This window comes from Oryctolagus cuniculus, chromosome 6 (genome assembly GCF_051225735.1).
Source record: "Oryctolagus cuniculus isolate XC-2025 breed Fujian yellow rabbit chromosome 6, ASM5122573v1, whole genome shotgun sequence".
Classification (NCBI taxonomy): Eukaryota; Metazoa; Chordata; class Mammalia; order Lagomorpha; family Leporidae; genus Oryctolagus; species Oryctolagus cuniculus.
Window position 1 is genome coordinate 122,026,376 of NC_142872.1, and position 285,015 is coordinate 122,311,390.

The 285,015-nt window shown below is 42.4% G+C and overlaps 1 protein-coding gene, 1 long non-coding RNA gene and 1 pseudogene across 4 annotated transcripts; all 3 read right to left on the reverse strand.

The window, feature by feature from the left end:
- Nucleotides 1-75,583: 75,583 nt before the first annotated feature.
- LOC149126280 (uncharacterized) lies at nt 75,584-212,536 on the reverse strand. Of its 3 annotated transcripts, XR_016234945.1 has the most exons (4): nt 212,040-212,536; nt 206,764-206,861; nt 172,998-173,113; nt 169,418-169,612 (listed from the first exon to the last, which is right to left on the reverse strand). It is a non-coding gene; the product is annotated as an uncharacterized LOC149126280 (long non-coding RNA). The 3 variants fall into 3 exon arrangements; XR_016234944.1 differs by lacking the exons at nt 169,418-169,612; nt 206,764-206,861 and adding an exon at nt 75,584-75,654 and having other exon boundaries at nt 212,040-212,517; XR_016234943.1 differs by lacking the exon at nt 206,764-206,861 and having other exon boundaries at nt 212,040-212,512.
- Nucleotides 212,537-244,560: 32,024 nt separating this feature from the next.
- LOC100354767 (zinc finger protein AEBP2 pseudogene) lies at nt 244,561-245,646 on the reverse strand (annotated as a pseudogene).
- A 7,721-nt stretch (nt 245,647-253,367) lies between these two features.
- On the reverse strand, nt 253,368-273,347 carry GDF6 (growth differentiation factor 6). Its single transcript, XM_008255769.5, has 2 exons — nt 272,002-273,347; nt 253,368-258,149 (listed from the first exon to the last, which is right to left on the reverse strand). Exons 1-2 carry the CDS (start codon nt 272,402-272,404, stop codon nt 257,182-257,184), a joined length of 1,371 nt encoding a protein of 456 aa, XP_008253991.4. The 5' UTR covers nt 272,405-273,347; the 3' UTR covers nt 253,368-257,181.
- Between the last annotated feature and the right edge of the window lie 11,668 nt (nt 273,348-285,015).

Here is a 285,015-nt window from a genome sequence, read left to right on the forward strand (position 1 = left end):
ATTGGGTCAGTGGGATACAAGCTGAAAGAAGGCGTGGGATTTTTAAAATTAATATTTAAGGTAAACAAATTACATGTATTTCATATACACATATAAGGAACATACTGATACTTCCTACCCTTCCCTTCCTCCTGTCCATACTCTCACCCTTCCTCCACCTTCCTCTCTTATTCCTTCTCTTAATTTTTATAATGATCTACTTTCAGTTTACTTTATACTTATAAGATTATTCATACACTAAATAAAGAGTTCAACAAATAGTAAGAAGAAACACTGTTCCCCAACAGAAGAGACCAGGGATGTAAACAATCACCAAATCTCAAAATGCCAATTTCACTTCTATACACTACATTTTTGGTACTATCTTAGTTACCACAGATCAGGAAAAACATGGTATTTGTCTTTTTGAGACTGGCTTATTTCACTAAGTATAAAGGTTTCCAGTTGCATCCATTTAATTGTAAAAGACAGGATTTCATTCTTTTTTATGGCTGAGTAATATTCCATAGTGTAAATGTACAATTTCTTTATCCAGTCATCAGGTGATGGACATCTGGGTTGATTCCACATCCTAGATATTGTGAATTGAGCTGCTGTAAACATGGGGTACAAATAACTCATTCATATGTTCATTTCATTTCCCTTGGGTAAATTTCCAACAGTGGGATTGCTGGATCATATGGTATATCTATTTTCAACTTTCTGAGGTATCTCCATACTCTTTTCCACAATGGCTGTAGTAGTTTACATTCCCACTAATAATGGATTAGGGTACCTATTTTCCATATCCTTGCCAGCATTTATAGTTGGTTGATTTCTGTATGACAGCCATTCTAACTGGGGTGAAGTGAAACCTTATTGTGGTTTTGATTTTCATTTCCCTGATGGCTAGTGATGCTAAGCATTTTTTCAAGTGTCTATTGACTATCTGAATTTCCTCTTTTTAAAAAATGCCAACAGGAAGACCTTTCTCTCTGTCTCTCTCTCTGTCCACTCTGCCTGTCAAAAAAAAAAAAATGCCTTTTTGTTTTCTTGGTGTTGAGTTTCTTGAGCTCTTTATAGATTCTGGATATCAATCTTTTATCAGTTTCATAGTTTACAAACATATTCTCCTATTCTGTCCATTGCCTATTGACTTTAGAAGCTTTCTATTTTGGCTTTGATTGCCGGTGCCTCTAGGGTCTTTCCCAAGAAACTTTGTCTATGCCAATGTCTTGTATAATTTCCCCCCAATGTTCTCCTCTAGTAATTTGATGATATCAAGTCATAGATTTAGATCCTTGATCCATTTTGAGTTGATTTTTGTATAAGGTGTTATGTAAGGGTCTTTTTTCACACTTCTGCATGGGGAGATCCAATTTTCCCAGCACCATTTGTTGAAGAGACTGTTCTTGCTCCAGATATTGAGTTTAGCTCCTTTGTCAAAGATTAGTTCATTGTAGATGCGTGGATCAATTTCTTAAGTTTCTATTCTATTTCATTGGTCTACATGTATACTTTTGTGCCAATACCAGACTGTTGTGATTATAACTGCCCTGTAGTATGTCTTGAAATCTGATATTTTGATGCCTCAGGCTTTATTTTTGTTCTTTAAGATTTCTTTAGCTATTTGAGGTCCCTTGTGTTTCCAGATGAATTTCAGCATTATTTGTTCTAGATCTGAGAAGAATGTCATTGGTGTATCGATTGGGATCTCACTGAATCTGTAAGTTGCTTTCCATAGTATGGACGTTGTGAGGATACTAATTCTTCCAATCCATGAACATGGAAGATTTTCCCTTTTTTGTGTCTTCTATTTCTTTCTTTAATGTTTTGTAATATTCATCATAGAGATCTTTCACCTCCTTGGTTAAATTTATTCCAAGGTATTTCATTTTTTTGTAGCTATTGTGAATGGTATTGATCTTAGAAGCTCTTTTGCAGCCATGACATTGTCTGTGTGTTCAAAGGCTATTGATATTTGTGTGTCAATTTTATATGCTGCAACTTTACCAAACTAAGAGTCCCAATGGACTTAGTGGAGTTTTTTGGTTCATTTCATCCCAATCTAGCCTCTGCCTCCACCAAGCCCCTGAGAAAGTTTTTGCCAAGGTCACAGTCAACTCTATATCATAAGATGCGGTATAAATATTTTAGAATCCCTTCTTGAAACACTAATTTCTTTGGCTTCCATGCCATTTTACTTTCCTGTTTTGCCACCTAATTTCCTAAGCATTTTTCAGTCTCCTTTGCTGGCTTAGTTTCTTCTTTACAACTTTCAAATGTATTCACCTTATTAGCTCATCCTAAATTATCTCCTCCATGATATATAGGATCTCATATAGGATGACATCATCTGCAAACAGGGTTAATTTGATTTTCTCCTTTCCAATTTGTATCCTTTGATTTCATTTTCTTGCCTAATGGCTCTGTCTAAAATTTCCATGACTATATTGAATAGAAGTGGTGAGAGTGGGCATCCTTCTTTGATTCCAGATCTTTGTGGGAAAGCTTCCAACTTTTCTCCATTCAATAAAATGCTGGTTTTGGTTTTGTCATAGATTTCCTTGATTGTATTGAGGAATGTTCCTTCTATACCCAATTTGCTTAAGATTTTCATCATGAAAGGATGTTGTATTTTATCAACTCCTTTCTTTGCAACTATTGAGATAATCATGTGGGTTTTTTTTTTTAAGATTTGTTTTACTTATTTGAAAGACAGGGTTACAGAGAGAGGAAGAAAGAGAGAACGAGAGAGAGAGGGAGAGAGAGAGGGAGAGAGAGAGAGAGGTCCTCCATCTGTTGGTTTACTACCCAAATGGCCACAACAGCTGGAGATGAGCCAATCCAAAGCCAGGAGCCAGAAGACTCTTCTGGATCCTCCACTTGGGCACAGAGGCCCAAGTACTTGAGCTATCTTACACTGCTTTCCCAGGCTCATTAGCAGGAAGCTGGATCAGAAGTGGAGCAGCCAGGGCCAGTGCCGCAGCTCACTAGGCTAATCCTCTGCCTGCGGCGCTGGCACACCAGGTTCTAGTCCCGGATGGGGCGCCGGATTCTATCCCAGTTGCTCCTCTTCAAGTCCAGCTCTCTGCTGTGGCCCGGGAGTGCAGTGGAGGATGGCCCAAGTGCTTGGGCCCTGCACCCCATGGGAGACCAGGAGAAGCACCTGGCTCCTGGCTTCAGATCAGCATGGTGCGCTGGCCGCAGCATACCGCTGGAGTGGCCATTGAGGGGTGAACCAACGGCAAAGGAAGACCTTTCTCTCTCTCTCTCTCTCTCTCTCTCTCTCACTGTCCACTCTGCCTGTCAAAAAATTAAAAAAAAAAAAAAAAGAAGAAGTGGAGTAGCCAGGATTCAAACTGGTGCCCATATGGGATGCCAGTACCACAGGCCAAGTTTTAACCCAATATACCACAGCATATATTGTTTTTATTCTTCAATTTGTGGGATTTCCAGAAAGATTTTTTCAAAGAAAAATGTCTCAACTCAAAACTACACATCTTTCTCTTTCTCCTCGTGACCATTCTTGGGGTACAGCAAATGCTCCCACAGCACTGTCAAGATGCTGTACAGAAGTAGGACTGAGCTGAGCATTTCCTGAATTACTGAGCACAGAAACCATGACTGATGATAAAATGAACAGACTTGTTCCGAACTACTGTGCTTTAAGGTGATTTTTACATAGCAAGAGATGTCTGCAACATCATCTGCTAATTAAGTAGAGAGCTTTCTGTATATGCTGTCCTGTGCTCTCCAAGACAAGACAAGTATCTGCTCTGGGATTCCCTAGAAAACTTATTCAAGGACACTCATGGCCTTTTATTTTCAGGAGTCCTCTATAAAGGAGGGGTCCAGGTGCTGAACACTTTCCAGAAACTCACTACTTTATTTTTTTTAAAAGTTAATCTTTTAATTTTTTTTCTTTTTTTAAACTTTTATTTAATAAATATAAATTTCAAAAGTACAACTTTTGGATTATAGTGGCTTTTCCCCCCATAATCTCCCTCAACCACAACCATCCACAACCATCCCATCTCCCACTCCTCTCCCATCCCATTCTTCATCAAAATTCATTTTCAATTATCTTTATATACATAAGATCAACTTGGTATATACTAAGTAAAGATTTCAACAGTTAGCACCCACACAGATACACATGAATATTTATTAATATTTAGTTATTATTATTTTATTTATTTATTTTATTTTTAAGGAATGCATTAATACATTTGATTCTTGGGGCTGGCGCTGTGGCATGGTGGGTAAAGCTACCACCTGCAGTGCCGGCATCCCATATGGGTGCCAGTTCAAGTTCCAGCTGCTCTACTTCTGATACAGCTCTCTGCTATGGTCTGGGAAAGCAGTAGAAAATGACCCAAGTCCTTAGGGCCCCATACCTCTGTGGGAGAATGAGGAAAAAGCTCCTGGCTTCTGGCTTTGGATCAGCCCAGCTCCAGCCATTGTGCCATCTGGGGAGTGAACCAGCAGATGGATGACTTTCTCTCTCTCTCTCTCTCTCTGCCTCTGTGTAACTCTGCCTTTCCAATAAAAAAATTAGATTCTTGGGGTCATAGCAAACATATAATTACTACAACACAATTCTCATCAATCCTTATGTTATTGTAGTATTAAAACAAAGACAGCAGATTCCATATAGTTTATAGATAAAATTCTAAGAGTGTAATGATATTTTCCTTCCTCTGTTCCTTTCTTCCTTCGGTCCTTCCTTCTTTCCTTGTTTCTCTCTCTCCTTCCTCTTTCTCTCTCTTTCCCACTGCTTTTAAACCTTACCTGCTTCCTTTCCTGATTTCCTCATTCTTGCTAATCAAAGATGTTGTTATTCCCTTTTGATTCGAACTCATTCTCACACATTGAGTAGATTCTTATCAATGGATGATTAATAGATACATTTTGTGCTTCCTTTTTTCAGATTTTCACTTTTTATTTCCAGTCAAAATCTTTTATTTCCTTAAGTTGCTGGCCTTGAGTTGAAAACCATGGCTTCCCTAACTACATTTACAAAAATTAATGTAGTTAACAGTGGTTTAAGATAAGGGAGAGAGTTTGACATAGCAATTAAGATGCCATTTGAAACACTTGAATTCTGTATTAGAGAGCCTGGGTATAAGTCCCAGTTCTACTTCCAACTCCAGCTTCCTGCTAAATATGCACATTGGAAGGCAGATAGATGATGTACTTGGGTTCCTACCACTCATGTGTGAGACCTGGATTTAGTTCCAGGGTTACAACCGTGACTGTTGCAGGCTTTTGGGGTGTGATCTAGCTGACAAAAGATCTGTGTGTGTGTGTGTGTGTGTGTGTGTGTGTTGTGTGTGTATGTAACTATCTGTCCCTCTCTTTGTCTTTCAACTAAAGAAATGGCTTAAATACTACATTTTATGTTATGCGTTTTAAGCCCAATAGTAATAACAATTAATAATAACGTAAAAGTCCACATAGGAGCTCAAAAGCCAGGGTCTGATGTCTTTGCTCTGTTCACCAAAGCTTTCCTGAGAACAGTGTACATAGAAAAAAGTATGTATAGAAGTAAAAGTAACTGAGAAAAGAAGCCATATCATTTACCTGTTACACTCCTTAAATAAGTTAACATCGCAATTAGAATGACAATCAATGTATTTAACCGGATGCAGAAAATCTTGCATAATGGGATTCTGACCTACTCCACTGACTTCATCCTGAGTCATTCTGTATATTGGGGACCCCTTGAATTCCTTTTTATCTGTTTATTTATTTATTTAAGAAATAGACAAAGGAAAGAGGTCCCATCTGCTCCCAAAATAGCCAGGACTGGGCCAGGCTGAAGCTCAGAACCAAGAATTCAATCCAGGTCTCCCACATGAGTGGCAGGAACCTTATTACTTGAATATTCAACTCTGCCTCCCAGAGTCTGCATTGGCAGGAACCTGGAGTCAGGAGCCAGAGCCAGGAGTAAAATCTAGGCACCTGGATGAGGGACACAGGCTTCTTAACCCCTAGACTAAAACAACAATCTGTACTTCAATGCAATTAAATGATACCATGTAACAAGCTGCCTAATGCTTACTCTTTAACATATGCCTTCAACGAGGCTAGCAGCTAACTCTATCCGTTTCATTGTTGTATCTTCAGTGGCTATCACATTTCTTTTTGTCCAGTAGTAAATTAACAGTTCGAGTAAATTATTACATTGTGAATGAATTAGTAGATCATTTTGTAGTTCTTGGATCACATCAGCGGTTGGGTTTTAGGATATCTAAAATCCATTCTAACTCCAAAAGGATGTGTTTTTGTGGTTCTATTCCCATTGCTGAAATGGCCATTTATCAAGAACCTCGCCCATATACATAATAGTTTGTATTGCATGGATGTTCTTACTAACACCTGTTTTTCCAGTTGCTTGGTTGATGCTATGACTACAAATATAATGGAAGATTAAGTGAAAGATTCAGATGTTCAGTTAGATCACCAGAGCCCACCCTAGGGCAATTAAATAACAGACATCCAAAGTGGGAAGTGACCCTAATCACTGGGGAGCATTGATTTGTTTGCCTGTCAAGAGTTGTGACATATTTTTAGGCTTTGGTTTATCACAGTAAACTGACTAAAATAGTTCCTGAAATAGAGTAGCTGTTCAGTAAACATTTTTGAATGAATATCCTGTTGTGAATGAGTTTGTGCATTCAGCCAATTCAAATATACTTTTAATCAATCAATCAATCTCACCCTACATATTGCTGATGATACATGATTCATGGTCCTCTGGGAACTAACTCTGGATGCTCTGCCCCAAGTGAAATTGAGGCAACTGAAAATTCTCTCCAGGTAAGAATATTGGCAGAATTGCCTGCTAACAAGCCAAAAGGAACCCAAGGTGTACCTATACACTTCAGAAATAGAGTCTAATGGTAGACTCTTCAAAGTAGGTTCATTTATTGCACAACAGAATCAAAGCAGAGTGGCAGGATAGGAAGAAAGCTTGAGGTTAAATAGCTTAGTATGTCCTCAAACTCTACCATTTAGGATGGCCATAACTGGAATCTCTTTTTAAAGTAGAGTAATAATACTTTTGAGTAGCCAAGGATAAATGGGCTGACAACGGGCTTTTTTAAAAATTTTTCACACAGCTCAGGTAACTAGAGGGACCAAGTGCAAATTCTAACACTCGCAAGATTACATGCACCATAGCCATTTCTTCATGGATTTGATTCTATAAAAATGAGTTTTGGCAGTTCAGGCCGGTAAAATATTGCTTCCTTGTTCTTAAAGGAGATTATTTCTAGGGAAACTTTATTTTTTCTCCAACCAGCCTTCAAAGATTTCACCCAATAAAGAAATGCCTACATAGGTTTGTGCTAAACCTGAATTCTGTTATTTTCATTGTTCTAATAGGGTGACAATGACCAATCTTGTTCTTGAGTAAAAGTTCAGATTTTATGAGATCAGCTATTCTTAATAATTACCTAACATCTTAGAGCTGGTGTCAGAAATCATATAAATTTCAGAAGGTGACTGAGAGACTCCATAATCCAGGTTGTAGTCTCAGTGGGCTCTGAGAAAGCAGCAAGGGAAGACAAACTGACTTGGCTGGAGAGAGATGTTTTCATAGGATATAGTTTAAGGTATTAGGACATAGATTAGATAGATGCAAAAAAAAAAAAAAATGAGATCCTGAAAACCAAAGGGAAAGTAATACTAAGCCAAACGTCTCTGAGATAGTGCCCTAGAAACAAAAAGAGATGACTTATAAGTTGGTGAAAAAAAGTTACCAGGACCCAGACAAATATTTTGGATGAAGAGATGCATTCTATCAGTCAGAATCTGCAATGATTCCTCAAGAAATGAACAGAACCCAGGAATCTATTTTAACTCCAAGTCACAGGTAATGAAGTCCATAGTAAAAGCAATTCAATAACTGCCCTATGAAGGACAGGAGAGCTTTATCTATTTTTACAGAAAATCTGGATAGATTTGAGTAGTGAAACTGCTCTATAAAGTCAGGGAATCAGGCACCTAGGAAAAACATATCAGAGATGAGCCATAGTAAAGGGGAACCAGACAGAATAATGTACAGGTTAAGACCAGGTCTGGGCTCAACCTTTGTCTCACATGAGAGATTCTCTAGTCACTGTTTTGCTCATAGCTTTCTTTTCACTTAGAATGAAACTCAAGTCCTCAGATCATCCTAAGTCTCTTCCTGCTTTTCCCCTCTCTTGCACACTACAGTCCTACTGCAGTCTCTGTGTTCTTACATACCCTTTTTTGCAGGGTTTTACTCTTGTTGTGCGCCTTACTGCATACACTCTTCCCCAGATATTTGCATCACTCTTCCTCTACCTCCTGAGGCCACTGCACAAATGTTTCCTTTTCAGCCAGGCCTTCCCAGACCATCTTATTTTATTTTCTTAAGATTCATTTATTTAAAAGTCAGAGTTAACAGAGAGAAGGAGAGGAAGAGAGAGGGGTAAGGGGAGAGAGGTGAGAGAGAGATAGAGATCAAGATATCTTCCATCTACTGGTTCACTCCCCAGGTGGCTGAATGGCTGGGGCTGGGCCAGGCTGAAGCCAGGGCCAAGAGCTTCATCCAGGTCTCTCACATGGGTGGCAGGGGCCCAAAAACTTGAGCTATCTTCCACTGCTTTTCCCAGGCCATTAGCAGGAAGATGGATTCATAGTGGAGCAGCTGGAACTGGAATGGCACCCAAATGGGATGTCAGGTTTGTGGGCGATGGTTAACCAGCTATGCCATGACAGCAGCCCATTTTAAAGTACAACAACCCACCCAACCTCCAGGCACAGTCATTTTAACTTTCTGCTTTTGCTTCACTTCATGGCTCTTTTCATGATCTGACAGATTTATGTTCACCAGTGTGTGCTGCCTATCCACCTCCCTCCAATGGCATATGTGCTTTTGAGCTTTTTTTTTTTTTTTTTTTTTTTTTTTTTGGTGAAGACAAAGGCACTTTTCCTTTGCTCCATTAATTACCCAGAGCAAACAAAATTGTCTGTACTTAGCAGAGATTTGAAAGATGCTTGTTGAAGCCATCAAGTGTTTAGTCTTCATGGCTGAGGTGCCCATGTCCCACATTATAGAGCCTGGGTTTGATTCTCAGCCATGGCTCCTGACTCCAACTTCTTGAATCAGGAGACCCTGCAAGGCATCAAGTGATGGCTCAAGCAGATGGGTCCCTGACATCATGTGCTAGAATTCCAGTTTATGTTCCCTGCTCCCAAATTTGGCAAAGGCCTAGCCCTGTCCATTGTAGGCATTTGGAAGTGAACCAGCAAATGGAATTTCTCTCTTTCTGTCTCAATTTCTCTCTCCCTTCAGATAAATAAATAAAATATTAAATATATATGTATACTTGTTGAATATATTGAATATTTATTTAAATGCTGGAAGCTTTTAGCATACTGGTATTTAACTCATTCAAGAGATTTTACTATGGAAGATCCATCTGTCAAATATAAAGGAATATATTAGAAAAGCAAAAGTTTAGAAATGAAATCAAATAAAAAGTAAAAGGAAGAAAGGGGTTCTCTCTCAGCCAACAGCTCTAGCCCTGTTTGTATTAGAGAAAGGTTCAACTGTCAGTATCTCAACTAAGCTTTTACTGAGGACTAGGGGAAGAGCAGGTGGGAAGGGCACGTTGTAGGCATATTCCACAGAGTAGCAGAGAAAGATGCAAAAGAAAGAGGGGTTTCCAAAGACCTGGAATATTCCAAAGTTGAGGAAAACAAGATCACATATGACTTGATATCCAATTAGGGCACCACCCCTTACACAGTGGAGGGCTCTACTAATTGTGGGGTCACTCTGTTCTTTCAGAGACAGAGTTTTCTCTCTCTCTCTCTCTCGCTCTCTCTCTCTCTCTCTCCCACTCCCTCTTCTCATAGGAAGAGTCTCCTGACTGCTTGCAGCTCTCCTCACGTGGTTGCCTGCACTCATTTCTGAATGTGTACTCTAAATAAATGAATAAATCATACTCCCATTCTTGCACTTGATTTATGTTTCTGCTTTGAATTTTTATCTCCCATGAGGGTAAGAACCTAGAATACAACATCTTCCCACAACAAATCCAGGATGCCAGAAACCAGGTCTCAAGGGCAGCTGAAAAACAAGACATGTGAAATGTTGGTTAAAACAAAATCAACACAGCACACCTCAAGGAACATATGATGAGTGTGGCATTTCAAGTGTCGCAGAGCTACTTATATCTCAAAGGGGACTTTCAAAGAGAAGAGACAGTTCCAACAGGAGAAAGACCCTTCACTCCATATACAATTATTAAACCAAAACTTCTTGACACCAAAGGATCTCTGATATTACAGTGACTATGGAGCCATAACAGATGCTAGTCACAAAGGGACTGGGTCGGGACAAGTTTCTCAGCTACTAGCAGGAAAGCTAGATAGTTGTTGGAAAATGCCCACTGGAGCTATCAGCCAAGAGCATTTTCATAATGAAAATCTGGGGAAGGGAAGTGTAAACTGATCGTGTTGAACTTACCCTGGGTAAAGATAAGAGGCTCAGGAAAATACCACGCAGGGATAGGAGAACTGTCAATAAGGAGAAACATTTGCTGCTTCTGGATTGGTTGGGGCTAATAGTCTGGAAAGCTTATGTGTGAGTAGGAGGCACCAGCACCTGGGAGATTCCCCCAGGGATTTTAAGTCAAAGCTTTAACATACATGCAGGAATGTACAACAGTCTGATGGTTTCAGCCAGTAGCTCTTAACCGATTAGCTTCCTTATCTCTTCTCCCCATCCCCCTCTGCCCTTTGTGAATAAATTTAACGCATGCCAAAATTTTTCTTTTATCACAGTCATTGCTCTCAAAGGAGAGATTTCCCCCACATGAGTTGACAGGTCATGGATTCTGAACGAAACCATGTTTTATTTTTCCCCAGTAACATTTCTTCCCCTCGGATTGCCATTAGTCCTTGGCTCTAGAAACATAATTCTGCCTGAAATAATGGCTACAAAAGCTGGGAATTATTTTGTTTCCTGAATATGGTGGGTATGAGACCCCTGCTGTGATAAACTTGTCTGTCCTTGAATTCTTTTCAAAGGAAGGCAATTTAGAGGCTTGGCATTGAACTAGCACAGCTTCAGAGATCCTGAAGGAACTCTGCTGGCTCAGGGAGAGGCAGCCCAGCCCAGGCATCATCTGCTGGAGGAATTCCAGCTGCCTGCCCTTGGAAGCAAGCAGCCCTCAGCGGAGAGCAGTGTAAGAAACCGGACAAGGGGGAAATTCTACACTTAAATTATGTTGAGCCTATCAGGGCAACGTAATTTGACTTTTTTGATAATTTGGTATTATTTTGGGCTTGAATGTTTCAGGTCTGCAACTAGCAAGATGACTTTATCTTGGGTACTTTAATTACTACTCCCAAGGAAAGCTTTTATATTCAAATTGGGGACTGATAAGCAGAAAGCTTTTATATTCAAATTGGGGATCCTTCTATTGTGTTGGCATTTTTATTATTAATGTATATTTACATATCATAGTATTGGAGCATCTTAATGTTCCAGGCTGATCCTGTGGTGGGATCTCCAGATGCCTCTACTTATACATGGCTGGAAATAATTTGCGATGGAAATAGAGCAGACATTGTTGGACAATATGGCATGAAAGTGCATTTAAGTAATTTCTGAGCTTTCTGAGATAAAAACCTACACTGCTCTCTAGAGGTCCCTCAGAAGAAAGGTGTGGCCAGGCTCCATAGGGAGGGATGCTGGGTTACTACTAGTCTTCCCACAGGGGAAAAGCCACAACGCAACCTTATCATGCACTCAATAGGCCAGTCCAATCAATAAAGAATTCAAGTCTATGAAACCATGGAGGGGAAAGCCCACACCCCAGCCCCCTGAAAAGGGGCTTCCCTAAGTGCACTGGCCTCTCTCCCTCTATTCCCCACAGAGCTGGAAGGAGGTGCGTGGTCAGTGAAGCTCACTCAGTAGCCATGGAAACTGTCCCGCAATTCTTGATCAGCAAAAGTAGCCTGTGAAAGATCCTGAACATAGGAAATTTGTTCTTTCTCCTTCAGTCTCCACTTGTTCAGTGGGAGGCAATGTTTAACCCGGTTAAGAATGTTTGCTGTGCAAGGACCAGTGTTGTTGTAGATGAAGCAACACCTGCACCCCACATTGGAGTGCTGCTTCCAATCCCAGCTGCTCTGCTTCCGATGCAATTTCCTTGTTAATACATCTGGGAAGGCAGAGGAGCATGGCCCAAGTACTTGGGTCCCTGACAATACCCATCTAGGAGAAAAGGTTGGAGTTCCTGACTCCTAGGTTTGGCCTGGCCCAGACCTGGCTGTCGTGTCCATTTGGGGAAACAACCAGAGGATAGAGGATAGAGGATCTCTCTCTCTCTCTCTCTCTCTCTCTCTCTCTCTGATTTTCAAATACATAAATATTTTTAAAAAGAATGTTTGCTCTGCAGATTAAACTTCCCTTTGGGTGCATTTTTCTAAGATCTAGATAGAAAATCAGAAAGACTATCCTAAGCTATTTCTACTAAAATAGACTTTCTCAGTTATAAAGATCATTGTTTGTTACTGCAGCTTTCTTTCTATTTTTCTACTGGTAAAATGTAAGGCAGAGAAAGGTGTGATACATTGGTCCCCAGGATCCATGGAGAGACACATGATGTAATTCACGTGAGGCTCTTGCCTCGGTGCCTGGGTACATTATAAGCGCTCAAGACCCTGACAACGTGGCAAATGAGCTGCTGTGCAGCAGTTGTGTGTTATGGTCTTTCCTTCCATGCTACTTACCACTCTGCTTCGTTTCCTCGTTAGCTTACTTGTGTCATCAGGGATTATAACTGCCTGGAGGTCAGAGGTCACATCTGAGTCATCTTTGTATTAGCTGAAGCACTCTACTGTCTTGCATGAAAAGGGCGTTCAAGGAAAAATTACTAGTGAACAAAGGGCAACCTAATGTTGCCTATTAAATATTAAATCTAGATTTTCATATTTAAATAACCGCATGAAGAGGGTCAGCATTTCTTTTGACTCTAAGTGGAATTTCTTCCTGGACAAAATTCTCAACAAGAGGGAAATGTGCAGTTTAACACCTGGGCTACCCAATCTCTGCAAATGAAATCAAATCTCAGTGGAACTGATGGGGTTGTTTCCTTCAGGGACGTTCAAAGCGCTTTATGGTCAGCACAACATCCAGTCTCATGGCAGCCCTGGGAGTCACTGTCTGGGCCTCCTCAGCTACCTAAACACTTTGCATGCAACACATTTCTCCCTTTGAGATCTTTCTTTCGGTGATGGAAACCATGTGGGTGCTTAATAAATATTATTATGAAAAACAATAATATTTATTTGAGGTCCCACAGAGAAGCTAGGAAAGTGAGTGACGCAAAGGGTCGGAATCTGCAGTCTCCTATAGCAAAGCAGGAGCCCTCTGCGACTGCACACTCGCCATGCCAGGCAGTCCTCGGGGCTTCCAAGTGGGAGGCAGGCAGGTGACCTCCACCTGGAACTGAAGAAGGAATACATAAAACGTCGAGACAGATATGGTTCTTGGTCTTGAACTGCTCTCTATCAAAAGAAAATAGGTACTTCTCCAAAAATAACACCATACACCATGAAATATGTACAGGTGCATGAAGCCACTTGTTTACATATAGCCACAAGATTCAACAGTGAAAGTGAGTTCTCAAGACCAGAAAATACATATTTAACCCTCACTTTGCTTTTGCTTATCTGATTAGTACAGTCCTGATGTTCCAATTAGGACTCCAGAGAATTTATAGCTGTGTAATCTGTGGTTCAGCCTCTTAGCCTCAGTATCACTCTCTGTAAAATGGGATAAAAAATAGTACTAATTTTCCTAACCCAGTCCTAGCCTCTCTCTCTCTTTCTCTCTCTCTCTCTCCCTTCTCTCTCCTTCTCCCCTCCCACTCCTCTCTCCCTCTCTCTTTCCCTTTCTCTCTCTCTCTCCCCCATCTCTCTTTCTCTCGGCTTCTCAAATACATAGACTTTTAAAAGTATTATTCCAATAAAACCATCGAAACCATCAGGAGTATTAAATATGTTTATATAAAATATTCATCATGGGGCCAGAATTGTGATGTATCAGGTAAAGTCACTCTGCATGCTATGTTGGCAGCATCCCATATGAGCACTGGTTGGAATCCGAGCTGTTCCACTTCCAATTCAGCTCCCTGCTAATGTACCTGGGAAAGCAGTGGAGATGGCCCAAGTCCTTGAGCCTCTGCACCCATGTGGGAGACCCAGAAGAAGCTCCTGGCTCCTGGCTTCAACCTGGCCCAGCCCTGGCTGTTGCTGCCATTTAGGGAGTGAACCGGTGGATGGAAGATCTCTCTTTATAACTCTGACTTTCAAATAAACAAAATAGATCTTTCAAAAAAATTCACCATACTGCCTGTTACATAGGACACTCTCAAAATTGCTATTACTGATTTTCTTTTTACATATTTCATATATCTGATTTTCATTTTTGAATTCTAATTATAAAATTATTAGATATTGTACAAATTTTAACAATTGTAGAAAAAAATAAATACAAAAAGTAATTGCAGAAAAAGAAGTTTCACCAATAATTCTGCCATCCTCTGATTTAAAAAAAAAATAGCAATTCAACGAATTTCCAACTTCTAATTTCTAAGGGTAGGGGCTATACTGTTAGATCTGTGCAAAGTACCTGCCATATAGCAGATGCTCACTGAGTGCATGGTGAAAGACCTCACGGTCAGGAATAATTGTACGACAGTTAAGCTGTTTCTATGCATAAGTAAAAGGGAAACCTTCTAACAGACGATCTCTGAGCTCTTTTCTCAGTAATTAATAGGATATATTCCTTAGGTCACCTCTGAAGCCTCACCACCAGAACGTTCATGAGTGTAATTCAATACTCAGTTGCTCTGTATAAACTATACTAATTTGCTCTCTGCTGGGTGGCGAGTTTTACATGTTCCTATTCTTTTCCTTTTGGTCTTAAGTTCTATTACACAAATAGATTGAAACCCAAGTTAACCGAGCACCAAAAAGGAAACCTATTGAAGTGAAATGGATACTATGAGAAACAGTGACTTGATCAGCCCTTGTCCTTACTGTTGATGAACAACTTAATACTTTATCACTTTTAGTAATTTTTTTGTCCTACTTAATACTATTGGTTGAACTCTGTAATAAACACACAATTATTCTTAGGTGTTGAAATTTAACTGAAAAGTGATCCTTGTTAAATATAAGAGTGGGAATAAGAGAGGGAGGAGAGGTACAATTTGGGACATGCTCAATCGGACTTGCCCCAAATAGTAGAGTTAGAAATGTGCCAGGGGATTCCAATTCAATCCCATCAAGGTGGCATGTACCAATGCCATCTCACTATCCAAGTGATCAATTTCAGTTCACAATTGATCATAATGATAGGATTAAGAGTCAAAGAGATCACATAAACAAGACTAGTGTCTGCTAATACTAACTGATAGAATTAAGAAGGAGAGAACGATCCAACATGGGAAGCAGGATACACAGCAGACTCATAGAATGGCAGATGCCCTAAACAGCACTCTGGCCTCAGAATCAGCCCTTAAGGCATGCGGACCCGGCTGAAATGCCCATGAGAGTATTTTAGACATGGAAAGCCAAGACACTCAGGCAAAAAAAAAAAAAAAAAAAAAAAAAAAAAAAAACCCTAAATGAAAGATCTCTGTGAGTGAGATCCCAGTGGAAAGAATGGGCCATCAAAGAAGGAGGTACCTTTCTTTGAAGGGAGGAGAGAACTTCCACTTTGACTATGACCTTGTCTAAATAAGATCAGAGTTGGTGAACTCAAAAGGCTTCCATAGCCTTGGCAACTCATGACAAGAGCCTAGGGTGATTACTGATGCCATAAACAAGAGTGTCAATTTGTTAAGTCAACAACAGGAGTCACTGTGCACTTACTCCTCATGTAGGATCTCTGTCCTTAATGTGTTGTACAATGTGAATTAATGCTATAACTAGTACTCAAACATTATTTTACACTTTGTGTTTCTGTGTGGGTGCAAACTGTTGAAATCTTTACTTAGTATATACCAAGTTGATCTTCTATATATAAAAGGAATTGAAAATGAATCTTAATGTGAATGGAATGGGAGAGGGAGCAGGAGATGGGAGGGTTGCAGTTGGGAGGGAAGTTATTGGGGGGAAAAGCCATTGTAATCCATAAACTGTACTTTGGAAATTTATATTTATTAAATAAAAGTTAAAAAAAAAGAAACCTAAGTAAGAGCAGGTATTTGTAGTATCTCTTTCTTTTAGATTCCCCACCATCTCCAAGTTCCAGACTTTGCAGTCAGTGGCCAGAACCTTGGTTTTAATGGACTGATAAACTGAGTCGGTATACATTATGCATCACTGACTTATCCCAGCCATGTGTGGGAAAGTATCTCAAAGAGTAGAGGACAGCCCAATTGGCCTTTAGTTGTTCTACTTACTTTCTTTTTTAAAAATTTATATGAAGGGAAGGAATTTAATGTATTTCATATATATAATTTTAAGAGCATAATAATACTTCCAATCCTACCCTCTCTCCCTTCCCCACTTTCCACCTCCTTCCTTCTTCATTTCTTATTTTCCTTTCAATTTTTAAAAAGACATACTTTCAATTTACTTTATAATCACAAGCTTAACACTCCACTAAATAAAGAATTTAACAGGTAGTAAATAGAAAAACCACTGTATAGACAAGTGTATAAAAATAATCAAATCTCAAAATATCAATTTCATTCATATACATTTTTTGTACTCCGCATGTTATATCTAGGTCTGTTGAGAAACTATAGCTAAGTACCCTAGATTGAGTCCTATTTTCTGATCTTAAGTGACTGCTTTATGGCCACTTCCTTCATGATCAACACAGCATTAAGAAAGGATGTGGCTTTTTGAGCCCCATTACCTGGGTTCAAATCCAGGACCTACTGCCTTCTACTATATGTTGAGCAAAATAATTGACTACTCTGAGCCAGTTTCCTCTGACATTGTCTGGCACATGGCAAGCATTAAATAAACATAAACTACTATTGTTATTAGTAGTAGAAGTATTAATAAAATGAACCCTAGTGATTGGTGACCTAGCAATGTCCCAGCCAATATCAGTACTGCCATGAATCAAAGGTTGCATGGGTATAATTAGAGCCTCCAAGTGTTACATGCCAATTATATTCAGATCACTGCATTCAGAGCTATAGTGAACTGGGATGAATAAAATACACATTTTGCTCTAATAGTTTCATAATGCAGAAACCAAAAGCTCAAAGTATTACAATCTCAGAATGCATTAGGAGAAGTCTTTTAGAAATGTGTAGTGCTATTAGTTCCATATGAAAAGATGTACAAAATACAATCTAAAGACTAAAGTAATCAGGAAAATGGGCTCCCTTCCATCTTCTATCCCTGCAGATAGTGGTCACTATCCAAATTATTTGTGTCATAAAGTTGTTTCCCACAAAACTGACTGTTTAAAGTGTTAAAAGCACACGTGTGCTATAAAAGAAGATATTATCAACATTGTTATTAGTGCATTAAGAACAGACAGAACTCAGCCCTGCCACATCAAAGGAGTGTTTTTCAGATTTTCCCCTAGTGGGTTGGGAAGAGAAACTAGAAACATATAACCTTGCAAAAATGGATATTTAAATAGGAAAGGCAGAAACATAGAGCCAAAGGTATACAAACACATGCGGAGGACCTTATAAAAGCATCAGACTCTGCTCTCTCAGAGTCTTGGGACTTGACTAGGGATATAAGAAGGGAATCTTAAGGTCATCCCAATGCATCTTAGAACAAGATGAACCATCACAATCAAGTTACACAGGGGATAATATACAGATAAAAGTAATTCATCTGAAAACCAAAGTCAGACAAGATTCCCACTGTGCTCACAGGCCCCTCCTGAGGACTATCTTTGCACATGTCACCACATACGAGTTCACGGCTGATTGCGCCAATGGCTACCTGAACCAAAGCCTGATGTACAGGTTGCCTGAAGTTTATGAAGTGGCATGACACTTTCTGTCCAAAGTGAGTATATTAGTCTCCCTTTCCCTTCTCTCCAGTTTTGCTTTGGATGGGTTCAGTTACTTATGATCAACCACAGTCTAAAGATACTAAATGGAAAATTCCAGAAATAAGCAACTCATAAGTTCTAAATTGCACACTATACTGAATAGTGTGATGAAAATCTCACACCACTCCACTGGATCCCACCTGGGATCCCACCATCCACTTTGTATATGCCACCCTCTCATTAGTCACTAAGTAGCTGTCTGTTAGATCAACTGTCAATATTGCTGTACTTTTTTTCATGTGCTTCTGTTCAGATCTTACTTTACTTTAACATCAGCACCAAAATACAAGGGTAGTGATGCTGGCAATTTGGATAAGCCAAAAACAAGCTGTAAAGTGCTTCCTCTGAGTGACAAAGTGAAAGTATAGTAAAATGCTTGGAGGAAGAAACCACATTCACATAACTGTTATTACAGTACATAATTATAATCGTCTATTTTATTATTATTGTTGTTATTAGTTTCTAACTCTGCTCGGCTTCCGAATTAAACTTTATTGTAAATATGTTACACAGGAAAAAGGTAGTGTATACAGGGATCACACTATTCACAATTTCAGGCACCCTCCAGAGATCTTGGAATGTGCCCCCTGTGGCTAAAAGAAGGACTACTGTATCCCCTATTGGATGGTGATGCATAGACCAAATTAGATTCCGTCTCTTAAGGAGTGTGATTGACACAGAGAGAAACACAGACATCAGGGAGTAAAAGACAACAGAGAGCAGTGAAGAAGCAAAATACATTACACAACGGTCATCACGAGGCGATAGAAGATAAGCATGAGCAGAAATCCTGAAGTACAAAAGAAAAAGGATAAAATGTACTCAGTAGGAATCAGGAAAGCCGAAGAGGTGATATTGAGTCACTGAGCATGGAATAGCAACCATTATCTTCTGAAGGACCACAGCTGAGGCTACAAGAGTTAGTGTTGCTTCCCATTGCTATCTGAGTTCTCTATAAGGCCTGGTTGTGGATCTCCTGAACAATTTTTCTTCCTGACCTGACCTCCTGATGTGTTCTCATTGCACTAACTCCCTGTGAACTAAGATAGCCTGGGAGTCTCTGTTCCTTGCAATATGAAAGGTTGGACCCAATTAGAACTGCAGGTGGTGATGCTGGTTATTTAAATTATATACCACATGATCTCAGAGATCCAGGGCAGTACATTGGGCCAGAATGTGGGCTTTGAAGTCAGATTGGCATGGTTTCAACTTGGAGTCCTGGCACTCCCAAGCTGCTTGAACAAGCAGCTAAATTCTTAAAGTTCTCTCATATTCAGTTTCTTGACCCATCAAAGAGAAAAAGCCTATTCTAAAGGGATGTTTTGAAAATTGCATCAGATCAGGTACATGTATGCAAATGCCCAAAGTAAATGCTTACTAAAAACTAGCTATTGTAATACGATCATTTTTAAGCAGTGGCTTCATAATTACTAAATGCTTTATTTATGGCACCCTGTGATCACATTGGACATGCTTAAGAGCTTCATCTTGAGCAAAAAGGCAAGAGTTTTGCTAAGGTGTCCTTGTTTTGGTCTGTATTGTTATCTTTAATGACTGCCTCATCTCTTTAGATTTTGATTTGATTTTGCTTCTGGACTTCAAGGGTCTCATTCTCCCTTTCTGTGAACATTCCTCCTCTACTCACTTGCAAATGAATGTCCCAGATTCCTAATAAGCCTGACATCTGACCCTGAAAGCCTGGTATGACTCAGTTCTGAGGTAGACTCGCTGTCCCACCCTCTCCGCCCTGTCTCAGGAGAAAGGGAAGGTTTTGGAGGATCAGTATTTATGTTAGGCTATGAATCCTGGTGGCTTGAGCATGAGGGTTTTCATGTCGCTAAACGTCTGTCTTGACCAAGAGTTTTGACTCACTAAAGCCCTTTAAAAAATCTTGCTCCATCTCTCTGCACTTTGGGCCCACAACACAAAGCGGAAGGAAGTGGTGAGGGGAGGAACAAGGCCTAATTGGCGATTCCTGCTTAGACCCATAGACTCACACTGTTTGCTTTGGAAGGGAAATGGCCTGAATGCTTTCCCCACTGTTTGCATGAACCTACAAAGCCTCTGATCCATCCAATTACATCTCATAGTAAGGGCTAATGGATATTAAAATTACATGGGTCAGGGCTCAAATACAAGTGCAGTTCTCTCGAATTGAGTTAAATCAAGTATTTACTCTGAGACCCAAAGTACAAATTGTGGGCTGTTGAATCAGCTGGAGTTCTCAAAATAGAATTTGACCTGAATAGAGATAATTCCATGAAAACACTACTGGAAACCAAAATACTTATCTAATCTGTAAGTCTGGCAACATGTACAGCATTACTGATCACTGGTACTGGTGAAAGAGTCTTAATTTTTATGTCTAGAGGAAATTAAGCCAAGAAAAAAGCAAATCATTTCGTTCAGAGGAAAGATGTTCATGCATTTTACATTTTAAATGATTCCATTTGAGCACTTGGAAAATTAAAGGGCTTTCAGCCAAAAACAGCTGCATGTCACTCGGCTATGTGAAGCTCAAGGAAAGCTTGGCCTTATCTAACTTCTCAGAAATACACTAACCAGAGACTCTATGAGTTCCAGAGCTAGCACATGCCTACAAGGGATTAGAGGGAAACCAAAGTGAAAAGCAATTCACTCATAATGGAGAGTATAATGGTTATAGATACCAAGTGTGAGAAGGGTCATTCCAAATTGTCAAAATGAGCTCCAGACTTACCAAAACTAGAAGACCATTCTCTGTGTGGGCAGCAATGAGCTCTGGGAATTCCCAAAAAGAACAAGAAGTGGGATTCATCTTGGGATATTTAAAAACCCATCTTTCCTAACAGCTAGAGGCCTACAGTTCCAATGACAAAGAGAACAGCTGTTACTTTTCACAAAACTCTGTGTATTCTTAGCTTTTATTAACAGACTGCTCAAATCCAATGTTATCAGGATGAGCTTTCTAAACAGCTAACTAGCTAAGAAGTGTGACTTCAAGAGTACCTAGAATGCCTTCCCATGACGTTCATCCTGTCTTAATCTTTGGGCTTCTTTAAAACCAAATACCATAAACTGGGTGGCTTATAAACAAGATAAATTTATTTCTCACAGTTCTAGAGACTGAAAATTCAATATCAAGGTGTCAGCAGATTCAGGGTCCAGTGCGGATCCACCTCTTGATTTATAGACAGCACCTTCTTGCTGTGTGCTTCTCTTGTTGTGTGTGGAAGTGACAAACAAGCTCCCTTGGGACAATTTTATAAGGGCACTAATTCCTTTCATGAGAGTTCTGCCCTCAGAACCTAGTCACTTTCTAAATGCCTCACCTTCTTGGGGTTAGGATTTCAGCATATATATTTGCGGGAGACACGAACATTTAGATCATAGCATTTAACTCAATTTACTATCCATTGGCTCAATGCTCAAAATCATGTCTAGTTGAGGTGTCTATGTCAAATAGGAGATAGGTCCCTAAAAGGACAACCTCATTAACGTTCATTAGTCATTTACACTTCAATGAAGAGGAATTTATTACTTACTTTCAAAAGGGAAGGTGATGTTTAGTGTCACTGGTCACCTAAACTTGGATGTTTGACTATCAATTAGAAAGAAGCCTAAAAATGGGAGACTGATAGGTGGAAAACTAATAAAACCTTCTGAATGATGCTGACCCCTAGGCAGAGGTTAAAATTAGATACCAAAAGATCTCCAATTTCAGAAGAAGCTGCAAATATCCAAACTACAAAGAAAATGCAAGCAATTCTCAACTCAGTTTGCCAACTTTTCTATTGCAATGACATTTACAATCTCATTACACAATGTACAATTACATTAATTAATTAATGAATTACATTAATTTGGGCTCTGGCCTCTTCTATAGTTACCGGATAAATACACACAGACACATGTATGTCTATATTTGTAGACATACACAATCATAATATAAAAAATCTGCATTTGAGAATTCACCTACTTAGTAAAATGTATTCGTAATCCCCATAAGAATGCCCATAGCTTTGTAAGTCATTTGTGGATATGCACAGAGCAGCAGAAAACTTGAGTCACACAATGCACACAGCCCTAACTGAAGTCAAATGAGACAACACTCTGCCTTCCTGTCTCAGCTCTCAAATTGTCATACTGTAAACAAGTATACTTTTGTGGTTTATTTGATGTCATTTTTGTGCTTCTTGTTTGTGAGTTCCTGTTTAAAATAGCTCCATATGTAGTGCTGGAGTGCTGTGTAGTGTGCCTAAATGCAAGAAGGCTGTAACATGCCTTACAGAGAAAATACATGTGTTAGGTAAGCTTTGACATGCATGAGTTACAGTGCTGCTGGCTGAGAACTCAGTGTTTAAAATCAATAATATGTATTAAATAAGATGTTTGCAAATAGACCCACATGAAAGCAAGGCTATATATCAGTTTATGAAAATATTGTGACCAAAGGCTTGCAGGAACCTAACCTTGTGTTTCCTCTGGATAAAATGGCTCAGAATTCATTAATTCAACATTCACAGAGCCTTTAGAGAATATAAATTGTGCAAAACTTGAGAATTTATGATATATGTCTTTTATTTGGAAGCAGTTTAAGACTCTCATAAAGTCACAAAAATAGTAGCTTTGTGTATAATTCCCTCAGCTATCTCCAATGATATTTTATGTTCAAAATCAGGACATTGACATTGATACAATACTATTAAAACTCAAGTACAGACCTTATTCTAAATTTCATCAATTTTTACTTATATGTATATTTCTGTGAATTTTATCACAGTACAAATTTATGTAACCATTATCACAGTTGGCACACAATTGTTCCATCACTCAAGGAAAATTCTTCATGTTACCATTAATAGCTCAGCTATAGGCCCCAACATGCTGGTAGTTATTAACCTATTTTCTATCACTAAAATTATTCCCCCCTTTGAAAGTTTATATAAATTGAATTTACAGTGAATAGCCCTTTGAGATAGTTTTTTTTTTCCACTTAACTAGTGACCTTGCTGTCCATCCAAGTTGTTGAGTATACCAATGGTTCATTTCTTCTTCATCACAGAATAGTATTCTGTTATACAGATGTACCACAGTTTGGTTTCCCATTCACCCACAGGTGAATCCATTTGAGTTGTTTACAGTTTGGAGATATTAGAATAAGGCTATTCAATATGCCCTTTAATATTTACCTTATGTTGCCTAAAAGACCAAATGCAGTGTGGGAGAACCTGTGTTTTATCACAGAGACAGTTGAGACATGAAATGTAACTGAGTACTTAATGTTTTCGTTAATTGCCTCTTGCCAAGATTCTATTTATTTGTTGAATTTTTAAAAACCATCTATTTTTTACCTTTCTTCTGTATTTGTTCTTTTCCATTTCATATTGTACTACTTAGCTCCATGATGGCCTTTTTATTCTTCAAAATACTGCTTTACCACTGCAAGCTATGTGTAAGGGTGCTTTCTTTATGGTTTCAGGTAATGGATGAGGATTACAAACCACAAAGTAGAGCAACACTGAATACCTTCCCAGTCCTTAAGTATCCTTGGATGCTTTCCGAATGGGAGATTTTAAGTGCTCACTCTATTAAGCAGGCTCTTCCTTCTCTGTCTCTAAATTTTATTAATTTATTTCTATTCATTTGAAAGGCAGAGACACAGACTCACTATCCAATGGTTCTCTCCCCCAAATCCACAACACTCAAGTCGGATCCAGGTCAAAGCCAAGAACCAAGAACTTGACCTATGCCTTTCACACGTGTGTCAGGGATCCAGCTACCTGATCAATCATCTGATGCCTCCAATGGTATGCATTAGCAGGAAGCTGGAATCAGGAACAATGCTAGGATTCAAACCCTGGCACTGTGATATGGGATGTGGACATCCCAAGCAGAGTCCTAACCACACCTGCTCTTCGCCTCTGTCTCTAGGAAGGTCTCTTGCTTCTTGACCTCTTTCGAGCCCAGTTCATTGACCCTTAAACTCTCTGACCTTTATTTACAGAGGCAGTTTAGCTGTCTCTGTCTCATTTTCATTTCATTCTGAACTAGTCCTATGGGTTATCTTTCCAGAACCAAAATTGTCCACCCATCAAGATGTTTTGCTGAACACCTTCCTTTCCAAGAGAGTTTGCCCCTCAGCTCCCAAACTGCCTTATTTTTCCTACCTTCCTTGTATTTAAAATGAAAGTCATCAGAAACATAAGATTTTTTCAGCATAAAACTGCTTAATAGTTAGTTTTACATTATTTGAATCCACGAAATAATATTTATGCATACTTCCAGATACTAGAGTTTAATAAAAGGGAGACAGAGTCTGACCCTAATAGAAATCTGTCATGTGCAGCCTTTATAGCTCCCACTAAGGGGTGCCCGTGAGTTCCCTGCTGGGCTCATACACAGCATGAATCCTGCTGTTTAGAGCTCATAGTCATTTGAACTGCCTGCTCTCCAATTTTTACAACTTCTGCCCATAGCTGTTAGCCAAAAGATAACAAATAGGATGAAGTCTCAACGTCATTTCTGACAGACTGAGAGCAGAGGTGGCATGACATAGGAAATGATCCCTTGCTAACTCCTGGGAAGCAAAAGGAGTTGCAATTCCCTCCTTTCTCCTCCTACCTCTGTCCTCTTTCCCATCCCAGTCCTATTCAAGAGTCCCTTAGAACCCAGTCCCTGTTGTGCTGGGTGCTGAGGAGACAAAAGTTGGAAGTACATGACCCTGAGCCAAAAATGCCCCAGTAGAAGTCAGAGGAAGTCAGGTGAAAGATGAAACATTTAAACAACAGTACTTTTCCAGAGGCAGAGCTTAACTGTAAGAGTTTGATTTCAGGGATTTAAGCCCATATGGTTTCTTAAAGACATTTTATGTATTTGAAAAGCAGAGTAACAGAGAAAGAAGGATAGACAGACAGACAGACACACACACACACATACTGGGAAAGAGGGAGGGAGGGAGGGAGGGAGGGATCTTTTATCCACTGGTTTACTCTCCCAACTGGCCACAATGGCTTGGGCTGGACCAGGCCAAAACTAAGAGCTGAGGGATTCTATCTGGGTGTCCCACATGGGTGGAACGGCCCATGTGGGATGCTGGAATCACAAGCAGGCATACGATGTTGCACCGTAAGGCCTAAGCCTACATGAATTTAAGGAGGAAAATAATGGACTTGGTTTTTTGGGAAGCAAACTATTTGCAATTTTGAAAAGGGTGCTCTTGGATGAGGAGGCACTGGAGGCATGGAGGCTGAAAAGCAAAGGCCATAATCCAGCTTAGAAATGATAAAGTTCTGTCCTAAAGCACAGTTCAAGGCAACCCTGAGAGGCAACAGGGTTTGGCAATTGACTATGATGTAAGAGGTAAGACAGGCCGGCGCCGCGGCTCACTAGGCTAATCCTCTGCCTGCGGCGCCAGCACACCGGGTTCTAGTCCCAGATGGGGCGCCGGATTCTGTCCCGGTTGCCCCTCTTCCAGGCCAGCTGTCTGCTATGGCCTGGGAGTGCAGTGGAGGATGGCCCAAGTGCTTGGGCCCTGCATCCCATGGGAGACCAGGATAAGCACCTGGCTCCTGCCATCGGATCAGCGCGGTGCGCCGGCTGCAGCACGCCGGCCGTGGTGGCCATTGGAGGGTGAACCAACGGCAAAGGAAGACCTTTTTCTCTGTCTCTCTCTCTCACTGTCCACTCTGCCTGCCAAAAAAAAAAAAAAAAAAAAGAGGTAAGACAATAGGAAAAAAGACAGTGCCAGTGGCCCAAAGCTTGAGAGGCAGGGAGAAAGTGTGTCCTGTTAGCTGGATCGCCAATACTGGAGGACCAAAGTGTGTGTAGGGTGTGTGTGGCTGGGTTGGGCACAGAAACAATACCTGCTTGTTTTTCCCATTCTCATGTGACAGACATCTTTGGACATACAGGCACAGGAGGCCAGAAAATAGCTTTAAATGTGATAGACACATATTATGTACCCAATAAATGTAAACAGAATGAAACACTACTACATTTTGGAATTCAAAAAAGATTAGAGATATAGTAGGATTTCAGAGCTGTAAAAGTATTTAGTTATCACCTAAGAGGCCTCCAATTCATAAATCGTATCCTATTTCTTCCCATCTCCCTGTCCTTTCCTCTACCACAAAATTGTTCTTCCCTTTGTGCTATGGATGCTACCAACACTGAGACATCACTCACACACCTGCAGTTTCATTATATTATTTTTCTATAACTGTGCATCTTTATTTTATTCTACCGCATTTTTTAAATATTATATCAAAAAGAAATCTATTTTTAATACTTCCATTTTAATCTTATCTTCTCTTGGTAAGTCATGTCTACGTATTAAAGTTCATCTAAAATTTTTAAAAGGCCCTGACACAGCCACACTGTGTTGGACAGGGAAGCTACAAGAGTTCTTTTTTTTAGAAAGCTTTTATTTAATAAATGTAAATTTCAAAGATACAGCTTTTGGAATATAGCAGTTCTTCCCCCCATAGCTCTCTTCCCACCTCCACTCCCATCCCTCCCTGCTACTCCCTTTCTCATCCCATTCTACATTAAGATTCATTTTTGACTTCAACGAGTTTCCCCTTTGGTGCTCAGTTAGTTGTCACCGATCAGGGAGAACATATGATATTTGTCCCTTTGGGCCTGGCTTAATTCACTCAGCATGATGTTTTTCAAATTCCTCCATCTTGTTGCAAATGACCGGGTTTTGTTGTTTTTGACTGCTGTATAGTATTCGATAGAGTACATGTCCCATAATTTCTTTATCCAGTCTACTGTTGATGGGCATTTGGGTTGGTTCCAGGTCTTAGCTATTGTGAATTGAGCTGCAATAAACATTAATGTGCAGACAGCTTGCTTGCCAATTTAATTTCCTTTGGGTAAATTCCAAGTAGTGGGATGGCTGGGTTGAATGGCAGGGTTATATTCAGGTTTCTGAGGAATCTCCAAACTGACTTTCAGCGACAACTAACTGAGCACCAAAGGGGAAACTTGTTGAAGTCAAATGGACACTATGAGAAACAGTGACTTGATCAGCTCTTGTCCTGACGGTTGATGTACAATGTAATACTTTATCCATTTTAGTATTTTTTTTTGTTCTAGTACCGTTGGTTGAACTCTGTAATTAACACACAATTATTCTTAGGTGTTTATATTTTAACTGAAAAGTGATCCCTGTTAGGAATTTGGAAAACATTATGCTGAGTGAAATAAGCCAGTCCCAAAGGGACAAATACCACTTGTTCTCCTTGATAGGTGACAACTAACTGAGCACCAAAAAGAAACCTGTTGAAGTGAAATGAACACTATGAAAAACGGTGACTTGATCAGCCCTCACCCTAACTGTTGATGAGCAACTTGATATGTTATCCCTCTTAGTATTTTTTTTGTTTGTTCTACTTAATACTTTTGGTGGAATACTGTAATCAATACACAATTCTTCTTAAGTGCTGAAACTTAACTGAAAAGTGATCACTGTTAAATATAAGAGTGGGAATAAAAGAGGGAAGAGATGTGCAATTTGGGACATGCTCAAGCTGACTTGCCTCAAACGGTAGAGTTAGAAACATACCAGGGGATTCCAATTCAATCCCATCAAGGTGGCATGTACCAACGCCATCTCACTAGTCCCAGTGATCAATTTCTGTTCACAATTGATCATAATGATAGGACTAAGAACCAAAGGGATCACATAAACAAGAATAGTGTCTGCAAATACTAGCTGATAGAATCAAAAAGGGAGAGAATGATCCAACATGGGAAGTGAGATACACAGCAGACCCATAGAATGGCAGATGTTCTGAACAGCACTCTGGCCTCAGAATCAGCCCTTAAGGCATGCGGATCCGGCTGAAGAGTCCATGAGAGTATTTCAGGCATGGAAAGCCAAGACACTCTGGAAAAAAAAAAAAAAAAAAAAAAAAAAAACTAAATGAAAGATCTCCACGAGTGAGATCCCAGTGGAAAGAATGGGTCATCAAAGAAGGAGGTACCTTTCTCTGAAGGGAGGAAGGAACTTCCACTTTGACCATGGCCTTGTCTAAAAATTATCAGAGTCAGTGAATTCGGGGGGCTTCCATAGCCTTGGCAGCTCATGACAAGAGCCTAGGGTGATTGCTGATGCCATGGACGGGAGTGTCAATTTGTTAAGTCAACAACAGGAGTCACTGTGCACTTACTCCTCATGTAGGATCTTTGTCCTTAGTGTGCTGTACATTGAGATTTAATGCTATAACTAGTACTCAAACAGTATTTTTCACTTTATGTTTCTGTATGGGAGCAAACTGTTGAAATCTTTACTTAATGTATGCTAAACTGATCTTCTGTATATAAAGAGAAATGAATATGGGTCTTGATGTGAATGGAAGGGGAGAGGGAGTGGGAAAGGGGAGGGTTGCGGGTGGGAGGGACATTATGGGTGGGAAGCCATTGTAATCCATAAGCTATACTTTGGAAATTTATATTCATTAAATAAAAGTTTAAAAAAAGATTCATTTTTAATTATTTTTATTTACAGACAACCAACTCTATACTAAGTAAAGATTTCAACAGTTTGCATCCACACAGAAACACAAAGTATAAAGTACTGTTTGAAGACAAGTTGTACCATTCGTCTCATAGTACAACTCATTAAGGACAGAGGTCCTACATGGGGAACAAGTGCAGTGACTCCTGTTGTTGATTTAACAATTGACACTCTTATTTATGATGTTAGTGATCACCTGAGGCTCTTGTCATGAGCTGCTAAGGCTACGGAATTCTTTTGAGTCCACCAACTCTGTCATTATCTAGACAGGGCCATAAGCAAAGTCAAAGTTCTCTCCTATCATCAGAGAAAGGTACCTCCTTCTTTAATGGCTCCTCCTTTCCACTGGGATCTCATTCACAGAGATCTTTCATGTAGGTGATTTTTTGCCACAGTGTCTTGGCTTTCCATGCCTGAAATGCTCTCATGGGCTTTTTAGCCAGATCTGAATGCCTCAAGGGCTGATTCTGAGGCCAGAGTGCTATTTAGGGCATTTGTTATTCTATGAGTCTGCTGTGTGGCCTGCTTCCCATGTTGGAGTTACAAAAGTTCTTCCAAAGTATTACGGAGCTTTTAACAGAAGCTCCAACATTGGGAATCCCTGATGACAGGATTTTATGGAATATGGATTCTAGGATTTGGATTCCAAGCCTTTATATGAAGCTATAGAAGGCCCCGACATAGACACACTATGCTGGACAGGGGAGCTACAAAAGGTATAAGGAATTGAAGAGGTTTTAACAGAAGCGCCAACATTGGGAATTCCTGAGCAAGCCTTTCACAGACCCTCTTCCAATCAATTGCAGCTTAAATGGAAAAGATCTTACCAGGTGCATTTGAGCACAACTACCTCAGTAAAATTACGGTTAAACTTCCAACTCTTAAGTCTCCACAGGTGAACTGAAAAGGCATGCCTGATTATTCCTGTAAGCCAATTAAAGATCATAGATACCTCTTCAGAAACTAAAGGATAAGTAAAGCTTTTGCTTTTGTCACATCAAAACTGCTGTACCTTAAGGCAGAAATGCTGTACCTGCCTCCTCTTTTGATTCTCTCTCGGAGCTGATATTGACAATAAAACTCCTTAACAGGTTCTTCTATTATAATTCTCTGTGCTCAAGCTAAATGGTTTTATAATCTTCATAAGGGTAGCCTATCACCATCCACTACCTGGGAGTCTGTAAGATATGTTCTTTCCAACTTAAGGGGAACACTTCTTGGAATTGGTTTTGTTCCAGTTTTGCTTATGTGAATTAACAAACTTATATGCTTCAGAGCTCAACAACTTCAAAGATTACTTACTCCTTATTTGGGATCTCTGTCCTTCATGTGTTGTCCAATGTGAATTAATGCTATAACTAGTACTCAAACAGTATTTTACACTTTCTGTTCTGTGTGGGTGCAAACTGATGAAATCTTTACTTAATATATACTAAATTGATCTTCTGTATATAAAGATAATTGAAAATGAATCTTGATGTGAATGGAATGGGAGAGGGAGCGGGAGATGGGAGGGGTGCGGGTGGGAGGGAAGTTATGAGGGGAAATGGCCATTGTAATCCATAAGCTGTACTTTGGAAATTTATATTCATTAAATAAAAGTTTAAAAAAAGAAGAATAACTGACCATGCAGGGGACCCAGCCATTGGTGGTGACTGAAAATTCTCCAGCTCATAAAACAAATTCTTCAGATGAGATACACAGAGACTTTTAGATCCAGGAGAGTCAGCGCCTGCACTACTCCCCTAATAAGCAGGAAGCAGTTATAGAAGATATGATGACTCTATGCCCTTCAGCATCCGTTGAGATTAAGGTCTGGCTTATTTCACTCAGCATGATGTTTTCCAGGTTCCTCCATTTTGTTGCAAATGACCAGATTTCATTTTTTTTACTGCTATATAGTATTCTATAGAGTACATATCCCATAATTTCTTTATCCAGTCTCTGTTGATGGGCATTTAGGTTGATTCCACTTTGCCTATGGCCTTGTCTAAATAAGATCGGAGTTGGTGAACTCAGGGGGCTTCCATGGCCTTGGCAACTCATGACAAGAGCCTCGGGTATTTACTGACGCCATTAATAAGAGTGTCAATTTTTAAATCAACAACAGGAGTCACTGTACACTTATTCCCCATGTAGGATCTCTGTCCTTCATGTGTTGTACTATGTGAATTAATGGTATAACTAGTACTCAAACCGTACTCTATACTTTGTGTGTCTCTGTGGGTGCAGTCCGTTGAAATCTTTACTTAGTATATACTAAGTTGATCTTCTGTATATAAAGATAATTGAAAACGAATCTTGATGAAGAATGGGATGGGAGAGAGAGTGGAAGATGGGATGGTTGCAGGTTGGGGGGAGGTGATGGGGGGAAAAGGCCACTATAATCCAAAAGTTGTACTTTGGAAATTTAGGCAGGCAGATAGGATAAAATTGATTAGATTTGTGAGCTGTAAGACCACGCCCCCTGTGTGACCTTATGTTCCTACCTGACCCCCACCTATATGCCCACCTGCCAATCAGACTACATAGCCACTCCCCCTCTGGGAGTAAATTAAAGGCCTGGAATATGGTGGGCCCCTCTCTTGTTGCCCCGTGCCTTTGGGGCACATGGCCCATTGGCCCCCGTCCTGCCTCTGTTTTCCTGCCTGCATGCTTGCTCCACGTGGCTCCTGGCCTGTTCTCTGCCTGGTATGAACTCAGCTTAGCTTCTAGACTTCTTTCTCCCCTAATTAAAGCCCTCACTTTCCTGTGCATTTCTCTCACTGAGTAAAATCCTTAAAAACTTTAAAAAAATAAAAAATAAAGTTCATCTAACAGGACACCAGAATGTTCTCCAGCTGTACAAGCGACCTAGTCACTTGTCACTTTTGTTTTAATGAGTCCTAAAATTAACTACTTATAATTACACTTTCTCCTTACTTTTTCTAGATAACTCAGATAACCCTAAATAGGAACATGAATAAAGTTTTCATTTTAAAGTAAAATTAAAAATGAAAACAAAACCAAACAAAACTATTCACAGTTCTGCTACTCAATAGCTGGAATCAATAATTAAGGGCATTTTCCATCAGCTGTAAGTTTCCAGTGTCTTTCAAACTGTACCTTAGAAGCCTGTTTTGATCAACATCTACCTCTATTATTAATATTCTTATATTTTCCATGCAAGTCTAGAATGGCTACTGTACTAGTGACTAATGGATATGCACCTGTTAATCCTTTTTCCAAAGTGTTTACCTGAATGAGGTAGACAGGCTGTGAGGGATATCACTTTGAGTTGGTAGAAGACCCTTTGCTTGTATGCCGCAGCCTCTTCAGTGGACAGATGTGCTGGTGAGCCCACCCCCGCCCAGCTGAAGAAGTAGAACAGCTCCTGGAAGAAGAGAAGAGAAAGTCTGGCCTCTGCTTTGCAAAGGCCTGAGATGACCCTCCCCAGTCATCCCCCTGTGCTGGCTCAGGGCCTCCTGACTGACCCTTGCCCTCAGGGGTTGGAAATGGACAATAATTTAGGGTCTTGGGGGCTACTTGGCTAGAATAGAGGGAAAGGGGAATTGGCCCATTCCTCCCTTCTTTGACGGAGAGACAAGCCAGGAACCACACATTTTTCTTCTTCCTCCTCCTTTATAAGCCAAGTTAACTTCAGGAATGCTTGGCTTGACTCAAGAAAAAGAGTTTCCTATTTCTCCACAAATCACTCATTGAGCTACTCACCTATGCTTCATTCTTACAAAAAACAATCTTCACACACTCCTTATTAAATGTATTATTTTATTTTATTACAACCTAAATTTTTCTCTTTTATTTGCTGTCTCCAGCTTGCTATTTATATAAGATACATGTATCTATTTATTACTATTAAAATATAAACAGTAAAATGAACCTCAAATGTTTAAAGTACATGTAAAATAAGAGGATTCTTCTATTGTAATTAGGTTAAAAGCTAAAATTAAACATGGCATTATGTTTTCTACCACATAATTTCTAAGGAAAAATAACTCCAAGGACATTGACAAAGGCTCTAAAGTCAAATTTCAACTTTCTTCAATTCATTCATTGTGTGTTAAGATACTGAAGTGGGCAAAAAAATCCCAGAGATGACTCATGCCTTCAGTAAGGTCAAGGTTTTACAAGGTGGGCAGATAGGGAGAGCAATTATAATATCCTCTGGAAAGTGATGGGAAGGTAAGCACAGAGCTTTTAAGAGCACAAGGCTGGTGGGGGGGGGCGGTGTTCAGCTGAGGTTGAAGGGATGACAAAAGAAGGCCTCCCAGAAGGGAAAGCGTTGTGATGGAAAAATGGGAGTTCTGGATGGGGAAGGGTGAGGAGGCACTGCAAGCAGAGGAAATGGCATGCACAAGGACCAGAATGGAGACAGCGAGTGGTTGTGATTATTTCATCATGGGTTGACCAACAATTATAAGGAAAGATCAAGGGGAAGACCAAACTGTAGTGGAAGATGGGGGCTTACGCTATACTAGGTTAGGGCAGTAGAAAAGCACCATATGGCCTTTAAGCAGATCAAAGACATAATCATATATTATGTAGTCCGAAGCTAGAAAGAATATTAGAAAAATTTTCGTGCATCACTTTGCAATTGAGTACGCAGACAGGATGAGTGACTTGCACAATGTCACACAGCTTTCTGAGGGTAGAGTGGAGTCTGGAAATATTTGGGACTCTCTGTTCTCAATTACACCTGTCCCAGCAGCACTGACCATGGTCTTATAGGTTGAGCTACATTCTCCAGAATTTTGCACAATACTTTTTAAGAATATTGGTTCACATGGTCATGAGACAGTTGCAAAGTTGGCCTCCCCAACTGTAAAAGCAGACTTCACTGCCAACAAGAATTTTCTATGCATTTCCAAAACTAAGCAATGCACAAGATGGAAATAAGTGAAATAGCTTGAGTAAAGGATGAATAAGTGGATTCAGTAGAGCAGAAACTGCTCTTGCGCATCTTTTTTTTTATGATCCATTTATTTATTTTAAAGGCAGAGTAACAGAGAAGCAGAAGCAGAGAGAGAGAGAGAGAGAGAGAGGTCATCCATCCACTGGTTCACTTCCAAAATGGCTGCAATGGCCAAAGCTAGGCCAATCCAAAGCCAAGAGCCAGGAGCTTCTTTTGGATCTCCCACATGGGTGCAGGGGCCCAAGGACTTGAGCCATCTTCTACTGCTTTCCCAGACCACAGCGGAGAGCTAGATTGGAAGTAGAGCAGCCAGGACTTGAACCGGCACCCACATGGGATGCCAGCCATGCCACAGAGCCAGCCCCTCACAACATCTTTTGCTCTCCTATTTTATGCTGTCCAGATGGCCTCACCTGTCTCTCTCTCTTCCTAGGTTTCTTTTTTTTTTTTTTTTTCTGGTCTCCATTTTTTCCTGCCCATTACTCTCACTTCCTATCCTATGACCTAAAGGGTACACAAACATAGTCAGAAATAAGAGCTGGTTAGGATCATGAAGAGGAAGCCCCAAATATCCTAAGTGCCTTATTTTCCCCCAATTCCACCTTGCAGTTCCATATTAAGCTTCTTCCTCTATCCTGCTGGCCAATTTGCTGTCACAAGGTGGGACCTCAACAACATCACGTAAAACTCATGATCAATGCTGCTGCATCCAAGGCAGAGCAGTTGACCCTTGACCCTCCCTCCAGAGAAGAAAGGCAACCCGAACACTCAGCAGACCTGAATTCCAGCCTCTTCTGCACCATTTCGGTGGAGTGAGTAGAGCAGTTCCCACCCACCAGGCTTGGCTGCTGGGCCTTGGCAAGCACACCAGAGAGCCTGGAGCTGCTGCCCCCACCTGGAGGCAGGCTAGGCTTCTGGGCCAAGCCCAGGCTGCACGGGTGGGAGAGGAGACATTGTTTTATCCCTGCACTCTTATGAACTTGTTTAGCTGCCAGCAGGGAGGCCTTGCCAGCAGGGAGGCCTCCAGAGGCCCTGGTCACAGTGGGAAGAGAAGATGGCGTTCCTCAGAGGGAGCAGCTCAGACTTAGTGTGATGTATCGGCCCCAGAAGACAATCTCACTTCCAGATAAAGTGCATTTGTTTTGTCCGGCTAGGAGCTGACAGGAGGAGGCTTGCTGGCGGGGTGGCTTCCGGCCTATTCATCCTTCTTCTGGGGAAACCACCTCACAGGGGAAATGCGTCTAGGTTGTTTCCTCTCCTCTGAGGCTACTAAGCACCTGCTGGGTACGGGATCTCCACCCCACAGGGACTTCTCCCAGAGGCCACCTGAGCCCCATGGGCTTCCAGCAGCTGGCCTGTCAACAGGGAACAAAAGACTGATGAGGCAAGAGGTATCCCTTCCCAGGAAGAAGCTGAGAGTGGGGGCGGGGCTCCACTCCAGCACTGGCAATTTCGGCTCTGGCTGGCGGCACCCAGCAGATCTAACAGAGGGTGGGAAAGGAATGTGCCCACAGGAGGGTGATGGGAGAAGGGCAGCTCCATGGGCAGGGGAGGCTTTGCTCTTGTCCTTGTCATTCTGGCAACTTAGAAAGTCACAGAACCTATGGGAAACTTGGCTCTAGCCTTGTATCTTCTAAGTTCAAAACATTACATATTAGATACTTCTTGTATTCGTATCTAAAACCTAAATACAAACACACAACTCTTTTCTATGCCACTTTTCTCCAGCTCCACTTTGCAGGTTCACATTTGATGACTGTTTTGTGGGTGACATAGTGATTCCATAAGTATTAGCGACTGTTCTCACTATCGCTTCTCAGCCTTTGGGCTTAGGTCAAGTGTAAGTATTAGTGAGTGTTCACTACTGAAAGCTCTGGGCCACAAAAGTGAGAGTGACCAGGTTGTGTCCTTCAAGGGCCCACCGTCGATAAGAACATGTACATGTATGCATTGTAACACAGCGGCATAGAAACGTGGGGCAGGTGTTTGCCCTGGGCAAACAGAGACTGTATCAAAGAAGATAACGTTGGACATGGGAAGGGAATGAAGGGTGGGCAGAGAGAACACTACAGCAAAGGTAGATGGGCTTCAGTGGTGAGCTGTGTTCAAGAACTGGGAAGAGTCCGTTTAGACCAGAGCAAAGGTTCTTTAGGGGAAATGCTGGGAGGTGACTCTGGAGAAGCTCAGGACTCCATTACTTAGGACTGTACAGAGTATTGTGTGCTCTGGCATTGGTATTTGTGTTGCATCTCATTGGCCAGGGGCTCCCAAAGGTTGTGAGCATGAGGATCCCTTTTGGTTATATCAAAACAAAATTGACACATTGGGAGAAAACTGAGATCCCAGGAAACTTAAAAAAAAAAAAAAAAAGGAAGAATCACTACTAGTTTCATTTCTGGGGAAAATGAGTTGGCAGCAGTGCCGAGGGAAGTACCTGAAAGTAAGGGACTGGTGGAACAGGAGTCAGGTGTTTGATATTCCAAAGTTCTGTAGTCAGTCCCTCAGTTCTGAATGCATCTGTGTAAATGTAGTGATTGAGACTGGAGTTGTGGCCTAGCAGATTAAGCCACTGCTTGCGATTCTGGCATCTGCATTAGAGCAAAGGTTAGAGTTGCAGCTGCTCTGCTTTGATCTAATGCCCTGCCAAAGCACCTGGGAATCAGTGGTAGATGGCCCAAGTACACGGGCCCCTGCTACCCATGTGGAAGACCCGGATGGAGTTCCTGGCTCTCAGCTTCAGCCTGGCTCAGCCTTGGCTGTTACGGTCATTTGGGAAGTGACCATGAGATAGAAAGTGCTCTCTCTTTTGCACACTCTCTCTCCGTTCCCCTGCCTTCTGCCTTTCAAATAAATAGAATACATCTAAAAATAAAATTAAAAATGGACAGCAACTTGGCCTCTCTTGTTTTCCCCTGCATTCTCAATACCTAGAAGAATCCTTGGCATATAGTAGGTCCTCAATAAATACTTGCTGATTGACTTCTATGTTGGAAACCTTAGATTTTTTTTTTTTTGGTCAATTTATCTAAGAACCCAGATTAGTACCAGGAAGCCAAGCAAAGCTTAATAAATATTTGACAGAGATGATGAAAGAAGTGTATCCTGACAGAGCAAAACTCTGAAAGAAGCAGGATGTATTCATGTCCACAGCTGCTGGAAAAAATCACCACAAACTGGGTGATTCACAACAGCAGAAAAGTTTTCTCTAGAATTCCCAGGGATCCAAAGTCTAAAATGAAGGTGCCAGCACAGGGTTGGCTCCTTGTGGAGGCTCTGAGAGAAAGATCCACTTCGAAACCATGCCTGTGTCCCGGCTGCCGGTGGGTGCTAGCCACCCTTGGTGCTCTTTGATGTGTAGACCCCTCCCCTAACCTCTGTGGGCGTCAGCCTGGCTTCTCTGTACCTGTGCCTCTGCTGCTCTAGATGACCCATCCAGATCATCTAGAATGCTCTTACCTTGAGATCATTTTTAAAAATCCTTTTTCCAAATAAGATCACATGGATGAGTTCTGGGGCGTGTGCAGAACATGGACATATCTTTTGGGAGACCCACCCTTCAGTCCTCTAGCAGGGATTTTCAGAAAGTGTGACTCACCTCAACTGGGCAGGGTACACGTTTGCCTCAACTCTGTGGTCTACAACGCAAAACAAGTCACCCAGGAAGAAAGAGAAACTTCCGGGGTTCCCTGAGCACAGATGAATCCAACTTCCCTGACTAGACAGAGTCTCCAGGAGAGTAAACCTGCCTCTCAGGGTAGCAGTACTCCCACATCTTATCACAGCCCAGTACTAGTAGGCGCTCAGTTACAATTGTGAGTAAATAAAAGATTCAATATAGGAAATCCCACCACTACCCTTGTTAGTCTAGACATTTCATGTAACGTTTTAGTACACATAGAAGCTAATTCTGTCTTTCTGAGGCAATCATGAGGCCTCTAAATGGCTATACAGTTAGGATACAATCCAGGACAGCTCTGAAACTACATGAAACAAGACAAATTCTCAAAAGTTCCAGCAACTGATGGCAGTCTTCAGAACATCAGACCACTTGGAAATAACAAAGGGTAAAAGAAACTCTGAACAGCTTTCAACACACTCACCACGGCCCTTTCAGTGAGCCAAATCTGTCCATCACCGTGGTGCCCATTGGAGGGATCCCATCAATGACAAAACATCTCGCCACACCTCAGGCCAGAACAAGCAGTTGACAGACCTTCTGGAGATTTTCCAACCTGAAAGAGAAAACAGAGGGTGGCAGGTAAAAAAAAAAATTGTCCTGTTTAGTTCAGTAATTGTTCACTAAATTGAGCACTTGAAATATGACCAGGAACACACACCGAATTTTAAAGACTTGAGTGTGAAAATTTTTATATTGATTACAGATTGCAGTGATAATATATTGGACATTTTGGATTATATGATATTTATTATTGAAAGTAGTTTCATGTAGTTCTTTCTACGTTTTTCATGCAGCTGCTTGGTAATTTTAAATTGCACATGTGGCCTGCACTTGTAGTTTGTGCTGTATTTCTGCTGGGGAGTTCTGGTCCAGAGCATTGTGGATTCTGACACTGGCACGAGGCTCTGTGGGAAAGGCCAACTCTGACGGAGGCAGTTCCCCTTCATTTCCTCTTGGTGAAGATCTCTGCTTCCTTGCAGTGATCACAGCAGCAGAGTGTGGAAGCCTCCAACCTACTCTCCTCAGCGTTACTCTTACGCATTTCTAATCCTTACTCCATGGCACTGCTACAAACACCTTTCTAAAGCACAGCTCTGGCCACACTAAAAACTACACAACAGAAGAAAGTCTCGGTGTAATCTGGAGAATGAGGCCTTCACAATCTGCCTTCAACATCTCATCTGTGGGCATACCCAGGCAGGTCATGCTGAGCTGCCTATATTTCCCTGAATGCGACAATAATGACAAACACAATGGGAGCCTCTCTGTGCTGGCAACTCAACTGGTCATCACGAGCAGTTCTTTGGAGGTAGGTAGACACTATTATTAGCTCCATTTGACAGGAAAAGCATTCGTGGTACTAAGAAGGTACTATAACTGGGAGGTGATAGAGTTCGAATTCAAACCAAACAAACTGTTCCAAGTCTGTGTCCTTAACAACCACACTATCCTGCTGGACTTGTCCATCCTGTTCCCTCCACTCTTCCTCACCTTGTCACTGCAGCACACAAATACACATACTGCGATATCCAGATCCAATGTCATCTTTGCTGGAGCTGCAGGATTCCTCCTCCCAGCAGCATGTGTCACGTACTCTATTATGCTAAGGTTGGAGGCTAAGGAATTCTTCAGACGTAGATTCAGATAACCTCAGTTTTCAGGCAATGGGAGCCCCAAACCCTCCTTCAATATTTCTGTGCCTTCCTGAGAAGACGTTCGCGCTCACAATGAATCCCGCTTCTGGGCTGTAGTCATTGTGGGTCCTGCCTTGTTCCTGAGCACTCTGGCCCAAACAGAAACCTAGGCTGTGTCTCCCATGTTGATAAAAATACCTTGCCCTTAAGACATTTGTCACTGTGGGGATTTACTAAAGATACAGTGATCATGGTGAGGGATTATGGTACATTATTCTGAAAAACAAAAGATTTTGTGAAATATATGCATGTTCTTAAAATTCATTTTTGAATACCAAGTGGTTGTTTATGAATCCTTCACTCTGTGCAGTGGCTAGCTGCCTTCTGCCTTTGCTGGTGTCTCTGACCTCTCCTACACTTGGCCCTCTATGCCCTCTCCTCTACCTCCTCTTCTCCTTCAAGGGGAATTTCACATGCAGAAGACCTTTTGTCTGTTTGTATTTCATTTAGGTCATCTCCCACTTAATAAAACTTAAAGTAACTTATCAAACAGTTCACTTCCTTGGAGAAATTTGGATAACATCTGTTAAAATAATAAAAATTTAATTGTACTATAGAATTATCTCCTTACAAATAAGCCTCATGTGCTCCAATGTACTGTCTATTTGCAGAACCAAAGTAGGGGTCCAGTAGTCATTTTTGGTTGAGTGAACTGATGATTCATCAGTTAGAGCTCTTGTTCTGGATAACCAAGTGCCCTCTTAAAAAATTCAGACCTACGTGTTTATGATGGTTCCACAGAGAGCATAATGCCCCCTCTCCAGAAAATCCTCCTCTGGGACCAAGAAGGGTGATTCCTCATCTTTTTAGCATTGCTCTTCCACAGGTAGGGGTCACCAGACATTGCTCAGGAAGTAAACTGCTGAAATTCTGCTCACCACTGCCTCACCTCAAAGTTCTTTTTTTTTTTTTTTATTTGACTAGTAGAGTTATAGACAGAGAGAAAGGTCTTCCTTCCGTTGGTTCACTTCCCAAATGACCACCATGGCATGCGCTGCACCGATCTGAAGCCAGGAGCCAGGTGCTTCTTCCTGGTCTCCCATGCGGGTGCAGGGCCCGAGCACTTGGGCCATCCTCCACTGCACTCCTGGGCTACAGCAGAGAGCTGGACTGGAAGAGGAGCTACCGGGACTAGAACTGGCACCCATATGGGATGCCAGCACTGCAGGCAGAGTGAGCCACGGTGCCAGCCATCAACTCAAAGTTCTAATATAATCCCTAAGGTCAGGAAAAATTTGTGAAAAGTATTTTCTGTGGATACATCTTAGCCAAAGCATTTATTTCTGTTAGGAATGTTTAAACAGATTTCAATCAAAATATTTTATTATGAGATGTTTGTAAATACAGAAAATTTTCAAAGAATTGCACGTAAAACATTCACTTAACTGACAACTAGATATTTGTTATTTTTTTTGCCATATTTTGTCCAGAACTTTTTTCAAAAGAGAGATAGCAAGCAGGTATAATTAACCTTTGTTATAGCTTGGCCTAATTATTACCACAATTATAAAAAGTACTTCTCCTTCTTGTCCATGTTTTCTAGTTTTGATGACAGCATCATTATGTGGGTGTTTTTGCATACATTTGGGGTATAATGTTCACTATGTTTTATTGTGACTTTTTCTCTAATGTCTATGCTTTCAAGCTCAATATATGTTATACATGTAGTCTTGGTTTATTCTTTTGAAATATTGTGTAACAAGCATTTAATTATATGAATATATTGTTTCACATTTCTAGTCTCCTAGTGTTTTACATTTAGATTGCTTATGTAAGTTATGTAAGTTATTACTACAAAAACATCGCATATATTTGTATATATCTCTGCACACAGAGGTTTTATCCAAGATGTGTACACAATTTTCTTTTTAAACTGCATTCAAATATCTCCTAATTTGTGACATCTGCTCTAATTTCATCAACTGTTTCATTTATTTTATAGATGTTTTTATTTTGATTTTTTGAAAATGTACTTCTAAGGTCAAGTTATGGGTTCCTCTATTTTCTCTTGCACAGGGGATGACATGCAATCTTTAGCTAAGGTGGTCTGTCACTGCTCAGTTTTATTGAGTTTATGGAGATTATTGTATACCTATGAGTTTGGAGTGGCTTCTTATACAGCAATGCAACCAAAGGAGGGACACTGGCCCCAAATTTGAAAAGCTCCAGGTGCCAAACAAAAACATAATTTAAAATGTTGATATAGATGCTGATAAAAAGGACTCAAGTGACTGCATTGTACATGTTGTTAAATAGTACATGGTTCCTTCCTTCCTTCCTTCCTTCTTTCCTTCCTTCCTTCCTTCATTTGAGAAGTAGAGTCACAGAGAGGGAGAAACAGATAGGAAGGCCTTCCATCTGCTGATGAGGCATGTGTTTTCTAATACCTTGCTCTCAACAAAAATTATAAGAAGACTTCATAGATTTATAAACTGTTGGATAATTCAAATAATTTTTGAGGTTTGGTAGGGGTAAGTGAATTTTGGTTTATAAATCGTAAGGAATTCAAATAATATAAGACATTGCCATGATAAAACTTCTATTTCCGGTTCTGTAAACAAAATTCCTCTGTATTTTATATGAATAAAATAAATGCAGGCCACATCTAATTTGAACAGTGATATTCATCCATGGTCATCTGAACTGACCTAACAAAAAATGCCCTAACCATTTCATTAAGAACTGCTCTGCCAATAAAATCTTACTTAATGTTCATTAGCATCTCTCAAAATATATAATAAATTCATATTTTAATCAGTTGGGTAGCAACAATTATAATTATACCTCAAACTAGACAAAATTCATGTAACAGTCACAGGAATATTTTATCTTTACTTGACAAAACTGTATGTATTTTTTTAAAGATTTATTTATTTTTTACTTGAAAGTCAGAGTTACACAGAGAGAAGGAGAGGCAGAGAGGTCTTCCATCCAATGGTTCACTCCCCAATTGGCTGCAACGGCTGGAACTGCACCAATCCGAAGCCAGGAGCCAGGAGCTTCTTCTGGGTCCCCCACGTGGATGCAGGGGCCCAAGGACTTGGGCCATCTCTACTGCTTTCCCAGGCCATAGCAGAGAGCTAGATGGGAAGTGGAGCAGCCAGGACTAGAACTGGTGCCCATATGGGATGCCAGCACTTTAGGCCAGGGCATTAACCTGCTGCGCCACAGCACCGGCCCCTAAACTGTATGTATTATGCAATTACATGAACATATAAAAATATGATTTTTAATATACATGTTTTCATTGTGAAATGATTGCCACAATTAAAATTATCGATTACTTCACACAGTTTTGGAAGTTGGGTTGGGGGAAAGAAGGGATATTGGTCAAGGGTATCGATTTTTTTTTAAAGATTTATTTTACTGTTTGAAAGACAGTTACAGAGAGAGGTAGAGACAGAGACAGAGAGTGAGAGAGAGAGAGAGAAAAAAAAGCCTTCGGCCAGCGCCGCGGCTCACTTGGCAATCCTCCGCCTGCGGTGCCGGCACCCCAGTTCTAGTCCTGGTTGGGGCGCCGGATTCTGTCCCTGTTGCTCCTCTTCCCGTCCAGCTCTCTGCTGTGATCCAGGAAGGCAGTGGAGGATGGCCCAAGTCCTTGGGCCCTGCACTCGCATGGGAGACCAGGAGGAAGCACCTGGCTCCTGGCTTCAGATCGACACAACACTCCGGCCGTAGCGGCCATTTGGGGGGTGAACCAATGGGAGGAAGACCTTTCTCTCTGTCTCTCTCACTGTCTAACTCTGCCTGTCAGAAAAAAAAAAAAGAAGAAGAAGAAGAAGTCTTCTACCTGCTGGTTCACTCCCTAAATGGCTGCAAGTCCAGAACTGAGCCAATCTGAAACCAGGAGTCAGGAGCTTCTCCGGGTCTCTTACGTGAGTGCAGAGCTCAAACACTTAGACCATCTTCCGCTGTTTTCCCAGGTGCATTAGCCAGGAGCTGGATCAGAAGTAAAGCAGCCAGGACTGGAACCAGTGCCCATATGGGATGCTGGTGCTCTCGGCTGGGGTTTAACCAGCTGCACCACCATGCAGGCCCCAAGAGTACCAATCTTTTGCTATGTGATAAATAAATACTGGGGAGTTAATGTATAGCATAGTGACTATGTTTAATAATAATATATTGCATACTTAAAATTTTCCAAGAGAGTAGATCTTAGGTGTTCTCACAGAGAATTTTTAGAAGTTAAAATTTAAATTTATATTCATATTTCTTCTATCAAAAATAGTATCAATTTTTAAATCTATTGTTTAAATACATTAACCCAAATCCTACAGACAAAGAAATAATGAACTGAAACTGAAGAAATTTTAAAATTCCCAGCTGTTAAAGGTGAGCTTGTTCATGTAATTTTAAAAGTAGATAATGGGGCCAGTGCTGTCACATAGCAGGTTAAGCCTCTGCCTGTGGCACCAGCATCCCATGCAGGTGCTGGTTTGAGTCCTGGATGTCCTACTTCTGATCCAGCTCCCTGATGATGCACCTGGGAAAGCAGTGGAAGATATTAGAAACATATAACAGATGTTTTCAGCAATTTGCTGTGAATTCCTTTTATTAGCTGTTTTTTTTCTAACATAAGTTTTGTTTTATATAATTAATGAACCATTTACCATTTCTTATAATACATATTGTTTTTACAAGCTGTTTGCTGATATGTTCCCATGTTGTTTCACGTGTCTCTGCATGTTTTCCTCAGATAAATGATTATATTACCTGTGTTTATAAGCTGTAGAAGTAGTTGAAAATCCTTAGCTGTATTTCTTCTTCATTGTCATATTTTTTTAAAGATTTATTTATTTATTTATTATTTGAAAGGCAGAGTTACAGAGAGGCAGAGACAGAGAGAAAGAGGGCTTCCATCTGATGGATCACTCTCCAAATGGCTGCAATGGCTGGAGCTGGGCTGATCTGAAGCCAGAAGCCAGAAGCCAGGAGCTTCTTCTGGGTCTCCCATGCGGGTGCAGGGGTAAAAGGACTTGGGCCATTTTCTATTAATTTCCCAGGCCATAGTAGAGAGCTGGATCAGAAGTAGAGCAGCTGGGACTCAAACTGGTGTCCATATGGGATGCTGGCACTGCAGGCAGCGGCTTTGCCCGGTAAGCCACAGTGTTGTCCTCTCTGTTATACCTTTAGGATTCTATATATGACTGAGTTAATGACAGATCTGCCTACAGAATAGAAAACCTTGAGCAGTATTCCCATCAGTGTTATTGGAATTTTGCACAGCTTTCAGTAATTTCCATGATAATAGAAGCAGTCAGGAATTATTAACCAGTCACCCTGGTTATCTCTAAGTTAGAGAAGCTTCCAAATGTTGATATCACTGTAGCAATCCACATTCTTAGAATCATAAGGAGAATGGAGTGAGTTGAGAATTCCATGTTGGCCACATTTTTCTCCAGATGGAAACAGCGGAGAGAATGAGTCTCCCAAGTGGCAGGAAGAGGTGTGTGGCAACAAATCCCCGTTCACAGTTCACTGCAAATCACCATGCTCTAAGATGCTGATCTTTGATTCAAGCATTTCCTCAGGCCAGCTGCTGCTTAAGAGCCTTTAATTAGAAGAAACACAATACTCTTCAAACCATAATGTTGGCTAACATCCATTTGTACTTGGTTCTTAGAAAGGCCAATGTTTAATGCCATCAGAGCTCACTCTGGGGAGAGTGTGAGCCTAACATCTTAGAGCCAAAAATATCCCCCAGGCACAAACGCAAACGTGGGTTCCATTCCACACTTAGTTGAAGAAACATATGATTTTCCTGTAATCAGCAAAGTTGCAAGAAAAACAAGCACACAAAGGGCATTTCTCTAAATAGTGCTGCACTGTGCACATGACACCTACGGTATTTTCTCCTCCCTCAGTCACTGCTTAACCCAGAGTTCACAAGTGAACTTCCATGTTCCCCTCTACCCACAGGTGACCGACTCAGAGGTGAGCCTTTGGGTCAAGCAGGACGAATCCAGTGTTCCATCTCTCCAGCTACAGAGGATTGTTCTAGGAGTGACTCCCCGTGCTAATGTGTGCCAGCAAACCTCACACGAAATACTTGAACTTGGAACTGAGAAAATTACATCTGTCTCTTCTCAGTGGTAAAGAGGAAAACTTCACATCATCTTTTCTGTCATGTGGAGAAAGCCAAAGAGATGGTCCCAGTTATAACAGGGGCCAGCCTGCAGCTCTACTTCTAGAGCAAGACTCCAAGATTCCTGGCAGAACCCAATTTTGGTTAAAGTGGTTTGAGTTTGGTATTTGGACTTGCAAACAATGGATTTTTGACTCATAACCTCAGGTTTATCAGGTCTGACTAAAAAGACTTTGTTTATTTTTATGAACCAAAAATGTATCATTCTTTTGGGCACTACATATTTCCTCCTATCCATTTCTTGTAGTTTTGCTTTTTACTCCACTTAGGCTTAGAAAATCCTTCCTACAAAATGGCATCTCGTGAACAGTGATTGCTCTGAGGGTTTATCTAGATAAGACTGTTTGCATACACACAGAGCTTGGTTGATAAATGTAGCAAAGTATCCAGCACTTGTAGCTTCCACAGCCAAAATTCTCTTAGAAATAGAAACCAGAACAGACTTTCTTTGGTTTAAGATAGGCCATATGCCAACATTTTGTCCATTTGAGAAAGAATATAGGAAGTGAAACAAATGAGAGAAAAACAAGAATTGTGCACATCATTCAGCATCTGCTACACAAAGAGAGAGCACATGGCTACCACACAGTCTGAGTAGGACTCTCCAGTAAGACTGGGGGAATCATCATCCCTGCCCAAAGGTGGAGGCCAAGAGAATGAGCATCCTTGTGCTGAAAGGAGATGGAGTGGGGTGGGATGGAATGTGTGTGTGTGTGTGTTTTCACTTTCTCAAGTAGCTGGAATTATGAATAAAAACAGAAATGTCCCCAGGAGGTGCACTGGATATTGGCAGAAGCTAAAGAAGCAGCAGAAAAGGGGAGTGGCTGCGTCATAATCATGCAGGATTAGCCACAGATCCATTTTGCCATAGCTCCCCTTCAGTGTCCTCGCCTTGCTTTTCATCATCCATTCTCAACTCTATTTCAGTATTACATCCATGCATTCAAGCTACAGGAAAGGAGTATTTTCCTGGAGATTCTTTGATGTTCAAAAGAATTCCTGAGGGAAATGTAGTCCTCTTGAAAGGCATGTATGTAGCTATCTATTCTGCTCCTGAAATACAGCAGCCGCTGAGATTTCCACTCCATGGCCCTTCTGAAGATAACTGTTGTTAACTGTTTCCTCCTACTCTTCTGTACTCAGGTACCAGGAGGTCTCTGAGAGTTGACTATGCACAAACTGAAAACAAACATCAGTCCCTGTGCCCATGGCAAAGAAGCCTGTGCACCAAGATCTCAGACCCTTTCCCATCCTTTCCTTTTCATTGCTTCCATCCATCCAGAAGATGCTGCTCTTGCACATCAAGTGTAACTTCTAGCACATGAAATTTATCCATTACCAGTCGGGTCAAAACAAGCAGTCTTGCTATAGAGATACTTCTCCTTCCCAGTTACTTTAGGAAAGGAAACAATGGAATTGGGTATTGAGGATCGGTTATTCCTCAAAAGTGGATGATCACAGCAACATGCAGAACATGAGAGGGAGTCTAGCATTGCCAGTTTACAGAACTCAGAAGCCAAGCCCTGATGCCCATTAAGTGTTTGGGGTAAGTTAGCAGAGCACATCTGGGAATAAAATTAGGAGGATACTTTTGAAATTTGTTAGTGGGAGGGACATTATGGGGGGGAAGCCATTGTAATCCATAAGCTGTACTTTGGAAATTTATACTCATTAAATAAAAGTTAAAAAAAAAAGAAAAAAAAAGAAATTTGTTGATTCATGCTTTCTCTATCGTAAAGGTTTCTGAGTATAAGACCCCAAACAAGAGGCCACAGATGACTGACAGGAAGAGGAACACTCCTTTTCCTAGACTCTTCAGCTTTGGCTGTTAAATGAAAGGTGAGTACAGCTACACAGTCTCCAGCAATGCTGCACGTGTGGTACATGCCCAGATATTAGCATTGCAGCATAATGTACACCTAAGACAGGCGTTAAGAAACAGCTCTGGTCTAGTAGAGGCTTCTCTCAGGAAAGATCTTGATCACCTATTATTTTAAAAATCACACAATTGTAAGGAACATATTGTACTGGACACAGATTTTTTTCAAGATTCATCTATTTAGTTGAGAGGGAGTTATAGACAGAGAGAAGGAGAGACAGAGAGAAATATCTTCCATCTGCTGCTTCACTCCACAACAGCCAGAACTGGGCCAATCTGAAGGCAAGAGCCAGGAGCCAAGAGCTTCTCCTGGTCTCCCACACAGGTGCGGGGGCCCAAGTACTTGGGCCATCTTCCACTGATTTACCAGGATATCAGTAGGGAGCTGGATCAGAAGTGGAGCAGCCAGGACTCGAACATACACCCACATGGGATGCTGGTGCCACAGGCAGAAGCTTAACCCAGTATGCCACAGCACCAGCCCCAACATAGCAGATTTTGAAGAGATGGAATCTACTGGAGTGAAGTCTGATAGCCCCATCAACCAGCACTGCAAACATATGGGGTCCAAGTTATCACACTGGAGTTCATTTCCAAGAACTTCTCTTATGAAGAAGGGGGACTGTCTACATGGGCTTCACATTCTTCTATAAGGACTTCCCACAGACCCTGACTACAGGTATACATAAAAGCAGCTAACCCTGGAAAACCCATACTGCCTTCAGGAATAGTCACATGCAAGGGGGTAGGGCTAGTCAGAGTCCATAGGAGTTATTCAAGACTCCTGTAGAAAACAGAAGTTGGAGGCCCTGTCTAGGCCCCAGGTATGCGGCTTGCAGCACATCATTGACTCCTTCTAGGCTGTCATCCCAAACAGAAAAGGAGGTGATTGAATTAAAAGACCTCTCAGGGTCCTTTCTTGGAGGGAAAAGCATGATTATTCTTTGACTATTTAGTAGAGTTCAGAGAATTCAGTGGCTTATTTGTTGCTAATTACTGCTGTGATAAATGACATTCTTGGAACATTATTAGTGCAATAATCAGGTGTTAGCACATAACATACTCCTAATATTTCCTCTTGGGTCTTACAAAGCACCATCTAACGTGGCAGAGATGATCAGTGTGTGAGGTAAGCTCCTTACTGGAAATACGACATGTGTGGTTCAGATACTCCTGTTTATGACAAGGTACATTTTGGTTACATCTCTTATATTGGCTCTCATCCAGAAAAAAAAAATGTGAACTCAAGATAGAGGATATTACAAAAACTAATAAAATATTATAGCAGTTTTAACTGATGTTAGTACCTTAGAGGGTGGGGATGGGTCATTAAATGCACAATGTGACCCCTGAATCCTTTGTGTGTAAGACAACTACATGAGTATATATTGCAAGCAGACTCCTGCATGTGTTTGCCAACAAAAATACTAAAGTTAAGTTCACACTAAGCTCTGACTGTTAAAAGAAATTCAAGACTGATTTAGAAAAAAGGAGTTACTACTTCTAATAATTATTTAAAGGTGGACAAAAATAAAGACAACTTATTTTTTAAAGATTTATTTTATTTTAATTTAAAAGGCAAAGTTACAGAGAGGCTCTTCCATCTGCTGGTTAACTTCACAAATTGCCACAATGGCCAGGACTGGGCCAGGCTGAAGCCAGGAGCTAGGAGCCAGGAGCATCATCCAGGTCTCCCACACGAGTGGCAGGAGCCCAAGGACTTGGGTCATCCTATGATGCTTTCCCAGGCACATCAGCAGAGAGCTGACTTAGAAGTGGTGCAGCCAGGACTAGACTAGGCGCCCATATGGGATGCCAGTGCTGCAGGCAGAAGCTTAGCCCACTACACCACAATGCTGGCTCCAACACATGTTTTTAAAATTAGAATGGTACACTAATTAGGTTAAACAGCTAATAGCAAATATGAGGAGACATTAAGCAGGAAAAGGAAACTTCCATAAAAAATAAAGACTCATGGATAAAAAAGACAAGACTACAAAATAAGAACAAAAAAACGATATGCTCTTGGAATTAAAAATATGAGTGCATAAATGATACACTTAGTAGAATGAAAAATGAAAGTTGGGGAAATGTACAGAAATTAGAGCAAAAAGAAAAGAAATATAAAACAAGAGTGAAAGATCAGAAAGTTACGTAACAATTCTAGGTGGCCCCACATCCATCTAAGAGAAGGGAAATGGGAAGAGAAAGAGAGTGAAAACAGAGGAATCAAATCATGGAAAAAGTAATGTAAGAAATTTCTCAGAACTGAAGAATGCAAGTACCTAGACCAAACAGGCTGACAACTCAGAACACTGAAACACTGAAACAGACTTACACCAAGGCATATCATCAGGACATTTCAGCAGATGACATAGAGTAGTTTATATAAGCTTGAGAGAGGAATAAATCAGTTTCAAACAAAGAGTCAAGAATAGAATGACATTATACTACTCAACATTATACTACTCAACAATTACAGTTGAAGCTAGAAGACAGATGAGGGAAACTTATATATGGTCTAGAATTCTATGCACAAGCCACACAAAAAGCAAAAAGGCAAAAATACCTTAGCAGTAGCTTCCTGAGGTTTACTAAGCCAAGGTTTTATTAACTACTGCCCATCCTGCCCTACTCCCACCCTACTGTTTTCAGTGTTGGTGATGCCAGGTCTGGCCTCTGCAGACCAGTTCTGCTTTCTCATTTGGCTGCATGTTCATTTCTGCCAACAAGGGGGCATGAGTGAGGGGTGGGGGTGACTGTGAGGCTGGAGGAGGCAGAGGGATGTTTCTTGTTGTTTGCTTCCTGTTACTTCCCTTCAATGATTTTTCACCCAAGAAACAGCAGTGGGCTCCAGTTGGCGGTTTTTGTACCCTATCCCCTCGATAACATCACTAGACACAAGTCTCAGCAGTATACTCTAAACTCTGGGGCCCCAACCCCAAATTAACAATACTCCTTTCCCATAGGTCTGAGTCCCAGCCCTACAGAGATCTACTTCCAAACCTTCTCAATGGTTCCTTTGTTCACCAGTTCTATTCTCAGTGTGGATTTCCTGTAGTTACCACCTTGTGGCACTTCAGTTCTTACCTTTTTCAACTCACTAGCAATCGCCTGTGATACCCTTTGTTAAAGTAATTGATGTGTTGTTCTGCCTCTTGACTGACCCCTGATGAACACAATGTTTCTATAGTATGTGGCAGTATACCAAGGAAGAGGAATAAGTGGGATCCAGGAATGAATATTCAATCAGTAAGGTAATTATAGACACCAAGAAAGCAAAATGCTAGGCAGCTAAGGATGAGTGTTCTTACTGTACAATACAAATCTGCTGTGAATAATTTTTACTTTTACTAAACTAACTCAAAGTCTAACATAAACATATTGGGAAATTTGGGGGATGTAAAGTGTATATTGTGTGTGTGTGTATGTGAAAAAATGCCCATACCTGTATGTGAAAGAAAGCTAAATCCTGCTTTTTCATAGTGGGAAATCAGCAATTAATGCATAAGCTGAAAAATGAGAGGCATATTGTATAATGACAGGAATCATCTTAATAGTCTGCTTCAAGAGTCATTATCAACATTGAATGAATTACAGCATTTACAACACTGCCTGCCCCATGGTAAGAGATACATAAGAATTTGTTGAATGAATTGGCCACAAGAATAATATGGGTAAACTTTTATGTATCCCTAAAGGCACTTAAACTTTACCACTCCAATATATTTCACCCACATCTCAAAACAAGTAAGTACCTGAAAATTGTTTCTTTTCAGTCTCCCATTCCAGAAATCATCAAAGATGACAAACATGATTCAGTGAATCAAGTTTTCAGATTTTGGAGGATGACATAAGAACCAGTGGAAGTGGTGCCTTCAGCTAACCAATCTGCAAGAGTAAGGGCACAGTCTTCCAAGCTGCCAGTGCCCCCTGAGACATCCGACCTCAGAGGCAAGGAGTTATGGTCCAATGACAAACTTAGAGGGAAGAGACAACCCAAGACCACCCTCACTTCTGATGCCAACTATATTCAAGAGTTTTTCCAAACCATCCCAAGTTTCAATAATTCGCTATAAGTTTCATAGTCTCAATGAAATCTATTGTACTTATATTTGCATTGACATTTATTATAGGGAATGGAAGGGGAGAGGGAGGGGGAAAGGGGAGGGTTGCAGGTGGGAGGGACGTTATTGGGGGGAAGCCATTGTAATCCATAAGCTGTACTTTGGAAATTTATATTCATTAAATAAAAGTTTAAAAAAAATAGGGACATGATTCATTGATGTCATCTAATGAAGAGACCTATAGGATGGAGTGCCAAACATGTCACTTCCTTTATCCTCAGGATGCATTACCTTGCTAGCATTAGCATGTGGCTGTATGCATGGAGCTTTCCCAACCCAGGAGGTTTACATGAGCTTCTGTGTCCATAATGTTATGGAAGCTTCATGACATAGGAATGATTGATTAACCAATCATGTGGATGAACTCAATCTCTAGCTCAAACAATAGCATGTGACCTGAAAATCCATTCTAAATCACAAAGCTGGCCATTCTTACCCTAAGATTATTGGGAGGTGGAGGGATGGCAGGTATAGGGAGGGAAAGAAGAAGGAGAAAAAAGACAGGACAGGATAAGAAGCTTTTTCTTGAAAAGTGATTGCTTTCTGAAGCTTTAGACCACTTCTCAGTAGTAACTGCAATTTGCATTGCCTTTCTCATTAGCTTCAGCATCCCTATGCTTCTTAACTTCACAACCACCTCAAGAGGTCTTTAGAGTTTAGTAGATGAGGGAACTGACATTCAAAGAGACCAAATAAATGGTCCTACATCCCCCAAACAAGAAAGAAGGTTCCTTGGAATACCCTGATAGTGGAGACCAGGATTCCTGGTCCCACATGCTTATTCCCTCCCATACAGTTCACAGCCTGTTCTGCATACTTGTGTCAGTCTTCCTCACTTCAACTCTGCAAATTTCAGACTCCTGAAGTGCTAACTACCATCTCTTTCCTTCTCTATATCTATGTTAACTTCTACACTTCACATAAAGTTTTGTGATGAATTAAAGAAATGCAAATCCAGAAACTTTGTAACCTGGGAAGAAAAATCTTGGGCCAAAATTTTTTGCTTTGTTCTGGAATTTTGTCATAATGAGGCAGCCATGTGTCTTTTGGACTTTTTCCAGCACAGCCTTCCCACCAGCACTCACCATTAGTGACAAGCACAAGTGTCACAAGCTGACCCAGGGATCTTCCCAACAGGTGCAACTGTTTGCAAACCCAGAGTCACTTGGTTTGGACATCATGGTGGGCTAGTGAGAACAGAGTGCTGGAGCAAGACATTTTACCACAGTGTTTAGACTCTGTCCTCCATCTAGTTCCTGTGAATGTGCTTTTTGACTGTTGTTCCACTGAAACCTTACCAATCAGCAGCCCTTTATCTAACTCTCAATGAAGGTTGCTGGAAGAAACAGCACAGAATAAAGCTAACATTGGCTAAGACTGTATCTGGTGAGGTTTATTACAGATGAAAACCTAAAGAATTAGAACTAGGAAGCAGACTTGGTAGAAATAAATTTTTAAACCAAAATTAACACTACCTAAATATGTACATTATTTTAAGCACTTTTAGCTGAAAGAGAATAGAGGAACCAAGGCTTTTAAAATTTTGAATTTATTCATTTCAATTTCAAAGGCAGACACAGAGCGATACAGAAAGAGATCTTCCATCTGCTAGTTTACTCTCCAAATGCTTTCAACAGCCAGGGCTGAGCCAGACAGTCAAGAGCCCAGAACTCAATCCAGATCACCCATAAAGGTGTCACAGCCATCACTTGCTGCCTCCCAGTGTGAACATTAACAGGAAGCTAGAATCAGAAGTGGAGCCAGGACTTGAACCCAGGCATTCTGATACGGGATACAGACATCCTAAGTGGTGTCTTAATTGCTATGCCAAAGCTCACTCCAGAATCAAGTCTATATATTCAGGTAATTTAACCCAAGAAATAAACTTGGTAGAAATAATTTCTGTGCAAAAGAAAATATAATCACAGACTATGCAATCAAGAAAAAGTTGAGTCAAATGAATCATACAAGAAAATAATGATCCTATTAATATGAATAATAATCATTTTATTGGAATAAAAATAAGAATGGTTTAACTGTTTTCTGAAAGCATTATGAAAGGACTGAATTAAAATTGATCCTAAAAAAGCTTTTTCAAGAAAAATTCAATTTTGGTGTAATTGTTATTATAATATTTACATTCATAAGCATAGGCAGTAAATATCTCTGAAAACAATATGAAAGTCCAAAACAGTGAAGTCTAAACATCAAGGCCAAAATTTTATTGATTCCTTTCTGTAGGACTCATGTAAAACTATATAACCAATAACAGTATCAAATTCAGGGAGTTGTTTTTCAAAAAGCATGCCAATGTAAATGATTTGGATTTGATTTACTTATCAGATGAAATATAGGAAAAGAGGTCAAATTTTATCCTGTGGTTCCTGGACTTGAAACATTGCACAGAAGAAAAAATGCTGCTGAGTTGGTGCATCCTTTTTTTTTTTTTTTTTTTTTTTTTTTTTTTTGACAGGCAGAGTTAGACAGTGAGAGAGAGAGAGAGACAGAAAGAAAGGTCTTCCTTTTCCGTTGGTTCACCCTCCAAATGGCTGCTACAGCCAGCGTGCTGCGCTGATCCGAAGCCAGGAGCCAGGTGCTTCCTCCTGGTCTCCCATGTGAGTGCAGGGCCCAAGGACTTGGGCCATCCTCCACTGCCTTCCCGGGCCACAGCAGAGAGCTGCACTGGAAGAGGAGCAACCGGGACAGAATCCGGCGCCCCAACCGGCACTAGAACCCGGGGTGCCGGCACCGCAAGCAGAGGATTAGCCAAGTGAGCCACAGTACCAGCCGGTGGATCCTTCTTTACCTAGCAAGTCCTCACAATGACCTGCAATGCCCCGCCTGATCTACAACTTCTCTTTCTATGACCTCATTGCCTTCCACAAATCCCCTCTCTGCCCACCTCAAGCTGTTTCCAGCCACATCAGTAGTAAAAGAGGGCAGGGATCGAAGTGCTGGGAGAAAAAAGAAGGTTTTTGATTCCAAGATGGTGGAATAGGGAGGGAGCATATTGCTCTAGTCTAGGGGAAGATAGTTTTTAAAAAGTGGAAAGAATGAAATCTCAGGGAAGAGTTAGGGATAAAAACTGCAGAGGAAACTCCATAGCAAATCAGAGGGACCCTCTGACTCTATGTGAAGGGTGTAGACACGCATAACTCAGGACCCCAGCAGCTGGGAGTCTTAGCACCAGCTTTGGAGAGTGAGATGACAACAGACTGCAGCAGCCCAAGCCACTAGCAGGAAAAGCCTGGAATGTCCATCTTGAAGCCCAATGGGGGACCAGTATACCTGCCAACCTAGAGGAAAAGGGGGGAGGGGCACATTTCTCTCTCTCAACCTCCTGCCACAGTCATCCAGTAACTAGTTGAGAAGAGAGGGTACCATTTTGGACATATGTAACAGCTGTACTAGCTTGTGTTCGTTTGCACAGCAATCAGCTGAGAGGAGACACCTGCGTCTGGCTGGGAGCACTGACTGCCTGGGCACTCATGACTGTGGGAGCCTTCTGTGCTGGGACTGTGAAAACAGTGTGGCTGGGTGGGAGGGTCCAGGGTATGGCTGGGTTCCTGGGCCATCATTGTGAGTGGCTCTACATACTCAGGGCTCCTGATTGACTGTTGAGGGTCATTGCTGTGGGATCTGTGCTCACACTGAAGACTGCACAGATCCATTGTGTGATGTTTATGGCAGCGTGGATGAATTTTGCACCCACTGGGGCTAGCGCCCAGGGAATTGGTTTCCTTGGAGGAGAGGAGGTAAACATGAGACTATGCCAACAGAGTTGATCAAACCCTCTGCTCTAATTAAAAAAAAATGAATCTTGATGTGAATGGAAGGGAGGAGGGAGAGGGAAAGGGGAGGGTTGCGGGTGGGAGGGAAGTTATGGGGAGGGGGGGAGCCATTGTAATCCATAAGCTGTACTTTGGAAATTTATATTCATTAAATAAAAGTTAAAAAAAAGATAAAAAAAAAAGAGGAGATTCGCCATGCCCAACTTCGGTGGCACCTTGGACTCGCCCCTCATCCTAGAGCAGTGAACAGAGCTCCCTGGCCACATCCAGCACATGCCTCTGAGTATTCACTGAGAGAGCAGACACTCCACTGAGCCACTGGAGGGGGAAAAAAAACAAGTAGCTCCACAAATGCCTAAAAATAAACTCAGAAATTCAAGAAACAGGAATAAGGAAAACAACATTATGCCCCCAAAGAAACACAACACTTCAATATGAGTATGTGAAGATGAAAAGATTGAAGAAATGCTGGAGACAGAACTCAAAAAGTTGATTGTAGGATTACTTAGAAGTAATCAGAAGCAGGGGCTGGCGCTGTGGCACAGCAGGTTAAAGACCTGGCCTGAAGCGCTGGCATCCCATATGGGTGCCAGTTCTAGTCCCAGCTGCTCCTCTTCTGATCCAGCTCTCTTCTATGGTCTGTGAAAGCAGTAGAAGATGGCCCAGGTCCTTGGGCCCCTACACCCGCATGGGAGACCTGGAAGAAGCTCTTGGTTTCAAATTGGCTCAGCTCCGGCCGTTGCGGCCATCTGGGGTCCAGCTGATGGAAGACCTTTCTCTCTGTTGCTACCTCTCTCTGTAATTCTGTCTTGCAAACAAATAAAAATAAATCTTTAAAAAAAATGAAAAAACATTGTTGGAGATTTATGGAATCCTATCAAACCACCCAACATATGGGTTTTAGAAGTTTGTGAAGGTGTGGAAAGAGAGGAAGGATTAAAATGCCTTTTAAATGAAATAATACAGAAAACTTCCCCAATTTGGAGAAAGAAAAGGACATCTAAGTACAAGAAGCACATAGAACTCCTAATAGACGTGACCAGAAAGGACCTTCATCATGACACATTGTAGTCAAACTCTCCACAGTTAAACACAAAGAAAAGATTATAAAATATGCACAAAAGAAATGCCAGATTACTTTCAGGAGTTCTCCAATTAGACTCACAGTGGAACTCTCATCAGAAACCCTAAAGGCTAGGTCAGAATGATGAAATACATTCTAAGTCTTAAGAGAAAAAAACAGTCAACCCAGAATACTGTACCCTGCAAATCTCTCATTTATGAATGAAGATGAAATAAAGACCTTCCATAAAAAACAGAAATTGGAAGAATTTGTAACTTGTCCAGTCTTACAAAAGATGCTTAAGTATATGCTACACACAGAAACACAGAAACATAGTCATCACTACAAAAGAAGGTGAAGACAGAAAGTCTCCCAGTAAAAGTACAAAGAAAATCCAAAATAAAAAAATAGAAATATTTATGGAAAAATGGCAGGGTCAAGTCGTTACTTATCAATAGTCACCTTGAATGTAAATGTTTTCAACTCACCAGTTAAATGGTACAAATTGGCTATATGGAAGAAAAAGCAAGACCCATCTCTTTGCTGCCTACAAGAAACACATCTAACTGACAAAGATATGCAGGGACTAAAAGTTAAAGGGTGGAAAAAGATATTTCATGCTAATAGAAACCAGAAAAGAGCTAGTGTAGCCATGCTAATATCAGACAAAATAGAGTTTAACATAAAAGCTGTTAAAAGAGATAAAGAAGGGCACTATGTAACAATTAAGGGATCAATTCAACAGGAAGATGTGACTATAATAAACATTTATGCTCCCAATTACAAGGCACATGGCTATTTAAAAGAAATATTAATGGATCTAAAGGGAGACATAGACTCCCATACAATAGTAACAGGGGACTTCAATACCCCACTTTCAGCAATAGAGAGAAAATCAGCAAGGAAACAACAGAGTTAATCAACATTATAGACCAAATGGACCTAACAGATATCTACAGAACTTTTCATCTTTCAGTTGCAGAATGCACATTCTTCTCACCAGTGCATGGAACTTCCTTAGGATAGACACTGGTAGGCCATAAAGTAAGTCTCTGCAAATTAAAAAAAAATCATACCATGCATCTTCTCTGACCACAATGGAATGAAGCAACTCAGGAATCTCTAGAACATATGCAAGCACAAGAAGACTTAACAACATGCTCCTGAATGAATAGTGGGTCATACAAGAACTCAAAAGAGAAATCAAAAATGTTTTGAAATGAATGAAGTTGACAATACAACATTTCAGTACTTATGAGAATCAGCAAAAGCAGTGATAAGAGGGAAGTTTATAGCAATTGGTGCCTACATCAAGAAATTGGAAAGGATGAGCTATCAATGCATCTCAAAGACCTAGAAAAACAACAGCAAACAAAACTCAAAATTAGTGTGAGAAAAGAAATAATTATTTAAAGAAGAAATAAACAAAATTAAAACCAAAAAAAAACAAGACCAGCAAAATGAAGAGCTGCTTTTTTTCCAAAAAATAAGCAAAATTGTCACACCACTGGCCCAACTAGCCAAAAAAGAGGAGAAAGAAGACCAAAATCAATAAAATTAGAAATGAAAAAGGAAATAAATCAACAGATACCACAGAAATAAAAGAAATCATCAAAAATTACTACAAAGAGCTATACACCAACAAACTGGGAAACCAAGAAGAAATGGACAGATTCCTAGACACATATATCCTACTTAAACTAAGCCATATAGACATAAAAAACCTAGACAGACCCATAACCAAAATAGAAATTGAATCAGTAATAAAGACCCTCCCAGCAAATAACCCATGACCAGATGGCTTCACTGCTGAATTCTACCAGACATTTAAAGAACTAACTCCAATTCTTCTAAAGCTATTCAAAACAATTGAAATGGAGGAAATGCTCTCAAACTCCTTCTATGAAGCCAGAATCACCTTAATTCCTAAACCTGAAAAAGATACAACAGAGAAAGAGAATTACAGACCAATTTCCCTGATGAACATAGACACAAAAATCCTCAGCAAAATACTAGCAAATCAAATCCAACAATATATCAGAAAGATCATTCATCTAGACCAAGTGGGATTTACCTCTGGTATGCAGGGATGGTTCAACAATCACAAATCCATGAATTTGATATATAACATTAAAAAACTGAAGAGCAGTCGGCGCCGCAGCTCAATAGGCTAATCTTCCACCTGCGGCTGTGGCACACTGGGTTCTAGTGTCGGTTGGGGTGCCAGATTCTGTCCCGGTTGCTCCTCTTCCAGTGCAGCTCTCTGCTGTGGCCCGGGAAGGCAGTGGAGGATGGCCCAAGTCCTTGGGCCCTGCACTCGCAAGGGAGACCAGGAGGAAGCACCTGGCTCCTGGCTTCGGATCAGCGCAGCATGCCAGCTGTAGCAGCCATTTGGAGGGTGAACCAACGGAAAAGGAAGACCTTTCTTTCTGTCTCTCTCTCTCTCTCACTGTCTAACTCTGCCTGTCCAAAAAAAAAAAAAAAAAAAAGAAAAAGAAAAATTGAAGAGCAAAAACCAAATGATTATCTCAATAGATGCAGATAAAACATTTGATAAAATACAACACCCTTTCATGACAAAAACTTTAAGCAAATTGGGTATAGAGGGAACATTCCTCAACACAATGTATGTAAAACCCACAGCCAGTATACTATTGAATGGGGGAATGTTGGAAGCATTCCCACTGAGATCCAGAACCAAACAAGGATGCCTGCTCTCACCACTGCTATTCAATATATTCCTGGAAGTTTTAGAGAGAGCCATCAGGAAGAAAAAGAAATCAAAAAGATACAAACTAGGAAGGAGGAATCAAACTATCCTAATTTGCAGATGACATGATTCTATATATAGGGGATCCAAAAGACTCCACTAAGAGACTATTGGAACTCATAAAAGAGTTTGGTAAAGTTGGCCGGCGCCGCGGCTCAATAGGCTAATCCTCCACCTAGCGGCGTTGGCACACAGGATTCTAGTCCGGGTCCGGGCGCCAGATTCTTTCCTGGTTGCCCCTCTTCCAGGCCAGCTCTCTGCTGTGGCCCGGGAAGGCAGTGGAGGATGGCCCAAGTGCTTGGGCCCTGCACCCCATGGGAGACCAGGAGAAGCACCTGGCTCCTGCCTTCGGATCAGCGTGTGTGCGCCGGCCGCAGCGCGCCAGCCGTGGCGGCCATTGGAGGGTGAACCAACGGCAAAAGGAAGACCTTTCTCTCGGTCTCTCTCTCTCTCACTATCCACTCTGCCTGTCAAAAAAAAAAAAAAAAAGAGTTTGGTAAAGTTGAAGGATATAAAAAAATCAATAGCCTTAGTATACACAGACAATGCCATGGCTGAGAAAGAACTTCTAAGAGCAATTCCATTCACAATAGCTACAAAAAAAAAAAAAAAAATCAAATACCTTGAAATAAATTTAACCAAGATAATATAAGATCTCTACAATGAGAATTATAAAACCTTAAAGAAATATATAGAAGACACAAAAAAATTGAAAATTCATCCATGTTGATGAATTGGAAGAATTAATATCAAAATGTCCATACTACCAAAAGTAATCTACAGATTCAATTCAATACCAATCAAAATAACAAGGACAATATTTTCAGATATATAATAAATGATGTTGAAATTCATATGGAAATACAAAAGCTCTCAAATAGCTAAAGCAATCTTATAACAACAAAACCAAAGCTGGAGGCATCACAATACCAGATTTCAAGACATACTACAGGGCAATTATAATCAAAACAGCCTGGTACTTGCACAAAAGCATACATGTAGGCCAATGGAACAGGACAGAAACTTCAGAAATCAATCCACACATCTACAACCAACTAATCTTTGACAAAGGAGCAAAATCAATCCCTAGAGCCAGATCTCTTCAACAAATGGTGGTGGGAATGTTTGATCTCTGCATTCAGAAATATGAAGCAAGATGCCCACCTTATACCTTACATGAAAAGCCACTCAAAATAGATCAAAGATTTAAATTCACACAATGATGCCACCAAATTATTAGAGAACATTGGGGAAACCCTGCAAGACATTGGCATAGGAAGAGAATTCTTAGAAAAGAGCCCAGAAGTACAAGCAATCAAAACTGAAACTGACAAATGAGATTACATCAAATTGAGAAGCTCCTTTATTGTAAAAGAAACATTAAGCAAAAAGAGGCAACCAACAGAATGAGGAAAATTATTTGCAAACTATGCAACAGATAAAGGATTAATATCTAGAATCTATAAAGAGCTCAAGAAACTCAACAACAAAACAAACAACCCAGTTAAGAAATGGGCAAAGAACTTAGACATTTCTCAAAAGAGGAAATCCAAATGGCCAACAGACACATGAAAAAATGCTCAGGATCACTAACCATCAGGGAAATGCAAATCAAAACCGCAATGAGATTTCACAACACCTCATTTAAAATGGATGTGAGTGGGAGGGAAATTGGGGGGGGTGGAGCCATTCTAATCCATTAACTGTACTTTGAAAATTTATATTTACTAAATAAAAAAGATAAGAAATGAAAAAAAAAATAAAATGGCTCTCATACAGAAGTCATCAAACAACAAATGCTGGTGATGATGTGGGGGAAAAGGTACCCTAACCCACTCTTGGTGTGACTGTAAACTGGTTCATCCACTGTGCAAGACAGTATGGAGATACCACAGAAATCTCAATATAGGCCCACGCCGTGGCTCATTAGACTAATCCTCCACCTTGCGGCACCGGCACACCGGGTTCTAGTCCTGGTCGGGGCGCCGGATTCTGTCCCGGTTGCCCCTCTTCCAGGCCAGCTCTCTGCTGTGGCCCGGGAGTGCAGTGGACGATGGCCCAAGTGCTTGGGCCCTACACCCCATGGGAGACCAGGAGAAGCACCTGGCTCCTGCCTTTGGATCAGCTCGGTGCGACGGCCACAGCACGCCGGCCATGGCGGCCATTGGAGGGTGAACCAACAGCAAAGGAAGACCTTTCTCTCTGTCTCTCTCTCTCACTGTCCACTCTGCCTGTCACAAAAAAAAAAAAAAAAAAAATAGATCTACCATATGAGCCAATCATCACACTCCTGGGAATTTACCCAAGAGAAATGAAATCAGCATATAAATGAGTTATCTGTACCTCCATGTTTACTGCAATTCACAGCAATTAAGGTATGGAATCAACCCAAATGTGTGTCAACTGAAGACTGGATAAAGAAATTATGGGGGTCAGTGCCGCAGCTCAGTAGGCTAATCCTCCGCCTGCGGCACCGGCACACCAGGTTCTAGTCCTAGTCGGGGCAGCGGATTCTGTCCCGGTTGCCCCTCTTCCAGGCCAGTTCTCTGCTGTGGCCTGGGAGTGCAGTGGAGGATGGCCCAAGTGCTTGGGCCCTGCAACCCATGGGAGACCAGGAGAAGCACCTGGCTCCTGGCTTTGGATCAGTGCCATACACCAGCCACAGCGCACCTGCTGCGGCAGCCATTGGAGGGTGAACCAACAGTAAAGGAAGACTTTTCTCTCTGTCTCTCTCTCTCACTGTCCACTCTGCTAGTCCAAAAAAAAAAAAAAAATTATGGGATATGTATACCATTGAATACTACACAGTGGTAAAAAAAAAAAAAAAAAGGATGAAATCCTGTCTTTTGCAACAAAATGGATGCAACTGGAAAACATTATACTTAGTGAAATAAGCCAATCCCAAAAGGACAAATACCGAATATTCTCCCTGATCTGTGGTAACTAATAGAGTACATAAAATGTAATCTATAGAAGTGAAACTGACACTTCAAGATGCAGTGACTTTGAACAGCCCTTGTCTCCACTGCTGAGGAACAATTTATTTTTCTTTTTTCATACTATTTGTTGAACTCTTTACTTAGTGTAGGGTTAATCTTATTGTATAAAATTAATTGAAAATACCTCAGTAAAAATAAGAATGGGGATAGGAGAGGAAGGAGGAAGAAGGGTGGGAGTGGGGGTGGGAAGGAAGATAGGGTAGGAAGAATCACTGTGTCCCTGAAGTTGTATTTATGAAATGCATAAAGTTTTTATACCTTAATAAAAGGTTTCTGGTGGAGGGAAGAGAAAAAAGAAGTGCTATAAGTAGTTGCAGTCTCATTCCCAGATGAATTGGCATCAGTTTACCTGATTGTGAGGCTCAGTTCAACAGGCTGCTGCTTTTAGACCTAACTTCCCACTCTGAAATCCTAATGCATCCACTTGTCCTGCTCTTCTGGTATCGCCACCAGGAGCATCTTCTCTTACTCCAAACTAACTTTTAACATACAGTGATCAGAATCTTGTCCCCAGATTCCAGCCTTGTACTTGAGGCAGCTACCTGTGACTGGCCTAACATGGGCTGACCACTAAATGTCATCATCATGCTCAGCCTGCCTGGGGAAGACTCCAATCTTGTTCTAGTCGTCTGATTGCCTGAACTACCGTAATGTTAAAGTGTATATGCTTAGTTCCTATGGCTTCATCTCTGCTACCCACTCTTGGGAACCTGTTCCGAGCCAGTGGATGTGTCTGATTCGTAGTCGAAGCCCTCCCTGCCTGCTCTTTCAGTCCAATTATAACACAAGCAGCCACTGGCAGGCTGTCTCCTCATAATAGCATTCACTTCCAGGCCACTCTCTTTGAACGAGGCAGTGTTCTAGCAGGTCCAGTTGGATACAGGGTAATACAGAAATGGCTGTGAAATCCCTTTCTGGGATCTTGGAATTAAAGACATAAGGAAACTACAAGAGATCAAATTCATACCAGTCCTCACTGTGGTCAGATGGTGTCTCAGCCCCAAAACTTTATTCTTTAAAACAAAACTGTTTTCTTCTTAACTCTGTACTCCTCTCTCTCTCTGTCTCTGTCTCTCTCTCTCTCTCTCTCTCTCTCTCACACACACACACACACACACACACGCAAACAAACACATCATATGCTGCAATTGGCTTCTCACTGGATTCTACTCCAATCTCTCTGTCCCAATTTGCCTGGCCATTCTAAACCCACAACTTGTTCTGTGGAGCTAGCTTTCCAAAGGAGTCTTGAGTTTCACAATTAATAGACATGTTACAAAACAAAAATAAAACAGAACATCACACTGGGTTGAAGCCATCTCATGAATTTTTTTAAAAAACTAGAAGTGGGGATTTGTGATATAAGCAGCTGCTGCAAAACCAAACAAATGACAGCACTCAACTCAGAGTTTGAGCCTATCCAGGGGCTGAATTATGTTTGCTTTGAGGTTTTGTGAAAGGTCATGGGGCCTAACAAAGTTCAGATGAAACTTGGCTGTTTCTCTACTCGGCTCTGGCTCAGAACTTGCAGCGTTTCATGTGGTTTGGAGTTTTCAAACACAGCGCTTTGCACAGCGCTAATAAATGATTCTCTCTCAGCACGAAAAGCAATTAAATGTATGGCCTCTTGGGTTTTGGTCTTAGAATCAGTATTTATTTATTAAGAGCCAGGAGAAGGGCTAAATGGTCTAGAAGAGGGATCGTACATAATGAGGCGGATAAATTTGCTGAAGACACCACATTTCAGATGACCGGAGGCCTGAAAAGCAAGAGGGAAGCTACTGAAGAACCTATAAAGTCAGGCCACTGAAAAACTTGCTAATGAATGGGATTCAGCATGAGCCTACAAGCAGCCAGGTACAGCAGTTTGCAAAGCCTTCAGAGAAGGCCATGTGAAAGCCCCCAGGCATCATCTATCTTTGGCCTTCACTGGCCACTCTGAAGGTGTCTCCTGACCTTTCTACCACTTAACAACTCTTGGAACTTCCTCCATGGGCACTGCCTCCACCAGGCAGCCAGCTTGGAATCACCCTCCAACTCACACTGTGAGTGGAGTTGAGGGAGTCCCTCTTCATGAATCTGCTTCTAGCTTCTCTTCTCTAACAAAGAGGGTATGTACGTTTCCATAAGAAAGTATCATAGACCACATAATTAAACAACAGGAATTTATTTTCTCACAGTTCTGGAAGTTAGAAGTAAGGTCAAGATGTTAGAGAAGCTAATTCCTTCTGAGGGCTCTCTCCTTGACTGGGAGATGGCTATCTTCTTGTATCTTCACATGGTCTTCCCTCTGTGTATCCCCATCTCCTGTTCTTACCAGGACAACACTCACATCAGATTAGGGCCCACCCAAGTGACCCCATTTAACCTTAATGACCTCTTTATAGACCCTGTCTCCAAATATTGTCACATTTAATGTGAATTTTGGGACCACAAATCTCATCTGATAAAGGAGGTATCAAACCCTTTAGTTCATCTCATTAGTTCACTGCTGTGATCTCTTCAGCTGTACCACTGAGCCAACTTCCCAACCCGTAATGGAGAATGATGCAGTGAGACAAGGCTGGGAGACAAGAAAAGGGAAAGTTCATCGCTCTTTCAAGTTCACACCCTCAACGGGGCATTAAATTACTCCTGAAAAACGGGATGTAAAATAGAAATGCAGCCAGCCTAGGTGTACCAAAGGAAATCTGTGTTCATTTATTTTCTAGGGGCAACTGTCTGCTTTCTAACTGAGCCAGCTGTCATTGCAAATCCAGCAAGGCTACTGCAGGGTTTAAACTTCAGTGGGAGATTCTCAACAACTGAATAATTTGATAGATAAATAAGCCTCTACTGCCTGTGTGTAGGCACTCAACAATGACTGAAAGACTGATTGCATTAGTATTGTCAGTTCTTTACCTCCCATGTCCTTTGCCATGTGGCTTTCAGAGTTCTTCCCATCAAGAGATGGAACAGGGGCCAGTGCTGTAACACAGTAGGCTAGCCTCCACCTGAGGCACTGGCATTTCATGTGGGCACCAGTTCCTGCCCTGGCAGCTCCTCTTCTAATCCATTAATGGCCTGGGAAAGCAGCAGAGGATGGTCCAAGTTCTTGGGCCCTTGTATCCATGTGGAAGATCTGGAAGAAGATTCTGGCTACTGGCTTTAAATGGGCCCAGCTACACTGTTTCAGCCATCTGGGGAGTGAACCAGCGGATGGAAGACCTTTCTCTCTGTCTCTGTCTCTCTCTCTGTCTCTCTCTCTCTCTCTTTCTCTCTCTCTGTAACTCTACCTCTCAAATAAAAATAAATAAAACCTAAAATAAAAATAAAAATAAATAGGGGCTGGCACTGTGGCGCAGCAGGTTAACACCCTGGCCTGAAGTGCCGGCATCCCATATGGGCGCTGGGTCTAGTCCCGGCTGCTCCTCTTCTGATTCAGCTCTCTGCTATGGCCTGGGAAAGCAGTAGAGGATGGCCCAATTCCTTGGGCCCCTGCACCCACGTGGGAGACCAGGAAGAAGCTCCTGGCTCCTGGCTTTGGATTAGTGCAGCTCCGGCCGTTGTGGCCATCTGGGCAGTGAACCATCGGATGGAAGACCTCTCTCTCTCTCTCTCTCTCTCTCTCTCTCTCTGCCTCTCCTCTCTCTGTGTAACTCTGACTTTCAAATAAATAAATGAATCTTTAAAAATAAATAAATAAAAATTATTTGTAAAAAAGAGATGGAATAACTTAGTCATGTAACTCACTTTGACCAATAGGATGATGGCAGTTATGACACAGCCGGGCTTGTAAAAGGGCCTACCCATTTCTAACTCTGCTCTTACCCTTGAGCCACTGTACTGAGGACCCGCCTGGGCCAACCTGCTAGTTGGGTGAGAGAAACACGAAGAGTTACACGGAAAACAATTTGACTGCCAGACAATGTTAATAAGGGTAATCCTCAGCTGGATGGCCCCTAGATATGTAAGCAAGCCCAGTTGAGATCAAGGATTTTTTCAGCATTAATCACCCAACTTCAGACTTCTGAGCTAAAATAAATGCATAATGTTTGAAGCCCCTGAGATTGATTTGTAACACAGCATGATTATGGCTACAGGTAACTGATCCAAGCCCTGAAGGCTCATAATAAACCTAAATATTATCCGAGGGAGGTAGTACATTAAGGAATTATATGGTGTGGGGGGGTGTGCTTAAGTGCAGTACTTAAGATGCCACTTGGGACACACACATCCCATATTGGAATGTCTAGATTTGAGGTCCAGCTCTACTCTTGATTCCACCTGTTGTTAATGTACAACCCTAGGAAGCAGCAGATGATAGCTGAAGTACTTAGGTGCCTGTCATCCACATGGGAAGCCCAGATTGAATTCCAGGTGCCTGGTTTTATTCTGGCCAAACCCTTTGCTGTTGTAGGCATTTGGGGAATGAGCCAGTGGATGGAAGATTCTCTCTTTCAGTCTCTCTCTCTCTCTCTCAATAAATAAAAATAAGTAAGAATTTTTTTAGTAAGAATTTTTTTAAAAGAGATTATTGGCCATTGACACCTTGGATGACAAAAAGTGAACAAGATCAATTTGTCAAGATTCTTAGATGAGCTCACGACAAGAGATGGAGACTAGATAAAATTTTATCTTTGGGATGAAGGTAGTATGGGAAATGCAGTGGTAAATAAACTTATAGCAGGATTCAAAAAGCCACTGGTGGACCTACTTAAAATAATTCCAGAGCTTCCTCTAACCTTCAGTATAGAATTCATATTCTTTATTCATAACATACAAGGTCCTCAACCTGATGCTTGCAATTTCCCCTCCAGGTTGACTCCCTTCTGAGCTGCAAGGGGCTAAATTATAAAGACTGTGTTCACCACACTTCCCTTCCCCCTGGCTTCCAGTTGGGTTTTCCAGTTAAAGGAAAGAGCAAAAGATAAAAATGAGGGACGACAAAGAGATTGGAGCTTGTATTTATCTGCCTGTCTCCCAGATGCTGAGCTCCAGTTTGGCCATGGTTGTTTCTGTATTAAAGGTGTGGCTCCTGCAGGGTGGCTCTCTCCTCTATCTAAAGCTCCAAGCATTGTTCAGTGACTCCTCCTTGCATAAGGAGAATATTTCTGGTTATTATAATTTGTTGAAGAGAGAGGAGGATTCATTATTTCTTGATGTCTTCTCTTAGCTCAACCCAAACACTTTGAAAAGAACTTTTGATGGCCCCCTTTGAAGGTGCCTTCTGTTTCCTGCTGGAACTTTCCGATACATGACTTTTCCAGCCTTAGCTCTCACCTGTAACTCTCTTTCCTGGACCCCATATTTCAATCATGTTTTATCCTCTATCATGCTGCCATATCCTTGCTTCTGTTGTATTATTTTCCCTTTCCTTAGAGTTACTTTTCCTTTTCCTTGGCCAGACTCTCACACAAGCTAAAACTCTGACCTCAAATGTCACCTTTTCCAGAAAGACCTCTTTGACTGCTGTCCTACTGTCATACCATCCCTCCTATCCTGGTTGAAGCACTCCCATTACTTGCTCCAATAACAGTAAAAATCCTAGTGTTTAACATCCAGGGTAGGCAGAATGATGGCTTACCAAAGAAGTTATAACCTACACCCAAGAACATATAATAAATTTGTTGGATTAAATGGCAAAGCTAATTAAGATTGCTAATCAGCCAATGTTAAAATGAAGGGATCACCTCAGTTACATGGGTTGGCCCAACATTATCATTAGGGTCCTTGAATGTGGAAGAGGAAAGTAGGAGAGAAAGAACTATGGACATCGCAGTGGAAGAAAGACTTGATCAGCCATTGCACCCTTGAAGATGGAGGAAGAGCCACAAGCCAAAGGATATGGGCAGCCTTTAGAAGCTGGAAAAGGCAGGAAACAAACTGCTCCAGTCTAAGGCTCAAAGGTATACAGCCTGGCCAGCACCCTGGTTTCAGTCTGGTGAGACCTATTTTGGATTTCTGAAGTGTAAGATAATTTGGATTACAGAAGTGTAAAATAATAAACTTTGCAGTCTAAGTCACTAAATCAATGGTAATTTGTTTCAGTAGCAAGAAAAAATTGACCCAATCCCCCAGGAGAGGGGCAGCTCCATGAGGACAAAAAACATTTCTTTCTTTTATGTCTTCCAAGCTCCTCCCACAAAACTTATCTTAGAGTGTTTCTTCAATATATTTAATTAAGAAAAGATAGGTTGCAAAACTGTATGATCCACTCATGCTTTCTGAATCGTTCTGGGCTTATGGTCAGATAGCAAAAGTTTATCTGAAAGAAGAAATCTGCATTTTTCTCAAATTTTTGAAAATATTTTTATAGTTTTCAATCTATCTTCTTAATCATTGAGAAAAAAATAATTTGACCAGTTGCCAAGAACAAGAAGGATGCAGGAGTGTGGAGGGCATTCATGATGTTCTCCCCCTCAGGAAAGCAGCTGTGGTAACAGTGGCCTGCCTCAGGCCATGCCCAACTCCCCAGATAGGCAGGAAAAGAACAAATTGTTCCTTCCCCTGCAGCAGCTGGCTCCAGTTTTGGCGGAATCTGGATTCCTGGGCCTTGCAGTCTCACGAGTACTGTCTACTACAATCTGACAAGAGCCTTCAGCTCTGGTATTCTAGAAGGCTATTGTATTACTAATCAGGAGTGGACACCTCCTATCATCACCATGATTTTATTCTTACAAGCAACACACACACACACACACACACACAAAACACAGATGATCTATCTTTGAATGCCACAACCTGTTCGTGAAATGAGCACCAGTGCCTTGGGTCGAAGCCCATTTGACTTCACTGAGAGCTCTGGACCAGGAGCCAAGAACCCAGAGTTCTGCCTCCAGCCAGCTAAGTGATCTTGACTGATGTCCTCACCTAGCATGTGAAAGAGAAGGACTTCTGTGGTTATTGTGAACTCCTGCATTCTAAGAGTCTGTGACAGTCACACAACTCTCAAAAACACTGATGCATGGGAAATGCCAGTAACCAACTGGCCTGGCTTAAAGAGAGCATTTCACTAGGACTGAAAGTGCTAGTTCCTGAGAAGGCACGCGAAAGAAACAAAGAAAGTGGGGGAGGGGTGCTGGTGTTGTGGTATAGCAGGTAAAGATCCTGCCTGTGACACCGGCATCCCACATGGGCGCCAGTTCGAGTCCTGGCTGCTCCACTTATAATCCAGCTCTTTGCTAATGGCCTGGGGAAAATAACAGAAGATGGCTGAAGTATTTGGACCTCTGCCACCCACATGGGAGACACAGATGAGACTCCTGGCTCCTGACTTCAAGCTGACCTAGCCCTGGCTGCTTCAGACATTTGGGGAGTGAACCCATGGATGGAAGATTTCTCTTTCTGTCTCTCCCTCTCTCTCTAACTTTGACTTACAAATAAGTAAATAAATCTTAAGAAAGAGAGAGAGAGAGATAAAGGAAGGAAGGAAGGAGGGAGGGAGGAAGGAAGAATGGAAGAAGGTAGGAAAGCAGTAAAGGGAAAGGAAGAATTTATTTTTTAAGGTGGACAAATTTTATGTATCTCATATATATAGATTTAGGAGCATAGTGATACTTCTCACCCTACCCTCCCTCCTGCCTATGCTCCCACCCTTGCTCCTCCTTCCTTTCTTATTCTTTCTTTTAGTTTTTACAACAATCTACTTTCAGTTTATTTTATATTCATAGGGAGAACTTATTAAGCAACCAAGAGCATCAGCCCTTTTACTTGCCTCAGATACCTCAACTCCAGACCAGAGCCTCAGGAAAGTTCCCTCCAAGTACCTCTGACCTTGAGAGACAGTGACAAGGATTCCTGAGAGTCAAACCTCTATAGGGTAGGAAATCTGAAAGCCTTATTTTATTATAAAATTAAGGTACATTTGGGGGCCAGCACCATGGCTCACTTGGTTAATCCTCTGCCTGCGGTGCTGGCATCCCATATAGGTACCGGTTCTAGTCCCGGTTGCTCCTCTTCCAGTCCAGCTCTCTGCTGTGGCCTGGGAGGGCAGTGGAGGATGGCCCAAGTGCTTGGGCTCCTGCACTGCTTGGGAGACCAGAAAGGGGCACCTGGCTCCTGGCTTCAGATCTGCGCAGCGCCGGCTGTAGCAGCCATTTGGGGAGTGAACCAACGGAGGGAGGACCTTTCTCTCTGTCTCTCTACCTGTCAAATAAATTAAAAAAAAAAATTAAGGTACATTTTGTGTACCTGGGATTTTATTTCTTCCATGGAATAAAGCAGTTAATACAGAAAGATGTTTAATCCTGAGGTGTACATATTCACTTCCATTCCTCTCTGAGATAGGAGGCTCTAGATTCAAAGGAAGGAACCTGGACATTGCAAGGCAAGATTAATTCCTTACGCACACCACAGTCATGAGAAGACTGAAGGATACCCGTTTTATTAAAGCCAGAGAAATCAATTAAATAAAATAAAATTTAGCTAGCCTCAAAATGTTGCCTCCAGAAAACTGGAATGGTATTATTTGCTGAGGCCATCCTGCCTCCCCAACAATCTGTGCCAGAAAAAAAGACCACGTCTATTTATTACTCTGTTTATGACAACGAAGCATGCGAATGCTCTCTTTGCAGCATTGTCAGCCGTTTGTAAAGGCAGACTTGGGGACTTTTATTCTTAAAGTCAATGAAAGTCAGGGAAAGAGGGGGTCAAAGTTCCAGGGATTAGAGACCACATGCTTGGGAATTAAACAGGAGGGCCTAACTAGATACATCTTAGCCACCAGGTGGAGGGGGAAAAGACAGAACTTAGCCAAGTACCCAGCAGAGGCTCCTGGAAGGCCAAGCAGGGCCAAGTCTAGATGCAAAGGAGTTGTTGTGAGGTCACCTTCACAGAGGCTGTGTGATGAAAATGGGCTGGCACGTGCTTGCCATACAATAAGAACATGTTTTGTTAATATTATAATCATCATTCATCAGGAGTGAGGTCATCTGCTCCGGTGAGAACATCAACCACCAAGAACAGAATCCAAAACCAGGCAGTGGGTGTAACACAGGAACTGAGGCTGCACTGGCAAAACTACAGGGGTTCTAAGGAAGAGACTGTAATGCTGGACCAACCCAGAGGTCAAAAAAATCTCATTGAAGTCACTGGAAAGAGACTTGAGAAAGGAATTTTTCTTGAGTCAGAAGAGGTTAAGACTTGAAGGAGTTAAAACAATGCTGGATAGAGCATCACAGAACTAGAATTGGTCAGAAGAGCAAACAGGAAATGAGGAAGGGCCATATAACATTGGCCTTGGGCTCATGAACAAAGGTTTAACTCTGACTACCACATCTCTCTGTGTGACTTTTGACAGGCTGTATAACCTCTCTGGGCCTGTTTCACTCTATGAAAATGAATACTGAGTATTTCTTCCATAGAATTTTTGGGAGATCCAAAGGGATAATTCATAGGACATCAAAAATCCTCAATAAATGTCAATTTTTCTTACTCATTACTGTTACAGAGCAATTGCAAAGCAAGTAGATGGTGCTTTGCTCATATTAAGATTCTGAAATTGAGTATGGAAAAACACTGATTGGAAGAAAAAAATACTTTTTTAGGGTCCCTAGATTTTGTTTAGGAACAAAAAGCCAAAAATTAGAGAAGAAAAATGGAAGAAGAAGAGGAAAGGCAGGAGGGGAGAAAGGAAAAGAGGTGGAGGACAAGGAGAAGATGAAAGGGAGGAGAGGAAAGAGAGAGGGATGAGAAGGAAAGAGAACGTTTGGTGGTTATCATCAGGGCAATTTTACATGAGAAAATTCTAAACAATCCATCAATTAGCTCCTCTCACTCTCCACTCACTCCTTACATGTCAAGACTCTCCAGAGAGTTGCCTCTGCCCCTCTCATCTTCTCATTTTACAAGGTCATATGGGCAATAACATTCATTCTTATGGCTCCACTTACTACCTATTCTTTAATCCCCAAACATTTCTTTCCAGCCTAGGTGTCTCTCTTTAGCTTCAAATTTTGCCTAGATAGATCAAAGTCAATATAAAACAAATCTTGCATCTCTCTACCCACCTCATCTTTATTCCTTATTGAGATCAATAGTATCCCAAGCCCCCCAAATCAGAAATGTGGGAAACATGCAAGACTTCTTCATATCCCTCTGACACTTCTGCCTTTTCCTTGAAACCTGTTTCTTTCCATTCATGAATGTACTGCTTCAGTTATAATACTTAACCCTCACCTAGACCCTAGTAAGAGTCTGCCAATTGGTAATCCTGATGTGGGACCCATCTTATATAACCAGGACAATGAGAAGTGATAAATAACATTTTTTCAAACCTTTCAAAGACTCCTCTTGTAGTATACAGGATAAAAGTATTAACTGCTTGTCTGTGCATACAAAGCCCTTCACCTCACACATGCTTTATGGTTTTAATATGGTTTATTCTCCTCAAGAAACCCATATTGAAATTTAATTCCCAGTATGAGATATTAAAAGGTTGACCTCTAATAGTTGATTAGGGCTTTGCTCTCATGAATGAATTGTGATTAGAGAATTAATGAGTTATTTCAAGATTGGGTCAACTATAAAAGTCAGTTTGGCTCAGGATCTAATGGGCTCCCCGTCTCTCACCATGTGATGCCTTGTGCTACCCTGAGACTTCACCAACAAGAAGGCTATCATTAGACATAGCCCCAAGACCTTGGATCATAACCATGAGCCAAAATAGATCTCTTTTCCTTGTGACTTATCTAGTGTGTGGTATTATGTTATCAGCAACAGAAAACAGACTAAGACACCTACTTACTTCCAGCTCCATCCATCTTCCTCTTCTCTGTTCCCCAATCAACTTTTATGGATACCTTGCCTTCCATCCTGACCTAACCATTTATTTGAAGCCCTTCTTCACTCTGCCTGCATAATTTCTGATTATCCCATCAACATGGCAAACTCCTGGCCAGCCTTCCAGACTGCTAGAATGTTACCTCTCACGGAAAGACTTTCCCAACCTTACTATGTGCATAGTTAAGCATTCCAACCACACTTTTTTCCTGTAAGTCTGTTACGGAACTTATAATGTTATATGATTATTTGTTTAAAACACAACTAACGTTTGTTTAAAATACAGTTTAAAAACTGGGCTAAGATCCAAGGTTGGTTAGGGATTATGCTCTATTTATCATTGTGTTTCCAATAACTAATTCAATGACTGGGATATAATGGTAATTAATGAATTACATGAATAATTGAATAAGGGACACTCAGAAGGACATGAGGATGCTTATACCTATTAACCTAACCCCAAGTAACCAGAATTTCAACAGATTTGGAATAAATTGACATTTAATTATTTTATATTTATAGTGAAGGAGATAAAGAGCTCATCTAGAGAGCCCAGCAGTCACCTGGGATTCAGAAGCTAAAGAGGTCACTATAGATCATTCAGAATTTGCTGTTAAATCCTAGAAATTATACTTGGTATACATGGCCTGTGGTGCTCAGGCTTGGGAAAATGTCAATTGATTCATCATTCACAAAAATATACCTGCCAAAACTTCAATTGCTAGCTTTCTGTAGTCAGCACTTTCGTGGTAGGAGAATCTACAGAGAAAACAAGATTATAATTATAAGATTGGTTTGCTAAACATGAAGTTAGGGAAGGTAAAGTCAGCTCAACTTATCCATCAACCATTGAACACTCCTTCTATCCTTCACAAGTTGATGGAAATGGCCCCAAACACAAGCCAGTATGCCATTTTCTTTAGACAGTGATAGAGATTCTCTGAAAAATTCTGTTTCTTAGCTCCTTATTTTCTAGAGTTTATGCAAACAATATCTTTATGTTCACTGGGAAGACACAACTGACCAGATTTCAACATTAGACACACTAATAGAGTCATATGCATTCCTAATGCTACACCTGGGTTAACAAAATATCTCAATCACTTATGTTCAAATAATCACTTAAAGAAAATAACTTTTCTTAGAAGACTAATCTCACACAAAATAAATTATCCTAATTTTTTGAGGGGAGCCTTGTACAAAACTTGCTACTTTGGGGCAATAAAAATCGTCTGATTATTAAAGTTGCACTCTAGTAGGAGGCATTTAATACCGGTGAGGAGGTTAAATAGGAAAAACACACTAAATAGGTAATAGTAGTAGTACAAATTAAACTGATACCTTCACCTTTTATTTGTTGGGGGCTCATTTGTATACTGGAAAAGTTTCAAAGCTAGTTAAAAGAGGATCCCACCACCGTAGAACAGGACTTGTCAATCTCTCCAGCCCCAGGTATCTGTCTTTTCCACAGCATCAGATTAAAGTGATTCAGGCCTTGAGTCAGAGAACACAGCTGGCTTGGACTACAGAAGGGAAGCCAACTTTCTGCAAAAGGATCTGGAGAGCTGGGTAGTGGGGAAAATGGAAAGTATCATGGCTAGAACATGCCTATGAGTCTCAAACATATGTAAACTGGAACTCACTGTTGGCTATGGTTTGGGCACAGAATTATAAAATCACATTCAAAAAAGCTATTTTCAAAAATCTACACCTTGGGTTCAAGCATCATCCCAAGAAACCCAGAGCAGTCTGTTACCTCTGTCTCTCATAAAATAAAATGAGGGAACTTGCTCTGGGCCATATTTTTCCTATTCCTACTTTCCGTAGATATTTATAGTCACAGGATCTACTCTAAGAAAAAAATGACTGAAGCAGGACTGGGAAAGGATCCAAGTTATATGGGGCCTAAATAAAAAGTGGTTGCTATGAGGATTAAGAGAGACAACATATGCATCCCTTGGTTTGATGTTTTGTACAGTGTGAGCACTCAGTGAACAGTAGTTACACAAGTGACAGGTAACAAAAGAAGGATTCCAGTTAGTAGATTCCCTTAGTGGTGCAGGGAAGAAATACTAAGGACATACCCTGGTACTACAGCAGTGAGGAGTGGATGAGGAAGACGAGATAGCTATAAAATTAAGAATTAAGAAAAATTAACAGAGGATGCCCACTGATTTTTTTTATTTTTTTAACTTTTATTTAATAAATATAAATTTCCAAAGTACAACTTTTGGATTATAGCGGCTTTTCCTCCCATAACCTCCCTCCCACCCACAACCATCCCTTCTCCCACTCCCTCTCCCATCCCATTCACATCAAGATTCATTTTCAATTATCTTTATATACAGCAGATCAATTTAGTATATATTAAGATGATTTAATTAGTAGAAAGTGGAAAATACTACCTTGAGAACCTGAAAAAGAACAGACCAGCAAGCTCAAAGAAGTGACAATTGAATGACTCAGTACCATCCAGCATGCACCTCAGGATCGGACATAAAATGTTATACTTTCTTAGACATATAAGTGTCAAATCAAGGTGAAAAAGCATAAATCTGGTATAAAACAAGTACTTTGATTAATATCTATATTGTCATCTAAATTTAAATACTAATTAATGACTTCATAAGTCAACCAAGAGTGTTATGAGAGCATGTACATTCTTGGAGACAAAGAAAAAATCATTGCTTCTACTTTTTCTCAAGATAAAACCCATCTTTCAAATAGAGAACCTCATTGGCTTCCCTGTTAATAAACAACAATCCAATGTGAAAGGATGTTTGATTGGAAGATTGGGCACTAGTGTCAGAGCCGCAATTCACCCAAGGACCGTTAGGAAATTACTTATTTTATTTTGCTTTACCTTTAAATTATTTTCCCCTTAAAATTTTTTAAATACTTACTCTATTTGAAAGGTGAAATGACAGAGAGAGGAGAGACACAAAGACTCTTCCATCTGCTGATTCACTCCTCAAATGGCTACAATGCCAGGGTTTGGCCAGGATGAAGTAGGGAGCCTGAAATGCCATCCAGGTCTCCCACATGGGTGGCAGGGGCCTAAGTACTTAGGCCATCTTTTGCTGCTTTCTCAGACTCATTAGCAGGAAGTTAGATTAGAAATGGAGCAGTTAGGGTCTGAGTTAGTGCTTCAGTATGGGATACTGGCATTGGAGGTGGTAGCTTACCTCATAATACGGTGATGAAGGCCCCTTCCTTGGAATTCTAACACAGTTATGCCGGTGCATAGCAAGCAGCTGGAGCCACACGTATAGGTCATGAGGAAGAAAGGGGAAATAGCTGTTACAAAATGTGCTCATCAGCATAGAATAAACTGAGGTCAGCAATAGGTTTCATTGTCCTATATTATGCTGGTAGAGACATAAAAATCAAAGTATTCCTAGTTCAGTGCTCTAAGTGACCATCAGCAACCAAAAGTTGACATCACAGAAAAATCCCATATTTTTGGTTTATTAGTCAGAGCAGCCCAGGTGAAGATATAGAAATAGAAAATTCCAAAATCTCAGTAGCATAAAAAAAAGATCAATTTCTTTTTTTAATCTTCCATGTATTTCTTTTAACAATTCTAAAAATATATTTCCTTTATCTTTTAGTTTTTGAGATAACATATTTTTAATTTACATCACAGTCAAGGGCTTAATGCTCCACTTAATAAAAATTTCAACAGGTTAAAAGTAAAAAGGCCTTACTTCAGTGGGAATTTAGGCAAGACCTATAAACAATAATCAAATGGAAAGATGGACAATTCACCCATATATAATAAATTTTAAAATTTAAAAAGAAAAAAATCAAAAAACAACAGATATCTTTCTTATTTAGGTATGTATCATTTAGGGTTTTTTAACTTTTCATTTATTTAGTTTTAAAAAGCGAGAGAGAGAGACTGACTCTCTATCCACTCGTTCCCTCTTCACATACCCAAAACAGCAGGGGCTGGGCCAGACCAAACTGGAAGCCAGGAATTTAATTCAGGTCTTTCAGGTGGGCAGCAGGGACCAAGAGCTTTAGCCATCACTTGCTACCTTCCACAGTGCACATTAACAGGAAGCTAGAATCAGGAGTGGAGCTGGGAAATCAACCCAGGCACTGGTGGGACGTGAGCACCCCAAATGGCTCCTTAATCACTACACCACATGTTTTAGCCTTAAGAGCTGGCTGAGGGCTTTGCTCCACATTATGATGAAGCTTCCTTCAGGACCTTTGCTTGGGGCCAGCATTGTGGCCTAGCAGGTAAAGCTGCTGCCTGCAATTCCGCATCACATGTGGGCACCAGTTTGTTTCCTGGCTGCCTCCTTTCAGACCCAGCTCCCTGCGAATGGCCTGGGAAAAGCAGTGGAAGATAACCCACGTGCTTCAGTCCTTGACAGCCACGTGGGAACCCAGCTGGTAAGAAAGGAAGAGTGTGAGATACACAAACTGGCTCTGAAGGCTTTTGCTTAGAAGTGACACCACATAATTCCCTCATCTGCTGTCACCCAGGGAAGTCACAGGCCACATCTAGGTGGCTAGTGTACAGGAGAGCACAGTCCTGCCAGGACTGGGAGACAACCAGAATATCGGAGAATAGCACTGCTGAAAAGCACACTGGGAGAAACTCAGAGGAATGGGGCCCAGCTGCAGAGCCCATTCCAAAGGCACAGTCAGGCCAGAGAGTCCTTTTGTTTTCAGTCTATATAGTTAGTCCTTAAAGAGCTTAACATTTGTTTTAGAGGGAGGAGAATGTTCAAGAAAACAAGTAGAAACAGGAGTTTGGTGCAGTAGTAAATTCACCACTTGGGACCCCTACATCCCATAACAGAGTTCCTGGTTTGAGTACTGGCTCCTCCACTTCCCATCCAGCTTCCTACTAGTGCACACCCAGGGAGACAGCAGGTGGTAGTTCAAGTACTTGGGTCGTTGCTATCCACATGAGAAACCTAGATTGATTTCTGGGTGTCTGGTTTCAGCCTGGCCCAGCGGCAGCTGTTGCAGACATATAGGGAGTGAATCAGCTGATGGAATATCTGCTTTTTCCTCAAATAAAATTAAAATAAATACAAATTCATAAAAGAAAACAGGTAATTGTAATTTGCAGGCCAATAAAGAGTTGTCACAGATGGGTTAATTGCTAGATGCTACAGGTGCACACAGGAAGGACATCGAGCCCATACTTGAGGGGTCAGAAAGGGGCAGCATATAAACCAAGACTTGAAGACTTGCTAGTTTACACAGTAGACAAAAACTAAGTCTTCAACACAGAGGATGCTTTGCGACAAAACTTACTGAAATGACTGTATTTGTTATCGCTTGAAAATAAAGACAAATGAGTCTCTTTCAGTTAAAAATAACTTAAAAAAAACTCAGAAACATGCCTTATTTTTCCATGGCACCATTTAGAGAAAAGTCTCTAAAAACAGACCAGTATGTGCAGTAGTGCTGAATCTCTCACCAATCAGATTAGAGCCAGGCCCAGTTTGACTTCAGACACAAGCTTGAAAGATGACCCTGGCCTTCAGACACAGGAGAGACATCTGGTGGTGGGATAGGCCAGAGTTCTCTAAAGCACTCCCCAGAACATAATAATGAGGGCTCGTGTGTGTGTGTGTGTGTGTGTGTGTGTGTGTTGTGAATCTTCATCTGCCCTGTGAGCTGAATCCTGGAAGGAAAATTTGTACAGCAGCGAATGCAGATGTGCAGGCCCCTCTGAGTCAGCAACAGTGCCCTAGCAAGAGGCCAGTCCTCAGGTAGAGGCTGCCCCAAGAGAGGAGTCCTCTTGCTCCATGTAAAGTCTCTGTCACCCTGGTACACATGAACATGAGAGAAGCTAAGAGGCCCAAAGGAGTCCACCCAAAAGTAGCCCACAGGTACTCTACCTGTGTTGCCTCAGAAGTCAGCCCTTATTGCAAGATCTGTGCTATCATTCTCTCTCCCAGCTTCTTCCCACAGCCCAAAATATCTCTAAAGGAGAATGGAATGCATTTCAGACCTGTGTTTCCTAAATTTAATCACACTTTTCCATACGGTGGCAACATATCAGTACTAAGAAATATGCCTTCAAGCCCCTTGTCAATTCACAGGTGACCTGCTTTTTATCCATTTTACATAATCAATTTTCAATTGCTAGGCATTTGCACATGAAACTAATCATAAGAAAAATCCCCAGTTATTTCCTTGTTTCCGTCAGAAGTAGAACAGAAGGGAGCAATGCACACTGCTTTTTTCTTGGATGTTGCTCATTTCCATACTTCACAACAGTGGGATTCTTTATGGAAACTATTGTCCCACAAATATGAACCCCTCTTGCCAAGGTTATATTGAAACTCCATCAGTTGCATTTGAATTTGGGAAATTTTGATTCTTATCGCATCATTACATGCACAGAATAAGATGTTTTACAGGCTTAGATACATACCTAAGAACTTTTTTCACTTAAGGATATTGGTTTCAGAAGGAAATTTTGTCACAAATCTAGAGTCTCTTCTTTGAGCAAAGGATTCATATTCTAGCCCATGTACAGAAACCACTGAACAAAATAGATGCTACAGTGTAGTATAAAGTATACAGACACTCACATATTTCTTTTAAAATGAAACTCCTCTATGCTACCTTGAGAAGATGGTCTCATGAGAAATGCTATCATCACTTGTTCACACTAGCTGCATGTTTTACAAATTTTACAAATTCATCCTGGATTTATAGCTACTTCCAAGGCGGTATCACTCTGTGGCATCAATAAAGCAAACTCAAACTTGGCAGCAGTGGGGGTGGGGAGTGTATTCCTCATAGGAAACCACTGGGATCCTGGCCAAAACACTTGCAGGTTAACATAAGAATGGATTCAGGCAAGTAAAGAAAGAAATGTGGTTTCATTTTAAGTTGATTCAATATCAATCTAGTTGGCCTGAATCTCTGATTAGTTTAAGGTAATAATCTTTTTTTAAGAAAAAACAAGTATTTATTTATTTGAAAGTCAGAGGGAGATGGGGGCAAGACTGGGGTGGAGAGAGAGAGAGAAAGAATCTTCCATCTACTGGTTTATTTTACTTCTGGAGAACAAGAGACTCCCTCCCTACACTGAATTCTTCATTCTTTCCCTCTTCTGTTCTTACAAAGTATAAAACTCCATGCATTTTCTAACTGTCTCATTAAAATGTGATCCACTGCTTGTCCAGATCTTTCAATGTTTGTAAAAGAGAAATCTTGTACCTTTGAGATGGAGTAGTTATGGAAAGTAACTAATTAAGATGTCCTACCACCAATGTCCCCAGCGGCTGACAGGGCACCTCAGTGATAATAATTCTGGAAGAATAGGCAATTCTGCATCTGAACTCTTGAGAGATAAAAACATGGAGATACCATTCTGAGGTTTCTGACTAAACAGCCTGTTTGAGGCTGCACAGCCTCATCTACTTGAGAACAAGACTGAAATTGTTGACTGATAGAGTCAGCTAGTTTTTTTGAAGCCAAGACACTCATACCCCAGATCATAAATACCTTCCTCAAAGAATTTTAAAATATAGGTTGTTATTATTATTCACATATGGGGAATCCAACAGTTCAGGAGACTACTGCCATTGAAAACAGAGTTCGTTATTCACCATGCAACATGGGCTACCAGCAGAAAAAGAGAGAGGGAAAGGTGGACAAGAATTTTTATTGTGATTTCCATGGAAAACAAAAGGCAATGCAGAGGAACCAGAGTTCAGGGGTGGACTATGTTGAGTAGTTTCACCACTTGGGAGTACAAGATATCTCTAGTTGTCTGGGCACGTAAATATTCAGCCCAAAGTGTCACTCTTTTGTTCATCAGATATATTTTGAGATAAACCATGTCCCAAGCACTTCTAGGCTCCAGGGATCCATTTGTAACCCAGGAAAACAAGGTATTAGTCCAAGTGGAGCTTTCACCTGTGGTGGAAGCAGACAATTCACAAGTGAAAAAAAAAAAATAACTCCTGCTGTAATTGCAGACAACAATGAGCTCCTTGAAGAAAAATGACAGGAGCTGAATATTTTGGAGAGAATTGTTAGGAGACTAACTGCATACATCATGTGTGAAGTGAAGACGATGTCTGCTGATATACCAGGCAGAGAAAACAAATAGGAAGACTTGAAGTTGGAACTTGGAAGTTGAACTTGGCAAGTTTGAGGACTTTTGAACTGAAGGTGGTCAGAGTGGATTGGAAGATGGGAGGAACATGGGGGATAGAAGGAACATGAGAGTGTTAGCCAGGGGTCAAGTCAGGAGGTTGTCAGCATGATAGGAAGCCTTTTGCATAGCACATATGTCCATGCCAAGTGCTGTTCCATGCTAAAAGCACTATTCCATTTCCTAGGAGGAGAACAGATCATGGTAAGTGGGGATTCCATTGGGTGTATGTAGTGATGATCCAGACAAGGATGAGGGAGGGTTCTGAATCAGTATTTCACAGTTGACAGAACTTGCAGGTGGATGAGGTATGGAGTATGATGGAAATAGGGTTCCCCCTAGAAAAATTATGGCACCCAACAGTGAGTTGTGAACATTCTTCTGCCATAACTTATCCTGCAAAAATATTAAATTGCACTACATTTCTTTTTTTTCTAAGGAACATAAATTTCATAAATACAACTTTGTATACATATTGTCTGTGTATACAAAGGTTTTTGATTTTTGTGTATTGACTTTATATCCTGCTACTTTACCAAACTCTTCTATCAGTTCCAATAGTCTTTTAGTGGAGTCTTGAATCCTCTATATATAGAATCATGTCATCTGCAAGTAGGGATAGTTTGACTTCCTACTTCCCAATTTGTATCCCTTTGATTTCTTTTTCTTGCCTAATGGCTCTGGCTAAAACTTCTAGTACTATATTGAATAGCAGTAGTGAGAGTGGGCATCCATGTCTGGTACCAGATCTCAGGGGGAGTGCTTCCAACTTTTCCCCATTCAATAGGATGCTGGCCATGGTTTTTTTTATAAATTGCCTTGATTGTGTTGAGGAATGTTCCTTCTATACCCAATTTGCTTAGAGTTTTCATCATAAAAGGGTGTTGTATTTTATCAAATGCTTTCTCTGCATCTATTGAGATAATCATATGGATTTTTTTCTGCAGTTTGTTAATGTGCTATATCACATTGATTGATTTGTGAATATTGAACCATCCCTGCATACCAGGGATAAATCCCACTTGGTCTAGATGAATGATCTTTCTGATGTGTTGTTGGTTTCATTTGGCTAGAATTTTGTTGAGGATTTTTTCTTCTATGTTCATCAGGGAAATTGGTCTGTAATTCTCTTTCTCTGTTGTATCTTTTTCAGGTTTAGGAATTAAGGTGATGCTGGCTTCATAGAAGGAGTTTGGAGCATTTCCTCCATTTCAATTGTTTTGAATAGCTTTAGAAGAATTGGAGTTAGTTCATTAAATGTCTGGTAGAATTCAGCAGTGAAGCCATCTGGTCCTGGACTTTTCTTTGTTAGGAGGGCCTTTATTACTGATTCAATTTCTGTCTTGGTAACGGGTGTGTTTAGGTTTTCTATGTCTTCATTTCTCAATTTAGGTAGGTTTTATGTGTCTGGGAATCTATCCATTTCTTCTAAGTTTCTCAGTTTGTTGGCATACAGCTCTTTGTCATAATTCTGATGGTTCTTTTTATTTCTATGGTATCTGTTGCTACATTTCCTTTTTCATCTTTAATTTTAATGATGTGGGTCTTCTCTCCACTTTTTGAGGTTAGTTGGGCCAATGGTGTGTCAATTTTGTTTATTTTCTCAAAAAACCAGCTCTTTGTTTTGCTGATCTTTTTTTTTTTCATTCAATTTTCTTGAATTCTTCTCTAATTTTAATCATGTTTGGGTTTGGTTTGTAGTTGTTTTTCTAGATCCTTGAGATGCACTGATAGCTCATATATTTGGTGCCTTTCCAATTTCTTGATGTAGGCACCAATTGCTATAAACTTTCCTCTTAACACTGCTTTTGCTGTATCACATAATTTTTGATATGTGTATTGTTGCCTTCAATTGTTTCTAGAAATTTTTTAATTTTCTTTCTGATTTATTCTTGACCCACTGTTCATTCAGGAACATGTTGTTCAGTCTCCATGTGTTTGCATATGTTCTGGAGATTTCTGAGTTTTTAATTTGCATCTTCATTGCATTGTAGTCAAAGAAGATGCATGGTATGATTTTGATTTTTTTTTAATTTGCAGAGACTTACTTTATGGCCTACCATGTGTCTAGCCTAGAGAAATTTCCATGCACTGGTCAGAATATGTATTCTGCCCTGTAGGATGAAAAGTTCTGCAGATATCTGTTAGGTCCATTCGGTCTATAGTGTTGATTAAATCTGCTGTTTTCTTGGTGATTTTCTGTTTTCTGTCTGGTCGATCTGTCCATTGCTGAAATTGGGGTATTGAAGTTCCCCATTACTTTTTTTTTTTTTTTTTGACAGGCAGAGTGGATAGTGAGAGAGAGAGAGACAGAGAGAAAGGTCTTCCTTCTGCCATTGGTTCACCCTCCAATGGCCGCCATGGCCAGCGCGCTGCGGCCGGCACACCGTGCTGATCCGAAGCCAGGAGCCAGGTGCTTCTCCTGGTCTCCCATGCAGGTTCAGGGCCCAAGGACTTGGGCCATCATCCACTGCACTCCCGGGCCATAGCAGAGAGCTGGCCTGGAAGATGGGCAACTGGGACAGAATCGGGCGCCCCGATTGGGACTAGAACCCAGTGTGCTGGCGCCGCAGGCAGAGGATTAGCCTATTGAGCCACAGCGCGGCCCCCCCATTACTTTTGTATTGGAGTCTATGTCTCTCTTTAGATCTCTTAACATTTCTTGTAAATAGCCAGGTAATTAGTGCATATATGTTTATAAGTCACATCTTCCTGTTGAATTAACCCCTTAACCATTACATAGTTCTCTTCTTTGTCTCTTTTAACAGTTTCTTTTTTATTGTTAAGGTCTATTTTGTCTGATATTAGGATGGCTACACCAGCTCTTTTGTGGTTTCTATTGGCATAGAATATCTTTTTCCATCCTTTAATTTTCAGTCTGTGTGTATCTTTTTTGGTGAAAAATGTTTCTTGTAGGCGGCAAATAGAAGAGTTTTGTTTTTGAGTCCATTCAGCCAATCTGTATCTTTTTTTAAAAGCTTTTATTTAATGAATGCATTTTTCATAGGCACAACTGAAGGAATATAGTGGTTCAGCCAGCCTGTGTCTTTTAACTGAAGAGTTGAGGCCATTTACTTTCAAGGTGACTATTGAAAAGTAACAACTTTGCCCTGCCATTTTTCCAAAAATATTTCTATTTTTTACCTTGAATTTCCTTTGTACTTTTACTAAGAGATTTTCTTCCTTTACCTTCTTCCATAGTGATGACCATGTTTCTGTGTTTCTGTGTGCAACATATCCTTAAGCATCTTTTGTAGGGCTGGATGTGTGGTGACAAATTCTTTCAATTTCTGTTTGTTATGGAAGATCTTTATTTCACCTTCATTCATAAATGAGAGATTTGTAGGGTATAATATTCTGGGGTGACAGTTTTTTTTTCTCTTAAGACTTGGAATATAGGCCGGCGCCACGGCTCACTAGGCTAATCCTCTGCCTTGCGGCACCGGCACACCGGGTTCTAGTCCCAGTCGGGGCACCGGATTCTGTCCCGGTAGCCCCTCTTCCAGGCCAGCTCGCTGCTGTGGCCCGGGAGTGCAGTGGAGGATGGCCCGAGTACTTGGGCCCTGCACCCCATGGGAGACCAGGATAAGCACCTGGCTCCTGCCATCGGATCAGCGCGGTGCGCCGGCCACAGCGCGCCGGCCGCGCCGGCCATTGGAGGGTGAACCAACGGCAAAAAAGGAAGACCTTTCTCTCTGTCTCTCTCTCACTGTCCACTCTGCCTGTCAAAAAAAAAAAAAAAAAAGACTTGGAATATATCGCACAATTCTCTCCTGGTCTGTAGGGTTTCTGATGAGAAGTCTGCTGTGAGTCTAACTGGAGATCCTCTGAAAGTAATCTGGCATTTCTTTCATGCACATTTAAGAATCCTTTATTTATGTTTTACTGTGGTGAGTTTGATTACAATGTGTTGTGGTGAAGATCTTTTTCAGTCATGTCTATTAGGAGTTCTATGTGCTTCTTATACTTGAACATCACTTTCTTTCTCCAAATTAGGAAAGTTTTCTGTAATTATTTCACTAAAAAGGCCTAATCCTTTATATTTTTCTAAGCCTTAGGAATTCCTAGAACCCATATGTTGGGTCTTTTGATAGTATCCTGTAGATTCCCAACAGTGTTTTTTAGTTTTCTAAGTTCCTATTCTTGTTTTTGGTTTGACTGTATAATTTCCTGTGATTTGTATTCTAAGTCCAATATTCTTTCTTCTGCTTCACAGATTCTGTTGTTAAGGCTTTCCACTGCACTTTTTATTTGTTCTACTGAATTATGCATTTCAATTTGATTTCTCTTTATGATCTCAATTTCATGAGAGAAATTGTTTCATGTCCTGTATGGATTTCAGTAGCTCATGCATTTGCTTCTTATTATTTCTATGTAATCTTACGATCAATTTTTTGAATTCCATTTTTTGCATTTCTTCCATCTCATGATCACAATCTAGTATTGAAGTTATTTTTGTTTCTTGAATTGGTATATTTGTTGTTTGGCATTTGTGGAGATACTCATTGGTTTCTTCTCGGGTTTTTTTGTTTGTTTTTTGTTTTTGTTGTTGTTGTTGTTGTTCTTTTTTGCTATGGCAGCTTTTATCTTTGTATTATCCCTCTGTAGATAGTGGACTGTCTGCTTTCAGTGAATATCTAGAGGCTTGTAGTGGGTGTGTCCAGGGAGCTCTGTTCAGTTCTCCAGGGTGAAGGATGTGTTTAAGGTGACACACCCAGGTTTGGTGTGGTAAATCTCCTCTTTTGTTTGTTTGTTTGTTTGTTTTTGACAGGCAGAGTGGACAGTGAGAAGTGAGAGAGAGAGAGAGAAAGGTCTCTTTTGTTTTTTTAATCAGAAGGGAAGTTTATTCTGCTCAGCTGAGCTCCTCTCCTCAAAGGATACCAGTGCCTGAGAGATAGCCCCAGTGGATATAATATTCGTCTGCTCTCCCCCAAGGACCACACAAAGGATCTGTGTAATCCTAAGTGTAAGCTCAGACTCCCCAGCAATGTCCCTCACCAGGTCAGCAGGAAGCCCTGAGAGTGTGGAGTCTCCCACAGTGACTGACCAAAGTGCCAGCCATACCATGAATCCTCCCACACACCCTCAGTTTTTTTCATAGTCTCGGCACACGGGCTTCCCACAGTTATGAGCACTCAGCCCCTGTTAGTTCTCCCCACCAGCTGATTGCTTGGCATGGAGATGAGCTGGCACAGCTGTTATGTATGTCCAAAATGGTGGCTTCTTTATTGGCTTGCTACAAGACACCATTGTAGAGTAATCTGGGAGAGAGAAACATGTCCCTCCTTTTTTTTCTCCTTTAGTTTGGTAGGTACACTATGGCCTACAGGGCTCCAAGCCAGATTCCCTCTAGGCTTTTCCTGCATTTTTATCACCAGTGTCTTGGACCACTGTGGTCTGGTCTCAACTCACTTTCCAACACTGGTGCATAGGCTCTTGGCTGCTGGAGTCCTGAGTTGTGGGCGTCCACACCCTCCTTGTAGGTCCACTATGTCCCTCTAGTTTGCGTAGCATTTTCTCTGCCATTTTCTCCCTCTTCCCTGAGACTGTACTCTCTCCACTTCTTTTAAACTATCTTCTTCTAGACTAGATCAGTAAGCTCCCTCCTACTCCACCATCTTAGAAACTCTGCATTATATTTTTCGAGAATTACTGAGATTATGTCTTTTGTGTTCATATATTATGTGTATTTCCTCTACTATATGAATAATATTTTAGTTAAAATTTATGAGAAAAACTGTAAAGATGGTTGTTTGTCTTCCCCCAACAGAATGTGCATTTCATGAAACAAAAGAGGACCTTGTCTGTTTTTAAATCATTATTCTATTTCTAATATTTGAAAGAATGACTACCATGGGTACTAATGCCAAAAAAACACTGACACTTAGCTATCCTAGCATGTGCCAAGTACTGTTCTAAGTGACTGCCATACAATGGCTCATTTATAGCAATCTACCTATTAAGATGAAGAAACTAAAAGGTTAAGAAATTTTCCTAAAGTTATATAGCTCATAGGTGGTAAAGCTGGAATAGAACTCCAGAGTCCAGCTCCTAACCACTGTGTTCTACTGCCTTCAAGTGGTAAGTACCAAGGGCATCATGGTCGCACAGCAGTTTAAGCTGCCACTTACAATGCTGGCATCCCAGATCAGAGCAATGTTCAAGTGCCAGCTACTCTGCCTCCAATCCAGCTTCCTGTTAATGCACCTGGGAAAGCAGAAAAGGATGGTACAAATGCTTGAGTCCTGACACCCACATGGGAGAATAGAGTGGAGTTTCTGGCTTCTGGTTTGGGCCTGGCTCAGCCCTGGTCACAGCAATTTGGAGAATAAACCAGTGGATGGATGATCTCGCTGCCTCTCTGTTACTCTACCTTTCAAATAAATAAATAAATCTTCTTTTAAAAGTAGTTAATACCAATAAATTCTACAGTGTAAATTAATTTTCCAATATATAAAAGTTAATAGCAATAAATATTTAATTTTAAGTGTTTGGAAGAAGAAAGTGAAAGTAATTTAATGCTAATTAAAACTAAGCTAAATTAAACAAACTCACCACAGAAATACAGGCTATGGTTACTATAAAAGAGCAATTATTCAAAATTCATTTTGATAGTAAATTGAGAGAGGGCCTAATATAATACATTTTCACTGAGCATTATACTTCAAATTCTCAAAAATGAAATGTTTTATTAATAATGTAGAGGTGTTTAATTAGTGGACATCAGTCTCTCAGCCCTCTCTTTCCCTTGACAAAGTTCAAATCTATTACATACTCTCTCCTAATCAGTCATTCTGAAATGCTACTGAATATACATTGTCTTCTCTTTTACAACCCCTCAATGTGGAACAGACTTTTCTCTTTGAAAGAAGTGTGGTATTCAAGGGAAATAACTTCAGCATTAGCTCCAGGGAGTTAATGTGGGTCCTGCGCCATGGCTCACTTGGTTAATCTTCTGCCTGTGGTGCCAGCATCCCATATGGGTGCCGGGTTCTAGTCCCGGTTGCTCCTCTTCCAGTCCAGCTCTCTGCTGTGGCCCAAGAGGACAGTGGAGGATGGCCCAGGTGCTTGAGCCCCTGCACCCTCATGGGAGACCCAGAGGAAGCACCTGGCTCTGGATCGGCATAGCTCTGGCCATAGTGGCCATTTGGGGAGTGAACCAACGGAAGGAAGACCTTTCTCTCTGTCTCTCTCTCTCTCTCTCACTGTCTAACTCTGTCAAATAAAAAAATATATATCATAAACAATGCTTAAAATGAGGAGATATGTAAACAAAGTAAAATCCATTCAATATAATAATAAAATGTTATTTAAAAAATAAATATTAAGTTTTAAAAGAAAAGATTTCCTACAAAGAAAAAATAAGAGTCCAGAAATACACTCAGCTAACTATAAAAACATTCGATAGATGATAAAGTGCTCTAAAATACTCACAATTCTATTTTGTTCTTTATTTTAGATAGCTTTTTAACAGATCCAATATAGTTTGTAGAAACAATTCTAAGAACATAATGATACTCCCTTCCTCCCTTAAAATAATCATAATTCTTAATAAATGACTGGAAATTCAAGCACATATGAATTGTAGAGGAAAATGCAATAAAGAAATATGAGCACATATGAAAATAAACTTCAAATGGAACAAAAGAGTTATACAAAATGATAAACTGAGTACAAGATGTGCTATTAAAGCCCACCATTTTCACCACTACCAAGATAAAAAGACATAAAGCCATAGACAAGATAAATTTTTTTATAACAAAATGTGGTAAATTTTAAACATGGACACAACTGTTTGCAATTCCCCTCATCAACAAGCAGAGCCTTCCTTAAATCTTGACTTGCTTGATGTGGCCAACAGAATTCAATAGAAGCCACATTACATAAGTTCTAAGTGGGTCCCTAGATGCCTTAAATGTTCCCACTGTTTCTCTTGAAACCCCTGCTACCATACCATGTGAGCAAGCCCAGCCTAGCCTTCTAGATAATAGGACAGCATGTGGAGCAGAGACAAACTATCTCAGTTAAAATTCTTAGACAAGCTAACCTCTGCCTAACCAGGCAGCTGCCAGAAAATGCTTTAGTGAGGTTAGTCAGCCACCCAGTTGAGCCAGCCCAAATTACTGACCCATGAACTAAGTGTGAACTAAGTGTTAATGTTTTAAGATACTAAGTGTTGAGGTGGTCCATTACATAACAATAAATAATTGGTATTCTATAAAGATTCTTACTCGAAAGTAAGAGGGAAAATTATCAGTGAGGCATCCCAGAAAGAGAGATGGGATCACAGAGAGAAAAGATCATTCACAATATGCACAGGAATCCTCAGGAGAGGATTACATGAATGACATCATGGGAACGGCATGATGATTCATTCCCAGAGGAAGCTGGTATCAGGGAGGCATGGAGTAACTGACTATGGAATTGACTGGAATAAAGACATGACTGTCAGAAGGCCTGTTGTCCCCTGCATATCTTCCCCATCTCCAGGAATCAGTAAATATCAAAAAAGAACAAATGTCTCCTGACAGTAGCTATCTTTAGGGTAGAGAGATTGGAAAACACGTTGCACATCTGGTTTTGCTTGGAAGGAACAGGGTGCATCCAAGACCAAAGTAGGCACAATGTGAGTACCCCTGCTCAGAGCCAACTTCACCAATTCCCCTCTTTCCCTGAGAATAATATGCAGTATTAGCCCCTGCAACCACTCTGCTCCCTCTCACAGTAGACCTCACTAGGAAGAGGAGATACTCAGTTTGACAGAGGGCTCCTAACTGTTCTGAGAGTTTTTCACATATTATATTAATTAATTACAAAGAATTTATGGGTATGGTGATATTTCTAATCCCTCCTATTAACAATGAGTAAAAGGAGGTATGGAGAGCTATTATTAACATAACTATAAAATAAAATTGATAATTTTAGTATTATCAACATATTGGAGTCATAAAGGTAGGTATCACATTTCTGAAATGGAAAATTATTTTGAAATAAATAAGCTAATTGGAGATGTTGGAGCAGAAATTTGTTGTAACAAAAAGATGGTGTTTTTCCTTACGCAAAGGAGGAACAAACAAGTGAACTGAAATTTGGACTAAGTAATTTGCCTATAATAGAAAAGACAGCATAGAATTGTTTTGGAGCAGGGTTGGGGGAGCTAAGTTATGAAGAAAAGATCCAGATTTTCAATGTCACCAAAAAAATAGGGCAATAGCAAGGAGACAGTATCTCATGAAATGATAGCTAAAATACCCCAAAGTGAAGACAAGATTCCCTCACTAAACTAAACATTGACGAATCACAGTAAAATCTCAGAAGAAGGGAGAAGAATGTGAAAATTAAAGAGATCCAAGTAAGGTGCATCTTCAAGGAGATTTCAACCACTCTGTCATCAGCAAGCAGAAAGTCAGGAAGGATGCAGCTGAATTGAACAGCACCATAAATCAATTGGACCTAGTTGACATCTGTACATTACTTCATCCAGCAACAGTGGAATACACATTCTTCACAAGCTCAGGGAATATCCACTAAAAGATAGACCACATTCTAAGCTATAGAACACACCTTAACAAATGTAGTAGAATAGATAGCACACAAAGTACTCTTTTAGACCACAAAGGAAATAAACTAGAAATCTGTAACAGAAGGCTATCTGGAAAACACCAAAAAAATTGGAAATTAAACAACACACCTCTGCAACCAGTCTTTTTTATAAAAAGCTTTTATTTAATAAATATAAATTTCATAAGTACAACTTTTAGATTATAGCGGTTCTTCACCCCATACCTACCCTCCCACCTCCACTCCCATCCCACCTCCTATTCCCTCTACCATCCCATTCTTCATTAAGTTTCATTTTTAATTATCTTTATATACAGAAGATCAGCTCTATACTAAGTAAAGATTTCAACAGTTTGCACCCACACAGACACACAAAGTATAAAATACTGTTTAAAGACTAGTTTTACCGTTGTTAATTCACATAGTACAACACATTAAGGACAGAGGTCCTACATGGGGAGCAAGTACACAGCGACTCTTGTTGTTGATTTAACAATTGACACTCTTATTTATGATGTCAGTGACCACCCGAGGCTCTTTTCATGAGCTGCCAAGGCTATGGAAGCCTCTTGAGTCCACAAACTCTGACCTTATTTTGACAAGGCCATAATCAAAGTCAAGTTCTCTCCTCCCTTCAAAGAAAGGTACCTCCTTCTTTGATTGCTCCTTCTTTCCGCCGGTATCTCACTCAAAGAGATCTTTCATGTAGGTTTTTTTTTTTTTTTTTTTTTTTTTTGCCACAGTATCTTGGCTTTCCATGCCTGAAATGCTCTTACAGTGAAGCGGGATAAGCCTCTGCCTGTGACACCAACATCTGATATCAGCCCTGGGGTTCCAGTCCTGGCTGCTCCACTTCTGATCCAGCTCCATGCTAACATGCACGGTAAAGCTGTGGAAAATGGCCCAAGTGCTTGCATGAGCCAAGTTCTTGGAATGGCTCGGGCTGAGTCAAGCTGAAGCAAAGAGCCTGGAGTTCCATCTGAGTCTCATACATGAGTGTTGGGGCCCAAACACTTGGGCTATCTTCTAGTGCTTTCCTACGCCATTAGCAGGGAACTAGATGAGAAGTGGAACAGCGGGACTCAAACTGGCACTCTTATGGGATGCTCGCATTGTAGGAGGAGGCTTAACCCTTGATAACAAAACTCCAGCTCTCTATTCCTAAATAACTGATAGACTGAGGAAGAAAACAGAAGAGAAAAAATTATTTTGAAATGCATAAAAATGAAATCATCCAATTTTGTGGACTGAACTAAAACAATCCTTGGAGGGAAATTCATAACAGTGCTTAGATTATCAAAAAAGAAAGGTCTCAAATCAGTAACTAATCTTCTACCTTACACAAGTAGAGGAGGAAAAGTGAATGAAACCCAAAATCAGAAAAATAAAGAACAGAAATTAATGAAATATATAACAGAAAAGCAGTAGAGAAACATCAATGAAAACAAAAGCTGATTCCTTGAAAAGATTAATAATGATAAACTTCTAGACAGAATGATCAGGAAGGGGGTGCCAGAGAAAATACAGATGTCCAATAATAAAGAAATATTATGAGATTTGTGCCGACTAACTTGATGACTTAGATGGTACAGGCAAAATTCTTGAAAGACACGGATTACCACACAAAAAGACACAGAAAATCTGAAAGGTTCCTCTACCTTCTAAATGATAGCAATTTTTAATTAAAATCCTTTAGAAAAAGATAAACCTGGGTCCACATAACTTCACTGGCAAATCCTACCACACATTTGGAAATACTATCAATTATACATAAACTCTTTCAGAAAATACAAGAAAATATTTCCCAATTTGTTTTATGAGGCCAACATTGCCCTGCCTGCAAAACAAAGATACTGCAAGAAAACCATATGCCAATACCCTTTCATACACCTAAACACAGATGACTTCATAGGAAATGATGTCAGTACGCTATGCAGACTGAAACAATAGGATGCTACCCTCCAGGACTTTAATTTTGGTGAGAGTTGAAATGATATGTCAGTGATAATTAGAGGATTTTCATCCAACTGCAAAGGAGTGACAGAGGCAACAAGTGACCAGCTGCAATGCTGTGATGACACCCAATCAGACTGTTCTTAGGGGAAGACATTGGCTGCTCTCTGTAGCCAAGTTTCCACTGGGCCTTGTCCATTATCTAATTTGGTGTTCTAGTTCTCAGTCAGTTCTGTGGACTACCCAAAGTTCTTTCCACAAATGCATTTTTGTTAAATTTTGCAATCAAGAACATGAACAATAAATACGTCTCTATGAAAACTCTTGCAACCAAGAACCCTGACTTGTACAGAAATTGATACCAAGGGGTGAACTGCACAGGCCCAAAGGGAAACAGACAGAATTTAGGATTGGGAATCTTACCTCACTGGGACAGATTCTGTGAAAAGCTCATTAGTATTCAGGAACTGTAGTCTGGCATCATAGTTAATTGAATTATTTATTACCTGAGATCATAAGAAAAGCAGAATTCATTGAATCTGTGGCATTGGAAGGATTGTTCAAAAAATGTTTCCAAGGATCCCTCTCCTGGTTTCTCAGTCCTGATTTCCCATGCATCAGTTTCATTAGGATCTCTTTATGCAAATTTGCAAGTAACTTTAGAATCAGCTTTTAGACTCAATGAGATTTTAGAACTCATAATATTTAAAAGAAAGAGATCTCTCTCCTCTCTCTAATGGTATTTGCACAAATCTCTGTTAACAAGTTTCTGGCCATGCTTGGAGCCTTTGGGCACCTGAGTATGATTACAGAGCCATTAGATGAAGAATATTCTGATCTGCCTGCCTGACTTAGATGCCCATTCTTGTGCCAGAGAAGATAGGGTCTTTTGATTGTCAGCCAAACCTGACTTATTTGGACTGGGGTGGAAAAAGTTTCCAAAATGAAGGGATGTTGAACAGACAAAAAAGTAATAGTTGGTTATGGAGGGAAAATATAAAGATGACAGAGAGGCAGAAGATGGTCTATTGATAAGAGCTCCTTCAAAAGAGTTGGTGGTAAATGATTCAAGAGCAAAGGTGTAGAGATTGACTTTAGATCCACAGAGGGATGTGTGCTCTGTTATATGTACACACTAAACTTCCTCAAATCCTTAACTAATTAAAGGTGATAATATCTATGACACAATTGAGAATACAAGGACTTTGTGTCTTTGAAAATAAACCATTTTAAAGCAAATAACTCGTTGGCTTTTGCACATTTGTAATCAGCAGTTAATATAACAATTATTGATATTACCAATTAAATGTATGCCATTGTAGAGCATGATGTCAAAGGATACCCATTTGGCACACTTGTATAGTTACTTTGAGTAATCCTATATGCCAAGTTACAATGAAGTACAATTTAGAGACTGACCATAGAGGCCATAGATATCATGGTTTAAGGTACAGATTTGGACTGAGTTTGAATCCTGGCTCTACCATTTGCAACCTATGTGATCTCAGGAAAATTACTTAATGTTTAATTCATGTAAATACCTCAGAGAGCCTAGAACCCAGTAAGTTCTCAACAAGATGTGTTACCTACAGTTATTACCATGATCCTAGAATTCAATACATCACCTCCAGCTTCTTACCACTCAGATTATTTTCTAATTCAGTTGGAATTAATAAAATGGGACTATGCTTTATACAGTATCACATATAAATACTGAAACACAAAGCCATATTAAGTAACCCACCACAGAATGTGTGTGTGTGTGTGTGTGTATGTGTGTGAAAATGCTCTAGATTTTCACTCACCTGGAAATCCTTCCTAGGCAGCCCCTTTAAGAACTGTAACTCTTTCAGGATTCCTCACTATACTGAAGGAATTCAACCATATTTATGTTGTCCAGTCAAAAACTTGGTAGTTCCCACTTTTAAGAGCATGTTTTCTAAACATCTCTAGTAAATGGAGATTTTGACTTTCTGCCCGGGACACCCTGAGAGCTGCTCCTACAGAAAAAACTAATAGGATAATAAATCCCAAGGCCTTTTTTCTCTCTCTCTGAACAAGAGTTGTTTTAGTTAAACTTGCATTCACTTTTCTCTGAACGCTGCCCCCACTTTTCACAGACCATTGTGTTTAATACAGGACTTTTGACTCAGCCATCATTACTCACAATTTACTGATTTTACTTTAAACACTGTTGGCTAAAACGACAATTTATCAAGACTGTTTTGCCTAGCAGTTGGGGATAATTTATTTTCCCGTTGAAGGGTTTGATATTTATTAGCGTGGCAGTGAGCCGGTCAGTGGAGATTCACACTCCAGGGGACGGACGCTGAGTCCAGCTTCATGGCCTGCTCCACCCTCTTCTGCAGTGGAGGCAACACCCGGCTGGTGCCTGAGGGTTCTGCAGACGACAACTGTGAGGCTCTACTTCATAGGAAATGGAAGCTCAGTACGCTCCCCTCCCTTGAGAAGCTGGACCCACAACTGTGAAGGTGCATCAGTGAGACCTCAAGACCTCAAGCTCTCTCTTCCCCTGGCCAGGAGAGTCAGCAAGACCCAGGAGGTGCAGAGGAGAACTCATTGCAGGAAGGTGCGCATCAGTTACGGGGAACTCAGCCAGCCTTGACAGCCAAAGAGCATCCAAGACAACTCAGGTAAGGTGGGGCTGTGTGGATGTAGAGAGCCCTAGGCCTCTAATGTCAAAGGAGAAACAATTCTTATCCAGAGCAGGCAGTATCTTTGCAGGGCAATCACAGTGCCCAGCAAGAGGTAGTTTTTATAGTAGTTTCCTGGAGCAGCAAGTGAATAAGTAAAAGCAAAAAGAAGGAAGTTAGGTTTACTATGTGCCTGGCATGGTACTAGATTTATAAATGTTTCGTTTCATCCTTGCAATAATCCCAAGGAGGTATGTTAGCCTCCACTATGCTTGGAAATTTGTATGAGTTACTTCTTCCACAAGAAGTAAGTAGAAAAGCACAGGCACAAATCCAGATCTGTCTGACCCCAGGTTCATTTCCTTCTGATAGCACATATCCCTCCCCTACTAATGAGAGCCTGGACGGCTGCCTCCACCCCTACCCTGAGGACCTCAGCTTGGTGCCTGGAGCTCCTACCTCAGGAGTCACTCCTCAACTTGGGGCACTGTCTCTAATGGAATTAAGGTATCTGGGAGACAAAGCTAAGTGATCTCTTAGCACTTATGTCACATTAGCAGGAAAGCTTGGAAAACATTTTTTCCGGAATGCAGGGACAGGGCCACGGCACAGCTACACTTTGATGCTTCAGGTTCACACATTTCTGGGGGTATTAGGAGGAACTGCCTAATACAACACTGGTGTGCAGGCATCTGCTTACCAACAGGGGTGGGAGCATTCATACCTGCAGGAGAAGGGATCAAAGAAAAGGCCAATGGACTGAAAAAGGACCTCAGAGCACAGCCTTTCACACTCCCATCACAGTCCATGCACCAGGCTTTAGGTGCTGTGAGATCCTGGGCTTAGAACTGGCCCAACATTTGTGGTGGGCCATTATGTGCTAGGCACTGTACTGGAACTAAGGTTACACAACTAGATTAGATGCACTGTCCATGTCTTTAAAGTTTATGATTTCTCTCACTTAAGAAATTGAGGAACTCTCTAGCATGTCAGGGGATGAAATAAAAAAAAATCATGGGAAAGACTTGGAGGGTAAAGGGAGGGGCACTTTAAGAAAGGGGGTGAGAGTCATGCAGATAAAGTTCTACCCCTCCTGGTTCCTTATGGACACCTGCCCAGTCAAAGATAAAGTCCACCCACCTCGGAGCAGCCTTGTTGCCTGGAAGAGTTCCTTCAGGCTGAGCCACAACTCAGGACCTGCTGGCTGCTTTGGTGGAACCTTCTTTCTGTCCTAAAAGCTCACTCAAAGAGGATCAAGGATGGGTGGGGAACAGGATTCCACTGCAATTCGACACTGGCATGAACACGGGCATGGAGCCACTGCTGTGTTTTCAATTCTACTTTCTCCTCTGCTATTCCTGTTGGGTGACCCCTCACCATTTGCCCCACACAACCCAGCCTGGATTATGTAACATTTCCATACAGAAAAGGGGTAGGGAAACATCCTTCCACCACAGAGTAAATGCCTCAGACATAGAATTCACTGAGGAATCACCTCAGCTTTGAGGACTTCACAGGAGGCTTGTTTAGGACTCACAGTGATGGGAGACCGACAGCAGCCTAAAGGCCAAGCAACAGATGGTGCCCAGGTTCCACTGTGACGGCCTCAATGTGGAAAGAAGCTAGGCACAGGCTCACCAATCTGACCAGCAGTTCCTCAGGAGCATGGCCCCCAGGGCTCCCCCCCTCCAGCCAATCACTGTGGGTCACAGCTCATTGTTTTGTTGAGTCCACCATGAAACAAAATTCTTTCCAGATCCTTGATTAACCTTATTAGAGCTCATAAAACTCAAAGTATTTCAGCCTGTCTAAATGTCTCCATTTCCTTTTAGATATTGTGGTTGCGGGTGTTTTTGCTCTCAGTTTTCAATTAGTAAAGAGATGTGGCAAGAAAAAAGTGAGATGATTAGAATTTGGAAATATTGCTTCTAAGTTCCTTGTGAAAGACTGTGTGAAGGCTACCTAGGCCCCAGGGAGGGGTGAGGTACAGAGAAAGCCTCCATCCTTCTCACATGCTAAGGTCAAGTCAAAGGCCAGCTTGTGCAATTCACGTCATGACATTCCATGACATAACATGAGTGATTTCCTTCTTGTCACAGATAGAAAATCTTACCTAGGCCTGCCCATATTTATTAGGCTATTCATTGCTATTCATGGCTTGTGTGTGGTCATGGACTGCACACTATCTATTAATGATGGAACATTGACTCTGATTGAATTCTGGGTTCAACGAACAGTCCCATAGGGTTTGGTGGGGCCCAGACATTTTTAGCAAACCTCTGTCCACACCCCCCATCCAACTCTCTTAATTTTAAAATCCATGTGTATTTTAACAAAAATATCCATCTGTTTCTTATTCATTTACACTCAACTCATCAAAACTTTTGTCAGGGCTGTCATGTCCCATGGGCTCTGCACTGGTGTACCATGTTAAACCCTCTTTCCTTGAATAACTAAGACAGGACAAGTTCCACTGAAGCTGAAGGGATGCAGTTGGGGTGGGGGTGTTTGTGGAGTGGAGTCTTTGGGGAAGGGGTTCCAAATTCCAATTCTTTTGGTGCTTCAGTCCACAGTGAGCTTGGAAACTGCCTCCCCTTATCCATTGAGCATAACATTGAGCTGTTAATGTTATGATGTAAGTGTCTGTATATGTTTATGAGTTTGTGCCTGTTTGTGGGTGTGTGTATCTGTGCAGTTACCAGCTGTGATTAAGCATATTCTGTGGCATTAGTTCAGACTAGGGGTGGGCTTCACTTTTCTGTAGTCAGACCAATTTGCTAACTTGGGGAATGTGGGACTGCTCAGCCTCCCTCCTGTGATTTCCACTGTGTTGAGTTTTATCCACCTGTCAACAAGGAGCATAAAACTAAAAAGTGCGACCTCTCAGAAACAGGAAGAACTCAAGCTAGGAAAGTTCTCCCTTCAGGCAGCTTTATTACAACTGAGGGAAGGGTATACACATGTATACACATGACCACAAGGGCAAGTCCACTCCCAGTGTGGACAGTGAGAGGCAGTCACTGTCACACAGCTGTGTTTGACATTGGCATAAATGGCAGTCCACACACAGCCTTCTTCAAACAGAAATCAAAAAAAAAAAAAAAAAAAAAAAAGGAGAACACTTGGGCCACCTAAGGCTGCCCTCACAGCCCAGAAGAGAGCTTCCACTTCAGATGGTGAATACTTTCCCAACCTTTCCCTTAGGAGACTTACAGGGCCATCTACATCTACACTTGATTAGCCACCAAACTTTTTTTCTTAAAGTCTATTTTATTGTGATGGCTAAGATGCCACTTGGTATGCCCTGATCCCATATTGTAACACCTGGGTTCCAGTCTCACCTCCACTTCTATCCAGTTTCCTAATAATGTACACCTTGAGAGGCAGCAGCTGATGGCTCAGTACTTGGTTCCCAAAGACCCAAATGAAGTTCCAGACTCCTGGTTTCAGTATGGCACACAGACCTGGCTGTTACAGGCATTTGAGGAGTGAATCAGCAGATGGAAGATCTCTCTCTCTCTCTCTCTCTCTCTCTCTCTCTTTCTCTCTCTCCAAATCATGTGCTGTGCTAATGACCTGGAAATATGCCCATGACAATTAGTATGGATAATTGAGGACTCAATTCTTCCCAAACTCCTACTTATAATCAAAAATATCTACTGTCAAGGAGATAAGGAATAGCTCTCTGATGTGGTATTTCTTAAACCCCCAGTCTCCATACATCTATGTAAACTTGTACTGCAGACTGAGGGTACATTATTCATCTGGATTGAGGAGGGAACTACACAAATTTTCCAGCCCAGTAGGTAGGCTCATTTCTTTTGTTTCTTCTCCCGACATGCACTTATCATCTCTGTTCTTTATTACCACCTGACCTTTATGTTAGGGATTATACTTTTAGATTTTGACAAATCACTGGCCATGGTCCATCAGTCTAAAGACCTTTGACACCCGCCATTCCTCCTTTTACCCACAGTCATTAATAAAAAAAAGGATCCCCTAAATGATCCAATCAGCCATTTGAGGTGAATTTTGCCTTACCACACTCTTCCCAGTCTTCCCTCTCTTACTTTCCTTCATCTTAACTACTAACCACTACTTCCTTCTCTCTCCCCCATGCTATTACAAATTCTATAGTGTATTCGTCCAGAAGATTTCAACTGCTAGGAGCAGAAATCCAACTCAAACTGGCTAAAACATCCAGAATTGAATGCCAGAATGTCCAGAGGTAGAAAGGTTCTGCTCATGGTACATTCCAGGCCCTCCTTCCTCTCTCTCTCTGCCCTCTTCCATTTGCTAGCTTTGTCATGAATCTGACTTTCTCTCTGGCCATAAGGTGGCAGCCAGCAGCCAGAGGAAGGGGATCACCCCTCCTTATTCACATCCCTTGAAAGAAGCTGACTTTTGTCCTGCTCTCCAAAGGGCAAGAAGAAGTTGCCCTGAAGTCCCCACAACCCTCTTTTAAACTGGAATTAAGTCATAGGCCCCTTCCTGAAGCAGTCATTGGCAAATGGATTAGATTCTTTGGGCTGGCTTGAATTAATTAATCACCACTGAAACTTGCAATGGAGTAACTGCCCCTGAATCATACAAACAAAACTTGGATATCATTGTGAACAAAGCAGAGAGTGGAAGCCAGATAGGCAATCTGTGTCCAAGGGAGACATTAGATGTATGCCCTTTATGTGTTTAGATGACACATTGATATAACCAATGAATCAGAAATAATTAATTGTAAAGCTCTGCTCCATTGACTTTTGGGGTCACAGAAGACCCAGAGAGCTTTCTAGTCCTGTAGGAACCACACCTGAAAGGTATTATGGTCCTTGTAGTTCATTCCCCACCCACAGCCAGCCATTCTTAAATGAAGTGATAACCAGACCTGAAAGCTTGTCTGAATTTAAGCTTCCTTCCTGAGAGGTGGGCAATTCTACATTCCCTTGTCACAAAGTTCTCAGGCCTCTGCATGCAAACTTCCCACTCCTAGGTTTGTAACAGGCAGGCTATTCCTAGATGGGGAGGGCCTGGGCACAAGCACATGGCTCACATTTTCTTGCTCACAATACTTTTTCCATTGACTCTGTAGGAGCTGCCTTTTGGAGGGCCATGTATGCTTATGATGACACAGAGTGCTCCTGAACTCCGAAGTGGTCATCTTCAGATCGGCCAGTGTGAAGGAACCTCTTTGGAATCATATTTCTGTTGTCCTGACTGCCCTTGTGATTCTAAAATTCGACCTGGGGTTGAAGAACCATCCATTAACACACAGACATAGCAGTTTCCTCCAAGAAAAAGAAGAAAAGAACCAAGATTGTTATCCCTGATCCCTTGGCATCTGCTGGTCCAGAGTTACCCTTACTCAGCTAATTTACTCCTTATGTTCAAACCCGGTAAGGTTCCAGCACTTCCCCGCCCTTACCTTATCCACAACCAAGGAACCCTACACAAGTTCAAGTCTATCCTCCTAAGCTATGTTCTGACTATTATTTGTGCCTTGTTCACAGCCCTCCCCTAATGGCCCTAGTCCATGACCTCAGTCAGTGCCAGTCCTTTCTCTGCTCTGCCAACAAAGTGCTTAAATGCTGCTATTCTTAGATTCTTGACTTTCACTTGAGCAAGTCCAGCTTCAGTTCTGCTATTTCAATGTTAAATTCTGTTCAGAATACACTGATTTGCATAATTGAGAATACCACACAAAGTGGATATAAATGTGGCCTCAATCAATTATAATGTGAACTGCAGTTTATTTTTTTAACCTCTCATCATGTAGTCACATGTACTTATTGAGGGTAAACCATGTGTCAGATATTGTGTTAAACTCTAAGCTCAGTTCCTTCATCTATAAAGAGAAGGTAATAATAAAACACATCTCATGGTGTTGTTGTAAGGATCAGAAGAGATAATACATGCCAAGTACTTGGTACAAGACTAAAGGCACAGCAAGCATCCACAAATGGTGGTTAGAGTAGCTATTATGACTACGAAGGAAACACCTGGTTCATCTGCTTTTCCCTGTCATGTGATCCAGGAATCCCAGAGTTTCTCAATTTCTTCCTCTGCATTCATTCCAATTTGTCATGCTCCCTGGAGATCTACAGCCATACATTGGACAGTTTCTTAAAATGGGTCTGCTGGTGATGTGAACCCAACTGTGTTCCCACACATGGAGGGTGGTGCAGGCACAGGGCTCAGCTAGCCCGGGCTCGAGCCCCAAGTGCTGTGTCCCTGGTCTGCCTTGGAGTGTGAGTGTGCTGTGCCTGTGTGAGGGGTGCACATGTCTTTAGCCATAAATGCTGCATGGCTGTTATAAACCGTGATGTCTGGTAAGACCAGCAGCAGCTTATCAGGTTTCAAACATCCCACATTCTTCCAGATTTCCAGATGCTCTTTATTCATATTCTCTCTCTCTCTCTCTCTCTCTCTCTCTGCACCACCCACTCTCCCAATCCTCATTCTAAAGTCCCCCATGTTTACTCCAATCTAACAATTTGAAATTAAGTCAAATAAGACTTCAAGAAAAGAAAAAACAAGTGTTCTACTTAAGGAGAAACAGGAGTGGAAAGTTACCATGTGCCTCACTCTGCTGTGTGCTTCTTGCAAACCATCCATTGTATACAGGCAAGTGAAGGTGGCTCCGTGCTCTCCAGCTTAGAGGAAAGGAATGGATGAGAGAGGCTGGCTTAATACCATCACAAATTTTTGACTTTTTTGATACTCCTTGAGGGAAACGTGTACATCTGCCAGTTATTCAGATCTATACCATTAACAAAACTAAGTCCTTAAAGGGCATGCCAACTGGAAGCCACACAGTCTGTGAATTGCAAGGGGAGAGCCCTTCTCCCAAGACAGAATCTGTTTTGGCAAAAGACAACATTATTTGCTGCAATACTAATCAGAGAGAGAGAGAATCTGGATAAGTGGGTTTTTCTTCCCTCACTTAAAGTTTTCCTTTGTAAAATGGAAAAAAACACAGCACACTTTAAAGCACTCTGTGCTTTAAAGAACCTCAAAGGGCCTGCTGATACTGTCTTCCCCACTAGCCTATCTTGGTGTTTGAGAGACTCCGTCCATGTTTCTTAAGAGAATTCTATGAGGCCCACCTTGGGGCCGAGCATGTGAAGCCACCACCTGCTATGCCAGCATCCCATAGGATCGCCATTTCCATTTCCCAGTCCCAGCTCTTCCACTTCCCATCCAACTCCCTGCCAATGAGAAAGCAGTGGAAGATGGTCCAAAGTACTTGGGCCCCTGCCACCGGCACAGGAGACCCAGATGGATGTCCTAACTCCTGCCTTCAGCTTGGCCCAGCCCTAGCTGTTGCAGTCATTTGAGGAGTGAGCCAGCAGATAGAAGATTCTGTCCCTGTCTCTCCCTCTCTCTCTGTGCCTTCCAAATAAATAACTAAATCTTAAAAATAAAAGAAAGGAAAATTCTAAGAAAATGCCTGGGAGATGGCAGCATAATCCTTAGAAGGAATATCAGAGAAGTCACCTCCCTGGGAGAGCATTTATCTTTTAAGTGATTGCTACTCATTGTTGCGGGGGGGGAGTCAGTGAGTGATGAAATCAGTCACAGGGCAATGATTGCTTCAGTGGGGACAGAAAATCAGGAGGCTGAGGTCCTCAGCATGGAATGGTGATGTCACACTATGTGCCAGCAGCCAAGAGCTGAGAAGAGCACGGTAAGATGCCAAGGGGAGAGGGGCCAGTGTGGGCAGTTGTGTAAAAAGAATGGGAAGAACATGACTTGCAGGATTCCGCTGGACTTGTCTGATCCTTACGGCACACTTAAGCCACTCTTTGTCATGCTTTGTTATAGCACCTGGAGGAAACGAATACAGATTTTGGTACCAGAAGTGAGTACTAAGGAGGGATGGCTTAAAGCCATAGAAAGGTATTGTCTCACAGCTCTGAAAGCTAAAATTTGGAAACCAAGTGACTGTGGGGCCAAAGGCTCCCTCAGAAATATGCAGGGGAGATGTTTTCTTTGCTTCCTACGAATTCTCAGGGTGGCTACCAATTCTTGACATTTCTTGCAGCTGTGTCACTCCAAAACTCTGCCTCTGTCATCACCTGGCATTCTCCCTGTGTCTGTGTTGAAATTTCCCTCTTCTTATGAGGACACCAGTTGTACTGGATTTGGGCCAACCTTAATGATTTCATCTTAGTTTGATTACATCTTCAAAGACCCTATTTCCAAATAAGGTCACATTCACAGGTCCTGGGGGTTAGGACTTCAACATATTTGGGAGAGGGGAGATGATTCAACCTCCAGCCCACCCCTAAGAGATCACGTCACAGGTCTTCTAGTTGGCTACAATTAGCAAGTGGTCATGGAGAGTGAACTTGATTGAACTCTCAAAGACTAAACTTGTGAGTGAAAATGCCACAGCAGACTAGCAAAATGGATGCTGGAAGTGGACAACCTCCAGGACTTGGGCAAGCTCCCCTCTGTATTTACTCAACAGCCATCCAAGCTCTCATGAAAGCCCAGGGAGCTCTTCAAGAAGTCAGGGACCTTTGGCACTTAGCAAAGCAGAAGTTGTGAAAAAAAGTGGTTCAAGGTAATCAAGTGGTTTCAGGGGGTGCTGACTGCCTTATTCCCAGCAGACAGCCTGATCTTCTCTGGAACTCAAAACATTGGGTTTCCCGAGACACTGGAGAGAAATAATCGCAACTTTCAGACAGACAAATCATTCTGGCAATCAATTTTCCAAAAGGCAAGAGATCCGGGATTCTTCTTTGCTGAAGCAAAGCTAAGTGATGACACAGAGGAGCACCAGGGTGTTTGTGCGTCGGTCACGGTCAAGGGTTATGGCGGCACTTTGGTCCAAGTGTTTTCAGGTGTAACCACAGCTCTGAGTTTGAAGAGCTCTTCTCCACAGGCAGGGGGTTCCTCAGAGGCTCTTTTGGCATCTGGCAACACGGTTTCATGACCACAGAGCAGAAATGAAATAATGCACGTACCAAAACATAAACACACTGTAAAGTGCATTCGGCCTCGGATTCCAAACCCAGCGACCCTGCCTGATTTAACAAAGGGGGAAGCCAGACTCCTGTCCCAGCAGGGGGAAACAGGCCTCCAAACTGACAGCTGCTATCATTCCAAAACAAGTCATTGTTTATAAATGAATATTCGTTGTGATAAATTATTGAATTACATGAAAATTCGATGATTGCCTGCTGCTGCCAGATTCAGTTTTGGTCTCAAAAGCCTATGTGGAATGTTCTACAAACAGAGAGCAAAATTAAAAACTGCTGGTCTTTTCTCGCAAAATTCTCCCTGAACTCTCAGTCTCCCCCAAACCTATAATGCTGGTTCTGCCTTTGAACCCCCCTGAAGGCCCTTCAAAGCATTTATAATATAGTGGTTTTAGATTAGAGACATGTTAGCTTGTTCTGAGAAAAATGCAGGTATGAATCACAGCATGGCTAACTTTGCAAGCAGTATCTCAAACTCTAAAACCAAAGGGCACATAATCTCTCACCAGTATTTACTACGTGCCAGGCACTACCGTTTTGCAAAGATATCTCATTTAATCCTCAAAGCAGCAGTCCTTAGAGGCCATTATTATACCCATTTTTTGGGTGGAAAAATTGAGGCATGCAGAAGTTAACTGATTTGCTTATATTCACACAATACTAAGGTGAGAACACCAGGTCTGGCACTAGGCATTTGATTCCCAAACTCATAATCTTTCCTTGATAGAAGACGTTTTCCATTACAGATTAATAAATAACTACATTCAGTACTAGTACTCACAGAAAAACACTGGGTCGTTTTCTCAGCTCTCACATTAATTCCTTGTGCGTTACCTTTCAAGCAGGCCTGTTTTAGACAACAACTCTGAAGATGAAAAATAACTATCTTCTTTGATTCATCTTTTCCTTAGGAGGTGGATTTTCCTAATCTTCTTCCCCATTCTAACTGGCAGCAAAAATCTGTTAATTCCTATGGAATTAACAGGAACAAGAAACAACAGTGCTGGCTTTTGATCCCAATTTTACTCCTCATTTGTCACATGTGTCCCTGAATCTCAACCCCTTCAAAGTGCAAGAGGAGTGCCCTGCCAAGTTTGCAGGTTGTTGTGATACTCAAATGATGTGCTGTGCTGTCAGAGAAAGTAACTCAGTATCTCATCAGTTCTGAACTAAGCTTTTGTTCCCTGGACTTTCCTCTGATAGTACAATGACAAAGAGGATGATTACTTAGGGCAATTCCCCAGTGTTAGCAGGCGGCTTGCAAAGTCAATAGACTCTCTGGAAAATGCAATAATCACAGCGGATTTTTAGCATTTGCCTATTTCCATGGTGTAAATACTCCCACAAAGCCAGTTTTAAATTACCCCCTAAGCACAAAGATGGGATGTGATACACACCAGCATCCCTTATACATTGCTATGAACCAGATCCACCAGTTCTGACTGAATTTTAAAAATCAAAGAATCTTTAACAAAACCACCTATTGTGGGGCTGGTATTGTGGCACAGTAGGTTAAGTAGTGGCTTATGACGCCAGCATCCCAAGTTGGAATGCCAGTTTGAGTTCTCCAGCTGCTCTACTTCTGATTCAACTCCCTGATAATGTTCCCTGAGAAAGCAGTGGAAGACAGTCCAAGCAACTGGGCTCCTGTCACCCACGTGGGAGACTAGGATGGAGTTTCTGACTCCTGGCTTTGGTCTGGCACAACCCTGACCCTTGCGACCATTTGGGGAGTGAATCAGCAGATGGAAGATCTCTCTCTCTCTCTCTCTCTTTCTGCCTTTCAAATAAATAAAAATAAATCTTTAAAAAAAATTACCACACATGCACATGGAGTCATACTGTGAAAATCCATAAGTACATTTCCTCTTTGTGCATTTTCTTTTGAAAATTGATTTACTTATTTAAGAGAGAGAGAGAGAGAGAGAGAGAGATTGCCCATTGGCTCCCCCAAATACCTGAAACAGCTGTGGCTGAGCCCGGCCAAAACTGGGAGCCAGAACTCAATCCAGGTCTCCCACAGGGATGGCAGGGGCCCAACTACTTGAGCCATCATCTCCTGCCTCCAAGAGTGCGCATAATTTGGAACTGAGAGCAGAGCCTGGGCTTGACCACAGGCACTCCAAAATGGGATGCAGGAATCCCAAGCAGTGTCTTAACTGCCATGCCAAACACCTGCCCCTGTGCATCCTTTTGTTGGTAACAGCACTGTGCCTCTGTGCTGGAACAGAATGCCCAGCAGTCCCATAGACTTTTGCACAGAGCCCAGAGAAGCAAATGCTTCCATTTGCCACTTTGACCCCAGACTGGGGAGTGAGTATGCTCCTTGTATAGAACTGGTATGGTGCCCAGGAAAAAGTGTGCTTGAGGGAAATGCCATGGCTACAACCAGACAGTTGAGGCCACCACTCAGTCCGCTTCTCTCCTTGTTCACCATACAATAGTTAGCATTCAATTAGGCTGCATATAACACAGACACCGTAGCTTTAACAAGATGAATTTTCTCTGTGTAAAAGAAAACTGGAAATGAAATGTGTTAACCTGAGCCGACTTAGATCAAGCGTGCAGGCTTCTTCCAGTTCCCTTCTTCACTGTTTCCATGGTTCAAAATGTCTGCTGGTGCTCCAGTCATGACATGTGGGTTCCAGTACACAGGATGGACAAAGCAGGGACAGCTCTCTCTCACTTTAAGGAGACTTCCTAGAATCCCTATCCAACACTATATTTAACTACCAAAGCGGTTTGAAATACAGCCCTTATTTTGGAGGCAATATGCCCAGCTGCATAACAGGACCTTTTATTAAAAGAAACGGAGAATAGAAGGTAGGATAGTACTTGTTCGTGCACATCTATACAATAACTAAGCAGAGGGTAGAGGAAGGAAGGAAGGAAGGACGGACGGACAGACAGAAAGGAGGGAGGGAGGGAGGGGAGGTGGGGAGGGGAGGGAAGAAGAGAGAGACTTATTTCTTCTACCTGGAGTTCAGCAGTCCCTTCTCTCTATTCATCTATTGTGGTTAGGATGAGAAGTTAACAGTCCACAATTTCAATTGCATATACAGGAGGAATGCCACCTGATGTTCTGTTAGTATAGTGGGACAACTGTTGTTAACAACAATTAATTATATATTTCAAACTAGCTAGTAGGATTTTCAATGTCCCCAAGACAGAGAAATGATAAAGGTTTGAGGTGATGGATATGGCAAATATCTAAATGTGATAATTACACGTTATACACATGTATAGAAATAGCACATTGAGTCCCATAAACATGTACAATTACTATGAATCGATTAAAAAGAAAAAAATTGCTATTAAATGAGAGCTACATAAAGCAGAATTATATTACTGAGATGTGTAAGCAAAACATAATGTTCTGATCATCAATTTTCGGAAGCTAGCAATAATCATTACTAATATTATAGTAAGTAGAGTTACACAGACGTCCTCTTTCTAGATGCATTTGTCTAAATGCAGCTGTATCAGTTACCTATGCTGATAAAAGTGAAATATGCATCTGATAGCAGCTGATGCTGAGAAAACTGTGAGGGAGGTGAAGTACTCCTATCCAAATATCACCCACCTGGACGTTCTGTGGCATGGGAATCAGAAATCAGCTTATTATGAGTTCCATTTAGAAAGTTTTGTTTGGGTGTGTGAGTGTCTGCCTGCAGCCCTATGCCTACATCCTCACCTCTTGCTCCTATTGGAAATAGTAAGTAGCTAGTCAGGCAACAAGAACATTTGTCCTGACTCTTCTAAGGGAGAAGTCTCACCCAGCAGAAAAATGCTCATGATCTCTATTCCTTCCAATACAACATGAGTTTAGAACCAGGAACACATTAGCCTACAGAGTTATCCAGTGACTGATGCAAATCCACAGACACACATGAATGCTCACATGAGAACACAGATAGCCAGCTTTCTGAGGTTGAAGATATTTGCAGATTGGCAAACCATATCCAGAGATGGGATGTATCCTGGCAACAACCAGCCCACTTCCATCCCATTTTACACCAGAAGAAAAATAATCATTATAGGATATTTCATTTTAGTGCCCACTGTGCAGTTTTATTTAATCTATTTCATGTGTTACTCCACGATCAGTCAGATATACAAAGTCCTTCCACCTGCCTCCGCCCCTGAAAAGCTCAAGTTCTTGGTGTTCTAGACTTTAGCTGTCTGTTAACATACAGATAACACGAGGAATGAATCCAGATTTAATCATGATCAGATTCCTGGCCTTTGGCTCTGCATTTACTCTTTAATTCATTCATTTATTCATTCACTCAGCCAACAGTGAGCACCTGCACTGTGTGGGTACCAGGTACCACGAGAAGGGTGGGGATACAGCAGGGAGCCAAACATCCCTAGTCCCCTCCCTTGTGGAAGCTGCAGGCTGAGGGCATTGAACAAAGTGGCAAAAGAGCCAGGGGAGGCTGGAGAGGGTTGGGGGATTTCATCTAGTAGGCCTTCTAGGTCACCTAAAGGGATTGGGGGCTTTATCCTGAAAGCAATGAGAAGTCACTAAAGAGTTTTAAGGTAGATCTGGCATTGTGGCATAGCCAGTAAAGCTGCCACTTGTGAACCCAGCATCCTATATGGATGCCAGTTTGTGTCCCAGCTGCTCCACTCCAGCTCATTGCTAATGGTCTGGGAAAAGCAATAGAAGATGGCCAAAGTGTATGGACCTCTGCCACCCATATCTGAGACCCAGATGAAGCTCTGGCTTGGGCCTACCCCAGCCCAGGCAGCTACAGCCATCTGAAGAGTGAGCTAGCAAATGGAAGATTCTCTCTCTCCTTCTCTCCTCTCTCACCCCACCTTTGTAACTCTGCCTTTCAAATAAACTTTAGAAAAAAAAAGAGTTCTAAGGACAGATGTCAGATGATTAAGATGATTAGATTTTCAATGTAGAAAGATCATCTGTTTGTAGGATAACAAGAGGATGTGGAAGAGGAACCAGGGAGGTTTTAGAGACTCACTATGAGACCATTGCAGCTTTCAGGTAACTGTAGCAGGCATGGTGGCTGCAGAGCTGGACAGCAATGGATCACTTTATGGTGGTGAAGATGGGTCAAGTGCAGGGAGTCAGCAGCAATGGTTTATCCTCACCCTCAGAAACACTGGCACCATGAAGCCAAGTACCAGAGAAATCTGTAGGTAGACCCCACACCTCTTCCACAGGATCTTTCCAGCAGCACCTCAGGGCCCATGTGAGAATAGGTGGTCAACCCAGCAACAGGGGATTTTCAGGGAGACTTTGGGAGTCAGGTATATAACATAAACCTGTCCTAGACTCATGTGCTCTGGGCTCCTGCCTCTGACCCTGGGTGAGTAAGTAGTACACATGACCCTAGCGGCAAGAGAGAGAGAGAGGGAGAGAGGGAGGCAGAGAGAGAGAAATTCTTTTCGTAAATGATCCCATTTTTTGACCACTTTCTACAGCTGGGCAGGCTGCAAGGCCTGAGGTGACCACAGCCTTTGGGGACACTGATCCCCTCTCAGACCAGAGGTCTTCATGCCAGTGGCACATGCTCCAGCTGGATGACCCCATCTGTCAGATCCTCCTGGGCAGAGAATGAGTGTCCTGTTGATATTTCTCCTTCCCTTCATTTAGACACACGGCCCCTTGGTGAGTTTGAGTTTAAGAAAAATAGAGTTGAGTTCCCTAAGAGGAGACAGTGGACTCCAGGGCAGCAGCTGAGTTTCCTGCAGGGAGAGTGAGATGCATGTGGTGTGGGCTTTCCTAAGAAGCCTGTGTGTAATGGGGCAGCAGTGAGTTTCAGTTGTCACTAAGGCAGGAAGTGAAGTGGAAAAGTGGACTTCAGCCTTTAGCCTTGACTATCAATAGATAAAAATCGGACCACCCTCCAGGAGGGCTATCCTTTGCATGGCATATAGAGACTATCCTTGGGCCATAAATAAATCTTTCCTAGCTAAAATCAAAGAAAGAGCACGGGGCCGGCACAGTGGTATAGCAGATAAAGCCGCTGCCTGCAGTGCTGGCATCCCATATGGGTGCCTAGTTGAGTCCAGGCTGCTCCACTTCCAATCCAGCTCTCTGCTATGCCCTTGGGAAAACAGTAGAAGATGGCCTAAGTGCTTGGACTCCTGCACCCATGTGGGAGACCTGGAGGAAGCTCCTTGCTCTTAGCTTCAGATCGGTGTAGCTCCAGCCATTGCGCCATCTGGGGAGTGAACTGGTGGATGGAAGACATCTCTTCTCTCCCTCCCTCCTTCCCTCCCTCCTTCCCTCTCCCCCCCCCCCCCGCCTCTCTGTAACTCTGCCTTTCAAAAGGAAGGAAGGAAGGAAGGAAGGAAGGAAGGAAGGAAGGAAGGAGGGAGGGAGGGAAGGAAGGGGGGAAGGAAGGGGGAAAGGAAGGAAGGGGGGAGGGAAGGAAGGAAGGAAGGAAGGGGGAAGGAGGGAGGGAGGGAAGGAGGAAAGGGAGGGTGCTGGCACTCCGGGTTCTAGTCCTGGTTGGGGTGCTGGATTCTGTCCCGGTTGCTCCTCTTCCATTCCAGCTCTCTGCTGTGGCCCAGGAGTGCAGTGGACGATGGCCCAAGTGCTTGGGCCCTGCACCCCATGGGAGATGAGGAGAAGCACCTGGCTCCTGGCTTCCGATCGGCGCACTGCGCCGGCCGCAGCGTGCCGGCCAAAGCGGCCATTTGGGGGATGAACCAACAGAAAAGGAAGACCTTTCTCTCTCTCTCTCTCTCTCTCTCTCTCTCTCTCTCTCTGTCGAACTCTGCCTGTCAAAAAAAGAAAAAAGAAAGAAAGAAAAGAACAAACACACAGATGAGCTCCTTCTGGTCCTCCAGAACTGCAGCTCCAGTCGGACTCTGCCACAGCACTGACAGTGCTGCAGAAACAGCGACATGGCACATGCTGGACTCAAAGCACAGGCAGCCCAAGCACGGGCTCCTGCTGCAGATTTTCCATGGAGGCTGGCTAAAGCCAGGTCCCGGAATGTTAATTAGGACCCAGTCACAACGAATGGACCAGAGATTATGAAATGCTTCGTGTTACCAGTCATTTAAACTAGATAGTTAAGAGTCCAGTTATGGTTAGGTTCAAACTGAGGCTTAAATCTAATATATTTATTGCCTATAATGCTGCACACTCAAGGACTCTTAGTTTAAATCTTAATGACATCAAGTATCGTATCCATTTCCTGCACCTTTGAACCAAGCAGCAGCTGACCCTGTCATCTTTCTTCCTCATTTGGGAATATCTGAAGTGACATCTCCTACTATGTCACTATACCTGGAGAAAATGAGGAGCTCCGTTGCCGTGCACTGTTTTACGTTAGAAGAATTTGATCTGGGAATCTAATTCACAGCCAGTAACCCAGCGACCCAGGCCTTAAGCAGGATGATATGCCAGCATCATGGGCCTTTTCACAGTTTGTGCCAGTTTGCTTCATGAAGACATTTTCCTTTCCTTGGTTCATTATTAAGCAACTTCTTCTTTTTTCTTGGAAATGTGAAATGCAGATACAAATATGAGCCCAAAGTAGAGCTAGAAAGGGCCCACGTCTCCCACCAACATCAAGGTTTGTAAAGAAAAATACACAAAGGCAGCCACGCCTCATCCTGGCTTCCTAATAACCCCAGAAAAAAATTCCAGAAATGTGTTTTAATTCTTTAGCCTGAGTGACAAAAAGGTTAAAATGCTTCCCAAAGTCCACTTAAGAATAATTCCAACCTTGGGAAAATGGATTTTGTTAGCCCCAAAGCCTATTAAGATTAATGGCAAGAGGGGCTCATTATTCTGCCAGAAAAATCTACTGACAAATCTAACAGGGTGGGTGGGGGTTGATTCTGTCCATTTCAGAGAGCAGGGGACTGAGAGTGCCTGAGGAGTACCCACCCAGAACAGAAAGCCCTGTGAACAGACGGTGAAGCTGCAACTGAGACGCTCACCTGGAGTTGTACAGGCCAAGGAAAGAACTCTTAAAAGGGGTTTCTGACATAGATGAGTCACATGGGTCTCAGTTATGAAATCTGTCACCCTGGCCACACAACCAGGCTTTATGGAGCCCAGAGCAATGTTTGGAAACTGGAGCCTTATTCAGGATATAAACAGCTCTTATGCCTGTTGACCTCATGGTCCCTCAGGGAGAAAGCACTACTGCTTCCCATTCAAGTGCTCTGCCATGACGGTGATCACCACCTCTTGGCTTCTGATACCCCAACTCCACCACTGCTGTCAACTGCTTCCCTGAAGGCATGCAATGCACACCTACAGGGAAGATCTCGCAATCTGTTCATTCACCACTGAGTGCAAGGTATCCCTGTGGAGTAGCACCCTTGCCCTGTCTGCTCTTCAGGCTGCAGAACCGTGGATGGATGGTTGACTTTTGGCCTAGACTCAATTTTGGCCAAGGGCTCATCCCCGGTTATCTTGGCAGGACAGAACACAGAAGCCTGTTGCTAGGATACAGGAATTCCCAGACTCAGAGATGGCCAGACAAGAACTCTGGCTTTGATTACCAGCGTGTGGGATCGATGGGCGGCACACAGACAGGAAGCATTCTCAGTTTTTTAAGGAATTTGGTTAGGCCCAAGAAACCCAAGCCTGGCTAACAAAAGCCTGGGATTACTCAACCCCTGAGGTAATTCCCAGGTCCCTTCAGATTTGCACCAAAATGTAATGGACTCCAAAGAAGTACAGATCTCAGAGAGTGCATATGCACCAATAACTATGTCAGATGAGCTGGGATGGACAATGAACAGGGGAGATCTTTCTAGGAAGTGCAGCAAGGATTTGACAGATTGGCTGACCAAGGAGCTCATTTAATTGCCACAGCAAGGACGCCTCACTGCCCCTGTCAAGAAGGCTCTGATATATGCAGTGAACCAGCAATCACTGTATATTGTTTCCTTGTGTCCACTGCTTCAAAGAAAAGTTTTCCTTGGAACTATCCTCCACCTTTGTATATTTACTGAGGCACAATAGCAAGAGATACAGGTTTAACTATTATAACAAAAAAGACCAAAAAATGCAGTGGCTCAGAGGAGACAGAAGCTTATTTCTCTTTCATGTAGCAGTCTAGAGCAGCACTGTCTAGAGGAAATGGACTGCAAGTCATATTTATAATTTAAAATCTCTAATAGTTACATTGAACAAAAATAGTTGATATTCACACTGATAATGTATTTCATGTATTGATACATCCAAACTGTCATGTCGACTAGAAATTCATATAAAACTGAGATATTGGCCGGTGCCGCGGCTCACTAGGTTAATCCTCCGCCTGCGGCACCGGCACCCCGGGTTCTAGTCCCGGTTGGGGCGCTGGTTCTGTCCCGGTTGCTCCTCTTCCAGTCCAGCTCTCTGCTGTGGCCCGGGGAAGGCAGTGGAGGATGGCCCAAGTGCTTGGGCCCTGCACCCACATGGGAGACCAGGAGGAAGCACCTGGCTCCTGGCTTCGGATCGGCGTGGCGTGCCGGCCGCAGCACACCAGTGCAGCGCACCAGCCATAGTGGCCACTTGGGGGATGAACCAACGGAAAAAAGGAAGATCTTTCTCTCTGTCTCTCTCACTGTCTAACTCTGCCTGTCAAAAATAAATAAATAAATAAATAAATAAATAAATAAATAAATAAATCTGAGATATTTTAGCTTTTTGGGGTACAAACCTATAGATTATCTAAGACTTGTCACATTTCAAGTGCTCAGGAACTACCTGTGGCTGGTGGCTACCATGTTAGATAATACAGGGTAGAAGCTGGGGCAAGCAGTTCAAGGCCAGCAGAAAGTTCAATCCAGGGTGAGCCAGGAAGCCACAGTTCTATTTCACCATTCTTCCAGCCCTTAAACCAGGATTGAACTCAGTACAATACCATTTGAAACCAGATAAATCTTTGCTCCAGGGGCCTATCTAGTGCTTGCAGGATGTTGAGAATACATTGGTCCCCTACCTGCCGGATGCCAGTAGCACCTGTTTTTCCTCCACATGGCGATAATCAATTATTATAAAATTTTGGGGGGATGTGAGGCAACAACTCACCCCAGCAGTGGTTTTCAAACTAAAGTGTACATTAGGATGACCTGAAGAACTTGGTAGATAAAGGTTTCTGGGCCCTAGGGCTATAGTTTCTGATTCACTGTTTCAGCTGGTAGACCCCAAAATATGTATTTTTAATGCTTTTCCTAGACTGCTGGTCCAAAATCACTTTGAAAATCATTGCCCCAGGTTGCACCCTATGGTTTTCTCTCTCCCAAGAAGCAAGGCAGAGGGGAAATAACAGGGAAAACATGTATTTTAAGGATGTGATAGAAAAGTTGTACATATGTCTATTGTTCGTGTTTGTTTGTTGAGAATTTAGACTGAGGTCCACACCTACTTAAAGAGTAGGTACAAGGAAAGCTGGAAAATGTAGCATCTATTGGGGTAGTCACATGCCCAGTCCACACTCAAGAACTCTGTCACTAAAGGGAAGATTGAGAAATTGTTTAACATGAGGCAATTTGCAGGCTTTCCCAAGGACTGGATATTATTATGTATTTTTACCTGAAACAGACACAGAGAAAGGCACATCAGCCACAAATCCTGGATTTGGGGCACAAAATGAGACCTGGGGAATCCTTCTTTAAAACAGAGATGCATGTAGTTCTGGTAGGCATGAGTTTTTGAAGATGTATGCATGGGAAGAAAGGAGCACATGGTATGCTAACAACCCAGAGCAGTGGATTTCCCAGTAGATGGTCTCCATAACCCCCTTATTCCTAAAAACACAAGAAATTCCCCAGCTTTCTGATTTAAATTTTAACTCCACTCCTCAGCTCCAGAAGTTAGCCCTGATTGGTCTAAGCCAGTCAAGGGATTAGATCATTCTAATCACCGTGATAGTCACGGAGATGGCCTCAGGATCTAAACTATTCCAACCAGAGGGAAGATCATCATTACTGTTTAATGTTTCTGGCAGGATAAGTTACTCCACCCCACCCCGATATGAGAGTAAGGAAAGAGTAGCCCTGGAGCAGCTGGCAACCATGTGACAAAAAAGAAGCCACCCCAAAGACAAAGTTGAACCATGATGGAGAGAAGAACCAAGAGAATCCTCGAGAAACAGGCTGCAACTTTAAAGACATTCTAAACCTCTGGATCAAACTATGCCTGAGGTCCCACCTCTGAAAATTTCAGCCAAATGAATTAATAAATTTCTTAAATTGCTTAAGTCAATTTAAGATTTAAGATTCTGTCTTGTAACCAAAAGTACTCCCAATAACAATTTGACCTGAATGTGTTTCTTCCTTGGTACCTTAAAGCACCTAATAAAGGCAAGGGCAAGTTTATCTCCTGAGCACCTAATATAAGTGCCTCAGAGTATGAGCCCTTGGCATGCATTAGCTCACATAAGTCTCACAATAACCCTGGAGGTAACTACAAATAAGAAAATTGAGACTCAAAAAGATTAGCTTACCTTCTGAATGTCATTCTGAGAATAATCGGCTGAACTGAGAATTGAGCTCCTCTCACTCTAAGTCCAATGCTCTTTCTACAACTTTGGCCTCATATGTTATTTTTTGAACCATGTATATAAATAACAAAGGTTTATATGTTTACTCTAACTCCACATGGAAAACCATTCTGACTTTTGAAAATCTGATTCAATGATCAAAAACACATGTAGAATATTAGTTAGAAGGTGGTGTAGACTGTAGTAGGGTTTTATAGGCATCTTGGGCAGGTCCTTCAGAGTAATTGGGATGTGGAATGTGGAAGTCCTTTTTATGGGAAAGTTGGGACATGGCCTCCTGTAGGCAGCCTCAGGCAAAAAAAGTGAGTATATCAAGAAAAAAAAAATCACATTGAACCTGGTGATAAGGTTCATGAGGATGTTAATTAAAAGAAATCTCATATTTCAAGGCTGTATTGGTGATAGACTTTCAAGCAACAGCATGTGACTATTACACAAAAGAACTATAAGGTTCTACCCCAAGATGTCAGTATTCTTTTGAAAATGGTATATATAGTTTATAAACCATCCATAGTTTGCCTCTCTTGCTCATTTACTTTATTACAATACCTGCTTATGTTTCTCCTCAAATGCCCTGACTCAACCACAAACTTAGTTCTGATTCCTACACTGTAGTCCCCCATTACCCATAGTTTCCCTTTCCTTGGTTTCAGTTCCTGTAATCAAACATGCAGTCCAAAATATGAAGATTGATCTTGATTCTTTTGAGGAAGAGATCACATTCACATAATTTTAATACAGTATATTGTTACAGTTGCTTCATTCTATTATTATTGCTGCTAATCTCTTCCTACACTTAATGAATAAATTAAACTTTGTCATAGGTATGTACGTATAAGATAAAATAGTACATGAAGAGTTCAGTACTATCTGTGATTTCAGGCATCCACTGAGGGTACTGGAACATAACCCCCAATGACAAAGGGGATTCCTGTATTAAATGTCACTTGAGGATAATACTCAAAAGCCTCTTATTTGTATGTTGTTCAAAATTATCATTCTCTTGCTTGGATTAGAAATAAAAAATTATTTATTTTCATATCCACAGTAACTAGTGCTGGGTTTGTTTTGAAAATTATTCTGTGAATTGAAATGAATACATAAAAAAGAGAAAGAACCACAGCCCCCTTAATCTTTCTCCATATTTTTACATCCTCAGGATCTATTTTCATTCAGAAAGTTTACCCTGGAAATATCCTCAAAGTCCCCAGACTCAGCTTAAGGAACCATAGCTTCCCTGATGCTATTCTAATGGTAAAAGTTGTTTAGAACTTAGCTTGGTCCAGAAACTCATTTAAAAGATGTTGCTTTTATCACGTAAACATGCACATAATTAAGTCTATAAATGACTGCTGAAATGTTAATGAAAGAGGCTTGGTGGGATCCTTTAATGTCAGGCCCTAGCTATAAAGTAGACTGAAAGCCTTTACCATTTCATTCATGTCCTTAATTTGTCTCTTATAAAATAAAATGTATTGAAAATTGTTTTCCTGCACCCAAAGTATGACATTGTATTTTAAACATTCCCTATATAACCATGCTATATAACCATGATTCAAAATGCAGGTGTTCACTAGACTCAGGTCCCCTGCAGATGACCCCAGCTGAGCCACAACTTCCGCCTCCCTTAGATCAGGGTGCTGCCACACGACCAGTTGTCACCACTGGCATATGCGTGCAAGTGGTGAATCACTAATAGATGAAGGGAACAAGAACCAGGGGATCACTTCCCATACACACTTTCTTCATTTGCTGGCCAACCAGATATAGAGCATCCAGCAGTGAACTCTGAGGCCTGAGAGGTGAGGGGGGCCATGAAAAAGAAACAGCCTGAGCCCCTGGGTGACACCGTGAGGAAGGGCACTCCACTCCTCCTCCCGAGCTGATCCTCATTGCACTGGGAAATAATTGAGAAGTGGTAATCTGTTAGATTACGTGACTGAAATCTTCGGTCAATTTGTTGTAGCACTGCCTGTATTAACTAATACATTGTCCCACTGAGAGTAGTTTAATATTGCCCATGCCTCTTAAAGGCCAAAAACACCCAAAGCATCAACTAATGACGGGAGTCCACAACTCTAATAGTCATAACCATGACACTTGGCCTTCAGGCTCATCCGGCCTTGCATTAGCTTTGCCTCTTCATTTCAACTTTAAGGGCCTGGGAAACAAAGACCATGTCTTACCTTCTACACTGCAGGGCCTACTGCAACTAGCGCTACCTTGAGTAGTTACATCACTGTGGTTGACGAGTACAGTTAGCCCTCAGTTATCTGTAGTGGATCTGTCCCAGGAAACTTCTTGTCCTGCTCCTCCTTGTATACCAAACTCCACAGATGTAGTGTTCGCATCTAAACTACACACAATCTCCCATGTACTTTAAAACATCTCTAGATTCCCTATAATACTTAATACAGTGTACATGCTATGCAAACAGCCGTTATACTATATTCTGTAGGGAATAGTAACTAGGAAAGAAATCTGTACAGGTTGAGCCCTGGGGCAATGTTTTTATTGAATATTTTCAATCAGCAGTTAGTTGATTCCACAGTTGCTAGACCCACATATACAAAGTGCTGACAAAAAAAATGTTCAGAGAATGTACTTATGTTTGCTTAGAAAAGGAGCTAGGTTAGAGAAGTGAAAGTAGAAATGAGGGAATGACAGTAACATCTGCCTTATGAATGCCTGGTGCCTTGTAAGTTGCAATCCAGATGTCCCTGGGTATTGTCATCTAGATAAGACCCTCTTAAGCCTCCCACCACACACCTGGGGAAGTCCAAAGCCTTCCCTACAAATTTCCAGAGAGGTTAATATGATCATTCACAGATCAGAATTCTTGCCCCTGGATTTCATACATCCTCCTTCTGATCTACCTCATATTAAGTCAAGCATGAAGTCCAAACCCTTACCCACTTTTTAATCTCCTCACTCTCAAATTATGCTCTTGAAAGCTATTGGTGTATGTGACAGAGTCATCGAAGACTTAGCCCAAGGTGAAATGGCTTCATCCTAGCTTTTCACCACCAAATTTAAGCATTTCCATTCCTGCTCTTCAAAGCTCGTTGACCCAGAGCATCAGGCAGCTTTCAGTGGTCTGTCTTGCAACCCTGGCCTCATATCATCTCAGCAACTTCTTGCTGTCTTCCCTTTCTCATCCATCCACTCATCTCTTCCCTTCCAGGTCACTTCCAATCCACATTCTTTTCAGGGCATTATAGAAAGGATCCAGCTTAACTCAGATCCTGCTGCCTAAGGCTCCCTTGCATATATTAATCTAGATTCATCTGGCCCAAATGAATTCCCCTTCAATGAAACAGAGCCTTCCTAGAATATCATTATGGCTTAAATTTATTTTCTTCCTCCATTACACACATAAATGCATACAATGAAACCATTGGCTTCCACACTGTTATTTGAAAGTCAGAGTTACAGACAGAGAGGAAGAGACAGAGAGAGACACAGAGAGATCTTCCACCCATTGATTTATTCCCCAGATGGCTGCAACAGCCAGAGTTGGGCCAGGCAGAATCTAGGAGTCAAGAGCTTCATCCAGGTCTCTCACATAGGTAGCAGGTGCCCACGTATTTGGGTCATCCTCTGCTGCTTTTCCAAGGCCATTAGCAGGGAGCTGGATCAGAAGTGGAGCAGCAGGGACATAAACTGGCACCCATACGGTGTGCTGCCATCACAGGCAGAGCCTTTACCCACTATGCCAGAATGCCAGCCTCCAATCTCTGTTTCTAAATATATGTTTATCAACATTAGCCTAGTTGTTGTTTTTCTTTAGTTTTGTGGCTTTAAATACTATCTCTCTGGGGCTGGGGCTGGGGCTGGGGCATAGAGAGTAAAGCCACCACCTGCAATGCCGGCATCCCATATGGGCACAGGTTTGAATACTGGCTGCTCCACTTCTGATCCAGCGCTCTGCTGTGGCCTGGGAAAGCAATGGAAGATGGCCAAAGTCCTTGGGCCCCTGCACCCATGTGGGAGACCCAGAAGAAGCTCCTGGCTCCTGCTTTCAGATCAGCTCAGCTCTGGCTGTTGTGGCCAATTGGGTAGTGAACCAGCAGATGGAAGATCTCTCTCTCTCTCTCTCTCTTTCTCTCTCTCTCTGCCTCTCCTTCTCTCTTTGTAACTCTGACTTTCAAATAAATAAATCTTTAAAAAACAAAATAAAAATAAATACTATCTCCTTGAAGACAATGCCCAAACTTATATATCAATTCCAGATTTCTATCCCAAACTCCAGGTTTACATATCTAGGTGCTATTGGATATCCTTACTTGGCATCTTAAATTTAAGATGCCCAAAAATTAAGTGGCATTTGAAACTCCATGTGAGAAAGTGACTTCTTCCCAAAACCTTTTATTCTCAGTATAGGACAACTCCATTCTTCCTGTGGTTCACTTACCTTTGAATCCTCTCTTTCTTTCATATGTCATATCCAAATCACTAGCAAATCAACTTTTCCTTAAAAATACGTGCAGAACTCAACCACTGCTCACCACTTCCATTGCTCCCACCTTCATTCAAGTCATCAGCATCTCTCATCTAATTGGTCTCATTGATTTTCCCTTTGCATTCCTACACTGTATTCCGAACACAAAAGCCAAAGTGATCCAGTTAAAATGCATGTCATTCTCCATCCAAAATCCTCCCCAACTCAATCAGAGTAAAAGTCTGTATGGTGACCTATAAACTCTTCGTGATCTGGCCCTATTCACCTCTCAGACCACACAGGTTACTATCCCCTATCCTGGGACCTCCTCTCCAGCCAGCTATACTGGCCTACACCACTCCTCAGCCATGCAAAGCATACTTCTGCTTCATGGCCATTGTTCCTATCTTCCCTTTGCCAAAAATGCTCTTTCACATTCTTAGTTTCCTCATTTAAATATAATTTCTCAAATGGCACAATTCTTATCCTATGTTCTGCTTTATTTTTCTTCTTAGCATTTATCACCATCTAACACGTAGAAATTTTACTAATTTTCATTGTTTACTACTTTCTAACTTCCCTACCAAAAGACAGGCAGCTAATTTTATTAATGTTGTTCACGGCTGTATTTCCAATGACTGGAGCAGTGCCTGGTATGCACAAGGTACTCCATAAATATTTGAATGAATATCTCTGGAAGGGATTATTGTGCTTTTCTGCAGATGAGGAAATAGAAGGTCAGAGAGGTGACATAAATCACTCAGTTAGTAGCAAAGCTGGATTTCAAATTCAGTTTCAGCAACATTTTAAGTACCATATTAATTCCATAACATGGTATTGCCTTCCAGAGGGACCCAGAGATTTTCAGCCACAAGAAAAACCTGACATTATACAGTGTATGAAGACCTATCAAAATTGATTGAGCACTTAACAATTATCTAGTGTTCTTTATACATTATCTAATCTATTCATTTAGTCAACAAGTATTGACAATCTGCTATGGGACATGTATAACAGCCACTAAAAATTCAAAAATAACATAAACAGACAAGGTTCCACCCTTCCCACACAGGAACCAAAAACCACACAAATCAATGGAAAAATTATATCTATGATAATGCAGTGAAAGAAAAGTATACAGGCATTGACTTGCTACAAGTCAGAGAAGCTTTCTCTGCAACATAGACTACATTCTAAAAGGTGACTAGGAGTTAACCTGCCAAAGAATGGGAAGGAAACATCCCAGACAGAGGGAGCAGTATATGCAAGGGTCCTGTGGTGAGAGTGAATGGTAATAGGAGGCAAGGCTATTGGTGCTGGAGCTCAGGGCACTGGCAATGCTTGCTGCAGGAATAGGCTGAAACGCAGATGCTAAATCCCATGAAGAATATTAGCCCACTTGAGACAAAGTGGTCTTTATCCCAGAGCAGCAGGAAGACCCTAAATCATTTCTATCTTAATCATTAAAAGTTTAAAAAAGAGAGAGAGAGACTAACAATAGAGGTTCGAATATCTCCATAGGTCACATAGTCCCAAGAACTATGGAGACATAGAAGCTAAATTGTATGCTTCACATGGTTTCAGTTTGGGGGTTTTATTTTGTTTTGTTTTATCCCAAATTCCAGAGACAAAAGAAAGGGCACTGGATTTGGAGGAGAAAGACCTGGTTTCCAGTCTTAACTCTGCCATTCAAAAACCTGAACTGGTTTCCACAACGGAAGAAGACTTCTGAGAACTGCTGGAGCATGAAGAAACATAATGTATTTGAAAGCTGAGAATAACGCCTGTGACAAGACCATTCTTATGGAAGGATGCTCAATTTTCATAATATTACAAGACACATCTGTCACTGTATATGCTTTTTCTTTTTAAAAATTCTTATTAATATAAAGAGAAGATATTTTATGCATTCCATAGATAAAGTTCCAAGAAGACAACTACACTTCCCTCACTCTCCTGCTCCCTGCCAATGCCCCTTCTTTATCATTTTTTATAAGGATGTAATTTTAATCCACTGTATATTCACAGGCTTAATGTACCACTAACAATATTAATCAAAAAGTAGAAAGTAAGAAGACCACAGATCCACAAGAGTACAAACATGAGCTAAAAATGATAATCATATCCCAAAGTGACCATTTCATTTCTGTGCATTTTTATATTCAATATTAGCTGCCACATTAAAAAAGAAAACATGATATTCGTTTTTTGGGCACTGGCTTATTTCACTAAATATAATGGTTTCCAGTTGCATCCATTTTGTTGCTAAATACAAGATTACATTCTTTTTAATGGCTGAGTAGTATTCCTTATGGTATATATACCATTTTCTTTATCTGGTCATCAGATGATAGACACCTGGGTTGATTCCATACATGCATATCTCAGCTACTATGAATTGATCTGCAATAAGCATGGGGGTACAAATAACTCCTCTGTATGCTGATTTCATTTCATTTGGGTAAATTCCCAAGAGTGGGTTGGCTGGGTCATATAGTACATCAATTTTCAGATCTCTGAGTAATCTCCATATTGTGTATCATTTGTATATTTTGGCTTTGATTGCCTGCATTTCTGGGGTCTTTTCCAATAAGTCCTCGTATATGCCAATGTTTGCAGAATGTCCCCAATGTTCTCCTCTAATAATTTGATGGTATCAGGTCACATATTTAGATCCTTGATCTATTTTGAGTGAATTTTGTATAAGGTGTAAGGTAGGGGTCTTGTTTCATTCCTCAGCACACACAGATTCAATTTTCCAAGAACAATTTTTTAAGAGACTGTCCTTTCTCTAGGAGTCCTGGTGCTGTGTGACTTAACATCCTAGCTATTCTCCCTGCTAATGTAACTGGGAAGGCAGTGGAAGATGGCCCCCAAGTGCTGTGCCCCTGACACGTGGGAGACTATGATGAAGCCAGGAGCTTCATTTGGGGAATCAAACAGCTGATAAAGACCTCTCTCTCTCTCTCTCTCTCTCTCTCTCTGTAACTCTTTCAATTAAATAAATATTTTTTTAAAAAAATCTAGCTATGTTATATAGTCTCATGTTCAACTCTCCCTGTTTCCTCATCCTCTATGTCCAATTGGTTACCGAAATCACTTGAACTACACTTCAAAAATAAACATTTCTCAATTCCAGCCAACCCTTTCTATTCTTTTTTTAAGCTCTTATTTATTCATTTGAGAGGCATAATGACAGACAGTGAAAGGGAAAGACAGAGAGAAAGGTCTCCCCTCTGCTGGTCCACTACCCAAATGGCTGCAATGGCTGGAGTTGCACCGATCCTAATCCAGGAGCCAGGATCCTCTTCCAGGTCTCCCATGTGGGTGCAGGGTCCCAAGCACTTGGGCCATCTTCTACTGCTTTCCCAGGCCACAGAAGAGAGCTGGACTGGAAGAGGAGCAGCCAGGACTAGAACTGGCGCCCATATGGGATGCGGGTGCTGCAGGCAGAGGATTAACCTACTGTGCCATGACGCTGGCCCCCCTTCTATTCTTAAAGCCAATCACTTAATCTTGACCTTCAGTATCTGTTATGAAGATTTATTTATTTTACTCATCTGTAATACCCTTAGTATGTATCAAGCATTATATTTAGCACTTTACAAATACTAGCTCTTTTAATTCTCTTAGCAAACCCGTGAGATTGATGGGGAATTAAGTAACCTGCCCACAATCATATAGCTAAATAAATGATGGAGTAGGAACTTAAATTCAAGCAGCCTCACTACAGCTGTGATCTTTTTTAAAATTTTATTTATTTATTTAGGAGGCAGAGCTACAGAGAGAGAGAAAGGAGAGACAGAGAGAAAGGTCTTCTATCCACTGGTTCACTCCCCAAATGGCCACAAGGGCCAGAGCCAGGACAATCCAAAGCCAGGAGCATCTCTCAGGTCTTCCACATTGGTGCAAGAGCCCAAGCACTTGGGCCATCTTCCACTGTTTTCCCAGGCCATAGGCAGTGAGCTGGACTGGATGAGGAGCAGCAGAGACATGAACCGGTGCCCATATGGGATGCTGCTGCTGCAGGCTGAGGCTTAGCCCACTACGCCACAGCGCTGGCCCTTCCAGCTGTGATCTTAAGCATTAGATCATGGTGCCCCTCTGATATACTCATAATAAGGTCCTTGTTGGTTTGTCACCCACCAGCTTTCTACCCAACTTCAAGAAATTCTCCAGAACTTGTGTCACAAAAGTATAACTCTCATCCTTTCCCCTACTTGTGGCCCCATTGGCTTTCTCTTGTGAGTATGTACGCTTTAACATAGCCTTTTGTGATCCAGTTTCAAAGAGATATCTGGCCTCCTTTCCCATCATGCACTATGCCAACCACTCTAAAATCATTGGTCTTTCCTGCTCCATGTGCTTACAAATTTTGTCCACATCCCTTCTGAAATAAGTCCTTTCATCCTTCAAATACCACCTCCTACCGAACTTCATTTATTTCTTTTAGTGCTTACTGCATTACATTCTAATAAATTCCATCCCTTTACTCTGCATACTTCCCTGCCTTGCATCTCTCATACATCAAACAGAACTCTGAATCCTTAAGACTAAGACCTGGATTGTGTGTCATCGCAGCCCTTTCAACAATTCTCAGAAAATACTAGATTCACAGTTCATATTTGCTAGGTGATACATGGACTCCAGACAATTTGTACAGAAGCTCAAAGGAGAATATTGGAATATTAGCATTGTGAGAGAAACAATGACTTGATCAGCCCTTGTCCTGACTGTCGAGGAATAGCTTACTATTTTATTCCTTTTAGTAATTTTTGTTCTACTCAATTCCATTGGTTGAACTCTTTAATTAACACACAATTATTTTTAGGTGTTGAAATTTAACTGAAAAGTGATCCCTATTAAATATAAAAGTGGGAATAAGAGAGGGAGGAGATGTACAGTTTGGCACATGCTCAATCAGACTTACCCCTAATGGTAGAGCTAGAAATGTACCATGGGATTTCAAATCAATCCAATTAGGGTGGCATGTACCAATGCCATCTTACTAATCAAAGTTATCAGTTTAAGTTCATAATTGATCATAAAGATAGGATTAAATGTCAAAGGGATCACATAAACAAGACCAGTATCTGTTAATAATAATTGATAGAATTAAAAAGTAGAGAACAATCCTACATGGGAAGCAGGATACACAACAGACTCATAGAATGGCAGATGTCCTAAATAGCACTCTGGCCTCAGAATCAGCTCTTAAGGCATTTAGATCTGGCTAAAAAGCCCATGAGAGTTTCAGGCATGGGAAGCCAAGATACTGTGGCAAAAAAAAATGACCTAAATGAAAGATCTCTGTGAGTGAGATCCCAGTGGAAAAAACCAGTCATCAAAGAAGGAGGTACCTTTCTCCGAAGGGAGGAGGGAACTTCCACTTTGACTATGACCTTGTCTAAATAAGATCAGAGTCGGCGAACTCAAGAGGCTTCCATAGCCTTGGCAGCTCTTGACAAGCTTCAGGTGATTACTAACATCATAAACAAGAGTGTCAATTGTTAAATCAACAACAGGAGTCACTGTGCACTTACTCCCCATGTAGGATCTCTGTCCTAATGTGTTGTACTATGCGAATTAACGGTAAAATTAGTATTCAAATAGTATTCTATACTTTGTGTATCTGTGTGGGTGCAAGCTGCTGAAATCTTTACATAGTATATACTAAGTTGATCTTCTGTACATAAAGATAGTTAAAAGTGAATCTTAATGAGGGGTGGAATGGGAGAGGGAGTGGGAGATGGGAGGGTTGCAGGTGGGAGGGAGGTTATGGGGGGGGAATGCTATAATCCAAAACTTGTACTTTCAAAATTTATATTTATTAAATAAAAGTTTTTAAAAATGTTAGCATTGTGAGACTCCAATTTGGGCACAGGATAAGTGATTTAAGACAAGTAAGAGAAAGTTTAAAGCTTGCATTTCTTTCTATAGATAAAATTGGAGTTGAATATAGTTATACACAATTTAAGAAATAATTTGAATCATCGTATGGGGGAGTTTTCTTCTTGTTTCACATTCATTGCATAATTGCAGCATACTGTCTGGTAGTCAGAACACACTCAAAGGACTTCCCCACCTCCCTTAGGCTTCTATTTCTTGGGAAAGTGGGACATCTGTATGGAATTCATGCTCACAAGTATTCCACAAACATTAACTCATGTTTCTTCATGGTTAGTTAGTGATTCTGTTTTGTTTTTCCTTTGTTGTTGTTTTTTTCTCATTGTTATTTTTTACTTTTTCTTATTTCTAGTTTGTGCAATAACAGTAACTGCAAACATTTACTGAGCACCATCTAGGAGACTGGCACTGTGCTAAGACTTCTAATGAGATCACTTGGTGGATTTCTCCCTTGTGAATGTCAGACTGAAATAAATTGCTGAATCTGAAGATGGAACTGACAGTGAATGTCTATGAACATTCAAGTGTTTTCTGAGAAGTACCATTCTTGCAGGTGCTTTTATTACATCAGCTAGAATGTGAAATGTGATGCTGCAGTGCCTAGAGGATCAGTAGCCCTGATTCTGAAAGACACCACAAGGTTACCATTCAAGGGGTTTTTAGAAAGGTCATGGGAAAATGCTTATTATGAAAATACTATGCATGAAACTGTTGAAATATTTACTTAATATATACTAAATTGATCTTCTATATATAATGATAATTGAAAATGAATTTTGATGTGAATGGGATGGGAGAGGGAGCGGGAGATGGGAGGGTTGCAGGTGGGAGGGAAGTTATGAGGGGGGAAAAGCAACTGTAATCCAAAAGCTGTACGTTGGAAATTTATATTTATTAAGTAAAAATTTTAAAAAAGAAAATACTATGCATGGATTTCAAATTTTTGCACAAAAACAAACATTTTTAATTCCATTTTCCACAAAATTTTTAATTACCTTTATACACACTCCCATCCACATGATAAGAGGGTTTCCATTTGCCTTATCTTTACCACAGTGGGTGTTGACAAACTTGATCATTTGTCAATCAAAAAACTTTATTTTTTATTTCCTTTACTTTTATTTAATAAATATTGAGATTTCAACAGTTTGCACCCACACAGAAATACAAAGTGTAAAATACTACTTGAGTACTAGTTATAGCATTAATTCACATTGTACAACACATTAAGGACAGAGATCCTACATGAGGAGTAAGTGCACAGTGACTCCTGTTGTTGACTTAACAAATTGACACTCTTGTTTATGGCATCACTAATCACCCGAGGCTCTTGTCATGAGTTGCCAAGGCTATGGAAGCCTTTTGAGTTTGCCAACTCTGATCTTATTTAGACAAGGTCATAGTCAAAGTGGAAGTTCTCTCCTCCCTTCAGAGAAAGGTACCTCCTTCTTTGATGGCCCCGTTCTTTCCACTGGGATCTCACTCGCAGAGATCTTTCAACTAGGTGTTTTTGTTTTTGTTTTTGCTTTTTGGGGTTTTTTTTTTTTTTCTGCCAGAGTGTCTTGGCTTTCCATACTGAAATACTCTTATGGGCTTTTCAGCCAGATCCAAATGCCTTAAGGGCTGATTCTGAGGCCAGAGTGCTGTTTAGGACATCTGCCATTCTATGAGTCTGCTGTGTATCCCGCTTCCTATCTTGGATCATTCTCTCCTTCTTAATTCTATCAGTTAGTATTAGCAGACACTAGTCTTGTTTATGGGATCCCTTTGATTCCTAGTCCTATCATTATGATCAATTGTGAACTGAAATTGATCACTTTGACTAGTGAAATGGCCTTGGTACATGCCACCTTGATGGGATTGAATTGGAATCCTAACTCTACCATTCGGGGTAAGTCTGATTGAGCACATTCCAATCTGTACATCTCCTCTCTCTCTTATTCCCACTCCTATATTTAACAGAGATCACTTTTCAGTTAAATTTAGACACCTAAGAATAACTGTGTTAATTAAAGAGTTCAACCAATTGTATTAAGTAGAACAAAAAGAAATACTAAAAGGGACAAAGTATTAAGTTGTTCATTGACAGTGAGGACAAGGGCTGATCAAGTCACTGTTTCTCATAGTGTCCATTTCACTTCAACAGGTTTTCTTTTTGGTGCTCGGTTAGTTGTCACCAATCAAGGAAAACATATTATATTTTTTCCCTTTAGAGCTGGCTTATTTCATTCAGCATTTTGAATCAAACAAACTTTAAAATGTACTGCATTGTTTCTATTTGCACATCTGTAACCCTAGAGAGTTGCACATCTGTTCATTTATGGTTGGACATTTCCAGTTCCTGCTCTGTGAATTAGCTGCTTATAAATTTTTCCCCTTTACTGTTTTTTTTTCTGATTGATTTAAGTCCATTCTTTATACTTTGGGATGGGGGGAAGGGGAAGAATAATTAAACGTACATAAATAGGGCAATGGTCAAATAAATTTTGGTACTGACATGGTATGAAACATTTTAAAAGATGGAGCTAGATTTGCTTGCATTGGCAGGAAGTATGTCCAGACCTACTGCCAATGAAAAACAGGTATTAGATTATTTAGTTTGACACCACTTTTATTTACAGAAATTAGAAAATAAATCCTACTATGTACATTTATGTATGAATATGTGTTTATGTATATGAATATATATACATATATTTTATATGTTTATAGAAATATATTTTATTGGCATGTTCATAAGAACACAGGGATATTGGGAAAGGGTTTACACCAAACTAATTCTCTAGGAGTGTGATTCGAAAGGGAAAAGGAAGTAGACACTTTTTCTTTATATGCCACTGTATTAAATAACTTGATTCAAAGAGCATATATTAATGATGTTTTAAAATCAAATAAAACAGTACATTTTAAAAATTTACTTTATGTATTTTGAAAAGCAGACAGCTCTCCCATATGCTGGCTCACTTTCTCAATGCCCTCAACAGCCAAGGCTGGGCCAGGCTTAAGCCTGGAGCCTAGAACCCAATCCAGGTGTTCCACATGGGCAGCATGAAACCAAGTACTTGAGCCATCACTAGCTGCCTCCCAGAGTGTACATTAGCGCGGAGCTCGAATTGAAGTAGAGCCATGTCTCAAGCTCAGGTACTCTGACATGAATGTGGGTGTCCCAGCAGCATGTTAACTACTGCACCAAATATCCACCACACACACAAAAAAAGCACATTTTTAAAAAGTAAACTGTGACAATCTTCACTCAAACCAGCTTATATAAAAGTACACAGCCCTTGGGGCCAGTGCTGTGGCGCAGTGGGTTAACGCCCTGGCCTGCAATGCCAGCATCCATATGGGCATGGTTCAAGGCCCAGCTGCTCCACTTCTGATCCAGCTCTCTGCTGTGGCCTGGGAAAGCAGTAGAAGATGGCCCTTGGGCTCCTGCACCCACGTGGGAGACCCGGAAGAAGTTCCTAGCTCCTGCCTTCAGGTCAACGCAGCTCTGGCCATTGTGGCCAATTGGGGAGTGAACCATAGGATGGAAGACCTCTGTCTCTCTTTCTCTCTCCTCTCTCTGTGTAACTCTGACTTTTGAATAAATAAATAACTTTAAAAAAGTATAGTACTTCATTTAAAAAAAAAAAGTTTCATTCCCTGACATTACAATTTGGAAAATGCTATCATTTTCTTGTGGATTAACAATAGCACATATGTAAACCAAATTTCTCTCCTGCATCCAAATCTAAGAACACATTCATGAAACTGAAAATCTCAGCATGTGAGCAAACCCAAGGAGGCTGAAGGGTTGCAGCCCCAACTCCCAGAGTAACCTTGCCACTGTGGCCTCGTTGGCTACTCTGTGGCTATAAAAGGTGAAAATATGTCTTACTTGTCCAAATGCCCCTTGGTATCAAAAGTCCTTCCTTGACAGCTTTTCATTCCTTTTGTTTAAGTCTTTTCTTCCTCCTCTTAAAAAAGAAAATACCTCTAGCAGAGGCAATATACTAAGACTGATGTGTCATTGGCACCTCACTGAGAATGAGCTTATCTGTTTCTTTCTCCCAAGAGGGTCTAATGAGGAGAGGCCCGACAGGCACCTGCAATGGAGGAATGCAGGACAGCGCTGGAGGAAGGAACCAGAAGGCAGGGGCAGGGAAATAAAATCCACCTAAGTCACTCACTTGCCTGAGGTGAAACAACTTTCTTTGACATTAGCCTGAGAAGTAGGATGTACAAGGGAAGAGGGGAACCACGTGATTCAAACACACTGATAGACCACGGGTTTGGGTCCTAAATGGATGACGGTAAATCACCAAAGACCACCCTCTCTTTTAGTGCCTTTTCCTGTCCCTTAGCACAGTCTTACATCCTTCAGGGAAAGAGATAAGATCTGTAAGGATAAGCAAGGGAAAACCGGCTCTGCCAATTACTCAATATATCCCAATGACAATGCTTTTCAACAGCCTAATTCTGTTTCTCAGAACTTTGGGGAGCATTAAATAAGACACTGCATACCTGGCACCAGGCCTGGCCCTCAGGAGAAGTTAGCACCCCTCCCATTGACCAATGGAAACTCTGGACCTCTGAGGGAAGGTCAAGGCCCAGGATAGCCTCCCTCCTTTGCAATTAAAGCCAAAGGATTTTTGGATGCATAATCCATATTAATTTGCGTAATCTCTTGCCTATTCTGTGCTTATTCTGGAGACAAACAGATGACTTCAGCCATCAGCAAGTGTCACTCCATCCTTCCTGTGAGTGCCAGAAACATGGAGCAGAGAAAGGAAGAATACAAGAAGGGGAGGAATGAGGCTGGTGTGCTGACTGCTCTCTGGGTCACTTGACTGGCGTTTACAGAGCACACTGCCAAAGAGAAGGGAGCCTGGCAGGCTGCACACCGAGGAGCTCCAAGGCATGCCCAGGTCTCTCTCCCTGCTTTGTGCTGGCCTTCTGTTTTGAGCCTCGGGCCAGCACTAAACCTAGGAAATCCTGCGTGCTTTCTGTTTAGATGGTTCTTTCACTCTTCCTCATGAAGGACCATGTGACCTTTATGCTGTGTAAAAGATCTTCCACATCCAGCTGTGGTCATTTTTCAAGATCTTCCATCCAGGCATGAGTCACAAGGAGAAGAAATAACTCAGCTTGTTGGGAAAATAGAGAGAGAGAGAGAGAGAGAGAGAGAGAGAGAGAGAGGAGGGAGGGAGAGAGAGAGGGATAGAGGGGGAGGGAAAAGGAGAGGGAGAGAGGGGGAGAGGGAGAGAGGGGGGAGAGAGAGAGAGAGAGAAAAGGAAAAATACAAACTGAAAGAAGAAAGTACTACTACATCCACATCTGAAATAAATTGAGCAAAAATCAACATTTTAAATCTTGTTGAAGAGACTGGTGAAGAGGTCAAAACTATTTAAAAGTTTAAACCAGTGGCCATCGTGGTTCAGTGGGTTAAGCCCCTGCCTGTGATACAGGCATCCCATGTGGGCACAGGTTCAAGTTCTGGCTGTTCCACTTCTTATCCAGCTCCCTGCTGATGCTACTGAGAAACAGTAGAGGATGGCTCAAGTCCTTGGGCCACTGCGACCCACATGGGAGACCAACAAGGAGTTCCAGGCTCCAAGCTTCAGCCTGCCCCAACTGCAGCAGTTGTGGCCATTAGGGGGGTAAACCAGCATATGGAAGATGTCCCTCTTTCTCTGGAACTCACTTCCCATGAAACTCTGCCTTTCAAATCAATAAGTAAATCTTTAAAAAAAAATACAAGTTTTCGGCGGGTGCCACGGCTCAATAGGCTAATCCTCCGCCTGCATCGCCAGCACACTGGGTTCTAGTCACGGTCGGGGCGCCAGATTCTGTCCCGGTTGCCCCTCTTCCAGTCCAGCTCTCTGCTGTGGCCCAGGAGTGCAGTGGAGGATGGCCCAAGTCCTTGGGCCCTGCACCTGCATGGGAGACCAGGAGAAGCACCTGGCTCCTGCCTTCGGATCAGCACAGTGTGCCGGCCGCAGTGCGCCGGCCGTGGCGGCCATTGAAGGCTGAACCAATGGCAAAAGGAAGACCTTTCTCTCTCTCTCTCTCACTATCCACTCTGCCTGTCATAAAAAATAATAATAAAAAATAAAAAACAAGTTTTCAAAAACAAAAGTTAAACTAATTTCCCCATTTCCTTTCTCTTTCACGTGTGACTTAAATATGAGCCTCTTCGTGTTCTTTCTTGCTTGTTCTTACCCTTGCTCTTTCATGAGTCAAAAAGCTCCCTGACAGGAAACTGGTACAGCAGTTAAGACACCTATTGGGACTAATGTAGCCCATGTCACAGTGCCTAGATTTGAGTCCCAGCTCTACTCTCAATTCCAGTTTCCCACTAATATGCATCCTGGGAGGCAGCAGGTTGCTCCCACCCACGTGGGAGACCCGTATGGAGTTCCAGGCTGCTGGCTTTAGCTTGGTCCAGCCCTGGTTCTTGAAGGCATTTTAGGAGTGAATCAGTAGATGAAAGTTCTCTCCTCTCTCTCTCTCCCTCTCTCTCTCTCTCCCTCTCAAATATATATATATATATATACACATATACACACACACATATATATATATAAAAGCTCTTCCTGTCATTTCCAAACATACACACACACACACACACACACACACTGCTCCCTTATCCCCACATTCCCCTCAGCTATCATTTCTGTTTCCCTTTGCAGCAGAAGTTCTGAAGGAGTTGCCTACCCATCCTGCTTGCTCTTCCCTATGTGCCATCTCTTTTTTCATTCACTATGGTTTCATCCATCATTTCCTAAGATCTCTCTTGCCACTGTCACCACTGATCTCCTTGTAAACAAAGCCAAAAGCCAAAGGATACCCCCATGTCTAAACAGCTTCTGACACAGCTGACAATGTCTCCTTCCCTCCTCCATCCTGGGTGCCACCTTCATCTTGTTTTCTGCTCACTGTATTGCCAGTCCCTCTGCCTGTCATAGCTGGTTCCTCCTGTCTTTCCTCCCCCATTTCTCCTCCTCTACCCCTCCTCCCTCCTGCCTCCTCTCTCCTTTCCTTTCTTAATTCTTTTGTTCTTCCTTTGATAATTGCTCTTGGCCATTGGGGTAAGAATTCAGTGACAGTTCTCACACTTTTCTCACCAATTTATGCCAAGAATAAAATCAGGATTCACAGAATTCCGTGCTTCTCCATCTATATCCTCTTCAGGGGATCTCATTCATTGCATGGTTTCAATAACATGTCTGTGTTAATAACTACTGAATTCATAGATCTCTCCTCAATGCCCCAGTCTCAAAAGCACCACTGTCTTCAGGAAAGTTGTATTTCATGGTTATTTCAAAAGTACCATGGCCCATGGTCTTGGGTTTCCCCACACACTGATCCACTAGTTACCCATCCCCAAACAAACCTTTTCAACCATGATTCTCATCTCAGTAAATGACATCAAGAGAAACTTGGTAATCTTCTTAACTCTGCCCTTACCCACATACATTCACACACACACACACACACAGTAATTTCAATCCATCAGCACATCCTGAAAGCCACTCCTCCAAAATACAGCTGTGGTTTTTCCACCATTCTTCATCTTCACTGTCGCCAGCTTGTACCTGGCACTATTCTTTCTCACCTGCTCCATGGACCATTAAAAGGATCTGCAAACTGATCTTGCTTCTACTCCCACTCTCCTTCTATCCAGAATCCACAAGGGGGAAGAAAGATCCTTTTTTAAATGCAAGCCATGCATATGCCTTCACTTAATGTCTTTGAATAGCTTCCTGTTACTCTTTGGGAAAAAGTGCAAACTGTTACCAAGGCTGCATGACCTGCAGGATCTAGCCCCTGCTTGATCCTGCAGTAACAGATCAAGCCACTCCCCACTTCCACCTTCACTACCTCGCCATTACTCATCCCACTCTCCTCCTAATGAGTTCTGGAAAACAACAGCCTTGTTCACCTCTGCCCAGGTCCCGGTGCTCTTTCCTGGATCTTGCTGAGGCTGGCTACTTCTCTGCTCTAAGATGCAGTTTAGGAGTTGGTTTCTTAGAAAGACTATCCCGGTTGGGCTCCACCCTCTGCCATTCTTCATCAAAGCACTTGTCACTTGTGCAGCTTCATCATGATAGCCAGCCTTAAGATCACTCGGAATGATTTCCACCTACAAGTATTCACATTCATTTGCAGTGCTTTTCCACAGTCCCAGGGTTGAGTTGTGCAACCCAACAGATAGCAAAGCCATTGTGTGTCACTGCTAACACTCAGTTATAAAAGACACTGTGGTTTCTATGTTGCTCTTCTTTCTCCCTCTCCTTCTCAGATAACTCACTCTAGGAGAAAACAAGCAAATTGTTGTGAATTATTTTAGAGAGTGTCCAACATGTTGAAGATTCAAAGTCTCCTGCCAAGATCCATGCAGATGAGCTTATAAGTAGATCCTGTAGCCCTGTACAGCTTTGAGATGACTACAACCTCACAGCTCTACAACTGTAAGCTAGGCCTCTCCAGAGTCCCTGACTCTCAGAAGCTGTGTTAGATAATAAAAACTGTCAGTTAAAGTGTAGGGGTAATTGTTAATTGCCCCCCAAAGTTTTATTTATTTAAATTTGTGCTTATAATTCATAAAGATCTTTGTATTCTTAATCTATTCAGTATCCATTTTCTCCATTAGAATATTTAACACATTCAGTCTTACATCATGAGTATCTGGAACTTTGCTACCACACAGCCACTGAATGATTAAAATGTATGCTACTATTTTTGACATCAATAAAACATTAATTTATTACTGTACCACCTAAGGGTATCTGCATTACATAAGCTAATAGCAAACCAGATATTCTTTCCCTTTACAGTAAACAAGATATTCTTATCATTTCATGGTGAAAAATCTGACCTCAAATGATCAGTTCAAGAGAACCTTCCCACTACATTATATGCAGAGACATAAAAAAGTTCTTGGGAAACGCATACTATGAAAAAAAAAAAAAAAAAAACCTGTGCATTGATTTCAAGTTCTTTTGCACCCAAACAAACTCATCTTTTACTTCTGTTTTCCACCCTCTGGTAGCTTGGTCGTCCTAACCTTAGCTCTGATTTCACCCCTGGTGTTCTTTCTCTGACATGTTATTCTGTTGCTAATCATTCACAGCAAGAGTGCCCATTCTGATGTTCATATTTCTGCACAAGGCACCCAGAATGTTGACATTCTGAAGCAGCTACCTTCTGCCCACCCAACCTCTGACTTGTTTCATCTAATCTACGTGGCCCAGCTATCAACACTACGCAGAAACATGCCTGACCTAGGATCATAGAACCTTTCATTTCTCTTTAAAATGGAAATAAGAAAAAATCTATTACATGGCTTTTATTTCCCCTTTCAAAACTGTAAAAGGAAGCAAAAACATGCTTAAGAGTCCATAGGACTCAATTTTAAATATACCACCAAGTTCCAAACTCTCTGAGGACTTCTAAAAGTATATATTTTCTTCAATCCTACACAAATCTCTAACAAATTCTCAAGCATTTGTAGTGCTTTTACTAATCAGCAGATAATCTGAGCCCTCCTCTATCCCACCCAATTAAGGCCTGGTTGGTACAGTGAGGAAGACGTGCTTACCTGACACCAAGACCAGATGATCTCTAAAATGGTTCACAACTCCAGTAGAATAGTTTCCTTGTGCCTCTTCAGCCAACTCAATTTTAAATGCATGTGTTAAATACCACCCACATGGGAAGTCCAGATGAAGCTCCTGGCTCCTGGCTTGTTGTGACCATTTGAACCAGTGGATGAAAGATCTTTCTCTCTCTCTCTCTCTCTCTCTCTCTCTCTCTCTCTCTCTGTGTGTGTGTGTGTGTGTGTGTAACTCTGATTTTCAAATAAACAAAGAAATCTTTTTTAAAAAATCAAATTTAAAACTTGTTAGTATAGCATTTTCTTCACAGTTCCAATTCTAATTTCTCCTACTCCTCTAAGAAAAACCTGACCCAAGATAGAATTTTTTAATCAAAAGAACCCCACATTTGGGGCCTGGTGTTGCAATGCCGGTTTCCCATATGGGCTTTGGTTCAAGTCCCAGCTGTTCCACTTCTGATCTAATTCCCTGGAAAGCAATGGAGGGTGAGCCAAGTGCTTTGTCCCCTGCCACTCACATGGGAGACTTGGATGGAGCTCCTGGCTCCTGGCATCAGCCTGGTCCAGCAGTTGTGGCCATTTGGGGAGTGAACCAGTAAACTGAAAATATTTCTTTCTCTAATTCTGCCTTTTAAATAAAAATAAACATTTTTTAAAAAGGCAGATTTGTTTCAAGAGCATATCAGGGTATTGAGAGTTTGGTGCCTCTGTTTGACCATTTATAAAATGTTATGTTACTGTGAAGCGTAAATATGTCATTAGAAAAGGGTGTGGCACATAGTAATTGCTATGTAACTGTTGACTATTAGTGTTATCCTAGTTGTTACTATTTTATTATTATTATTAGATATTCCATGTCTCTGCTTTTCTACAACAGTATAAATATCTGAATCTTTTTTTTAATTTATTTTTTTGACAGGCAGAGTGGACAGTGAGAGAGAGAGACAGAGAGAAAGGTCTTCCTTTTCCGTTGGTTCACCCTCCAATGGCCGCCATGGCCGGTGCGCTGCAGCTGGCGCACCACGCTGATGCACTGATCTGAAGCCAGGAGCCAGGTGCTTCTCCTGGTCTCCCATGCAGGTGCAGGGCCCAAGGACTTGGGCCATCCTCCACTGCACTCCCCAGGCCACAGCAGAGAGCTGGCCTGGAAGAGGGGCAACCGGGACAGAATCCGGCGCCCCGACCGGGACTAGAACCTGGTGTGCCGGCGCTGCAGGCGGAGGATTAGCCTATTGAGCCGCGGCGCCGGCCAAATATCTGAAATTTTAAAAATTATTTTCTGCATGTGAGCTCTAGTCAGGATATATGAACATATATGCCTCCTCACCATAGTTTTCTCCTTTGAATCTTTTTAAAGCAAATCATTCCTGTATCTTCAATAACTCATGCCCTATAGAAAAACATTCTTTAAGATAAATCTTGGAGAGAGTCCCATTATTCCTAGTTGCACCTATTTCCTATGTCATTTTGCCCCAGTAATGTCTCTAACCTCCCCACCCCCACCTCAAAATTTCATGATTTCTGGCAGAGAGAAGTTGATAGTGATTACAGGACTGGAGAACTAGGAAATGATTTAGGTCTTTGAGAGGTGCTAGGAATAAGACTTGGTATTATCCTTATTCTATGCCCTGAGGAAAGAAATGAGTAAGGGAGAAAAGCATTCTTTGCCCAGATGTCTCCAATCAGCATTAGGTTCCCTGAGTCATTTCCAAGATAAAAATCTACATTGCTTTATCTCACACACCTTGAGATAAGGAGGAATATCTGTAAAGCAAAAGAAATTTTGGAGCCAGTTCCCTGATGTGTTTGTTTACATGACAAATTTCTCCCTATGATTTCCACCTAGGAAAATAATATTTCAATAGGTGATAGCTAGATAGATAGATAGAATCTCATTAAAGGAACATTAATACTACACAGTAAATTCATTTTAACCCTAATAGAAACCAAACAACTTCCTTTGCATCATGAAAGACAATTTCTGAGAAGTTTTGCATGTATTTGCTGACATATGACACGAAGTCTTTAGCTCTAACAGAAATGATTTTGCATAACCAAAGTTAAGATAGTTCAAAAGCAGGAAAAAAACAGCTTTTTTTATTATCACCTTACTCTAACCTCAGAGGCTACATTTTTAAATTCGATGCTATACTGCAGGCCATTCTGGTGGACTCCAACTATCACCTGTTTGTCAATGATTTAAGCTTCTCTAGCTCTCATTCCAGCCTCTTTCATGAGCCCCCAGGCTCATGATCCCAACTGCCATTGTGATCTTTACTGTACACAATTTAGTAATTAACATGTATTGATCTCATTTTCTGCAATATGATTTGCCCAGAATACAAAGATCTTTTCAAAAAAATCTGTATGTTGAAAGTTGTAGCACTGCGGCATAGCAGGTAAAGCTGTCACCTGCAGTGCAGTATCCCATATGGGCGCCAGTTCAAGTACTGACTGCTCCACTTTGGATCCAGCTCCCTGCTATGACCTGAGAAAGCAGTAGAAGATGGCCCAAGTCCTTGGGCCCTTGCACCCATGTGAGAGACCCGGAATAAGCTCCTGGATCCTGGCTTCAGATCGGCGCAGCTCTGGCCATTGCGGCCAATTGGGGAGTGAACCAGTATATGGAAGACCTCTCTCTCTGTCTCTGTCTCTGTCTATGTCTCTGTCTCTCTGTAAGTCTGCTTTTTCAAACAAATAAATAAAAAAAAAAAAAGTTGGGGCCGGTGCTGTGGCGCAGCGGGTTAACACCCTGGCCTGAAGCGCCAGCATCCCATATGGGCGCGGGTTCTAGTCCCGGCTGCTCCACTTCCAATCCAGCTCTCTGCTATGGCTCAGGAAAGCAGTAGAAGATGGCCTAATTCCTTGGGCCCCTGTACCTGTATGGGAGACCTGGAAGAAGCTCCTGGCTCCTGGCTTTGGATCGGCCCAGCTCCGGCTGCTGCAACCAACTGGGGAGTGAACCATTGGATGGAAGACCTCTCTCTCTCACTCTCTCTGCCTCTCCTCTCTCTGTGTAGTTCTTTCAAATAAATAAATAAGTCTTTAAAAAAAAAGTTGTAGCACATGACAATTGACAAATGTGTATCGAACAAATATCTGACATAGTAACTACCTCATGACTCTGGCTAAAAGAATGTAGTGCTAGGCCAGCGCCGCAGCTCACTAGGCTAATCCTCCACCTGCAGCGCCAGCACCCTGGGTTCTAGTCCTGGTCGGAGTGCCGGATTCTATCCTGGTTGCCCCTCTTCCAGTCCAGCTCTCTGCTGTGGCCCAGGAGTGCAGTGGAGGATGGCCCAAGTCCTTGGGCCCTGCACCTGCATGGGAAACCAGGAGAAGCACCTGGCTCCTGGCTTTGGATCTGCCTCTGGCACTTTTATGACAGTTCTGTTGGCAATGGATTTTTGCCAGAGTGTAGGAGTTTTACATTCAAAGCCTCAGAGAAACCTGATACATTTTCCTTTTCAAATGGATCAACTGCCAAGCAGTGAACACAAAATGGCTCTGATTCATAAAAAAATATACCAAGATGGTTTGGCCCCTGAAGTCCTGCTGAAGTCAAAAATGTCCTACCAGGTAGGATCAGGCAAGGATGTCACCTCCCAAAGATGTAAAACTCAACTCTGCCGCCACTGTAATGTGTTCCTGAATGACCTTATTGGTAAAGGATTCACCTTGGTTGAAGAGTACTGTTCCAGGGACCGTCATGTGGCACAGCAGTTAAAAGGCTGCTTGGGATGCCTGTGTCTCATACGTGGTTTTGAGTCCTAGCTCCACTCTGCTCTCAGTTCCAACTTCCTAACTAATGTGCACTCAGAGACAGCAGGTATTGGGTCACAATCACTCATGAGAAAGATCTGGATGGAGTTCCTGATTCCTGGGCTTTTTGGAGACTGAACCAGTTACAGGGAGATCTGTAGGTATGTGTGTTTTGGGGGTGGAAAGAGGTATCTGTCTGTCTCTTAATTTCTTTAATTGTTCCAACATAACATATTCTCCCATATGTAGAATGCATGAAGATCCAGGAACATAGGGTTGTAAAAGATGCTATAAAGAAGGTGACCATATAATTCATTTTCCAAATTGAAACCCTTTTAAAATGAAACACTAATAAGAATTACACTGAGGCAATATCATAAACCAGGATTGTACCTGGCACAACAGGACATGAGGTTATCCAACCGCAGGGGAAAGGAATGAGGGTGAGGAGTGTGTGTACAACTTTCTCTTTATAGAATCCCATGCGGAAGTAAATGCAGACAGTTCTTAGTAGATTGGATTCTACTAACACAGATTTGTGCTGAACGCATGTACTTAAGATGATTTTTCATTCCATATTTCAGCAAACTTTTGTTAAGCATCAAGTACAATTTGGGAACTAATTAGAGCCTTGGGTAGGGCAATTACCAAAATGAGTGGCACAAACCTTCCCTCAGAGTCAGCAAGCTAACAGCAAGATACAGGAAACCAAATAATGACAATGCGGTGTTGCTAAATCCCAAAAGCACTCACTTCCCAAGACAGCATACAGGACTCCCTGAAGTTATGGAGGCTGCTGGTACATTTCATTACCCCATGGCATCTTATTTTTGTGACATGAAACCCAGGTAAATCGTCATTCCTCCTTGCCTCACTTCTCTTACTGAGGTCTATTTGTATCCTGGTTCACAACATGTACTTAAGACTTATAAAATTACATGTATTTAAATATCTTCCATGATTCAGGTTTTTAAGGAAAAAAGAACTCTCCTCGTGCCTCCCTTTCTTTTAGCTTTAAATTACACGGTTCTATGATTCTCCTTTGCCTTTTATTCCACATGAGTAGAGGTTTGCTTTGTGGGAGTGCTTATTAGGAAAGTATGGCCATCTCAGCCAAACTGCAAAACACACCACACAGGTCGGAGCGGGAAGCCTGATGAATGAGCAAACTGAAAGTCCCCTGCACTTCAGTACTGTCAGAATACCTCAGCTAGAAAGCAACATTTTTATATTCTTCTTATGAATTTAGAATTCTAGCCTATTGAAATCAGATCAATTCCCTCTGAGAGTTGCTACATGTGCTCCTATTTTCCTGATTGGCTTTAGACATAATTCATGCCTCTAGGTTTTGTACTTAGCCAGCCATCTAAGGATTTCAAGACACATCGGATACTTCAGCTCACCTACCTGGCTTCATTTCCTTTCGAATCAAGAAAGCTTTCAACTGGTTAAGCTTATTTGAAAAAGTGGGCAGTGAAATAAGTTCACGCATTCCTATACCTGCTGTCTTGTATTATTTCCCCAATTTCACACGTGGTAAAGTACAATGTGGTGGAAACTGATGACACTGTCTGCCCAGCCACCCCCACCTGCTCTCCTGAGATCTGTTCCTTGCTGCCCCTTTCCTTCAACCCTAGCCCTCATGGCTACTCTGGGAGTCACACATTCTTACCTGACCCCACCTGTACTGGTCAATTTTTCATCACTGCAATGAAACAACTGAGGAAACTAATTTTATAAAGAGAAAATACTGGGGCAGGCTTGGTGGCATAGTAGGGTTAAGCTGCCACTTGGGAAACGGATATCCCAAATCAGAGTGCCTAGAATCAAGTCATGCCTCTACTTCCAACACCGCTTCCTGTTAATGCACCTGGAAGGCAGCAAATGATGCCTCAAGTACTTGGGTCCCCAAAACCCACATGGAGACCTGGACTGAAACTCCTGGCTCCTGGTTCCAGCCAGACCCTGACCTGGCTATTGCAGGCATTAGGTAGTGAACCAGCAGATGGAAGGTGTCTCTTTCTCCCCTCCCAGTCTCTCTTCATTTCAAATAAATAATTCTTTCTTTTAAGAGAGAAGGAAACTACTTATTTCGCTCACAGTTTTGGAGGTTCAAGTCCAAGATGAGGTGGACCCATTGGTTTTGCCTCTGATGGCTGCACCAATGGTGAATGATGGAGCCCAGGCAGAGGAAGGATCACAGGGGAGCCAGAAGGCAGGAAGGGCTGCTGGGCCCACTTCAGCTTTTGTAAGCAACCCACTCATAAGCACTACCTTCTGAGGGCATACATCCAATGACCCAAGTACCTCCCAGTAGGCCCATCGCTAAACAGCAAAATTGGATTAACTTTCCACTCTCTCTCTTAGCACCACTAACTGATGACTTTGAGATTTAAAGTCCTTGGTTTGGTTTTGTATTTTGTTTTTTTTTGTTTGTTTGTTTTTTTGTTTTTTGTTTTTTTTTGAGTTCACCACAAAATCCTGTTTAAACTATAGCACTATCCTTGGCCATAACTGGTGAGTCCAGAGTAGGCATCTACCTCAACTAAAGAAATCAAATCTCCCTGCTCCCTGCCCCGTCATTAGCCTCGCCAAAATCAACTGGTTTGGGGTGGGTGTTAGCCAGCTGAAATCTTCCAGAATTATTCAAAAAGTGGCAAAAACAAAGTCATAGCATGTGAAATGTGTCTATATTTATTCTGAGAGACCTTGAGATTCCACATCCTTGTTACCTATGAATTATAAATCTTCATACTGCTAAGAAGATGATCAATCTTATGCTTTTTTGTGATTTTTATTTATACTTTCTAATATTACTGAGGTTGAGTTTCATTTCCCTTGTCTATTGGCCACTTCTATTAATTTCTTGCTAATTTTCTTTCAGTATTTTATATTAGGATAGTGCTCCATTTTCTATTGATTTGTAGAAGTTCTTGATAGTCTATGAATCTTAACTTTTTAAAGCTTATATGTTAACATTCCATAATTACAAAATAGACTTTTGTAGTTAAAATTCAGCTATACAATATTTAGAAGACATACTTAAACCAAGCATTAGAGAAAAGTTAAAAATATAAAGATGGAAATTTATCAAAAAAGTGCTAACAATACCAAAGCAAATTTGAAAAATAAAATTAACTCAAAATCAAATTCAAGACAAAAAATAAGAAATATACATGTAAGAAAAAATTAATTTGACTTTTAATAAAAGTAATAATCCACAAAGACAATATTGTCCACAAAGACATCATAAAGATCAAAGATAGTGCGTCTTAATAATGCGTTAATGATCATGCACTTAATAGGATACTTTGGAAACATAGAGGATAGAAATTTCTAGAAATGCAAAACTCAGTCCTATAGAGAAATCCTAAAATACTTGCTCTGAAATCAACAGACCATTCATGGGGCTGGTGCCATGGCTCACTTGGTTAATCCTCCACCTGCAGTGCCGGCATCCCATATGGGCGCCGGTTCTAGTCCCAGTTGCTCCTCTTCCAGTCCAGCTCTCTGCTGTGGCCCGGGAGGGCAGTGGAGGATGGCCCAAGTGTTTGGGCCCCTGAACCTGCATGGGAGACCAGGAGGAAGCACTTGGCTCCTGGCTTCAGATCGGTGCAGCGCCGGCCGTAGAGGCCATTTGGGGAGTGAACCAATGGAAGGAAGATCTTTCTCTCTTTCTCTCTCACTATCTATAACTCTACCTGTCAAATAAAAAAATCAACAGACCATTTAGATGTTCTAAATAATAAACTGTCATGCTGGTTCTGAGGGATAAACATAAAATTTTGCATACAACAAAGGAAAAAATGTATATTTTCAAACATCTATGACATACTTATTGAAGAAAATTAACCATCGAGCTATAAGCTTAAATTTCATTAAGTTCTATAAATAATGAATCTGCTGAGTGCAGATTCCACACATAGTAAAATAAAGCAATAACAACAAAAATGTAGATGCAATAATATCTTTTAATGCTTTTTTAAAATGTTTTAAAGGATTTATTTGTTTATTTGAAAGGCAGAGTTAGAGAGAGAGACACAGACATCTTCCATCTACTGGTTCACTCCTCAAATGGCTGCAACATTTGGGGCTGGGCCAGGCCAAAGCCAGGAGTCAGGAGCTTCACCACAATCTCCCACATGGGTTACAGGGTCCCATTTTGATAAATAAATTTTACAAAAAAGTCTAACAAAGAGATTATATTTCATAAACTGCACCAGCTTATGAAAGAGGGGGGAAAAGGTAGACAGTTCCTCCTTAACATATTTGGTAAGACAAGTATAATCTTGATTTTTAACACTGAACAATTATAATATAAAACAGCAGAAAATTGCCCATGTGCCTGGACCCTCGTGACCCATGGTGGAGACCCAGATAAGGTTCCTGGCTCCTGATTTTGGCCTGGTCCAGCCCCAGTTGTTACAGTCATTTGGGAAGTAAAGTTATAGATAAAACACTATCAAGTCAAAATCAGCAATGTATAAAAAATATTACTCATCAAAACCAATCAGAGCTTATTCTAGGAACATGAGTATGGTTATACATTCACTTAAATGTATATTAATATTAGCAGAATTAAGGCAGAAAATCATATGCACATTGAACCATTACTGCACACCAAACATTCTTCTAGGCAACAGGAATGCAGCAGTGAACATAACTGAAGAAATTCCTGCCTTTCTACAGCTTTTATTCTAGTTGAGGAAGATAGGCAACCAACCATCAAATACATAAAGTACAGAATATGTAAGGTGCTATCAAGAGTTGTAAGGAAAAATGAAATAGGAAAGTAGAATACAGAAGAGTAGGTGTTATGAATGTTTTAATGGAATGGTTAAAAAAGAGTTTATTGAAAAGTTGACATTTAAACAAAAATCTTAGATGAGGGAAGGTAAAAGTGACAGAGCATGAGTCAGAGACGCAATGAAGATCGATTATGTAAGGCCTTTGAGGACACTATGAGGAGTGTGGCTTTTGCTCTCGATGATCTTTTGAAACTCTGAAGGGATTTGAGCAGAGACATCACCTGAGTCATAGAATTAAATAATTTTTCTGATTGCTACAGAGAGAATAGATGACCAAGGCAGAAATTAAGGTTATGATTTAGGAGGCAAATGCAATAATCCACCAAGAGATGATAATGGCTTGAATCAGGTGATAGAAATAATGGAGGTAGTGAGATGACTCTGCATGTATTTGGAAGGCAGAAATAACAGGATTTTTATGAGTGGGGTATAAAATTTGATAAAGAATCTAGAATGCAGAATGATATCCAAAATCTAGAAGTTTGGAGAGACCCTTTATTGAGCAGGAGGAACATGTTGGGAAGGAGGGATGATCAACAAGGCATATTTACCACACTCAAATCCTAGAAGTAAAGAAAAAGAAAATAATATTCCCATTTGTGGTTATTGATTCAACATTATTCTTAATTTCTTTGCTAACACAACAAGATAAAATATAATTTGTGTGTGTGTATGTAAGTCAAATATAAATTTTGGAATCAGAGTTAAAATTGGTATTATTTTGATGACATAATTGACTACCAAAAAAATTTCAAAAAATAGAGACTGAGAAACATCAGAAATATAAATGACTATGAGATCAACATGCAAGTACCAGTAGCTTCTTTATACTCTACAATAATCAATTATAAGATCAAGTTTAAAAACAGACTACCTGAAAGGCAACAAAAACTATAAAATGCCTAAGAATAATCTGACAAAAACAACAAACAAGGCCTCTATGAATAAAGCAACAGACTAAAATGTATGAAAGATTAGATAATGGAAAAATTTATTATGAAAATATCAATTATTTTCTAAAGGGATCTATAAATGCATTGACATATCCATCAAAATCCTAGTAGAATATATTTATGGAACTTGGCAAGCCAATTCTAAACTCTGTCTGGAAAAGAAAAGGCACAAAAGGAGACAAGAAATTTTGAACAAGAAGAAAACAGATGAAGAAAATGCCTTATCATCTAAATAAAGAGTTATTTAAAACATGATGTATTGGTTTGAGGATTGATAAATGGATCAATGAAATGGATTGGACTCCAGAAATATGTAAATTTTATTTATATTAAACATTTATGTACTTTATATTTACATATTAAATATAAATAAATATATTTTATTTATATACAGTCAATATTTATCAACTGAACACAATCCTTTACTCTTAACAAAATTATTATAATTCTGACTCTTACTCAAATAAAAGAAGATTTCTGAATATCTAATAGTCCAAGTGGCTCTTTGTTAGGAGCAGTTATTATCTTGCTTTGTTTGGTCTTAACTGAGGAGGGAGTGTCTTTGCTCACCCTGTACCAATAAGACAAATCAAAATCTTGGGGTGGTGCTCCCACAGAGGACCTGTCATTTGAAAGAGCTTCAAGTGAATTGCATTTGTCTATGAGATAAACAGTTCAAAATCTCTGGCTAAGAAATCAATCTGCTTTCAACCAAAATCAATTTTTATCTTCTATTTTCTACTTAATTAACTCAGGAGTTTATTTGACCAGGCTATTTTATTTACATAGCAATCTGAAGTTTTAAAATTGAGATTTCTGTGTTATTCACTAATCTGCTCCAAAATAGTAAAGCAATCTCGTACAAAATTCAGGCTCTTCTCAAACATGCTTTACAAAAATCTTATTGTTAAAAAGTAAGTTTTCTGGTTTCCAGAACAATTTTCAATGTTTCCATTCAAACGTTCTCCAAACATCATCACTGTAACCTGACAATGTGAATCTTTTGAGTCTCATTGGCTTTTCTTCTGGAATTAAAGCCAAAATGCCTTAATAATTTTAACTTTAAACTGATTAATAACTGTGCCTTTAGTGAAATAAAAAATGCTTCATTTGTTTGAAGAATACATTGTAGATAGACAAAGGAATGGTGTGATATATTAATACTGTAATTATTTCATATTTACTTGATACAATTGGATATACTTTGAATGAAAAATGCAATGTAGTTAACTCCCTACTCCCTGCCTTGGTATCTTATCCTCTAATTTTTTGTAAAATATGATTGTTTCATATAGTGGAAGTCACTGAATTGCACACTTTAAAATGGACTTCCGTGAATTTTGCCTCACATTTAAAAAATGATTACTTCATTATCAGTCAGATCTTTTGAATTAGCTTAAGATGCTCATGACAAATCACCCCTCCCTAATAACAGGCTTGGAAAAACAGACAATCCCTTTGAAGTACCAAGCTCTGCCACCTAGGTCTCACCACCAGGGTCCTGCAAATTACAGGTTCTTTATTTTGCATCAAACTCTTCCCACAAACTCTGTATTTGGGATACATGGTACTGTAAAACAAGCATTCTTCACTGCTGATGGCAAAACCACTGTCCTAATCTGCTGTTCAGTTTAAAATCTGATAATAATGCTTACTTTACCTCAAGAGAAATCCTACAGGCAAACATGTCATGAGTGGCCCAGTTTGACTGAGAACAGATCCAGGCCACTGGTCATAAAGGGTAAACACTTAAGACATTTAACCCAGTCCACCAGTACTAAATGGAAGGGGATGGTCATCTGGATTATGAATCACCTAATTGACATGTCAGAAAATAAGCATTTTATTGACAGAAGGTGATTGTAGGGGAGAGTCATTTTTCATGTAAATAGCCAGATACTTTCCCGCCCTCTCTTTGTATTCATACTGAGGAGGGGGAAGGGGAGGGTTATAAAATAAGTAATCCTCTTCTAAGATTTAGGATCACATGATACAGAGTTTGTTTTCTGTGGTAGTTTTGTTTCAATAGCTCTGCAGAAATCTGTAGTTATTCACAGTTTCTAAACAAATCACAATTATTTCCGAGAGATCTTTAACATTCTCTGTGCAGTTTAAAAAATTTCACAAAAAGGGTTGGTATCAGTCCCTTGTCTATCTCTGTCTCAGTTAGACCCTTTACACTGGTTCGTGCCACAATGGCATTGTAAACACACACATACCCCATGTACTCATAACTCCACTGCACATACACCAAACACATATTCCACTACACACATGTACCTTACACACACAATCATACACAGACTCCACTACACACACATACCACACACACACATCATACACAGACTCCACTACACACATGTACCTCACACATACATCATAACACTTCACTATAAACATGTTCCTCAGACACACACACCATACACATATTCCACTACACACACCACACATATAAGCTACTATAAACATTTACCTCACACACACACATCATACACATGTACTCTACTACACACATATATCTCACACACATCATACATACTCCACTACATACATGTACCTCACACATACACACACACTCACATACACACACACCACTACACACACACAGCTCACCAAATACATGTTTGTCTACTATCATGGGATGACACTGACCACAAAATATTCTAATCTGTAAGAGACTTGAGATTAAAAGTCTGTTAATATCATCTTTACAACTACTCCTAATTCTGCTCTCCACCTGAGTTTAAGAGTTATTTATACATGGTTGGAACTCAACAAATATTTGCTACTTTTAATTTGTTAATTAAACTTTGGTAATTTAATTTGTTATTATATTGATTCCAAAAAAATATTACCAGGCATGCTTGTGTCAGGATGCATAAACATGAACTGAAAAAAAATTTTACATTAATCCAAATCATGGCATTGATTTCTTAGCTAAAATCATAACTTTAGTTCTAGTATATGTAATTGGTCCTCAATTAGCATGGCATTTCAAAGAGTTTGTGGGAAAATGGAATTAAAAGATGGGCTTATTTTACTGCAAAAAAAATTGAAATCCATGCACACAGGTATCTTCAAACAGCTCACATAAATACATATTATGAAAAAACTGTGCATAGATTTCAAAAATGTTTTGCACTACAATAAGCTTATCTTTTAATTCTCTTTTTCCACAAACTTGAAGTACCCCCATGTCTATGGCAATCAACTTAACTGAATCATCTTATGTGATCAGGTTTTCAAATTAACTCCTTGAGCTCCAAAAAATGTCTCATTCTCTACTGCATGTTGATGTATTTCCCACCTTTAAAAAAGATGACAATGGCTTTAACCTAACTTACTTCTTTATTAAGTAAGATCTTAGCTGAATAAGCTCCTTATTATTTTCCATTTTGCCCTATAGGATGATAGCTCTAGGTATTCTCATGAGTAAATAAATCAAAATTAAAACTTAAACTTCAGGGGCAGTACTGTGGTGCAGCAGGTTAAGGCCCTGGCCTGAAGCACCAGCATCCCATATGGGCACTAGTTCAAGATCTGGTTGCTCTACTTCCAATCCAGCTCTCTGCTATGGCCAGGGAAAGCAGCAGAAGATGGCCCAAGTCCTTGGGCTCCTGCACCCACATGGGAGAACTGGAAGAAGCTCCTGTTCCCTGACTTTGGATCGGCGCAGCTCCAGCCATTGCAGCCAATTGGGGAGTGAACCAGAGAATGGAAGACCTCTCTCTCTCTCTCTCTCTCTCTCTCATTCTCTCTCTCTCTCTCTGCCTCTCCTCTCTCTGTGTAACTTTGACTTTTAAATAAATAAATAAATCTAAAAAAAACCTTAAACTTCAGACCTTGCACATTACTGACAACATAAAGGGGAGAAATCCTCTGTGAAAACTTAAAATCAACAAATAATAAACAAAGAATTGTATTTGCAGAAATCAGAGGTAAAATATTTATAGGAAAAATCTACTAGAGTTCTGAAATACTAAAGTGTCAATATTTTATCAGTTTTCATAACAAACTGCATTTTGCTCTTATTTCTTTAATGGTTGACAAAAATGGTTGGGTTATGGATTTATCCATTCCGCTAGCAGTTGTTGGTCATGTGTGGAAAGAGGATAATATAAACACATACCCCAAAATCTAGGTCTGTTCAAAATTAGTAAATAATGATCTCCAGGAAGCTTTGACATCCTCCAACTCTACATTTTTCTTTTAAAGAAAACAAGATTGAGAAATGACTCTCTTAAAATAGGTCTTTTTTTGTTTAAGAACTAAGTTAATCCTCAACATATCAAGGGAAAATACAATGGGCAAAATGGAGCTGAGAGGTAAAAACCCTTTAAGAAATAAGAGCAGGGCTGGCATTGTGGCACAGCACATAAAGTCACTGCCTGCGGTGCTGGCATCACATATGGACACCGGTTCAAGTCCCAGCTGCTCAACTTCCAATCCAGTTCCCTGCTAATGTGTCTGGAAAAGCAGCAGAGGATTGCCCATTTGGGAGAGTGAACCAGAAGGTGAAAGACCCCTTTCTCTGTCTCTGTAACTCTGATTTTAAAATAAATAAATAAAATCAAAAAAAAAAAAGAAATCAGAACATAATACTATTTGAAAATCCTAAGTAAGGGCCGGCGCCGTGGCTCAATAGGCAAATCCTCCACCTAGCGGCGCCGGCACTCCGGGTCCTAGTCCCGGTCGGGGCGCCGGATTCTGTCCCGGTTGCCCCTCTTCCAGGCCAGCTCTCTGCTGTGGCCAGGGAGGGAGTGCAGTGGAGGATGGCCCAAGTGCTTGGGCCCTGCACCCCATGGGAGACCAGGATAAGTGCCTGGCTCCTGCCTTCAGATCAGCGCGGTGCACCAGCCACAGCGCGTTAGCTGCGGCGGCCATTGGAGGGTGAACCAACGGCAAAGAAAGACCTTTCTCTCTGTCTCTCTCACTGTCCACTCTGCCTGTCAAAAAAGAAAATCCTAAGTAATTAATATGAATAAAATTTTAGATTCCATGATTTATTCAATTAGGAGGATTACAAATGTCTCTATGTAGTGGGTATTTGCTCTAAACTTCAGGAATAACTTTCTGACTCCAGGGACAATCCAGGAGAAGACCCAGGTACATTTGATCACATTTAGAGGTAAAGTTCATTTTCCCAAATTATCAAGCTCCTTTACAAAGGAAATTTACAATGACAACAAGACAGAGAACCCAGCTGAGGCTTTTGTCATCTCAGAAGGAATAATATCTCAAATTTCTTCATGTCTCCAGTGCCTAGTGTAGTTTACAGGACTAGTGTAAGCTCAAGAAATATTTTGTATTAATGACTTGGAGAGTGGGGACAGTTGGGAAGGTTTTCAGACTTGGGAATAATGGATGTATATTACCTAAGAATTGAGAAACAAAATGTTCCTAATATCAAGAACAATAAAACCCTATAGGCTCCAGAGGTGACACTGGGAGGAAAACCTTCTGGAAGTTGGGAACAGCTGGGCCACATGGTGCCAACTCTCTTCTCCTGGGCACCATCTTCCTACTGGGGCAGAGTTCCTCCGTCCTAGCATTACAGGCATTTCCAGCTGATTCTTTCTTTGTTTGGGGCGGTGGGGTGGGGGTGGGGGTGCGGTGCTATTCTGTGTGCTGCAGGATGTTCAACAGTTTAACATTGCCCCTGGTCTATCCACTGGATGTCCATAGCAGCCACTCCACCACTGGAGACAACCAAAAATGTCTCCAGATGTTGTCACTGTCCCCTGAAAAGCAAGTTACTCCCAGAGGGAGCCACTATTTTAGGGTCTCTTCTTGATTATCTCTGGTTTGGGGATGATACTGTTCACCCCTTTAGAAGTGGCCCAAGTGTGCCCAAACTACCTTGTTTCTGGGATATAACACTGAAAAATAGATTAAGAGAGGGCCATGAATCTGAATATCTGGTTTATAAATTACGGCTGACTGAAGCATAGGGAAATAAGGGATATTTGGAGATTTCTACCAGTCTCTGGTTTGCCTCTTCTCAATGGATGTCATCTTTAAACACTTCTCAAAGGAAAGTCTTCCCAGATGCATGAAATCCTTGAAGACTGGATCAAGACTTCTTTCTCCAGCCTATATTCCAGGTCTTCTATCTCAACTCCTGTTTCCTATCTGAGGATGTTCCTCTTTCTCCAGAAAATTGAAACAGGAATGATCTCGTCAGGGGAACCACATCTTAACAAAATAAAACAATCATGGCATTCATTCAAAAAGAGGAATACAACTAATATTTCAAGGGAATTGTTTCCTGATTCAGGGTCACATATTACATTCTAATATACTCACCTTAAAAGTCACACCTTTATTCACATAATTTTTCCAGAAAATCTACAGCTTTCTGCTGATCTCAAGAGTCACTGAGTAGGATATTTTGAAGAAAGTAATAAAGAGAATCTGTCTTTGGATGTTCAATTGGCTATAAGCTATACAATACATTGGCGTTGGTACACTGTGATAGACATGTTTGTTGATCAAAGATGGACATTTCCTTTCTAAAGGCATTCATTTGTTTTTCATCACAATGACACACGATTTCCTGCATTTTCTGCCTGGGGGGTTTTCTTCAAAGTGAAAATATTACTCCTGACTTTTAGCATAGCTGACCTAAATTAGCACATAAGTTCCCTATGTTCTTCAAGACCAAGGGAGAAAAAGTAACAGAAAAATATCTAAAACAAGTAGAACCAACAAACCTTATTCCTGGAGAAAATCTCTGTTCTTCAAACAAACCAGTGAATTTTCTCCAAGAAGAACCCTTTCTAACAAGTATTTGAGAATGAATTCATGGAGAGTTTAGGAACTTTGCTAAAATCTCCAAAGACAAGGTACATTCTGGCGCAAAGAGACACATATGCCAAATATACAGAAGCCAGAACAGAAAGTGAGCTTTTTTTCTGATGAAGCACTTGGGTCAGCAACAGCTTGAACATCACACATACCATTAGGACCTCAGACTACCATTCATGTGTTGTTTTATGACGAATAAGTCATTTATTCTCTTCTGGTTTCAGTTTCCCCATCTGAGAAATGAGTTCTAAATAATTTCTTTTAAGTTCCAGGATCTTGCATGCTCCTATTTATTGGAATTTTTCTAAGTAGTTTTAGTGAGACCATGTGGGATCAGGATTTTGTCATGGAAACTTATTTCCAAAATATTTTCTGAACTTAATTCTCTCACCATCCATTAGAAATGATATTCACTGATTTTCATCTGTCTACTTTGCCTAAATTGTCCTTACGAACATTTGCTTCTATTTTACTCATTTCTTCTTCCACCATCTTTGCATAGCTGGAGTCTACTTATTTGATTAGTCTTGGCTCAAGCATTAACCCCTTCAGGAATATATTCCATTCATCTAAGCAGAACACTTTCTTTCCTCTGGGCTTTCTGCACCTCCCTCTAAAAATATACAGCACAATGTACTAAAATAATCTATTTCAGTAAGTTCTTTAAATACAGGAACATATCTTGTTTATTTTTGTGTTTCTAGCACCTAGCCTAGTGACTCATAAATAACATAAATCATTACAAATAGATACAGGGTCAAGTGTTTGGCCCAACAGTTAAGGTATCACGTAGGATACCTGTATCCCACACCGAAGTGTCTTGTTCACATCCCAACTCCTTTTTTGATTCCAACTTCCTGCTAATGTGCACCCTGGAAGGTAGCACATGATGACTCAAATACTTGAATCATCAATCTAGGAGACCTGGATTGAGTTCTAGACCTCTGTCTTCAGCCTAGCCCTGCTCTGGCTATTGCAGGCATTTGGGAAACAAATCACCAGATGGAATATTTCTTCCTTTCTCTCCCTCCCTCCTTTCTCCCTTCTACCATCCCCCTTCCCTGTCTTCCTCTCTCACTTTTAAATAAATCAATACAATTTTAAAACATAATTTAAACATATATATTTGGAGACACTTGTTGAATGCATCTATGAATATAATAGCTAGACTTTTAGAAGTAAGAACTACTAGCAAGGTTATTATAGAGAAAGGTGACTCTACTTATTTTATATGTAAACCAGGAGACAAGAACTAAAAAAAAAAAAAAAAGAAAAGAAAAGAAAAGAAAAGAAAAGAAAAAGAAAAACCTGGAAAGTGAATTACTCAATTTTTAGAAATGAACTTTAAGTAAATATAAATTGAATAACACAATTAGAAGTTGAAAGTCCTTATGAGGGCCTATAAGGCTACCCTCTGCTTCTGTTACTCTACATACTGCTTATTCTCTCCCTCCCGCCTGTAGTCCAGTCCAGCTGAAGAGACACAGTTGTACTCCAATCTCAAGGCACTTAGACCTAGTATTCTCTGCACCTAAATCCCCAGCTCCCAGTAACCACCTGCCTTCATCTTCAACTTTTAGGTCTTTGCTCAGAAATATCTGCTTAGTAATGTCTTCCTTGACCACCATATTTAAAATTGCAGTATCTAACTCCCTCTACTTCCTGTTCCCATTCTCTTTGCTTTCTCTAGACCCTATTACCATCCAATGTATATATATGTAACTTATTTATCTTGATTAAATTTTTTGTCTATCTCCAACAGAATACAATCTCTAAATATATGTATATTATAGGTTTAGTATATCCCAAATGCTTAGGAGCTGAAGCATTTTAGATTTTGAGTTTTTTCAGATTTTAGAATATTTGATAATGAGATACCATGAGGAAGAGACTCAAGTTTAAATATGAACTCCAATTATGTTTCATATCTACCTTATACACATAGCATGAAGGTAATTCTTACATAATATTTTAATAATTCTGTACACACAAAATGTCATGGTATGGAATTTTCCAATTGTGGTGTCATGTCAGTGTTCAAAATGTTTTGGATTTTGGAGCATTCTGTATCTCAGATTTTTGGATTAGGGTTGTTCAACCTGTGTCTGTCTGCTATAGCCCTATTTGCCCTGTGCAAGAACATGTCCAGTGCTTAGTAAACATTTACTTATGTATCTATTTTTTTTATTTAATATCTGGATAAATATACAATCAATATGCATGACCTTTCTCAAATTATCTATCTCCTAATGGTTTATATATCTGAGCAAAAACCGAACTCAGCACTAGAGTATCAAGACTAGCTATCTGACAACTCCACCATGTTGGATACTAAGCATCTGAAGCTTAGAAAATCTTAAGCCAACTTACATCATCTCTACATTAGTCCATTTGGGCTGCTATAACAAAATATCATATATTCAGTGGTTTTAAGTAACATGAAATTCTTACAGTTCTGGAGGCTGGGAAGTCCAGGGTGAAGGTGCAGGCAGAAGGTGTATCTGGTGATAACCCATTTCCTGAGTCATAGAGGATACCTCCTGACTGCATCCTCACATGGTAGGAGAAACAAGCTCCCTAGAGCCTCTTTTATAAGGGCAATGGTCTCATTCATGAGAGGTCCACAAGCATTCAGACCATAGCAGTCTCCTCCCATGAAAATTCTTCCCCAAGCCTTCCTTAGCTGAGCATACACATAGTACTGACAGCAGCCAGCTGGTTAAACAAGTCAAAATTGGGCAATCATTTTGAGCAAACATATGCTATATATTCACAAGACCTATTTCATTTTCTGCCTGAACATACAGCAAGGTTACATTTCTCAGTCCCCTCCCTGGAGTCACATGCTTCTGTTAACTTGGGCTCTGTCCAGTGGAATGTAGGTAGTAGTGATATACTCTACATTCAGCCTGGATACTAAGTTGTTCTATATGGTTCCCCCTTGTTCTTTCTGTTCCTGCTGATCTTAGAGTCTACCTGTTGAAAAACAGTGGCTCTACAAGTTGCAAAGATCTAAATTTGGAGGGCAAATCTCCCTCGCTTTCCTGCTAACCTGCACTGGACTGTGATATAAACAAGAAAATAGCTTTTAGTGGAGTACAACATTGAAATTTAAAAAGAGATTCTTGTTACAGCAGTCACCTCCCTGACTAATACATGATTATTTTACCTCCCTTCCTTCTCACGTCCCTTATTCAAGACCTGAGAATTCTCTCATTACAACTTATCTTCAATTCCTCCACTCCTCTCCACTTTTATGGCCAACACCCCAGTCCAAAGGTCTGCCACATCTTGTTTGGACATCATTTATTTTCATTCTTTTTTAAAATGCATTTACTGATTTATGAAGCAGAGAGAGAGAGAGAGAGAGAGAGAGAGAGAGAAACTCTCCCATCTACTGGTTCACTCCACAAATGCCCATAGGGGACAGGCTGGGATGGGTTGAAACAGAGTCAGAAATCAATCCAGCTCTCCCATATGGACTCAACTTAACCTATTGCCTACTGCCTCACAGGGTGTGCATTAGCAAGAAACTCAGGAGCAGAGGCAGTACTCAACCCAGGTACTCCAATGTGAGATGACATCACTGTGTCATTAAATACTTGTATTTAACGTATCACTTGTATTTAATGTATCACTGTATCATTAAATACTTGTCCCTATCTTCATTCTGCAGTCAGAATGTTTCCCAGGAACTCACAATTAAATCCATAACTGTCACGTGACCTTTACCTTACTCGTTTCCCACCTTATTCCACCCTTCATTTGCTATGGTCCAATCTTTTTAACATTTTATCATTTGCAGTGACTCCTAGTGTCGCTCCCCGTCTTCGTGGAGGAACGACACTAAACCCTGCCTAGGCTTCATATCCGAGTCACGGCACCATTATGTCGCTCCCCCTCTTCGTGGAGGAACGACACTAAACCCTGCGCTGTTCTTTCGTCTGCTCGGCCCTCCCCGGGTTTGCTGCTGGTTCTTCCCGGGTTGGCTACTATCCCTTCCACCTCCGTGGAAGGGCAGTTCCCCCTGGCCACATTCCCCACTTCCGCAGGGGAGCGGCACACCGCCGGCCGGCTTTCTCGGGGGCTGCACGGGTTCCCTTAGATGTTCCCCATAGATGTTCCTGGTGCATGCCGTCTCTCTCCTCCTTTATAGTCCTCCTCTGCCAATCCCAACTCGGCTGCCCACACGCCGAGTACGCTGCTCTCCAATCAGGAGCAAGTCCTACAGTTAGTTGGTTGAACTGGAGGCAGCTGTGCGGAAGCTGTTTACTTCTCTCCCAGCGCCATATTGTGGGAGAGCAGATGCATAGAATAAGTCTTAATTCCAGTAACTCAGTCTAGTCCGGGTTGCTCCCCACAGATCCCCCTTTCTTTTTATTTTTGGCGTTGATACGCGCCTGTCTTCGGTGTCCCGCGGCACACACTCTGCTCTACTTCCTAGAGTTGCCACAGGTTCTTTGCAAGTCCTATCAATCAGGCAAGCCGAATCCGGGTCCTCTCTTCGCCATGTTGTGAGGAGGTTTTTAGGCGCTGATGCGTGCCTGTGTTCGGTGCCCTGCAGCGCATGCTCTGCTCTGCCCGCAGGGGCTTACAAAACCTATCAGGCAAACCAAATCCAAGCCTTCTCATTGCCGTATTGTGGGGGAGACTTATTAGTGTTGGTTTGTGCCTATCTTCGGTGACCTGCAGCTCATACTCTGGTCGAGCTGCCTGCTGGTGCTTATCGCCCTAATCAGGCAGACCGAATCCAAGCTCTCTCATTGCCATGTTGTGGGGTGACTTATTGGTGTTGATAACATGCCTGTCTTCGGTGACCTGCGGCGCATAAGCTGCTAGCCGCCCGCAGGTGCTCACCACTTCCCTAATCAGGCAGACCGAATCCAAGCTCTCACATTGCAGTGTTGTAGGGAGGCCTCTCTATTTCTCTATTTCTCTATCTCCGGGCATTCCTATTTCTCCCATTTTACTTCTATCTTCCAGCATTCCTATTTCTCTCCTTTTACTTCTAAACTTCTGTTTCTCTTATCCCTGCGGCTTCCCGGCGGCGCTCGTCCCGAGGCTGCTTCTCGGCACCTCGCCCCGCAGCAGCTTCTCGGCACCTCGCCCCGCGGCAGCTTCACGGCTCTGCGCGGCTTCCCGGCGCCTCGCCCCGCCGGCGGGTTCCCGGCTCTGCGCGCACGCTCCGCGGTCTCCATGCACTTCGCGCCCGCACCACGGCCTCGCGCCAGCCCCGCGTTCCCCATCTATTCATGCCCCGTGCTCTCTCTGCACGCGGCGGCTTCCGCGAATGTTTCCGCCACCACCGGCATTCAGTCCAAGTTCCCCGGACTAACCTGGTGAATTTCAACCTGGCGGCCCACGTCTCTGCCTCTGGTTCCAGATCTTCGCCTCTTGCTCCCCGGGGTGACTTGAAGAATTCCAAGGTGGCTTAAGTCTTCGCCTCGGCCTGCACTCGCGGCTTCATCCTCCCTAACATTTTTCTCTACCCGGTATGTTTCCTTAAGTTTTCTTCCAACAATATTCCTCTCATTTCTCCTGGCTTCTCCCCACAGTCCATATCCAAGTCCAAGCCTCCTCCAGGTTTCACTTTCGCTTTCAATCTCCTAGCTTCCCCGCCATAGTCCGCATCCGAGTCTATGAAAGCTTTCACTTTCGCTTTCAATCCTAACTTCTTTCCCACAGTCCGTATCCAAGTCTATGCCTAGGCTTTCAATAGCTTCTTCCGGCACCTTTCTCGTCTGGCTTTCCCCTAGGCTCTTCGCTAGTCTCTCTCTCCGGTATTTTCCTGCTTCTTGCCGTTTCTTCCCTCCTAGGTTTCCTATCCGTCCTAGGTTTCCTATCCGAGCTAGGTTTCCTATCCGAGTCACGGCACCATTATGTCGCTCCCCCTCTTCGTGGAGGAACGACACTAAACCCTGCGCTGTTCTTTCGTCTGCTCGGCCCTCCCCGGGTTTGCTGCTGGTTCTTCCCGGGTTGGCTACTATCCCTTCCACCTCCGTGGAAGGGCAGTTCCCCCTGGCCACATTCCCCACTTCCGCAGGGGAGCGGCACACCGCCGGCCGGCTTTCTCGGGGGCTGCACGGGTTCCCTTAGATGTTCCCCATAGATGTTCCTGGTGCATGCCGTCTCTCTCCTCCTTTATAGTCCTCCTCTGCCAATCCCAACTCGGCTGCCCACACGCCGAGTACGCTGCTCTCCAATCAGGAGCAAGTCCTACAGTTAGTTGGTTGAACTGGAGGCAGCTGTGCGGAAGCTGTTTACTTCTCTCCCAGCGCCATATTGTGGGAGAGCAGATGCATAGAATAAGTCTTAATTCCAGTAACTCAGTCTAGTCCGGGTTGCTCCCCACACCTAGTATGGTGGACCCTTCTCATCTTTCAGGTGTTAAGTTAGCCCTCACCTTGTCATGAATAATTCCTTTAAGTTCTCAGACTAAAACAGGTCCCCAGATTATTCTTAGTCATAACACCTAGCTTTGTCCTTCATACTACTCAACAGTTAATAATTATGTATTTATACTTACTTGTTTAAAGTCCACTAACTATACAATAAACTCCAGGAGTGTTGGGACCTTGTCCGTCATGGTCAACATTGAATATTCAGGACAAGCACAATGCCTGGGGTATGGTGGGGACTCAGCAATATTTACGGAATGGATGGATGGGCTGGTGTAGAATAACCACTGACTGGAATTCTTTTCCTTTATCTCCCAATACAACTTGTTCCTCTATCACCTCATTCACAATTAAGGGATCATCTTTTTTCTAATGCAGATTCCTATCCAATTTTCTCTTATTTATGTTTATAATAAGTATTAACAGATTAATACGTTATTAGAAACATTTCAAGAAGAGTCGATGGTTAAAGTTATCTTCCCAGAATAATAAGAAACGACTTTCATTATTGTTGTTTGTTGTATGAGGTGGGATTATACAAGTATCAACCACACTAGAGTGGATTAATCTGTGATTTGAGAGATGGATAACATGTATCAGTAACAGATTTTCTTGAGAATTTCTGCAAAGTTTCCAAAAAGTCACAATCCGGAGACAAAACTGAGCTTGGGAAATGTAATTTAGTTAGAAGCTGAGTAGTTAGTAATGCCAAGATTTTTACTAAGAGCTTTTCCTATAGATTCAGTTTAGTGGTTATTTTTTTCTTTTGACCACTAGGGTCTTCAGTCTCAGATAGCTTTTCCTGTTAGCTTTCAATCTTGAACTACACTGTATATATTTTATATGCTCTTATACACTTTAAAGTACAGGATCATGAAAGTTATATTCAATTTTTATGTTGTTACACATGCTCTATACCATTGGAACTGAATAATAATGCACCAAATTGGTATTCTATTTCCCTAGGTACAAGGCAGAATAGCATAGAGGTTAAAGACCCACATTTAGAGCCACAATTGCTTGGACTTAAATACCCCCTCTCTTACTTATTAAGACCTTGAAAAATTATATGGTTTCTCTATCATCTTTTCCCCATCTGTAAAATGAGAATAATAATACCTACTTCCTAGGGCCACAATGAGGATTCAGTGAGTTAACAGACATAAAATGTGTGCATTTAGATTGGGGATATGCAAGTGTAGTTAATTTTATTATTGGTCATTTATGTTCCTTATTTGTTTTTAGAATTACAGATAAAGCTATAATAAATGTCTTCATGCATAAGGCTGTTTTCCTTGCTGTTAGCTATTTCCCTAAGAAGTTCTTTTCCTTTCCATGTCTCATCCAAAAAATTAAGCCATATCCCTGCCACAATAATGGCATTTCATGTAGGTAACTGACAACTGAAAACCAGACTACAAACAAGTTTCCATAGGACCAGCATACAGTAGCAGAAAAACACCCATCCATGCCAGGCTTGAATTCTGATTTTGGACCCAAAGTAAACAGGCAGGTGAAGAGGTTGGGATGATGAAAGACAATAGACCATTACCCAAGACTAATGGTGTTGTAAAGGAGATAAATGTTTTTGAAGTAGCACCCTTAAAGCCTGTGACCTTTAGGTTGACCTTTCCCTTCAGATTATGGTATGCAGGTTGTTTCAGAGTCTGTGTAAAGTCAGCAGTTAGAAAGACAGACCTGGAGAGAAACAGATCTTTGAGGAACGTGCCTACGCTAAAGGCATGACTCTATTTCTAATAATTACCCATTGGCTTCCAAATTCCCAATCATGTTCAAAATGTTGCACTGCTATAGCTCCCCCTCTCACAGGTGCACTTTCTCCTAGACAGGAAATGCACTTAGGCCCACCCCATTGTTACAGTTCATGCAGCAAGCACAGAAAAAAAAAAAAAAAAAAACCAACAGCGGAATTGGACAAATTGCCCTTTCTATGTGAACAGCAAGGCAAATGGAACAGATGGTTGATAACATTAAACAACAGTCACCTGCAAGGAAAATGGTATCTATAAGAATTATTCATTTTGCTAATGACATTGAAGAAAACAGAGGATTGATGATTTTTGGAGAAAGCACCAGAAACAATATACCTTTGATCAGAAAAAATGATTTAGTAGGTAATAGATTGCTAGAGATTATTTGAAACAATTTATACTGCATGTTAAAGGTTTCCAAAACCCTGTGACTACAGACAAACTTCACACAGCATTGTGAGATGTGAGAGCAGACAGAACGATTTCTCTCCCATTAACAGGAATGGTTAGTATTTTTAAGTCAAACAGTGCCATGCCAAGACATAACTGAAGTCTGAAACACAGGGAAAAAATCAGTAATACTTATTTAAAACTTTTATACTTTACTTTTCATGGATTTTTGCATTAGTTTTGTAAACTTTAATGCAAAAATATTCCAGTAAAATGATATTTTATTACTCAAGTTTTTTGCCCCACTCCTCTCCACACAGTTCATCCATTAATTGTCCATTACAATGTCATTATTGGTTTAGGCATTATTTTCAAATATTATTACTCAGACCTCAAAATTATGAGTTAGTAAACTTGATTATATACTGTGGAAGTGTGTCTAAATTTTACTCCTAGGGCAAAGCAGACAATAATAGGAGATTTGGCTGATTTCTGTTCAGTTAATTTCTTGTTAAAAATACTTCATCAAATACTTACACAGAGTTGTCTTAATCAAAGACTAAGGAGAGCTTACAAGAAAGAATGTCAGTTCCCTGCTGCACTCTTTCCTATTCCTTTTCCTTGTGTAACTTTAATAATAAATACTTTTGACTTTTAAGAACCACTTTTTTGGGGCCAGTGCTATGGCTTAGTGGGTAAAGCTGCTGCTTACAGTACTAGCATCCCATATGGACACCGGTTGGGGTCCTGGCTGCTCCTTTTCCAATCCAGATCTCTGCTTATGGCCTGAGAAAGCAGTGGAAGATGGCCCAAGTGCTTGTGTCCCTGCAGCCCCATGGAAGACCTGCAAGAAGCTCCTGGCTCCTTGCTTTGGATCAGCCCAGCTCTGGCTGTTGCAGCCATTTAGGATGTGAACCAGTGGATGGAAGAGCTCTCTCTCCGTGTCTCCCTCTCTCTGTAACACTGTCTCTCAAAGAAATAAGTATCACTATGTTCCTAAATCTGTATATATGAAATACATGAAACTTGTATAACTTAATTAAACATATCCCACATGGGCGCCTATTCAAGTCTTGGCTGCTCCATTTCCGATCCGGCTCTCTGCTATGACCTGGGAAAACCACAGAAGATAGCCCAAGTGCCTGGGTCACAGCACCCACATGGAGACTCAGAGAAAGCTCCTAGCTCCTGGCTTCTGATCTGCCCAGCTCTGGCCACTGTGGTCATTTGGGGAATGACCCAAGACTTCTCTCTTTCTCTGCCTCTGCCCCTCTGTAACTTTGCCTTTCAAATAAATAAATATCTTTTATAAAAACACTTTTCCTGGAATTTCTTCCATTAAAATTGTCTCTAAAAAAGGGAACAAATTTCATGTATTTCATATATACAGTTTCAAGAGCACAATATGATACCACCCATTCTACTCTCCCTCCCTCACTCTAACACTCCCACTTTCTTTTCTTGTTTTTCTTTTAATTTTTACAATGATACTGTTTTAAATAAGACAATATGGTCTTACTTCTTGATTTATCTGATAGATGCACTATTTGCTGCTTTTTAAAAATTTTTAATTTTTATTGACTTATTTGAGAGGCATAGAAACACAGAAAGCTCCTGTACTGATTCACTTCCCAAATGCTCACAACAGCCAGGAGTGGGCCAAGTTGAAGCCAAAAGTCATGAACACAATCCAGGTGTTCCATGTGGGTGGCAGGAACCCAATGACTTGAGCCATCACTGCTGCCTCCTAGAGTCTGCATTAGCAGGAAGCTGGAGTCAGAAGGCAGAATCAAGTATAGATTTCAGGCACTCTGATACGGCATGCAGGCATCATAACCAGTTTCCCAATCACTAAGCCAAATGCCCACCCTGCAAGAGTCTTACACACTAATCTTTATTCTGTCATCTAGGAAAACAAATGTATTTATTTTCTATTAATTCATTTTCCTTCCTGTTATTTTTAAATTGTTTTATTTATATAAAGAGAACAAATTTCATGCATTCCATAGCTACAGTTCCAAGAAGACAACCACACTTCCCTCACTCCCTTTTTCCTCTCTATTCCCTCTCCCTCTCTCCCTTCATTTAATCAGTTATTGCAAAGATGCAATCTTAATACACTCTATATTCACAGCCTTAATTCTCCACTAATCATAATATTCAACAAGTAAAAAGTAGGAGGACCACAATTCCACAGAAGTATAGACAAGGGCTAAAAATGACAATTATATCCCAAAGGGACCATTTAATTCCTATATTTTTTTGTATTCTATATTAACTGCTACATATCAGAGAAACCATGATATTTGTCTTTTTGAGACTGGCTTATTTCACTAAACATAATGGTTTCCAGTTGCATCCATTTTGTTGCAAAAGACAGCATTTCATTTTTTCATGTCTGAGTAATATTCCATAGGGTATAAACAACATATTTCTTCATCAGTTGATGGACATCTGGGTTGATTCTGTATCTTAGCTATTATGAATGAATTAAGGTGCAATAAACATAGAGGGTACAAACAACTCTTTCACATGCTGATTCCATCTCCTTGGGTAAATTCCCAGGAGTAGGATGGCTAGGTCATATGGTATATCTATTTTCAGATCTCTGAGGATTCTCCATCCTGTCTTTCATAATGGTTATACTAGTTTACATTCCCAACAAAGTGGATTAGGATACCTTTATCCCATATCCTTACCAGCATTTATTGTTTTTTTGATTTCTGGATGACAGCCATTCTAACTCGAGTATGGTAAAACTTCATTGTGGTTTTTATTTGCATTTCCCTGGTGGCTAGTGATCCTGAGCATTTTTTTCATGTGTCTGTTGACTGTCTGAATTTCCTCTTTTGAAAATTGCCTGTTCAGGAGTCACTGTGCACTTACTCCTCATGTAGGATCTCTGTCCTTAATGTGCTGTACACTGAGGCTTAATGCTATAACGAGTACTCAAACAGTATATTTCACTTTGTGTTTCTATGGGGGTGCAAACGATTGAAATCTTTACTTAATGTACACTAAACTGATCTTCTGTAAAAAAAAAAAAAGAAAAAAAAAGAAATTATCAATTCCCAACTTGACTCTCACTGGGATTAAACATGACAATAGGTCTGATCTGATTTCATCATCATTTAAAAAAAATCATCTATTATTTTTCACTTTATGTTTCTGTGTGGGAGCAAACTGTTGAAATCCTTACTTAAGGTATACTAAGCTGATCTTCTGTATATTAAGATAATCGAAAATGAATCTTGATGTGAATGGAAGGGGAGAGGGAGTGGGAAAGGGGAGGGTTGTGGGTGGGAGGGACGGTATGGGGGGGGAAGCCATTGTAACCCATGAGTCGTACTTTGGAAATTTATATTCATTAAATAAAAGATAAAAAAAATTGCCTGTTCAAATCCTTTGCCCATTTCTTAACTTTGCCCACTGTTTGTTTTCTTGTTGTTGAGTTTCTTGAACTCTTTATAGATCCTGGATATTAATACTTTATCAGTTGCATAGTTTGCAAATACTTTCTCCTATTTGTCAGTTGCCTCTTCACTTTGTTTTGCAGTACTGAAGCTTCTTAGCTTGCTGTTGTTTTGATAGATTCCCAATTCTCTTACACCAATGTACTTTTTCTCTCCTTTCACCCTCCTGAGTCATCACATACATAGCCTGAGTTGCCTTTTTTTTTTTTGCATGTCTAGCTATATTTGCTTAGATGGTTGATATGATTTTAACATTTTGCAGTGTTAGATCTTTGTATTCCTAAAAATGTTTTTAACTTTATTCAAGAAGTTACAGAGGAATAGTTTGAACCTTTTTGGTACTGGTTTTAATATCTAATAAGCAAGATCTGAGTAGCATTTAATTTAGGTAATTTGTTTTCCACAAATACAGAGAGATCCTTCTTACTACTCTACTGAATTTGATTTTTTCAGTCTGGATAGTAGAGATAGGAACTATCCCCGGTCCATGGGAGATCAAGGTACTGTTTATTTCCTTGGCCTCTGGGATACTTATCAGTACTTCACTGAATACTCGAGGGGGCTCTTCTTCAGATCTCAAGCTCCCTCTGTGTGCAATTCTGTCCTCTTAAGTATTCTACCCTGTGAACTCCAGTAGCCTCAGTCTCTCCAGACTCAGTTTAATCTCCTTAACCCTTAGCTTAATCTCCTTAAATTCAGTCTCATGGCCTGAAAACTCTCCCAAGACAGTAAGCTGAAACAACCCTGCTTGTTTCCCATCTCTCAGAGATCACTGTCTTCTGTCTGACATGTAATGTCTTGAAACACTGTCCTAGACATTCTGCTGATTTTTTTAGCTTTTTTAAGCAGAAAGATGTATGTAACTCCTATTATGTCATCTTGGATAGAAGGAGAAATCCTTCCATTGTCTTTCAGTGTTTAAGATGAAGAATACACCATTTTTCTCATTTTTTATTTCTTTGTATATAACTGGATTTAGGGAATCTTCTTTTTATCACCAGTATTCTGGAACTTCTTTAAATATCATGAAATGGGTTTATTCTTTCATTGTGCTTGAATCTCAGGAGGCTCTCTCACTCTAAAGATTTGTAGTTTTAATCCGGGGATAATTGAAGAGGGTCTTTAAAAAGTAATTTCCTTCTTTAGATTTTTCTCTATTCTTTTCTTCTGTTCTTATAATTATTGACTATGTATATAATATGTTCTTATAACATGTAATAGAATATAGAATATGTTCTTATAATTATTATCTATGTAATATGAATGTTGGACCTAAGTGTCATCATTTTCAGTTTTCTTCTTAGGACTTTTTTTCGTCACCAGAAAATTCCTTTTACTTTATTTCTCTCCTCCTAGTGCTCCTCCTGGAGTGTTTTTAAAAATTTATATGGAGAGCTAATGCTGTGGCAATGGGTTAAAGCCCTAGCTTGCAGCACCAGCAACCCATAGGGGTGCTGGTTCAAGTACTGGCTGTTCCACTTCCAATCCAGCTCCCTGCTAATGCATTTGAGAAAGGAGTGAAGGATAGCTGAAGTCCTTGGGCCCCTGCACCCACATGGGAGATCCAGAACAGGCTCCTAGCTCCTGGCTTCAGAATGGCTCAGCTCCGGTATTCAGCCATCTGGGGAGTAAACCAGGAAATGGAAGACCTCTGTCTCTCTCTGTCTCTCTCTGTCTCTACCTCTCTTTGCAATCCATCTTTCAAATGAGTAAAATAATTTTGCTTTTGGGAAAAAGAAAAAAAAGATAAAATGTATATGGTTGTCAGGGGCCAGCACTGTGATACAGAACATTAAGCCTCCACCTGCAGTTGGCAGGTGGCATCCCATATGGACACCCTTTCGTATCCCAGCTGCTCCTCTTCCAATCCAGCTCTCTGTTAATGGCCTGGGGAATCAGTGGAAGATGGCCCAAGTGCTTGGGCCCCTGCAACCCAAGTGGGAGACCCTGAAGAAGTTCCTGGATCTGGCTTTGGATCGGCCCTGGTCTGGCTGTTGCAGTGATTTAGGGATTGAGCCAGTGGATGGAAGACCTCTCTGTCTTTCCACCTCTGTATGCCTGCCTCTCAAATAAATAAATACATTTATATGGTTTTCTGTATTATTTCTACATGATTTGTGTTTTTTCTTTTATTTCTCTCTTTTCCATGTTAGATACTTTCTCCAATGACTGTTGTTTAAAGAAAGAACTGTCAAAGTGAGCCTGGATTACCATGTTATTCCAGGCAGCAAAAAAGCTATCAAAGATGACTAATGTCATGTCAGAGAGATTCAGTATCCAAGCCCACTGACTCAAAATGTAACAATTTAAGCTACAACAAAGGTTATATTCATGGATTGGAACACATTTAATAAGTTTAAATCCTTGGGTTCATCAAAACAAAACCTAATTGGTCATTATTGGAGAATATAAGTGAACTACCTCATCCTTTTGAAAATTTCTAAGGCAACGAATGAAACGTTTATCATACCTTTTCTATATATAGGCAAATATCAAATGGGTGGGGTAATTTTTGTGGAAGCACTCAAACTAATCAATGAAGGACTGAATGAATTTCACCATTTTGCATCCCATAATAAATGGATGAGTAACACAACTGTTCATAGTAGAAAAGAAGACAACAGCTAGAATGCATTTGCCTTGAAATGGAAGGATACAACATCAGCAGAAATTTTTTCTTTCCAAAATATTCAACCTGGATCTGACCAGTCCTTTAGATCTAATTTACAGAAAATATAAAAGATAAAGATACATATTGGGCCGGCGCCACGGCTCAATAGGCTAATCCTCCGCCTTGCGGCACCGGCACACCGGATTCTGTCCCGGTTGCCCCTCTTCCAGGCCAGCTCTCTGCTGTGGCCAGGGAGTGCAGTGGAGGATGGCCCAAGTGCTTGGGCCCTGCACCCCATGGGAGACCAGGAGAAGCACCTGGCTCCTGGCTTTGGATCAGTGCGGTGCGCCGGACGCAGCGCGCCAGACGCGGCAGCCATTGGAGGATGAACCAATGGCAAAGGAAGGCCTTTCTCCCTGTCTCTCTCTCTCTCTCTCTCACTGTCCACTCTGTCAAAAAATAAAAAATAAAATTTAAAAAAAGATACATATTGAACTATACCACAGGATGCAACCAGTAAATCTTACAAAATCAACATCATCCTGTAGGGAAAGCCTTTTTTTCCCATAAATTTCAAATGAAAAAAAAAAAAAAAAAACAGAGGGATCCTATATGAAGAAAGAATTAAAAGACATAGAAATCAATTATAATGAATGAGCCTAATTTGGAGCCTGTTTCAAACAAACTATAAAACAAAATGATGACATTTGTAAATAATTGAAAAATTGAACACTGATTGGATATTGGATGATGTTAAGGAATCATTGTAAATTTATTTTAGTTTTGATAATAATATTGTGGCTATTTTTAAGGAGCTAACACCTTTAAGAAATTCATGGCATACAATTTTAAATATTTAAGCATGAAAAGATACAGTTCTTGTATTTGCTTTTAAATAACGCAGGAAAGAAAAAGTGAGTAAAGATAAAGATGATTCAAGATTGGCCATGAGTTGCTAATCACTGACATTATTCTATTTTTATATAGCGATAAAATTTTCCACAATAAAAATACTTTCAATTGAATGATTAGGGAATTCTGGGAGCAAGCAGGACTGGTAGATCAGTTGGCTGCACTATAGCAAATTGGGTCAGCAGGCCAGTTGTTTGTTGGGGAGTTAGCATTGTTTGATTGCTCTAGAGCAGCTCAGACTTTCCAGAGGCGAGTTTGCCAGTCTTCTGCCTGGGTTCTAGGTCCCTTCAAAGGATAGCCACCTAGTGGTCCCACATTTCCTTATGGAGGTTTCACTGCCTCTTCATGTTCAGCTGAACACTTTCCCTTCTTTCCTCTGTGTCTGAGAGTCATGAATTATTCCAAATAATAAATGTCCAGCATCATTCTTGAGGACCAAACCCACTGTGTACACAGAATTGGTGAGGAGATTTTGGTTTTCAGCTTTTCCCTCTTTAGAATTTCAGTTTAACAAGCACTCTGTTATTAGTTCCTTGCCCCCCTGTCATTTGGGGGGTTTCTGTTGTCTTTTAATCCTGGGGTATTGCAGGATGAAGCTTGAGATTTATCTATCACCAATATCCTTCATCAGCTTCATTCTTTGTAATTTAGTCATAACTTCTTATTATAATCTTGATGTGAATGGAAGGGGAGAGGGAGTAGGAAATGGGAGGGTTGTGGGTTGGAGGGATGTTATGGGGGGGAAGCCATTGTAATCCATATTCTGTACTTTGGAAATTTATATTCATTAAATGAAAGCTAAAAAAAAAAGATAAGTGAAAAAAAAACTTCTTATTTCCTACTATATCAAGTACAATTTCAATTCTGTTTTCAGTCTTCTAAAAATTGACTTAAATCCTTTAATATTTCCTCCTTGCGGGGGGGGGGGGGGGTCCCAGGAGGTAGAGGAAGAGAAAAAAGTAACACATGACATTAGTACCTCAACTTTTCTTAATCAACGCATCAATTTAACTAGAAGACCAGTGAAGACTCTGATTTAATATAAAAACAGATCCACTGGGGAGATGATATCTGTTTATCTTGTTTCCGCTCATGCCTAACACAGCGTCATGTGCAAGAGTAATGCTGAATAATGTTAACAACAGTCACAGATTTTTTTTTCTTACATTGTGATGGGTGGCAGGAGGTTAAAGGCACAAGTGCAGATGAAAACTCTTTTGCTCAACAAAGAAAGCAGAAAAATGTCCAGAGCTCAGAAATTGATCAGTGATGTATGTGCTATCATTCTTTTGAAAGCTGCATGTGAAATATTTTTGGCTTTAACTTTCCTTCCCTATACCAATCATCTCAGTTGTTAAGTTTGTTTAGAAAGTAATTTTTAAAAGATTAGGGTGATAACCCCAAGCCGGTTTGAGGCATGGTAAGTCTGCTGATGTGGAACACTTAAAATGTCCATTAGTACACCTCTCTCGTCACTTATCACCCAGGGGTCAAGTCTTGGGTATGAAAGTTGTTTATAAATTGGTAGCTTTATTTTTAAAACAGAAAGAAAGGAGTGAGGTGAAGGTGGGCCAGATATTGTACAATTAAACTTTTTAGAGATCTGTACACATTACGAGCCAGCCCAGAGCTTTTGAGTATTTTATAACTAAACCATTAGCCACTAATCTTCTGTTAGAACTCGATGCAAAAGGTATCAATCTGTTTCTAAAACCATGAGGTCTTTTTGGGAAGCCAGTTTTTTCTACATAATCCCTCAACAAAAGGAGATAATAACTTTTATTTAGCAGACACAATCCCATGAAGCTTATGATTATCTATTTCCCAATGATTTTTGTATTAGGGAAACTTGTGATGGTTCCCATGTTTTGGAAATGTGGTAAGAGAGACCAAATTGACCCAATTCAACCAGCCTCCAAAAAATTGCACCTTCTTTTAAATAATGACTACTTCCATTTCTATCATGGGTCACCAGGTATGCTCTTACCCCTTTAAAATATCCCTATGTGTCATCTCCTCATTCCTACTCAGGTGCTCATACTACAGCAGACTCCCCAGTTCCAGCTCTGATTGGCTTACGCAATCTATGTACATCCCATTCCCCTGGCCATTGATTGGCCAGGTTATCGATTGGCCTAGTTATTGATTTGGGAGGCGGTCATGTGATATGCAAGACATATACTGGACCAATCAAAGTGAACCTGAGGGTACTTGCCCTGGGATATTGAAACAATCATTTTTGCCACCATGAGGTAGCTTAGTCTGAGAACTGAGCTGCTACCTGATGGGAAACAAAACCAGAAAAATCACGGAAAAACAGAGCTGGGACTATGATTAGCATCCATTTTTTTTCTTTTTTCATTTTTTTAAGATTTATTTATTTATTTGAAAGTCAGAGTTATACAGAAAGGCACAAAGAGAAAGAAAGAGAGAGAGAGAGAGAGACATCTTCCATCCACTGGTTCACTCCCCAAATGGCCACAACAGCTGGGCCAATCTGAAGCCAGGAGCCAGGAGCTTCTTCTGGGTCTCCCACGCGTGTGCAGGGGCTCTGGGACTTGGGCCATCTTCTGCTTTCCCAGGCCATAGCAGAGAGCTGGATCAGAAGTAGAGCAGCCGGAACTCAAACCAGTGCCCATATGGGATGCCAGCACTGCAGGCCGTGGCTTTTCCAGCTATGCCACAGTGCCGGCCCCAGCATCCATTTTAAGACTGATCTATTCAAGACATTTTATGAGATACAATTTTCTACCACAATGAAAGTGTCCAGGCTCAAATAACCAACATCTAGGGAAGCACTGTTCAATTTAATTTTTTTTGTGTGTAGGGGGCAAAAGTGAGAAAAAGTACAGTAACATTCAGAAATAGAGAGGTTGAACAATTGCCCAAGGTTGTAGAGTGAGTCAGAAAAATGAAATTGGTTTCTTTATAACTTCTTCTTCTTCTTTTTTTTTTTTTTTTTTTTGACAGGCAGAGTGGACAGTGAGAGAGAGACAGAGAGAAAGGTTTTCCTTTTGCCGCTGGTTCACCCTCCAATGGCCACCACAGCTGGCGCGCTGCAGCCAGCGCACTGCGCTGATCCGAAGGTAGGAGCCAGGTGCTTCTCCTGGTCTCCCATGGGGTGCAGGGCCCAAGCACTTGGGCCATCCTCCACTGCACTCCCTGGCCACAGCAGAGAGCTGGCCTGGAAGAAGGGCAATTGGGACAGAATCCGGCACTCTGACCTGGACTAGAACCCGGTGTGCCGGTGCCACAAGGTGGAGGATTAGCCTATTGAGCCGTGGCGCCAGCCTTTATAACTTCTTATATTCTTGCATACTCACGGCCTTTCACACACATAGCTTCCTTATGTGTGCTGATATATAACTTCCATCACATTTTTCTAGTTCATAGAGATGTTCCACAACTTCAAGTAAAGAATTTAGATACTCATATCATTACCATACAACCAAGCAAAGTATTTTCAAAGGAAGGGGAGAAATATCACATTTTTTTGGCCTATTTTGCTAGCATGTTGGCTACATACCTTCTAGACTATGTAGTAGGAAAAACAACACCCCCATCTGCCCTCCTACAATGGTGTCCATTGCTAATCCCCAGAAACTATGGTTATGTTAAGTTATACATCAAAAGGGCATTAAATTTGCCAACCAATTGCTCTTAAGACTAGGAGCCTATCCTGGATTATCCAAGTGTACTCCATCAATCACAAACATTTTTATAAAGTGAATGAGGGAAGCAGAAAATGAGCCCAAGAAGGTTGTGGGAAAAGGATGAAGCCTGGAGTTGCTCACTTTGAAGACATAGGATGAGGTGACAAATCAAGGAATGTGGCAGCCTCTAGATGCTGAGAAAGGCAAGAAACAGATTCTTACCTAGAGTTCCCAGAAAGCACAATTCTGCCAACACCTCGAGTTTAGCTTTGTCCAACCCATGTCAGACATCTGATCTCTAGAATCATAATTGAGTTTTATTTAAAGCACTAGTTATAGCAGCTAGTAATGAATACAAACCACAACTTATGCTTTTTTTTAAATTGTGCTTTCTATTTACTAGTAGAAAATTTGTTCAAAAGGATTAATGCAGAGACACTCAATAGGAAGTCTGAAGATGTTAAATCTATAGGTAAGTCATTTGACACAACTGCTATATTTGTTTTGAACATAATTTAACAATAGGAACTTGAAGGGTTTGGGTTTTTTAATAATCACAGAGTCAACTTGTGTAAGGTTGTATGAATATTCTTCCTCATTTTTGCTAATACAAAATGTCTGATCCTCTATAAGAAATCACTACCACATTTTTTCCTACAAGGTTTCAGGCTCCACCACATAAAATAAACTCAAGTATTATGGTTAAACTGTGTATGAAGCATATTATTGATGGTCTTTCCAAACTATCCACCTTTTCTGTTTTTATAAATTAATAATTCCATTTAGATATAATGGCCCCAAGTGTTTACTTTCACTATGAAGAAAAACTATTATTAAAAATCATTATATTAAGGCTTATGAAGCACTTAGACATTATGCTACCCCTTGAATGTATTATCTTCTTTTTTTTTATTTTTTGACAGGCAGAGTGGACAGTGAGAGAGAGAAAGGTCTTCCTTTGCTGTTGGTTCACCCTCCAATGGCCACCACGGCCGGCGCGCTGCGGCCGGCGCACCGCGCTGATCCAATGGCAGGAGCCAAGTACTTATCCTGGTCTCCCATGGGGTGCAGGGCCCAAGCACTTGGGCCATCCTCCACTGCATTCCCTGGCCACAGCAGAGAGCTGGCCTGGAAGTGGGGCAACTGGGACAGAATCCGGCGCCCCGACCGGGACTAGAACCTGGTGTGCCGGCGCCGCAAGGCGGAGGATCAGCCTAGTGAGCCGCGGTGCCGGCCTGTGTTATCTTCTTAAAACAATTTTATTGAAGTATAGCAATGAAATGTAAAAATCTGCACATATTTAATATTTACAGTTGATGAATTTGGAAGATTCATACACCACAAAATCACCACTACAATCAAGCTAATAAACCAACCCATTACCTTTAGAAATTTCCTCTTGTCCCTTTTTTCTACATTTGGAAAGAATACCTAATTTCCATCTATCCTCTTATCAAAATTCTAAGTGCATATTACAATAGGTTAACTATAGATACAATGCTGTACAGATCTCCAAAACTTATTCATATTGCATAAGTCAAAGTTTATTCCAATTGGACTCCCCACAGCCCCCAGTAACCAGTGTTCTATTCTCTGCTCCTAAGATTTTATGTAAGGGGTTATCATCACTAGCCCCATTCAATATAGTTCTGGAAGTTTTAGCCAGAACCATTAGGCAAGAAAAAGAAATTAAAGGGATATACATTGGGAAGGAAGAACTTGAGCTATCCCTCTTTGCAGACGATATGATTCTTTATTTAGGGGATCCAAAGAACTCTACTAAGAGACTATCGGAACTCACAGAAGAGTTTGGCAAAGTAGCAGGATATAAAATCAATGCACAAAAATCAACAGCCTTTGTATACACAGACAATGCCACGGCGGAGAAAGAACTGCTAAGATCAATCCCATTCACAATAGCTACAAAAACAATCAAATACCTTGAAATAAACTTAACCAAGGACATTAAACATCTCTATGATGAGAATTACAAAATCTTAAAGAAATAGAAGAGGATACTAGCTAGGATACTAACTGTGAGGGCACAAAGGCTTAGACAGGTAAAATAATTCATTCGATATCTCAAAAATAATAAATGAAAGCACTAAGTCTTAAACCTAGGTCTCCCAAAGTCTAAAGCCCAGTGTTTAAGCTTCTATACTTCAAAAGTGTAGCAATTTGAATGGAACTCTGAATTAACTCTGACCACGTTCTGAAAGTTATTTATGAGTGGTGCTTTCTGAACTTTGTCTGTTCACTGAGGTCTTATTCAGCAGCTTGTTTATTTTACTAAAATCCTAATTTTGGTTTGTACACTATAAGATTTACCTCTTTCTTTGGAAAGTGAACTCCAACTCTTCATTATTTGAAGATTCGATGCAGATGGGGTTCTGGCTAATCGAAGTTTAACTGCTGAAATCCAGGAAAAGCACAGCGTTTTCTCCCTGAATGAAAACAGAACAGTTTGCAAATGAAGTCTTGGGCAGGCTGAATATTCCAGTATACATCTGCCTGGATTGAGACCCTTCACAAGAACCACAATTTCTGCGGGTAGTGGAAATAAACACACTCCACCCAATTCCATTATTGCACAGTTTCCACAGGTCAGGTGACATGTCTGTCAAAGGAACAGAAAGGGCTTCCTCAAGAGTACCTGAGCCATTGATCCCCCATACCACCTGCCAGTGAGACTGGCTATGCCAGAGTTGGGGCGCAGGCTTTGGGTCATTCCACTGATCTGGAGGAGAGCCTGTTTGTTGTTGAACACCCAGAGTCCCACCTTTCACTCTTTTGCTCTGATTCTGGCCCACAATCAACACACAGCCTTCTCTACTATCTGTCCATTGCAGTTTTTTTGTTAAGAACAAGAGATAACCTCCACTGAGCTTCTTTCCTTGACAGACATTGGGCAAGGTGGTGTGCAAATGTTCTTCTGGTCCCTCCAAAAAGCTGCAGAGAAGATAGTGCCTCTGTTTTCAGCTGAGAAAATTGAACTTCAGAAGAGTTAAAGAACTTTCACTAATTCAGACCACAAAGAAGCAATGCATACTTACTACGATGCTTAGCATTTTGCTAAGCCTCAGGGATGCAGGGATGAAGCATCCTTACCCTCAGGGTGCCCACGGTCTGATGAGAATGTCAGACACAGAAATAGATAATTATTATATTTAATGGGAAATCAAGTGACAGACTTGTGAACAGGGTACGGTGGGGCAGAAGGAGGGTATGGGTTGTGGGGAGGAAGAACAAAGTCCATCGAAGGAATCTGAAGGAGGAGATACATGAGTTGAGTCTTTATGTTTGCAGAGGAATTATTTAGGTGAAGATATTGAGGCAGAGAAGAGACTCCTGGGAGGGAGCAAGGGAAGTAGAGGCAAAACAACAAGCAGCAGCTGGATGCACAAGGAAACATTATGGTGTTAAATGAGGTGGAAGCCTAAAGGAAAAAGACAACAATTTGGGCTGCGGATGCCTACAGAAGCCAGAAGCCAGATTTGGTTTGATAACCCTGTGTGATGGATACTTGTTTTTTTTTTTTCAGGAGTTTTAGGATATTTTAAATATTGATAAGGATATGATGTAGCAAATAAAGGATTCCTCATCTTCTAGAAGCTAGATTTTTTTAAAAAAATTATTTATTTGAGTTACAGAGAGAGAGAGAGAGAGAGAAAGAAACAGAGATCTTTCATTTGCTGGTTCACTCTCCAAATGGCCACAATGGCCGGGACTGGGCTAGGCCAAAGCTGGGAGCCTGGAATTCCATCTGGGTCTCCCCTAGAAGCTAGATCTTGTGTTCAATGTTCTTACCATAATGAAAAATAGAAACCATAGGAATATGTCTTTTATGCTTTCTGACTCCTTCAGATTTGCAGAAAACCTAAGGGAAATCTTGATGTAATATCTATTGACAAAAGCTTGTCCCTTCTATACCACTGTGGGTTGATTTTTGTGTTTGTGGCAGTCAAAAAGCCTGCCAGGAGGCCAGTGTTGTGGCATAGCAGGTTAAGCCACCTCCCATGATGCCAGCATCACATAAGGGCACTGGTTCATGTCCCAGATGCTCTATTTCTGATCCAGCTTCCTGTTAACACACCTGGGAAAGCAGCAAGGAAAGCACCAAGTGATTGGGCCCGTGTCACCCATGTGGGAAACCTGGAAGTAGTTCTTGGCTCCTGGCTTCAGCTTGGCCCAGCCATGACTGTTCGGCCATTTGGTTAGTGCACCACTGAATGGAAGATCGATCTTTCTCTCTCTCTCTCTCTCTCTCTCTCTCTCTCTCTCCCTCTCTCTCTCTCTGTAACTCTGTCTTTCAAATAAAAATAAATCTTAAAACAAAGCCTGCCAGGAGGGTTGTTCTGGATATTTATAGTGCTTCTTCTCAGTTCTGGTTTCTGTTGCAACAACCCCTGCCTCTGTGTATTAGCCATGCTCAAAAGAAGACAGGAACCCTGACAGCACCTAAGTACCAGCAAATATACACAGTTTGATACTTATAACCATTGAAGGTAAATAGCTAGAAGCAAAATTAATTCAAAAAGGCAAGGCCCTAGCAACATATTTTTCTAAATCATCTTACTTAGCAGAAAAATGGCCAAAAAGATATTATTGGGTGAAACACCTGCAGCCAGAGAGAACTGATGCTGATTTTATCCACATCTGAAAAACAGCTCATGATGATATCATCTAGTTATATAGCTGTGCTTTAAGAGACAGGGCACTATTTGAGTACCCGTATGTGCAGAATATGCTCTGATAGGACAATGTGTAATCTTAATTTTTTTTCTTTTTTAAGTGGCCAGTACAACAAAAGAAGAGTGAATGAATCAAAGTTGTAAAATATGCAGCTGCAAAAAAAAAATGTGTAAAACCCAATGGGATCTTAGAGATAAATTTGTGCAGCCCCCTCATTTACCAGCTTAGGAAACAGAAGTGATTGAAGGAATTTATTATTCTTATCCATAAAAATCACCCCTAGGACCATAGAAATTATCTGGACTAGAGACAGCATCCTTGCAAAGCCTCAAAAAGATCTCCATAAGCAAAGTGAGTCATAACAACCTCTCTAATTGTGGGAACCGAACAGTAGCAGGTTGTAAAAGGAGAATGTAGCATGTTCCCATAAACCTGGGATAAGCCCTGGAGACGTGTGTGACAGGCTTGAGAATACTCATCTCTATCTTATCAACCAGGGCACCTCTCCTTGGGGGTTCAGAGTCTAGTAAAGAAAAATGATACAGTCTTCTCAACGACTTTAAGTGATTCCAAGAGCCACTTCCACTCAAGAGCGAAAGAACAGAATGTAAGTTCTAAAGGACAAGGCATCCTGAATAAAGGAATGTGGTACCCTTCTGGAACAGAAAAATTCACTCATTGGCAGGCATCACACCCCTGACTGCCACTGAAGGCTTGTATGAGCTCTTTTTCCAGTAGGGGTGATGGGCTACAGCAAACCACCCCACTCTCTCATCACTACTTGTGAACATGGCTTACAGATTTTGAAAAGGTCAGTGTTAGAGGTGTAAACCATAACCAAGGAAACATTTTTCTTTCTTCAAATTCATCCATCCTTTGGATAGATCAAATATAACCATCGCTAACATACCACACTCCACCCAAGAAGCTGCCCAGACTAGATTAGAAGACAAACACAGAAAGTCACACCAACCACCATGAACTCTGACTTGACCCCTCCTGGCCCACACCTGTGACAGAAAGTACCATCAGAGCTATAGTTCCAAAGAATCATTTCTCACCTCACTTGTTTACACATGGTGTCATCATCCATTTGTTGGAAATAGCTGCACTCACCCATGCACACGGATTGGTGCTGGAATCTTGGTGTACCCTAGGGATATTGAGCGAGTGACCAAGTCTTGGTGTCGAGACTCAATGGCCTTGCTTTCCAGGAGAATGACCCATCCTAGGGTGGGTTGGGGACTCAGCAGGAGAACAACCTAGGGTTTCCACTTCCCCTGCCCATGGAATTAGGCTCTTAAAAGAGAAGTGCCACAGGCCTAGGATGCTATAATTATCTCAGCCATTTAAGGATTATGCTCCTGGGAGGCTGTAATTATCCAAATATTGTTGCATTCAGGGATATTTTACTTACAAGGGAGTGCCTTCATTTTTACAGGATCTTTCAAGGGGGCCCAAAGGGTGTGTCCTCTCTAATGTGGTTCCTTAAAAAGCTAGAAATAAACAACTGCATCTGGCATGAGGGTGGGGTCCAGCTAGATCCAGCCCAACCGGGACTTTCGACGTGGGCAGAAAGGAACCACCTTCCTTTTGATGCCTTAAAAAACAGTTATCAGTCACTCTGGGTGAAAACCTGGGCACTTAATTCTTTCTTAGTCCCACCCTTGTCCTCCCCCAGACCCACCCATAAATACCTCTCTAGTATGAAATGCATCTATTTGAGAAATTATTAAAGAAAATTTGAGGCTATGAAAATACAGCCTCTTCCTGAGGTTTGCTTATCGTATTATTCACATCATGATGTCTTCTCTACCCTGGAGGTTGATTTTCGATACTCCCTCTAAATCCAGTGCAATGTTGCTTACTATATATATTATATCCCAAAGTGGTGGGATGGGGAACACGGGAGAGAAGCACTTTAGTGTGGAACAGAGAAGCTTCATTCAGTGAACTTGATTGCAATAGCTGCTTTTGTACAGTTCTTACTATGTGGCAAGCATTATTCCAAGTGTTTTAGGTGTCCCCTCAACTTTGACCACATCCTTATGTGGTAGGTACTGTCACCAACCTCCCTTTACAGATGATGAAACCAAGGAACACAAAAGTTGGCTAACTTCCTCATCATCACATGATATGTGTCAGGATGAGGAACAAAGCCCACAATCTGACTACAGTGACAACTGTGCCATGCCAGCTTCCAATCTAGGGTATCTGTCCTGTGCCAGAATTTGCAAGCAATGCAGTGGAAGGAATGGCAGTGATAGGACATGATTTCCACCTTCTGGGTCTTTGTGAGCTACGAAGGAAAAGATACATGTATAAAACTCACTGCAGTGCAGATGTGACAGTTATAGTAGGAGAGACATAAACAACTACTGCAAGAGCTTAGGAAAACATCAGGTCCTTTTTAAAAAATATTTTTATGAGGGAAGCAGAGAGACAGAGAGATATACAGAGATCTCTCATCTGCTGGCTCTCACCCCAAATGCCCACAAGAGCTGGGGTTGGGCCAGGCCATAGCTGGGAGTCAGAAATTGAATACATGTCTTCCCCATGGGTGGCTGAGACCCACGTACTTGAGCCATCACCTGCTGCCTCCCAGGATATTAGCAGGAAGATGAAATAGGGAGCAGAGCCAGGACTTGAAACCAGTTGCTCTAATATTGGATGTGGGCATCTTAACCTCTATACCCAATGCATCTGATTCTTCTGTGGTATTAAGAATGGCTTCAAGAGGCAGAGCCCAGCTAGTGGCTAAGAGGTCTGAGAAACCACCTCCCCACAGACACCAGAGTGAACAGTGTTATACACACCAATAGCCACAATAAAGTGAATAAATAAAATTGGAAATAAATTTTATCAAAGAAGTAAAAGCACTCTTCAGTGAAAAACTGTAAATCACTGATGAAAGAAACTGAAGAAAACACAAAGAAATAGAAACATATCTTGTGTTTATGAATTGGAAGAATCAATATCATTAAAGTGGGTATACTACCCAAAGCAATTTACAGGTTCAATACAATCCCTATCAAAATCCCAATGACATTTTTCATAGAAGTATTAAAAATACTACTAAAAATTGTATGAAACCACAAAGACCTCAAAAGCCAAGTGACCTTGAGCAAAAAGAACAAGGTATAAGGCATTACATTACATGAGTTTAGAATATATTACAGAGCTATGGTAATAAAAACAGCACAGTATTAGCATGAAATCAAATTTACTCCTGTTATGCAGGGATGGTTCAATATTTGCAAATCCATGTGATAAACCACATTAACAAACTGAAGAACAAAAACCACTTTCACCATTGGTATTCAATATAGTCCTGGAAGTTTTAGCCAGAGCCATTAGGGAAGAAAAGAAGTCAAAGGGATACAAATTGGAAAGGAGGAGTCAAACTATCCCTATTTGCAGATGACATGATTCTTTATATAGGAGAACAAAAGACTCAACCAAGAGACTATTGGAACTCATAAAGAGTTTGGTAAAGTAGCAGTATGTAAAATTAACACAAAAAGATCAATAGTCTTTGCATAAATAGACAATGCCATGGCTGAGAAAGAACTTCTCTAAGATCAATCCCATTCACAATATCTACAGAAGAAATTAAATGCCTTGGAATACGTTTAACCAAGAAGGTGAATGATCTCTATGATGAAAATTATAAATGTTAAAGAAAGAAATAGAAAAAGACACAAAATTGGAAAAATTTTTCATGTTCATGGATTAGAAGAATATAATCAAAATGTCCATATTACTGAAAGTGATTTACAGATTCAATGTGATCCCAATCAAAATACCAACAACATTCTTCTCAGATCTAGACAAAACGTGATGCTAAAATTCATATGGAAGCCCAAGATACTCAAATAGCTAAAGCAATTTTATACAAAAAAAAAAAAAAAAACAAAGCTGGAGACATCACAATACCAGATTTCAAGACATTCTATAGGACAGTTCTAATCAAGACAGTCTAGTACTGGCACAAAAATAGACATGTAGACCAATGGAAAACAGAAACTCAGAAATCAATCCATGCAAATATAACCAACTAATTTTTGATAAAGGAGCTAAAATCAATCCCTGGAGAAAGGACAGTATCTTCAGCAACTGGTGTTGGGAAAATTGGATCTCTATGTGAAGAAGTATGAAACAAGACCTCTACCTTACACCTTATACAAAAATATACTCAAAATAGATCAAGAATCTAAATCTATGACCTGATAGAATCAAATTACCAGAGGAGAACATTGGGAAAATTCTGCAAGACATTGGCATAGACAAAGACTTCTTGGAAAAGACCCCTGAATGGGATTACATCAAGCTGAGAAGCTTCCATACTACTAAATAAACACTCAACAGAATGAAGAGAAAACTGAAAAAAATGGGAGAAAATATTTGTGAACTATGCAACTGATAAAGGGTTAATATCCAGAATCTATAAAGAGCTCAAAAAACTCAACAACAGCAAAACAAACAATCCAGCTAAGAAATGGGCAAAGGACTTAAAATAGGTATTTTTCAAAAGAGGAAATCCAAATGGCCAATAGACACATGAAAAAATGCTCAGGATCCCTAGCCATCAGGGAAATGAAAATCAAAACCACAATGAGGTTTCACTTCACCCTAGTTAGAATGGCCTTCATAAAGAAATCAACAAATAATAAAAGCTGATGAGGATGTGAGGAAAAAGGAATCCTAATTCATGGATGGTGGGAATGTAAACTAGCACAGCCATTGTGAAAAACAGTGTGAAGATGCCTCAGAAAGCTAAAAATAGCGATAGAATAGGACCCATCAATTCCAATCCTGGGAATTTACCCAAGGAAATGAAGTCAGCATGTGAAAGAGTTAACTGTATCCTGGCCAGTGCTGCAGCTCAATAGGCTAATCCTCTGCCTGCGGCGCCAGCACACCAGTTCTAGTCCCAGTTGGGGCACCGGATTCTGTCCCGGTTGCCCCTCTTCCAGGCCAGTTCTCTGCTGTGGCCCAGGAGTGCAGTGGAGGATGGCCCAAAGTGCTTGGGCCCTGCACCCGCATGGGAGACCAGGAGAAGCACCTGGCTCCCAGCTTTGGATCAGCACAGTGCGCTGGCTGCAGCGCGCCAGCCACAGCAGCCATTGGAGGGAGAACCAACAGTAAAGGAAGACCTTTCTCTCTGTCTCTCTCTCTCTCTCTCTCTGTCCACTCTGCTTGTCAAAAAAAAAAAAAAGAGTTAACTGTATCCCCATGTTTACTGCAACTCAATTCACAGTAGCTAAAATATGGAATCAACTGAGATGTCCATCAATTGATGACTAAAGAAAAAGTGATGTGTATATAGAATACTGCTCAGCCATATAAAATTACAGGCTTGAACAATGGGGTTTTTTTCTTACTATTTGCTGAATTATTTACTTAGTGTAGGGTTAATCTTTTTTAAGATTTTATTTATTTGAGTGGTAGAGTTATAGACAGAGAGAGGGAGAGACAGAGAGAAAGATATTCCATCCACTGCTTCACTCCCCAAATGGCCACAACAGCCAGAACTGGGCCAATCCAAAGCCAGGAGCCAGGAGCCAGGAGCTTCCTCTAGGTCTCCCACAGGGGTCCAAGTACTTGGGCCATCTTCCACTCCTTTACCAGGCCCTAAGCAGGGGACAGGATCAGCAGTGGAGCAGTCTGGTCCAGAACTGGCACCACAGGTGGACGGTTAACCTACTACAGCACAGAGCTGGCCCTAGGGTTAATCTTAGGAGTATAAAGTAAAATGGGAGTAGATCATTGTAAAAATTAAGAGAAGCCTTAGGAGAGGAACAAGGAGGCATGGTGGGAGCATGGATGGGAAGAAGGGTAGGGTGGGAAGTATCACTATGTTCCTAAATCTGAATACATGAAATGTGTATACCTTAAATAAAATTTTTAAAATGCAAAGGGAAAGGGAAAAAAAAGACAAATATCACATGATCTCATTTGTACGCAGTCTTAAAAAATTAATGATCTCATAGAAAGAAGTTAAAAATATATAATTGTGATTACCAAAGGCTGAGGAGGGAAGTGGGGAGGGAGGTGTTGGGAAAGGTTAATTCACCGGTATTAACTTTCAACTACATGGGAGTAAAAAGTTCTGGTCTTCTATTGCATAGTAGGGTGAAGATAGATAATGTTAATTTACTGTATATTTCTCTATAAAAAACTAAAAGGTAGAATTTTTTATGTTTTTACTATAAAGAAAAGCTAAATGTTTGAAAGGATAAATATATTTACCCTGATTGGTTAGTACACAATCTATACACATAACAACACATCACATAAGACCCCATAAATATGTATAATGTTTATATGTCTTCTAACTTTTTAATAACAACTTTATTGAAGAATAGCTTCATAGACTGGGAGGAACTGACATGTGGATGGACTTCTCACAGCACCAGCAAGCTGGTTGGCAGACTTCTTAGGAGGAAACCAACTTCCTCCAAAGAGTTGGCCTGGAAGCTGCCAATCCTTCTTGAGGTGTAGTCTCAGAAGTTCCTAAACACCACATTTGTCACATTTTATTGGTCAAAACAAATTGGGGGAGCAGATGCAGCTACAAATCTACCTCTACACCTGCTACTGGTCAGGTCAAGACTGGAGATAATGACATATGGCTCTTACCTCAGCAATCTAGTGACTCATGCCATAGAGATTTACAGTTAGATAGGAGGAAAAAGTTCTGGTGTTCCAAGGCACAGTATGCTTAATAATGCACAGTAGATCTCAAAAATAGTCAGAAGAGAGGATTTTGAGTGTACTCACCTCAAAAAAAATGATGAAAGTTTGAGATGATAGTTTTGGTAATTATTTTGAACTATTATCCAATATATACATTAGTCAGGCTCAGGTGTGTGGTACACCACATAAATCACTGGTTGGGAGATGCAGGTAGTCCATGTCAGTGCCTGGTTCAAGTCCTCGCTATTCCTCTTCTGATTTAGCTTCCTGCTAATGTGTGCCCTGGGAAGGCAGTACCTGGGTTCCTGCCATCTACATGGGAGACCCAAATTAAGTTCTAGGCTCCTGGTTTTGGTTTGGCCTAGTCCTGGCTGTTGCAGGCATTTGGGAAGTTGACCAGCAGATGGTGTATCTCTCTCTTTCTCTCTCTCCCCCATCTCTCTCTGTCTGCCTTTAAATCAAATGAAAAAATAAATTTTAAAAAGATCTATTTATTTGAGAGGCAGAGTTACAGACAGAAAGAGGGAGAGATAGAGACAGAGACAGAGACAGAGAGAGAGAGAGATCTTCCATCTGCTGCTTTACTCCCCAAATGGCCACAACAGCGCTGATCCAAAGCCAGGATTCGGGAGCTTCCCCCAGGTTTCCCACAGGCGTGCAGGGGCCCAAGCACTTGGCCCATCTTCCACTGCATTCACAGGCCATTAGCAGGGAGCTGGATTGGAAGTGGAGCAGCCGGGACTTGAATCAGTGCCCATTTGGGATGCCAGCACCATAGGCACAGGTTTAACTTAATACACCACAAAACCAGCCCCCAGAAAAATAAATATTTTTAAAATCACATTGTACCAGGGCCAGCACTGTGGCATAATGGGTGATGTTGCCACCTGCAATGCCGGCATTCCATGTGGGAGCTGGTTGGAGTCCCAGCTGCTCTATTTCTGATCCAGCTCCCTGTTAATGCACTTGGGAAGGCAGCAGCAGATGATCCAAATCCTCGGGCCTCTGCACCCATGGGGAGACCTGGATGAGGCTTCTGGCTCCTGGCTTCAATCTGACCCAGACCTGACTATGGCAGCCAGCAGAATGAACCAGCAGATGGAAGATCTCTCTATCTCTCCCTGTCTCTCTAACTCTGACTTTCAGATAAATAAGATAAATTTTTTTAAAAAAATCACACTGTACCTCATAAATATGTATAACATTAAGCATCAATCAAAATCATAACTTTTTCCAAGATAGAATAAAGACACACAACAGGGGCTGGTATTGTGGCTCAGTGGGTTGAGCCACCACCAGCAATATCAGCGTCCCACACAGACTCTGGTTTGAGTCTTGACGGTTCTACTGCCAATCCAGCTGCCTGCTAATGCACCTGGAAAAGCAACAGATGATGATTCAAGCCAACCACATGGGAGGCACAGATGGAGTTCTAGACTCCTGGTTTCTGGCCCAGCTCAGGCCACTGCAGCCCATTTGGGGAGTGAGCCAACAGATGGAAGGTCACTCTCTATTCTCTCTCTCATTCTCTGTCTTCCCATCTCCTCTTCCCTCCTCCTCTCTGTAATTCTGCCTTTCAAATAAATAAAATGAACTGCTTAAAAAGACACACAACAATGGGAGAAATTCCTAGATTTTAATAGGATCTTTATAAAAATAAATTCAGCTACAAAGACATTTATAGGACAGTGAGGATTTAAAACTGAACTCATTATCGGATGAAATAGGAAATAAATAATATTCTTAGACCTAATAGTGATATTGTGGTTATGTAGAAGATTGTCATTTTTAAAATTTATTTTACAGATAGAGTTAGACAGTGAGAGAGAGAGACAGAAAGGAAAGTCTTCCTTCTGTTTGTTCACTCCCCAAATGGAAGCTACAGCTGGCGCTACACCGATCCGAAGCCAGAAGCCAGGTGCTTCCTCCTGGTCTCCCATGTGGATGCAGGGTCCCAAGCATTTGGGCCATCCTCCATGGCCTTCCCAGGCCACAACAGAGAGCTGGACTGCAAGAGGAGCAACCGGGACTAGAACCCGGTGCCCATATGGGATGCCAGCACTGCAGGCAGAGGATTAACCAAATGAGCCACGGCACCGGCCCCGAAGATTGTCATTTTTAAGAGGTGAACTTTAAAATATTTTCAGGATGAGAAAATCATATTTGCAACTTACTTTCAAATGATTCAGAAAAAACAATAGATAAAATGTTAACAATTATTGAGGCTAGGTAGTAACAATATGGTTGATCTTTTTGTGATTAAAAAGTTGGAGGGCCGGCACTGTGGCATAGCGGGTAAAGCCTGCAGTGCCGGCATCCTACAGGGGCACCAGTTCGAGTCCCAGCTACTACATTTCCAATCCAGCTCTCTGCTATGGCCTGGGAAAGCAGTGGAAGATGGCTTAAGTCCTTGGGCCCCTGTACCCATGTGGGAAACCAGGAAGAAGCTCCTGCTCCTGCAGATTGGTATAGCTCTGGCCATTGCAGCCAGTTGGGGAGTGAACCAGAGAATGGAAGACCTCTCTCTCTCTCTCTCTCTCTCTCTCTCTCTTGCCTCTCCTTCTCTCTGTGTGTAACTCTGATTTTCAAATAAATAAATCTTGTTTTTAAAAAGTTGCAGATGAAAAGACAATGTCCCAATTTTAACTTTCCATGGTAGGTTTCCCTAGGATAAAGCCAGCCAGACAGACACATAGACATCATATGTAAATCTGTAATTGCCCTCACTGAATACCCTGACGTAGAGGGTTCCTGCCAGTAGGAACTGTCTTCCTGCTGAACAAGCTCCGCGGGAGCTGCACTTAGAGCTGGAAAAAGTGTCTCCAGGAGGGGAGGGGTTGCTGTATCCAGCCTTGCTACCACCCTGCTGGCTACCCCATGCTTCATTTTCTGACCACCCCCCCCCCAAAATTGCTTTTCCTTCATTTCTTTCTGCCGCTGAGAAAATTAAGAACTGTCTCACAAGAGACTTCCCTTCGTGTTAAGAAAAATCCTGCAAAAGTGAGACAGATGATCAGGGAGCACAGTACAGGGCACTAAACAAACTACAACTTCCCACCAAGCCCAGTGCCTTGTCCACAAGGAAGCCCCTTTCTGATGCCAGCTACAGGTAGCTCCTGCAGGGGGGACGGTATTCAGACACATCAGGGAATGCTGAATTCAGTCTTGTACCTACCTTGCACCTTGCTTCTGGGTTAGGTTGGCATCTTAGCATACACTTCCTTCCAGGTTCAGGTTGGGCTCCGAGGACCCATGTCTTTCCCAGAGTACACCACATTATCATACCTTTCCATGGGTCTCCATGCCTGAAGCCAAAACTGCCACTTAATAAAATCCAGAGCCATTGTATTGCTGTAAGAACAACATGGAGCCGGTGCCGCGGCTCACTAGGCTAATCCTCCGCCTTGCAGCGCCGGCACACCGGGTTCTAGTCCCGGTCGGGGCACCGGATTCTGCCCCGCTTGCCCCTCTTCCAGGCCAGCTCTCTGCTGTGGCCAGGGAATGCAGTGGAGGATGGCCCAAGTGCTTGGGCCCTGCACCCCATGGGAGACCAGGAGAAGCACCTGGCTCCTGCCATCAGATCAGCGCAGTGCGCCGGCAGCAGTGCACCAGCCACGGCAGCCATTGGAGGGTGAACCAACAGCAAAGGAAGACCTTTCTCTCTATCTCTCTCTCTCACTGTCCATTCTGCCTGTCAAAAAAAAAAAAAAAAAAAAAAACATGGACCCTTCTTTCCACAGAGCATCACTGCCACATGTGTCAGCCTTCTCCCCCAGTAGAAGCCATGCCAACACTGCTCTTCCTTCCTCCAAAACTCTACCTACTAAAGTAGTTGCAGTTCATTTTATCCGCCGCCCACCTCCTAAACACACACACTGTGTCACTGAAGTTCTGTCTTCCCCTGGCTACCTTACTAATATACTTCTTTGAACCATTTTCTACTTTGCTTCTCCCTCCTGCTCTCTGTCTTTGTCTAGTTCTTCTTCCCTCTTGCATGAGCTGTTCACAACTGATATTTTTTCGCTGCATTGGTAGCTTCCAACCCTGGCTGGGTGTCAGAATTAGTTGTGGAACTTTGAAAGGATCAATGTGCATAAGCCCTAATCTTGGAGTTGTTGATCTAGCACATCCAAGTGGACAGCAACCATTCAGTTTTTCTAAAGTTTCCCCCACAATTCTGGTATATTTCTAAGATAGACATCACACTTCTGCCCTTTCTCTTCCTGAGAAATCTCATCAACTAAATAAATGAATAAATGAGAGAATGAATGAAAGTCATGTCTTCAAATGTTATGCCTATGTGGATGACACCCATGTCAACTAAACCTCAAGTTTTTCCTAACATTAAATTTAGCATTTTAAGAAGGCAGTTTGGTAATTCTCTTGTATTATAGAGCTGAGGGTTAACTCCAGATCTAACATCATCTTTCATGATCATCTGGCTTTTGTAAGGATAGGGCTGATAAATTGAATATAGACATAATAGACCATCACTCATGCGTAATTTGGGTCTTTGAAGCTGTTAGTAATCTTCTCAACCCCCTTGGAGGCAATATTGTTTTATTTATTCTCTGATGGGAGCATGTGGGCAATTTCAGAGGCTTCCACTTGGTTTTCCCCACCATAAAAGCTCTGGCCCCAGAAGCCATGGAATGCAGGAATGCATGTACAGATTTTGCCAACTACTAAGTGTGTTCAGGTGTGTTTGTGGTTCTAGTAGACCCAGTGAGGACCAGATCTCTTCTAAGACTCCACTCATTAGTGAGTCATACAGCAGGCCAGGGTGATGCTTTGGGTTGCCAGGTCAAAGTTTTTCTAATATACAATGATATCATAAAGAAAAAAAGGAACAATTTTCTTAACATGGTATTTTCCACTTATAATGCAGAAAGAATAAGTACCATTTTGCAGTTCCTAATTAATGAATGGGTGCAGGCAACAATCCTCAATGGATACTAAAACAACTAGCTAATTGGGTTAGATGAATCTTATGATGAACAGAGAGTCAGACAGCAACCAAATCCATTGCTCAATCTCCCACTAAAAGAGCAACATCTACACATTATGGACTTCCTGATATGATAGACTATGAAGTGTACCTCCTTTCACATATTCTTGCTGAAATAAAATGCACATGGATCTAATTCTAGGCCTAAGGATTAGATCAGAGGAAAAATAAGTGAAATAAGCCATTTGAAAGACAAACACACACACACACACAATCTTATCTCCATCCACTTCTTCATTTCTCCAAACGCCTGCAGCTGGTACAGGCTGAATCCAGGGGTCCAGAACTCAATTTGGGTCTCCCAAGTGGGTGGCAGGGAACCATGTACCCGAGTCATTACCTGCTGCCTCCCAGGGTGGACATTAGTAGGAAGCTAGGAGTAGAGCTTAGACATGAACCCAGGCACTCAGTTATGGAATGCAGACATTCCAACACCCACCCCATATATTCTGTTTTATTTTGTCTTCTACATTGACCTATATCTTGCTTCCTCCATTTATGGGATACCAGCTAACATGGGAAAATATAACACCGTGTGACAAAACATATCTAGAATGTGGTAGGAAGAACTAGCGAACATTTCAAGAAAAAATTACGTTATTTTTGGATCAGACACTGGCAATGAGTTTAAGCAACAGGTATCCAGTATGAATTCATGGTCATGCTCTAGTTAAGCCAGCTGAGAGCACAGAGGAAAGCAGATCAGTTCCACTGCAGTATCAGTGAGCCAGCCATGAACTTAAATACCTCCCGAGTTGAGTGATGGTCATGTGAGCAGATCTTCCTGCCTGTCACTTTGGATTTTTTAAAAAACTTAGTGGTTGAAAGCCATTTGTGTGAAGTATGGCAGGCCTCCCTTGAAGAGGGTTTCATGCACGTATCCTGCAAATGAATACAGGATATAGAAAACAAAATTCCCAGAAATGGAGACTATCTTTGGATATCACTCCATCTCAAAATATCTGAATTTCCTCCAAATGATAATGTGAAACTTTCATATGATATGATCTATTGAAAACCAAGACCTCAAGAGTCAAATCAATGTGCAAACATTTAAAACCACCACTAACACAACATTTCCCTGCATGCCTATATAATTAACCTAAGCTTTGGGACCCACAGTGCATCCGTAGATTGGAGGCCTTCCCAGGGTTAAACCACTGTACAGAAAGGACCTTTAAAAGATTCAAACAAATACAGAACTAACAAAATGACAATTATAATCACCCATTTAAATAGATGTATTTTGACTTCTATGCTCATTTTATCCCAGTCATATTGTTGTGCTCTAAGTGTCTGTCCACACTAAATAGTTCTTAAATGAATAAATAAATGATGTTTAGGATGTAGTGTTACTTCAGAGTTTCTTGGTATCTAGCGATATTTAAAAGCTGGTTTTTGATAAAACAGTAAACATGAAAATTTCAAAAGATTGGCTAGGGAATTTTTGTGTATGTAACTAAAATTTTGAGGGTTAGTCTGGTTTCTGGTCCAGATGGATCAGGTGATACAAACAATATCATCAGGATGTGCTTCCTCCAAATGTCTCTGTTTTCCAGCGTGCTCTGCCCAGGGCTGCCAGCACCCCAAGAATACAGTTTTCCTCTCTGAAATCCCAGCAGAGGAAAGCACTACATGAAAGTGCTGGTCTTCCCTCTGATTTAACAGCTTTGCAATCTATTTGCATCCCTCCATCAATCACACTTCCATGCCCTCATTCACCATGTGGTCACATGACAACCTTGAAACCCTTATAGAGACTGGGGACATCTGGTTCACTGGTTGGCCAGCCTGGATCTCATGTTTACTGTTGAGCTGGAGAGTAGGCTGCCTACAAGAGTCACACAACAGTAAGAACAGATGATCTCCAATAAAATTTGCAGTGCTGTTACCTAAGGTAGGAGAATGAATGCAGCAAAGGTAACATAATTTGTGTTGCGTACATAATATCATGATTTTGCTATGGAGGGGAAAGGCTGCTGCTAATGTCAAGTCATTTGTTTATCATCTAAGATGATTTGCTGCCATCAAGAAGTTAGGGGACAATGACAGCACATTTTAGGAAGATGCCTCTGCAAGTACATTGTCTATCATTATCACTTCCTGAGGCACAAGGAGTTTTTCTCTGGAACTTAATAAGGTGTAAATCCAGTCCTTCTACCTGCTTCTATTTTTTGGAAACACAAATCTAAGGACCTTAATGCAGGGAGGAAGGAAAAGTAAGAAAACAGGGGAGGTCTGATTGAAGAGTCTCTGCTAATTCTCCTCAAAGCTGCCACACTGGAGAGCATCCTTGTCGCAGCAGTCCTGCCCTCAGGGGCTCCTTTTGGAATTACCTTCAGAGAAAATTTTCAATCCTTGATGGAGAGCAGAGACCTTGTCTATCTCCATGGCTCCCTCAAACCAAACACATACAGCCAACCTTCACTTGCAATCAGCATCAGTGAGCACAAGAAATAAGCTCTCTTACATGAATGAGAAATAAACTTCCGTGGTGCTCAGGCATTGATAATTTATGCCTACCACCAAGGTCCTTGTCTATCAGGAAGATGGGGGAAATGCTAATCAATCAAGGAGAAGGTAATACAAGCCAATACATAGCTGAAAGTAAAAGTGCCTGGTACATATTACATGTTCAATAAATGCTTTTGAGTGCCTAAATTAGAAAGTGCTAAAATCTCTTTAGATTGATCCTTCCCCCAAAATGACTTAATTTTAAGTGGCTTTGTCTGTTTGCATCATATTAATGAGAAGAAATGAGCCTAAATTTTAATAAGTGTATTTCAGGTGGATTTTTTTATATAAGGTCTCCTGCATGCTATCATGTATATTCTTATTCAAAGCTATTCTCAGCTGGGACAGAGAATTGATACTTTCATGATATGAACATGGAAATTCCTAGAAGACAGGTGTTAAAGTCACACTTAGCTAGTAAGTACACCAGTCAAGATCAAAACCTTTTTCTTGCTCTATCATATACATCCTTAATCCTCACATTGCTATAATCCAGCCATATGACCTGCAACAAATCTCTAAAATGTAGGTTTTTGGTAAAATTAAAAGTTGAAATAGAATCAAAGTAATTTTCAAGTATTTAGGCGAGCTTATTTTTTAAAAAAATAATTTTCAAACGGTTTCTTTGGGAAAAAATAAAAACAAAAACAAAAATAAAAAATAAGTTATTAAGAATAAACGTTCAGACTGAATCTTCTTTTTTATTTATTTATTTTTTATTTAGTAAATATAAACTTCCAAAGTACAGTTAATGGATTACAATGGCTTCCCCCCCCACATAATTTCCCTCCCACTCATACCCCTCCCATCTCCCGCTCCCTCTCCCATTCCATTCACATCAAGATTCATTTTCAATTATCTTTATATACAAAAGATCAATTTAGTATATATTAAGTAAAGATTTCATCAGTTTGCACCCACACAGAAATACAAAGTGTAAAATACTGTTTCAGTACTACTTATAGCATTATTTCACATTGGACAACACACTAAGGACAGATCCCACATGAGAAGTAAGTACACAGTGACTCTTGTTTCAGACTGAATCTTCTAACTAGAACCCTAATTTTAAATAAATAAAATAATAAATGTGACTGTCCTCTGCTTGATGAAGGAGAGAGTACTGGAGTCTTGAGACACCCCTGTTAATTCTAAAACTACTGAACATAATTTGATGATCCTTCTGTTTCCTTCCAGTTCTTAGTGAAGAAGATAAAAAGAAGAAAAGAGAGATTTATCAGAATAGGAAATAATAGTAGCTAGCACTAATGACCATCTCCACTTGATTTTAGATAATGTTCCATGGATTCCAAGGATTTTATAAATGAATGGGCTTATCAAATCTGCCTACGCAACAGAATCTACTAAGGAAACTTTTATAAACAGTGATAACTGAGTTTTATATTGGAACAATTAATTCAAAATTTCCAGGAGTAGAGCCTGGGCATGGTTTTTGGTGTTTTGGTGTTTTGTTTGTTGGTTGGTTTGGTTTGGTTTGGTTTGACTTGATGTGTCTCCAAGTAATTCTATTCTGCTTTGGGAATTGAGAACCCTTTCAGTTTTTCAGCCTCATGTTAGAATCCTTCCCATGATTCCTAATTCCTTCTTGTCAGCCTGATTTCTCAGTTGATATCTCAACTCTCCAGGCTTATTAGCCAGGTCAACCTACCTGCTGTCCCCTTCAAATGATATGTATGATCATGGTGGTGATGGCTCTCCCCTTATTTGTCTAAGAAAATGCCTCCTAGAGTGGGAGGGTCATGAATTAAGGTTTGAAGGACAGAGTGGACAGAAAGGGGCAAATGTTCTACACATGGGTCTCAGCTAGAGTGAAGGTTGAAATACTCTGACTACTGTGTGGAAGCACAAAATAACTGGGGGTAAGGAAAAAACAAGGGAAGCAGAATGCTCTTCAAAACACAAGAGAACACAATCCAATGAGCAGGGGAAATCAATGAGGTTAGAAAAAAAAACAGAAATAGAAAATGAATAAAACAGAGCAACCCCTAAACTGTTCTGTCTTTTGCATTTGCTCCCATTTTCCATAGTCTGAGTTTATATCAACCACCTAACTGCCCATACTAAGCAAAAGTACTTCCCAGTTCCCTGACTTGCAGCCACATCCCACTTCTTCTCACCAACCCAGGCCCCTAAAATCCTTACAAGTTTTAAAACAGACCACATTTATTTCATTAATTTTTGGAATGGGTATAATCATAAGCATATTCAATTAAATGTGGTCAACCAAATATATTCTAAGATCCCACTTAATGCTGGACATGACATTATTCGCTAATGATTCAGAGATGAGGCAAATGTCACATCTTCCCTAAACAGTGGACAGACTGAATGGGAGAGAGTGACATACAAACACTAGCAACTTGTGAGAAGGATCATGATGGAGGTTTCCATGGTAGACATGTGGCAGATACTACTAAGGGTCACCTACATACCATTTGCTCCCCTTCCTGAGTCCATGTAATAGCTTAACTTCTCACCACCTGGCAGTTGAAATGAGGTTGAGACATGTACAAGCCAGCAGGCAGCAGCACACTCCCTCTCTGAAGGTCCTCATCAAGAAGGTGCTATTACCACAAGACAGAGAAGCCTAACACCTGAGAAAACTTCACCCCACCCCCAACTTCTAACTTTCCCCTTTAATCAGCATCAGTGTGCATGATAAATAAGCTCTCTGCATGCATGAGAAATAAACTTGCATGGGGCTCAGACATTGATGCTTAATCCCTACTACCAAGGTGCTTGTCTATCGGGAAGATGGGAGAAATGCTGATAAACCAAGGAGAGGATAATACAAGCCAATACACAGCTGAGAGTAAAATTAGATGGATGGATTGCCATGTGAGAAGTAGTCTGGAAGGCTTCATGGAATAGGTAGCTTCTGTGAGAGCTTGAAGAATGTCAAGTAGAACGTGAAGAGGTCATAGAGGTCATTAGGCAAGTGGTTGAAAGGAACATCACAAATATGCCTACTTTAATTGGGAAATTCTTGGCGTCTCATGTGCAGGAATCTATAAAAGGATGGTGATAGCTCAAGTTCCATCTGATTGTTTTTCCAAGTGAGGAAGATCGAGTCTGGTTTGTTTTTTTAACAAACCATATTTTTAGTGGAGTCCATTATGAATCTTACATTTTTCAAGCTGTCTCAAAGCTTATTTTATGTTGACATATTTCAAAGCTTGCAAAATTCTTGCTCAGGCCAAGATGGGGAGTTCAAAATGAAAGGAAAGTGCGTAGACAAGAGCATTACTTCATAACCCATTTAAGAAGAGAGCGCTCAAGAGAGAGGCGATCCTGTGTGGAATCCCACATGTTATCATCCTGCTATTTTAAAACACTCCTGTTTATAGTAGCCCTGGTTGGTGAGAATTCATTGCAAACCAGGTGGCCACCTTCTACTCAGTCCCCTCCTTCAAACCTATTTCAAAACAAGTCACCCAGTCTGATGGCTGCTTGGCAGATCTGGAACAACATTCCCTAGGGAGACCTTAGGATTCACTTTGCTATCAGTGCCCTGTAGCCTCTTGTGCTTTGGGACAAAAATATATATCCCAACTCTAGGCATGGGACTTAGCTCTTTTAATTTATTTTTTAATGTGAGAGCAAAAACAGAGATCCTTTCCACCAGTTCACTCCCCAAATGCCCACAATGGCCAGAGCCTAGCCAAAGCTGAAGCCAGGATATAGGAAGTCAATTCAGATCTTTCATGTAGGTGGCAGCAACCCATTTACCTGAGCCATCACCACTGCCTCCCAGGGTCTACATTATAAGGAAGAAGGAATCAGGAGACAGAACAAGGACTCAAAGCCAGGCATTCTGTTATGGGATATGGGCATCTTAACAGCGAGGCCAAATGGCTATCCCACCGAATATGGTTCTTTCAGTATTTTTCGGATTCTAATACCTACTCCTAATTTAAGTATTTGATCATTTGACAAAAGGTCTGTGAGCTACCATGTGCAAGATGTAGTCTTAAGTTCCAAGGGAGAGGTAAAGATAAGGATGTGGTTCTTATCTCTAATGAACCCAGGTTTTTCTCTTCTCTTGACTTCATGGGATTAGGCCTAGAAACTACTTCACCTTGCTGTTCAGGTAGATCTGAGTTTCCACTGCTGTTGTGGGAAATTAAATTTCCTCTCTGATTTTGGGAATTATGCCCCCTCTCAAGTACTTGGATTTTTAAGATTTATTTTATTTATTTGAAAAAGTTAGAGAGAGAGAGAGAGAAGACCTCAATCCACTGATTCACTCCCCAAATGGCCACAATAACCAGGGCTGGGCCAGGACAAAGCCAGGAGTCAAGAGCTTCATCTGGGTCTCCCACATGGGTGCAGGGGCCCAAGCACTTGGGCCATCTTCCACTGCTTTCCCAGGCACATTACTAGAGAGATGGATCAGAAGTGGAACAGCTGGGACTTGGACCAGTGCCCATATGGGAAGCCAACATTGCAGGTGGCGTTTTTACCCACTACACCACAATGCCAGCCTCAGGTAGTTGCTTCTGGATCAAAAGCTAAACCAATGTTTTGGCCATAGTTAAACTCATCCCCCTCTCTTCTTCTGTCAGAGTTACAGTGCCAGTGAGGGATTTCCAAGAGACCCAGAGGCTCTTCTGCATGTCAAGCAAGAATTTCACACAAAAGTAGCACAGGACAACTACCACTGACCCACTGGGTGGGATTTTACTCAACCATAAGCCAAGTCAATGAAAAAAATTCATAACTTGGCTGTCTGAGCAAAACTTACACAAAAAGAGCACGATTGTATCCAGACTGAGGAAAATGTCCCTCCTAAAATCTGACAACTGACAGGCTTAACTTCATAATCAAAAACAACAGAAGCAATAATTTACTTTGATTCCTCCACGCAGCTTTCAAATACACCTGGCTCTGACATTAATAGCAAGAGAGAGTGAGGAGGGATTCACTAATAGAGATATGTTACTCTTTAAAAGCATCTACTAAGCAAATCAAAATACTGTAGATCATATGAAACATCATTGAATTTAATTTTTAGCTACTATTGTTTTCATGACTTCTGTAAACCCATAACATTATTGGATACATAATCCACTAATTTAGCAGAAATTCTAAAGTAAGTGATTACAGTTGACTAATGGATTAATGGGCTATTAATGGTGCTTCCATGTAGCACCCTCACTTTTGGTTTTCCCGATACATTTTATTTGAGAGCTGGTTTGTTTTATGTAGAATCTGACTTACTCTTTCAAAAGTGGAAAACATTTGTTTCACTTGTCAGAGAATTGCCTTGCAACACACACTGTTGTTTCTGGGAAATTTAATGAATTGGCATCATCCTGTTTTAAAACATCACAGTGTTAAGTAAACTTGACCTGTGGCACCAAAGCATGCATTCTCTCCAGCTGTGCCATGCCTCCGAAATGCATGTGTACATGTGTCATACAGTAACTGCTCCTGCTCAGCCACAAGAGTAAAACTTTTTTCTAAAGGAAAAAAAAAATAGGACCTCTCCTCACACACCAGAATTTCAGAATCCTATCTCCTTGTGAAGGCAAAATTCATGCACCAAAAAATAGATCTCTCTTATTTATGACTCCTTGTACAAAGTATTTCACCTGAAATGAGTTGCTGAAAGTAAGTGGCCATCAGCAGAACTGAATGCCCCTACTGTCCTGCATGGCTGAATGTTAAAAATGGGAGGAAATCACCAAGGATCCTAAGAAATCAGACAAGAATTTAAGCACAAGCATGTTCACTTCCATGTTCTTCATGATTGCAAAGGAAAAGAAAAACAAGATGCTAAACACTGGGAAAGAGTTGAGTACATTACAATTCCCAGGATGGAATATTATATATCCATTTAAATTACCTTAATTTTTAAAATTTTTATTATACAGAGTTCTCATCAGCCATTTCCCTTCCCAAATTCTCCCAACAGTCCCCAGCTGGAATCAAAGTGCCTAGAACTCAATCCAGGTCTGCCATGTGGGGTGACAGAAACCCAATTACTTAAGCCATCACCTGCTGCTTCCCAGGGTCCACATTAGCAGGAAGCTGGAATCAGGAGCCAGAGTGGGGGATCAAACCCAAGCACTTCAGTGTGGGACACGCCATCCTAACTGGTATTTTTTTTTTTTTTTTTTTTTTTTTTTTTTTTTTGACAGGCAGAGTAGACAGTGAGAGAGAGAGAGACAGAGAGAAAGGTCTTCCTTTTTGCCGTTGGCGCACCGCACTGATCCGAAGGCAGGAGCCAGGTGCTTATCCTGGTCTCCCATGGGGTGCAGGGCCCAAGCACTTGGGCCATCCTCCACTGCACTCCCAGGCCACAGCAGAGAGCTGGCCTGGAAGAGGGGCAACCAGGACAGAATCTGGCGCCCCGACCAGGACTAGAACCCTGTGTGCCAACGCCACAAGGCAGAGGATTAGCCTATTGAGCCACGGCGTCGGCCCCTAACTGGTATCTTAACTGGTAGGCCAAATACTCATTCCTAATAGAGAATTTAAATGGCAAGTAGAAATCATCATTATGTAACAAATTAAAAATCAATATACAAAATCACACATAGGAGACCACTCTGTACATATTAAGAGTAGAGTTTAAAAAATAAACAAACTACCTTTAAATTAAAAGGTTTATCACTGGGGTAGGATGGGGGTGGAGGCAGAGACAGGGAATTCAGAATTATTGTCCTGTTTGTTATCTTTACATTATCTAGATTTCTCAGTGTTGGCACGCATTACCTCCATATTTTATTGTTACTGCCATTGTTGTTTAATGGGCATTAAGGTAATGGAAAAAACTGAATCTGCCATCCTGGCACTCAGCCTGATTGTCATTCTGACAGCCCAATTTCCAGTTTGTTTGTTCTAAGACGGGTTTGCAATCTTCAGACTGTATAGCAATTTATGTACCAGGGAGAAGACTGAATTTGCAGGGAATTTAGAGACACAAAGTACTTTAACTTCTATCTGAAAATACAGAAATGGAGGAGATTTTTAAGTTAAAAAAAAAAAAAAGGAAGGCGTGGAGAGAAAGATCTAATTGAGAAACATCACAGACAGGGAATAATCATGAGAGCTGTTGAGAACACCAAAGCAAAACCTCATATAAACACCAGACGAAAATGGCAGATTTTAAATTCACAACAGTTGTATGTCTAAGAAACACACACCCACACAAAATGTCACTCATAGTCACCCAGTAATAAAGACTTTTTTTTTCCTTTCTGAGGAACCTGATTATAACAATCCTAAAGTTGATCCCTCTAATCAATGCTTAAAGCAATCAAATAAAGCTTGATAAATTCCCATACTATAAATAACTCTTCCTGATCCCTCCCTATCAAGATAGGCAAATAGGCACCACATAGCAGAAAACATGAGCTTTGCCAAGTCTCTTTACAGCAATGAGGAAGCTGAGCAATGAGAACTAAGCAATTGAGTCCCAAGCCTTATCCGAAATACTCCAAGATATGTGAGAATTCCTAAGAGCAAAAAGAATGAATGAGATGGACTAAGTAGATAATGATTTAAAGAGAAATCCCTCCATTCTTTAATTTGGTGCATCTCTGGGTGGTTAGGTTATCCAAAAAAGAAATCAAAAAGGAGAAAAATATAGAATAGAGCCCCTTGTGGTTACAAAAAATCTCATAGCTGTGTTATGAGGACCAATAAAACTATTAGCTATTGGCCCAAAGCCAAGAATCCATTAATGACAGACTGGTATCTATCCAGGAATGTAAAATGTTTTACTAAATAAACACAAGAGCAGGAAACATCCAACTTCTGTCATTATGTAAAACTCAAAGTGTGATTCTATCCTGAAGTGGAACAGCAAACGGGCCAGTTCAAAAAGAAGAAGAAAAAAGAGACAGCAGCAGCTTTCTGGTACCAGGAGGAGCCAACAAAACTGAAAATATTCTACAGTGTAACTTACAAAGCCTGTTGTTGGAGGATGCCAATAGTGGCCCTGAAGAAACAAAATGAAAGGAACTTGTTTAGAAGGAAGTGGAGTTAGCCACCTGGGATAATGGTTAGTAATTAAACTATAATGACTGACTTTTACAGCTTTTCAAGGCTATACAAACAAAAGATTAAGGTTAATTGAAATATGAGATTAAAATAACGATTACTATTTGTTACTTGAGGCTAACTACAGCTTTCTCACACATATGTACATATTTCTTCAATGTAATGAAATCTTGTGAAAAATGACCCATGCATATATAACAAATTCCCCAAAGCATAAAGTTTCTAGCAATAAATTAGAGTAGAATAATTCCTCACTACTCCCAAAACACTTAGGACTTTGTACGTGTCCTATAAGCATTTAGGATTTTTCAGGCCAACTTTATCTGTGTTCATGAAGACTGTAAACTATAGGGAAGAGTTTTCAATCTGATTACGTTTAAAACAGCATTAGTTTTCACTAGGACTTAAATCTTTATCTCACTGAAGAACAAGAAGTTAGGGAGATCTATGGGAGCTATACAAAATTAAGTTTCATCCAATTATTATAAGATACTCAAGAGTAACCAAACAAGTCACTGTGACTATACCACATTTAAAAGGAATCCACAGCATGATGCATCCCCACAACAATTTCTGCCCTTCTTCTAACATAAATCTGTTGGGCAACTTCTACACCAACTGCATGTCTTTCATTCTTGAAGAGGAAAGTAAATTTTGAAAAACATAAAAGATCCAAATGAAGATTCTTGAAAGCAACTCAGATTGAAAGTCAATGATGAACTGGCTCAGACTTCTCTACATCTAAGACTGGATCATTTTCAAGACATGGCTGTCCATCCCCTGCTGTCAGATGACAACACAGTCACACAGTACATGGCTCAGGAAGCAAAATCATGAAGTTAGCTCTGGCCTTCAAACTTGATATGAAAAAGAAGCAGAAAACAATCAGGACAGTAGCTACTGCTACAATGTGACAGCCAAACATGGCCCATTAAGGAGCCAGGAATTTAAAGGGTAGCTCTTCAGAATGCCAGGGTCAAGTTAGTAAAGGAAGACCCTTGATCTTTCAAATATTGTTACCACCTGTAGATAACACAGAGGCGTCTCTGCAGGACGATACCAGCAAAAGTCACCAGAGTGGCCATGCTGCCCAACCTCTTCTGCTACCACTGTCTGTATTTCCATTAGAAAGTCCAGTTTTTTACAACATGTGAAAGAAGTATTGCAGGAAAAGTCCACTTTTAAAATCCATGTTCCAGCATGGTAATAATTCAGACAACCCTTCAATTAATAAGAATAAACTCCAAATTAGTGAAGCCTGAATGACTGAATTTTGGCATAATGCATATCTGTTTATTTCAAATACACAAACTGCTTGTTTTAATAAATAATCTATTTGACATTATAGAATCCCTGTAAATTTAAAGAACAATCATCAAAACTCCCATTAGTTCGGATTCTGTTGATTTTTTTCCCCACAATCTACTTTGGAAGAATGAACTGACTCACAAGACCATAACTCTGAACCATAAATTATCTCTAGGGCTGGGAATGTGACAACACTCTTAAGTCACTGCCTGGAACACCCATTTACCATATCAGAGTACCTGGGTTTTAGGCCCAGCTCTGCTTCTCATCCACCTTCCTGCTAACGTGCGCCCTTGGAGGGCGCAGATGATGGTTCAAGTAGTTGTGCCCCTGCCACACCCGTGGGAGACTCAGATTGCATTCCAGGCTACTGGCTTTTGCCTGGTCCAACACCAGCTATTGTGAACGTCTAGGGAATGAACCAGCAGATAGAAGATGTTTCTCTCTTTCTGCCTTTCAAATAAATAAATATTTTTAAAAGGAAATATCTTCCAAACTTCCATAAACTCAAAATTCTAATTATTAACATCTACTGACCTATGCAGAGTGATCAATATTATCCAGCATGACATCCATGACAAATACATGCAATTAAAGTATTCATAAATTGAATAAAATTACCACGTAAGCTGAAACACAAAAGCTGGAAATGTTTACAGTGTTTCAAAAAACGTGTGATGCAAAAAAAAAAAAAAAAAATAGTGACCCTGTCAAGATTTCACCATATCATGTTAGTGTTCTCAAAGCAGTTTGTCCTATGCAACCTGACGCACACTATTATTTGCTTAGCAAACTCTTCATTCCACAACAAAGGGATATTTTAAACCAGTTCAGAATGAGTTATCACAAAGTCTAATCTAGGAAACTCTTAATTGATGGGTTATTACTACATTTGTAAAACTCTACCCACAGTCTGCTTTATCAAAAACTCTGCTCCCTACTGCTGGTAACAATCAGGCTTGACTCCAAAGCTGAAAAAACATTTTTACCAAATCCTATAATATCAGGACAACAATAACTAAAGAAAAGATATTTCCATAGCTAGAGTCTGGAAGAATGATTTAAAAAAAAAAAAAAAACTCAGGAAGGGAGGAAATAATTTTGACTGTAACAACAGTCAGACTTGACAGTAATTAGTAAAAGAGGAAAGACAAGGTTCAATCTGGAAAACTTCAGGACAGAAGAGTCCAAGATTAGGAGTTGAAGCTGCTTCGTTATTTGAAATAACAGAAAGAAATAAAACAGTGAGTTGCTAACTGTCATAGATAGGTCTTGTTAACCCAAATGCACAGAGTATTTTACAATCTCTAGCTTCTGGGATCGAATTATTGGATGAAATACAAAATGTGGACTAATTAGGTAATTATTTGTAATATACACCACGAAGCCACTAAAATAACATTATTCGAATGTGTTGTAATGTCCAGGTTTGGTTTTTTAATTATACGAATTAAATTATGCATGGGAAATGTACATTAGATGCCACAACACAGCAATGTCTTTACCAGATCGTGGTATTGGCAGGGATATGGCGAAGGGGTGCACACCACACACACCACCAGCTGGCAACAGCATTCCGCCCACAGATAAATACTCAAAGTAGGAAAATGGGAAGGGGGAAAAGTGATGAAGTCCTTATGACTCTCTTAAAGGGAGTTAAGACCTATTAGGTCAAACCCTGCTGGGTAAATAAACTGCTCCCTGGTGTAAATTAGAAACTTTTGGAGGTGCATTAACTTTTTCAGGCCCCTAAGGTACTGTTTAGTAAATTACTATTCCAGTGAACTAAATGATACCCTAGGGGCCCGAAAGAGTTAATACACCTTCAAAACTGAGCAATTGACTCTCTTCTCACCAGTAGGATATCACGCACCTGCACACTCTCCCTGGCTCAGCACTTCGGATAACACGGACTCATTCATTGCTTCACGCATTCATTCATTCAACCACCGTTCCTTGAACCCCAGCACAGGCTGGGTGAGGTGGACGGACGCTGGGAAGACAGCAGAGAAAGGGGATAGATTAGAGAAGGTCAGATTTCTCAAGGAGCATTCCAGCTGGGGAAGACAAACTACGAATGTAAAGGAAAACAATGCGTCCCAGTGATACTTGCCATAAAGAAAATAAAGAGTGATGCTCCCACGAGAGCGTCTCCCGCAGCGGCGGTGAGCAAGCCTCCCGGATGCACACCGAGACCTGAGTGCCCAGCAGGAAAGAGACTGGTGCATTCTCGGGGGATATTGTCAGAAGCACTGCGGGCCTCCTCAGGGAGCAGAAACACCCGTGGGCCTGGAGGGAGAGCTCTGGCGGGAGGAAGTGACGCCAGCACACAACGTGGACCGGAAGCGCTGGCCCTGTCAGGTTCACTCTTTGAAAACGATCTGATAGGAAAAAGTGAGGGGCTAAGCATAGTTTTTTAAAAATTAGGAGAGAAAATAAACTTAAGGGGAATGTTAGATGATCAAGGGGAGTTTTACAGATTCCATCCCAGGTTCTGTTTGAGGCAAGAGTGTCCAGAGACACAGAAGCAACAGGATGGGGATGGGGGGGGGGGGGGGGGATTTGAGCAATTGACTTGGGTCCTACCTTTCATGGGGCGGGCATTAGATTGGAGTCCCCAGAGCAGAGCAGGGGGGCCAGGAGAGGCCTGCCATCTCAGGTCTCAGGTTTGGTCAGTCTTTGTTCTCTTGTGGCCTTCAGCAGACTGAATGAGGCATGCATGCACGCAGACACACCCACACCCACACCCACACCCACACCCACACACACACCCACACACACTTTACAGAGGACAATGTCCCTAACTCAGAGTCTAGCACTTTAAATGTTAATCTGATTCACAAAACCCCTCACAGAAATACCCAGCAGAATGTTTGACCTAAGAGCCCTGCTCTGGGAGCCAAGGCCCAGCCAAGCAGGCACATACAATAACACCAGACAAGCGCAAGTGAAAACAGCTGATCCACATCAGGGTCTGGACCCATCCTGGCACTTCAGAACCTAGGAACCCCAGCCCAGGATGGAGACTGGGAGTCGCAAGGCATTTCCGAACCTTTCCGGATCAGGTCACTAATAAGCCCACAGCCTCCACCATTGTATTCTAAATCTGACTTGAGAGTCAGCCAGCCTTCGACTTGAATTCAGTTCCTCTCACAGAATAACTACATGGGTATACTTCTAAAAGTTCATGAAGAAAACGGACTTAGAAGATTACTTAAAAGTTTTTGTGCAAAAAAAATATATATATTGATCTTCTAAATTGACTTTCTCAAGGATACAAAGGGAATTGACTTCAAAGAATCTTTTTAGATTCTTCAGACAGTAAATAATATTTTCTAAACTTCTCTAAGTAATTTCCAAAAAACAACTGTTACATAATAATTCAATCTTGCTGTTAAACATACATGTAAATCAAGTATTTTATAAGTAGCTAATAATAAAACCTAATAACAACATATCTGTAAAATCAATACCATGCTGCTAAAACCCCACCAATAAACTTGATGGGTGAGAGTCCTTCTGTTACCTTAGATACACCTGAATAAGGCTGGGGCCCTGGTTCCCTCCCCTCAGGTCACTCACATACTTTTCAGTAGCCAGTGCCTTAAAAGAGAAAATCTCTTTGAATGAGGAGAGTAAATGCCCCATGCAAGTTGTGTCAAGTTAGGTCAGACCGCACGCATTACACGGTACAGCTTCACAGCTGAAAGCATGCACCTTGCAAGGCAAATCCTGACCAGGTTTTGCCATACTCACTTTGCTGAATGTAAGGCGCCTATTTAGAAGCCACTCCACTTAATGGGACAGCTTTTTAAACAGGCCACCCCCATATAAAAGTGAGAGGAAGAGACAATTACTCGCAAGAATTGAGTATTTAGCAATTGCCTGCGGGAATGGTCAACTGAAGAAAGTCAATAGACAGCCAACTCATCACTAAGCAAAGATAACCTGATAAGATGGGGAAAAAAGAATTCCGGTCCAGCTCTTAAAAAAATAAATAAATAAAGATCAGTATCTAGGGTAGCCCTATACCAGTGGTCCTATGACTCAGAGTTGTAACTTTGTTAAAACTGCTAGATAGGAAGAAAGATCCTGAGATACCAAACCAGAAAGGACCCTTTGAGCTCCAAGTTTAGTGATAAATGTGATGATGCATGGGTCAAGTATGTCAGACTTAGGGCATTTTCCCATTTGTTTCCTATTCACACTCACAGTAAATTCCTAAAAGAAAAATAGGCTAAAAATAATGAGCATTTAGTTTGCCCAAAGCTTCATGCCTGCATACTATGTGAATCAAACTCAAACTTAGTTTTTCAACATCAAAGTCAATGCTCTTGACTGCTCTAGGCTGGGGAAGATAGTTTTTTGTTTTGTTTTGTTTTGTTTTTTAAGTGAAGACAGTCAAGGAAAAGGCTGTTCAAAATCAACACATGCATGAGTAGAAAAATTATCTGAAAAATTGATCTCTATAAAAAATCAGAATGGGAAAGGAAGAAGGAGAAAAAAGCCTGGGAATAGAGGTAGGGGGGGCAAAGAGTCTTCATGTTCCAAAATCTGTATATATTAAATGCATGAAGTTGCATTCCTCAAATAAAATAAAATGTTTTTTAAAAAGTGGAGAGAGTGCAATCTCAGCAAAGAGGGAGAAAATTGCAGTGGAAATTCTACAGAAGGCAGAGGGATGTTGTGGATCTGTGTAGAGGGTGTGGGTGGGCACAGGAGCATGGACACAACACAGGATCTCAACAGACCAGAACTGAGCTCCAGCTCTAAATAGTGATGTGAGGCCAGACTGCAACAGCCTGTGCCACTGGCAATATAGCTGCAGAGAGAGTCCGGCATGAATCCTACAAGGAACAGGGTACCTGCCAACCTAGAGGGAAAAAGGGGAGCATATCTCCCTCTCTGTTCCCCCAACAACAGCATCGTGAAACTGGCTGAGAAAGGGCAGGTGCCATTTTGAACATATCTAACAGCTATGCTAGCTTGTGTCTATGTGCTCACTAACCAGCCCAGAGGAGATGATTGAGCCTGGTTGGGAGGATTGACAGGGGACTGGGTAGCCATGTAGTACTGTGAAATGCTCTCAGGCTCCCAACACATGACAGGCTCTGGAGCTCAAACTGCCCAAGTGGAGCACACACAGGAAGCAGGCTCTGACAATGTCTCTAACTCTCTGTGGACAGGACAGACTACCCAGGTGGAGCAGAGCAGATCCTCAGCAACCCACGACTGTGGAAGCCTTGTGTGCTGAGATTGTGAGAACACTGTGACTTCAGGAGAGGGCACAGGGTGTAGCTGGGTCTCCGGGCAATCACTGTGAGAGGCTCCACACTCACAGAGCTCCTGACTGCCTGGGTCATTGCAATGGGATCTGTGCTCACGCTGGAAACTGCACAGATTCTTTGTGTGGGTCTTTTGACAGCATAGACGAGTATTACACCCACTGTGAGATAACACGTGGGCATTGCTCACCTTGGAAGAGAGGAAGTGAAGATGTGACTACAAATACAGGGCTGATCAAACCCTCCCTTCTTATAAAAAAAAAAAAGAAAAGAAAAGAAAAGAAATCTTGCACGCTAACTTGAATGTCACCCTAGATACTCGCCCCACCCTGGAGCATTGAACAGAGCTCCCTGGCCACACACAGTGCATGCCTCTGGTTATTCACTGAAAGAGTAGACACTCTACTAAGGCACAGAAGCATAGTCCAAAGATAAAAGTCATCAGAGGAAAGCACCAACAAGGGTCTCCACAATGCCTAAATAAATGCAGAAATTCAAGAAACAAGAGTAAGGAAGACAACATGATGTACATCTCCCCCCACAAAGGAACAAAACAACACTTCACTATTAGAATGTGAAGATGAAGAGATTGAGGAAATGCCTGAAACGGAATTCAAAAGATTAATCATAGGATTACTGAGAAACAATCAGAAACAAATCCACAAATTAAAGAAATCCACTCATGACATGAATGAAAATTTTTCCCATGAAATTGAAATTTTAAAGAGAAATAAAAATGAAATACTAGAAATGAAGAAGTCAATAGATCAAATAAAAACTGTCATGGAAATCTTTAACAATACACTTGGGGAGGCAGAATAAAGAATATCCAAGTTAGAGGACAAATCTTTGGAATTTTTTTCAGTTAGACCAAAAACAAAAAAAAAAAGGAAGAAATTAGAAAAATTAAAAGTAGTATTAGAGATTTATGGGATACAATCAAATGGCCAAACATACTGGTCTTAGGAGTTCCTGAAGGTATGGAAGATAGAATAAATTAGAAGGCCTATTTAGTGAAATAATTACAAAAAAGTTCCCCAATTTGGAGAAAGAAAAGGATGTCCAAGTACACGAAGCACATAGAAATCCTAAAAGACATGACCAGAAAAGATCTTTGACTACAACACATTGTAGTCAAACTCTCAAGGAAAAGATTGTAAAATGTACAAAGAGAAACACAGGATTTCTTTCAGAGGATCTCCAATTAGACTTAAGCTGACTTCTCATCAGAAAACCTACAGGCTAGAAGAGAAAGGAGAGACATAGTCCAAGTTTTAAAAGAAAAAAAAAAAAACTGTCAACCCAGAATACTCTACCCTGCAAAGCTCTCATTTATGAATGAAGGTGAAAGAAAGATCTTCCACAACAAACAGAAGTTGAAAGAATTTGTCACTACTCGTCCAGCCTTATAAAAGATGCTTAAGGATGTGCTACATGCAGAAACACAGAAACATTGTTATCACTATGAAAGAGTGTGAAGGCAGAAAATCTCCAAGTAAAGGTACAAAGGAAATCCCAAATAAACAATAGGAATCCTTATGCAAAAATGTAGGGCCAAATCATTACTTATCAATAGTAACCTTGAATGTAAATGGCCTAAACTCTTCAATTAATAACACAGACTGGGGCTGGCACTGTGGCGTAGTAGGTTATGCATTCACCTGCAGCGCCAACATTTGATATGTGCTCCAGTTCATGTCCAGGATGCTCCTCTTCTGTTCCAGCTCTCTGATGATGGCCTGGGAAAGCAGTGAAAGATAGCCCAAGTGCTTGAGCCCCTGTACCCATGTGGGAGATCCTGGAGAAACTTCTGGCTCCTGGCTTTGGATTAGCACAGCTCCAGCCATTGTGGCCATTTGGGGAGTGAAGCAGCTGATGGAAAACCTTTCTCTCTTTCTCTCCTTCTCTGTCTGTAACTATGCCTCTCAAGTAAATAAATAAATCTTTAAAAATAAATAAATAAAAACATATAGACTGGCTGAGTGGATTAAAAACCAAGACCCATCTATTTGCTGCCTAGAAGAAACATATCTCATTAACAAAGATACCCACAGACTGAAAATAAAAGAACAGAAAAAAATATCCCATGTTAATGGAAAGCAAGAAAGTGCTGGTATAGCCATCTTAGTATCAGACAAAATAGGCTGTAACACAAAAATTGTTAAAAGAGACAAGGACACAATGTAACTACAAGGGGATCAATTCAACAGGAAGATGTGACTATAACAAATGTATATGCAACCAATTACAGGGCACTGGCTGTTTAAAAGAAATGCTAATAGATCTAAAGGGAGACATAGACTCCAACACAATAATAATGGGGGACTTCAACATCACATTTTCAGCAAAGGACAGATCAACCAGACAGAAAAACAACATAGAAACAACTAATTGACATTATGAAACAAATGTACCTAACTGATATCCACAGAACTTTTTATCCCAAGGTGGCAGAAAACACATTCTTCTCACCAGTGAATGAAACTTTCTCTAGGATACACCAAGTGCTAGGCCATAAATAAAGTCTCAGCAAATTAAAAAAAAATTGAAACCATACCATGCATCTTCTCTGACCACAAGGGAATGAAGCTGGAAATCAGCAAATCAAGAATCTCTAGAACATTTGCAAACACTTGGAGACTGTACATCAAGCACCTGAATGAACAGTGGGTCATATAAGAAATCAAAAGAGAAATCAAAACATTTCTGGAAAAAAATAAAGACAATACAGCATATCAAAACATATGGGATCAGACAGAACTGTGGTGTATCGGACTAAGACTCCACCTGCAATGCCAGCCACTCATATGGGCACTGGTTCTAGTCCCTGCTGCTCCTCTTTTCATCCAGCTCTCTGCTCATGGTCTGGGAAAGCAGTGGAAGATGGCCCAAGTGATTTGGTCCCTGCACCCACATAGGAGACCCAGAAGAAGTTCCTGGCTCCTGATTTTAAATTGGCCCAGCTCCAGCCATTGCAGCCATTTGGGGAGTGAACCAGCAGATGGAAGACCTTTCTCTTTGTCTCTGCCTCTCTCTGTCTATAACTCTACCTCTTAAATCAATAAATAAAATCTTTTTAAAAAATTTTTTATGGGATATAGCAAAAGCACTGTTTAAATGGAAGTTTTAGCAATAGGTGCCTACATCAAAACATTGGAAAGACACCAAATAAATGAGCTATCAGTGTGTTTTTTGATTTGCATTTTCCTGATGGCTAGTGATCCTGAGCATTTGAATTTCCTCTTTTGAAAATGCCTGTTTAAGTCTTTTCTTTTCTTAATTGGATTGTTGGTTTTGTTGTTGTTGAATTTCTTGAGCTCTTTATAGATTCTAGATATAAATTCTTTATCAATTGCATAGTTTGCAAATATTTTCTCCCATTCTGTTGGTTGCCTCTTCATTTTGCTGAGTGTTTCTTTTGCAGTGCAGAAGCTCCTCCAGTTTTACCTCACTCCAGATAGAATGGCTTTCATACAGAAATCAACAAACAACAAATACTGGTGAGGATATAGAGAAAAAAGTACCCTAATCCACAGTTGGTGGGAAGATAAACTGGTGCAGCTACTGTGGAAGACAGTATGCAGAGACCTCAGAAATCTGAATGTAGACCCACCATATGATCCAGCCATTACATTCCTGGGAATTTACCCAGAGTGATCTGCATCCCCATGTTTATTGCATCTCAATTCACAATAGCTATGATATGGAATCAACCCAGAGGTTCATCAACTGAAGACTGTATAAAGAAATTATGGGGGCCAGTGTGTAGCGCCGCCTGCAGTGCCAGCATCCCATATGGGCTTCAGTTCAAGTTCTGGCTGCTAAACTTCTGATTCAGCTCTCTACTATGGCCTAGGAAAGCAGTAGAAGATGGCCCAAATCCTTGGGCCCCTGCACCTACATGGGAGACCCAGAGGAAGCTCCTAACTCCTGGTTTTGGATCAGCCCAGCTCCAGCCATTGGGCCATTTGGGGAGTGAACCAGTGAATGGAAGACCTCTCTCTTTCTGTCTCTGCCTCTACCTCTCTGTAACTCTGCCTTCTGATAAATGAATAAATCTTTAAAAAAAATAAATTAGGGTATATTTACACCATGGAATACTACACAGCAGTAAAAAAAAAATGAAATGCTGTCTTTTGCAAAAAAAAAAAAAAAAATGGATGCAATTGGAAACCATTATACTTAGTGAAATAAGCCAGTCCCATAAAGACAAATACCATATGTTCTCCTGGAACAGTGGTAACTAATAGAATACCTAAAAGGTAATCTGTAGAAATAAAATTAACACTTTGAAATAGATGATTTTGAACAGCTCTTGTCTTGACTCTGGAGGAACAGTGTTTTTGTTTTGTTTTATTTTGTTTTGGTTTTGGTTTTGGTTTTTTCTTCATATTTTTTGCTGAACTACTTACTTAATATAAGGTTAATTTTATGAGTACAAAGTTAACTAAAAATATGTGTTTGTAAAAAAAAAATAAGAATGGGAAGAGGAGAGGGAGGAGGACGAAAGGTGAGAGTGTAGATGGGAAGGAGGATTGGAAGAATCACTGTGTTCCTAAATTTATATATATGAAATGCATGAAGTTCGTATATCTTAAATAAAAGTTTTATAAATAAAAAAAAGTCAGTGCTATTTCCACTAAATTGCGCTGTCAGTAATCCAAGAGAAGTAGAGGTAAGCAATTATTCTAAAACACATGTCCATACTTGTATTTGATCTGCATTTGGGAGGCAGACACCTCAGGTTTCATTGTCACCTGGGAAACACAATTGGCCTTAAGTTGCCTGGTCTGTGTTTGTACCCCTGTCCTTACCACAATTTCTCTGGGCCATATACTTGGTTGTTTATTAATATACACAAATAATTTTTATGACAGAATAAAATCATATAAATCACAACAAAATTGACTGCCTAATTCAGCCAATTAAAAATCTGTAAATGAGAATAATGATGATGAAAGGGAAAAAGAAAGGAAATACCTAAATTCAGCATCTAAATACACTGCATCTAATCTAATGGTATCACCCTTTGCAATAGCAAGAACTTGTATTATTCCCTGCTTGGGATGCTGGCATTCCTTGTCAGAATGCCTGGGATCAAGTCTTCCTTCAGCTTCCAATCCAGCTTCCTGCTAATGTGCACCATGGGAGGCAGCAGATGGTGGTTCAAGAAGCTGTGTCCCTGACACCCTTGTGTGAGACCAAGATAGAGTTCCAGGCTCCCGGATTCAGCCTAGACCAGACCCAGCTATTGCGGGCATTTGGGGAATGAATCAGCAGATTCATTCTCTCTTACTCACTCTCACTCTCTTGCTCTCTCTCCTCTGTCTCTTTCTCTCTTGCTTTGCCTTTCAAGTAAGTTAATTAACTTTTTAAAAATTATGTTAGGGGCCGGCACTCTGGCATAGCAGGAAAAGCTGCTGCCTGCAGTGCCAGCATCCCATATGGGCGCCAGTTCGAGTCCCAGCTGCTCCACTTCTGATCCAGCTCTCTGCTGTGGCCTGGGAAAGCAGTGGAAGATGGTTCAAGTGCTTGGGCCCCTGCACCTGTGTGGGAGACCCAAAAGAAGCTCCTGGATCCTGGCTTCAGATCTGCACAGCTCTGACTGTTGCAGCCAATTGGAGAGTGAATGAGCGGATGGAAAACCTCTCTCTCTCTCTCTCTCTTTCTCTCTCTCTCTCTGCCTCTCCTCTCTGTGTAACTCTGAATTTTAAATAGATAAATAAATCTTTTAAAAATAACAAAAAAAAATAAAAATAAAAATGATGTTAAATTCCCAGCAAATGCAAACAAAAGATATTTTAGCAAGCTACCCAGACTTATTATGGTGTATGTGTACACATTTTTACTAAGCTTTTTGAAACACTAAAAGAAAGTTGTAGAATACCACTACTACTTTAACAAACCCCCAAGAGTACCTCACGACAGAAGTAGCAAAATTAGAATAACTGGTATCCAAGTATCTCTCAAAGGAATCAACAAATATTTACTCAATCACACACAGCGTCCTTGCTCCCCATGTAATGGAATCCACCTAAAGAAAAAGGCATTAAAAAGAATATTTATAAAAAGTGAGATGTAATAATTAGCATTTGTAGAAAATTAGTTAATGACATTAGTAACCCTAATTTTTAATACTACAGAGTGGGTTTGTTGCTGATGAAATAGTCCAGATGTTTAAATATTAAAATGCTCAATGATTGCATAGGTGCAAGGAAATGGATATTCTCTTGCATTTGCTATTAAGGAAAGTTGAAAATGGTACAACCCTCCTAAAGCACAATTTGTTAATATTTTTTAAAAAGCCTTAATATATGCATAATTTTGATTCAGCATTTTGATGTTTAACTATTCATCTGAAAAAAGTGATCGCAGATAGAGATGTGCTCAAAGATATGTATAAGGATGGTCCTCATGGGATTATTATAATAGTAAAAAACAGAAGACAGCCTAAATTTCCAATAACTAAGGAGCTAAAAAGAAAATAAACTATAGCATATCACACATCAACATAATTGAGTTGCAGAGAGTCACTTAAGTTCATGTTTGAATGTCCCAGTCCATACTCCCTGGCTTTTAGGTCCCCATCCCAACATATCAACTGCAAGTAGTTATTGTTTTGTGTCTCACTTGGGTTTAGAACATTAATAATTGCAAACATTACTGTTGTGGAAGAATAATTTTTAAAGATTTATTTATTTGAGTGGCAGAATTACAGAGAGGCAGAGACAGAGAGAGAGGGGGGTCTTCCATCCACTGGTTGGTTCACTCCCTGATTGGCCACAATGGCTGCAGCTGAGCCGATCCAAAGCCAGGAGAAACGAGCTTTTTCTGGGTCTCCCAAGCAGGTGCAGGGGCCCAAGAATTTGGGCCATCTTCTACTGCTTTCACACGCCATAGCAGTAGAGCTGGATCCGAAGTGGAGCAGCTGGGACTCCAACCGGTGCCCATATAGGATGCCAGTGCTTCAAGCAGCAACTTTACCTGCTAGGCCACAGCGTCAGCCCCAGAATATTTTAAGACATCTGAAAATTCTCATACCATTGTGTGAGAAGCAGCCGCACCTGTCCACTCAAGGGATGGACTCAGACTCAGGATGTGCAGCAGGATCACAACTTTATTAATGATCTTGCAAGACAGTGTGCCTGGTAGGGCAGCACACCCCAGGTGGTTTACAGCAAACTATTTACTTCCTAACACATAGGTCTCTCCCCAGGTTCCTCTTTGGTTGAGGAACCCACATTTGCTTCAGTTGTTTTGGCCACTAACTTCCTGCTTGACTAAGAACTCTCAGGTACATGCACCCTAGCTGCTTGTCTGCAAGTTGTTATGCTAGCTAGTTCTCTACTCACAGCTAAACACCTTCTTTTGAAAAATAAACCAAATGTTTATTTCTCACACATTGTTAAAGCAAAAACTAACATATTAATATTTATACAATATTGTTCCAATTATGTAAGATGCAAAATATAGGAACATGTGTGTGTATATGAATAAACACATTCTTATAGAAAGAGACTGGAAAGGCTACGATAGCAAGTGAGCGGGCGTTATCTTTGGCATTGGGATTATAAGTGATTTTTAGTTCTTTGGACTTCTCTGTATGTTTCAAATTTTCTAAAATGAATAAATTTTGCTTTTTTGTCAGAGAAAAAAGAATACATATTATGTATAAACCAATCAGTCTCATCTTCAACTATAAAATAGTAAAGTCTGATATGTTTATTTCCAAAAACAAATTCTTACAGTTGACTCATGAAACCATATGTTTCTATGCAACCTTTAGAAATCAATTTAGTAACAATGTATCATGAGAATTAAAATTGTTCATACCTTGGGGCCGGTGCTGTGGTTTAGCAGTAAAGCTGCCTCCTGCAGGCACCAGTTTGAGTTCCAGCTGCTCCACTTCCGATCCAGCTTTCTGCTATGGCCTGGGAAAGCAGTAGAAGATGGCCCAAATCCTCAGGCTCCTGCACCTGCGTGGGAGACCCAGAGGAAGCTCCTGGATCCTGGCTTCAGATCGGCGCAGCTCCAGCCATTGCAGTCAATCGGGGAGTGAACCATCGGATGGAAGACCTCTCTCTCTCTCTCTCTCTCTCTGCCTCTCTTCACTCTGTGTAACTCAGAATCCAAGGTGTTTCCTTCCTCCTAACTGCTCCTAGGGGTCAACAGGACACTTGGGCATCTGTGGGAATGTTCATCCCTCAACCAATTGATGACCCTCATTTCCAGGCAAGGTCATGCTATTGCTTCCAACTCACAGTGCAGTACAGGACACTCTGTGAGACTGGCTGAATCTTCTTTATCTGGACACATAGACAGTCGTCAATCTCTTTTCTCTGATTTTACCACTTTTTCCAAGTTCCACCTGGATAATGGCAACAGGTTCTTCTACTCTTCAATCCAACAAGCTGTCTTGTTGCCATTTTCTTGGTGAGTAACCTTGCAAATAGAGTCAGTGATTCTCTCTCTGGAACCCTATAGAATTTCCCTGAGTCTTTTACTTCTCCCTGGCTTGAGGAATCCTCATGCATGTGCATACATGCATATGTATGTGTGTGTGCATGCATGTGTGTGCATGTGTGCGTGGGGGAGGTGAGAGTAAAAGGAAGGTTGTATATTCCTTAAATCCTTTTCTCAAAACTCTGGTCTATAATTTTTGCATGCCTAAACATGTGGGCTCTTCAGACCCCAAAGCCAGGAGATGAGTCTCATTTTCTCTGCTTTCTATTTGATGACATATTTCTCCTGAAAAATGATCCCAGAACAGTCCAGTTGTTTAGAAAGTATTAATAACAAAACAGTAAAAAAGATTTAATCATGGGATAAATACATTATAAATAAATGCAATAAGACATTACCAGTGGCTATTTGGGAAGTAATGGTCTTATGGGTGATTTTGCTTGCTTGTTTCTTCTCTCCAAGTTTTTCTGAAAGTCTGGGACTATTAGAAGTTAGATGTAGAATGTTTTAGGGAAAAAGGAGTCCCCCAAAAGAGGGTGGGAAAAATATAATTAGGAAAATATAATTAGGAAGTTACTGAAAGCATTCAATGTCAGTTTTTAAAACGTTTTCAAGGGGCCAGTATTGAGGTGCAGGTGAAACCAACGCCTACGACACCAGTATTCCTTACTGGCTCCAGCTGCTCCATTTTCCATCCAGCTCCCTACCAATGGCCTGAGAAAGCAATGAGGGATGTTCCAAGTACTTGGACTTCAGCACCCAAATAGGAGACCCGAATGAAGCTCCTGGCTCCCGGCTTTGCCTGGCCCAGCCCTGGCAGTTGCAGCCACCTTGGGAATGAACCAGAGGATGAAAGCTCTCTCTCTCTCTCTCTTCTCTCTGTGTGTATGTGTGTGTGTGACTGTAATTCTTCCTTTCAAATAAATAATCTTTTAAATAAATAAATAAAAAGTTTTCAAGATAAAAAATACAGTGCATTAAGAATGTCATGGAAACAATAATATAAGAAAAACGTGTTAAGTGCTGCTGTCTCAAAATACACATCTCTTGGGGCTTCATTTTATGGATAACACCTGTTGCAAAGTATTGTTTATTCTACCTATAGGAATTTAAGAATTTCTTCAACATGAATATTCAAACCCTTTAATGATCATCCTGATCATTAAAAAAGAGAGTTCTGAGAAATGAGAAGTCTTTCCTAGAGCTGAACAGAGGCTGTCTCTGAAGAGGCAGATCTCAAAATCACATTTAATATTGTGCTAGCACTGCTAGCTTAACTGCTCAGCCCCATGCAGTCACCAGGAGCCACCATTAACTTTCCTTTGACTTTGCTCATTGCATTGTTGGTTTCACAGCATTTCCTGATGATCTGTGTAATTATACACTGGCCTAGATGAGCTTCAAAGAAGGAACTTTTATACCTGACTGGAGGTTTAGTCCCCCACTCCCATTACAATTAAGTTAGAAAAGCTGAAATCGGCAATCATGAGTACTTACTCCCTGTTTGCCATTGACTAGCTGTGTGACTTGAGAGAGTCACTTTCCCCTCCTGGAAATCAGTTTTTTCTTATCTTCAAAACGCAGACACGCATGCTCCAGCTTAGTGGTTCTGTATGGCAGACTGAATGGAAACAGCCACCCATGCTCCTCAGGCTCCTCATCTGCCTCCCCGTTTGCTCTGCACCTTTAACATCGCATGCATCACCTGAGTGCATTTGAGGGCCTCCTAACTTCTCACTCCTTTGAAGGTGACGCCCTCCAGAACCTTGGCTTCCAGTTCATACTCTTCCTGTACTGATGCCTTCTCAGTTGACTTCTCCAGTTAAGACCCCTCCACTGAATGCTAGACCCATATACCTGCCACAGTCCTGATGAATATGTGATATCATCGTTGACTTTGATACATTTAATCAAACACCTGCTGTTTCACTCAAAACCTGCTCCCCCTGTTGCTCTGCCCATTTCAGTTAGTTAACTACACTCTTCCTGTTGCTCAGGAAAACGTTCTTGGAATCGATTTTTTTATTCACATATTTCTAATTCACCAGGAAACTCAAGACTTTATCTTCAATTTTTATCTTCAATATGCTCAGTTCTCAGCACTTTTGTTCCAAGCCACCAAGATTCTTTCTTTTAGAATGATGCAGTAGCCTCCGCTGATCTCCCAACTTCCTTTCTTGCCCTGCACAGTCCTTTCTCAGCACAGTGGATGGACTCCTACTCAAATATCAGACAGTTAAAACATTGCTCTTCTCTGTTCAAAGTCCTCCAGTGGCTTGACCCTCACGCAGGATAAAAGCCAGATCCCTACAATGGCTTCCAAGGCTGAATGTGATCTGCTACTTCTCTGCCCCTGTCTCACTCGGCTCCACCCTTCCTGGCCTTCTAACCATCAAACAGGTCGAATTACTTTAAGGCGTTTGCCCGAGCTGTACCCTCTGCCAAGAATGAATGCCCTTTCCCCACACCCATGTGCCTCCCTCCCACAGTTTTGGTTCACTCTTAATAAGGATTACCATAAAGACTGCATTTTAAGTTGCAATAAAATTTATCCTACATCTCAGTGCCCATCACTTAGCTTCATTTTGTCACCAGGGCATGTATTACTCCCTAACAAACCACTACCATTCGTTAATTTTTTTTTTAATTTTTCATCGGGGTAAATTATACATAACAAAGTAAAGTTTATCATCTTAACCATTTTTACTTTTTTAAGATTTATTTATTTATTTGAAAGGCAGAGTTACAGAGAAGCAGAGGCAGAGAGAGAGAGAAGTCTTCTATCTGCTGGTTCACTCCCCAAATGACCCCAACAGCCAGAGCTGGGCCAATCTGAAGCCAGGAGCCAAGAGCTTCCTCCAGGTCTCCCATGCGAGTGCAGGGACCCAAGCACTTGGGCCATCCTCCACTACTTACCCAGGCCATAGCAGAGAGCTAGATCGGAAGTAGAGCAGCCGGGACTTGAACCAGCACCCATATGGGATGTTGGTGCTCAGGTGGCAGCTTTACCCACTATGCCACAGCACCAGCCCCCTTAGCCATTTTTAATTTTTTAGTTTTATTTCTTTGAGAGGCAGACAGAATGAGATTGAGAGAGAGGGTGAAAGAGAGAGCTCTCATCCACTGACTGAACTCCCAAATTCCAGGAGCTGGATTGGAGCCAAAGATCAGAGCCAGGAACACAATCCAGCTCTCTCACATGGGTGACAGGAATCCAACCACTTGAGCCATCAACTCTGCCTCCCACGGTCTGTATCTGCAGGAAACTGGAGTCAGTCAGGAGCCAAAACCAGGAACCAAACCTAGGCACTCAAATGTGGGACACGGGCAATCCCAGCTACTAAGACCTGCTCGCCCTCTGAACCATTTCAAGTGTGCAGTTCACTAGTGTTAAGCATGTTTGTGTTCTTGTACAGCCAGTCTCCAGAATGCTTTCATTTTGCAGACCTAAAACTCTGCACACCTTAAAACAACATTCCTATCCCCCTTATCTCAGGCATGGGCAACTTTCATGTTACGTTCTGCCTCTACGAATTCAGTTACACTGAATACTTCATACAAATGGAATCGTCTTTTCATAACTGGCTTTTTCTCAGCACAAAGTCCTCAAGTTCTGTAGTATGTATTAGAATTCTCTTTCTTTTTAAGGCTGAATAATATTCCATTTTATCTATGTATATAGGTTGATTATCCAAAAATATTTAGAACCAAAACTGTTTCATAGCTCAGGTTTTTTTTTTTTAATGTATGAGATATTCACATTTATATAATGAGATATTCTAGGAGTGTGACCCAAGTCTAAACCTGAAATTTACTTACATTTCATATACACCTCATACACAGAGCCTGAAGAAAATGTTTTATAATGTTTTAAATAATTTTATGAATCAAAGTTTCATGGTAGGGACAGCGCTGTAGTGCAGCAAGTTAAAGCCCCAGCCTGCAGCACCAGCATCCCATATGGGCGCCGGTTCGAGTCCAGGCTGCTCCACTTCTGATCCAGTTCCCTGCAAATATACCTGGGGAAGCAGTGGAGAATGGCCCAAGTACTTGGGTCCCTGCACCCATGTGGGAGACCTGCAAGAAGCTCCTGGCTTCAGATCGGTTCAGCTCCAGCTGTTGTGGACATTTGGAGACTGAACCAGAAGATGGAAGACCTGTCTCTCTATCTCTAACTCTCTCTGCAACTCTTTCAAATAAATAAAATAAATCTTTAAAAAAAGTTTCATGATGTAAAAATTTCTACTTATGGTATGTCAGTACTCAAAAGATTTTGCAGTTTGGAGCATTTTGGATTTTGGACTTTCAGATCAGGGATGCTCAACCCATCCCTCTGGTTATCCACTCATCCATCAATGACCATGAGTTGGCATCCAGCTTTTGACTCAGGTGAACAGACCTACTACAAATATCTCTTCATGACCCTGACTGCAATTCTTTTGAGTGGACTGACTGGTTCTCTGGTAATTCTATTTTTATGTTTTTGAAGAACTACCCTGCCATTTTCCACAGTGACTGCACCATTTTACAATCCCACCAACAGTGTGCAAGTGTTCCAATTTCCCTATGCCCTCAACAGTTGTTATATTCTGGATTTTTCCTTAATAATCATCACCCTAACAAGTGTGAGTTACAATTGCATTGTGGTATGTGATAAACCACATTAACAAACTGTAGAAGAAAAACCATATGATTATCTCAATAGATGCAGAGAAAGCATTCGATAAAATACAACACCCTTTCATGATGAAAACTCTAAGCAAATTGGGTATAGAAGGAACATTCCTCAATACAATCAAAGCAATTTATGAAAAACCCACAGCCAGCATCCTATTGAATGGGGAAAAGTTGGAAGCATTTCCACCAAGATCTGGTACCAGACAGGGATACCCACTCTCACCACTGCTATTCAATATAGTTCTGGAAGTTTTAGCCAGAACCATTAGGCAAGAAAAAAAAATTAAGGGGATACAAATTGGGAAGGAAGAAGTCAAACTATCCCTCTTTGCAGATGATATGATTCTTTATTTAGGGGATCCAAAGAACTCTACTAAGAGACTATTGGAACTCATAGAAGAGTTTGGCAAAGTAGCAGGATACAAAATCAGTGCACAAAAATCAACAGCCTTTGTATACACAGGCAATGCCATGGCGGATAAAGAACTGCTAAGATCAATCCCATTCACAATAGCTACAAAAACAATCAAATACCTTGGAATAAACTTAACCAAGGACACTAAAGTCTCTACGATGAGAATTACAAAATCTTAAAGAAAGAAATAGTAGAGCATACCAAAAAATGGAAAAATCTTCCATGCTCATGGATTGGAAGAAGCAACATCATCAAAATGTCCATTCTCCCAAAAGCAATTTATAGATTCAATGCGATACCAATGAAAATACCAAAGGCACTCTTCTCAGATCTGGAAAAAATCATGCTGAAATTCATATGGAGGCACAGGAGACCTCGAATAGCTAAAGCAATCTTGTACAACAAAAACAAAGCTGGAGGCATTACAATACCAGATTTCAGGACATACTACAGGGCAGTTGTAATCAAAACAGCATGGTACTGGTACAGAAACAGATGGATAGACCAATGGAACAGAATAGAAACACCAGAAATCAACCCAAACATCTACAGCCAACTTATATTTGATCAAGGATCCAAAACCAATCCCTGGAGTAAGGACAGTCTATTCAATAAATGGTGCTGGGAAAACTGGATTTCCATATGCAAAAGGATGAAAGAAGACCCCTTCCTTACACCTTACACAAAAATCCACTCAACATGGATTAAAGATCTAAATCTATGACCCGACACCATCAAATTATTAGAGAACATTGGAGAAACCCTGCAAGATATAGACACAGGCAAAGACTTCTTGGAAAAGACCCCAGAGACACAGGGAGTCAAAGCCAAAATTAACTATTGGGATTGCATCAAATTGAGAAGTTTCTGTACTGCAAAAGAAACAGTCAGGAAAGTGAAGAGACAACCGACAGAATGGGAAAAGATATTTGCAAACTATGCAACAGATAAAGGATTATTAACCAGAATTAACAAAGAGAACAATAAACTCCACAACATCAAAACAAACAACCCATTTAAGAGATGGGCCAAGGACCTCAATAGACATTTTCAAAAGAGGAAATCCAAATAGCCAACAGACACATGAATAAATGTTCAAGATCACTAGCAATCAGGGAAATGCAAATCAAAACCACAATGAGGTTTCACCTCACCCCAGTTAGAATGGCTCACATACAGAAATCTACCAACTACAGATGCTGGTGAGGATGTGGGAGAAAAAGGACACTAACCCACTGTTGGTGGGAATGCAAACTGGTAAAGCCACTAAAGTCAGTCTGGAGATTCCTCAGAAACCTGAATATAACCCTACCATACAACCCAGCCATACCACTCCTTGGAATTTACCCAAAGGAAACTAATTGGCAAATAAAAGAGCTGTCTGCACCTCAATGTTTATTGCAGCTCAATTCACAAGAGCTAAGACCTGGAATCAACCTAAATGCCCATCAACAGTAGGCTGCATAAAGAAATTATGGGATATGTACTCTATAGAATACTATACAGCAGTCAAAAACAATGAAATCCCGTCATTTGCAACAAAATGGAGGAATCTGGAAAACATCATGCTGAGTGAAATAAGCCAGTCCCAAAGGGACAAATATCATATGTGCTCCCTGATCAGTGACAACTAACCAAGCACCAAAAAGGAAACCTGTTGAAGTGAAATGGACACTATGAGAAACAGTGACTTGATCAGCCCTTGTCCTGACTGTCGATGAACAACTTAGTACTTTATCCCTTTTAGTATTTTTTTGTTCTACTTAAAGTATTGTTTGAACTCTTTAATTAACACACAATTATTCTTAGGTGTTTAAATTTACTGAAAAGTGATCTCTGTTAAATATAAGAATGGGAATGAGAGGGAGGAAATGTACAGTTTGGGACATGCTCAAGCTGACTTGCCCCAAGTGGTGGAGTTAGAAATGTGTGGGGATTCCAATACAATCCCATCAAGGTGGCATGTACCAATGCCATCTCACTAGTCCAAGTGATCAATTTCAGGTCACAATAGATCATCATGAGAGGTCTAAGAGTCAAAGGGATCACACAAACAAGACTAGTGTCTGCTAATACTAACTGATAGAATTAAAAAGGAGAGAACGATCCAACATGGGAAGTGGGATACACAGCAGACTCATAGAATGGCAGATGTCCTAAATAGCACTCTGGCCTCAGAATCAGCCCTTAAGGCATTCAGATCTGGCTGAAGAGCCCATGAGAGTATTTTAGACAGGGGAAGCCAAGACACTCCGGAAAAAAAAAAAAAAAAAAAAAAAAAAAAAAAAAAAAAAACACTAAATGAAAGATCTCTGCGAGTGAGATCTGAGATCCCAGTGGAAAGGGAAAGAACAGGCCATCAAAGAAGGAGGTACTTTTCTCTGAAGGGAGGAGAGAACTTCCACTTTGACTATGACCTTATCTAAATGAGATTAGAGTTGGCAAACTCAAAAGGTTTCCATAGCCTTGGCAACTCATGACAAGAACGTAGGGTGATTATTGATGCCATAAACATGAGTGTCAATTGTTAAGTCAACAACAGGAGTCACTGTGCACTTACTCCCCATGTAGGATCTCTGTCCTTAACGTGTTGTACAATGTGAACTAATGCTATAACTAGTATTCGAACAGTACTTTATACTTTGTGTTTCTGTGTGGGTGTAAACTGTTGAACTCTTTACTTAGTATATACCAAGTTGATCTGTATATAAAGATAATTGAAAATGAATCTTGATGTGAATGGGATGGGAGAAGGAGTGGGAGATTGGGTGGTTGTGGGTGGGAGGGAAGTTATGGGGAAGGGGAGCCACTGTAATCCAAAAGCTGTACCTTGGAAATTTATATTTATTAAATAAAAGTTAAAAAAAGAAAAGAAAAAAATTGCATTGTGGTTTTGAGTTGTATTTTCCTAATGATTAGGACTATTGAGCATATTTCCATGTGCTTGTTGACCAATTGTATATCTTTGAAGAAATGTCTGTTCGAGTCCTTAGCTTATTTTAAGTCAAGTTTTTGTTGTCATTAAGTTATAGGGGTTCTCTAAATATTTTGGATATTAACCTAGATTTGCAAATACTTCCTCTGTTTCTGTAGGCTGCCATTTCAGTCTGTGGATTGTGTCCTTTGATGCGCAGGAGTCATTCACTTACATATTATGTGTACTGTTTTGCTGTCTTCCCCTCTAGAATGGCGGCTCTATGAGGGCAGGACATATCTATTATATCCATTGCTGTGTAATCAGTGCTTAGCACTTGCTGGGGTCTCAATTAATATTCTTCAAATAAAGGAATGCATGAATAGATTAAAGATGTAGTCCAGGTGTTTTGCAGTTCCTAAAGCTCAGGCACATTGCAAAAGTCAATCAAGGGGCTGACGTTGTCGTGCAGCGTATTAAATCACCACCTTCAAGGCCGCCACCCAACTGCTGATCCACCTCTCTGTTAACCCACATGAGAAGACAGAGGAAGATGATCCAAGTACATGGGCCCCTGCCACCCACATGGGAGACCTGGATGGAGTTCTTGGCTCCTGGCTTTGGCCTGGCCCAGCCCTGTTGCCATTTGTATAGTGAAGCAGCAGAAGAAAGATCTCTCTCTCTCACACTCTTGCTCTCACTCTCTCTCCCTCTGTGTGTGTGTGTGTGTGTGTGTGTGTGTGATCTCTCTGTTACTCTGCCTTTCAGGTAAATAAACAACTTCCAAGTGAATAAATTTTGAAGCATAATTAATACTTATTAAAAAGAATCATGCTCTGAAACAATAGCTGAGAAACAGGTCCCCCAAAGGAAGCATGTTTTAAATGTTCTCTCCTGTGAAACAGGTTTCAGGCTAGTGGGGGAGCACACTGCCTCCTGCTTTGGAACCTATTAAAGTGACAACTCCGGGTGTGTGTGAGCACAAGCCTCCCCCACTCCTTCCGCGGATCATTGGCTCTCACCCTCAATGGCCCCTTCATGCCTGGCCTCTCTCCCCATCCTGTCCTCTTCCCTTTCCTGAGCTGCCCCTCACACTGCCCCCATATCTGCTTTATGTCGCAGGTCCCAGGCCGCTCTGTCAGGGATCACTTTGCTTCCATTGTTCCGCCGGGACCACACACCGGGGCCGGCTCAGGCACCCTCCACTCCTGTGGGAATGTGGGAGAGAGGAATGAAAAGGGACCATGATTGAACTGTACTTAGGACGGGGCAGGTAAATGTCAACCCCGATTAATGATAATGGGAATTTAGAATCTGCTTATGGTTCCCATTGCTAGGCTTTGCCAAGAAGTGGTATTTCAAAGGGTTCCGGGGCTGGCTGAGGCTGCAACTTCCTTTCCACCACAGGGAAAGCAGCCAGCAAGCAGGGTGTGTGTGGTTTCTGAGGCAGGGGCACGCCTGACACAGGGTGCCCTGTCATTAGCGCTCTTGTCTGTTCAGGTGCGCCTCTGCACTCCTGTTCACCAGGATCCACCCACGGCAGTGCGAGAGACCAGAAACTCTGAGTGTTCTCACTACAAGGACAAATTATTGAGGTTGTTCTTTCTCCTTTACTCCCTCATCTTGGTTTCTGTGTTCAACCAAGCCAAAAACAAAAAAATGTAACTACACTTCCCAATTGAAGAAATGGATTTTATCAATGCCTTATTGTCCAAAGAAGGACTATGAAGGTTAAGTGTACCTGCACTTGGTCTTGGGCTATTCAGGTTTGTATCCTAACTCTGCTGCTTTCTAGTATGGGGACTTGGGGCAAACTCCTAATCTCTCCCAAACTCATTCTCTTTGTCTGAAAAATAGGACTGAATATTGGTCCTACTTTGTAATCTTTTTTTTTTTTTTTGACAGGCAGAGTGGACAGTGAGAGAGAGAGACAGAGAGAGAAAGGTCTTCCTTTGCCGTTGGTTCACCCTCCAATGGCCGCCGCTGCAGCCGGCGCACCGCGCTGATCCGATGGCAGGAGCCAGGATCCAGGTGCTTTTCCTGGTCTCCCATGGGGTGCAGGGCCCAAGCACTTGGGCCATCCTCCACTGCACTCCCTGGCCATAGCAGAGAGCTGGCCTGGAAGAGGGGCAACCAGGACAGAATCCGGCGCCCCAACCGGGACTAGAACCCGGTGTGCCGGTGCTGCAAGGTGGAGGATTAGCCTATTGAGCCACGGCGCCGGCTCCCTACTTTGTAATCTTATGATGAGAAATAAGTGAGATGCTGTGTGTCAAACCCCGCGAACAGTGCCTGACCCAGTCACTGCCTGACATGTTTGGTATCATTATTGCAGGTTAGGAGGAGTCAGAGGTCTCTCCCTTTAAATCATGGTTTCCCAACCTCAGCATTACTGACGCTTTGGGCTTAGCTTTTTCTATGTGGGAGATTATATATTGAAGTATACCTTGTTCTAATTTATTCAAACGTATTTGAGAGGCAGAGAAAGAGAAAAAGAGACAGAGAGAGAGCTGCCACTTGCTGGTTCATTCCCCAAATGTCCACTACAGAAGTAGGTCTCCCACATGGGAGGCAGGAACCCAATCACTTTAGCTGTCGCTGCTGCCTCCTGCAATGGCAAGAAGCTGAAGTCAGGAGATGGCGGCAGAGGCATGTATGGAACCCGGGACTCCCGTGTGAGCCACAGGTTTCCTAAGCAGCACCTTAACCACTAGGCTACTTAAAGGCTATTTAGAGGTACACCTGCTCTCCACCTACCAGATGCCAGGAACAGTCGTCCTTCCCCCACCCGGATTCAGAGACTCCAAAATATCTCCTGCAAGTGTACCTGAAAAGGGGTGAGGAGGGGATAAATCTCCACTTCTTGGCCATTAAAGAAGGATGTACTCTTCTCTGAAGGGAGGGGAGAACTTCCACTTTGCTTATAGCCTTGTCAAAATACTGATGGAGTTTGTGGGTTCAAAAGGTTTCCATAGCCTTGGCAGCTCATGTCAAGAGTCTTGGTGGTCACTGACATCATATATAAGAGCATTAATTGTTAAATTAACAACAGGAGTCACTGTGCACCTACTCCCCATGAAGAACCTCTGTCCTCAATGCATTGTATTGTGAGAGTTAACTGTAAAGCCCTTAGGAAGGGTCTCCTTCCTCCTCTTCCCTTGCTCATTCTACTTTTAAAACCTGAACAGAAATATTTTGTCAGCTAGAAAAATAATAAAATTTTTCCAAGTTGGTGAAGGGGTCAGAAGATCCTCCACTACCATCATCCCTTGGTTAATTTCCTTTTGTTTTTTTTTCATACCCCAGGAATTTTTTCTTGCCTTCTGTATTCTTGTTCTGCCACTCAGATTTCTGTTTTGGGTGGAATTTGCTGCTCTTGAAAAGAAGATGTTCTGTGAACCCAAAACAAGCAGAAAATGAAAACAGGTTTGTGTGTATGTTCGTGTGTGTGCAAATTGTTGAAATCTTTACTTAGTATAGAGTTGGTCTTCTGTGTACAAAGTTAATTGAAAATGAATCTTAATGGAAAATGGCACTGGGAAGGGAAGAGGGAGGAGGAAAAGGGGCGGGAGTGTGGGTGGGAGGGTGGGTGTGGTGGGAAGAATAGCTATATTCCTAAAGTACTTATGAAATTTGTATTCCTTAAAAATTAATTAATTAATTAACAAAAAACTCCAGTTCTTCCCCCACCGGTGTCGCTCCCCCTCTTCGTGGAGGAACGACACTGAACCCTGCGCTGTTCTTTCGTCTGCTCGGCCCTCCCCGGGTTTGCTGCTGGTTCTTCCCGGGTTGGCTACTATCCCTTCCACCTCCGTGGAAGGGCAGTTCCCCCTGGCCACATTCCCCACTTCCGCAGGGGAGCGGCACACCGCCGGCCGGCTCTCTGGGGGCTGCACGGGTTCCCTTAGATGTTCCCCATAGATGTTCCTGGTGCATGCCGTCTCTCTCCTCCTTTATAGTCCTTCTCTGCCAATCCCAACTCGGCTGCCCACACGCCGAGTACGCTGCTCTCCAATCAGGAGCAAGTCCTACAGTTAATTGGTTGAACTGGAGGCAGCTGTGCGGAAGCTGTTTACTTCTCTCCCAGCGCCATATTGTGGGAGAGCAGATGCATAGAATAAGTCCTAATTCGAGTAACTTAGTCTAGTCCGGATTGCTCCCCACAACCGGGAATTAGTGCTTTAGAATAAGCAGCAAGAATTACATATGTGTAGCACAGTGCCTATAATACACTAGATGTTTAATGAAAGTTTATTGAGGCCGGCGCCGCGGCTCAATAGGCTAATCCTCCGCCTTGCGGCGCCGGCACACCGGGTTCTAGTCCCAGTCGGGGCGCCAGATTCTGTCCCAATTGCCCCTCTTCCAGGCCAGCTCTCTGCTGTGGCCAGGGAGTGCAGTGGAGGATGGCCCAAGTGCTTGGGTCCTGCACCCCATGGGAGACCAGGAGAAGCACCTGGCTCCTGCCTTCGGATCAGCGCGATGTGCCGGCCTCGGCGGCCATTGGAGGGTGAACCAACGGCAAAGGAAGACCTTTCTCTCTGTCTCTCTCTCTCACTGTCCACTCTGCCTGTCAAAAAAAAAAAAAAAGTTTATTGAGTGAAAGAAAAAAAATTGAATCTGAATGGTTTGGCTAAGTTTATTCCCTTTTTCCATTTTCTGCTTGTTTTGGGTTCACAGAACATCTTCTTTTCAAGAGCAGCAAATTCCACCCAAAACAGAAATATGAGTGGCAGAACAAGAATACAGAAGGCAAGAAAAAATTCCTGGGGTATGAAAAAAAAAAAAAACAAAAGGAAATTAACCAAGGGATGATGGTAGTGGAGGATCTTCTGACCCCTTCACCAACTTGGAAAAATTTTATTTTTCTAGCTGACAAGATATTTCTGTCCAAGTTTTAAAAGTAGAATGAGCAGGGGAAGAGGAGGAAGGAGACTCTTCCTAAGGGCTTAGAGATAAAAGCAGTTCTCCCCATACCCTCTTCCTAGAAATCCCAAGAAAAAAAGTCAAGTATTAAAGCTGCCTTAGCCAGGCAAGACATTCTTCATCAAATTAAAACGAGAGTTCAGCACAAAACTCAGAAGAGAACTGAACAATACCATGGACATCTCACCCTGAAGCTGAAGTGGGAGAGGGGAGGGGCATCTGAAACCAGGAAGACCCCTGGAGACGGTCAGTGAAGGAGGAAGTCAGGGTTGACCCAGAGGCTGCTGCTCTGTGTTCACTCATCCTGGTCCTCTTTTTCTCTTGGCCATCATCTAGGCTCAGGGCAGTGGCGGACAGAGATATCAGTCCTTGGCAGCAGACTCCTGGGTAGAAAAAAGTATCAGAAATCCAGGTCCCCAGAAGAAAGAGACAAGTCTCTCACGTTGTTCCTCAGAAAAATACAGAGACCAAAAAAAAGGTAGTTCCAGTGGAGGTGGAGGGAGGGGATATGCCATGTTGAAAACTGAGAACAAAAGACTACAATGTATGTCTAGTGAGTTTGAGGGTCTTCCCACAGGCTCCTTCTTGGTCTGCTTGCTGATATTTCTCCTCCTCAGTTTTGTGGCATCCTGCACTGCTGATTTTCTTAGAAATAGGGTGTTTTTGTTGCTCTCATTCTCCATGAATTGCATTTCATCCATTATTTCCCATGTGTTCTAATGCAAGACATTATCAGATAAATCACAGCCCTAAATTGCTAAGATTAGAAGATTCCCTTGAAGAGTATTGTGGCACAGTAGATTAAGCCACCATCTGTTATGGAAACCAGTTTGTGTTCCAACCATTTCACTTCCAACCCAGCTCCCTGATGTACCCGGGAAAACAACAGAGGATGACCCAAGTTATTTGGGCCCCTGCCACCCACGTGGGAGAGTGGTTGGAGTTCCTGGCTGCTGCAACCATTTGGGGAGTAAACCAGCAGATGGAAGATCTATCTCAAACTCAATCTTTTTTTTTTTTTTTTTGACAGGCAGAGTGGACAGTGAAAGAGAGAGACAGAGAGAAAGGTCTTCCTTTGCCGTTGGTTCACCCTCCAATGGCCGCCGCGGCCGGCACACTGCAACCGGCGCACCGCGCTGATCCGAAGGCAGGAGCCAGGTACTTCTCCTGGTCTCCCATGGGGTGCAGGACCCAAGCACTTGGGCCATCCTCCACTGCACTCCCTGGCCACAGCAGAGAGCTGGCCTGGAAGAGGGGCAACTGGGACAGAATCTGGCGCCCCGACCGGGACTAGAACCTGCTGTGCCGGCGCCGCAAGATGGAGGATTAGCCTAGTGAGCCACGGCGCCGGCCTCAAACTCAATCTTGACCTCTATCATCTCTCCCTCCCTCTCTAACTCTGTCTTTCAAATAAATAAATAAGCATTTTATTAAAATCAAAAAGGATTTGCCAATGGCCAACTTGATCCCTGAATCAGAATGCTTCAAATAGTCTTGATATTGTTATTGATTCACTCTCTGTAGTAGTTGCTGCTCCTGCTTTCCAGGTGAGCACTTGCTTTTCCACTTCCTTCCTAGATTTCTGCTCTCAGAAAAAGATGGAAATATCAGCAAGGCATGGGTCACATGCCTTGACTCAACATTGACAGTTTTCTCATAGAGCTTTGGTGCAGTAAGAGCTCAATGCCATCAGTTTCCTGGGCTGGTGAGTGAGACAAAATCTGGCATAATGAAGTGAGGGAAGGAATGGAGACTAGGCAAATCACCAGTTAATGGAAGTTGATTTTGAACTGGTCAGAGAATGGAGATGGGCAGATCAAGATGCGTAGCTCCGGTCACTATCAGAGTCGTCGGCTTGAAGAATCAGAAATAAGTGATAACTCTGCATCAACCACCAGACAGAGAAGGTTGTATTTAGTCAAGATGTCTAAGACCTCAGGTGAAGGCATCCTGCTAAAGGTTGCCATGGTTTGGTCAAAGTCCTGGTCCTGAGTTTTGCAAAGAAGAGGGCTGTAAGATCCAGTGTCTCTACCCAGCCAATGTGCTGATAAGAAGGCTTAAAGCCTGCAACTGCTTTAGATACCTTGGCTACCTTCTCATGATGGAGTCATGATGGCGATCAAAATAACTTTAGGTACTGTATCACCATGGAGTCTCTCAGCACTGCTTCCTCTTTTCTGTGGCCCTGGCCTGCTCCAGATGGACTCAAGACAAAATTGTCCAGCTTGAAGGTCTGGCCAAAAAGACTTGCACAAACATATTGCATAGTCTTTGGTTTATAATCACCTAAGATGGCATGAGGAATGTATATACTATTTATAGCTCCATTGCAACATTTGGAGATCTGGTTTGGCTGCAGACCATTGTTCCACTGTAAGTGCTGATGGGCTTAATGCTGTGCTCATCCCTGAGCACCAACCAGGCCTTGGTACCCACATGACTGCCAAGCTTGGCTGTGCAAGACTTCCCTTGGGGGTAGAACTTATGTTTACTTTCTACTCACCTTGAAGTACATGGAGAAAAAGAGAATACTGCCTTTTCTGCTTATCATATCCTTTAAGAATAGCATGTGGCCCAGGAAGCTGCAACCATTGTATCTGCGCCCAGAGCTTCTGACACTGCCACAGCTCTGATTCTTTAATTATTGTTCTAAAAATCATTTTTGCCCATTTTACTTCAGAAGCTCTGAAGAGCCAGAGAGAATATTAACTGTCACCATATATAGAAGAGTGTGCAAGACTGGCCAGTGATTCAATAACCATTGACTGTTTTGAAGAAGAGACTTTTTCCAACTGTTAACAGACATCTCTCATGCTCTTTATTTCTCAAACATGATGTGTGGGTGGATTTGGCTTGAAAGAAGGAGAAATTTCAGTGGTAGCAGAATAGCAATTTTTCAGGACTCCATTATTTTCTGTTGCTCACTTTTCTTGTTGTCAGAATTGAAGAAGAACCAGCTATACATACATCAAGATAAGAGCTGCGCTTCCATTAATGAAAGGGGAGGGCTCGCTGAGAATCAAGGAATTTTTTACATTGCAAATGCTAAAAGGGAATTTGTTTCAGGGTCTTATCTGGCTTTTGATCATCTGGACAGGCTTACAGAAGGATAAAGTTAGTGTTTATTTTAAAGACAAAATTTGCTTTTTCATTGCATCAAATATGTGCTACAGCTGCTTTGACACTGCTCTGAGATGCTAACGGGGTGCGCCTGTTCCCCTAGGTTGTACAAGACAATCTTATTTGCAAAGAAAACTGTATGCAATGAAGCTTCTTTGAGAAAGGAAAGAGTCCATTCTAAATCCACGTCTGAATGCCTCAGTGAGCAGCATCCTACAATAACCAGAGAGTAACAGTCAATAAGCACGTGTCCATTCACATTAAGAGAAATAGAACAGGAAAACAGAGAGAAACACATTCATCTGGTTCCTCTTTTCCAACATGGGACCAAAACTCCAAGAGGAAACAAAGTTCACCAAGGCAGCCATTGCCAAAACCAGCAGTCCTTTCAGACCTCCCTTGGCTGCACAGCAGCTCTCCTGGCTGCTTCTGGCTATATAGGCATCTCTCTGTGGCTCCCTCTGAGACCAAACTCAAGCATTTACTCCAGTCTGCAGACCACCCAGCACTGTAATCACAGCTGATGGCTGCCCGGCTAATAGACACTTAGTGAGCAAATGAATGAAACAATATTGTCTAAGTAAGTGAATGAGTGGGTCTCTATCAGTATTCAAGAGTGTGATTTTCATCAATATGTGCTGTTCTTTTTGCATACGGGAGGAGGGAATTGAATTCTTAGGGTGGTTTTAATTCCAAAGTTGATGTCTTCAATGAAATACTCCACAAAACAGGGGCACCCCTTCACAAATGTGAAGAGTCTGGCTAGCTCCCATCAAATAATCCTTTCTTTACAGTCCCTAGCAACCTTATCTTTATGGACTCCAGCAATCTCTTTGTTTTTGCTGCTCTCCTGTTTCTACACTCAAATATCTCCCTTCACTAACCTTCTTGTGCTTCTATCACATAATCCCTGTGCCCTTTTAACAACTGTAACTCTTTCCATGGCAACTATGAACACCCAAACCAAATGAAATGGACTGGACAGTTGGTGTAGCAGTTAAGACAGCTGTTGGGACTCCCATATTCCATATGGTAGTGCCTGGGTTTGAGTCTTGATTCCCCTAATGATTCTGATTTCTTGCTCATGTACACTCTGCAAGGCAGTAGGGGATGGATGTCTCAAGTACTTGAATCCTTGCCACTCATGTGGAGCCCCAGGCTGAGTTCCAGGCTCCTAGCTTCAGTCTGATTCAGCCTCTGCTATTTTGAACATTTAGAAAATGAACCAGCAGATGAATGATTGACATCTCTTGTACTCTCTCTCTCTCTCCCACTGCCTTTCAAAAATTATTTTAAGCTCATGGAAAAATGAAATTAAAAGGTGTTACAAATTGCATAATTGAAAGAGTCAGTCTAGGCCGGCGCCGCAGCTCACTAGGCTAATCCTCCGCCTGCGGCACCGGCGCTCCAGGTTCTAGTCCTGGTTGGGGCACCGGTTCTGTCCCAGTTGCTCCTCTTCCAGTCCAGCTCTCTGCTCTGGCCCAGGAAGGCAGTGGAGGATGGCCCAAGTGCTTGGGCCCTGCACCCACATGAGAGACCAGGAGGAAGCAACTGGCTCCTGGCTTGGCAGCATGCTGGCCATGGCGGCCATTTGGGGGGTGAACCAACAGAAAAGGAAGACCTTTCTCTGTCTCTCTCTCTCTCTCACTGTCTAACTCGGCCTGTCAAAAAAAAAAAAAAAAGAGTCAGTCTTGTGCTCATGCATCTGACAGTCTCGGGGTAGGATTGGCTTCAGACATGAAGTTAAGATGATGTCATAAAGATCTAGTTTCTCTCTGTATCTATTAAATGTGCATTCCACCATGTTGTTTACATTCTCTGATATCCCCTTCCCTTGAGGTTGCACAGTATATAGGGCAGCTCCAGTTTATATCCTTCTAAGTCCAAGTATGCCATGAAAAAAAGGTCCTCTCCATCAACAGCTCAATTTTTTTAAAAGATTTATTTATTATTTGAAAGGCAGAGTTACAGAGAGGTAGAGGCAGAGAGAGAAAGAGAGAGAGAAAATCTTCCATCCACTGGTTCATTCCCCAAATGGCTACAATAGCCAGGGATGGGCTGATCCAAAACCAGGAGCCAGGAGCTTCTTCTGGGTCTCTCACATGGGTACAGGGGCCCAAGGACTTGGGCCATCTTCTTCTGCTTTCCCAGACCATAGCAGAGAGCTGGATTGGAAGTGGAGCAGCCAGGACTCAAACTGGCTCCCATATGGAATGCCGGCACTGCAGGCAGTGGCTTTACCCACTATACCACAGAACTGGCCCCAATAGCTCATTATTTTTAAATCTTGAATTCGGGCCTCCCTAGCCATGTGTTGAGCTGGGTGCATTGGCATAGAGCAATAATTATGTCTAGAAGGTAAAATACAATACATACTTAGGATTCATCCATGTTACCTATGTCAGTGATTGAGTTCAGTGCAACCAGCTAAACTCTAAGCACATAGAAGAGCGGTTTCCTCACAACAAAATAGAAGCATCTGGCCTCACAAAGTATATATGAATATGGGTGACAAAAACAGCCAATACCTGCTACATTCCAAATTTGCTTTCTGCTTTTCAGAAGTTTTCTTGTATCATCCAGTACCCACATGATCCCATGCATTTTCTTCCCTTCCATTCTCTACTAGTGGGTTCATTGATACTTTGACCCCTACTTCTAATCTCTGCCTTCTCAGCACCTTCTCTTTTCCTGCCTTGCCCAATTTTCACCTGGATTTTCACTCACTATCATTATTTCAAGCACTGGAGTACCTGCTGGCCATGAGCCTACTCCTAGAACTGTAACATCTGCTGGCACTGTTTGCTTTTTCTAGTGACCACAGAATCTCTCTCATTTTTCATCAGCTTTTTCCTTCTGTTTCTCTAACCCCATCAAAACCAAATATACCCAAGCTTTCCCATCCATCTTAGGAAACAAGACACAACCACTTTCTTTTAGCCTTGGCAACATGCCCGCCTCTGCCTTTCTCCTTCCTGTTCCCTGTACCCTCCCCACCATCAACCTATCACTCCATCTCAACCCTCCCCTCCAGGCTTACGCTTGCTGAACTTGTCTCTGCTTTCTTTCACCAAACTCATTTCTTACATCCCTGAGGTTCTGTTTCTGGGGCTGTCTCCTTTCACCGCCCTCCCAAAGATTTCCTTAAAGTCAAAATATTTGAGTCCTCTATCTCTCTCACCTTCCACATTCAAATTACCCTCAGGACCTTTCAAAATTTGCAAGTGTCCTGAACTCCATCTCCTCCTCTCCAGCTCTGTTGTTTCTGCCATAGCTCACCTTGCTCCACCCAGTCTCCAACCTTCAATGTCCTTCCAGTCAATGCTCAGAGCCAGATTGTGAAACATTATCCTTGAACCATTGTCCATGATGAGCCATGGAATGAAATCTCTATGCTTTAGCTTTGCACGCAAAACTGCCCTTCGCGTGTCCTCATCTGCTGTCACGAACCTACAGATGCCCTGCACTCCAGCTGCCTCTCCTGCTTGTGCTCACACTGATCGTTCCACATGGAATAATGGTCTCTCCTTCTCTCCCCACTTCTGCCACTGGGAAATTCTATGCTTTCTTCAAGGGCTCCATCAGCCATTTTCAACTTTTTGACATTAGCTTCAAAGCCTCTCTCCACCTTAATGCAGAACTAATCCCTTCCAGATGATGACTCCTTTAAGTGCCAGATCGTGAGTACCATGGGAGTTGCATCTCTAGACCCTGCCCCTTGCACACTGCTTAGTAGTGAGATCTCCACCAACCTCCATTTTTTAAAACCTTTTATTTATGAGTACAAATTTTGTAAGTACAACTTTAAGAATATAATGGTTCTTCCCCCCATACCTGCCCTCCCGTCCCATCTCCTCCTCCCTCTCCCATCCCATTCTTCATTAAGATTCATTTTTAATTAACTTTATATATAGAAGGCCAATTCTATACTAAGTAAAGACTTCAACAATTGCTACACACACACACTCAAAATATAATGAAATGCTTGAGAATAAGTTTTACAGTCAATTTTCCTAGTATAACTCATTAAAGACAGAGGTCCTACATGGGGAGTAAATGCACAGTGACTCCTATTGTTAATTTAACAATTAACACTCTTATATATGACATCAATGATCACCTGAGGCTCTTGACATGAGCTGCCTAGGCTATGGAAGCCTTTTGAGTCCATAATTTCCATCAATATTTAGACAGGGCCATAAGCAAAGTGGAAGTTCTCTCCTCCTTTCAGAGAAAAGTACATCCTTCTTTGAGATCTCTTCTTTCCCCTGGGCAACCTCCACTCTTGATACTCCATCCACTCTTGATTCTTTCCATTCCCAAAATTATGACCTCATCATTATCTCTCCAGTCTCTGTCAAATCCATAAAGAGCCAGAATCTGTAGAGCCTTCCACTCTTCTTCTTAGGAATCTTTTCCCTGGAAAATGCAATCTGTTCTAGAGCACTCGGCCTCAGGCTTGCTCATTGTGCTTTCTTCCCATCAAGTTCTGTTTCCTCCACTTGCACACATTTCGTCTATCCAACAAGTACTAATCATTTATCACACATTTTTATGCAATGAATATCAAGTGTCCCTAGGCATCTTGCATTACATCTTCCTCTCATGATCCCCCTCTCTGATTGCCCACTGCACCCTTCTGATTGGGCATGGCTGTTTAGGCTACCTTTCCCTAGTCCCATCATCCTGCTCTTTAAAATTTGTTTTGCAATCATCTCTCCAAAATCTATCCCTTGCCCTCCATATACATTGCTAAGTATGTGATTTATTCCTTGACCATCAAAACTTACATAAACTAAGGCTATAGTGACTGTGTGACTACCAAGCAAACCAGGACACCTGAACAAATAAGCTGATAATATTCTCTCCTAGGGTGGGTATTTGCTACAGCAGTTAAGATATCACTTGTGCAGCCCACATTCCATATCATAGAGCCCAGGTTCAAGTCCCTGTTCCACTTCCTATCCACCTTCCTGCTAATGCATTCCCTGGGAAGCATCAGATGATGGCTAAAGTATTTGAATCTCTGCCACCCACAGGAGATCAGATCTCAATCTGGTTTCCTGGTTTAGGCCTGACTTATTCCCATATATTGTAGGAATTTGAGGTTGAACCAGTAGATTATATATCTCTCTCTCTCTTCCCACCCCACCCCATCCCCTGGCTTTCAACTAAATAAATGGTCTCCCCTAAGCAACAGGAATAAATTAGGACCTTCCCTGGCCAATCCGTGCACCAGTCCTTCCTAAGCACGCCCTTGTTACTTGAGTCCCCCTGTCCCAGGATCCACCATTCAAAAGCTACCACCATAATCCGATGTTGCCAGCATCACCTCTTATGCTTCATTCCAACTTCAATCCTTTTCAGTATTTTCCCATTGCTTATAGCTTCAAATGAATACATGTGCTCTTCGAGTTTGTACAAGTCCCCTGACTTAAATTCTCTGTTCCCCTCTGCTGTCCAGCAAATGCTGGCAATTTTTGTTCTTTATTTCCCTCTGCCTCTTTTTCCATCCAGTCTTCATCAGTAGGATTCTCCTCCACTTCATAATTCAAGTTCACTTTTCTCCACCCCATTAAAGCTCACCTTGAATGTGACCTCCACCAGAAATCCTGCCTGGATAGTGGAGAATCAGGGAAGAAAATATTCCCACCCAAAGCCAAATGTTAACCCCCTCCATTTATTGGTGTTCTACATTATTTGCGATAAACAGAGAAAATAAAGTGAGGGAAGAAATTACGGTGTTTATAGATGCAATCTTTTCCACGTTTTAACCTGTAAGTGTCCTGTGGATGGAATTCATGCCTTCTGCATGTTCCAGACTCTACCATCTGCATTAGCACGTGTGCATGTTGATAATACAATATCTATGATAGTGAAGGCTTTCAAGTAATTAATGAACACAGCTTCTGCATGTTTCAAAATAACGTTATCCACAATGGGACCTAAGGGCTCATAGCTGACAGAAAACCTGGATGTTTTCTGACCTCGGAGGCATGTTTCAATCTCACAAGTGTTTGTAGGCTGGGCAATTCTGGCGCTGGGTGCCCCTTGTAAAGTGTGCCTGTCCATTTCTCACCTTGCAGCCCAAGCTGCTCCCTCTTGTGGCCGAGCTGAGGGAGCGTGCGCAGGAGTGGAGTGTGTGCCCGCGGAGTGGAGTGTGTGAAAGACTTGGTCTTCCTCCGGAAGACAAACGCAAAGATGCAAGGTAGGCTCGTCTTCAACTCCGTTATCACGTTTGGGTTCATCAGCTTTGGGAAGTCTCTCGGTGGAATCAGAGAGTCAGAAAATGCCCACCGTAGTTCTCAGCAACCCCAGCCTGCTTTATGCCGAGAGCCTGCAGCCCTGCCCCGCGCCCTGCTCCTCGCTGGGGAGCGCAGCCAAGTTGAAAAGGAAGGAGACGGCAGGCAGTTCGGGTCATTAGAAAGAACTACCAAAAAGCGCTCCGAAAACGGACAATTAATTTCGGCTGTCAAAACAGATACTGGAGGAGCCCAGTTAGATTTCAAGCATTTTTCTCTCCACCAGCAAACCCAGGGCTTCGCCGGTGACAAGAGATGGAGCAGATTCTGAGGATGTTTGGAGATGATCTTACATGGTGGTCAATACTGCCACGGGCTCTGCCATCAGATTGCCTGGCGTGGGTCCCAGCGGTGCCCTTAGCTGACTGTAGCCACAGCGTTTTATTTACCCTCTCTGCACCTCGATTTTCTTATCTGTAAATTGGGCCTAGTTCAAGTAGAAAGGAGGAAGTGGGGAGGGGTGGGATGCTTGAAGAGCCTTTAGTACTAAGTACTTAGTACTAAGTACTACTTTCATTGCTGGTGGTGACATTACACACACAGTGTTCTGCTTCTCTTGGAAGGCAGAGAGTTCCATTTGTTCACTGGTTCCCTCTTGCTGGATGGCTAGTGCTGTTCCCAAATTTCAGACACGTTTTTGCAGATCAGTTCCTCTGGGGAACACTCAGTGGTAAGCAGCAGTTTGTTGACTCAGGACAAGTGTTCCACGTGCATGTAAAAGCTCAAAGCAAAGAGAACTATTTTCTGTTGTTGTCCTGCCCCGCCCCCACCCACCCCCTTGAGGCTGTAGCACAGATGACACATACATAAGTAAAATGGAATTCGTAAAGCAAGAAGCAGAGTATTTTGAAAAATTAAAGTTTCTTATAAATCTCGAAGAAAATGCATCTGTGTCAACACAATAAAAATAATAACCCAGTCTACTGGTTTTCATCTTCTAGCCCTGGGTAAGCGCTAAATCATTAACCCTCTCTCTGCTGTTCACTGATAGGAAAACCAAGTGTCATTGCGCTGTGAGGGACATCAGAGAACACTGCACCTTTGCTTCCCATGAAATGGGCTTTCTCCCCTCACAGAGTCTCACTTCTCATCTCACTTCTCTAGATAATTCCAGAAAGCACTATTTTTTTTTTTTTAGAAAGAGAGAGAAAGAGACAGAGAACAGAGAAATCTGCCATCCATTGATTCACTCCCCAAATGCCTGCAACACCCAGGACTGGGCCAGGACAAAACCAGGAGACAGAAACTCAATTCAGATATCCCGTGGGAGATGGCAAGGATCCAAATACTTGAGCCATCATGGCTGAGAGATGAATTTATGCCAACACTCTTAAAAAACTCTGGAGTCTGGCCATTTATTCTGATGTTTCTTGCCTTACCCTTCTTCCACGGTTATTAGAATCTTGGTTGCATTTGCAGGAATAATGTGCCCAGACAAGAGCCTACATTTTCAACCCACCATTGGAGTCAAGTGGGGGCCCCTATGACCAAGTTCTAACCAATGAGATGTAAGTGAAAGTGTTGGGTGACACTTTCAGAAAGGCTCGTTAAAGGTAGTTGACTCTGACAGGGGTGTAGAGTGTACCCCTTGCCTTTCCCTTTTTCTCTTTCTTGCTAGCCGGAACACAGATGTGATGATCAGAGCCCCAACAATTATTTTAGGCTATGTGGCAAGCTTGAGGATGGAACCTGTGCTTTTAAATGATGATAAAAATTACCAGTGACTAAGAAATCACCATAACAACACAAAATGCCAGACTCCGGGGATCCTTTGTTTGAGAGATAGAAACGTACAGAGAGAAAAAGCCAGTAAGAGAGCTCCAATCTGCAGATTCATTCTTCAAAAGCCCACAGGAGCTAGGGCTTCACTGGAGCCAGAGCCAGAAGCCAAGACCCGAACCCAGGTCTCCCATGTGGGTGGCAGGGACCCGGCCACTTGAGCCATCACCAAGTTCTGCTCTGGCAGGAAGTGGGAGTCAGGAGCTGGAGCTGGTATCAAATCTAGGAACTCTGATGAGAGATGAGGGTACCTTACCTGCTAGGCTAAACACCTGCTCCCAGATTTGGGTTTCTATTTCATTTGATTTTATTATTTTATCTTATAGAAGAGACGTGAACTACCTGGTTTAAGGCACTGTTGCTTTTTTTTAAAGATTTATTTATTTATTTGAAAGTCAGAGTTAAACAGAGAGAGGAGAGGCAGAGAGAAAGAGGTCTTCCAAATTTGCTGGTTCACTCCCCAATTGGCCGCAATGGCTAGAGCTGAGCCCATCCGAAGCCAGCAGTCAGGAGCTTCCTCCGGGTCTCCCATAAAGGTGCAGGGGCCCAAGGACTTCCCAGGCCACAGCAGAGAGCTGGAGGGAAGTGGAGCAGCCAGGACTCAAACCAGAGCTCAAAGGGGATGTCGGCACTGCAGGCCCCAAGGCACTATTGTTTGAGGTCTTTCCATCTTAGGCAGATGAACCTGATCCTGCCTGACAAACTTCCTTTTTTTCCTTTTCTTTTCTTTCCCCTGTACCACCTCCTCACCCCCAGGATGAATCCTCTTCATTGGTTCATCTGAATGTCTGTTCTGAGTTCTTTCCTTCAAGGAATACATAGCAAGGTTAATTACAGTGTGCCCTCCATAACCTGTAGGATACCTCACTAAAACAGAGATTCCAGGAGAGTTTGCTCAGCAGAGTTAAAAATATATGTGTGAAAGTTAGTAGGAAGCCTGAGCTGCGGCTCACTAGGCTAATCCTCCACCTGCGGTGCCGGTACTCCAGGTTCTAGTCCTGGTTGGGGCGCTGGTTCTGTCTGGTTGCTCTTCTTCTAGTCCAGCTCCCTGCTGTGGCCCGGGAAGGCAGTGGGGGATGGCCCAAGTGCTTGGGCCCTGAACCCCATGGGAGACCAGGAGGAGGCGCCTGGCTCCTGGCTTAGGATTGGCACAGCGCTCCAGCCATGGCAGCCATTTTGGTGGTGAACCATGGAAGGAAGACCTTTCTCTCTGTCTCTCTCTCTCTCTCTCACTATATAACTCTGCCTGTCAAAAAAGAAAGAAGGAAGGAAGGAAGGAAGGAAGGAAGGAAGGAAGGAAGGAAGGAAAGAAAGAAAGAAAGAAAGAAAGAAAGAAAGAAAGAAAGAAAGAAAGAAAGAAAGAAAGAAAATTAATAGGAAAAAAATTGGGGGTTCTCACATAGCACAGTAAATTTGGCAATGCATCCCACCAAAGGAAGAGACTAAGAGTGAGGCTGAATGGCTCACTACAAATTCAGGGAAATGTCACTTTCATATGGAGGTCTGCTTCCTCCTATAAAGCATGTTATTCAAATCTCTGATACTGCTGATCACATCCTGTGATTTTAGCAAGTCTTCTTTTTTATGGAAACATTCTGATTGAAGTCTATATTCTTAGTACTAACACAGTGCCTCTCAAATAGTAGATACACAAAAACAATTCACAACTATTAATTAAACAAGTACATCCCTTGTAGAGATTTATTAGAACCATCATTTCTATCACTAGTCAGAAATTATTGTAGTTTCAAAAATCTATCCAAAAACAATACTACTATGATAAAAATAATTGCTGAGAATTTTTATATGTGAGATCATTTGTTAAGCTAGAAAATGTCTGTGGAGGAAGTGTGTGTGTGTGTGTGTGTGTGTTTCAATATATTTCTCTCTGGGGCCAGTGCTGTGGCACAGCAGGTTAAAGTCCTGATCAGCAGTGCCGCATCCCATATGGGCTCCAGTTCAAGTCCCAGCTGCTCTTCTTTCGGTCCAGCTCTCTGCTAAGGCCTGGGAAAGCATTAGAAGATGGTCCAAGTCCTTGGGTCCCTGCACCTGCATGGGAGACCTGGAAAAAGCTCCTGGCTCCTGGCTTCGGATGGGCTCAGCTCCATCCGAACTGGTGGATAGAAGACCTCTCTCTCTCTCTCTGCCTCCCCTTCTCTCTCTGTGTAACTCTGTTAAGTAAATAAATAAATCCTTAAAATATATATGTATATTTCTCTCTGTGTTCAATGATATAAGTCTCACAGATTCTAAAAGGAAGTGATTCAGTTTGGCGCCATGGCTACCGGAAGCCCCTCTTGTCTTCATCAGCCAGTGTCATAACCATGGAGCATGAATTGGTTTCTGAAAGCCTTGTTAAGCTTTCTTATTGGAAGAAATACTTTGATCTTGTATCTTTGCAGAGGAAAATAACAAATATGTTTATCAGGCATACAAAGGCTGGTCCACAAAAGGTCCACGATATTCATAAAGTTTACTATTTTCTCCACCTGTAGAATAAAGACAAAAATGTTAAATAATGAGCAATGTAGAATGTTTTAGTTGCAGGATAAAGAGGTGTAGAAGCTGAGAGTTGTCTATAGTTTCACTCCACTGGTAGATGAATTGACTAAATTTAAGCATTTGGGATAATCTGGAAAAATTCCAAGATACAGGGATTGTTCAAAGCATGCCTCAAAGGGGTCTTGGGCCATTATACCAACCACTGTTCAATTCAAGGGGAAAAGAGAGGAGAGGAGAGGAGAGGAGAGGAGAGGAGAGGAGAGGAGAGGAGAGGAGAGGAGAGGAGAGGAGAGGAGAGGAGAGGAGACCTTCCAACCATGAATACTATATCCAGAGAAACTATCTTTTAGAAGTGAAGGATGCCGGCGCCGTGGCTCAATAGGCTAATCCTCCACCTTGCGGCGCCGGCACACCGGGTTCTAGTCCCGGTTGGGGCGCCGGATTCTGTCCCGGTTGCCCCTCTTCCAGGCCAGCTCTCTGCTATGGCCAGGGAGTGCAGTGGAGGATGGCCCAGGTGCTTGGGCCCTGCACCCCATGGGAGACCAGGAAAAGCACCTGGCTCCTGGCTCCTGCCAGGATCAGCGCGGTGCGCCGGCTGCAGCGGCGGCCATTGGAGGGTGAACCAGCGGCAAAAAGGAAGACCTTTCTCTCTCTGTCTCTCTCTCTCACTGTCCACTCTGCCTGTCAAAAAAAAAAAAAAAAAAAAAAGAAGTGAAGGATAAATAAAGTACCTCCCAGACTGGCAAAAACAGAGAATTCATTGCTACAAAATCCTAAAGGGAGTCCTATATTATCATTAAAGGGATCATAACAACCATCATGGAAACACATGACAGTACAAAATTCACTAACAGAGCAGGTGTACAAAGAAGAGAATCCAATCTTATAATCTAAAGCTATCAAAACAAAAAGATAAGTGATAAGAAAGGTAGAAACAACCAGAGAATATATAAAATAATTAGTAAACAATTAATAAAATGACATTAGTTCTTTTCTGTAACTTTGAATGTAAATGGATTAAATTTCCCATAGAAATTGATAAATAAATGGATACATACAGCCTACCAAGATTAACCTAGTCAGACAGAGAAAATCTACACAATCCAGTAACACGTAGTGAGGTTGAAGCAGTAACTAAAACATCACATCAGGGGCCAACATTGTGGTGCAGTAGTTAAGCTGCCGCTTGCAATGCCAGCGAATCCCACATGGTAGCACCAATTTAAGTCCCTGCTAATACACCAAGAAGGCAGCGGAAGATGGCCCTAGGACTTGGGGCCCTGATATCCATGTGGAAGACCAGGATGGGATGCAGTTCCTGGCTCTGGCTTTGGCCTGGCCCAGATGTGGTTTCTGTGAGCCTTTAGGGAGTGGGTCAGTGAATGGAAGATCTCTCTCACTTTTTTCTCTTTCTCTCTCACTCTTGCTCTCAAAATTCAACCAAAAGAAAAACAAAAACATGCAATCAATCCCGTTAAGTAAAAGGCAAAGGACATGAACAGTCAATTTTCAAAAAAAGGTATGCAAATGGAAAAAATACATGAAAAAATGCTCAATATATCTAGTCATCAGGGAAATGCAGATAAAAACCACAATGGGAAAGCACTCCACTCCTGAGAGAATGGCCACTATCAAAAATAAAACAAGCAATTCTGGTGAGGATGTGAAAAAGGGGAACTCTTATATACTGTGGTAGAAATGTAAATTAGTACAGCAACAATGGGAAATAATACATAGATTACTATTAAAAACTAGAAATAATGCTGGTTAGAAGCCTAGATGTTCAATTTCAAATCCAGCTCCCTGATGGAAACCAATGGAGAATGGTCCAAGTCCTGGGCCTCTGCACCATGTAGGAGACCCAGAAGAAGCTCCTGGTTGCTAGCTTCAGCCTGGCTCAGGATGGGCATTGTGGTGATTTGGGGAGTGAACCAGTGAATGGAAGATATTCTCCCTTTCTCTCTCTCTCTCTCTCTCTCTCTCTCTCTCTTTCTCTCTCTCTTTCTCTCTCTCTTTCTCTCTCTCTCTCTCCTTGGTTCTCTCTGTAACTCCACATTTCAAATTGAAAACGATAAGGTCTACTAAAATCTTTTTTAAAAAACTAGAAATAAACCTGTTACATGATCCAACAATCCTATTGCTGGGTACATACCCCAAAGACATTACATCATCGTATCAAAGATATACCTGCTCCACTGTGTTTATTGCAGCACTATTTACAGTAGCCAATATATGGACTCAATCAAGGTGCCTATCATCATATGAATTAGTAAAGGAAATGTATATGTATTCAGAATGGAATATTATTCAGCCATAATAAAAGATTAAAATCAGTCATTTTTGTAGTAAAATAAATGGAATTGAAGGACTTCATGCTACGTGAAATAAATCAGACACAGAAAGACAAATACCACAAATTCTTTCTCATATGTGGAAGCTATAAAAAAGCTTCAATCTGAACACAGAATGGGATTACTAGAGGCTGGGAGGGATGGAGAATAGGTGGAATTTGGATAATGGGTACCAATCAGGGTTAGATCTGACTTGTATGATTTTTTTTTTGATTATCAATGCTTTTAATGAATGAAACAGGATTTTAAAACATGCATTGACAGTTAATCACTGTCAATTTTAATTTCATCTAAAATCTGAAAGTAATGTGTTCTACTTTAGGGAAAATTCATATATGAAAATGTTTATTAGAAAAATAAACAACTTTAAATTTTACAATATTTTCCACTTCAATATTCTTTTAGATAAAGCAGATGTGTCTTATGGTTCAAACGTATCTGATTTTCTTATTTAGTCCTACTTTGTAAAACAAAATACAAAAATACAAATGGTGAAAGAGTGGACTATTAATACCTATTAAGAAATCCAATGTAAAATGTTTTCCAAAAAGATCATTTGTTGTGGATACTTAAAAAAGTAGTATTTACTAAAGGTCTATCAGTTTTCATTGAAATTTACTATACTGGCATGTCATCAAGATCAGTACCACTGCATCAAAATCCAAGGTGTGTAGTCTAAGTCCATTTTTTCAAAAATTTTACTAGTTAGACCAAGCACCAATGAACTTTTCCTTAGGACCCCAGAGTAACTAGTTTAGGGTTGTGGACCTTAAGAGCTTGCTATTCACTTCTGGCTTTGCAGGGAGAAGGCTGTCACAGATAACACATGGAAGAGCACTTATTCAGGAAGGCTGCAGTTTATCTAGCAACCGAATACACGTGGACTTGGAATAGGGATAGATTACTACAGACGTCACATTTGGGAGTAGAAGGAACAATAAAGATGGGTAGAGATTTAATACATGATTACACGAGTTAAGATTTTCACTTATTTCCCAATCATAATTGGAATACGTGTATATATGTATACATATATAAAACAACCTCATTTTAAGTACTAATTCTTTTTGGTATGACAGTAATACTATTAAAGTAAAGTCAGACAAGCAGAAAACCATCATGAATGATAACATACTCAGCAGGTCATCAATAACCAGGAAATTTGGTTTTGACACCTAAGTATTTCTACACAATGGAAAAAAACTAATTTATTCTCTGTGTCCCTAAAGAATATTAGCTGTATATTTTCAGATGTCATTTTAAAATTTACTTAAATTGTTACAATTTGAAGCTAAATGCAATTTGTTTGTTTTATTGGAAAAAATACTCAGGCAAGGTCTACAATCATCGGTCAATTAAAAATGACTAACAAGAACATGAGGCAATAAAATAAAAATACAGGTACAAACTATATATCTGAAACACTTCTATTTGGCAATGTTATAACAAATCAAAACTTAAACAGAACAAAGGAGATCGCAGATTACTTCGCAGATACAGAATAAAGCAACTGATGCAGTGCTTAAGCAAAAGAAAACAAAAAAGTAAGAAAACACACTGCTTTTCTTTTCAAAAATAAATCACATTTGCTACAGATGGTATGGATAATACCCTTATTAAACAACCATTCCAGAATGTCTTATAGCAGTGCTTTTTATTTGCACTTCATTTACTTTTATATGACTCATTTCACATATATAGCTCTTTACCCTATTGTTAATTAATAAAGTCTCCCATAATTTTTATTCATTTTTTGTTTTTTAAAGCAAATGAGAAATGACTTAAGTATCATGGAACCTTTCCCATTTTGGAACCAAAGGCTTACTTCTATATTTTTGTCTACTCTTTCTTTTAAAAAATTTAGTGTTAAAACTGCTGGTTTTTATATCATTGTAGTAAAGTAAAAACTCCTTAATCAGGAGTATTTTCTGCAGTTTAACTGCATATAACCACAAACTTTACAATATGTCCTTCCAACAGCAAGGAAATAATGGATTTCACGGTCACTGTCAGAAATGAGTGCCATAATTCTATTATGGGTGTAGGTCCTCCCTCAAAGACTTTCTGGAAGGATGTTCAATGTGTTTTGTTCTTATAGATATTAACAGTAGTACATAGTCCCTTAAGTCTGCAAAAGACATTTATTGTTAAAGAAGGTGCTTTATTAACAATTCCTCTGGCAGCACTAGTGAATTACAATATCCTTCAATATTATTTCTACCATAATATGTACATTCAACTTTCATGCCTCTAGAAAAACATCTACAGTACATTTCATAATATAAAAATATATTACAAATCTGCTGAATTATTTACAAGCAATGTTCTATTATCTCTATGCAACATTTGTCTGATACAATACTAACAAGTTACACATATTTCCATTTCTGTAAGTAAAAAACAAATATCCATATGGCTTCTTGCTTAGCAAGCAAGAAAATGATTTTATTTTCCTTTTCAAAACCAACTTTGGGCCAGCGCCGTGGCTCAATAGGCTAATCCTCCGCCTTGCGGCACCCGCACACCAGGTTCTAGTCCCGATCAGGGCGCCAGATTCTGTCCCGGTTGCCCCTCTTCCAGACCAGCTCTCTGCTATGGCCCGGGAGTGCAGTGGAGGATGGCCCAGGTACTTGGGCCCTGCACCCCATGGGAGACCAGGAAAAGCACCTGGCTCCTGGCTTCGGATCAGCGCGATGCGCCAGCCGCAGCACGCCGGCCGTGGTGGCCATTGGAGGGTGAACCAACAGCAAAAAGGAAGACCTTTCTCTCTGTCTCTCTCTTTCACTGTCCACTATGCCTGTCAAAAAAAAAATGAAAATACAAAGACTATTCAAATAATTTGAAATAGAGGTTTTTCAAAAACCATTAACAGATGAATTATATAGGTAAATATTAATATACTGTACTCCAAGAGGAAGCCCTAGTCCTGAAAAGGGAGCCACCATACATACTGCAGCACTCTGTAACAGTAATTTTCAGCCCTAATTTGATAGACAAATTTTTAGTTGATTGCAAATGTCCTTCACTGTTTGCTTAAATACAAATTGAACACTTTTCTTATCAGAGTTCTCTTCAACCCTCTTCTGTGGCATTGTTCTGTATATGTTTGGGTCCAAAAGCAAGGCAGTATCTTTGGGTAGCTTTGATAAATGAACTACTTTAGTTTTTAACTGATGTCGTTCACTTTCATTCACCCAGACATCTGGCAGAATGTCTTCAGGCATCCAATGAAGCAAAAGCTTTATCTTTCCAGAATCCTCTTTTCTCTTAGCTATTAAAGTACTATGAAAAACAACACTGTGGCCTTTCCCTAAACTTTCTATATGAGCTGAGAGGTTAAAGCAAATGGCTCGATGTCTTATCACATCCAGTGTTTGTGCATCGAAGAAATCATGTGGTCACGGTAATGAACGTCGTCTTTTGCTCTTTAATTTCCTCCTTTTGTTCATTCCAGCTTTAGAAGGAGATTCTTCTTTGGCCTTTGGCTGGCTAGAAACTTTGGAGGAGTTCTGCTGACTGAGGTGTGTGGGTACATGGCGAGCTAGCCCTCCCTGAGAAGCAAAGCTGGCATTGCAGCCGCCAACAACATACTTGAAAGGTTTGTCTCCACTGTGCGTCAGCATGTGCCTCTGTAGCCAACTTTGACTGTTGATGGAGTGTTATATACTTTGCAATCTTTCCATAAGCAAACAAATACCCCTCCTCGCTGATCACCTACATGTATGGAATGGATGTGATCTGCCAGATCTGGGCTAGAGTTGAAGCAAGCCTGGCACTGGTCCCAACAACAATTATAGGCAATATTTTTGCTTGAAGAAGTAGTGCTTCCTTGTCCATTCATTATTGCTGGAGTTGAACGCCCACTGGAAATTGTGCTGTCTACATCCATTATAGACTGCTTATGCTCAGGGGTTTGGTCTCCAGCGAAGGCAACCCCTTTTTATTTAAAGGGCAGAGTTCACGGAGCTCTTCCTCCCACTGGTTCACTCTGCAAATGGCCGCGATGGCTAGTGACTTGTATGATTTGTAACTATGATTTATAACTATTTGATCTTCCTATTGTTATATAGTATAGTGGGAAAACTATAGTTCAGAATATTTTAGTGCACCTTATATGAGCAAATAGGAGAAAGAAACTCTGATTTTCAGTGAATAAAGAAATCTTTAAAACAAAAATAGCTGAACCACCTGAAGCCATCAAATTATTAGGGGAAAACTCTGCAAGACATTGGCCTAGGCGGACTTCTTGGGAAAGTTCCCAGAACCACAGGCAATAAAAGCAAAAACAGACAATGGGATTACATCAAGTCAAAAAGCTTCTGCACAGCAAAGGGTATACTCAACAAAGTTAAGAGGCAAGAAAAGGATGGGAGAAAATATTTGCAAATGCTTCCAATAAAGGATTAATATCCAAACTATAGAAGGAACTTAAGAAACTCAACAACAAAACAAGTGATACAGTTAAGAAATGGAAGGATGGGAACAGGCATTTTTTAAAGAATGAAATACAAATGACCAACAGACACATGAAAAAATGATCAGGATCAATAGCCATCAGTGAAATTCAAATAAAAATCACAGTGAGGTTTTACATCACTGCCATTAGAACAAGCTATAATCCAAAAATCAAAAAATAATAAATCCTGCTGATGATGTAGAGAAAAAGGTACCCTAATAACACTGTTGGTAGAAACATAAACTGGCACAATTATTATGGAAGACAATATGGAGATTCCTCAAAAATCTTAAAATAGATCTACTGTATGATCCAGCCATCCCATTCCTGGAAATTTACCCAGAGGAAATGAAATCAGCATATGAAATAATTATTTGTACCTTCATATTTGGAGCAGTTGAATTCACAATAGCTAAACATGGAATCAGCCCAGATGCCCATCAACTGATGACTGGGTAAAGAAAATGTGGTATACATACACAATGGATTACTACTCAGCCATAACAAAGGAATGAGATCCTATCTTTTGCAGCAAAATTGTTGCAACAGGAGATCATTATGCTTAAGGAAATAAGCCAGACCCTAAAAGACAAATATTATGTCTTTTCACTGATTAATGGTAGCTAAATATAGAGTACAAAAAAACCTTAATGTCTACGTTTGCAATTGGCATCCTGGGATTTAATTATTGTTTATAGCCCTTGTCTGTATTCCTGCAGAACAGTGGCCTTTCCACTTATTACTTGCTGAACTTTTCACTTAGTGGAGATTGTAAAGTAAATTAAAAATATGCTACTGCAAAAATTAAAGAAAAAAAAGGAAGGAGGAAAGTGAGGGAGGAAGAAGGAAGAGGGAGGGACAAAGGGAAGCATCATTATCTTCTCAGAGTTGTGTCTATCAGCTACATGAAATTTTTTCTGTTTATATTAATGAAAAAAATTATTAATTAAAAGATGGGTCCTAAGGCTGGCACCATGGAATGGCAGGTAAAAAGATTAAAAAAAACTATATGCAATAAGCTTGTCATTTAATTGGAAACAAACAAACAAACAAAAAGTTGAATCAAGAGGTTCTAATTTCTACTCATGTTATCATGGCCAGAGATATCTGCTAAATTCTGCATTTATTCATAGTTGACACCAATATATAATAAGTATTTATTATCACCTCTCTTCTTTACATCAAAAATATTTCTTTTAAACATTTTTTTTTAACAGGCAGAGTTAGACAGTGAGAGAGAAAGACAGAGAGAAAGGTCTTCCTTCCATTGGTTCACTCCCCAAATGACTGCAACAGCCAGCGCGCTGTGCCAATCCAAAGCCAGGAGCCAGGCGCCTCCTCCTGGTCTCCCATGTGGGTGCAGAGCTCAAGCACTTGGGCCATCCTCCACTGCACTCCCGGGCCACACAGAGAGCTGGACTGGAAGAGGAGCAACTGGGACAGAACCGGGGCTCCAACCAGGACTAGAACCTGGAGTACTGGCACCGCAGGCGGAGGATTAGCCTAGTGAGCCATGGCGCTGGCCCATCAAATATATTTCATCATATTTCATATGAATTTCTTAGAAGGGTTAGCATTATGCCTGGTTTGAACATCTAAATGGTGCCAAGAACTCATGACTATAAATATTTAAATATAACCCTTCTACCCATCCTTCAACCCCTGTCCTATTCTTACTGCTTCCTCGACAGTTATAATGGACAGAGAGTATGATGCTGGTGTTGTAGGGTGACAGGTAGAGCCACAATCTACAACCCCAGCATCCCATATGGGTGCTGGTTTTAGTCCCAGCCACTCCACTTCCAATCCAGCTCTCTGCTAATGAGCCTGGGAAAGCAGTGGAAGATGGCCCAAGTGCTTGGGCCCCTGCACCCACGTGGAAGACCAGGAGGAAGCTCCTGGCTTTGGTCTGGCCTGGCCCTGGCCATAGCCATTTGGGGAGTGAACCAGCAGATGGAAGATCTCTCTCTTTCTCTGTCTCTCCCTCTCTCTGTAACTCTGCCTTTCAAATAATTAAAATAAATCTTTAAGAAGGGGCTGGAGTGGATTAAATTTTGAATTTGTGAATTGGCAAAGAAAGGGACAAACCATAGAAAGCAAAACTTAGGTAGAGGGAGTAGCTGCCTTTAGGAACCTGGAAAACCTTAGATAGTTGGCCTCATTTTTCAACTTCCTTCATCTTTAGTTCTATATGTTAAGTTTCCAAGAGATTCAATCAGTATCTGCCAGCCATTAGTAACTCACTGAGCAGCTGTAGAATGAATGAGCAGTTGAGACTGAGCTCTGCATTCTACCAGGTTAACTCTTAGCTTCTCTGAGGCTAGCTATTGAAACTCTGCAAACCTCAATTTTCTCATCCGTGAAGCAGAACAATGACAACTAGGATTGTTGTAAAGATTACTTAATAAAATTATATGGCAGTAGTATTCCTGAGAACACCTCAAACACAGCGACCATGTTTTCATTAATACAACTTTTAGTACGGTGACCATAGAACTAGACAAGGGACAGGGGATGTGCAGTTTCCATTAGATGTCATTTTAGTTGAAGAGTTGTAGCACTTTAGACAGGAAGAATATAGAAAAAAGACACAAAATTCTGATTCTTTCAGTAATGAAGTTGAAAAAAACATTATGAAAGAATTATGTAAGGAAAGAGTGACTCAATAAGTAGCATAAAGCAATGCTAAAGGTTAATGGCAAGCCGGCGCCGCAGCTCACTAGGCTAATCCTCCGCCTAGCGGCGCCGGCACACCGGGTTCTAGTCCCGGTCGGGGCGCCGGATTCTGTCCCGGTTGCCCCTCTTCCAGGCCAGCCCTCTGCTGTGGCCAGGGAGTGCAGTGGAGGATGGCCCAGGTGCTTGGGCCCTGCACCCCATGGGAGACCAGGAAAAGCACCTGGCTCCTGGCTCCTGCCATCGGATCAGCGCGGTGCGCCGGCCGCAGCGCGCCGGCCGCGGCGGCCATTGGAGGGTGAACAACGGCAAAGGAAGACCTTTCTCTCTGTCTCTCTCTCTCACTGTCCACTCTGCCTGTCAAAAAAAAAAAAAAAAAAAAAAAAAAAGGTTAATGGCAAATTTAAAGTCCATGGCAAAAAAAAAAAAAAAAAAAAAAAAAAGAAAAAAAGAAAAGAAATGTCCTTGGAGTTAAATAAATGTGAAATCCAATTAATCAGTGAGGAAATTTGGCTACAAAACCTTAATGGGAAGCCGGCGCTGTGGCTCAATAGGCTAATCCTCCGCCTTGCGGCGCCGGCACACCAGGTTCTAGTCCTGGTCGGGGCGCCAGATTCTGTCTCTGTTGCCCCTCTTCCAGGCCAGCTCTCTGCTATGGTCCGGGAGTACAGTGGAGGATGGCCCAAGTCCTTGGGCCCTGCACCTGCATGGAAGCATGGGAGACCAGAAGCACCTGGCTCCTGCCTTCGGATCAGCGCGATGCGCCAGCCGCAGCGCGCCAGCCACAGCAGCCATTGGAGGGTGAACCAACGGCAAAAGGAAGACCTTTCTCTCTGTCTCTCTTTCTCTCACTGTCCACTCTGCCTTTCAAAAAAAAAAAAAAAAAAAACACACACACACACACACACCTTAATGGGGAGTATGGAATTCAATTTATCCAAACCAAAAGGAAGAACTTAGTTACATGTGCTATCTTGAACCCTGGAGAGTCTAACCCATGAAAGATACAGATTTGGAGTTCCTTTTGTTACAGTGTCCCAAGGAAAACTCTCCTTTCTTTTTGAAAAAATTTTTTATTTATATATTTTTTTTGACAGGCAGAGTTAGACAGTGAGAGAGAGAGAGAAAGGTCTTCCTTTTTCGTTGGTTCACCCCCTAAATGGCCGCCACAGCCAGCGTGCTGTGCCAATCCGAAGCCAGGAGCCAGTTGCTTCCTCCTGGTCTCCCATGCAGGTGCAGAGCCCAAGCACCTGGGACATCCTCCACTGCCTTCCCAAGCCACAGCAGAGAGCTGGACTGGAAGAGGAGCAACCGGGACAGAATCTGGCGCCCCAACTGGGACTAGAACCCAGGGTGCCGGCACCACAGGCGGAGGATTAGCCAAGTGAGCCTTGGTGCCGGCCCTGTTTATTTATTTTGACTTTACTAGAAAGGCTGATCCAGGCCAAAGCCAGGTGACTGAAACCCAATCCAGGAATCCATGTACGTGAGCCATCATCTGCTGCCTACCAGGTTTCATATTTGCAGAAAGCTGGAGGGGAAGTGGGGTAGCTAAGACTTGAACCAGGCCCACCAGTATGGGATGTGGGCATCCCAAGTGTCATCTTACCGCTGAGCCAAATGCTCATTCCTCTCCTCCTTTCTTAAACAGACTCACTGTAGACTTGCAGCCACAGCCTGCTGACATGTCACTGTATCTCACTTGTGGGCTAGTATTTTTAACCCAAATGAGTTTTAGAATGGAGTACAGAGATTAAGTAAATCAAACAGAAATTGTTAATACTTTCTCGTTTTGTTTAAGATTTATATTATCTACTTGAGTTACACAGAGAGAGAGCGTGCGCGCACACAATCTTCTATTTGCTGGTCCACTCCCCAAATGACTGCAATGACCAAGGCTGGGCCAGGCCCAAGCCAGGAACCCACAGCCCCCTCTGGGTCTCCCATGTAGGTGGCAGGGGCCCAAGCACTCAAGTCATCCTCCACTGCCCTCCCAGGAGCATTAGTAGGAGCTGGATCAGAAGTGGAGTACCCAAGACATTCATAAGGGATTCCTAGCATCACAGACAGTAGCTCAACCCACTGCACCACAATGCCAGCTCCAACAAACACTTTCATATTAAGTTCAGAAACATTTGAAATCATTGGAACAATCCATATGTACTTAGGATCTAAAATGTTTGTAAGGTTTAAGAAAATGTAATTTATTAAGATATCTAACAAATTAGCTTTTGTCAAGGGTTTAAATGACTGAGTAATTAATTTTAGGTTTCTAATGTTAAGTCAAAAGGTACAAAACCAGGCATTTGGCATATGCTTGAGTCCCTGCTGGGGATGCCCACAACCCACATCAGAGCATCAGCTCCCCTGTGTCTGATTCAGCTTCCTGATAATGCTCACCCTTGATGGCAACAGATAATGGCCCAAGGACATTGGTCCCTACTACCAATGTGGGAGATCCAGATGGTGTTTCAGGCTCCTGACCTTGTCTAGTTCCAGCCCTGGCTGTTGCAGGTATTTGGGGGATAAACCAAAGGATGGAAGATCTCCTTCTCCCTCTCCCTCTTCTCCCTCTTCTCCCTCTTCTCCCTCTCTCTCTCCCTCTCCAATAAAATGAAAAATAAAATTGTAAAGGTACAAATAGTATTAGAAAGCTTCAAAGAACTTAAGAATCACTATCTTTAGAAATTGATTTATTCTTTTCTTAGAGAGATTTAAGAATATGAGAAGGATTTTCCTGTTAGAGAAACTTGAAGGACTTAAAAAAAATAAATGTGTGCAATTGATCAAAGCAATGTACAATATTTAAAGAAGGTTTGTTAAACTAAATTTGTAACTGCAGTTATTTGATGAAGGGAAGTTGGTACATTAAAGTTGAGGTAGAGAGACAATAATCAAAGGCTCACTTGAAAATGACTGTTAAATTTACTAGATCTGTAATTAGAATAGAATTTCTAATTTGTTTCATGTCTGCTAGGTTAGGCACTATTCTGGGGTAGTGTTAGGAATACTGTCATGAATAAAACAAGGGTGAAAACTGATCTTAATCAGGACAATATACATGAAACCTAAGAGCTATAGGGAAGAACTAAGTAATTAAATGTTTGGCTTGACTCCACTGGATATTTATGTTAAAACAAATTAGTCATAAACAGTTTCTTCATTTGACAAAATTTCCCCTAAGGGACACCAAAAAATACACATTGATAAACTTCTCTCCATTCATTTTTGTATCACCAGTGTCTAGTTCACACACAAGGGGGCTTCAAGTTGTGTGTGGGAAAATGTAATTAAAAGATAATGTGAATGTTCCATGAACTTGCAAGGCCTCTTTATACCACTCTCAGAGATTACACATGCTTGAGTGCTGAATCTGCTCCTGTGTTGTCTGGATTTTTTTTATATATCACTCCTAAGAAACCCAAGTTATCCAAGATTTTTCTTTTTTTTAAGATTTATTTTTATTTATTTGAAAAGCAGAGTTAGAGAGAGGTAGAGACAGAGAGAGAGTTCTTCCATCCACTGGTTTATTTCCGAAATGGCTGCAAAGACCAAGGCTGGACCAGGAGCCAGGAGCTTCATCTGGGTCTCCCACGTGGGTGCAGGAGCCCAAGCATTTGGGTCACCCTCTGCAGCTTTTTCAGGTGCATTAGCAAGAAGGTGGATTGGAAGTGGAGCAGGCGGGACACAAACCAGTGACCATATCGGATGCCAGTGCAGGCCAGGGCTTTAACCCACTGTGCCACAGTATCGGCCTCTCTCTTCTTTTTCTTTTTTCTTTTCTTTTACTTTCTTTTCTTCTTTCTTTCTTTCTTTCTTTCTTTCTTTCTTTCTTTCTTTCTTTCTTTCTTTCTCTCTTATTTGCTCAAAAGTCATAGTTACAGACAGAGATGGAAAGACAGAGAAAAAGAGAGAGAGAGAGAGAGAGAGAATCTTCCATCCACTAGTTCACTCCCCAAATGGCCGAAACAGCCAGGGCTAGATCAGGCCAAAGCCAGGAGCCAGGAGTTTTTGTCCAGGTTTCTCCCATAGGTTTCAGGGGCCCAAACATGGGCCATCTTACCCTACTCTTCCAGGCCATTTGCAGGGAGCTGGATTGGAAGTGGAGCAGCCTGACTCCAACAGGTGCCCGTATGGGATGCTAGCATCGCAGACAGCTGCTTTACCCACTATGCCATAATATCAGTCCCAAAGTGTTCATCTTAAAATGCAATGTTGAGGCCAGCATTATGGGTTAAGCCATCACCAACAATGCCAAGATCTCACATGGGTGCTGGTTCAATTCCTAGCTGTTCCATTTCCAATCCAGATTCTTGATAATGACCTGAGAAAGCAGTAGAAGATGGCCCAAATGTTTGGGCCCCAGCCACCCATGTGGGAGACCTGAATGAAACTCCTGGCCCCTGGCTTCGGACTGGCCCTGGCTACTGCAGCCATCTGAGAAGTGAGCCAGTAGATAGAAGATTTCTACCTTTCCTTCTCTCTCTTTAACTCTGCCTTTCAAATAAATAAATATTTTTTTAAAATGCAATGTCTCCAAAGCTAAGGATTAAATAAATAAATCAGAGGCTATTTCATAAAGTTCATGAAAACAGGGTTAAAAGATGTTTATTATGGTGCAAAACCTTTGAAATCTATGCATAGCTTTTTCATAATACATGTGTTCCATGAAGTTTTTAAAGACCCCTCATATTTACATCTTTGGATAATTCAATGAGGTTGTGTTTCTCCTAACACTTGAGTTAAGGGATAAACTTTCTGATGGAGGGAAGAAAGAAAAATCACTTTGGAAATGGAAATATTTATGCAGAAAAGAGAAATCTCTGGATTGGGGACCTATTAAAATGCAGGGCTGGATGTCCTTGGGGCAAGTGGAAGTTTATGGAATTGGGTGGAGCATATGGAAAGAGAGGTGGGAAAATCGAAAACAGCCTCTACACAGGACAGAGAAAGAGCCTCTATTTTCATTGTCTAGGTGATCATCAGAAGTTAAAACCCCTTTGGGAGGGGGCATTTGGCCTAGTGGTCAACATGCCAATGGCCTGTGTTAGTGTGACTGGGTTTTGATGCCTGCCTACAGACAGCTCCTCACTACAGCTTTCCACCAAAGCCGCCCTGGGATACAGCAGTGATGGTTCTAGTGATTGGCTTCCTGCCACCCACATGGGAAACTTTGGTTGAGCTCCTGCCTCCCAGCTTCTGCTCCAGCCCAGTCCTGGCCATTGTATGAACCAGTCAATGGGAGCTCATTCTCCCTGAATCTCTCTCTCTCTCTCTCTCTCTCTCTCTCTCATAAACTTTTGAGAAACAAATATAATTACTTTGTTAAAATGTTCCATTTGGGTAATTTGGGTAAAGAAAGCTATTTGTAAAATTATCTGGAAACTCAAATGAGTGCAGTTTCCATGAGAAAACGTTTCTCCATTCTAAACAGTCCACTTGCAACCAGCTTTTTGAAACTTAACCTATTAGTAAAGGAACTAAGAAAATCACACACAAGGTACTCCCAGCAAAATATAACTCCTGCCATACTCCAGCCATGACCCCAATTTCCAAGGGCTAGCTGGAAGCTAAGAACTCATTGAATTTTGCAACCCATATCCATTTTATTAGTCACCCTTATCCTAGCAGTCACAATTCATAGACTGTCAAACCGTAAGCAAAGCTGCTGGCCTCTGTGGCAGGATGACTCTGAGGACTGTTGCCAACTGCAAAGCCACAGGGAACAAGCCGAGGGCAGGTGGATGATCTAGGGGCAGAATTACATGGTTGTTAACTCAGGCTCCAGGGTGTGAAAGTCCCAGGCAGATTATCTAAGTCTCTGCACCTCCATTTCTCTGTGAAATGGGGATTATAATATTGTCTCCCTCCTGGCATTTCTGAGGGGTTTAAATGAGATAACACATGTACAATAACACCACACTCAGCTCTACGCTTAATAAAAGACATCAAGTGAACTAAGAGAAAAATTCTAGGTATCTTCTGCTTCCAGTGTGCATAAATGTAAACAGGACTTAAACTAAGAACTATCCCAATTCCTATTCAAATTCTCAAGATTATGAAATGAATTACAGGCTCATAAGCGCTGTTCTAATTGCTAACCAGGATTTGCCTTTAATTTGACCCGTGAAAACTTCATTGCAAAAGGAGTTACTGCAGAGTTACAAAGAAAAAGTCCAATGCTCTAAATGATGGATTTTAATACAATGCATGCTTTTTCAAACATTCAGTTCCATTACTGAAACAAAATGCAACTGACAATAATTCCTGGAGAAAATGATTTTTCTAAATAGATCCATATAAACCAGGCTGAGTTATGAAGGGGAAAATGAGTTTAATAATATAGTATTAGGTTGAGTAGCATCCAGGAAAGGTGTACTGTAAAAACCGCCTTGAATATTAATGGACTTTTGGTAACTTTGGTGTTGTAAATACTTGTATTATAGTGAGGTAGACAGTTTAAAAAAAAAACTCCATTCGACAGGCTTAAAATTTTGCAATAATATTTACGAAAATGATAACATTATGAAAGAATGAAATCTGATGAATGCTCGACTTTGTACAACTCGAATATAAACTTTAAAAATATTAGAAATTATAACATTTGAGTGCATATAACGTTTTGTACATTAAGATGAATTGCATGCTGTCCACTTCCTCTTTGCACTTTCAGTCACCTTAAATAAACAAATATATACAGCCTTAACAGAACAACAGTGCATCCAAAGCAAATGTGCATTTTAAATTATTTCTCCTGGCCAAGTATTTTTTTTTTTTTACTTAGCATTTTATATTAGCATTTATTCTCATTCCCACTATTTCTTTGACAGTTTGTAGTTCTCTGAACCAAGCAAGCAACAGGTTTAGATCAGGAGAGAGCAAAACCACTTAGGAGAAACCAAAACTTTTTTTTTAATGGTTGATACAAGTTCCCTGGTTGAAACCATTTCATGGTCAAAGATGAGGAGGAAGCTGGCTCTTCAAAGGGCCTACTCTTGGTCCCTGTTGGAGAACACCACGGTGCAGGCTGGGGAAGTCCAGGTGCATGAATGCCCGGGAATGGATGCTTTGCTTTTGCTGTGTGCCTTCTCCCGCTTCCTTCCAGAAGATGAATCCCGCCCTTGCCTCCGTCCTCACTGCCCTTTCCCCATCTCCCACCCCAAGCTCAATGCAACACTTGGCTCTTTTCACAGCTTCTCATTACTAAGTTTTAACAACATTGCCTAACTGGTAATTACAAACTGAAACAATTCTTTTGCGGGAGCCCTGGGCTATTGATGGCTGGTAATCTTTCAGGAATGTCAGAGAGAGGGGAGGGAACACGGATTTTAAAGAAACTTCAGAGACTGGCCTCGTGTCCCCTTTCATCCTCCCCCCCCACTCCCGCCCTGTCCCTTCTCTCCCACCCTCTCCCCTGCTGAGGTGGCCCATCCACTTCTTGGGTCCCATTCCCACCTCCCTCCCCTTTACTTCTTGCTTTAATTACACAGTTCCCTACTCCTAACTCTTAAAAAGGGGGTGGGGGAATCATCTTCCCCCTAGAAAGGGATGTCTGAATTGTAAATTCTGCTTAAGGAAACCAATTGGAAACAGACATCACAAAGGGCTTTGGGGTGGGCTACCTCTGGCCTGGGCTACTGTCTGCACTTCTGTGTCAGCCCCGGTCAGAGGCAGGCCTTGTGGTTTCTCATTATCCTTGGGGGTGGGGGGGTCCATATGGACTAATTCTTGTCATTCCAGCCATACCAGATCCCTTTAGCCCTCCAGAGAAAGCAACAGTAACGGCGTCAGGCTGGAGCCGTCAGCAGTGAGCAGGAGGTGGCCAGGGGCAAGGACTCTGGCAGAAGCCCACCTCTCTGGAGGCAGGACACTTCCTGGTTCTCCCATTCCTGTTGCCAATCCCCCTTTCTAACACTCTTCTTGGGGAGGTCACACAACATGGACTGTGACATGGCCAGAAAGACCCCCACCTTCTTCACCCACGTAGACCACAAGCAAGCCAAGGTGGGCCAAGGTGATTCTTCCTCTTGCACTGTTTCTCTTTTACAACTCGGAATTTTCAATCCACGGAGAAGCTGAGAAACAGGTCTGGGTCTCCCCACCCCCACTCCCTCACCTCCTCTCAAAACCTGGGAGACACACAAGGTTATCCAAAGCCATAGTGATAATCATCGTCGTCGTCATCCTTGACTTGCTTTTCCGGGCTGGCCAGGCAAGGTGTGAAAATCCGTCTCTCCTTGGGCTAGCAGGTGGAAGGTGTAGGGCAGGCTGGGCTCCCACCTCTCCCACCGCGTTCTCCCGGCCAGGCCGCCCCGCCCTCCCCCAGGCCAGCTTCCTCCTCCGCCTCTCTGCGGTAGGTCGTCCCCTGCGGTCCCGAACTAGGCGACGCGACAGGCACCGCTACCTGCAGCCGCACGACTCCACCACCATGTCCTCATACTGCTTGTAGACCACATTGTTGCCCGCGTCAATGTACAGGATGCTGATGGGAGTCAATTTGGTGGGCACGCAGCAGCTGGGAGGGGTGGAGCCGGGGTCCATGGAGTTCATCAGTGTCTGGATGATGGCGTGGTTGGTGGGCTCCAGGTGCGAGCGCAGCGGGAAGTCGCACACGCCCTCGCAGTGATAGGCCTCGTACTCTAGGGGCGCGATAATCCAGTCGTCCCAGCCCAGCTCCTTGAAGTTCACGTGCAGGGGCTTCTTGCTGCAGCGCAGCCTCGACTTCTTGCCGTGGCGCTTGCCGTGGCGGCTGGCGAAGGCCGTGCGTCGCCGCCGCCGGCCGGGCGAGGACAGCCAAGGCCCGGCGTCCGGGGCGCCCGACGGCGGCGGCCAGGAGCCCTCCGCGCCCGCCCCGGGTCCCGCAGCCTCGGCGGAGCCCAGCTGCTCGCGCATCTCGGCGAACAGGTTCTTGCGCTGCGATCTGGTGAAAACGACGAGCAGGGCGCGCTCCTGGGGGGATCGCACCCTCCGGCCGAAGCCCAGACTCCGCAGGTCCGGGGGCGGCGGCGGCGGCTGCTGGGATCCCCGCGCGCGCGCCTCGACCTCCGCGGCGTCTGCCTCGCCCCACGCGGCCCGCAGCTCCAAGCACAGCTGCTTCCAGGGCTGGTGGCGCAGGCCCTGCCACACGTCGAAAACTTCCCAGCCGGCTGGGGGCGCCCCCTGCGGGTCCAGGGTCCGCTCGTCCAGCAGCAGGGACGAAAGGCAGGAGAAGAGCTGCACGTGGAGCTGCCCGGCCGGCGGCCCCCAGGGCGTTGCAGGCGCCTGGCGAAAGAGCCGCAGCTCCGCGCCCACCAGCTCCTCTTTGTCTGAGAGCGTGGACACATCAAACAAATACTTCTGTCTCCGGAGAGGAGTGTGCGAGAGATCGTCTGCGAGATAAAAAATAATTACAGTCAGTTTCACTTAAGGGGGAGATCAGCCCGGTGCTTTTCGGCCGCCCCCAGGAGGAAAAGGGCGGGGAGGGGGCAGGCCGGCCGGGTAGTCCAGCTCAGGTGGCCTGGGGCCTGACCACCCTCTGCTCCTCGCCGGCCAGTGCGCCGCGCGGCGCGGCGCGGCTCGGGGAGGGGGCGCACCGAGGCGGGCGCCCTCCTCCGGGTCAGCTCCAGACTCCCAGAGCGGAAATCGGTGGCTGCAGGCGGGGCGGCGGCGGGGGTGCTCTCCCGGGTTTCTTCCGAGAGACTGCGTAACCACTAATGTGCCCTTTGTGGTCGCGAGCCTGGGCCGCGCTTCCCTCAGAGCTCCCGTCGGCTGCCTCCTTCATCAGTCACGTCTCAAATGTCACCTCCTCTGAGAGGCCATCCCCGACCACCCCGATATAAAGTGGCCTCCCTCGGCCGCTATCAGGGAACCCTGGCTTATTATCTTCCCGACACTTAGGATTATCTACAGTTACCTCGTTTATAATTGTCTCCCTAGTGGCCCGTCTTTCCCAGCCACACTGCCCGCCCCTCCACCAGTCCACGGACGCTGAGACGATGTCATGTCCATCCGGCTCGCCTCAGCACCTAGAACGGGGCCAGACCTGGACTGCACGCTGGCCAGTCAGCGAGAAGCTTCTGCGGTAGCCATTCTCATGGCTGCCCTTTGGAACCATCTGGAGAACTTAACTACCTCTGTTTTCTGCCAATTGAATCAAAATCTAAGGACAGGGCCTGAGCGTGAGATTTTTGTTTGTTGTTGGTTGAGGTTCTTTGGTTTGTTTGTTTGCTAAGCTCCAAAATGATTTTAAGGTGCAGCCCTACTTACAATCCACTGGTAGGGGGTAAACACTGCTGCCCATTGGGCAGTTTTGCTGAGTCTTTAAGGCTCAAAATGAGGCAGAAGGAAGGAAAAGTTACTATGCGATTTCTCTCCTTAATCGCTTTGTTTCCATTCAGCAATCATTTAACAACAAACAATGGAGCAATGAGACTTTGAAAAATACCAGGGGTGAGGGAGCAAATGAACCAGCACACACACTAGGCATCCATGCGCTGAGAAGATCCTGCAGTCCATGCAAACTAGATGTATTTGGAAGGGAAAACACACCATAGACACTTACACACAACTTACACGCACGCGCGCACACACACACACACACACACACGGAATGACATCCACCACCTCCGCCTTCCTCCACCACTACATCAGAAATTCTCTTGCTTTGCAACCAATCCTGACTGTAATTTCCTTTTATTGCAAGTGAGAAAAAGAAAGCAGAGATACATATGAGGTAGCAGGCTTTTTAAAACCCAACGCCAATTGTTCAGGAGCAAGGTAAACCTGGACTACTTTTTTTCTGACACATTTGTGCATGAAACCAACCCCACTTCGGTGTGCAAGGCGGAAAGCTAACCAGATTTTCCTGGGCTGCCTTCCCATAAAATATTTACAACCCAGCAAATACAAAAATCCCCAAAGCCCCCCAGCTTTCCCCAGAAGCTAGTAAAGTTTGGGTCGATTTCAATAGTAAAAGTGTCATTGAGTGCCGTCCGACCCTCCCTGGCTACCCAGATGCAGCCCAGGGGCACTGGCTCTGGAGCCCCAGCCACACCCAGTCGGCTCTTCAGGCTGACCGCTGACCGCAGGGCCGGCTGCCTCCCTCTAACACACATGCCCCGACCTGAGACGGAGCTGTGGGAAGGGTTAGAGAGGTGAAAAGGGAAAAGCTGCTGCAGGCAGTTGATTTATGGAAGCCAAGCCCTTCAAAACGACCAGGGTCATGTTAAAATCAGGAGGGATTCAGAACACTTCTTCTCCTTCTTGAAACTAACCTGTGTCCGACAATGCCCAGCCACCACCCAGATCTGGGGACCTGTCTCCTTAGGCTTCACCTCCCTGCCTCTCTCCCCAAACCCTGGATGTGATGAGACACACACAGCTATGGCATTTGCTGCACTACTAGCTGAATGTTGTGATGGCTGATGTGTTTCTAATCTTTGTCCACATGCACAGAACAGCTTTGGAAGGTGGGTACTTTTTGCAGGTATTATTCCCATTTTTGCAGATGGGAAAAGCAAACCTTGGAGAAATGAAGTCGTTGCCCAAGTTAGACAGGTAGTAAGTACTGAGGCGGAGATTCATGCTTAGGTCTGTTTAATTCTGGGGTTGAAGCATGTAGACTGTAAGTTCCATTCCCTCTTCACTGTAGTCCACGTACAGGGATCTGCAAGCAAGTAAGAGTGGCCAGGGTGGGGGACCCAGTCCAAACTGTATTTGCAGGGATTACTAGAAATAAAAGCTAGGCACCCTTAGAAACTATTTCTGCTAACATAACTCCTGGAGAACATTGGGCAGGTGTACAGAATAATGATTGAAGCATTTGTCTCTCATGCAACATGGTTAGATCAGCCCTCTTTTGTTTTCATTCTTTACTGTCATTGTTAAGTGTGGGTTAGTAAGTGCTTAGTCTGCACAGCTGAGTCAAAATTGAGGCACACGTCTGTAGAAAGAGGCCTCTATTGATTCTGCAACCTTGGGATTTCTGGCGATCTTTCTAGCAAGATCAGCCCACTCTTACCCTCCCCAGGTCTCTGGGCAGGAGGGCACATGGAGCTTTGGTTTCCATCCTGCTCCTTTCTCTTCCCACAGAAGTTGCATCTCAATCTCTCCAGCGGCTTCATCTGCATGCATATGGATACCCTAACCCTAGATCCAAGCTTCCCAGGCACCTGTAGTTGCGTATGTCACTGGTGTGATCCTCTCTTGGGAGGATAGGCCCAATGGAGAAACAGTCCAGGCCCTGGAAGTGAGTTCAAGGTTATTTAAGCAAGAAATTATGTGGCCCAAGTACCTAGAGCTTGGTCTAGAATAGAGGATTCTCAAAGCCACTACATTTGCAGTGGTCCCTCAACATACAGCATCAGTAAGAACTGGTTAGAGACACAAATCCTCTCGGGCCCCACAAGTTTGTGTGGAGTTCAGAATTTGCCTTACTCATAAGTGCCCAAGTGAGGCTGATTCTGCTGATGCAAGGAATTACGCTGTGAGAACTCATCTAGGTGGGCATGGCACCTAGGCTGTTTGGATTCTCCGCCATGCGGAAGGGTCTCCACTGGAGAAGAAACAACACAGGGCCCTCCAAAGCTCCAGGGTAGGTTCTGGTATAGTAATCAGCAGATCAAGTCACCATCTCCCTTAGCTCCATCCTGGCCCCACTGCCACCTCTGCATCTTTCTCTCCATTCAGCTACATGTTCTCTCAATGGGTCTCCCAAACCCCTAATCCCTAAGCCAAGGGTTCAAGAGGGTGATGCTCTGTGCAGCTACCCTACAGAGCACATTCCCCACCAGCCTGGACCTGCTCTGGAGCCAGGCATCACAGACACAAGCCCAGGGGAGGCCTTGCTCTGGGAAGTACGTACAGCACCATGCACTGTGACCCTGCAGGCATTTCATATGCTGAGCTGGCATCTCAGAGCCTGGCCCAGCTGCCAGGGACCACCTGTGTGCGGGAGCAGCCCTCCACACTGCCTCCCACCAGCCTCCTCCTCCATTCAGTCCTGTATTGATGAGATTTGAGTCATGCAATGACCCTCACTCCCTCCCATTCCCTTGACTGGAAACATGCATTTTTCATTTCACACTCTTTAGCACTTTCTTACACCCTGGAAATGAATCCTGGGCTTTAGGCACAGGATTTCATTTAAATTGAAACTGATCAGTGAGACATTGGGGAACTGTTCATTTTGCTTTTAATTTGCATCAGCCTGGCTTGTTACAGCTCACACCCCAGTTCATTCGGTGCTTGCTGAGTGTTAGCAGTGTAAATCTTTCAAGTTACAATTGCTGGATTTGCTTAGCCTCCTTGCCTAGGAGGAGGGTAGAGATAGGAGGAGGAGGAGAGAAAGAGGATAAAGAAGCAACAAACTACTAGTTTGGAAAAGTAAAAGCATCTGTCCAGAGCCACAGTTTTTGGCTGGAGGAAACTAGAAAAGTAAACACCAGAATGAAAAGGGAAAGATGCCCATGACCACACCTAAAATCCAGGATGATGGCCTGAAGGGAAGGGCACGCAGGGCACGATTCTCCTCTCCATGCCCCTCACCCCATGTCTCCTGCTAGAGGCTGCCAGCCTGGAGATGGTTTCAGAAAACCTGGAACTTTGCTTGATTTGAGGTAAGAAGAGTCCTACACCACATTTTCCTAAGACATCCCTGGGACACATATGCACAGCTTGAGGTCCCTTTTGAGGGCCCACTTAGATTTTCTATCCCTTGCCAACCTGAGGGGCCACCAGCGGCTCTAGCTCTCCCAACCCTCAGACTCCAAGCTCTCAGACGCTTCTCTGCGTGCACACTGCTTGCGTCGTCCATCCTCAGTGACCCTGGGTGGCTCCTGGCCAGGTGTCTGACAGGCCCAGCCAACCTCCTTTAGCTACCTGGCCACACCTTCCACTCACTCCCTATGAAGGCACAGACCCCTGCTAGGCAACTGCTCAAAAAGCCCAGTAGACAGTGGGCTTTCATACTCCCCACCCCATGGCTAGGAAAACTTTGCAAGGAAAACTCCAGATGTCTTTGCATCTAAGACACACACACACACACACACACACACACACACACCATTTTAGAGCCAGCAGCAGCATTGAGCACTTAATGGCATGAGGCACACGCTTAGAGCCTCTTTCCCTGAATCATCACAGCAAGTATCTGAGGTGGGTCTTACTGTTATACCCATTTATAACTAAGGAAACTGAGGCTCTGAGAGGTATGCGAACTTGCCCAATGAGTTGCAACCAGTAAGGGATGGGATGCAGAAGGTCCTAATTCCAGACCTGAGTCCTGATTGGGTAGTGGAGCAAGAGCGAGGCTACATGGTCTTATAGACATGTAACACTAGGTGGGCTGGACCCCTTCTTTGCCGGAAGGAAGACTTCCAAGCTCAGAATTCAAGGCTGGGTGTGCAATTATGTCTCCCCTAGGTATCTCAGCTTCCACACTCCCCACCAGGTTGGAAATAGAGCCAGTTGTATTTGGTGAGTAAAAATAAACCACCACCCTCTCACTCCTCCCAGGATAATTGGTATCCACGCTACTTACTGCTCCCCTGGGACACAGTGGTTTCCTGGCAAACTCCTGAGGATGCACCCCTCCAGAGCCAGGCCTTGTTGAGATCCCAGCCTTGTGGATTCCTGATGCATCTTGAAGCACTCTCGATAGAGTGTGCATTCGGGGACAACCCACACAGTTCACCTTTCCAGGGTGCTATGGCTTTATCCCAGTACATTTGCTTGACCAACCAGCACAGTAATTGTAATAGCAGACTCTGGTATGTCACTTATTGTGTGCTGGGCATGATCTAAATGCTTAACTTGTAATAACGCATTTAACCCCTCCCAAGCTACCCCTGAGAAGAGCATCACTATGACTGAAAATACAGGTTCAGAGTAACTTATGCAAGCCAGTAAGTGGCCAAGCTGGCAGCCACCACCCTAGATATCCCAGCCTTGACCTCTGTGCCTGATAGAAATCTTCAGAAGCTCTTTCCTTCTCAATTCCTGATCTCCAACAGTCATTATTTTTGAATCAGTAGAAGCGAAGGAATGTCAATAATTGAAATGTTGAAAGAGAATATATAAGGAAACTTAACTTTCTGGTCTGCAGAATAGAGATGATAATGCCAACTCACAGGGCACTGCGGGGAGGCAAGGAGAGGGGGAAAACTGCTGAAGATGTTATGCAAATGTTAGTTACCACTGACCACATGGAATGAGGATAGAAACTCAGAGTCGCAGAGGCATAAAACTGAATCCTGAGCTGTGACTTGGTGTCTGGGTGACCTTTGGTGGACAAGGTTACAGCATCTCTCCCAGCAGCCTCATGCACCAAATCTGTTAAGTGAGAGAACCAGTTTTATTTTGCTAGGTCATTGTGAAGATCAGAGTCAAGGCACAAGGGTAGCCAGTGTTGCTGTAACTACTTATATCCTGGGGGGAAGGAGGAGATGCACCTGTGTGACTCTTTTGAGGGGATATGGCCCATTTTTCTCAAGATATCCAGAGGTAAGTAGAGAGAAGTCACTGAGTAGTATGAGTAAAGAAAGAAGCAGGCACTTGGGGTTCCTCTTCATCTGAAGTCCAGCGAAGGTCAAGGCTTATGGGGGCCACAACCACACCCCTACCTCAGGGACCTTTCTCAGTCCTGTGATACTACATCAGCTACTGCTGGTATTTCTCACAATACCAGGTGAAGCTAGGACATCCACCCCAAATGTAGATTTTCTTCATCACAGAGCTTAGGGCCAGTGCTAGTAGGTGTGCTGGCTCAGGTCCCTCCTGGGCTGGACAGACACAGCTCTGAGACACCTGAGAGCCTTCCTAGCTCAGACCTCCCCTATGCCCTTTTGTGAGGCACCAACTAACCACAGAGCCTGCCTCAAGTGTGAGACAAGGAGCCAGTGTTTCCAATCTTCACCTGACAAAAGGTCATGCCTATGCTGGGAGTTGGGGTGGCTGCACCATGTGTCAGCTGCGAGGGTCCAGGGAGTGGGTCTGTCGGTGTACACGCCTTCTCGCCACACACGCACTGGCCCAGCTTCTCTCTGGGTCTCTGGCTTCCTCAGTATTTTCCCGAAGGCTTGCCCTACATTTCTCAGCTTGTTTTCTTCTTCCAAAAGCCGGAGGGGCCCAAGGGAAGTGCCCTTCTTCCCACGACAAGCAGCAGGCTGGTTAATCAAGTCTGGGTGTCCTGCCTGAATTTTGCATAGAAATCCCAAGGTCAGTGCCTAAGTTCAGGCTCAGCATGAAGCAAAAGGTTGAGGAAGGGAAGCCGGGCGGCAAAGGGAGCCTCGAATCTCACCGCACTGAAAACGTAACTGCGCTGGCCCCGAGCCTCGCGCAGTCTTCGACTGCAGTAAGCCAGCCCCAAGGGCACCCATTCTTGGCGGGTGCTGGGGACCAGCTACCAGTCCTCTCCCCTGAGCACTGAGTACAGCCAGCAGGAGTCTCCATTTTGTTCTTATAGGATGAAACGGATTCATTTGCAAAATAGTTTCCACGGACTTAATTGGAAAACCCTCATAGCTGAGCTGTCTTGAGTGGCAGGAGAGTCAGCGAGGAAAAACCAAATCAAGTACACTTTGCGAAGATTCACCCAGCCCCACCCTGGACACCTGGCCACAGAGGCTCAAATCTTAACCTGACCACACTGCAGATGAAAACCAAACCGAAGCTCAGAACGACCCCGAGGGCCAGACCCTTCCTCTTTGCTTTTCCGCGGAGCGCAAGCAGCCTGCGCATGGGCGTCGTCCGCAGGGACCCGGCTGATTTGCTGAGGGCGACCGTCCCTGCCCCGTTGACCAGTAGGATCCATCACACGGGACCCCGGAGTGGGATAAGAATTCGCAGTCGTGTAGCTGCCATCGGGGCTGGAACATGATCAGCCGCTTGTTTTGAGAACCTGGAGATTAAAAGTGGAAAAAAGTGCCCATTTTGTACGGTTTCCCCTCCCCAGCCAATTCTGAGGTCGCAGGTGGAGGCAGGGGTGGACCTGGGGTCGTGGATAGGGCTTTGGGCTCTTGGAGTCCAGGAGTCCAATGCAGGAGAAATGGCAGCGGCGTGTGCTGTTACCGCACCGGGTTGGGTCCCGCCTCTGCAGAACGGATCGCCGCCAGCCGGCTCCGCGGCGTCCACCTTGGTCTGACTTCGAAAGCAATGTGGCAAAATGAGATTCGTGGTGTGAGCGCTGGGCCATAGTCCAGTATCTCTTATGTGGAAGCAGCAGTCGGCTGGGAAGTGGGGCAGCGGGTGTTCCAACTTGCCTGGAAGTCAGGTTTCAGAGAGGGCGCACGGAACCCGGCGGTACTGAAGGACCGCCCCGCCCTCCACCGAAGCCGACCTGCCAAGCCGCCGCTGCGCCCGCCGTGGGTCCTTCTCCCGAAGCTTAGCCAGCACAGACTCGGGCCTGGGGCCAGCCCTTCTACTCTCTGGCACGCCCACTATCGGGTCCCTAAGCCTTGCCCCGCCCCCAGACGCGCGCGCTCCGCTAGGAACGCGGTCCCACGCAGCGCGCCTTGAGCCAGCTCCAGGCTTCTGCACCAGCTCTTGGCAAAACGCACCCAACCTTTGGGACCCCAGCAGGGCTAATGGCCTGTGCCAGAAGACCTAGAACGGCAACCCTGGAATCCGTTAGGCCTATAAGGGCTGTTTAATTCCTGTAAACAGGAGACACCATTTAGCTGGCATTGAACTTAAAAATAAACAGCCAGGGCATGGGGGCGGAGGGGGCGGCATGTACCAAGCAGCGGGGTGGTGCGGTGGATCCACCTTTCCGCTCTCCTCACCTCGACTGCCTCCTGATCCAGAAAGCGTCGTTTGGCCTGGGTTATTCAGTACCCGAGGGGTTGTCTAACCAATGCTCTTCACGTTACTTAAAAGTCCCCAGGGGTTTTGTTGCTTTGCTCTGAGTCCCTTGATGCCCGCAGCAGGCCAGGCAGGAAGCAAGAGTTCTACCGTAATCCTTTGCTACCCTCTTCCCTTACGCGTCCACCCCATTCCCTGCTCCCGCCAGCCGTCACCACGTGGAGGAGGTGCGCCAGAACCTCAGAGCCCGCTGAGAAAAGCAGGTTGCGCCAGGGCTTCGCTCCCGCCCCGCCGGCGCAGCGCCGGTGGACTCGCGGCTCCCCATCGCGCATCCCCTCTGATCGGAAGGCGGAGCTTTGAGGTCCAGATTGTTTGCGGGTGGGGGAGGGAGCCACCAGGCCTTTCGTGGTCTGTGGTTTGGGTGATTTTTTTTTCCTTAATGCGCAGAAACGATCCGGATGTTTGGGCATGTTTTTCCTATCCCCATCCCCCAGCTGCAGCAGGGCGCAAACTCCTGCGCGGAGGGAAGCGCTTAGTGTTCTCATTCTCCTCAGATTGGCCTGTTTGGCCAAGGAAGCTCTTTCACTTAGGATCCCAAACCCTGCTGCAGAAGACGTACATGCTTTTTTAGCTTCTTTCTTTTCCCTGTGAGGCAGCCCTTAAGGCCTTAGGGATAGGGATGACAATAACTGGTATTTAACAAGCCCTTGGGTAAGAGGTTAGTTTGTGGCCTTGAGCATGTCAATCATTCCAGCCAGAAAGGCAGAACATATTTCCAGTTTAAGGCTTCTCTCCCCGAAATCAGGGCTTTCCCTAGGACCTTCCGGTGCACACGGCCGGTGGCGGATCCTGAACCTGGACTTTGGCGCCAACTCCGAGCCTGTGTGCGCGCCGGAGCGCCGCCCATGCACACACTCGAACGCTTAGCAAGCCCTTTCCAAGGCTGTCCCTTCTTCCCGGGGAAATAAAGCCTAGATTGGAACCTTCTGCCCGGCTTCCTCGCTTGGCCGTCTGGTCTGAATTAGTGTTTTTATAAGGGACTCAAACAAATCGAATACAAGGTCACCAAATAATTAACAGTTGTGAATTCCCTCCGTCCCCATTAAAATACTTCCCTGCTTATATTTCATTTTCCGTTTGCCAACGACAACAGGGTCCAGGCAAGAGCGCTGCTGGGTTGATTGCACCACTCTGCGGCCAGGTCCACCCAGAAACCTGCTGTTTTGCATAAACATGATGTATCAGAGGAACTTCAATCGCGAGGGAACTAGGCAGCTCACCCCGCGCCCTGCCCCCCGCCGGCCTGTCCCCAGAGCCCTCCAGCCCTGCCCCTGATAATCACCACCCAGAAGGTAAACGGAGAAGCCCACAAACGACTAGGACAAACCAGCTCCAGTCATTTCTACCCGGCCAAGTCTTTGAAGGATGTCCCGATCTCGTTTTGGCTTTTATCTGTTCCTCCCTGCCTCCTTTCTGAGAGCGCTATTGTAACAGCAACAACAAAATTAGAATGCTCTTCTTGCAAGGGCATATGGAAATCTGCCGCACGGGAGTATTCCTAGACTCCTTTTGTGTCTTTCATCCTCGAGAATCTTTTTTCGCCCTTTTGTTGGAATGGTGTGAGGCTTCTCGCAGGAGCCGCAAGTCTAATCTCTCCCCCAATCCTCCTGCCATCCCTCAGCCGGGCTAAATTCATGGAAGTTCTAATTGTCTGCCTTTCCCAGGCCCCAAGGCTGGGGGTCCAGGGCCCCAGAACTGGCGGCCACTTAATGAGTGATTTCATGAGCTCACTGTAATTTCACTACATGCAACCTGAACCACTTGGGTCCGGTGACTGAGACCATACATGCATGCACACACTTCCTCATCATTCTGGATCTAACCAGCATTTTTAAAACGCACAATGAAGGCATCTGAAAAGACCAGAGATAAAGTGGATTGTTCCTCTGCTAAAATCAGTCTAGGAGGAAGGAAGACACAACAGATTCATACCCTGAAATCCAACTTTGCACTTGAACCCCTCACTGGCTCTTCGGAAACTACAGAGGTTATCAGACCAGGACAATCTCATGTTTCTTTCTGACTCTGCTTCTTACAGGACCCTTTAGAAATACCCTTACCCCTTACCTCACCTACATAACGCCCTAATGAAGAATGCTGGGTCTAGAATCTTATGTTTGTTTTACCTTCTCTCAGAGCTGTGTGACCTTGAGCAGTTTGCTTAACCTATCTTCTTTAAAAACAGGTGATTGTAGCACTTTCCCGAGTAATAGCAGTGAGAACGAAATAAGTCGTGTAGCAGATGTTAGCACAGTACATGGCTGACGGTTTTCTGTTCAGTAAATCTGGGTTATTATTATTGCCTCCTAGATGTCCACAGAGTAAGCCGAAAGGAGAGACGGATAAAGAAACGCGAGCCACAAGGGCTCCTCCTGGAGCGTGGGGAGAGGTGTGGAGGGGTGGGGTAGCACAGAGCGCGCTGCTCTTAGAGAACCAAGCGTTCTCCATGCATCTGGGGCAGAGTTTATCCTCTCTCTCTCTCTCTCTCTCTCTGGACCCTGGTCTTCAGGTGCGACCTTCGAGGCCCCAGTGTGAGCAAGCAAGGGCTGGTTACGAACACTGTACGTCCTTCGCTCGCGGCTCCGTCCCTTTTCTTGGCTCCTCCCCTTAAGGGACCCCTGCTGCTCAGAGCCAAGTCTGCCACCCTCCTTCGGCGATTTAAACATCCCCAAAGCAAGGCGCCCCTGTAGCCCAATGGGACCAGTCCTAGGCTGCTGGCCCCTGCTCTTTCCTCCTGGCTTCGGCTTCCGCGGGTTGGGGGAGGGGTTGTGCGGGGGGGGGCGGTGCTTGGCGCAGCTAACGGCCCCCACGTGAGAGGGGCGGAAGTCCTGGCCAGGAGCTGGGGATGCGCGGCGAGCCGGTCCCTTCCATCACGGGAGACTAGACACCGTTTGATGTGTTATGACATGAGCCTTCAATTAGATCGCTGAGTTGAAACACTCCAATCAGGGGCCCGATGCTAAGCAAGCCCCGGAAGGTCCAGCCCGAGGTCACCGCCGGTGACACATCAAATCAAAATCAGTGAGAGGGAAAGTGAGGCTTTCCCTTTATCAAGCAGGGGCTGCAGCCAGCAACGTACCCCCTCCCCACACGGCTCCGCGCGCCCCTCCCTCCGGCCGCCCCGCACAGCTTTGCCCCAGCGCGGCGTGCCACCCGCCGCCCCGCCTTCGCAATGGGCGAGCTGCGGTTTTCCGCGTCTTCCTGGAACCTGGGGGGCGTATGGCAGACCTGGCCTTGGAGGCCGCGGTCCGGCTGCTCGCACCGCGTCTTCTCCCGCCCTGGACCGCGCGCAGCCCCAGCCCTCGACGGCATTCTGGGGTTGAAGCTGGGCGTCTGGATCTCGGTCCGGCCGGCCTGGAGACCCTGGCTCGAGAGCAGACACCCCCCACACACACACTCCGCCTCAGCCTGGGCGCGCAGCCACTCCCTCCTCTACCTCCGGCGCCCAGGGTCTCACAGAGCGGTGCCCCCAGAGGAAGGGCTGCAGGGTCGGCAAGGGTGACGCGAGCTCGAGACCTCTCCACCCCGCTGTCCGAGAGCCGCAGGCTTCCATAGACATCTCCCCAAAACCCGCAGGGTCCTTTGGCCCTGTGCCAGACTCACAGGGCACAGAGAACGAGTTAGGGGTGCCTGCTTGGGGGAGGGGCGGAGATTCCTGCCACTTCCCTACCGGGAATGGAAAATGAGTACCCACTGCCGGCCTGCCCGGGCCTCCGGGATTTCTTCCCTTGGGGAAAGGACTCTGGAACAGTTTGCTCTGAGCTTTCCGTAGCCTCTGCTCCGGCAAGGGGATAGAGAAGGCTGGCGATTAGCAGAAGCCTTGGTGGGAGGAAGCTCGACCTTAGCTGGAGGGGCAGGGAGTTGGCGAGCTGCACAGCAACCCCGACGCGGGGGGAACCAAGAAGCCACGTTTCTTTGCAAAGGTGACTCCCATGGCCCTAAAGTCATCACGGAATACCTGGCATTAATTCCGAGCCCCAACCTTTTGGCAGCTCATAACATGGTTGACCTGAGGCTGCAGCGGCCGTCCCAGCTTAGCCAGGACCCCCGCGCTCCTGGAAGGCCGCGGGAGGCAGAGACTAGGGGCTGGGGACCCAGGAGAGCCCGGGGCTGGGAGGCCGCTCCTTAGCGTGTTCTGCAAAGCTTCGCGAAACTGTAAGCGCTCCAGGCAAATGTGGTGGAGCACCTCTTGGGTTGCTGGCTGAGCCCACTTCCACTGGCCTACAAATGGAAGGCTGAGAACGGGTCCGGGTCGCTAGCGGAGCTAAGTGTAGGGAAAGCAGGCAGTGGGTAGCTGCGGGAATCTATCTCCAGCTGCCTTTCTGCTCCCTCCCCCTCTTGCCGGTCCTTTCCTACTTCCTTCACATTATTGTCGCTCCTTTCGAGGAACTGGGTTTTCTGACTCCTGCGGAGCCCTTTCCAACTTCGGAGACCGGCTTTCCTCGAGGGCACGGGCCACGCTCACACCAATGCTTTTGGCAAGAAGGGGCGCTGGGGTGTCCGCGCACGCCCACACAGGCACCAGCTCCGGGACCAGGGATGGGGCGAGCGGCAGAAGCGCTAAGAGTAGCGTTGCCTGGTTGAGGTGAATGGGCGCACCCACGCACGCTTGCGGATAAAGTGGCAACAAAACCCCAAACCTAACAGTCCCTGCCTCCGGCCCGCTCCGCCACTTGCTGCAGCTGCCGCTGCTAAAATGACTCGAGTTGCAGCCTCGGAGTCGCTGCGGTGGGGGGTGGGGGGTGGGAGGAAGAAAGAAAAGAGAAGAGAAAGGCCAAAGGGTGCTTGGCTGCCGCTGGGCTGCTGATCCCACACCTGGCACTCGGATTCGCGGAGAACCCGGCGGCAGCTGGACTAAGGCACAGCCCGACGCCGCTTGCGGACCCGCTCCTCGGAAGGCGGGACTCGCGGTGTGGGCTTTCTCCGCAGCGGACAGGCGCTCCCAGCTTCCCAAGGCCCACCCCTGGACCCGCCCTGTTCCCCCGGGCGGCTCAGACCTTGCACCCGGGATCCCGCGCAACCCCGGACCGCGAGGTGCGGCTTCCGTCAGTTCCCACCCTGACCCCTCTGGGGTCCTGGGCTTCTGCCTGCCGCCCCCTATGCTCCACACTTCCTCCACTAACTGCCAGACGAGCGGCCACCACGCAGCCTTCTGCAAAAGACGAGGGCAAGGAGAGAGAGCGAGAGCGAGCGGAGCGAGGAAGGGAGAGAGCAGACTGGAATAAAACCTGCAACTTACTCGGGCTTTAGTAAAACAATCTATAAAAAGAAAAGGGTAGGTGTGCAGAGCGGGAAGGGGATTCATAAACGCAGCCTGCAGCCCGAACGGCGCGAGGCCGCCGAGCCCCGGTGGGAGGGGTCTCCGTCTTCTTCACCACTTACCGAGTCCCCTGTCTACAAAGCTGGTGATCGTATTGGCAGACTTGGAAGACTGGAAAAAGCTGGCATTGATGCCCAGCTTCTCGGCGATGGAGTAAGTCCTGTAGATTGACAGCATGTACTCGTGGGGCACCACGCGCGGACCCCGGCCAGGCGGCTCCTGCGCCGGCCGCCGCTGGGGCTCATCCTCCGCCCGCAGCTCCTCGCGCTCCCGGGGCGTCCGGGCCGCCGAACTCTCTCGCGGCGCCCGCGGCATCTTCCCTTCCTTGCGGCCCCGCACGCCCTTGGTGGAGCCCAGCTCGGCGGATGACGACGAGGAGGAGATGGAAGCCTGCTGGAACCCGGGCAAATCCCAGAGGAAACTGATGAGGAAGACTGCCGAGAGCAGGACCCTGGGGGTGTCCATGGCGAGCGAGTGGCTGCGTCTCCCCGGGAGGCGGCGGCGGCGGCGGCGCAGGGCGCTAAGGGCTCGGAGCGGCTGGACAGCGGCCGGGGCCCGGCTCCTCGGGCAGACTCCGAGTGCGAGGAGCCGGGTCCCAGTCACACAAACCCCGGGCCTGCCACGCCCCCTCCCGCCCCTCGCCGGGAGGGGAGGGGAGGGGAGGGGAGGGAGGGCAGAGCAGAGGAGGGAGGGTGGGAGGAGGAGAGGCCGGGCGGTGCGGGCCGGAGGTGTAGGGAGAGGGGCAGCGCAGAGCCGGTGTGGCGGGAGGGTGCAGCGCCCCCGCGGGACGCGTGCGGGGTTGCGGGCCCCGGAGCCGGCAGTCTCCAGCCTCGGGGGAGTCAGGGCCTGCTCGCCGCGCCGGGGTCCCCCCTCGCACCCCGGGGAGTCCCGGTCTCTCCGCAGCCCCGTGCGGGCTCTCGCTCCTCGCTGGCCGCCTGCGGGAGCCCGCGGCCCGGGCGCAGGGAAAGCGGCGGCGGCGCCCCCCAGAGCCGGCCTGGCGCAGGCGCCTGGGCAGAGGGCTGCGCTGGCTCCGGGTGCTGGTACCGTCTCTCCGCGATCGCCAGCGCCAGGCCGGCCATTCGCTTCCCTTCAGGGGCCAGCCTGGAACCAGGGGAGCCTCCCCGGGCGCCGGGCGCAGGGCCCAGCTCGGAACGGCCCCATGCTCTCGGTAGGGGCACCGCTCCCCACAAAAGACAGGCGGTCTACACCCGACCCTCGAGGTCAGGCAAAGGCCACGAGACTCGAGTTTTGAAGGAGGCGGAAGGCTGGTGCGCTCGCCTGCAGGCCCCAGCCTCTCCGGGCGCCGGCTGTGGCCGCTGCTTTCCGCCAGGTTTGCTCGCGGGATCCTCCTCCCTCTCGCGGCCTGGCCCCCGGCTGCACAGCAGCCCCACTGCCCCTCTCTCCTCGCCTTCCCGCCTCCCCACGTCCCGGCTGCATTCCGACCCCCCCCCCCTTTCCCCAGCCCGCTCCTCTCCCACCGCTGGCTGCCTGGCCTCCCCCCTCCCTCTGCAGCCCTACCCCAATCTGTTTCTCTTCAGCCCGGCCTCGCCCCACCTCGAGCCTCCGCAGTCTCTCCCCAGACTCCGCGTGCTTGCCTTCCCCGCCCACTGCCGAGCGCAGTCCCCGGGCCCCGCCGCAGCGAGACCCGCGGCCGAGTACGGCCGCTCGCTCCCGCCGTGGTGCGGCCCCTGCACTGCGGCGGGCAGGCGGGCTCCCCCCTGTAGAATGCCCTCCTTGAGGCGCCCCCACAACTCTGTGGGGTTAGCGTGACTTTTTGCACTGAAAAAAGTAAGACTCCGGGGAGGGGAGAAGTGACTTTTCCAAGGCCACTCACCGTGAGGTTTGGCAGCCTGAGACAGAACCAGGGCTCTGACCCGCAGCCCAGGGCTGTTCCCGCACGGCCCAGGGCACTCATTCCTGGCCACGCCTCTCGGCGGCTTGTCTTGCTTTTTTTCTTTTCCTAACGGTTTCACTTGGTCTCGGGAGATTGCCTCCTTCCCCACGCCGCCAGTTGTGTGCCTTCCCTGCCTCTCTAGTCCCCTCCCTCTCCGTCTGTGCTGGGGGGGGGGGGGGGACTGTTCACCTGACAGCCTACGGTGGGGGGAGGGGGATCGCTGCTTCCCTACCACACACCCCCACCCCTTAAACTTCCTTCAGATCTGCACACGGGCCTCCCCCAGGTGGTGACAGACACCCACAGAAAGTCTGGGTGTCAGACAAGGTTACCAATATATTTCATTTTACCTTCGCAGGGATTACCTGGACAGTGCTGTGTTACCCCTGTTTTACAGATACTGAAACTGAGGCCTAGGGTCACACTGCTCCAATCTAGCCTCTGACCCACTGGGCACTGAGCTTGGATACTCCTTCGATCTCCCTGGGTATCCCATTGGGACCATTTTGCTGGCCTACTTACCTACCCACCGGGCTTTGGTTGGGGGATTGTCAAGTCCTGAGCCCTCACCCTTGAAGGTGTTTTACTGTAACATTTTCTTTCTTCCTTTCTCCATGCTTGAAAATTGTTATCATTGACTAAAGGAAAATAGAAAGAAAAAACTGTTTCTCACATTGGCGCCACTACAACAAATCAAAATGGTTTTTTGCCTATATGGGTTCCCTTACATTCTTTCTTTAATATTTGTGCACCTGCTTTTTCATATTACAGCAATCCAGGGGTAGATGCTATGTTGTGCTCTCCTCTTGCCACTTAACATGGTGCTACCAAACTCATTGCCTTCATCCTCTCTCCTCTGAATCCCTCCCCCCCGCCCCAGGTCTCTACTCCTCTGCTGTCCACCTGCAAGGCCAAAGACCCCACACTCTGCGCCCCTCCCACCAAGCACATCTCTCCTTCTGCCCACCTGCCGCCACTGGGGGCCACGTGGTCTGGGTCGGCCTGTACTGCATCTTGCTGTGCACGTTTGTAACCCAAAAAACTGTCCCAAAGAGGCTTCCTCCCTGAGCTGTGTCTCCAATCCCTTCCCTTGGGGAAATGAACACTTGTGGCTCATGTTATCGGTCTTTACATTTTATCAGTGCGTGTCTGGCTAATGATGATCCATGGTTTCGGACCCTCCATCCAGCAAGTGTGTTTCCTGCCTACCCCCAGCAGCACTGCTTGTTCTTGTGTTCTCCACAGCATGTTATCTGCTGCAAGTTATCCGCAAACAGGAAAGAAAGGGATGAGCTTAGTCCCTGTGTCTTGGACCTCTCTGCACACTTACACAGTCACCTGGAACAGCAAAGGACCATGGGACATGGACCACCAAGGATGTGGCCTGTTGTCTGTCAGGCCCATCCTGGGGCTGCTCTCATCCTCCCTCCTTGCTACCCGCTGCAGATCCATGCAGAAAAGTTCTGGCTGCTCTGTCATCGTGTCACACTTGAGGAAATTAGAGGCAAAACTCAATGGAAGGGGCCCAAGGTGCCTTCTCAAACTTGACAGAAATGTAACAGGGCTAAAAGCAGGGACTTGGACTCCCAATGCTCCCAACTCTATGTTAAAACAACATCAGATTGCAACATGACAATGATCCACAGTAGTGTATAAAGCCCAATGTATGTGCTGCAGATTAGAGTCCAGTCCAATCTTAAAAGGACCAAACCAAGGTCTTTGCTGTGTGTGTTGTAAAACTAATGATACCAAGAGTAAACAGGCTGAAGTTCGTTTTCAGGTCTTCATACAAGATTCAGAGTCTTTGAAGTGATGCTGCAGAATTTTAACATTTCCAGCTAGCCTCAGATTCCCTGGTAATTTCCGCAGCAGTTTCTTCTACGAGGAACATTTAAAAGGCGTGCAACTTGCTTGAGATGAGCTGAGAAGTGCTGGGGTATGCACCGTTAGCAATTTGACCGTAGCTTTCTTTTCCTGGAGATTTCCCACTCTCCCAAGTAGGTGCAAGTACAAACTGTGCAGGATGGTATCTCCTGCCCCCCTGTGGATGAACAGGGAATTACCTGTGGAGAACCAAAATAATGCCGGACCAGGAAAGTTCAACATGGTTTTCAAAGTTGAGCAATGGATATTGACATCTGTTAAAGTAAATTTAATGAGCTGGAGAGCCATCCTAAAGTGTATAGCATTTGGCAACAAAACACTCTGAATGAGAGATCTTCTTGTCCAGAGATACAAAGCCAAAAGCAAATAGAACTGCCTTAAATCTGAGTTGTTACTGTTTTAAGTTATTATTTTTTCTTTTCTTTTAAAAATATTTATTTTATTTTGAAAGAAAGAGTACATAGAGAGAGTGGAGGAGACACACACATGTGCACGTGCATGCACACACACACACACACACACACACTTCCTATTGCTAGTTCACTCCTCAGATGCCCACAATGGCCAGGTCTGGACCAGGCCAAAGCCAGGATCCAGAAGATTGATCTCGGTCTCCCACATAGGTGGCAGGACTCCAAACACTTGGGCCATCTTCTGCTGCTTTTCTCAAGCAGTTAACCGGGAGCTGGAATGGAAGTGGAGCAGCCGGGACACGAATCAAGACCCATATAGGATGCTGGCATCGCAGGTGGCAGCTTTGCTTGCCAAGCCACAATGCCAGCTTCTAAATTGCTATTTTATATTATTTGCTCAGGCAGAGAAGATTCTCTTAAATAATAGAGTTTTTGTCTCTTACCTTTAATTATTCATTAATGTGTCCCTTGAAAGGCAAGTTCTATAAAAGTGATTGAGTGTGATGCAATTTCATGGTGGACCCTATCCACAGGTGCATACATCCTAGAAAGATCTCAGTGCTTGAAGATTTGCACAGATGAAACCACTTCTTTAGTTTAAGGTGTTTTGTCTCCATCAGGTCCTATTTAACATGCAAACACTATCTAGTAGGATTCCTATTCATATTTTCCTATTACCATACCATTCTGCATAAACCAATACATTGATATGATTAGTTAGCTGTCCCAAAGGAAATGAGATCGAAAACTGGTAGGTTTTGATTACAAGAAGGATAATAACAAAAAGGACTAGGGACACGGATGAAAATTCTGTTCCTTTGTAGGGAAATTGTGGAGCTCAGGTTGCCCAGTCTTCCTTCCTTCCTTCCTTGGTCCTGCTCATATCTGTTGTTGACACTTTCACACAGTTTCACCTGCAGAAAGGGTCCTTCAAAAAAATGAAAGCTGGGCCAGCACTGTGGCATAGCAGGTAAAGGCACCGCCTGCAGTGCCAGCATCCCATATGGGCACTGGTTCATGTCCCGGCTGCTCCACTTCCAATCCAGCTCTCCGCTACGGCCTGGGAAAGCAGTAGAGGATGGCCCAAGTCCTTGGGCCCCTGCACCCGCGTGGGAGACCTGGATAGAAGTTTCTGGCTCCTGGTTTCAGATGGGCGCAGCTCCGGCCCTTGCAGCCAATTGGGGAGTGATCCAGTGGATGAAGACTCTCTCTCTCTCTCTCTCTCTCTCCTCTCTCTGTGTAACTCTGCCTTTCAAATAAATAAATAAATATTTTTTTTAAAATGAAAGCTGTTAGCTTAGAGTACTGGTAGTGCTCTCCAAAGCATGGTCCAGAGTGAAAGTGTGGGACATTCAACATCAGGAGAAAATAGGAAGGCTCTGTTTGTTTCAGGGAAGTGGAGGAAGAGGAGAGAAGCAAAGAAATGACCTGGAAGGGCATATCTAAAGTAACACCTCTTCTTCTTAACTCATACTGGAAGTTATCCCAATTTACATTGAGATCCAGCATTCGTTTTCTTTCATTTGTTTCTTTGGCAGAATGATTGACAGAGACATTGAATGAAAGGAATGAAGACCTGTGCCAGATGACATTAGTGCTCTTGACCTCTCTGGGACTTGATTACTCAATTCTGTCAGCAGAGCAGCGTCCCAGCTCCATGCTTGGCCCCAGGCCTGCTACCACTGTGACAGCTGTGAGACTGGTGGGGAATTAGAGATTTGCCAACCTTATCAGTTCCATTGCAGGGCACATGGATGCCCAGCCAGGCTGAGGTTTGCCAACACAACACCAGTGGCTCTCAAAGTGATCAGCAGCATCACATTACAAATGCACCTTCTTGGGCCTCACCTCCAGTCTGCGGAGTCAGACCCTCTGGGGCTGAGACCCTGCAATCTGTGTGTTAACAGCACCAGAGGGGTGCTGATGCCAGAGAAGCTTGGAGATGCAGTGGCCTATACCATGAAGTAGGGGCATGATACCTGCCAAGGACTTGGAGAAATGCTTTGATTTTTAAGGGCAGGCTGCAAAGGCAATGCATAGTACGCAGTTTTATTTTCAAATGAATGATTCTCATTCCTAGCAAGCAAATAATTTTCGTTCTCCATGTCAGCCAGGTGTATTTAATTGCCTACAGCTATACTAAGCCAAATATGGCCAATCTGGCATGTCTCTAAAACCCAGTGGATACAGGCTGCTTAGAACCAGAGGGAGCCAGGAACGGACCGGGAATGTAGTGGAATGTAGGCATCTTCCTATCTAGTACTGAAGACAAAGAAGGGACTCAAGGTCCCAGCACTGCCACTCTCTGGCTCGCTGCACTCAGAATCTCCTGACTTCAGCATTTTCCACCCCAAATGGAGATGACAATATGTCCCTACAGGTTTTCTGTGGTGATATACAACAACATGTGTTAATTTTTAATCACAGATATTAGCAATTATTTAGACTTTTAGATAGCACACAAATTCTCTGTTAATTGTAGTAGTTTTCACTCTTTAATCTGCTGTTTTGGAATTAGATTTAAACATTTTAATTTAATTAGCTTTCATATTCTCTTAAGAATTCCTTTTTTTTAAAGTAGCTTCTCTAAAAAGGCTGAGTTTGTTTGACACAGCAAGATTTTTACTCTATTTCACTGTAAATGTGTGGCTACACTTTTCTTCTGTAATGATTCGATGTGTTTCATGTTTGTCCAAATATTCTAGATTGAAAACACATTGCAGTTTGCTAATAGGTATTGGGATACTTAAATTGAGCAGTGCTTTCTCAAATGAGCATATAGGATGCTTATGAGAGTAAAGATGAAATACTAGGAATGATTTGATTCTTACCAAATCATGCATACAAAATTACAATTATATAGGAAATTGTCTTTCCTGTTTAGGATCAGATTTGGTTTGAAAAATTACTACCAACTTTGTAAACATTAAAATAGAAGCAATAAAGATGTGAAATTTCACACAGGGGATCTACAATGTTTGGGTAATTATAAGCATATGGCTCCTTTACATGAGATCTGTTTAAAGTGTATTTACTAGAGCTCTGGGAAAACAGAGGTTCTCAGATTCAGAGTTTATTTACATGCACTGAGAATGTCACATTTACTATCAATTTATCACAACCAATTTTTGCTTCAGAACTCTAAATAGTACTAGCTAAATAATCACAGTGCCATTTATTGTCATCTCATCTGTTTGTTAATATACCAGGTGGTTTTACTGTTACATGAAATTGCAAATAGCAACAAACCATTCAACTAGCTAGTCAAAATTGTCAATACTTTCCCCATAATTTTAGAAGAAGTTTCATATATTTTATGTTAATATTTTGGCACAAGTTTGCATTGACTAATTTCAATATATTCAAATCAAATAAAAATGAATGATGTAACAGTATAATTTCATATGCTTTTGAAAAACACTGCTTCAATGTATCTGTTCCTAGGATCACTGAAAGTAAACTCAAATGTGTTACCTATATACCTAGAGTTAAATGAATACTTTAAATCTGAGCAATGGTTGAAATTTCACTTGGAAACGAATTAATATGGGATTTAAGAGTGTGAAAAGTCTATGTAATCCCAACCTTTCCTCAAAACACCTTCTTTCCAAGACTTTGTTCCTGGAGAGCTGATTATAAAATATCACAGTTACAAGCTATAATACATTGGCCTCAGAAACAAAGTACAGAGATGGAAAATAGAGCAGGGACTGCCAGGAACTGGGGCTGGTGGGATGCAGAGTCAGTGTTTAATGGGTACAAAGTCCCAATTTGGGATGATGAAAAAGTCCTGGAGATCGATGTGGTGATGGTTACTCAACAGCGAATGTTCTTACTGCCACTGAATTGCCCGTTTTAAAAATCGCTGAAATGGTCAGTTTTATGTTGTATCTATTTTATAACAGAAGCACAAAGATTTAGTTAAAAATTTTAAAAATGCTCATTTGAAAAACTATATGCTTAAAGACAAAATGTTTATAGATGCCTGTATTGACAATTTTGGTCTTTTGACCCCATTGTCAGTTGGCAAAGCTGAATGTGGTTTTATAACTACACAATATCAAGGGGGGAATCTTATTAGTCCTGGGGCTAAAACCCACTCTACCTCTCCAACTATTCTGTGAACCACTCTCAATTCCTCATCTGATTTTTTTCTCGTAAAAGGTTATTTCAGTAAAGATTAGAATTGGATATATTAATTTCATTTTATTGAAGGAGATTTTTAAGCACTGTATGAAAAATTCCTGGTAGGGTCATTTGAAAGTTTTATTTTATTTTTTAAAAGATATATTTGAAAGACTGAGAGACAGAGAGAAAGTGGAGGAGAAAAAAATATTTCATCTACTAGTTCACAACCCCAGTAGACACAGTGGCCAGGGCTGGGCCAAGCCAGAGCCAGGAGCCTGAAAGTGAGGCAGCCAGGACTCAAACCAGTGATGCTATATGAGGGATGCTGCCATTGCAGGCAGTGGCTTAACCCTCTGTGCTCAACACCAGCCCCCACTCCAGTGTTTAACAGTCCTCAATGGAAGGGAAAATTCTGAAATAGTAAAAATTGGTGGTTCTCCCCCACCTTTGCCTTTTCCCTCTAGAGTTGCTATTTTCTCAGTGGATTTATCTCTTGGGAAACTGTCAGTTAATGCCTAATAATGTCAATGAATGCCTCTTTAGGGCAAATTAATTAATTCTGGATTTAAGTTTCTAGGCAAATATGTAGTTTTGCACAATATTCCTGAGCTCCAAAGTCATGATTCTTGCATGGTGACAATGAAGACCCAATGAAGGTCATGTACATTGCTGTGGCCACATTCCCCTCTTGGACTCCTGCCACATTCACCATGTACACGTTACAGTCATAGCTGCTCAGGGCAGGACGAGCCTAGAATGCAGGAATTCTAGTCTTTTTCAGAGATGAGGAGCCGTGGCTCAAGGCACTGGTGAGAGGCTCCTTTCATCTGTCTAGGTCATTCAGTCTCCAGCACAGACCCTCTGACCATGAACCTAGGGCTCTTTCTAGAACACCAGCAAGCACCACTGTTCTCCAATAAGTGGCCATTTGAGTGTCTCCATCTTCCAACAAAATAAAGAGTCTAAGGGTCATTTATGTGCTATGTAAGTTTTCAGGTATTTTCCACTGGGGTAGGTAAAGTGGACGTAGATATTTAGGTGCTTTATATCTATAGGGGTTAACTAGAGGTATTCACAAGGTTACTTCAAAATGTTCATCTCCAGCCGGTGCTGTGGGGTGCTGGCTAATGCCACTGCCTGCAGTGTTGGCATCCCATATGTGCACCAATTTGAGTCCCAGCTGTTCCTCTTCTGATCCAGCTCCCTGCTAATGCACCTGGGGAAGCAATGGAAGATATCGTAAGTACCTGGACCCCTGACTACTGTGGGAGACCTGGAAGAAGCTCTTGGCTCCTGGCTTCAGGTTGGCCCCGCTCTGGCCATTGCAGCTATTAGGGGATGAATCAGTGGATAGAAGATCTCTTTCTCTCTCTTCTTACATAAATAAATCTTTAAAAAAAGATTCATTGCAAAATAGAATTAAATGATTATCTTGGAGCAAAAAGTTTGAAATCTATGTAGCATCTTCAAAAAGTTCACGGAAAAATATGTATTATGAAACAACTATGCATGGATGTCAAAATATATTTGTTGGTTTCATTTCTCATGAAGTTTTTGAAATCATCTGATAGATGACTTACATAGTTTCAGGTGTACCCCCACTGGGTGGGCACACACGATATGGTTATCAATCTCTCTCAGCCGCATCAGTGTCTATGTTGACCTGGGCTGGCCTCCACATGTTCTTAACCATTTCTCCTGCATCGTGAAAGCAACGGACATGGTAATCCATAGTGAGACTTTTGCTTATTTGAAGGACCTAAGGAACCTCATGGGCTATTCTCCTTGTTCCTTCCTAAATAATGCTGGCTACTTCAGTGTTTCACCAGGACTCTAACTGGCCAAAGTGTTGCCTTCCTACATTGACAAGAGGAAACCAAGATGAGACAGATGGCAGATCTTTATCCAGTCCTCAGGAATTTTCTGGTTGTGACCCCTGCCGCATCTCCCAGGAGGACACAGTCGCCGAGAGGGGACGCAGCACATTTCCAGTCTTTGAGTGACACATACGTGTTCATGTTAAAGAACAGGCACACTTGCCCAAGCAGTCTGTCCAGCTCTCAGCAACTCGAGGGATGCCAAAGCCTGCAAACGAAGCAGGGGACGGCAGGAGCTTGCTTCCAGGTGTTCCATCGTTCTGCCTCCCTGAGCCCGCCATCGCAGCCTCTTTCCTCATCTCTTTCTGCTCCACGGCAGACTGCCTCTCAGGGTCAGTCCCGCTAATTTTTTCTTCCCATCTCCTCCTGTTTCCCATGCCTTTCCTTCTTCTCTTCTTCTTTCCATCACTCTTTCTATTTGTCTTTTACTCACTAGAATTTGGGACAAGTGCACATCCTAAAATTTTCCTATTTATCTTGGTCTGAATCAATGTATCAAATGAACTGGATTTTCTATTTTCCTCCAGGAAGAAAAGAAAATCCTGCCACTTGAAACTAATCTATTTTTCCTTTGATTTCAATATGGCCCTTGATAGATATATATTCCTACAGATGCCGCAAAAGGGGTAAGGGAAACGTCGCTCTCCCATAATGATTTTATTATTTGGTATTTGTTTAAATATGGCACAAATAAACTCTGATTCCTTCTCTGCATTGGTGCATTTTTATGGTTGGGTGGAACCAACTCTATGATTCTCTTGTTTCAGTTTTTAAAGTTTCAGATGGCTGCCAGCTTCAGTTGGAGCTTCTCTTAGAAGTTGCTCATATTGTAGCTGTATTAGGCATTACCCAAACTTCTGAGAATATCATATTAGGAGTATAATACAGGGCCGGCTCTGTGGCTCAGTGGGTTAACACCCTGGCCAGAAGCACTGGCATCCTATATGGATGTTGGTTCGAGACCCAGCTGCTCCACTTCCAATTCAGATCTCTGCTGTGGCCTGGGAAAGCTGTAAAAGATGGCCCGAGTCCTTGAACCCCTGCACCCACATGGGAGACCTGGAAGAAGCTCCTGGCTCCTGGCTTTGGATCGGCACAGCTCCTGCCATTGCAGCCAATTGGAGAGTGAACCAACGGATGAAAGATCTCTCTCTCTCTCACTTTCTTTTTTTTTTTTTTTTTAATTTTTTTTTTTATTTTTTTGACAGGCAGAGTGGACAGTGAGAGAGAGAGAGACAGAGAGAAAGGTCTTCCTTTGCCGTTGGTTCACCCTCCAATGGCCGCCGCGGTTGGCGCGCTGCGGCCGGCGCACCGCGCTGATCCGATGGCAGGAGCCAGGAGCCAGGTGCTTTTCCTGGTCTCCCATGGGGTGCAGGGCCCAAGCACCTGGGCCATCCTCCACTGCACTCCCTGGCCACAGCAGAGGGCTGGCCTGGAAGAGGGGCAACCGGGACAGAATCCGGAGCCCCGACCGGGACTAGAACCCGGTGTGCCGGCGCCGCTAGGCGGAGGATTAGCCTAGTGAGCCGCGGCGCCGGCCACTCTCTCACTTTCTCTCTCTTTCTCTCTGTGTGTGTAACTCTAACTTTCAAATAAATAAATAAATAATTTTTTTAAAAAAGGAGTATACTACAACAATACCTGCCATTGTAATTTTAAGGCCAAAAGTTTCTTCAGTAGGCATTTGGCTTCCCTTGGCACTCCAGTCTGCTCCAGTCTAGTCCTAACTTCACCTCCCAGTGCTCCTGAGCACAGAACTGACAATGGTGCCGCATGGTGCCGTAGACTCTCCTACATCTGCAGGTGTTTTCTCAGCTCTACCTGTGCCTCATCTTCAAGGCTGGGCTGCCTGCCTGCTTCCTCTCCACCATCTGCTTTGAACTGGAAGAGGCACCTTTTACAGCCCCAGGTTCACCAGGGTTCCTCGTGTCCTGCACTGGGGATACTTGTGCATCTGAGGGACAAGGGTGATTGTATCACTTTTCCTTCCTTACACGGTCTCCAATCACCTTCCCACAAACACACCTCTTTCTAGAGTAAGAAACGCTGGTTGGAGTTTGTCCTGAAGAAGTAATATGAGGGAACTTAAAAAAATTTGTGAAAAAAATTGAATTAAAAGATAAACTTACTTTGGAGCAGGAAGATGTTGAAGTCCATGCAGCGATTTCTCATAATAGCCATTTTCCAAGAACTTTTTGAAGACCTCTCATGTTTCTCTAGGGCTATAAATCACAGAATTCTCCTGAAAGAACCACAAGGAGGAAAATTTTGTGAGACCCAATTTTAAGAAACTCCTAACCAATATGACAAAGAGAATCAACAGAAAGTCAGATCTGAGAAAGGCCTCTTAGAGCAATCACCCAGCTTAATTTGGTCCAAAATGGGCCATGTTGAACAATGGTAAAGGCTGCCCAGGCACAAATCCCAGCTCTAGAACATTGGCATATTCTAGAACCTGTCCTGGCCTGAGCTTCTTCAGCTGTAATCCGCCGGTCAATGTACCATCTTATCTATGGGTCTGCAGTGAGGATTAAATGCAGTAATGACTGTAAAACACTCAGAGTAGTGTCTGACACATGGAAACATCATCACTGCTCATAGAATGATTGTTTTACAGATGACAGGCAGGAAGCACAGGATTGGGCCCCTCTCACAGTTAGAGCCAAGAGCTGGGATGAGAAACCCTGTCTCCTGACTCCCACTGCAACAGGTCTAGGAGGGTACAGGAAGTTCAAGGTGATTGTTTCAAGGATGACCACAAGGATCAGAAAAAGGACTTATCAGAAAGCAGAGCTGATGCCTTCTTCTAATCACAAGCCAGGCATGCTAGATTAAAATAAAATTGGCTGTGGTATAGTGGGCTAAGCCTCCACCTGCAGT

What these genes read in the sequence shown, in the direction of transcription:
- GDF6 (XM_008255769.5), bottom strand. Translation starts at nt 272,404, where the DNA reads ATGGACACCCCCAGGGTCCTGCTCTCGGCAGTCTTCCTCATCAGTTTC. An exon ending in CTTTGTAGACAGGGGACTCG is followed by an intron (nt 258,150 to 272,001) that starts GTAAGTGGTGAA and finishes TTTATCTCGCAG; the next exon opens with ACGATCTCTCGCACACTCCT.